Here is a 288,285-nt window from a genome sequence, read left to right on the forward strand (position 1 = left end):
TATTGACCGTAGTTTGTCGCCATTCCGCGGGTGTGCGCAATTTTAAACTGTGACATGCTGCGTATCTATTTACTTGGCTTGACATCATCTTTCACAATATACAAAAAATATGGGCTAACTTTACTGGTTCGTTTTTTTTAAATGCAGTAAAATGTGATTTTTCGTAATTTTTCCAAAAAAATGGCGTTTGAAAGGCCGCTGCGCAAATACCGCATGACAGAAAATATTTCAATGACCGCCATTTTATTCTCCAGAGTTTTTGCTAAAATATATATAATGTTTGGGGGTTTAAAGTAGTTTTCTAGCAAAAAATACTGATTTAAACTTGTAAACAAAAAATTTCAAAAATAGGCTTAGTGGTATATATATCATTCATGCAAAAGAAGCCTCAATCAAGTATTGAGAGCATACTATACTGTACATGGACATACTTTTCAGTAAGCCAACATTTCTGTATTAAAAATCTTTTTTTTTTTATTGGTTTTATGTAATATTCTAATTTTCCAAGATACTGAATTTTTGGTTTTCACTAGGTGTAAGCCATAATCATCTAAGAAAGACATTTTTAACCACTTGCCGACCACCGCACGACTATATATACGGCCCCTCCCAGGCAAAGTGACGTACCGGTACGTCACTAGCCTGGGAGCGAATAGGGGGTGAGCACGCGCGCCCCCGGAGGCGCGCTCCTGCCCCCGCTCGTACCAGAGGAAGCCGGCGCGTGTGACCGGCGGACCTGATGTCCGCCGGTCACTCGCGATCGTCGGGCAGAGAGGGAGAAATGCAGGCGGCTAATGTAAACAAAGCTGCCTGTCATTCTCCCCTGTGTAAAAACACAGATCACTCGGTCCTGCTATGTAGGACCGTTGATCTGTGCTATTACACCACTAGCCAAACCAATGACAGTTAGAATCACGCCCTTAGGGACACACTTAACCCCTCCCTCTCCAATAAAGTTAACCCCTTCCCTCCCAGTGTCATTTCTATAGTAACAGTGCATATGTATAGCACTGATTACTGTAGTAATGTTACTGGTACCCCCAAAAGTGTCAAAAATGTCAGTCAAGGGTCCGATCTGTCCGCCGCAATGGTCTCAGTCCCGCAAAAAAGATTGCAGATCGCCGCCATTACGCGTTAAAAAAAAACACCAAAAATGACAGAAATCTTTCCCTTAGTTAGTAAACGCAATAACTTTTGCGCAAACCACTCAAAATACGCTTATTGTGATTTTTTTTTTACCAAATATGTAGCAGAAAACAAATTGGCCAAAAATTTTAAAAAATTTTGATTTTTACATTTTTTTGGGGGGAATTTCATATAAAAAATGTGAAAAATATTGTTATTTTTGCAAAATTGTCGCTCTTTTTTTGTTTATAGTGCATGATCAAAAAATCGCACAGGTGATCAAATACCACCAAAAGAAAGCTCTGTTTGTGGGAAAAAAAGGACGTAAAATTCGTTTAGGTACAGAGTCGCACGACCGCGCAATTGTCCGTTAAAGTCACGCAGCGCCGAATCGCAAAATACCCCCTGGTCAGGAAGGGGGTAAAATCTTCCGGGGCTTAAGTGGTTAAAATGTATCACTCTGTGTGTAACAAATCTATATAACATATGAGTTTCACTTTCTGAATTGAATTACTGAATTGAATAAACTTTTTGATGATTAAGTTTTTGCGATGCACCTGTAGATCAGACCATAAAAAAGAGCAAATGAGGAGAAAAAAGGGACTAAGTTCCAAATTAGGGACAGTTCCTTGAAATGAGAGAGAGTTGAGAGCTATGTACACATCACCCACTGGTTTGAACCAGCCCAAACTTGCAAAGCTGTGTCCAGTCGTTTGAGGAGTTAGCGCTCACGGGTCTCACTAATCCCAAGTAAGAAGAGACTTCCTACACTTCCTAGTAGACAGCACGGATGGGGCGCATGCGCGGTGTGTTCGTCCACATGCAGCAAGAGTAGCAGCGTGGCGGGTTTGCAGTGCGCATGTTCAGTCCCACGTGTTTTCCCCGGTGCTGATCGGAGGTGTGCGGGAGGCCCGGGTGCTGTGTGATCTGTAGGACATGTTACCGTTCTCTATCCGCCGCTTGGCTCAGGTGAGAGATGTGTGTCAGTCAGGGGAGGGATGCTGGCGGAGGCTGTCCTGTGTGTCTGGGTGATGGATCATTAACTAATTGCTGGGACATCCGAGAGGCCAGCTGTCACCCGGGACCGGACAGGGCTCCGCTACATGGAGATTGTTCTGTCACCGTGCATGTCATTAGATGGGGGATGGAGGACAGTGATCGGGGATTGTTCTATACAATGTGCTGTGCTATGGATGTGTATTACTATTCTATATACTCCTAATGGACTCTCTGTATATTGTATAATGTGTGTATGTAACATGTCTATCTATCACTGAGGGCAGGAATTCCTGGAACCTTATCAGGGAGCTGTCTCCTCCATACAGCCCTACACATGATCCAAGTGTACCTGTCTCTACTACTTAATCAGGGCTTGACAAATGTGCTTTGCATCTAGGAGCCAGCTTAAAAAGTTAGGAGCCAAGTTTTTTAATCTTTTGTCTACTGGTTACTTCCATCCCCTTTCTGCCCAGGCCAATTTTCAGCTTTAAACCCTGTTACACTTTGAATGACAATTACGCGGTCATGCAACATTGTACCCCAGGGCTCGACAAAACCCAGGCGCCAGGTCACAGTGGCAACTGGAGATCATGACCTGGGTTATACCGCAGCAGTGTTCGGGATCCTCCCATGTGGCCCAACTGCGGATGCGCAGACTAGCGTAGGCCTGGCCGATAATTTAGGCCGTGGGTTTGCGGCCTGCTGGAGCGGGATACACGCTCTTATGTGCATACCAGCACCCTGCAGGGATAGTGCTGTGATGAGCGCAGCTTGCTCTCACTTAGGGCTGCCACGACGCGTCGACTACAAAAAATCGTCGACGTGCGTGAAAGGCGTCAACGCGTGACGTCACACACCCCCTGGCCGGCTGCAGCGCCGATTGCAGCATTGCCGGCCGGGTGAAATCCCCCCCCCCCCCGGGCTCCGTTCACACCGATGTCGGAGACAAGAGGTGAGCGCTGACTGTCTCCAGCACCCCTGTACTCCGCCACAGCTTCTGCCGCAACACATTCGCCATCCTCCCCGATCACCCAGGTACTTAGAGATGTCACATGTGCGGCGCTACACCGGCTTGTTCTGTACTAGGTGGGAGGGCTTACTGAGGGGTCTGTACTAGGTGGGAGGGCTTACTGAGTGGTCTGTACTAGGTGGGAGGGCTTACTGAGGGGTCTGTACTAGGTGGGAGGGCTTACTGAGGGGTCTGTACTAGGTGGGAGGGCTTACTGAGGGGTCTGTACTAGGTGGGAGGGCTTACTGAGGGGTCTGTACTAGGTGGGAGGGCTTACTGAGGGGTCTGTACTAGGTGGGAGGGCTTACTGAGGGGTCTGTACTAGATGGGAGGGCTTACTGAGGGGTCTGCACTAGATGGGAGGGCTTACTGAGGGGTCTGCACTAGATGGGAGGGCTTACTGAGGGGTCTGCACTAGATGGGAGGGCTTACTGAGGGGTCTGCACTAGATGAGAGGGCTTACTGAGGGGTCTGCACTAGATGGGAGGGCTTACTGAGGGGTCTGCACTAGATGGGAGGGCTTACTGAGGGGTCTGCACTAGATGGGAGGGCTTACTGAGGGGTCTGCACTAGATGGGAGGGCTTACTGAGGGGTCTGTACTAGATGGGAGGGCTTACTGAGGGGTCTGCACTGGGAGGGGGGGGCTTACTGAGGGGTCTGTACTAGGTGGGAGGGCTTACTGAGGGGTCTGTACTGGGAGGGGGGGGCTTACTGAGGGATCTGTACTGGGAGGGGGGGCTTACTGAGGGGTCTGTACTGGGAGGGGGGCTTACTGAGGGGTCTGTACTAGGTGGGAGGGCTTACTGAGGGGTCTGTACTGGGAGGGGGGGCTTACTAAGTGGTCTGTACTAGGTGGGAGGGCTTACTGAGGGGTCTGCACTGGGAGGGGGGCTTACTAAGTGGTCTGTACTAGGTGGGAGGGCTTACTGAGGGGTCTGTACTAGGTGGGAGGGCTTACTGAGGGGTCTGTACTAGGTGGGAGGGCTTACTGAGGGGTCTGCACTGGGAGGGGGGGCTTACTAAGTGGTCTGTACTAGGTGGAAGGGCTTACTGAGGGGTCTGCACTGGGAGGGGGGCTTACTAAGTGGTCTGTACTAGGTGGGAGGGCTTACTGAGGGGTCTGTACTGGGAGGGGGGGCTTACTAAGTGGTCTGTACTAGGTGGAAGGGCTTACTGAGGGGTCTGTACTGGGAGGGGGGCTTACTAAGTGGTCTGTACTAGGTGGGAGGGCTTACTGAGGGGTCTGTACTGGGAGGGGGGGCTTACTAAGTGGTCTGTACTAGGTGGAAGGGCTTACTGAGGGGTCTGTACTGGGAGGGGGGCTTACTAAGTGGTCTGTACTAGGTGGGAGGGGACTTACTGTGGGGTCTGTACTGGGAGGGGGCTTACTGAGGGGTCTGTATTAATTACAGGATTAATTAGCTAATCAAAAAAACACTCAATTAAGCAAAAAAAAAATAAAATAAAAATAATCGTTAGATTAGTCGACAGACAAATTAATCGTTAGTTGCAGCCCTACTCTCACTGCCTGTCCACTTCCGACATCATCTTCCCAGGTTGACAGCTGGGCTTGATTGGGAGTGCATCTATCAGTGCCCATCAGTGCAATATATCAGTGCTGCCTCATCAGCATCGCATATCATTGCTTATCAGTGTCTCCTGCCAGTGCCACCTCATTGCCCGTCAGTGCCACTTTTTTCTTTTTTTTTAAATACACTAATGGTTTTTATTGCACACAAACCCAATATGAGTGCCGGTTCACATTACGGCTTGCGAGATCGCATGTAATTCGGAGCGCACTGCTCCTTCATTACATGCGATCTCCTGTGCGGATGCGAATTCAGCCATACACTTTGTATGGCTGAATTCGCACTGCATCAGCACCAAAGACGCACAGGAGGCATTTTTTGAGCCGCCTCAGAATCGGATCGCACAGTGGTTCACACTTGTGCGATCCGATTCTGTGCAAACTGTCAGATCGCACTGCGATATGCGATCAAACTGGGGGCGTCGTTAACATTTAATTGACACCTCCTGCGTATCGCATATGGCAGTGTGAACTGCCAGGGGTGCGTTTGCGATGCGGGAACAGGCTGCAAATTCACAGCGTTCCCGCATCGCACAAGTGTGAACCGTGCCTAATAGCAACTTTCTTGTAAAATATAAAATATTATTTTCTGCTGAGAAAACATACTGCTCAAAAAAATTAAAGGAACACTTTTTAATCAGAGTATAACATTAAGTCAATTAAACTGGGATATTGGTCTGTTCAGTAAAGTAGCAGAGGGGGTTGTTAATCGGTTTCAGCTGCTTTCGTGTTAATGAAATTAGCAGGGGCACTAGATGGGCAACAATGAGACAACCTTCAAAACAGAATGGTTTTACAGGTGAAGGCCACTGTATTTTTTTCCTTACTTATCTGTTCTGACTGTTTCTCACTAGTTTTGCATTTGGCTAGGGTCAGTGTCACTACCGGTATCATGAGGCAATACCTGGACCCTATAGAGGTTGCACAGGCAGTCCAACTCCTCCAGGATGGCACATCAATATGTGCCATTGCCAAAAGGTTTGCTGTGTCTCCCACCACATTTTCAAGAGCATGGAGGAGATTCCAGGAGACAGGCAGTTACTGTAGGAGAGCTGAACAGGGCCAAAGAAGGTCCTTAACCCATCAGCAGGACCGGTATCTGCTCCTTTCTGCAAGGAGGAACAGGATGAGCACTGCCAGAGCCCTACAAAATGACCTCCAGCAGGCCACTGGTGTGAATGTCTCTGACCAAACAATCAGAAACCATCTTCTGGTGGCCTGAGGGCCCAACGTCCTCTAGTGGGCCCTGTGTTCACTGTCTTGCACCGTGGACACAGCTGCAACAAAGGCGCAGGTTCCCTTTGGCACTCGCCATCTAGAGTGGCAAAGGTGTTTCCTTTCCCCACTTATCTTGATAGAATTGTCGCTAATGAGTAGGGATGACCAAAGCATCCGCTTGGGGTCCCTAAGCGTTTTTCTTGGCGTTATCTCTATGAGGAGTGTCTCATTATGAAATGGACTGTTCCATTGGTGGTGGACCCTCCGGTTTCCAGATTGAACAAGGCAACCGTGATTCAGGTTGAAGAGTCGCCGACCTTTAAAGAGCCGGCTGACAGGAAGGCAGAGGCTGTGGCCTGCAATAAGTACACTCTGGCTGGTTCGGCACTGAGGCTGGCATTTACCATTGCCCTGGTGTCAAACTCTGATCGAGTGGGCTAAGCCTTTACGCTGTGACGTGGAGGGAGCACAGCTCCGCCCTGCCTTTGCTGAGCTGGCGGACCAGCTCGTCCAGGGGCTGCAGTTTATCTGTGATGCCTCTTTGGATGCGGCTCCCCTAGTGGCTCAGTTCTCTGTTTCAGCAGTGGTCCTTTGGCGTGTCTTTTGGCTTAAATGCTGGTCTGCAAACCAGGCTTTTAAAAAGGCCTTGACTGATCTCCCTTTTCAAGGGGATTGCCTGTTTGGGGCTACCCTGGATGACATCATTAAAGGTCTCACAGGGGGAATGAGTACTTTTTTTCTTCCGCAGGCTACTAAGGGCAAGGAACCTCGTCGTAGACGTGGGCCCTCCTCCTCGGCTCATAAGAAGTTTTTTTGTCTATCACGGTCGACTAACAAGGACTTGGAAGCCTTTCAGTGCCTCCTCTGTCGGATCCAAACGAACCTGGTCTGGCAAGCTGAGACCGGGCTCCTCCAGCATTAAGGTGCGCCCTCACCCTTATCAGGGGTTGGGGGGATGTCTTTGCTGGTTTCCAAACCCATGGACTTCCCTGGTACAAGACAAGTGGGCCCACTAAGTCATACAGTCCAGCTTCAAGATCGAGTTTTACTTTGTCCTCCTGCAAGGTTTTTTTCCTTCCAACTTGTGCTTGTCTCCCGGACCGTTTACTGGGTCTGTTGGGGCTATACAAGACCTTTTACTTCAAGGGGTGATTGTCCTGGTTCCAACTTCGGAAAGTTTTTTTAGGGATTTTACTCAAACCTGTTTACAGTTTCCAGGAAAGAAGGCAAGGTGCGTCCAATCCTGGACCTCAAGTGGCTGAACTGCTTTGTGCGGGTGCACAAAGTTCAGCATGGTGTCCATACGCACTGTGGTGGCATCCCAGCATCAGGGGGATTTTCTTGCCTCTATCGACACCAAGGATGCTTACCTTCACATTCTGTATGTGCTTGCCACCAGCGCTTCCTCCGCTTTGCCGTGGGAGAGGAGTATTATCAGGTTGTGGCAAAACTCTTTGGTCTCGCCTCTGCTCCGCGGGTCATCACAAAAGTGTTAGCCCCGGTGTTAGCATTATTACTATAATGGGGGATCGCGGTACTGGGCTACTTGGACAACCTCCTTCTGAGAGCAGAGTCTCCTTCTGCTCTGGTGGAAAACCTGGAAATCACCATATGAACTGAGGGAGTTTGGCTGGATTCTGAATTTTCAGAAGTCTGCTCTGATTTTTGTCCACAAAGCTGGTCTTTCTGGGTCTGACTCTGGACTCAGCTTAGTCAGAGTGCTCCTTCCTTTGGACAAACTCCACAAATTGCAGGCTGCAGTTCGTCTCCTGCTGTCCAGCAGATGGTCTTCCCTCTGGACTTGCATGCAGGTGCTGGGCCTGATGTGTCTACCTTTTGAGGCGGTTCTGTTTGCACCGTTCCATATGAGGTCCCTACAAAGGGATATTCTGACCAAATGGGACAAGACTCCGCAGTCTTTGGACAATCTGATCCAGCTGACCTGGGTACGAAGGAGTCCCTGATATGGTGGCTTCGCTCTCCGGCGCTTCGGCTGGGCAAATCCTTCCTCTCCTTGTTTTGGACAGTGGCCCCATGGATGCCAGCCTGTTCTCAGGGTGGAAAACTGGCAGGCGGATTACCTCAGTCGGAAGCATTGGACCAAGGGGAGTTGTCCCTTCATCCGGAGGTGTTTTTCATTAGATGTGTCTCCGGTGGGGCATTCCCGAGGTGGATCTGTTGGCATCTCGGCTCAACAGAAAGGTGCATAGGTTTGTGGCTCGGTCACGGGATCTTCTTGTGGACGCCGCAGACACGCTGGTGGCCCTGTGGGGTCAGTATCGTCTGATTTACGTCTTCCCTTCTCTCAAGCTTCTGCCAAGACTTCTATGCAGGATCGAGGCAGAAGGGATTCCGGTCATCTTAGTGGCTCCAGACTGGCCTTGCCAGGCTTGGTACACTGATCTGGTGTGGTTGATCGCCGACGTTCTTTGGAGGCTTCTTCTGTGGGAGGATCTGCTGTCCCAAGGACCAATCTTCCATTCTGCTTTACAGTTGCTGGCTTTGATGGCTTGGCTGTTGAACGGCAGGTGCTGTGGATAGGGGTTTATCTAAGTCTGTGAACAGCTAGGAAATCTACTTCTAGGAAGATCCACCATTGTACGTAGAAGACGTACATTGCGTGGTGTGAGTCTCTTTAGGGTAATCCTCGCTCCTTCTCGGTGGCTTGGCTCTTGACCTTCCTTCAACGGGGGGATGAACAGAAATTGGCCTTGAGTACCATCAAGGGCCCGGTGTCGTCTTTGGCGGTTTTTATCCAACTACACTTGGCCACTCACTCCCGGGTCCGTTGGTCACACGCACTGACTTGTCAGTGAACGAGCCGCGGCGGGCACGCGCCTCGGCGGATGCGCGCCCGCCCGCAATTGGCTCTCAAGTCAGTGACAGACTGGTGACGTACCCATATGTCACTCTGCCTGGCCGGGGCTGACCGCCGCAGTATATAGTCGTGCGGCGGTCGGCAACCGGTTAAAGCAAAACTAAAATTTGCAAAACTTACCTTCAGAGCCGGTTCACACTGGGGCGACCTGGTCGCCTGACAGGTCGCCGTTGGTCGCCTTCCATAGAGAAGCTGTGGACCCGTGGGTCCGGAGCTTCTTTGGGGCGACCTGCATAGACTTCAATGTTATGAAGTCCGTGCCGGCCGCTCCGAGGTCTCGGTGCGAGCAGCGCACCGCGACTTGTGAGGTCGCCCGGCAAAGTCGGATCGCTGTAATGTGAACTGGCTCTTAGCCTCAACGGTCTGACACGCGTGAAATCCCTCACTGGCACCATCTTTTGGTTGACAACCTTTGCCCATCTTGATTGGCTGGTTCAAGGTGACATAACTCCCATTATCACCCATGTGCTTTAGAATTACAGCTTCCGCAATTGGGGACCACTAGTTCTAGTTCTTTGCCGTATGCTAAACCTCCACTCTGTTTCCTTTCACTCCCCTTGATCTGGCATCAGTCCTCTTCTGGACATTGAGAGCACCATTTTACTGGCCAGCCAGTGGAAATTGCCATATCCTACAGGTGGTGACATTGACACCTGGAAAAGGGACCCATCTAGGAAGTAAACAGAGGAGCAGGACCCTGCATTGGCTGATCAAATGACCACAGGTTAAAGTGGAACGTTGGGGGAAAATTGGCAAACAGGCAGGATTTTTAAAGGGTAACTCCACTTTCGTGTGGGGGGGAAAAAAAAACACAAAGATAAATTAATATAGCGTATACAATTGCGACACAAATCATATTGTAATTGAATGTTATTAAAAATTACCTTTTCTTTTCATCCTGCAGCCACTGTAATTTTCTGAAAATGCAATGCAATATGGCTACCTGGAGCTGTTCTGTACACAGAATGTGTACTGACCACACCCCCAGAAACATAATTTCCTGCTTGTGTGATTGGCTTACCAATTTTCCCAAAAGTCTGCACTAAGATACAAGTCAGATTTCTGGCATCCCCTGCAATAAAAATGTAATTTTTGGTGAGATACTCCAAATAGCTTTCTTCATTGGAGCCCTGCAGCTGCCACAGCTGATAGATAATTAGATAATTATGAAACCACTCCCATTTGACCCACTCAGCACAGGAGAACAGAGGAACAAACCTGTTTTTTTCCAGGATAACAAAAGGTAGGAATCTGCAACAAAGTTTTTTTAAAATCCTTGTAATGTACAGAGATCCCCAGGGGGATGTTTTTTTTTTTTTTTTCTCAACAAAAGTGGAGTTACGCCTTAATGCAGAAGAGGTACACTATGTCTTTTCTGCATTAAGTTTCTTACCTGCCTGTGCACCCTGTACACTTGGTGTACAATTTTGCAAGGTCAAGATGAATCAACTGTTGCAATATCAGTTTGGCCTGGTCAATGATGAAAATGGGCAAAGATCAGTACCAGGAAGCAGAGGGGAGTTCCAGTACACCATAGCGCTAGAGTGAAGGCAGGTATGGGTTAATTTTTATCCTGGCGTTAGACTTTAACCACTTACTGCCAGTATAACATAGATATACTGCAGCAAGGTGGCACTATTGCGCCGTATCACGTACTAACTACGTGATCCGACACTTCCGGGTAGAGCTGCACGATTCTGGCCAAAATGAGAATCACGATTTTTTTAGCTTGGAATAAAGATCACGATTCTCTCACGATACTCTGTGTAACAAAAAAAAATTGGGATAACTTTACTGTTACGTTTTTTTTTTTTTTATTCATTAAAGTCTATTAATTGCGTTTGAAAGACTGCTGCGCAAATACAGTGTGACATAAAATATTACAACAATCGCCATTTTATTCTGTAGGGTCTCTGCTAAAAAAATATATAAAATGTTTGGGGGTTCTAAGTACTTTTCTAGCAAAAAAAAATGATTTAACTTGCAAGCAACAAGTGTCAGAAAAAGGTCTAGTCTAAGGGCTCTTTCACACGGCCGCTCCGTGTGTCCGCAAATCATCCTATTTTTTTGCGGATGATTTGCGGACATAATGTAAGTGAATGGCACTGCGGATGTCAGCGGAATACCATCCGCTGACATCCGATTTTCCTCCTTTCAGTTCTGTTCCGTTTTTTCGAATGGAACAGAACCCTATTTTTTCTTCCGTGTAAAAAACGGAAAGGAAGGAAAATCGGATGTCAGCGGTGTAATCCGCTGACATCCGCAGTGCCATATACTTACATTATGTCCGTATATCATCCGCAAACGGATGGGATGATATGCGGGCACACGGAGCGGATGACAGAAATGTCCTCCGCTCCGTGGAAAAAAAAAAAAAAGTCCCGCAGCGGACCTTTCACACGGAGCGGCCGTGTGAAAGAAGCCTAAGAGGTTAAACTTCCTTTCTCCCTGGCAGAGGGAAGGAAAAGATACAATGTAATCATTTTGTTTATAGTTACTGGGAGACTTATGGCTGGAATACACAATAAGAAAATTGGCCGAAAATTTCCGTTCAGCAAGCGATCGGCCGATATTCTACTCGTTAATGCCCAGCCATCAATGAGCGCTATCGATATTGTGAACGAAAAATACCGTTTGAAAAACCCGAAAAATTCTGTCTCGTTTACGAATGAATGATATTCTATATGTTGGTGTTGAGGTCGTTCAGTTTAAATCTGTATAACCTCATCACACATGAGGACCGAGGAACACTGTTTCGATGGTCGGCGGGCAACGGTCGGGCGATATTCGGACCGCGTATGTTGGCAACGTTTTCGACTGACAAATACTTTTTCAAAAGTCGGCGGTCGAATGATTTGGCGATATTCTATTTGTGTATTCACACCATAAATGCTGATAGGCGTTTGTTTGCGGGAGGCTTTTTTTTTTCCACAGCTGTTCTCTCTGCAGCTATGCAAAGAATCGAGCATATGTCAGGTTTAGATCGTCGGGGGGTGAATCGAGATCGCGATTTTCATACAATTAATCGTGCAGCTCTACTTCCGGGTCTGCGTTGCACATACGTGCCGCCATTGTCCCACTGTGATTAGACATAGCAGGAGCTGATCTGTGGGTAATCTAGACTCGATAGGCAGAGTCACCCTCTGATCATTGGGCAGAGAGCCAGAACGGCGATCTGCCTATGTTAACAAGGCAGGTTGCCATTCTGTCAGTACAGAAGGCATTTATCCTGTGTTCCTGTAAAGGAGGAAGATGGATCTATGCCTTCCCCCTAGTAAAAGCACCTCCCCCACAGTGCACAAACACTGGCTAGGCACACAGTTAACCCTTTGGTCACCCCTGATGTTTAACCCCCTTCCCAGCCAAATTCATTAGTACAGAGACAGTGCATATTTTTAGCACTGTATCACTGGTCCCCAAAAAGTGTCAGGTGTCCCAAATGTGCGCCGCAATGTTGCAGTCTCGCTGTAAGTTGCTGATTGCAACCATTACTAGTAAAAAAAATAAATAAAAAATATCCCATAGCTTGTAGATGCTATATTGTTTGCGCAAACCAATCAACATACGATTATTGGGATTTTTTTATTTTTTTTATTTACCAAACATATATGCAGAATACAAATTGGCCTAAGGTGATAAAAAAATTAGATTTTTTTTTTTTTTTTTTTTTTTGGATCGGTTTATAGCAGAAAGTAAATATTGTGTTTTTTTTTTTTTTTTTTTTTTTTTTTTTTCAAGATTGTAGGTCGTTTTTTTGTTCATAGCGCAAAAAATAAAAACCGCAGAGGTGATTAATACCACCAAATAAAAGCTCTATTTGTGGGACAAAGAGGACATACATTTTGTTTGGGTTCAGCTTTGCATGACCGTGCAACTGTCAGTTAAAATAACTGCCGTATCGCAAAAAAAGTGGCCTGGTCATGAAGTGGGAAAACCTTTCCGGAGGTCAGGTGGTTAATGTGGAACTAAACCCATCAATTTATGATGATGAATAACTTTCACATTTGCTTGTGCTCTAACCCAAATAGTCACACTATCAAATGTCGCTGAACATGTGAATCTTTGACACATGCCATGGTAACTGCAGGTGGAACAGAGGCTTAGATGGCCGCTTCCTTGGCAGTAAAGGATAGGAAGGTTTAGTTCCTCTTTAAAGCTGAACTCTGGGAAAGGTAAAATGCTCCCTTGCAGGGGGTGGCCCACTCATCACACAGCCCCATTGCAGATCTCTGCGGTCTCAAACAGACTGCTGCCTGCACATAAAATGCTGCAGTTTAATGGGCAGGTGCGAACAGGACCTAAGCAAAATGGATAACCTACAACGCTTGCAGTAATTATAACAGGTTTTTCCTGTTTAATAATGTAATAAGTAATAATTTTACCAAACTGCATATTTTACTTTTATACTAAATCCTGTTATGAATCTATTTCATAGTAAAACCAGCAAATCTATGGCAGGTCAATAAACATGATGAATACTAAATTCCTTGATATAAGACATAAAATACGTGACAGCACTGCTCAAATTAAATCAATTGTACATGTAAATATAAAAACAGCTGTAAAAAAAATGTAAGTTGCAAGAGAGATTTCGAATATGAAAGTGCAACCCAAAGTGAGCGATTCCTAAAATGCAGAAATAGTGCAACAGAATTCAGCGTCTCTATTCAATTAAAGTGCTTATATTAAGAAACCTCTTAGATGGCTTAAAAGTGCAATCCAAAATAAACAACTTCTAGGGTGCAAAAGTCCAACATCTCTACTCAAAGTGCATGCGTAAATCACTGGGTGTCCTCTCCAATCTTGTGCTCAAATCACCAGGTGAATTGCATGTGTACCTTTTTTTTTTTTTTTAAAGAGGTTGTAAACCAAAATTTTATTTATTTTTTTTCACCCTGAAAGAGAAAGACATAATGAGCTAGTATGCATCGCATACTAGCTCATTATCAAATACTTACCTTAGAACGAGCCCCTGCCGTTGGACCGCTTACCTCTATGACGGGCGACATGTCCAGTCGCCCATCTTCCGGGATCGCAGCATCCGGCCATCTGATTGGCCGGAGCCGCAGTGACATCACCTCCGCACGCGGGAGCCGACGGGCACGGGGCTCTGAAGGAACGGCACCAGCGGCCGTTCCTTAAGAGCGCATGCGCCAGTGATGTCACTGGCTGCATGTAAGGTAAATATCTCCTAAACGGTACATGTTTAGGAGATATTTACAGTACCTATAGGTAAACCTATGATAAGGCTTACCTATAGGTACAAGTTGCAGAGGAGGGTTTACTTCCTCTTTAATTGTAGACCCACTAGGGGGGCAACACAGCTAATTATAAAACTACTCTCCATCCAATCGCTAAACGGCTCCAAACTACTTAGCAGTGCTCCAGAGTGACATCTATGAAGAAAGAGACAGTCTCCAATAGTACAGTACCAGAGTTATAGGTTGCAATAAAACACAATCCCAGCTTCATAAATTACTCGCATTTATTAGAAGGAAAAAAACAGCATATAAAAGCAATTCCAGTAGTAATTACAATAAGTAACATCAAACCTGCCCACCCCTTGGTACCTGCACAAGTTACGCCACATCCCACGTTGGTTGAACTGGAGGCGTAACGCGTAGAGGTACCAATCGGTGGGCAGGTTTGATGTTACTTATTGTAATTACTACTGGAATTGCTTTTATATGCTGTTTTTTTCCTTCTAATAAATGTGTGTAATTTATGAAGCTGGGATTGTGTTTTATTGCAACCTATAACTCTGGTACTGCACTATTGGAGACTGTCTCTTTCTTCCTATATGTCATTCTGGAGCACTGCTAAGTAGTTTGGAGCCGTTTAGCGATTGAATGCCAGAGAGTAGTTTTATAATTTGCTGTGTCGCCCCCTAGTGGGTCTACAATTAAGGCGAGCAGGCACCTGGTGATTTGAGCACAAGATTGAAGGCGAGGACACCAAGTGATTTACACATGCACGTTTTTTTGCACCCTAGGAGTTGTTTATTTTGGATTGCACTTTTAAGCCATCTAAGAGGTTCCTTAATATAAGCACTTTAATTGAAGAGACGCTGAAATCTGTTGCACTATTTCAGCACTTTAGGAATTGCCCACTTTGGATTGCACTTTAATCATGTTGGATGTCTTTCTTGCACTTACATTTTTTTGCAAGGGTTTTTTTATTTTTTTATTTTATATTTACATGTATAATTGATTTAATTTGTGCAGCGCTGTCACATATTTTATGTCTCATATTTTAGGATGTGGGAATACATTTAGGTGATCACAGCAGTTCTACCCTCAGTTGGTTTTTATATTATTTAGGGTTTATTAGATTTAGGTCTGTTATTTACAGGGGTAGCGCACAATTATTTTTGGTTTATTAAATTCCTTAAAAATTTATGTGAATTTTCTGTGTAGTACATAGAATTCTGCAAGGTACAATGGAGGAGAGGGTGCTGTGCCAGCCAGTGTAGGATGGCGGTGTGATGTGAATGAGGTGGAGAGAATGGGGAAGTTGTACTAAACAGAGTGCCTCCCTTCTTCCCCCCCCAAAATTCACAACTTATGCACAAAAGATGCTGGGAGACCCAGGAAAAAAGCTATGGATAAATAGTAGAGGGGTGCATGGAGTGTCAATGGACAGCTCTAAACCATCAGCACCAAAAGATAAACAGAGGGGATTAGCATTTTCAGTAGCCTAGAGCTGCACGTTTCTTAAAGAGGTTGTAAACCCGTTTAAAATTTTATTTATTTTTTTACATCCTGCAAGAGAAACCCATAATGAGCTAGTATGCATTGCATACTAGCTCATTATGAAATACTTACCTTAGAACGAGCCCCCGCCGTGCCGCTCACTCACCTGTATGACGAGCCACATGTTCAGTCGCCCGTCTTCCGGGATCACGGCATCCGGCCATCTGATTGGCCGGAGCCGCGGTGACGTCACTCCCGCGCACGCGCGCGGAAGCCGACGGTTACGGCACGGGGCTCTGAAGGAACGGCACGATCAGCCGTTCCTTCAGAGCGCATGTGCCAGTGACGTCACTGGCTGCATTAAAGGTAAATATCTCCTAAACGGTACATGTTTAGGAGATATTTACAGTACCTATATGTAAGCCTATGATGAGGCTTACCTATAGGTACAACTTCCCGAGGAGGGTTTACTTCCTCTTTAATGAGAATCACAATTGTTTTGCTTAGAATAAAGAGCATGATTCTCTAAGCAACATCATCTTTCACATTATACAAAAAAATTGGGCTAACTTCACGGTTTTAGTTTTTTTTATTTAAGTGTATTTTTTCCCCAAAAAATTGCATTTGAAAGACCGCTGCACAAATACAGTGCGACATAAAATATTGCAACGACCACCATTTTATTCTCTATTTTCTAATGTATATAATGTTTGGGGGTTTTATTTTCTAGCAAAAATACTGATTTTAACTTGTAAGCAACAAGTGCCGGAAAAAGGCTTAAACTGCTCCATTTACAGACCGAAGTTCATCCCTTTGATCTAAAAGAACCAAATGATACAATGTTTCTATTTCTCTCAGCTCCGAGCAACGTTGATAAAAAATTTGCTGGCTGCTTTCTTTCTTCTTTGTTTTTTGGCAGCTCTGAGCAGACAACGGCTCTGCACTGAATTGTGGAAATGCTGGCTTAAAGCGGAGTTCCAGCCACAAAATCGACATGGTCAATTTTGGGCCATCCGCTTGCTATAGCTCACCTGAAAAAGAAACGGGTAGTTACGATTGTTATGTTTTTTTTTTTTTTTTAATTACCTTGTAATTGCAGAAAAACATACTCACCTTTCTTCCACTTCCCTCAGCGGCCACGGCCCGCGCCGTCACTTCCGCTTTGCATTGATTCCTGGGAGCTGAACATCATCGCTCCCAGGAATCAATGCGCCTGCACCGGCCCCGACGTCAGTTCCGGTGCAGGTGCCATCATACCTTGCTAAACAGCTTCTGGGCATGCCCAGAAGCTGTGCAGGGATGACGCTGCAGCCCCAGAAGTGACGGCGGGGCCGGCGCAGTGCATCGTGGGACTGAAGAGGACGCAGAAGAGGATTGCGCTGGCTTCAAGCTGCCCACACCTGAGATGGCAGCGCTGGACAATACATTTTAAAAGTAAGTATTTCTTCTAAAAGGTAAGTGCGAACCGGGACAAATCAGAGGCTAGCCATTGTGGAATGTACTAGCCCTGACTGTCCCGGGGGTATGTATGTTGAATTTTTTTTTTTTTTGTGGCTGGAACTCCGCTTTAAGATCATGAGGGGCGCTGAATCGAGATTGCGATTTTTTTTTTTTATTTTTTTTTATTTATATATATATATATATATATATATATATATATATAATATAAATCATGCAGCCCTAGCAGATTATAAGAATTGGCATTAAAATGTCATTAAACCCAGACTATGAAAAAATCTCATGACATTCTAATGTAACAGAGTGTTCATCCTGGTTGATCCTACCTTCAGCTGTAGCCTGAGATTGTGTAGATCAGCTGGTGCCCTCTACGGAGCATTCTCCAAGTTCAGTTTCCTTCTAATTTCCTTGTTTCCTCCTTTTCTTATTTGTACAGCCCACATGACTATAGAGCCACACATGTGGGCATATACACAGTGGTAAATGAACTCCCCACTCCTCCATAAACTCCTATTAATAATCACTATGAGGGTGGGATATAGTTTGCTGATTGATTGCATTCACTAAGGCTGCATTCACATGTCAGCGTATTGATCGCGGGCAGAATCGCCGCGATTCCGCCCGCGATCTGGAAATCATTGCCAATCGCGGGACGCATGTGGGTTGCCCGTGATTTGCAATCACACTTCAAACACTGTGCGATGTTGCCGCGATTTCCGCCTTCCGAATCGCGGTAACATCGCGCAAAAAAAATCGTGGGACGCATTACGCTCCAAAGAAGCTCTTGTACTTTTTTGGGCGTAATGCGTCCCGCAATTTTTTTTTTTTGTGCGATGTTACCGCGATTCGGCAGGCGGAAATCGCGGCAACATTGCACAGCGTTTGGGGTGCTATTGCAAATCACGGGCAACGCACATGTGAATGCAGCCTAAAACTCACACAAAAGCTTTGTTTTTATTATAAATTAGTTTTAAATATATCTAATGTAGTTACTAATGCATGTAAAGTTTAAAAAAAAAAAAAAGTCTTGGATGTAGATCGTCTGTACAAAATGAAAGCCAGTGTCAATCATCTGACTGCTGCACAATAAATACACATCTGGTGCTCAAAAAAAGAGTTCTAGGGAGCTGTAAAGCTGTTATTTGATATTCATAATCTAATTGGAATTGTTATTCTGAAACTGATTTTTTTTTTTTTTGGTCATGTGAGTAGCACAGCACCAATCAGGGCTGGCCAGACACAGACTCACACTGTAGAAGACCATACATCCGCAGAGTAATAGAAGTCTTTCCCTGCAGAGTCCAAAGAACAGGGGAAGGTCATGCAACAGCCATGCAGGAATAAGGTTCTTAGAGGATTAAAAAAACAAAATCCCGTGGCATGATGAATATGATTTATGTGAATTAATTATGGCAATTACCACTTCTCTGTTTAGTATCACTTTAAAGGATAATAAATCTATTGAATTAGTTTGATTGTTCCAAGTGGCTGCTGGCAGGGACAGGTGACACCGTCAAGGTTGTGATAGAGGTGCACAGCTAAGCAGAATTCGGGAAAAACCGCTATGAACCAAAGCTAAAAAAAAAAAAAAAAATCCCAGGAATTGATAACCATTGCTCGTAAATCATTGATGGTGTTTTTATTAACTATTTCAGGTCAGCCTGGGAGAGTAATAAAGGTAAATGGTATAGAACAGGAATATGGAAACTGTGACCCTCCAGCTGTTGCAAAACTACAAGTTCAATCAGGCCTCTGGGTGTCATGCTTGTGGTTGTCAGTCTTACTATGCCTCATGGGACTTGTAGTTCTGCAACATCTGGAGGTTCAGAGTTTGCATATCCCTGGTATAGAATATTTGATTTGGGCACATGCCTCTTGGCTTCTGGCACCAAAAAAATTGTTGCAAAACTTTTGTATGGCTTTATTTTGGTTATGCGTGTTTTGTTATGGGAATATTTTTCATAAAAGAGCTCCATTCAGCGTTTAACTGTATTGGCTTATTCAACAATACGTCTTTCACTGAGCTAATAGGACTCATATGAGCAGTTTGCTTCTTGATTTTTCAGATTTAAAAGCTTTGATAGGTTAAGATCTGTTTAAATCTCAGAAGGTCATGTAAGATGACCTCTGCTTAGTTTGTGAAAAAAGACTTGTTTTAATGCTGACCTTGCATGCATACCGTATATACTCGAGTATAAGCCGAGTTTTTCAGCACATTTCTTTTGTGCTGAAAACGTCCCCCTCGGCTCATACTCGAGTCAAGAGAAAAAAAAAAAGTCCCTGGCCGCTCCGACGTGCTTAAGCTTTAAAAATGGCGCCGCCCGGCGCATACATGTCTCCCGCTCGGGAGAGGCCGGGAATAGCCGGAAGTATACGAGCGGCGGCGCGTGCGCAATGACGTGTTGGCGCCGGGCGGCCCCATTTTTAAAATGAAGGTGCCTCTGGAACAGGTAAGTGAAACAGCTTCACTACCTGCCATTATGCAGGGCTGCGGGCATACTACAAGGGATGCAGTGCTGCGTGCATGGTCCACCTGTACCATGCCCACAGCACTGCATCTCCTGTAGTATGCCCACAACCCTGCATTCTCCTGCACCATGCCAGTCACCCTGCATTCTCCTGCACCATGCCAGTCACCCTGCATTCTCCTGCACCATGCCAGTCACCCTGCATTCTCCTGCACCATGCCAGTCACCCTGCATTCTCCTGCACCATGCCAGTCACCCTGCATTCTCCTGCACCATGCCAGTCACCCTGCATTCTCCTGCACCATGCCAGTCGCCCTGCATTCTTCTGCACCATGCCCGCCGCCCTGCATTCTCACCCTAGGCTTATACTCGAGTCAATCATTTTTCCCATCTTTTTGTGGTAAAAGTAGGGGCCTCGGCTTATACTCGGGTCGGCTTATACTCGAGTATATACGGTACATTTTTTTTATTTTTTTATATTTATTTTTTTGATAGCCAATGATATCGCCAAAAAAACAGGGACACAAATGACAAACTTTCACACATACGGCCCGTTCAGTCACGTCAAAATGTGTCCGTGTTTTTCGTCCGTTTTTTGTCCGTTACCAATGCAAAAATGAAAGAAATGCGGACCGTTTGACTGTTTACATTCGTTTTTTGTCCGATCCGTTTTTTTGACAGATGAAAAATAGGGCATTCCTCCGTTCCAAAAAACAGATGATCATCCGTTTTTTACATAGAGATGCACTGATGTTCGTTTTTCATCCATCAACGGATGGATGAAAAACGGACAAATGGACCGTATGTGTGAAAGAGGCCTAAGGGCTCTTTCACACTTGTAGTCCGTCAAAGGGACTCCGCTTTTCTCAGCGGGGGATCAATCCGCCGATCCCCCGCTGAGCAGGAGGATGACAGCTGTGTCTCTGTGCTGTGTGAGGAGACACAGCTGTCAGTTCCCCATGCATCTCTATGGGGGGAATCGGATGAGAACGGACCGTCGCTTACGATCCGATCCGCTGGACGGATGGAATATAGGGTTTCCATCCGTCCAGATTTGACGGATCGGATCAGGTCGGATGTCAGCGGACATGTTTCCGCTGACATCCGATGCCCCATAGGAATGCATGGGGGGACCGTTCAGATCCGCCAAAAAACGAACAGGCGGATCTGAATGGTCTGCCTGTGTGAAAGGGGCCTAAAGTTGGTGGAGGTTCCAATAGAAAATTCCAACTTTACAACCGAAAGTGTTTTTTTTTTTTCTAATTTTCTATTGAAACCTCCTCTAGCTTTAATTTGTCAGGTGTGTCCTTGTGTTTTTTTTTTATAAATTTTTTTTTTTGAGATGCCATCGACCAATCATGCTGATGCATTTACATTTGCCAGCAATTATTTGGAGAAATGTGTTAGGCATTGATACCCAGAACCCCTCACAAAAGCAATGACCTATCAGTAAATCAGGCCATAGATGGATATCCTTTATTCTTTTTGTTCAGTCAGTGGGCTGAACAGAATAAAACAAACGGATTCCTCCATCTACACAAACAAGGAGGATAGAGGAGCTGAGGTGTTGTATTCTGTCAGGGACTCTGTCAGAATACACTAATCAGCAGCTGATCAGAGCACTTTCCCTAGTAGGTCATAAATTTACAAAAAAAAAATTTTACGGGATGATGGATTTAGTAAAGGAAAGCAATGCAGTTAAAAGGGGTTGTAAAGTCAGAAGGTTTTTTTTAATCTTAATTAGTGATCGACCGATATCTGTTTTTCATTTCCGATACCGATATTTTGGCCATTGCATATAGGTATCAGCTGATATTTTCGTACATTTTAAATGTTTTTTTTTTTTTTTTTTATTACTTGACAGGTACTCTTGTGGAGGGATCTGGGGGTCTAGAAGACCCCAAACCCCACCTCTGCACTTAAAAGCATTCAAAACGCCAAGTTTGGCTGTTTTTTTGAATGCTGTAATTTTTTTGAATCTGGCGCCAGTACCCGGAAGTGATGTCCTGACATCACTTCATTGCCTGTATCTTTGTACTTATGTGAGTGGCATATTCAATAACCTTTGTAAATGGAATTATGCTATGTGACATCAATTAACCCTCAAATGAGCAATATTTGGAATACCGGCCAGTTCTGGGGCCGATACACATATATTGGCAAAAGTCAATATCTGCCCTCGAAATATCGGCCTTGCCGATAATCGGTCGATCCCTAATCTTAATGCTTTCTATGCATTAAGATAAAAAACCTTTTGTGTGCAGCAGCCCCCCTAATGCTTGCCTGAACCCCATCTCGATCCAGTGATGTCCAGGACTGTCTCAGCTGTCCGGGACTCACTTCCTCATTGGCTAAGACACAGCAGCAACGCCATTGGCTCTAGCTGCTGTCAAAGTCAGCCAATGAGAGAGAGAGAGAGAGAGGGGGGGCAGGGCCAAACCGTTTGTGTGGACACAGGGAGCTGTGACTCCGCTCAGGTTCCCCCATAGCAAGCTGTTTGCTGTAGGGGCACTCAAATGGAGGGAGAAGCCAGGAGAGCCGAAGAGGCACCCGAGAAGAGGAGGATCTGAGCTACTCTGTGCAAAACCAACTGCACAGAGCAGGTCAGTACAATATTTGTTATTTTTATTGAAAAAAAAAATGACTTTACAATTACTTTGTTGCCTGAAAATAGTTCCACATGGAAGACACAGCTTGGATTACCAAGCATCAGGAGACATACATTTCAGAAGTTAGTTCAAATTTCAATGCATCCAAATACAGATTACTGTAAAAAAATGTTAGATTAAAACGATGTTATAAGGAAATGACTTTAAACAACCCTTACCCACCGACACGTGTGATAAATTACCGCTTGAGAAAATGCAGTAGTTACTGAACAATTGAAAAAAATACCGTATTCGTTATTTAATGCTAGAGTCATACTAAATTGAACTTTCACAACTGATTTCCGCATGCATTATTTTACTGCATTGTTTTCGCCGTTATTTAACTCTTAGTGAATTGACCTCAAGGCACACTTGGTGAATTTTATATTAAGATGATGTATCCTGATAAGATGCTGTTATAAGAAGTATCTTCCTGTTTCATATATTTTCAACCTCTTGATAGTGCACTTGACACTTTTTTAGAAAGATTTTTTGCACTTCAAGTTGAATAGCACCGTATTTGATTAACTAGTGTTGCGCTGCCCTTAGCATTGTTCTCTGAAAACTACATGCAGAAAAGTTTGGTGACAAGTCAAAAGAACTGGACATCCTAACAGAAAACTGCATAATAGATCTATTTAGGCCAGAAACCAAACACTTGAAGAGGAAGTAAACCCTCCTCTGCAACTTTTACCTATAGGTACTGTAAATATCTCCTAAACATGTACCGTTTAGGAGATATTCACCTTACATGCAGCCAGTGACATCACTGGCACATGCGCTCTGAAGGAACGGCTGCTGGTGCCGTTCCTTCAGAGCCCCGTGCTGTGACCTCACCGCGGCTCCGGCCAATCAGATGGCCGGGTGCCGCGATCCTGGAAGACGGGTGACTGAAGATGTCGCCAGTCATACAGGTAAGCGGGCGGCACGGCGGGGGCTTGTTCTAAGGTAAGTATTTCATTATGTGTTTCTCTTTCAGGTTGAAAAAAAAAAAAAAAAAATTTAATGAGTTTACAACCTCTTTAATAATGAATCATTTGGCAGTTACAAAGCTCATTCTTAATACCGCTGAAGATGCACTTAGCGAAGTAAATTTTACTTGTGCGCCTGGAGTTCAGCTTTAAATGCAATCGCAGATTCTGCAGAGTTTTTACATTTGCATCTGTCCCAAGCACAGGGGTTAATAATAATCACCATATGTGAATGGTAGGAACAGCAGAATTGGTATAATATTATGTGCTAGAGTAAGTGGCTGGAAATAGGTTTATTATGGTGTTTTCAGAGACATGCCACGCTCGGCTGACTTTATAGCCCAATTTTGTCGGTTTTCTCCCTTGCAGCTGTGTACGTGTGTCTGCACATCTCTTGCATAAAAGTCATTTTACAGCAGCCACAGCTGGCTAGCCCCAGTGTAACTGGATTGAGTATGGGTTTCTTTTCTTATTATCTGGAAGCGTTGGACCTTGATTGTAACCACACTGTTTGGGAGGGAGGAATAGCAGAAGAGACATTTGCACCAAGTCATTGAGCTGAAGAAGTAAACACAGGACTTGCTATTATTCTTTGGACTTGAACTCTGTTACGGATCAAGGGGAGAGCTTTGCTGATTGTGGACGTGTTCTGTTTACTGAGCCATTCTGTCAATAAATGGCTATCAGCGAGTCGGAGTGGAACCTAAAGAGACCATGTGACTGGGTGGCATACGTCTTTCTACATTCTGTGGATACTTTAAAGATGATGGCCAAACCCGTTCACTGTGACTCCATGGTATATTGGTATTTCAGTTTTGGGAAAGCTCTTGTGGGTTGTCACCACCCACTTTTTCATGTTTCATAGAATTTCAGTTTGCAAAGTTTCTTTATATTTCCCTTCCCAGAAGACAATAATAAAGGTGTCCCTCTTTCACAGCTGGATTTACCCCTTTCTTATTCTACATCATTGTGAATTTTTTGGAGGAGCTTTTAGTAGAGTAGCAATCAGTTATTTTATAGATGGAAGTGGTACAACCTGACAGATTTATGGTGAGCTGGGCTAAAAGGAGCCAACAAGTCCTGCATATACGAAGTGCAAAGCGCAATAAGGAGAAGAGACGCCTGAGAGGGTACACGATAGCAATTTATAAATACCTCAATTGTGATCTCAGCATAGAAAAAAAGCTATTCAGTCGAAAGGATTGAATGAGGACTCGAGGGGGGTTTACTTTACTGTTAAGGCTACAGGATTGTGGAATTCTCTACCACAAGAGGTGGTTTCTGCGGGAAGTATGGTGGCTTTCAAAAGACTCTTGGACGTACATCTCAAGGATCAGGACATTAAGGGCTATGTGAGATGATTACGGCCACACACACCTACACAGGTTGAACTGGATGGACTATTGTCTTTATTCAACCTCAACTACTATGTAACAATAGAGCCTTCTTAGAACAGAAGGGGTTTATGTCTTTTTATTAAAGGGTAGAGCATGCAAATAGTCCTTTTTTTATTCAGATTTTTTTGATTTTTATAAAATTTATTTTAACCACTTGCAGACTGCCAGCATTGCATATACTTCAGCAGGTCGGCTCTGTCCCGCGAAACAACGTACCTGTACGTTGCTTCGTGGGACCGCTAGTGGGGGAACACACACATTCACCACAGGGGAACCAATCAGCGGGTACGGCAGCCGTGATTGGCACCTGGGCACCCATGATCGCTCCCTGTCAAGATAGAACTGCAGTCTGCTGTTGTAAACACAGCAGACCGCTGTTCTGTCAGTTATGAACACAGGGATCCTGTGTGCCTCCTATTTAGGAACACAGGTTTCTGTGTTCATTCCATAAATCCATCCCCCACAGTTAGAAAGCATCCCCTAGGGACACATTTAACCCTCTGATCGCCCCTGGTGTTAACCCCTTCCCGTGTCATTCGTACAGTAACAGTGCATATTTTTAGCACTGATTACTGTAGTAATGTCCCTGGTCCCCCCAAAAGTGTCAAAAATGTCAGGTGTCCGATTTGTTCGCTGCAATGTTGCAGTCCTGCTAAAAATCACTGATCACTGGCAATACTAGTAAAAAAATAATGAATAAAAATGACCTAAATCTTTCCCTTAGTTTGGTTTGTGCAAAAGGTATTGCATCTTACAATCAATATACACTTATTTGGATTTTTTTTACCAAAAATATGTAGCAGAACACAAATTTGGTCTAAAACTTTTTTTTTTTTCCAGAATTGTCACTTTTTTGTTTATAGCACAAAATAATAATCGCACAGGTGATCAAATGCCACCAAAAGAAAGCTCTTGTTTGTGGGACATCAATTTTATTAGGATACAGAATCGCATTACTGCGCAATTGTCAGTTACGCAGTGCCGTATCGCAAAAAAAGTCATTAATAAAATCCTTTTGGAGTAACAATCGATCTAAAGATAGTTTTCTATTTAGGATACATTTATTCTGTTAAAGCGTTTTGGAAGTGTATTACAATAGTTTTGCAGCTGTTTTTTTTTCTTTTTTTCAGGCATTTTTGTTTAGCCAATAGAAAGCATTAGGGGGGAGGAGAGGGAGAGACAAATTAGGGGGGGGGGGGGAGCTGCTATTTAAGTGTTTTACATGCGTTTCTGTTGAAGTCTGTGGGGCCAAAAATGCTTGTATTCTGCCAAAAAAGAAGCTCGTACTTTTTTTGATCATCAGGCATTTTGCTTTAGGCGACAGAACGCTCATATGTGAACAGGGGCCATTGAAATGAATGGAATTTTGCTTGTTGGGTGTTTTCGAGCTTCAGAGATGAGCGTTTTACAAGCTGAAAATGGCTCAGTTGTGAACGGACCCTAATAAGCAGACATTCACCTGTCCCACGAGCCAGCCGTGTGGTTACTCGAACCCTCGATTCTCTTCCCTCTCCTCTTCCCGGCCCCAGCATTACAAGTGTGGGCACCCGGCTGTGACAGCTTGTGGTTTCACAGCTAGGTGTGCACTGCGCGAGTCGCACTGCACCCCGTTAATGGTCAGCCAATCTTCTGGAACCTGTGACGTGTCCCAGAAGATTGCAGGGAGGGGGAGAGGAAAACTTCCGCTCGGATTGCCTAGGCAGCCTGAGCGGCAGTGGGAGCGGGTGCCTGTAAAAACTAGGTTCCCGCTGCCCCTCCAAAAACATGACTGGGCTCTTTTACAGGTATAGCTATGTAAATATTAAAGGGTCTATACTGTTTAAAATCTAGTAATATGCTGGCCCATAGCTCTCCATTTTTAAGCACTGACAAGTTTGTAGAGACCGGTCTGCTGACAGTCTTAAAACAGAATTAACCTCTTGCGGGCGGCCCCATACACATACATACTGCAGCAGGGCAGCCACTCTGTGCCAGATCATGTGCCTATTATGTGATCTGACGCTTCTGGGGAGGCCCGCGCATGCGCTCCACCGGTGGCCTGCTTCCATTGTGATTCGACACAGCTGGAGCCAGACCTAAAGCCTGCCAATCATTTGGGACACGGGCAGAACGGCAGTCCGCCTATGTAAACAAGACAGACTGCCGTTCTGTTACAGGGGAATGTACTGATCCTGTGTTCCTTCTAAGCAGGAACACGGATCTTTACCTTCCCTTAGTCAAAACACCTACCCCGAACCCCCCCCCCCCCCCCCCGCAGTTAGCAAGCACAACTTTGATCTCCCCTGTTGTTAACTTCCCTGCCAGTGTCATTCATACAGTGACAGTGCATATTTTTAGCACTGATCACTATATTAGTGTCTCTGGTCCCCAAAAATTGTCAAACGTTTTAGGTGTTCAATTTGTCAGCCACAATATCGCAGTCCCCCTTTAAGTCGCTAATCGCTGCCATTACTAGTGTAAAAAAAAAAAATATATATATATATATATATATATATATATATATATATATATATATATATATATATATATATATATATATAAAAATCCCATACTTTGTAGACCTATACCTATAACTTACGCACTTTGTTTGGGTACAGCGTCCCAGGACCGCACAATTGTCCGTTAGTCACGCAGTGCCGAATCGTAAAATAGGGCCTGGTCATTAAGCAGCCAAATCTCCCGGGGGTAAAGTGGTTAATGCTTGCTAATTGGGCGGCTTACCCCATTCGAGCCCTTTTGTACCATCTGTGTAACAATCACTTACTAGTGGTTTTGTAGTGTGATTAAGCTACTAAAAATTGCCCCTTGGAACACCTGCTCTAAAGCTCGCCATACACTAGTAGATTTTGAACTTTCGTTCGATGGCAGAATGAATGTTGTTTGAAAGGAGATCAAAAAACACTTTGTAAGAAATGTAATTCTGCTCCTTTTTGATTTTTCTCTTAATTGTGGTAAAAAATGAATGTCTATTTGACCCCACTAACAATTAGAAAATCATATGAACATTCCTAAAGCTGCGTGCTTCTAACCAATGACACCTTCCTACACACCATCCTGAGAGCTAGTTTCCAGGGATTTCGATACTTGAATCCAAGCTGAGCACATTCGTTCTAGTCTTGGAGTTTCAGGGATGGAGTCTTTTCAGGTCTCAGTGACACCGGTTTTCCACACTTGTGGCTGTTTTACCACAAAAAAAGTCTAAAATTCCCAGCATTGTTTCCCTGTGAACACGCCTCATATAGGGTGTCAAAAATTGGGTGGACAAGCAGAATCTTCAGATTTTGTTAAGAGGATACATGTAATGTCTAACTGCAATGCCATGTGATTGACTTTGAAGTGGTTGTATCCTCCCCAAAAAAAAAAAAAAAAAAAAACCCTGCAGGACAAAGGCATAATGAGCTAGTATGCATCGCATACTAGCTCATTATGAAATACCTAAAAACGAAGCATCGACATGGTCGCCCAGACAACGCTAAGGGAGCCGTCATGTTCCCTTGGCGTCTCTTCTGGGTTCGGCGGCTCCGGTGCTGAGTGGTCGGAGCCCTGATGACGTCACTCCCGCGCATGCTCGCGGGAGTCACTTTCCGGCAAGGAGCCGGCAAAGAGCTCTGAAAGTCCGCTGGACCTTCATAGCGCATGCGCCACTGGTTTTAGCAGCTGCATGCAGGGCGAATATCTCCTAAACCTTGCCTATAATAAGGCTTACCTGTAGGTAAAAGGGGAAAAAAGCAACGATACTTCCGCTTTAAGTGACACCTCTCATACCCCTGATGGAGAGTTTTTGCTCTCTGAAGCGCGTCGGGTGGAGGAAGTTACAACTTCATCATTGCATCCTTCACAGTTGGTGTATTCGCAGTCCATCATTATATGTATACCTTGTGTCGTGAACATTCTCATGTATTTTTTGTATATGTAGTAACCATTTTTTTTTAACATATATTAATAAAGTATATAATTTTGTATAAACATTTTTTAATTTGTATGATCAAACATAAAAGTGCATATAAAGTCCCAATATTCAGGGGGAAAAAATTTTGTATAAACATTCCTAAAGGTAAACCTTTCAAATGAAATTGTGCTAGTGTATGACCAGCTTTAGGTTCTGTAATGTGGTGTCATATGGACAAAAATTACATTTTTTGTAGGGAGATCTTCCTAGTGCATACCACAATATACATGAAGCCATCATCTACACTAGGGGGTTCCAAACTTTTCAAACAAATGATCAGTATGTGGTTCTTCAGAATTTAGGGGGCCAGCAGGGTTTGAAAATTTTCTCAGATTGCACAAGCAAAACTTGTGTGTCTGGGACATTTTAGAAGGCTTTTTGCATTTGTTGGAGTTTGATCACGAATATTTTATGTGTAGTTTTAGCTCATACGTTCATTTTCTTTGGGAAATGAACCACTTCTGGAGTGCCCCATGTACATATACTGTGGCAGGGAGGCCCTTTAGCGAGAAATCCCGTACCTGTACATTATTTTGATTTCCGGGTCTGGGGCGTGCATGCGCACCACCAGTGACTCACTCCCGCTGAGATTGGACACAGCGGGAGCCAATCAACGGGTCCAGCGGACCCGATGTTCGTTGGCACCCGGCGATCGTTCCTGGGAGAGGCAGAACAACGGTCTGCTTATGTTAACAAGGCAGATCCCTGTTCTGTCAAAGGGGAAGATAGAGATCTTGTGTTTCTGCGAAGCAAGAACACAGATCTCTGTCTTTTCCCAGTCAAAGCATCCCCCACACAGTTGGCAAGCACTCCAAGGGAGCACACTTAACCCTTTGATCGCCTCTGATAACCCCTTCCCTGCCACTGTCAGTACAGTGATTGTGCATATTTTTTAGCACTGATCACTGTATTGGTGTCACTGGTCCCCAAAAAGTGTCAGTGTCAGATTTGTCTGCCGCAATGTCTGTCTTGTTAAAAAATCGCAGATCGTCGATATTAGTAGTAAAAAAAAATAAATTCCATAAATATATCCCATAGTTTGTAGACACTAGAACGTTTGCGCAAACCAATCAATATACCACTTTTTGGGATTTTTTTTAAATTTTTTTTTTATTAAAAACTAAGCAGAATACATATTGGCCTAAGTTGATTAAGAAAGCTTTTAGGTTTTTTTTTTCTTTTTTTTTTTTTTTTTTTATTGGATATAATTTTATAGCAGAAAGTAAAAAATGTTTTTCAAAATTCTGTCTTTTTTGTTTTGTGTTTAGCGAAAAAAATAAAAACCGCAGAGGTGGTCAAATACCACCAAAAAGAGCGATTTGTGGGGAGGGGGAGACATTAATGTTTATTTGGGTACAGCGACGCAGAGCTAGGCAATTGTCAGGTAAATTAACACAAATTGCAAAAAAGGGCCTGCTCATGAAGTAGGGTAAACCTTCCGGTGTGGAAGTTGTTAACTTTAAAGAGCACCTGTGATTTTTTTTTTTTTTTTCCAATGAAGCAATTTCAATCTAATACCAGTTTTGTATCAAACCATACAAAAGTGCAGGAATGAAAAACATTTTTGCAGTAAGTCAGGAATTACCCACGCACATCTTCTTGGCGGTCAGGTGTTTTCAGCTTGCAGAGGAATAGAATTCTTCTCAGCCCCAGTCACAGAATAAACGCCACTCTGGAGTTAGTTATCCATTTAATGGCGCAGATGACTGCCAGTTTACATAATGAAGCAAAATTGCTCCTTAAAATATGGGAGACTGGGGACACCTTCGCTTTGAGCGCTGCTGTTCATATATTAATGACAAATAGCTATGGGATAATGGCAAAGCTCCTTCAACTGAAGATCTACAATAGATGGATAAGGCAGGAAGATTGATTTTGTAATTCAGTTGGATTTTTCATTTTTTTCCCCCATGTACTACTATGGACAGTGGCATTTGGTAAAAGCCATTAATAATTATCTTTGAAAACATTGCTAAAATAAAGCTGACCCTGCAGTGCAATGCAAGGAAAATGTGGAATGTCGGACCCGGCAATGCAGTGCAAGGAAGGGAATGGGATGTCAGGCAGAGGACAGAGCTATGTTAAGTTTAAAATCACATTTTTGTTCTTTACTTGTAGCTTTCTTGCCTTCTGTTAGGAGGCCGTTTACAGAGTGGGAGAGGACCCAGACAGTATATGCAGACCTTGAATATCACTGCAAGTGCTGCTTTAGTATTTTTTTTTTTTTAGTGTTGGAGATTTAATAAAGCGCTTATAAACCCGCTGGGTGCCTTTTTTTTTTTTTTTTCTTTCCTGACCTGCAAGAAAAAGCCATAATCTGCTAGTATGCATCACATACTAGCACATTATGTGAAACTTACCTGAAAACGAAGCATGCTGGAGGCCACTTGCATCTTTACGGCTGTGTGACTAGCTGGAGCCACGATGACATCACTCCCACGCATGCACGGGAGAGCCGCCATTTACGGCACAGGATTCTGAAGGAAAAGCCTGGGGAGGGGCTTTCCTTCAGAGCACATGCGCCAATGACGTAGTCTGCTGAATATATAGTAAATATCTCCTAAGTGGTGCATGTTTAGGAGATATTTCGAGTACTTATAGATAAGCCTTATCATAGGCATACCTAATAGATACAAGTCAGTGATTGAAGTTTATAGAACTTTATTAACCTCCCTGCCGGTATTCCCGAGTGTGGCTTGGGGTTCATTTTCAGTACCAAAATCGGTAACCACAAGCCACACTTGGGATTACCCCACAATGTCACTTGCCTTCCCTGCGCTCCCCCCGCTGTCCTCCCCGGCGTCCTCGCACTCTCTCCCCGCTCTGTGCACGGCCGGTTGCCAGCACTTGCCTTCCGGTTCTCTTCCCTGCAAGCATTGCGAGGCAGGGGGGAGGAACCGGTGGCAAATTCGGATTACACTGTATCATTACACTGTATCATTACACTGTATCATTACACTGTATCATTCAGCACAGGATTTCACCTGGTGGCTTTTCCAGTGCCCTGCCTGTGCTTTTCCAGTTCTTTGTGCCTGGAAAATTGAGAACGACCACGGCGTCTAAAAAGCGTTCTTTTTGCGCCAAAGCGCTTTTGGATGAACTTTTCCAGTGCCCTGCCTGTACTTTTCCATTTCTTTGTGCCTGGAAAATTGAGAACGGCCATGGTGTCCAAAAAGCGTTCTTTTTGCGCAAAAGCGCTTTTAGATGAACTGGTAAACAGCGACAGTGAAACGGGAGTTACTTGAAGAACTGAGCGATAGCGATTCGTGGGAAAATTCGTCATCCGGTACGGAAAGTGACAACAGCGATGATTCTGAAGTCTCTTTCTGGCACTTAGCTTGTTTAATTTGGGAAGAATATCAAATTTCCAAAGGAGCAATGTGCCAGAAAGGGACATCTGAATCGTCGCTGTCATCACTTTCCGTACCTGATGAAGGATTTTCCCATGAATCGCTATCGCTCAGTTCTTCAAGTTATTCAGTTTCGCTGTCGCTGTTTTCCAGTTCGTCTAAAAGTGCTTTTGCGCAAAAAGAAGCAAAAAAAAAAAAAAGCAATTCGGGAAATTTACATCTTGTCCAAAAACATTTTGAAATTTCCTTGGTGTGAGAACTGACACATGGACAACTCCGGCATCTTTGTTTTGTTGGTTTTATTGCATTTGCAGGGGATGGGAGAAGGGAATGAGTGGGATACTCCTTTCGACTCAACGAAGTACAACTTGGCACTTTTTCCTGAAAATGTCTTAACGCTGTCTTGAAGCCAGCCAACGCTAGCCAACTCTCACTGACGCTTGAACACACTATAACCTGGATGAAGTGCTGAATCCTCGACTTTATGTCCAGAAGACCCAGGACTGTGAAGTATTGAACTACTGACACTGCTGCACTGCAAAGTCACTGACTACTCCCTCCCAGCCTTGCACTGGCTTGAGGTAGCTTGACGTGAATTCCTGTATGGCTGCAACTCTCCCTTGACACTCTGCACAATTCAGGGCCCAAACTGCAGGTGCCCCCTTTAACCTTGAACTCTTCGGGGTTCACTGACTATGCACCCCCTTAGTAAATTCGGGGTCCTCAACCTAGGTACCCCCTTTCCTTAGCTGGCACTGGATCCTAGAACCTCCTCCGGAGCGGCCTCGTCTAACACTTTAGGCAGACCCCCAGGGGCAATCCTCAGTACTCACAACCTGTGTAGGCTTTCCTGGGACTGGACCCCTTTCACTCTCTGCTGGTTCTCGGCACACCGGATCCCTTCAGCTCAACTCAGCACTCTCTGGATTTCTCAGGCGACGCCCCGAGATATCCGCTTCCTCAGACAGGAGGAGAGACAGCCGTACTCTCCCTCCTGGGGCTCTGCTTCCCGCCCAAGACCACGAGTCCTGCTCCCCCTTCAGACTTATACCCCTCCCCAGAATCCTCTGCGGCAAAATCTGCCTTCGGGGGTAGATACAAGTCCGAATGTATCTCTGATTGGGTTTCCTCCAAGGCCCTATCAGAAGCCTCTAATTGAACCAGTGAGGAGACTCCCCTCTCAGGAGACACACTTGGAAACCATGACAACCTACCTAGCAAAAGAAACCTGGCCCTGCTGTTAGGCAGACAAGGCCCACTATGCGTTTACCTAGCACCTACCTGTAGGGTGCTACACATTAAAAGTACATGTAGTTCGTATCAGACATCAATTCAGCATACCAGTAGTGTAGTTCACGTCATGGGAATGCTTTAAGCACCCTTTTAGAGCTGTATTTAGGGCCGTGCACAACCGGGACATTAGGGCCACTATAACAGAGCACGTAGACAAGCATTAAACATTTGGAAAGCAAGGGCATACACATTTCAGCCATAACATTACCAACCAAATGAAACCTATCCATTTTTGTGATATTTTCACAACAATAACCTGTCTATTACTTATTCATCTGGGGCCAAACCAGGAGAAGCCAACCAACTACCCCATATCTTCTCAAATTTGGAAAAGCTGCCCCTATGCTGATGTATCTGCTTTTCTAACCTCAATGTTGTGCCCATCGGTACAAGCCCTATTTGAGGCGAAGGGGGAGTACTGGAAGTCCAATGACGTAAAATGAGCCTGAGAGCCTGAAATAATGATCTGGATGCCGCCTCGTTAACATACCTATCTGATATTACAGCATCAAGCAAACTTAGTAGACCGTGTTTATTATCCATGTCTATGGAGATCTAAAATGCGGAGTTCATCGTAGTAACCATAGAATTACAGTAGAGATGAAGCTTCGGGCACCTCCATAGCAAATATATTAAGTCCTCTACATCCCTGTTAGATCTAGCGCATATGAGGTCAGGGCTTGCACATGAGTGGGGTGCAGCGGACACTCAATAGAATGTATATTGTAACAGTCTCTGTGAGATGTTAAGAGAGCACCCCTGCACTGCCTCCAGAGCCTCCCCCCATTGGTCTCCCCGGATATCGCCTATGTTCCTCTCCTACCTTTTATATGCAGAGCTAGGGAATTTCTCCTGATATACCCCCAGGAGCATAGCAGTTGGAGATAAAGCTACTGGTAGAACGGGACTGCTGCATAATTCCAAAGATCAGGGTCGGTGACATCTCAGGCCCCCAGAGACCGCTGAGCATTCACTGTTTTTCATTTGCAAATAATACCATATCTAGACTGCGATTGTGCAAAAGAGATTAAAAAGCCATTAGTCGTGATATGTTTGATATGCGTCACCCCATACCTTCGCCCCCTAGCCTCATGCTGTCATATATTTAATTTTTGATGAATTTGTGAACATATTGTAAATAGAAAAGTATGTCAAATCCCAACAATACTATACAAGTAACTAACCAGAGCGCCACTATAAGACATACGTGACACAGACTCTCATCTTGATCCTCAAGGTCAGATGGGGGCGTACAGTTTCCTTAAAGCAAATGACAGTGGCATCCTCTCACATTTTAGAGGCACACATTGACATTCCAACTTTTATGCAATTTTATCCATATTCAATTTTCTATACACACTGATAGACTAGTTTTAATGGTTTTGTTGCTTAATATGGAGAGTAAGGGTCCTTTCACACGGCCACTCCGCTGCTTTAGTCCGCTGCGGGACTTTTTTTTTTTTTTTTTTTTTTTCACGGAGCGGATGACATTTGTGTCATCCGCTCCGTGTGCCCGCATATCATCCCATCCGTTTGCGGATGATATGCGGACATAATGTAAGTCTATGGCATTGCGGATGTCAGCGGATGACATCGCTGACATCCGATTTTCCTTCCTTTCCGTTTTTTACACGGATGGAAAAATGGGGTTCTGTTCCATTCGAAAAAACGGAACAGAACTGAAAGGAGGAAAATCGGATGTCAGCGAATGGTATTCCGCTGACATCCGCAGTGCCATTCACTTTACATTATGTCCGCAAATCATCCGCAAAAAAATAGGATGATTTGCGGACACACGGAGCGGCCGTGTGAAAGGACCCTAAATCAGAATTGGCTTATGAGAGAGGGGTGGTATTTTTGCAGACTAATTTAGTGGATTTTAATTTTTAAGAGCTGCAATCATGAACTGTACCTAGGTGAAGATCATTGTGTACAAGTGAGTGGATAAATAATTGTAAGAAAAAATGTCTCATCTTCTGCGTTCATAGATCTGAAGTAGAGAAATGTCATGTACTGTTTTGCCCTTTTAAGCTTTACTCAAACATGTATTTTCTAAAATCCAGTTTTTTTTTTTTTTTTTTTTTTTTTAACTCCCACACACAAACACAAGAGAAGCAATTAATTTCATTTTGCATTTGTTTAAAAAGCTCAAGCAGAATTCCAAGAAGGAAAAAAGAAAAGTGAAGAACAGTAAAGGCAGATTATGAATTGTTTTGTTTTTTTATTGTATTTTAACCACTTGCTGTCCGACCTGGCCTGTTCCCCCTGCTGATCTGTGCTGTGACTGGCCACAGTACGAATCTATCAGCAGTTTAAAGCCAATGATTTTGGCTGTATACCTGCTGATGTACAAGGTTGTACAATTTGAAACAAGGTTGCAAAGTTTGTTGGAGACTTTTTAGGTATTATCCACAACTGAATAATTTTCAAAACATCAAAACGTTTTTATTATAATTCATATATGGAAAAAAAGTCATGGCTGACACAATATGCATGTATTAAACGCAACATATACGGATACTAAAACATCAAATGGGTATACATTCAAATATCCACTCCTTTCATCCTCCTAAATGATAAGAATATATTACACTTAAGATGCTTGTGATCTGTACACTCTGCTGGATGTGTTTTTAGAGAACTCTCTTCTACAGGGGCTGGAGTGGAATTCTGTATACTGAAAAATACATCAACGTGACAGAAAAAATTGAGAATTTGTATGGTACTTGCCAACACAAATCCTTTTCATGTATGCCACTTCCATAACAATGGTAGACTTTGTAAATTTAGCCTTTCTCTTACGTCCTCCGACAGTCGCCGCCACTTCATAATCTTCACTAATGGGGTAATTGACCTTTGCTCCGCAGGAGTAGCTAGGCAACAAGATTTGTTAATATCAAAGCTTTTAGCATATCACACCCCTAGGGGGCGGTCCCCTCAGTCAATACCTCCCTGCTTCCAGCATTCTCAACTCAGTTTTCAATTGCCTAGCTTAGGAGTAGCTGGCTGATCCTGTGCTGGGGCTTTCAGTCTCTGCCTTCTATTCTCTTTTTGATTTTATTTTGAGTATTTTTCTCTTTCTTTTACTTAGCTGTTCTTTTCTCAGCATTAGTTTAGTTTCTTCGGATGAAGATGATCATGCGGAGCTGGGTCTTGGACTGGCCACCCTGGATCCCAGGGCTCAGGGCCAGGGGTTCCCCAGCCTGCCATCGAACGTTCAGCTCAGGTTTCCCTGGCATATTGAACAACCCATCCCTGTTCGCTGCAGGGATGCTGCCTGTGAGGTGGCTACCTCACCGGACACCATTTGCGGTTTCGCACCGCAGTTCCACTGCGTCCTGGCTGCAACACTCCCTGTCCTCAGTACAGCTGTTTGGTCGCTGGAGAAGGCTCCCCACGCCATCCGGAATGGTAAGTGCACTTCTATGTGGGGACCTGTCTGTTTTGGGTGTCAGTCTGTGACTGTGTGACCCGCATGTCTGTGTATGTGCTGAGCTCCCTGTCAGATTCCTGTGTGGAATAGCTGCCTTTCTGTGGGCTGCGGGGGGGGGGGGCTCTCCCGCTCTATGTGTACTGTATGGGCAGACTGGGCTCAGACATGTTATGCGGCCCGCCAATTTTTTTCGGCAAACCATGGTGCCCGGCCCTGTGTGGTACAGCGCAGTGTTTTGGCGCCAAACGCCGTAATTTTGGCGGCGATCGTTCATACAGCCACATGTCGGCGCCATTTTCTCATTGCCTACAATGCCTCAGCCGAGCGGCCATGTTTGTGAAGCCTGCATAGGCTTTATAGGGCGGTCAGTCATTGCATCACTTCCTTTTGCTCTGGAACAGCGATCGGTGGCAGCAGCCTGTGTGGTCTCTCCAGGTTTTTATCTTCCTTCTCCTGTATTTCCTTGCTCAGTGTTCCTTATCCCTGTGGGGGTCGGTACATACAGTAGTGTGCGGTGGGCTGCGCTCGCCGCGATCTTAAAGGGGCAGTCCTTCATTTCAATTATTACTGGGGCATGGATTCTCAGGATTGCAAGTTTCCTCCCACCTTGGTGGGGGGCCAAGGGGCTGCTGCATCCCCCGAGGGGGCTGATCTGGCTGCTATTGTGGCGAACTTGGCTTCTCAGGTGCAGATGCTTATGGCTGATCGATCCGCAAAACGGCCCAGATTGTCTATTTCCTCTGATTCAGAGGGCGATGGGGCTGCTATGGCTGGAGTACCCTTCTCAGGGTCTCGTTCATCTCTGGACCTTGTGAGGTCTGAAGGGGAGGCTGAGGTAGGAGTTGATAATTCTCCCTCTGGCTCGCCTGAAGAGCTTGCACTCATGGATGAGTTGGTTGCTTCTATCAAGGAAACGCTGCGTTTGCAGGATGAACCATGTCCTCCTGCTTTGATGTCCTCTTATGGGACGCAAAGGAAGCGCAAAACAGCGCAGGTTTTTCCCTGCCCTGCGGAATTTCAATGCGCTGTTGTTGAGCAATGGCGCAATTTAAAGAAGCCTTTTACTGTGCCAAGTAAGTTCAAGCTGCGTTATCCATTTACACCCACCACTGATGAGCGTTGGTGTGTGCCGCCTCAGGTGGATCACGCGGTGGCAGTTTTGAATAAATCTACTGCGATTCCTGCTGAGGATACCCCGGTGTTCCGGGACCCTACGGACAGGAGATTGGAGTCTCTTGCCCGCCATGCTTATACGGTTGCTGGTTCTATGCCGAAGCCTATTTTTGCTTCCATTATGGCAGCCCAGGCTATTGCGGATTGGACGCAGGTGCTCAGGCGCACCCTGGTGGCTGACTCTGCTCCGCCGACAACATTGGCTATGGTGGATCAAATTCATCAGGGTGTCATGTATTTGTGTGATGCGGACTTGGATTTAGTCCCTTTGGCTGCACGCCTCTCAAGTGTAGCGGTGTTGAACCGTCGCCTGATATGGCTGAAATGTTGGTCGGTTGACCAATCATCTCGCAAGACTTTAGCTAATTTACCCTACGCGGGATCTCGCCTTTTTGGAGAGTCTTTGCATTCTCTGATAAAGGGAATTTCCGGGGGTAAGAGCACTCTCTTACCCCACTCTCAGAAGAATAAGTCTGTTCACGTTAAGAAGAATACCTCGTTTAGGCCCTCTCAGGGGTCCTTTCGTGCCTTTCGGTCGCAATACAAGGGCAAGCCCTTCAAGGGCCAAGGCTCCCAGAAGAAGCCGTGAGCTGGTAAGCAGAAGTCCGGCCAGTCCGGGTCCGCTGCCCATGCCAATTCAGGCCTGAAGGGGCGCCCTCACCCGTTTTCTGGGGTGGGGGGGCGTTTGCTCGGTTTTCTTCAACCCTGGCTGGCCCACATTCGGGACAGGTGGGTTCAGGAAATCGTTCGATCTGGATACAAGATCGAGTTTCTCTCTCGGCCGGCGAGCAGATTTTTCCCCTCAAATCTTCAGCTGTCTCCGGAGCGTTTGCAGGATCTGCACCTGGCGGTGTGGGACCTGCGGGCCCAGGGAGTGGTGGTTCCGGTGCCTCATCGGGACAGATTTCGGGGGTTCTACTCCAATCTGTTCACTGTGCCCAGAAAGGAGGGCAAGGTACGTCCGATTTTGGACTTGAAAGCTCTGAACCGCTTTGTGCGGGTTCGCAGGTTCCGCATGGAATCCCTGCGCTCGGTGGTGGCTGCCCTGGTTCTGGGGGAATTCATGGCCTCCATCGACTTGAAGGATGCGTACCTTCACATCCCCATTTTCGAGGGTCACCAGAGGTACCTTCGATTCGCCATTGCGGAGGATCATTACCAATTCGTGGCGTTACCCTTTGGTCTCGCTTCGGCTCCGCGGGTTTTCACCAAGGTGCTTGCACTGGTCCTGGCTTTATTGAGAGCCCACGGCATCTCCTCTGTCTTGGGGTATCTGGACGATATCTTGATTTGGTCTGCGACCAGTCAGGGCCTGGTGAACGACCTGTCCATCACGATGCAGACTCTGCAGGGGTTCGGTTGGACGATACATTTTCCAAAATCAACGCTGTGTCCGTCGGTTCGTCTTCCCTACTTGGGGATGATCCTGGACTCTGTTCAAGCGAAGGTCTTCCTACCGGAAGACAAGCTCCGGACATTTCAGGACGAAGTCAGGTCCCTCAGGGACACTCAGTGCTCGTCCCTCCGGACATGTATGAGGTGTCTGGGATTGATGGTCTCGGCTTTCGAGGAGATTCCCTTCGCCCAGTTTCACACGCGGGATCTTCAGGCGGAGATCCTGGCCAAGTGGGACTGGCGTCCGCAATCTCTGGATCTGCAGATTTCGTTGAGCCGCCTCACCCGAAGGGGTCTTTTGTGGTGGCTCCAGTCCCCGGCGGTGTCGGGGGGCAAGTCCTTTCGTCCTTTGTCGTGGACGGTGATCACCACGGATGCCAGCCTGTCGGGCTGGGGTGGTGTTCTGTCCGCCCAGGGAACTTGGTCGGAGGAGGAATCCTCCCTTCCAATCAACATTCTGGAATTGCGAGCGATAAATCTCTGCCTTCTACATTGGTCGGAACGGCTTCGGGGCCATCCGGTTCGGGTGCAGACGGACAATGCCACAGCGGTGGCCTACATCAACCACCAAGGGGGCACCAGGAGTGCCCGAGCGGCTCGGGAGGTGGCCGACATTCTGTCTTGGGCCGAGACGCACGTCCCGGCGATATCTGCAGTTCACATTCCGGGGGTGGAGAACTGGCAGGCGGATTATCTGAGTCGCCAGGCCCTGGACCAGGGGGAATGGTCCCTTCATCCGGATGTCTTCCAGATGTTGTGCGCGAAGTGGGGTTCCCCAGATGTGGACCTGTTCGCGTCTCGTCTAAACAACAAGGTGGAAAGGTTCGTGGCAAGGACGCGCGATCCTCGGGCAGACACCTCGGACGCGTTAGTGGCGCCCTGGCATCAGTATCGTCTGATGTATGCCTTTCCACCGATTCAGCTGCTGTCCAGGCTCCTTCGCAGGTTGGCCTCGGAACCGCACACGGTGATTCTGGTGGCGCCAGACTGGCCTCGCCGGTCTTGGTGCGCAGACCTTGTGAATCTGGCGGTCGACGCTCCGTGGCGTCTGCCACTTCGAGAAGATCTTCTGTCTCAAGGACCGATATTCCATCCTGCTTTACAGTCACTGGCTTTTAACGGTCTGGCTGTTAAAAGCCAGGTCCTGAAGGCTAGGGGTCTCTCCCCTGAGGTCATTCCCACTTTGATCAAGGCTAGAAAAGCCTCTTCTGGGAAGATTTACTACCGTACTTGGAAAGCGTATTTTGCCTGGTGTGAGTCCAGGGGTATTCCCCTCGCTCATATTCGGTGTCGAGGGTGTTGGCTTTCCTTCAAACGGGCGTGGACCAGCGTTTGGCGTTGGCCACGATTAAGGGTCAGATTTCTGCGCTGGCCGCTCTCTTTCAACGCCCTGTGGCGTCTAATTCTTTGGTTAGCACCTTTGTTCAAGGGGTGCGACAATTGGCCCCTCCTCGGAGGGACCCTGTACCTCCATGGGACTTGAACCTTGTTCTGTCCGTGTTACAGCATGCTCCTTTTGAAAAGATCAGGGAGATCTCGTTGTCTCTGTTGTCCAAGAAGGTTGCCTTTTTGGTGGCTATCACTTCGGCTAACAGGGTGTCGGAGCTGGCGGCCTTGTCCTGCAGCTCTCCCTACTTGGTGATTCACTTGGATAAGGTGGTCTTACGACCTAATCCTTCTTTTCTTCCGAAGAGGATCTCGGAATTTCACCTCAATGAGGACATTGTCTTGCCTTCGCTTTGCGCGAAGCCTAAGCATCCAAAGGAGGTGGCCTTGCATTCCTTGGATGTTGTTCGGGCGATCAGGGTTTACCTGTCATCGACGAAATCCTTTCGCAAGTCAGATTCCCTATTTGTCCTTCAAGAGGATCCTCGGAAGGGCATGGCGGCGTCGGCTCCGACCATTGCCAAATGGATCAGACAGACCATTGTGCAAGCCTATGCTTTGAAGGGGAAGGTTCCTCCTTTCCCTGTGAAGGCGCACTCTACCAGATCTCTGAGTACGTCTTGGGCCTATCGTCATCAGGCTTCTGTGGCCCAGGTGTGTAGGGCGGCGACTTGGTCGTCCGTTCACACTTTCTCGAAATTTTACAGTGGATGTTCAGGCATCGGCAGATGCTTCCTTTGGCTGTAAAGTTCTTAGTGCGGCAGTGCCTTAGGGTCCCTTGTTTGGGTCCTTGGCTGTTGGGGTGTTTTACCCCTAGGTTACTTGTTCTTTCCTGGGTTGTTGCTCCTGTTGAGCACGTTTGTTCCTGTTGCCCAGTTGGTTCTCTTACTTTGGTAAGGTTCCTTTCTCTGATGTGGGTACTGCGTTGCTTTAGGCGCGGCTGCGTTTTTCCCACCCCTCATGTCTACACTGCTCTGGGACGTCCCCATTAGTGAAGATTATGAAGTGGCGGCGACTGTCGGAGGACGTAAGAGAAAACGGAATTTTTGTAAAATCTTACCGTAAAATTCCTTTCTCTGAGTCCTCGGACAGTCGCCGCCCCCGCCCCTCTTTTGGGGTTTTGTTTATGTACTCTACTGCTATGCTACTGAAACTGAGTTGAGAATGCTGGAAACAGGGAGGTATTGACTGAGGGGACCACCCCCTAGGGGTGTGATATGCTAAAAGCTTTGATATTAACAAATCTTGTTGCCTAGCTACTCCTGCGGAGCAAAGGTCAATTACCCCATTAGTGAAGATTATGAAGTGGCGGCGACTGTCGGAGGATTCAGAGAAAGGAATTTTACGGTAATATTTTACAAAAATTCCGTTTTTGTATTCTTAAAGGACAACTGTACCTTTTTAGTATGAATATTTCCACCACCCGCCAAGTGCAGTCTGCCTTCATAGCTTCCTTCCTGTTCCAGCAATATTAACTCTGCGACTCTGCACAGCGCTGCACTGCTTTTACAAGAAATACATCTGTGCACATGTGCCTGGTGCCCCCACTTATTTCTATGGATAGACTGTACTTGTGTTGGTCTCCATCTGTTGAGCAGAATATAGGAATAAATAGGGGCATGGTGCAGTAGGAAAAGGATTTGGCAGGGATGTTTTGCAAAGACAGTGCAGTGCCAGATAGTGGATATTGCCATAATTGGAAGGGCAGGAACTATTTTACTCAACAGGCAGCACTCAGGGGAATGCAAGATCAGTTAAAGGACAACTGTATTAAAAGTGCGAATGCCCTTTGAGTTTGAGTGTATCTATAAGCAACTTCTTGGAATCCCAAGTTTTATTGCAAAGCAAAAGGACAAATTGCAGCAGTTTTACTTTGTTTTTCTTAGTGTATATGTGGCCCTTTTTAATGCCCTAGGTTCTTCCTCTTTTTCCAACAAAGCTGGCAGTGGGTTCAACTATCCAGCAGTCTACAAATCCCTCTCAGAATAAATATCCGGGTGCAGAAAAACTACTGCCATGCTCCTTTTTTGTTTTTTTCTTTGAAATTCACCAGTACAAACTGGAGGCACAGTGTAAAGTGTTAAGTATAGTAAAAGACGTCCTCGCGCTACCACTCGCCCCAGAATGAAGTCGTGAGCTAGGTGCGGGCAGAACACCAATTTTTAATTTTATGTAGAGAGGAATAAAAGGAGAGAGTGAAGAAAAGGGGGGGGGAGGGGGAAGGGGAAGGGGTTGCTAAGCTGGCATTTGCAGAACCATGGAAAGGTCAGGGATATGTCAATCCCCAGAACAGGTGTCTCTCCTTTTTGTTTTTTATATAAAATAAGTTTCATGTGTTAGATTGTTAGCAGCTATAGCACCTGGGTCCAGGCAAAACCTATCTAACGCTAAACCTGCTCTGTGCCACATTCCAAACCTAATCTATCGAATCCTGTAAAGCAAAAATTTCTATACTTACTATTTTGTAGCTGGTCTGGTCCCAGGATCAGCTGTCGGCGGTAGCTTTAGCATGGAGGCAGGTGCAGGAGAGGCTTTTGACAATGGAAGCCCCATAGTAAGTCTGTGGGTGACTTCACTTCCCATCCATTTTACAGCCAATGTTGGTCCTCTCCTGCACATGGCTTCTGCCGCTTGAGACCGGATTGGCTGCAGAATAGATAATGTAAAGTGATTTTTGCTTTACAGGGTTAGATAGATTAGATTTAGTTAGTGTGGCACAGAGCAGGTTTAGCGTTGGGTATTGCCTGGACTGCTACTTTAAGCAAAAGCGAGTGCGACAAAGCGGCCTTGAGGAGAGCATGCCGTTATTTATAAAAAGAGGTGGCCTGTCGTTTCCCATTCAAAGGAAGTGACACAATCCAGAGAGGCCCAGCAAGATCAACCGGTAATGATTGGTGTTTCTAGGTAGCGTAGAACAAAATGTAAACGACATATAAAGCCTTTTAGGGTGCACAATATTTTATATTTTTCAAATCCTTCAAATTAAAAAAAAAAAAAAAAAAAGGTATTTGGCTCTAATTCAGCTGTTCATTTAAAACCAAATATTTGAAGTTTGGAACCTTGAAAAGTTCATTGCGTTTATTTTGTTATGAAATTGCCTCGATTTTACATAAGTGCTCAGCTGGAAACAAAGAGATTGTAGATGGTGTTTTTCACATGGTGTGTTTCGATATTCTGTGTTGGAGTTTGAAATTTGGAACCTTGAAAAGTTTTTGTTATTTAATTACTTCTAGCTTGATTTTATGTAAGTGTTCAGCTGCAAACAGGGATTTTAGTGTTTCTCATGGTGTGTTTCGATATTCGGTGTTGGAGTTTGTATATATATATTTTATAAGTAATGCAATCCAAGACCAGAGCGTTCATCATTTCAATAGTTCCATATGCAGAAAGCAAGGCAAGTAATTGCTGAGGCAGCACATAAGCACACAGCCCTGGTGCCTAGCATTTACATGTTTAAGAAGAAAATTATCTAACCGTTCCTCTGCAGATTTTTCCTAAACTGTCATTATCATTCTCCTAGCTTTGTAAGTCATAGACTTGCAAATATATATTCAAGGCTGTAACAGATACACTTTTCACTTTGAGTGGCTCATATCGCATTTATACATGGATTACATGCATCTGCGTTTATTGACTTAGGGATGTTTAAACTTGCTTTTCATTGTGTTAAAGGAGCTTCCTTTGACAATGTTTTATATCCTATTATGAATGTTTTGATAGTTACAAATTACTGCAGGTGTTCATAATATAACTCAACTATCAGACAAAAGCAGAGAAGCGCCTCCAAGTATAGCAAGACGGTGTATTTTTAATAAACCCCACAACAGGGCTACTTACAGTAGATGAGTAAAACAAAACAGGATCATCAATAAGTGTAGGTCCAGAATGCCAGTTGGAGCAGGCCACAGGAGCTGCTGGCACACCCAGGTGGAACGTTACAGGAGTCCTTGTGTGGAGGAGAAAGCCAGCTGAAGTCCTTCCTGAAGCGGGTGGAGCGCAGCGTGGAACACAGCCAGGAGCAGGATGATACAGTCAGGGCTCATGACCAGAATGCAACGTGTTTCGGAGCATGCGCTGTACCACATAGGGGCATGCACGCTCCCTTCTCAAGCAAATTTCAACACCTAATGATGTGGTACATATACATACACCAGCCGGCCAGCGGTTTCCTGCCAGCTCGTGGCGAGAACTGAACAAGGCATGTGCATAACAATTAAAAGCACTGGTAAACCTTTACAATGTAACACATATAAATACATAATAAATGATAAAGTAGATATTAGATAGACCTATGTGAATGATAATACAAAAATCATTACTTGATAGACATTTCATGGGGTAAAAAAAACTAAAACTGGACCTTTTTGCTGCCAATATTGATTTTTTTTTTTTTTAATGGTCGCTTTATTGATGACATCTTTATCTGGGATGGTAATTCATCCCAGGTGGAAGATTTTATCAGATACTGCAACAACCCCCTAAGCCTTTCCTTTACATCTGTTCATAACCACCATTCTTTAGCCTTTTTAGACCTAGTCCTTTACCATATGGGCTCCACCATTAAAGCTAAAAAATATACAAAACCGACTGTTGGCAATTCTTTTTTGCACTACACCAGCTGCCACCACCACAGGTGGATTAGTAACATCCCGAAGTGACAGTTCTGCAGACTGAGACAAAATTGCGCCAATAATTCTGATTTATCTGGCACAAAGTGACCACTTTAAACAAAAATTTTCAGAAAATGGGTATCTTGATGAGTTGGTAGAAATGGCATAGCATAGCATACCATACATACCTACATGGTAAACCACCCAAGACCGTAACTCAAAACGGTCAGTCAGATTTATCACACGTTTCCATAACCAACACCGTAGGCGTGCATCCATTATCAAGACATTGGGCTATTCTCTTACAAGATCCACACTTGCAGGATATCATTGAGTCTAAGCCTAGGATTACCTATAAAAGAGCACCCAACCTAAAAAACAAAATAGCGCCCAGTAAATTTAATCCCAAGTCTTCTGTTCGCTCCGCTGACCAATGTTGTTTGATTCCCCTTAAAGGGATGTATCAAGGTCGCAAAGCATTGTGCAAAACCTGCAGGTTTGTCCATCATTGACAAAAAGACTTTACAGACAAAGGTAATACCTATACTGTTGATGATTTTTACTGTTGTTCTAAGGCTCCTGTCCTATATTGTTCATCCAGTCCTTGCGGCCTCTTACATTGGTTGCATTATACGCCCTCTTCTGAAAAGATTTGGCTAACATCGCCGATTTATCTGGGAGGGGGAAGGAAAAACATAGTGTACCTCTTTCTTTGCAGGAATTTCATGATTAGTCTACGGTGGGTCTGCAAGTGTGGATCATTGAAGCTATGCCCCAGGGGTCTATGCCCAGGGGTAGGGAGACCTACTGGATAATAATCTTCGACACCCTCTCGCCTGGGGGCCTCAATGAGTAATTGAATGTCAGTACCATCCTATAACATAGTCCTTTTTTCCTCTTCCTGCTCCTGTTTTTTGCTCCTTTGCTCTGTTGTTCATCACACTTGTACCCCTGGATTGCATGCAAGTGGGGACACCAAGTTTCCACACATCTTTGGAATCTACCTAGGATACTTTCATGGGTGTTACCTTAGCTTTAATATGTATTTATGGTACCTCCTTTGAAGCACTAATTAACAATTGGTTCAATTTTATTTTTAGGTAATCCCTATCCATTACGGGGTGTCCTAGCCCCAGAACACCCCATGTATTTTTATATATTTTACATATAACCTTTCCTTCTCCGGTCTAACCCATCCCCCCTTCCCTTCATAAAGGTCCAGTTTTATGTTTTTTTTTTTTTTTACCCTATGGAGTGTCTATCTGGTAATGATTTCCTTGTGTTCTCAGTCACATATGTCTATCTAATATATCCCTTATCATTTATTATGTATTTATACAGTATGTTGCATTGTAAAGATTTGCCAGTGTTTTTAATTATGTACATGCCTTGCTCAGTTCTCTCCACAAGCTGGCAGGAGGAAACTTCTGGCTGGCTGGTGTGTGTATTTGTACCACATCGTTAGGTGTTGAAATTTGCTTGCGAAGGGAGTGCGCATGCCCCTATGTGGTACAGCGCATGCTCCGAAATGTGTTGCATTCTGGTCCTGGCTGTGTTCCACGCTGTGCTCCACCCGCTTCAGGAAGGACTTTGGCCGGCTTTCTCTTCCACACGGGGACCCCTGTCATATTCCACCTGGTAGTACCGGCAGCTCTCGTGGTCCACTCCCAACTGGCGTTTCCAGACCTACACTTATTGATGATCCTTTTTTTACCTATCTTTTGTAAGGAGCCCTCTTGTGGGTTTTAATAAAATACACACAGTCTTACTGCACATAGAGGCGCTTCTCTGCTTTTTGTTTTTGTCTGTGTATCTCCAGAGTCTGCTAAACACCAAGAAGCCCGCCCTAGTGCTTTGGACATTTTTGAACTTGCTATGGACTTGTACTTTAGAATTACACCTCTGCAGCTATAAACTGCTTTTCCTGTAACACTTCTATCAACCTCTGCTCTATTTTGAAGCTGAACTCTGGGGAAATCGCCATGTGTGGCTGCTGCTGGGTTGGGTAAAAGTTTTTTTTTCAGCTCCCACACTACATTGTGTTGGACTTGCGGCACTGAGACCTACAGTTCCTGCTGGGGCACCCTTCTACAGAGATTCACTGGCTCGGCATTCAATTTTAAAAAACCTATTGTAATTTGTTTTCTAATAAAAGCCTGTGATTGAAGGAGGGGATGTTCATTCGCACCTCCAATTGTTTTTGCCCAGAGTGCACCTGTGCCCAGACTACGGACATTAAATAATTTACATATTTGTAACGAGTGGAAAACAAGCTTTAAATAAACCACCTCTGACCTTTCTAGCTGCATGTACTGTAAAGTAAGTCCTCCTCAAAGACCTCAACAAAGTTGGAGCTCTGAAGTCTGGTGCAATAGAAAGTAAATGGGAGGGGGGGGGGGGAGAGATTTCTGTACTTCTGTTTCAGAATTTAAGGATGAATTTCTCTACAATGCCTATAGAGATGAAAAAGGGCTTGTTTTGAAGTGCTTTAACTGCTTGTTTAGAATATGTAAATACTTTTAGCGTGCATAGTCTAAGCACAGGTTCACTTTAAAGTGGAACTATACTTTCCTTGAATCCAGTGACGTGCTGTCCCTGGAACTCCCCATTTTCATTTTCTAACCCAAAGTTCCACTTTAAGAATGTAGAAGTCCCACCGTATTGGCTTGTCATAGATTTGTTAGTGATCACCCCACCTCTTTAGTACTTGACCAGTTTTAAATTTGAAAAACATGCTTTGTAATAGTTTGAGAAGGCTTACAGGTACTCTTTATGGAGAGCCCAGATCCCTCCTCTGCCCTTTAAAAGCATTTGATCACACCAAGGTCAGTGTGATTTAGATGCTTTTCATTTTTAAAAATGAAACATAAGGCTCGGTTCACATATATGCGATGCGGGAAGGCTGGGAAATCGCAGCCTTTTCCCGCATCGCACACGCACCCCCGGCAGTTCACACTGCCATATGCGATACGCTGGGGGTGTCAATGTAATCTTAACGACACCCCCAGTTTGATCGCATATCGCAGTGCGATCGTGCAGTTCGCACAGGATCGGATCGCACAAGTGTGAACCGCTGTGCGATCGATCCTGATGCGGCAGCAAAAATGCCTCCTGTGCGTGTTTGCTGCGGGTGCGATGCGAATTTAGCCATACAAACTGTATGGCTAAACTCGCACCGCACAGCTGATCGCATGTAATGTCGGAGCAGTGCGCTCCGACATTACATGCGAACCCCGCACACGCAGAAGTGTGAACCGGGGCTCAATGATGGCTTTTATATTTGGCTCATGTTTCTGGGGACAGGACAGTTCAGGAGGTGTTGTGGCTTGTTTGGGTAAGGCTACAGATAACCATAGCCAATTGGTTCCGGTGTGTATTTGACCGTGCAACCTATTATTGCTTTTCACCTGGTAAACAATCTATAGATGGCTAATAGTGTTATATTCATGTATTCACCACCTGAGGACCAAACCCATTTCTGACAAAGGTTGTTTACAAGTTTAAAATCCAGTATTTTTACTAGAAGATTAGAACCCCCAAACATTATGATCACATTTTTTGCAAAGACTCTGGAGAATAAGTGGTGGTTGTAACAATATTTTTTGTCCCAAGGTATTTGCGCAGTGGTCTTTCAAACGCAATTTTTTGGGGAAAAATAGATTTCACTAAATTTAAAAAAAAAAAAAAAAAAAAAAAAAAAATGAAACCGTAAAGTTCGCCCAATTTTTTTTGTATATTGTGAAAAGATGTCACGCAGACACAAAGGTGTCTGGAGTTTGGCTTTAAACGCTATACAATGGGCAGTAAAATTCAAGCAGATTTATTAAAAATTGTGCAAAAAGAGAGAGTAGAAAAAAAGGGGCGGTTTTAGACTCCGTTCACACTGGGGCGACCTGGTCACCTGACAGGTCGCCGTAGGTCGCCTGCCATAGAGAAGCTGTGGACCCGTTCTAATAGGAGCGACACAAGTCGCTCCGACTTAGAAAAAGGGTCCGGAGCTTCTTTGGGGCGACCCGGAGCGACCTGCATTGACTTCAATGATATGAAGTCCGTGCCGTCCGCTCCGAGGTCGCTCCGGCAAGTAGGGTCACCCCAGTGTGAACGGAGTCTTAATGTGGCCTTTTATAAACTGATATTTGCAAAAGATGCAGGAGAATCAAATGGTGATTGAGCTTTATGTGGATTAACTGCACAGTTCTAATAAGCCCATCCTAGTCTCAGAAGTGCTGGTTATCGCACACTGAGATTTTTCAACACATTGAAAAAGCACAATGGGGATTAATCCTTCCTACTTCTGTGAGGAAAACAGTTTTTAGCACATTTCTTCCACATTCACATGACTGCTAAGTTAAATTCTATGCAAGGGCACAACTTTTTTTTATTTAATTTGTTTTGTTTATACTGGTGACGGCTTAGACTGTCAAATTTTGTTTTGCTCTCTGTGTTATCACTGGGGGCATTAACCCCGATATTTGTCCTGGTAATAATTGTCACCGAAACAAAAAATGATGTAAAATCCAAAATGTAAAAGTTGTCACCACGACAAGAGATGAGGCTAAATTTTCTCAGTGAGGGCATCTGGGGTCAGCTTGAAAGGCAGATTAAGCTTTTGTTCTTATAAACTACAATCGTGATAATGAATATTTTGGAATCTAGCATCCTTTCTCGTTTTTATCTGTGTTTAAAAAAAGTAATTAAAATCCAGCCGAGAGAATGGGAACCCCCCCCCCCCCTCCCCCCCCCTCATAATGCCAACAGCAGGTCCAGCTAACCTATCCTTATTCCAGTTATCCTACCAACATAGACCTTGACAAATCTAGAAAATAGTCTTGTGATTTAACTCTCTAACATCTCCCACAAACTGAACCCATTTTGGGTTTGGGAGAAACAAACTATTGTTTTTGATGGGAAATCTGCCGAATCAACTGCTCACCTGCTATGTGCTCCAGAGCTGCCCTCCACTCTACCTTACTTTTTCTGCTGGTTGTCTTCTAGTTTGAATGGCACCCAGCGTCCTTCAACCTACTTCCTGCCAGCCTTGGCTCACAGAAGAATGTGACAGAGTACAACATTAACATTACCTGAAGCACTATTTTTTGTGTTTTAATGGGCCCCCAGCAGATTTGTCATAATGTGTTAATATGTACTTCACATAGCACATTATGGCAGAGCTACCTGTCAAACCAAGCCCTCCAGCACTACCCTGTAATCGCGTCAGCTGGTCCCGGGCACCCGGTCTTCTTTCCAGGTTCACTCCCTCGTGAACGGTCAGGCCACAATGACGTCTCTCTCGTGCACGCGCATGGAAGTCACTTCCTCCCGACAGAGCAGATGCCGTAAATGTGGTCTGAGCTTCACATGCGTGGGTCAATTTTATATTACTGTTGGGTGACAGGCCAGGAGAGGCATTTGTGACAAGAGGCCACAAGGGTCTCATGTTATAAAAAAATAAAAGTAAATGAATGTCTTGTTAAATAATTCTTGGCATTGAGGACCCTCCCCTGTCAATGTGAGAGTGGAGAAGGAAGGGTCTCACTCATCACATAACTGCCCAAAGACTTCTGGATTTAAATATACAGTGGGTACGGAAAGTATTCAGACCCCCTTAAATTTTTCACTCTTTGTTATATTTCAGCCATTTGCTAAAATCATTTAAGTTCATTCTTCTTCCTCATGAATGTACACATAGCACCCCATACTGACAGAAAAACACAGAATTGTTGACATTGTTGCAGATTTATTAAAAAAGAAAAACTGAAATATCACATGGTCCTAAGTATTCAGACCCTTTGCTCAGTATTTAGTAGAAGCCCCCTTTTGATCTAATACAGCCAGGAGTCTTTTTGGGAAAGATGCAACAAGTCTTTCACACCTGGATTTGGGGATCCTCTGCCATTCCTCCTTGCAGATCCTCTCCAGTTCTGTCAGCTTGGATGGTAAACGTTGGTGGACAGCCATTTTTAGGTCTCTCCAGAGATGCTTAATTGGGTTTAAGTCAGGGCTCTGGCTGGGCCATTCAAGAACAGTCACGGAGTTGTTGTGAAGCCACTCCTTTGTTATTTTAGCTGTGTGCTTAGGGTCATTGTCTTGTTGGAAAGTAAACCTTCGGCCCAGTCTGAGGTCCAGAGCACTCTGGAGAAGGTTTTTGTCCAGGATATCCCTGTACTTGGCCGCATTCATCTTTCCCTCGATTGCAACCAGTCCTCCTGTCCCTGCAGCTGAAAAACACCCCCACAGCATGATGCTGCCACCACCATGCTTCACTGTTGGGACTGTATTGGACAGGTGATAAGCAGTGCCTGGTTTTCTCCACACATACCGCTTAGAATTAAGGCCAAAAAGTTCTATTTTGGTCTCATCAGACCAGAGAATCTTATTTCTCACCATCTTGGACTCCTTCAGGTGTTTTTTACCAAACTCCATGCTGGCTTTCATGTGTCTTACACTGAGGAGAGGCTTCCGTCAGGCCACTCTGCCATAAAGCCCCGACTGGTGGAGGGCTGCAGTGATGGTTGACTTTCTACAACTTTCTCCCATCTCCTGACTGCATCTCTGGAGCTCAGCCACAGTGATCTTTGGGTTCTTCTTTACCTCTCTCACCAAGGCTCTTCTCCCCCGATAGCTCAGTTTGGCCGGACAGACAACTCTAGGAAGGGTTCTGGTTGTCCCAAACGTCTTCCATTTGAGGATTATGGAGGCCACTGTGCTCTTAGGAACCTTAAGTGCAGCAGAAATCTTTTTGTAACCTTGGCCAGATCTGTGCCTTGCCACAATTCTGTCTCTGAGCTCTTCAGGCAGTTCCTTTGACCTCATGATTCTCATTTGCTCTGGCATGCATTGTGATCTGGAAGGTCTTATATAGACAGGTGTGTGGCTTTCCTAATCAAGTCCAATCAGTATAATCAAACACAGCTGGACTCAAATGAAGGTGTAGAACCATCTCAAGGATGATCAGAAGAAATGGAAAGCACCTGAGTTAAATATATGAGTGTCACAGCAAAGGGTCTGAATACTTAGGACCATGTGATATTTCAGTTTTTCTTTTTTTAATAAATCTGCAACAATGTCAACAATTCTGTGTTTTTCTGTCAGTATGGGGTGCTATGTGTACATTCATGAGGAAGAAGAATGAACTTAAATGATTTTAGCAAATGGCTGCAATATAACAAAGAGTGAAAAATTTAAGGGCGTCTGAATACTTTCCGTACCCACTGTACATGACTGACAATCTTAAATGCTGTGTTGGGAGGAAACATGAAGTCATGCTGAAAATTATGTAGTTAGCTGTTCAGCGTTTCAGGTGCAGGTATCATTAATGCATACCAGTCCCTTGCTAATGGAAAGCATCAAATGTATGCTAGTAATTATCCTAAGAGCCGGTTCACACTATGGCGATCCGACTTAGGGGGCGACCTGTGAAGTTGCGTGCACCGTGACTTCGGCGCGACTTGCACGGACTTCATAAAATTAATGTCTATGCAAGTCGCTCCAGGTCGCCCCGAAGTAGTACAGGAACCTTTTTCTAAGTCGGAGCGACTTGTGTCGCTCCTATTAGAACCGTTCCTGTATTACACAACGGACCGCGACTTGTCAGGCTGTCAAGTTGCCTGACAAGTCGTACTAGTGTGAACCGGCACTAATTCAGCATTTATCTTGGTTAGCATCTAGAGACCTGGTGTTTTCCAGCTCTAGTAATAGGAAAATCACACATTTGTCAGTTACATGTCTTTTCTTTACACAGCCTCTGCGGAGATGCTGCCATGTTCGGGCCCAGCACACTCGACCAGCATCCCAAGTTGGGAACCAGCCATGGAATGGGCAAGAGAGTCTGGCAGACAACGACCCAGAAATGTGGGACCTTGTACGAAAGGAGAAGGACAGGCAATGTCGTGGACTGGAGATGATTGCTTCAGAGGTAGGTGCTGCAGAGACATACTTTTTTTTTTTTTTTTTTTCCCCTTGTGCACCTTTTTGTCTTCATTCTTGTCTTCAGTTAACAGCTTAAAGTATGTTTATTTCAGATAGTGTGTGGTATTATGAACTAGTCTTGAAACAAGGCACTCAGGATAGCCTGTGTTCTTCTTCATTTAAAACCACAAGGTTAGCACAGAAATGGTAGAGGATGCTGAGGATGACCTTTCTACCTCTGACTGCTATGCTTTTCTCATGAATGAGAATTAGCAGGCTCATGTCCTCATCACCCTTTCTCCTCCTGTCAGTGCGTGAGCACTTCCAGCACAGCTGATTGGCTTATAGTGCTGCTCCCCCCTTTCCCTGTCTGAGTTCTCTTGGTCATAGAGCCCGTGATCAAACTCCCATTTCATCACGGGCCATATCGGTATTAGGGCTACCCTCAAAGGGCCGGTTGTATCTGTAGGACTATATAAATGTATTTACTCTTTATCATCCTAAATGATTGCCTCTGCATTCAATTATTACTGGATTTAGTAATAACTTAAAGGAATTCTAAAGGCAGAAGGGTTTTTTATCTTAATGCATTTTATGATCCCTCTCTGTCCAGCGATGTCCACAAGTTTTTCTGCCGTCCGAGAATCTTCCTCCTGATTGGCTGAGACACAGCCATTGGCTGCTGCTGCTGTCTGTCAGCTAGCCAATCAGGGGGAAGAGGGGGCGGGGCCGGGTCGGGGCTCCGTTTCTGAATGGACACCGGGATCTGGGACTCGGCTCAGGTGCCTGCTGTAGGGGCACTCAACAGGAGGGAGAGGCCGGGAGCACAGAAGAGGGACCCGAGAATAGGAAGATCAGGGGCTGCTCTGTGCAAAACCAACTGTACAGAGGAGGTAAATATAACATGTTTTTTATTTTTATAGGAAAAAACAAGATGTTACAATCACTTTAAGCTGCAAAGGACAGGTGCACAGCAGCACAGAGCCTGTGGCCGATTATGGAAGTCTGAAAAGGAGGATTGCACACTGCTGGTATCATCCACAGCAAACTATAGTGGAGACTGCTCAGACAGAACATAGTTTAGCCATGGTGTTCTGTCTGAGCAGTCTCTAATTTTGTTTCTTGTGGGTTATACCAGCAGTGTGCGATCCTTTTAAAAATGCATAGAATTGTAGTATTCTCATAATAATACAGCAGATTGTATGGGGTCCAGAGGAGGGCTGGAGTCTTCTGCCAGTCTACGGAATGCTAGGACCAGGGGAGGCAGGTGGTGCTGCGGCTGCACAGAGAGATGCCGGGAACTGTAGGCAGGAGTTCTATCCTCCGTTCTGGTGGGGGGGGGATGCAGAGACCAGCCTCTCTGCGGCTGCATGGAGAAGCGCAGGATCTGGAGGAGTAGTTCTGTCCTGCTCTCTGCTGCCAACTACTGAGACAAGGTGGGGGCAAAACGAGGGGGTGCTGCAGCTACAGGAGAGGTGCGAGAGCCACATGAAATGGCCAGGAGGGTCTTAATTCGACCCCTGGGCCTTGTGTTTTGACATGTCAGAGGATTACAAAAATCTTCTACCAAGCCAGATTTGGGTACTTGAACTGATTAATTTAAAAACAATACACTTAATGATCTTAATGTATACATAGGTGCATTAGTTGATGTTTTTCTATCTGCCTGGAGTTCAGTTTTAAGGGCTATATCCAAATCCAATCTAACTGCAAGTATTGTGTCTATTGCTTTGCAGTGTTTTAACAAATATGATTTGCATTTATTTTGTTTATGCTATTACATTTCTTTTTTCCTGTTTAATGAAAATTGTCACTTTATTTCTCCTGAATAGAATTTTTGTAGCCGTGCAGCTCTGGAGGCCCTTGGATCCTGTCTGAACAACAAGTATTCTGAGGGCTATCCTGGAAAGAGGTAAGAATATTCATTGTGCAATTAGCAGATTGATGTCTGATTTTCATTTTCAGTATTACTGTCTTTATCTTTAGAATATGAATTCGGGATACTAGGAAATCCATTTTTCTCATTGTTTTAGTGGCTTTAGGTACAACCAGTCTGACTGTACATCTAGTTCATTCTGCTTTCATGTATACAGTAGAACACCTATAATGGAGGATGAAGAGGAAGCTTTAGGGCCCCTAGACCCATGTAATGTTTCTCTTTTATTGCAGAGCAGGCAGATATTTATGGTCTTTAAAAATTTTTTTTTTACTGTTTTCGATGTGTATTGACACACAAAAAGGTCCTGCATTGTGCATATTGGTGCCTGAAAGAGTTTGTTACCCTAAAAAAAAATAATAAATAATATATATATATATATATATATATATATATATATATATATATATATATATATATATATGTATATATGTATATATGTTCCTGTAAAGTATGTTATACAGTATAGTGCGTGTGCTGTGTAATTTGGCACTTTCTATCATCTAAAATCCCCGGCTGGTTCTGTCCTCCCCTCTGTAAACTGACCACGGTTTATCATGGCTGCTGAGCCCCTGACACTGTAGTCAGATTACGTGCCTCCGTTATCTGCTGTCGCTCCTATTAGAACCGGTCCTGTACTACTCTATGGCGAGCGACCGACTGCGACTTGTCAGGCAACTAAGTCGCCTGACAAGTCGCGCTAGTGTGAATGGACCCTTAGAGTGTTGTTTTTAAACAAATTTTCTCTAGCGCTCATTGACAGACGTAGTCCTCGGTGATACAGCACCTTCGGGTTATGTTGCCTCCACAGGAGCAGGACTAGACAGGAAATTAAAAAGCTCTGGCCACACCCTAGGGGCAGTCCCAGAGGGTATATCCTCTCTCTCTCTGCCTCAGCAAATCAGTTATTTTCTATCTAGTTAGGAGTAAGGACCTAGATACCTTGCTGGGATCATAGGTCCTGGCAAGATTTTTTTCTTAAAAGATTTTTTAGACAGCTTTTTTTCTCCAGTGTTCCTGTGAGATCTTCAAGCAAGAAAGCTGAACTGGGCGACGGGCTGGATGTTGAGATCCGGTGGTCACCCCAGTTCAGCCTACGAGCGCGTGCAGGCCATAGCTCCGCGCTGGGTCGGCCGCGACAAAGTCCCATTAAAGGACTGACCCCGCGAGTTAAACGTCTCGCTGAAACGCCAAAGACCATGAGTCACGGCGTCCATATCGGTCGACAGCCCTCCCGCCCCGGTGGAGAGGGGTACTGTCAGGAGTTGGTGCCCGCCTGGTTCCGGTATGGTGAGTAGTATGTTCCCCCTTTCCCCTGACGGGTCTTGTGGTGAACGCGGGCCCCTCTCTGTATGGTAAGATAGAGTCCCTCTCTATCCTATAAATGACACAGATCCTCCTACTTTGAGTGTGATTTTATGTGCAAAAAGCCAGGAGGCTTGGTTTGGGAGCTAACAATCTAATGTATACATGTTAAAAAGATTGTAATCAGTGGCATTCTGGGAATCTTACGGTGATAAGAATAAGCTACCTACCAGTCAGAAGCCACGGACATGTAGACTGCCTTCCTAATCAGATCTCCAGCTATTAGCAGGCCTCCCGAATGGCCATGCGGTCCGCCAGGGCCGGTACCGTCAACCACGCCAAATCCCCATGCAGAGAGAGTGTTGTGTGCCCTGCAGCACACCGCTATTCAGTACAGGCCGCCGCCATTTTTTTTTGCTGGATCGCAGGAGCCGCCATTTTGGCGTAGCCTCGTGTCTCCAGCATGGGGGCGGCCATGTTTGAGGTGATCCAAACACCTCGTGGAGCTAGGGGAGGCGCCGGAAGGCGTGCAGAGGGGCGGAGCCGCCTCCTTTCTTCCTGGGCAGCCAGCCAAAAGACTTCCTGTTTGTCAAGACAGCGCTGTAACCTGTTGCAGTTAAACTCTGAGCATCAAGTGGTGAGCCTGGGGGTCTATCTCTCTCTCTCTCTCGATCGATAGGGATCCCTAGCAGGTAACACTAAGGGGCTTTTTGTGGCGCTGGGGGTCTGGAAAAAAAAAAAAAAAAAAGTTTTTTATTTTTGAATTATATTATCCAGGAAGTGACTGGAATTATCATGGACCCTGCCACACATATTCCCCCACCTGTTTCCCTCGAGGGGGCCACAGGACCCGCCGGTGCACAGAGTGTAGAGTCATTTACAGCAATTTTGGAGTCTATGGTGGCTCGGGTGGAGGCGGCCTGTCAGGGACGGGGGTCAAGGAAGCGACCCCCGCCTACCCCTATACTATCTGACACCTCTGACTCAGATTCAGAGATGGTCACTGCAGTTGCAGGTTCCTCTGCAAGGGCTGTTATCTCAGGTAAAGCCCCCTCAGACAGTGAGGAGGACGTTTCTTCTCCCGCTATAATTCAGGAAGAAGCATTGGTGGACGCACTAGTTGTGGCAGTGCAGGAAACCTTAAAACTTGAGGCTTTACCGGCAGAGGCAACTGAAACAGAGATTCCTTTTGGTACTAATAAGCCCATCAAAACGGTGAAGGTTTTTCCTGTACCCAAGTGTTTCGGTAATCAGATTAAAGGAGAATGGGAGCATTCTAAACGTACCTTTACTATTTCCAAGCGTATTGCTAGACGCTATCCGTTTGAGGAATCCATCATTAAGAAATGGACTGTACCACCAGTGGTGGATCCACCTATTTCCAGGCTGAATAAAGCCACGGTTATCCCAGTGGAGGACACTTCGTCCTTTAAGGATCCGGTGGATCGAAAGATGGAAGCAGAGTCCCGCACCATCTTCTCTCTGATAGGGTCAGCATTTAGACCAGTAATTGTTATTGGTCTAGTTTCCCAGACACTTACGGAATGGGCGAGAATGGTACGCCAAGACCTTAGGGGAAAAGATTTCTCAGATCGCCTTTCAGGACAGCACCTGGAGAGAGCGCAGCTCCACCCAATCCACAGGAAACACTGCAAATAAAAACTCCTCCTCTTCCACCATGCCTCAGTCATTTGTGTTTCCTCCGCCATGGTGGAAGCATTGCAGGAGCTATGTGGAAGGGCTGCACTCTCTCCAGGGGGAGAGAAGGATTTGTTGCCCAGTTTTTGTTTGCTGTTTCAGCATGGAGACCATCCCAGCTCCCCTCCCTGGAGTGTCAAAGGGGGTATGCTCCGGAGCCTCTCACCTCGTTCGCTCAGGGGAGCTGAAACCCATCGGAGGATCCGGTCCGGGCGTCAGAGGTCCGCGCTTCGGCCGGTCGGCGGGCGGGGAGCCGCTTTTGGCATTCGAATCTCCCGCACTTTCGGACTCTGATCCCGGGGACGCGCGGCGTCACTTCCGGTGGACGGGACTTCCGGTGGGGGCGTGGCGGCGTTTGCTCCAACCGCAATACACGCAGGGGTCAGAGGCAGGTCACGAGGTCGGCGCTTCCGCTTCCGGTCCACAGAGGAGGACGCGGGAAGCGGTATTTAAATGGAGAGATCTGCCAGCAAGCTGCGCTTTTCAACAACATGGAGGAAAAGTCTGCAGCGACGGTGGAAGCAGGCACCGCCAGCGCCGGCCAAGCTCAGGTAGGAGAGGTGCAGTGGTGCCTCTTTTTTCTTTACTGTGTGAGCTTTTATTGTGGGGTTTCTTCCTTCCTCCTTTGGAGCCTGCCCTGTAGACTGAGTAACTGTTCCCAGTCTAACAGGATATATATGCATCTGGGAGTCTTTTCTTCTGATCCTTTTTTGGTGTGGGTCACGATTTTCTCCCTTGCAAGAAATCACTAGGTGGTGGTTTTCTTTTATTTGTGGTTATTGGGCTTTCATGGTGGCTTTTTCTTTACTAGGTTAAAGCCACAGTGAAGACAAGAGCCCCAGCATCAAGGAAATGCCCTTCATGCAAGAATCCACTCAGAGATTCCTGGGTGAAGCCACTTTGTAAAGCATGTATTGCTGACCTTGTGAAGGAAGAGTCTAGTCAGCAGAATAATGAATTCATATCTTCATTTAAAGAACTCTCAGACACCCTGTCCTCAGTTCGTTCCCTGTTATCCAGGACGCCACAAGTTCTTTCAGATTCCCAACAAACGGGTGGTACATCTTCCCAGCCGTCTACTTCTAAGTCTGCAGTGTCAAGTGATTCAGAAGATGAGGGGGAGAGTGCTCTCTGTTCCATCAGGGATTCAGAGGAGGAAGAGAAGGAAGAGGTGGCTAGTTCTTCCAGATACAAATTATCCTTGGAAGAGGTTGATGAGTTGCTGAAAGCGATTTACACCACGTTGGAAATCGCAGAGGAAAAGGTGCAAGTTTCACTTCATGACAGAATGTACCAGGGCCTTGAACAGACAAAGCGCAGGGTTTTTCCTGTTCATAAAGTCCTTACTGAATCTATTGAAAAAGAGTGGAAGGACCCAGAGAGGGCCCCTTTTTTCTCTAAATCCCTAAGAAGGAGATTTCCGTTTGAAGAAGATACGGCGCACCTATGGAACAAAAAGCCCAGAGTGGATGCTGCTTTTTCTCAGGTGTCTCGCCGCACGGATTTGGCGTTCGAAGACATGGGTGTTCTGAAAGACACCATGGATAAGAGGGCAGATTCTCTCCTTAAAAAGGCTTGGGACTCCTCTACGTCTAGCCTTAAGCCGGCCATGGCCTCCACGGTGGTAGCCAGAAATCTTGAGTGCTGGCTCGAACAACTTAAAGGGCATGTGGAGGCTGGAACAGCAAGGAAAGATCTCCTGGATTCATTTCCGCTGCTCCTAAAGGCAGTAAAATATATGGCCGATGCTTCTGCTGAGTCTATCAAAATGTCTGCCAGGTCAGCAGCCCTTGTCAACTCTGCCAGGAGGGCGGTCTGGTTGAAAACCTGGACAGGTGATTCAGCTTCTAAGGTGAAACTCTGTGGTTTACCTTTTGCCGGTGACTTGCTTTTCGGGCCTGAATTGGAAGCAATTCTTGACAGAACGGCGGATAAGAAGAAAGCCTTTCCATCAAAAAAGAAATCTCCTCCTAAGAAGAGATTTCGTTCTGTTCAACAAACCAACAGAGGTCGTGAACAAGATCAGAGATCAAGATGGACCTCCCATCAAGGCAAAGGGAAAGGTGGAGTCCTCTTTAGACCACCTGACCAGGCCAATAAAAGCAAGTGACAACAGTCTTCCAGTGGGAGGAAGGCTGTTATGGTTCCTCCCACGTTGGGAAGACGTATCCGCAAGCCCCTTTGTGAAGAATATAGTGGCTCAAGGATACAAACTGGAGTTTTCGGAGACACCTCCAAGCAGATTCCATGTTACTCCCCTTCCAAGGGATCCGGAAGAGGCTTCCTCAATGATGTCTCTTTTACAAGAGCTGATTCAACAGGAAGTAATTATCCAAGTCCCCGAGGGGCAACAAGGCCGTGGGTTTTATTCTCAGATCTTTCTAGTGAAAAAACCCTCAGGCAAGTACCGAATGATCCTAAATTTGAAAATCCTAAACAGATCAATTCGGTACAAGCACTTCAGGATGGACACCATTTATTCAGTGACCAAACTGTTGTCCCCAAACTGTTTCATGGCATCCTTGGATCTGAGGGACGCTTACCTGCACATCCCAATAAATCAGGAGTGCCAGAAATTCCTAAGGCTGGCGGTCAATCTCGGGGAATCGGTCTGGCATCTGCAGTTCAGGGCCCTCCCCTTTGGCCTCTCATCTTCTCCAAGGGTGTTTACCAAGGTAATGGCGGATGCCCTAGAGCCATTAAGGCTGAGGGGTATTTCAATTGTCCCTTACCTGGACGATCTGCTAATTTTTGCAGAGTCCAAGAGCCAGGCGTTGGTACACCTTCAGGAGACTCAGGACCACCTAGAGAGTCTGGGGTGGCTCATGAATTTGGAGAAATCCAGTTTGATTCCATCTCAGCAGATAAAATTTCTGGGATACAGAATAGATTCGGTCCTCCAGAAGGTGTTTCTACCTCAAGAAAAGATCGAGAAGACTCAGAACGCAGTTGCTCGATTACAGACCAATCATCAGGTTACTGTCAGGTCGGCCATGGCAGCTTTGGGCTTACTCACAGCCGCTATCCCTGCAGTACAGTGGGCAAGACTGCATTCCCGTCTTCTCCAGAGAGACGTTCTGCAGAGTTGGTCATACCCGGAACATCTGGAGAAATCCATCAGAATCTCCACGAAAGCAAAGAGATCTCTGTGGTGGTGGAGGAATTCCAGAAATCTGGAAGAAGGTCTGCAATGGACTTTCCAGACGAACAAACGTCTGACGACGGATGCCAGTTCGTGGGGTTGGGGAGCCCACCTGGAAGGCCGGACGATGCAAGGGACATGGTCCAAAGCAGAGTCCAGGAAATCATCCAACTGGCGGGAGTTGAAAGCCATCCTTTTGGGTCTTTGGTCCTTTCAACAGACAGTCAGGGGCCATCATGTGCAAGTTCTGTCGGACAACAGGACAGCAGTGGCCTACGTGTCAAAGCAAGGAGGCACAAGAAGCAGACAGCTATCAGATCTGGCAATACAGCTACTCTCCTGGGCGGAGAAAAATCTAGCCTCTCTGACAGCGGTGCATCTGAAGGGGTCACAAAACCTTCTAGCAGATCTGCTGAGCAGGAAAAAGGTGTTGGAATCAGAATGGAGTCTGAATCAAGAAGTATTCATGCAGATCGTGGAAGTCTGGGGTCTTCCCCAAATAGATTTGTTCGCTTGTCAACAGAACACCAAAGTCCAAAGATTCTTTTCCCTACACAAGGAGGATCAGGACTGGGGCTTGGATGCCCTAGCCCATCCATGGGACTTCCGTTTGTCTTGCGCGTTCCCTCCATTCCAACTGATTCCGTTGGTTCTCAAGAAATTCAGGGAAGAAAAGACCAACTTGATTCTGATTACACCTTACTGGCCAAAGAGACCTTGGTTCGCCCTCCTGCTGAATCTTGCCTCAGAACCTCCCTGGAAGCTTCCGTACAGGAGAGATCTTTTGACACAGGGGAACCTAGTGTACCCAGAACTGGACCGCTTACAACTGACAGCGTGGTTACTGAAGAAGACATCTTGAGAGCCAGAGGCCTGTCAGAAAAAGTTATCTCCACCCTTCTCTCCAGCAGGAAGAAGGTGACTAGGGATATTTACTTGAAAGTCTGGAGAAAATACAACTTTTGGTGTTCCAGCAAAAATTTTGAATTAAAAAATTTAATTTCAGTGCTTGAGTTCCTCCATGAGGGAATGGAGAAAGGACTAGCAGCAAGTACTTTAAAGACGCAAGTAGCGGCACTTTCAGTTTTTTTCGAAAAGACTTTGTCCCAAGAGACTCTAATCATTCGTTTTTTCAAGGCATTAGCCCGCAATAGGCCAATAGCCCTTAAAGTATTTCCCAAATGGGATTTGACCATTGTGTTACAAGGTCTAACTAAGTTTCCTTTTGAACCTTTAAAAGAGGCTTCCCTGAAGAATTTAGTTTTGAAAACTATCTTTTTGATAGCAATTACCTCGGCCAGGAGGATCAGTGAGATCCAGGCCCTCTCAATTTCAGACCCTTTTTTGACAATTTTTGCAGATCGAGTAGTCCTAAGAACGGACCCAGCCTTTCTTCCAAAGATTGCTTCATCTTTTCATAGATCACAAGAAATTGTCTTACCAACTTTCTCCTCAGCTCCTAGTAATACTCGGGAAGAATCCTTTCATACCTTGGATGTGAGGAGATGCTTACTTCAGTTCCTCCTGGTAACTAAGGAATTTAGAAAGACAAATGCATTATTTGTCATCTTCTCAGGGTCCCGTATAGGAGAAAAAGCATCAAAGAGCACTTTAGGCAAATGGCTCAGATGGGCAATTGAACAGGCTTATGTAGCTCAAGAAGAAGAACCTCCAGAAGGCATCTTGGCGCATTCTACAAGGTCTGTGGCAACCTCATGGGCTGAAAGGGCCGGTGCTTCGCCTGATCAAATCTGCAAGGCAGCTACCTGGTCCAGCTATTCAACCTTTATTAGACATTACAGGTTGGACTTGTTGTCAGCTCAGGATCAAGCCTTCGGCAGAAAAGTTCTGCAGGCAGTGGTCCCACCCTAAGTGTAAGTTACTCGCTTATCCTCTCCAGGTGCTGTCCTGAAAGGCGATCTGAGAAAACCTTAGTTACTTACCGGTGACGGTATTTCTAAGAGCCTTTCAGGACAGCAGCAGCTACCCCCCCCTTGGTTTTGTTTATAATATAATTTGTAAATGTTTAACCTGTGGTAGTTTATGTTTTCCAGCATGTCGGAGGCTACTCTATGACTGAGGCATGGTGGAAGAGGAGGAGTTTTTATTTGCAGTGTTTCCTGTGGATTGGGTGGAGCTGCGCTCTCTCCAGGTGCTGTCCTGAAAGGCTCTTAGAAATACCGTCACCGGTAAGTAACTAAGGTTATTCCCCAGGAGACATCTGATTTGATGGAACAGATTATACAAGGGCTACAGTTTATCTGTGATGCAGCCTTGGACACTACTCCCTTATTAGGGCATGCATCTATGTCAGCGGTCATCCTCAGACGTGTGCTGTGGTTAAAATGCTGGTCAGCTGACCTAGGTTCCAAAAAGACCTTGACAAATCTCCCTTTTCAGGGGAATCGTCTATTTGGGGCCAACCTAGATGAAATCATTAAGGATGCCACTGGGGGCAAGAGCACTTTTTTGCCACAGGCTGCTAAAGCTAAGGGACCTCGCAACAAGCGAGGACCTTTCTTTACCGCCCATAAAGGGCGCCCGGCTGGTACAAGCGGGAAAGGCAAGACTCCTCCAGGAGGGTTCAAGAAGGGCTGGTCGGACAAGCAGAGGACCAACCCAGCCAAACCCGAAGCAAAGGAGTACACAGCCTGAAGGTGCGCCCCCACCCGGTTTCAGGGTGGGGGGACGTTTTCACCGGTATTCAGGACATTAGATCGAGCATCAACCACTACTACCGGTGCGATTCTTCCCTTCCAACATTTAAGTACTACAGGAAGCGGTAGTTACCATTCCCTGAATAGATCTTTTCCTTTACCTTTTCCTAAGATTAGTCCCTATACCTCACAGAAATCGGATCTGGTTGACCAGATAGGCCAAGTAGCCTCTAGTCGGGTGACTTCGGTCCCTGAGATTCAACCAGAAAAGATCACCCTTCCTGATAACAATCAGGTATCTGATAAATGTGTGGGAACAGAAAACGACCAGACTTTCTCGGATGGTCGGGGCCAGATACCTCTAGGGACGCCTGGTTCAGATTCTATCAGCGCCAGTGGTCTTAGAAATTCTAGGCTGGCCTCCTCAAGCCGGCCTGGCCGACTTGGACATGCTAGTCGCAGACGTTCCGTGGGAACTTCGTCTCAGGGAGGTGTCTGTGGTCTCAAGGACCAATTTACCATCATGCTTTACAGTCGCTGGTTTTAATGGCCTGGCCATTGAGACCCAAGTACTGAAGGACAGAGGTTTGTCTACTTCAGTCATTCCTACCCTTATTAAAGCAAGGAAAGCGACTTCCAGCAAGGTCTATTATCACACTTGGAAGACTTATATTGCGTGGTGCGAATCTTTAGGATTTCCTCCACGTACCTATTCGGTGACTCGAATATTGGCCTTTTTGCAACAAGGGGTTGAGCAGAAGCTAGCCTTGAGCACCATCAAGGGTCAAGTTTCAGCATTAGCAATCTTCTTTCAGAAGCCTTTAGCTACCAAGTCCTTGGTGCGGAATTTCATCCAGGGGGTGCGGCACCTGGCTCCACCAGTCCGCGCGCCCTTACCGCCCTGGGATCTTAATTTGGTTTTGTCGGTTCTACAGAAACCTCCCTTTGAAAACATCAGGGAGATTCCCTTGCTTACTTTATCCCAGAAGGTGGCCTTCTTGGTGGCTATTACTTCTGCTCGCAGGGTGTCAGAACTGGCTGCATTATCATGCCAGTCCCCATACCTAGTGATTCATAGGGATAAGGTAGTACTTCATCCTAAGCCATCTTTTCTTCCTAAGGTGGTTTCAGATTTTCATCTGAATGAAGATATTGTACTACCTTCCTTGTGTCCTCAGCCCAAGCATCATCGGGAACATGCGTTGCATTCCTTAGATGTGGTTCGGGCAATCAGGGTATACCTGAAAGCTACGGAATCATTCCGTAAGACGGATTCACTTTTTGTGATCACGGATGGCCCCAAAAAGGGTTTGCCTGCATCTGCCGCGACCATTGCCAAATGGATTAGACAAACGGTGGTACAGGCTTATTCTATTAAGGGTCAGAGTCCTCCGTTCCCTGTTAGGGCGCACTCCACTCGAGCGCTCAGTACTTCCTGGGCCTTTCGCCATCAGGCGTCAGTGGTCCAGGTATGTAAGGCGGCCACCTGGTCGTCGGTACATACCTTTACAAAATTCTATAAAATTGATGTGACGGCATCGGCGGATGCCTCATTTGGCCGCAAGGTTTTGCAGGCCGCAATTTGAGGAGACCGGTGGTCTACCTCGAGGGTTTTTTCTGTTTGAAAAGAGAAAAAATTTTTTTTTTTTTTTGTTGAGTCTCATCATTAAGGATGAGCATTGTAAACTTCTAGTTGGCACCGGTTGGGCCTTCTAGATTGGGATTTGATTTTCATTTTCCCACCCTTCATTTGTGATACTGCTCTGGGACGTCCCGAAGGTGTTGTATCACCGAGGACTACGTCTGTCAATGAGCGCTAGAGAAAAATGGATTTTTGTAAAATCTTACCATAAAATCCTTTTCTCTTAGCTCATTGACAGACGTAGTCCCCGCCCCTCTGTTTTTTGAGTTGGGTTGGGTTAAAATCTCTAAAGACTGCTTTTTCACATAACTGATTTGCTGAGGCAGAGAGAGAGAGGATATACCCTCTGGGACTGCCCCTAGGGTGTGGCCAGAGCTTTTTAATTTCCTGTCTAGTCCTGCTCCTGTGGAGGCAACATAACCCGAAGGTGCTGTATCACCGAGGACTACGTCTGTCAATGAGCTAAGAGAAAAGGATTTTACGGTAAGATTTTACAAAAATCCATTTTTAGGTTTTAACAGCAAATTCCAGCATTTTTTTAGTTTCAAAGAATTTGCAATCAATTTCACAAGATACAAAGAGTCAACTAACAGGATAATATATGTAATAAACAGTATCTAGTAGTTAAGACCTGAAAACTCAAAAACTTAAATATAAAGGTTATTACATCCTAAGGCCTAATATTCAGTTAGGGAAAGCGGAAATATGGGCAAAATTAGGGAGGAAAAGGGGAGAAAAGGAGGGAAGAAGAGGAGGGAGAAGGGACTAGATAGAGGACCGGATTTAGTTTTGATGATAAACTTTCCATTTCCGGACTGTGGGAAACAATCAAGGTGTTTATGAAGAAAGTAGGAAATTGGAGACTTTGTGAAGGCTTCTAGTCCGAATGAGCAATTGTAAATATAATTGGAAGTGAAAAGGAGAAAAAGACAGGGAGTAGTTAGAGGAAGGCATGACTCAGGACTCTGGGCCTCCCCGAGGAGTTCCTCATAGAGCTGTCACTCTCCATGGACTCCATGGAAAAAATTGGGCGGCAATAATTATCCAAGGGTCCCATGTCTTGGGGAATTTATCGTGTGTATTTCTGAGAATGCTATTCAGCTTTTCATTATTAAAAAAAAGTGTGGTTTCTAACTTTGGAAAATATGAGTTGTCTGGGTATTCGGCTTAGAGGCCTATAATATAAAATGGATCCATTTAATGTGAATTTTGTGGGTATAGTTTTTAATCGTACTTCCAAATGTGTGCCAGAATGGGCAAGGTTGCGGATATTATAAACCATGTGAAAGAAGTGTTATGACAGTGTCCGGTATGTATCTGCAGAAACAAAGTAGCAGAGGGGATGGTAGGAAGTATTAGCTTGAGAGGAGTGTTGAAGGGTAGGATATAAGACAGCATGGGCAGCATAGGAGTGTGAAGGGTGTTATGGTAGACCATATTTGCAAGAGAGAATTGACAGAGTAATGGCTCTTGGTTGGGTGTCGACATATATTTTTTGAAGTGGGTTGATGCTGAAATTTCTCCAAGGGAGACAGACTTTTTACACCAAAAGCAGTTACATAGTAAGCAGTTACATTTGTATCTCACCCATTTGCTCCCTCTTCCCCCTCTCCTTTCCCTACTTTGCCTTGGGGTAAAAGCCCAGACTGCAGCTTCTTTACCAGTCCAGGGTTAAATATACCTTTAAAGTGGTTCTAAAGGCAAAAGTTGTTTTAATTTTCTTCTAAAAAAAAAAAAACCTAAACCTTCTGGGTGCTGCACCCCCCCCCCCCCCCGCAGCCCCCCACTCGTACTTACCTGAGCCCCATCTATATTCAGCAAGAGAGAAGTGGCTTTCCCAGGTCTCTGTCTCCTCCTTGGCTCACACAGCAGGGGAGCCATTGGCTCCTGCTGCTGTCAGTAAAAGCCAGTAAGCCATTAGGAAGAGAGCAGGGGGCAGGGCTGAACCTCCCTGTGGGTCTGTGAATGGACAGTGTCCATTCTCAGGAGCGCTGCTCGAGAGCGAGCCCATAGCAAGAGATTTGTTATATGGGGAACCCACAAGAGAATTGGGCTGCCCTGTGCTAAACCACTACACTGAGCAAGTAAGCACAAAGGGTCTTCAAAAAGTTTCCGCACTTTTTTTTTTATATTAGAGTGGAAAAAAAAGTGCAGAAACTTTTCGAATAAACCTCGTATAACATGTTCGTTTTTTTTTTTTTTTCAGTGCGAGTGCAGGCTGTGTTTCCATACTTTTTTTTTTCTTTCATTGCAGATAATGTGGAGATGGAGAGTGAGATTAATGGTTTTAGGGTGACAGTTGGGACGGACTAGTGTGAGCTAAAAGGATGGAGGGGGGTGTACGCTACTGAAGTGGGGGCTTCAGAGTGATAGAGAAACTGGAAAGGGGTGTTGATGAAACTGGAGAATGTGGGGTAAAGGGTGACCATAGGGGAAAAATGTGGAGTTGGTCTGCAAAAGGGGGAGAGTGGGGTTATAGGGTGTCATAAGAGTGAGCATTGTGATTGGAGGAGGGGGGGGGGGTTACAGGGTAACATAAGAGGGAACATGCTCTGCACTGATAGGTGATGTAAGGCTTCCACAGGTCTCCAAGTGAAATTGATAGTTATCCACTCCTCCTAATATACAGAGATGTATAGTAACTAAGTAGAACTACTTCACTACTATTCTTAAGTACCGAAAGGCGGTATCTGTACTTTCCTAGAGTAGAATTTTTTTCTCCTACTTCCACTTTTACTTCACTACATTTTTTCAATGATTTCAATACTTCTACTCCGATATTTTTTTTTTTTGTGCTGCATAGTTACTCGTTACAATTATAAAATGACCACTGCCAGAACAGTAGATGGCAGGTTTCATGAAGCTCAAAACATGTGTATTATCAGCGCATACGAAAATAAATGCTACTGTATGCATAAATAAAAGCTGCATTTGAAATAATAAAAAAACAATATGATGTTCAAACTTTTGACTTCTTAATTTAATAACTACATAACACAGTACTTTTACTTTCAGTACTTGAGTAGCAATTTTTTTTTCAAAACTACTGGTACTTTTACTTTCAGTACTTGAGTAGCAAAATTTTTAAAAAAACTACTTGCAATACTTAAGTACAAAAAATCTTGAACACTTTAGTACTTCTACTCAAGTCACTTTTTGATCGAGCACTTCCACTTCTACTGAAGTCACTTTTTGATCGAGCACTTTTACTCAAGCATGGGTTTCGAGTACTTTATACAACTCTGCTAATATATCACTGTCTAGCCGTTTACATATGCTTACCACATATTTGCAAGTTGGCACTAGGCTGGCCATAGATAACTTTTTTTTTTTTTCATCAGTGATTAGGAGCACCAATAGTGGTGTTTATCTCCCTAATGGGGAAAAAAGCTTAACACAGGGTTTAACCCCTTTCTACCCTATTAAAAACTTGCTTATAGATACACTTTATTAAAACGAAGGCAAAAAAGTCACCAGTGTTTGTAACTAAATCTTGCTGTTTTTCTAGGTATTATGGAGGCGCTGAGGTTGTGGATCAGATAGAGTTGCTGTGCCAGCAGCGTGCTTTGGATGCCTTCAGGCTGGACCCAGGAAAATGGGGAGTTAATGTGCAGCCCTACTCTGGTTCCCCAGCTAACTTTGCAGCATACACAGCCCTACTACAGCCACATGACCGCCTCATGGGGCTGGATCTTCCTGATGGAGGACAGTAAGTATTTTCTAGTTCACTATATTATACAATTATTCACTAGACTTTTAAAAACAATCCAGTGGGGTCGATTTTTTTTCAGACCTGGAAACCCAAGAGCAGAGGTTTTGCTATAGTGTTCTTCGGAAACACATGAGGAATCATTAGGTAGTTTATCGCTTTTATATACCAAGCTCAAAAATATCTGTTTTCGGTAAATTGACCTTTTTAAAGTAATAATTTACACATTAAAGAGATCAGTTTGATTTAAAAACGCATCAGTGTGTTATAATATGTTTACAATTTTGTATGTGTAATTTATAGTTATACAGTTATGTTCAAAAAGTTGGGCTACTCTGGAAGAAATCATGAAATTTTGGTATTTGACATTGGAAAATTGCTTTTTTTTTTTTTTTTTTAAGGATAGTGATCATATGAAGCCATTTATTATCATGTAGTTGACTGGCTCCTCACCCAAATGGCCCTGATCAAAAGTTTAATGTTTAATCCCTAGAATGCTTGTCCTTGGTACAGACACACAAGGTGACCCACACCGGTTAAAATGTCAAAGGTTAATTTCTCACATCTGTGGCTTTTTAAAGTGCAATTAATGTCTGTGTATACATTGTCAATGAGTTTGTTAACTCTCACTTGGATGCACTGAGCAGGCTAGATTCTGATCAATGAGGAGCAGAAAGTAACTGTAAAAAGACATGCATAACAAGGTAATAAAACTTTCTCTAGCGCTCATCGACGGACGTAGTCCTCGGTGATACACCACCTTCGGGTTATGTTACCTCCGCAGGAGCAGGACTAGACAGGAAATTAAAAAGCTCTGGCCACACCCTAGGGGCAGTCCCAGAGGGTATATCCTCTCTCTCTCTGCCTCAGCAAATCAGTTATTTTCTGTCTAGTTAGGAGTAAGGACCTAGACACCTTGCTGGGATCTTAGGTCCTGGCAAGAATTTTTTCTTAAAGGATTTTTTTAGACAGCTTTTTCTCCAGTGTTCCTGTGAGATCTTCAAGCAAGAAAGCTGAACTGGGCGACGGGCTGGATGTTGAGATCCGGTGGTCACCCCAGTTCAGCCTACGAGCGCGTGCAGGCCATAGCTCCGCGCTGGGTCGGCCGCGACAAAGTCCCATTAAAAGGACTGAACCCGCGAGTTAAACGTCTCGCTGAAACGCCAAAGACCATGAGTCACGGCGTTCGTATCGGTCGACAGCCCTCCCGCCCCGGTGGAGAGGGGTACTGTCAGGAGTTGGTGCCCGCCTGGTTCCGGTATGGTGAGTAGTATGTTCCCCCTTTCCCCCTGACGGGTTTTGTGGTGAACGCGGGCCCCTCTCGGTATGGTAAGAAAGAGTCCTTTCTATCCTATAACATGTCACAGATCCTCCTACTTTGAGTGTGATTTTTTGTGTACAAAAAGCCAGGAGGCTTGGTTTGGGAGCTAACAATCTATTGTATACATGTTTAAAAGATGTAATCTGTGGCATTCTGGGAATCTTATGGGTTAAGTATAAGCTACCTACCAGTCAGAAGCCACGGACATGTAGACTGCCTTCCAAATCAGATCTCCAGCTATTAGCAGGCCTCCCGAACGGCCATGCGGTCCGCCAGGGGCCGATACCGCCAACCACGCCATATCCCCAGGCAGAGACAGTGTTGTGTGCAGCACACCGCCATTCAGCAGGCCGCTGCCATTTTTTCTTGCAGGATCGCACGAGCCGCCATTTTGGCGTAGCCTCGTGTCTCCAGCATGGGGGCGGCCATGTTTGAGGTGATCCTACACCTCGTGGAGCTTGGGGGAGGCGCCGGAAGGCGTGCAGAGGGGCGGAGCCGCCTCCTTTCTTCCCGGGCAGCCAGCCAAAAGACTTCCTGTTTGTCAAGACAGCGCTGTAAGCTGTTGCAGTTTAACTCTGAGCATCAAGTGGTGAGCCTGGGGGTCTATCTCTCTCTCTCTCGATCGATAGGGATCCTTAAGCAGGTAACACTAAGGGGCTTTTTTGTGGCGCTGGGGGTCAGAAAAAAAAAAAAAAAAAAAAAAAGTTTTTTTCTTTACTTTTGAATTATATTATCCAGGAAGTAACTGGAGTTATTATGGACCCTGCCACACATATTCCCCCACCTGTTTCCTTCGAGGGGGCCTCGGGACCCGCCGGTGCACAGAGTATAGAGTCATTTACAGCAATTTTGGAGTCTATGGTGGCTCGGGTGGAGGCGGCCTGTCAGGGACGGGGGTCAAGGAAGCGACCCCCGCCTACCCCTATACCATCTGACACCTCTGACTCAGATTCAGAGATGGTCACGGCAGTTGCAGGTTCCTCTGCAAGGGCTGTTATCCCAGGTAAAGCCCCCTCAGACAGTGAGGAGGACGCTTCTTCTCTTGCTATAATTCAGGAAGAAGCATTGGTGGACGCACTAGTTGTGGCAGTGCAAGAAACCTTAAAACTTGAGGCTTTACCGGCAGAGGCAACTGAAACAGAGAGGCCTTTTGGGACTAATAAGCCCATCAAGACGGCGAAGGCTTTTCCTGTACCTAAATGTTTTGGTAATCAGATTAAAGGAGAATGGGAGCATTCTAAACGTACCTTTACTATTTCCAAGCGTATTGCTAGACGCTATCCGTTTGAGGAATCCATCATTAAGAAATGGACGGTACCACCAGTCGTGGATCCGCCTATTTCCAGGCTGAATAAAGCCACGGTTATTCCAGTGGAGGACACTTCGTCCTTTAAGGATCCGGTGGATCGAAAGATAGAAGCAGAGTCCCGCACTATCTTTTCTCTGATAGGGTCAGCATTTAGACCAGTAATCGTTATTGGTCTAGTTTCCCAGACACTTACGGAATGGGCGAAGATGGTACGCCAAGATCTTAGGGGAAAAGATATTCCCCAGGAGACATCTGATTTGATGGAACAGATCATACAAGGGCTACGGTTTATCTGTGACGCAGCCTTGGACACTACTCCCCTATTAGGGCATGCATCTAAGTTAGCAGTGATCCTCAGACGTGTGCTGTGGTTAAAATGCTGGTCAGCTGACCTAGGTTCCAAAAAGACCTTGACCAATCTCCCCTTTCAGGGGAATCGTCTATTTGGAGCCAACCTAGATGAAATCATTAAGGATGCCACTGGGGGCAAGAGCACTTTTTTGCCACAGGCTGCAAAAGCTAAGGGACCTCGCAACAAGCGAGGACCTTTCTTTACCGCCCATAAAGGGCGCCCGGCTGGTACTAGCGGGAAAGGCAAGACTCCTCCAGGAGGGTTCAAGAAGGGGACCAACCCAGCCAAACCCGAAGCAAAGGAGTACACAGCCTGAAGGTGCGCCCCCACCCGGTTTCAGGGTGGGGGGACGTTTTCACCGGTATTCAGGACATTAGATCGAGCATCAACCACTACTACCGGTGCGATTCTTCCCTTCCAACATTTAAGTACTACAGGAAGCGGTAGTTACCGTTCCCTGAAAAGATCTTTTCCTTTACCTTTTCCTAAGATTAGTCCCGATACCTCACAGGAATCGGATCTGGTTGACCAGATAGGCCAAGTAGCCTCTAGTCGGGTGACTTCGGTCCCTGAGGTTCAACCAGAAAAGATCACCTTTCCTGATAACTATCAGGTATCTGATAAATGTGTGGGAACAGAAAACGACCAGACTTTCTCGGATGGTCGGGGCCAGATAGCTCTAGGGACGCCTGGTTCAGATCCAATCAGCGCCAGTGGTCCTAGAAATTCTAGGCTGGCCTCCTCAAGCCGGCCTGGCCGACTTGGACATGTTAGTCGCAGACGTTCCGTGGGAACTTCGTCTCAGGGAGTGTCTGTGGTCTCTAGGACCAATTTACCTTCGTGCTTTACAGTCGCTGGTTTTAATGGCCTGGCCATTGAGACCCAAGTACTGAAGGACAGAGGTTTGTCTACTTCAGTCATTCCTACCCTTATTAAAGCAAGGAAAGCGACTTCCAGCAAAGTCTATTATCACACATGGAAGACTTATATTGCGTGGTGCGAATCTTTAGGATTTCCTCCACGTACCTATTCGGTAACTCGAATATTGGCTTTTTTGCAACAAGGGGTTGAGCAGAAGCTAGCCTTGAGCACCATCAAGGGTCAAGTTTCAGCATTAGCAATCTTCTTTCAGAAGCCTTTAGCTACCAAATCCTTGGTGCGGAATTTCATCCAGGGGGTGCGGCACCTGGCTCCTCCAGTCCGCGCGCCCTTACCGCCCTGGGATCTTAATTTGGTTTTGTCGGTTCTACAGAAACCTCCTTTTGAAAACATCAGGGAGATTCCCTTGCTTACTCTATCCCAGAAGGTGGCCTTCTTGGTGGCTATTACTTCTGCTCGCAGGGTGTCAGAACTGGCTGCATTATCATGCCAGTCACCATACCTAGTGATTCATAGGGATAAGGTAGTACTTCATCCTAAGCCATCTTTTCTTCCCAAGGTGGTTTCAGATTTTCATCTGAATGAAGATATTGTACTACCTTCCTTGTGTCCTCAGCCCAAGCATCATCGGGAACATGCGTTGCATTCCTTAGATGTGGTTCGGGCAATCAGGGTATACCTGAAAGCTACGGAATCATTCCGTAAGACGGATTCACTTTTTGTGATCACGGATGGCCCCAGAAAGGGTTTGCCTGCATCTGCCGCGACCATTGCCAAATGGATTAGACAAACGGTGGTACAGGCTTATTCTATTAAGGGTCAGAGTCCTCCGTTCCCTGTTAGGGCGCACTCCACTCGAGCGCTCAGTACTTCCTGGGCCTTTCGCCATCAGGCGTCAGTGGTCCAGGTATGTAAGGCGGCCACCTGGTCGTCGGTACATACCTTTACAAAATTCTATAAAATTGATGTGACGGCATCGGCGGATGCCTCATTTGGCCGCAAGGTTTTGCAGGCCGCAATTTGAGGAGACCGGTGGTCTACCTCGAGGGTTTTTTTCTGTTTGAAAAAAAAAAAAAAAAATTGTTTTCTCTTTTTTTTGGTTGAGTCTCATCATTAAGGATGAGCATTGTAAACTTCTAGTTGGCACCGGTTGGGCCTTCTAGATTGGGATTTGATTTCCATTTTCCCACCCCTCAGTTGTGATACTGCTCTGGGACGTCCCGAAGGTGGTGTATCACCGAGGACTACGTCTGTCGATGAGCGCTAGAGAAAAATGGATTTTTGTAAAATCTTACCGTAAAATCCTTTTCTCTTAGCTCATCGACAGACGTAGTCCCCGCCCCTCTGTTTTGGAGTTGGGTTGGGTTAAATTCTCTAAGCACTGCTTTTTCACATAACTGATTTGCTGAGGCAGAGAGAGAGAGGATATACCCTCTGGGACTGCCCCTAGGGTGTGGCCAGAGCTTTTTAATTTCCTGTCTAGTCCTGCTCCTGCGGAGGTAACATAACCCGAAGGTGGTGTATCACCGAGGACTACGTCTGTCGATGAGCTAAGAGAAAAGGATTTTACGGTAAGATTTTACAAAAATCCATTTTTTATAAAGATGGAAAAGAATATAAAAAGATATCCAGTGCCTTGAATATACCAGTCAGTACTGTTGAATCGCTTATTAAGAAGTGAAAAATATGGGCATATCTTGGTACCAAACCAAGGTCACGTAGACCAAGAAAGATTGCAGCCACAATAGCTAGAAGAACGGAGTACAGGCTGCTCTGGAAAAAGACAGTGTGGCTGTTTTTAGGGCGCACAATACCATGATACTTGAACAGCTGCATGGTCGATTTGCCAGAAGCCTTTACTGTGCCAGTGCCACCAAAAAGCCCAGTGAGACATGTCAAGGTGTTGTCAGGCATTTTCTAACTGGGCTCTTTTGTGGTATTGGCACAGTAAAGGCTTCTCTCTGTGTCCTGTTACTTCTACCCACACAGACTGTTATCCTGCCAACCAACCTATTAAAAGCAATTTATCTATCCCCTATGTGACTGACCTCTTTAAAGCCTCACAATCAGAAAAAAATACCTGCAGTGTAATACTTTTCTGTAAGGCGCTTCAGTTGACCATTGCATACCAACATCAACTACAACGCAACACTAATAGGCTGAGTGCAATCGTTTACGCACTGTAGGGCCAATATAGGAAAACCTAGTTGACCGATTTAATGAGATCCTAATTATCCTACAAATTTGCAGCTTTAAAGAATAAGTTCACGATTTAAAAAAAAAAAAATATATAATATATATATATCTCTTTTTTAACTGCAAAAAAAAAAAAAGTGCAATTATTTTTTTGTTTTTTTTTTTACTTGGAGCCTGGAAAGCATTGCACCAGTGATCAGCATATCATGTGTGCCATTCAGGATATATGCAGACTTGTCAGAACTACCTGAGTGCCCAACAGCGCCATAGTAGTTTGAGAACTAAAGGCCGACAGCCACAAAAGCTGTTGAGAATTGTAGTTTTCCCATTCACAGAACACCGTGAATGAATGACACAGCCGGGCTGGCAGAGCCCCGTGGGTGCGGGGTTCAGTACATTTGTAACATGTTACGTTTTACACCCCGAGCAATGATACATGTTACAAAAGGTGAACTTATCCTTTAATAAGTTAGCAAATATTGCAGCTCAATTAATTAAATTTCAAACTTTTTGGAAAATCGACTACTGTTTTTCAAATGTCAGAGAAAAAATTAAAACTCACTGCAGATAGTTTCTCTATTGGCTCTTATAATTTGAGCTAGCCCTTTTTAAATGAGTATTCTGTGACATTTGGCAATCTTTTTGGATTCATACATACTTAATAACATCTTCCTTTTTTTTTACTTTCTTTCCCAAGTCTAACACACGGGTACATGTCTGATGTGAAACGTATCTCTGCTACCTCAATTTACTTTGAATCCATGCCTTACAAGCTTAATGTAAGTATTCCCTAGATGTAAAGTGGCACCCAAATTTGATTTACTATACTCATTATAAATTGTTCAGACAAGATTATTAGGTCTGTATACATTTCTGTCAATATGTTTCCATACATTTCTTAGTCTATATAAAACCAATGCCTAATGCTAAAACTGCTAATTTATGTTTTGTTGAATATGCAAACATTTTTGTTCATTTCTGGTCAGTAAGCGCTGCCGTTTAGAAGATAAAAGGCCAGTACACCATATTTGTAAAACCACATGCTGTTCCCTTTAGCAGTTACCAGATTTGTTAAAACTGATCACTACCACCCACAGGGTTTAGACGCATAGAAAAACAGACTCACTCTGCCGCTTTAGATATGTGCTTACTGAAGAGCAATCAAAAACTCTGTAATATTGTATTTAATCTCCCTAAAAGGTTGTTTAGTATATACAATTTCAGAACATGTTACAAAATATATCCAAGCAAACCGTTTATACAGGGAAAAGAAAAACAGGAAGATTTTAAATTACTCCTCTGCTTCAAGGGCTCAGAAAGAAATATGTTTGCTTATCCCAAGTCAATATCTAACACCCACTAGAATGTGTTACTGAATTTTAGGTATCCGATTTAAATTGTTTGGTTTTGGAGTATAGTTGCTCTCCAGTCAGATGCCTGCCAAGCTAATTTCCACAGGTATGCATTGACTGCTAACTATTGTAAAGATATGTAATTATTGGCATAATTTTTCTTCGTTTATAGACCAAACTTGGATATTGAAGCAGTTATGATCCCAGGCAGACCCAAAGTAATAATAACTTGCCATTTTTCTTTTTAAAGGCATGTTTACTCTTTTTAAATCTCCATGTGCAATTCATCTTTTGTATGAATAACTATAACCGTATACTGCAAAATATGGAAGTTATAAAACTGTTTTGAACTCCAGTCTTCATATTGTGATAAAGAAATGCATATGAATTGACAGGATGAACGTAGTCTCTGGGGGTGACCAAGTGGCACCTCTTTCCCTGGGGACAGTCCATCTCTTAAGTAGGCATCCTCTACCCATCTCCTGCTGTATGTACAGTGCCTTGCGAAAGTATTCGCCTCCCCCTTTGAACTTTTCGACCTTTTGCCACATTTCAGGCTTCAAACATAAAGATATAAAACTGTAATTTTTTGTGAAGAATCAACAACAAGTGGGACACAGTCATGAAGTGGAACGAAATTTATTGGATATTTCAAACTTTTTTTAACAAATAAAAAAACTGAAAAATTGGGCGTGCAAAATTATTCAGCCCCCTTTAAGTTAATACTTTGTAGCGTCACCTTTTTCTGCGATTACAGCTGTAAGTCGCTTGGGGTATGTCTTTATCAGTTTTGCACATCGAGAGACTGACATTTTTGCCCATTTCTCCTTGCAAAACAGCTCGAGCTCAGTGAGGTTGGAGCGTTTGTGAACAGCAGTTTTCAGTTCTTTCCACAGATTCTCGATTGGATTCAGGTCTGGACTTTGACTTGGCCATTCTAACCCCTGGATATGTATGTTTGTGAACCATTCCATTGTAGATTTTGCTTTATGTTTTGGATCATTGTCTTGTTGGAAGACAAATCTCCATCCCAGTCTCAGGTCTTTTGCAGACTCCATCAGGTTTTCTTCCAGAATGGTCCTGTATTAGGCTCCATCCATCTTCCCATCAATTTTAACCATCTTCCCTGTCCCTGCTGAAGAAAAGCAGGCCCAAACCATGATGCTGCCACCACCATGTTTGACAGTGTGGATGGTGTGTTCAGGGTGATGAGCTGTGTTGCTTTTACGCCAAACATAACGTTTTGCATTGTTGCCAGAAAGTTAGATTTTGGTTTCATCTAACCAGAGCACCTTCTTCCACATGTTTGGTGTGTCTCCCAGGTGGCTTGTGGCAAACTTTAAACAACACTTTTTATGGATATCTTTAAGAAATGGCTTTCTTCTTGCCACTCTTCCATAAAGGCCAGATTTGTGCAGTATACGACTGATTGTTGTCCTATGGACAGAGTCTCCCACCTCAGCTGTAGATCTCTGCAGTTCATCCAGAGTGATCATGGGCCTCTTGGCTGCATCTCTGATCAGTCTTCTCCTTGTATGAGCTGAAAGTTTAGAGGGACTGCCAGGTCTTCGTAGATTTGCAGTGGTCTGATACTCCCATTTCAATATTATCGCTTGCACAGTGCTCCTTGGGATGTTTAAAGCTTGGGAAATCTTTTTGTATCCAAATCCGGCTTTAAACTTCTCCACAACAGTATCTCGGACCTGCCTGGTGTGTTCCTTGTTCTTCATGATGCTCTCTGCGCTTTAAACGGACCTCTGAGACTATCACAGTGCAGGTGCATTTATACTGAGACTTGATTACACACAGGTGGATTCTATCATCATCGTTAGTCATTTAAGTACACATTGGATCATTCAGAGATCCTCACTGAACTTCTGGAGAGAGTTTGCTGCACTGAAAGTAAAGGGGCTGAATAATTTTGCACGCCCAATTTTTCAGTTTTTTATTAACAAAGTTTGAAATATCCAATAAATTTTGTTCCACTTCATGATTGTGTCCCACTTGTTGATTCTTCACAAAAAATTACAGTTTTATATCTTTATGTTTGAAGCCTGAAATGTGGCAAAAGGTCACAAAGTTCAAGGGTGCCGAATACTTTCGCAAGGCACTGTACATCCTTATTGAGCATATACCCCCATATATGACAATCGTGTTAAATACCACCCTCTAAAAGATGTGAGAACAACCCCATGGAGGTTTAACCCAGGATACACTGACTTGGGATTCTGAAGCATCACACACAGGCAAGAGGCTTTAAAGGGAAGCTTTCAACAAAATGCAAAAATGTGATTAAGGCACATCACTTTTCTTTCCAAACAAGTCTTGGACACAGCGCAGGCCAGCATGTTCCTTCCATAGGAGAAACTTTAGATTTCTCTTGCGCCCTCTGACAGTCACCGCCTGATGGTATTAGCCTTCACTAATGGGTAATGGCGCACTCTGCAGGAGCAAGGCTAGGCAGATAATTTATTATCAGGTTAATACAAAAAAACTTATATACCTCGGCACGCCACTAGGGGGCTATTATCCTGAACCCAATCTGATATTACCTCAGTTTTATGCTGCCTAGCTCAGGAGCTGGTTAGGTTTCTCTGACTGGGACCTTGTGTCTCAGTTTTCTTTGAATTAATTTGTTTTTCTTTGCACAATAGATTTTTTCTCTCACTATCACTAGTTAGTCAGGGATTCCTTTTCCAGGAGGACTACAAGTGACTGCAGAGCTGGGCCTCGGACTGGGTAATATAGATTCTTATGGAGTCCCAGCCTGCCAATGAGCGTCGCAGGTTACTGGTACGCCCAGGCCTAGCAACGACAGTGCCTCTCCGAATGTGGACGAGCCTGCAGAGCTGCGTCTTCGCTGATGGTCTCAACCCGGATCGCCCGCGTGTTGCCAGCATCCCTCCTTGGCTGTTGGTACCCCCACTGAGAGTGGGAGGTCTCCCGTATCATAGCAGTGCCCGCATCCTGAACTGGTGAGTACTGATACTCCCTTGTCCCTGGGGACTTTTGGGGAATTGTGGGCCCACTCTTACGGGATAGCAGGGCTGGTGGTCTCTGTAGGATCCCCCTTCTGGCCGGGTTGTTTTCTCCCTCCCTGCTCCCACTGGAGGCTCTGTATGGGGTGCTTGTAGTACTTGGGGGGGGGGGGGGGGTTGCTTCATAACTCGGGGGGGGTCTCCCTGGGGCCCCTGATGATGGCTAGAATGTGCTATCATCGCGGCCGCCATGTTTATGGTGGGCAGATTTCTAGGCTGTGTGAGGACAGCAGCCATTTTAGGATTCTGCATATTCTCCCAATCGGGCGCCATCTTGGATGTGGGCAAATCCCTAGTAAGGGCAAGCGGCATTTTCCCTGTGACATTTTACATTAAGTTTCAATAGGCACCTTTTTGTCTGGGCTCGAGGGCTGGGCCTCTAGCGGTATGAGGTCACTTCCTCCTTCACACATCTGTGGAAAAATGTGCTGGCAGGCTGGGGGATTTTTGTTAATCCTTCTGTCATTTTTCAACCAAAACGTTTTTTACTTGTTGCTGGTGTGTTTTCTGAGGGGGCACTTTCAGTTGGTGCAGCTTGCGGGGGGGGGGGGGGGGGTCCCCGGGAACCTCCGATTTAAAGGGAGAGCATCCCTTTTAATTTTTATGGCAAAAATGGACTCCCAGGACAGCAAATCCCCTGCAGGGATATCTGCTGTGCTTGCGACTTTGGCGTCCCAGGTGGATCTGCTGATGTTGGAACGCTCCTCCAAAAAAGGACCTGTGCCCTCCCAGTTCTCTGACTATGAGCCAAAAATTGGTTGCCACGGACAATGGTCCCCCTGAGGGGTCCCGGTCCTCTGCTTCTGAGGGGGAGGAGGAGGCCTCTTCCTCCTCGGTAGTGCAGGTACACGCGATACGATGGATGTCCCCTTAGCGACGTTAAAAGAAACTCTCTATCTTGATGATGAGCCGTCTCAGTCAAGTCAGCGGTCCTTTTTTGGGTTCCGAAGGGCCCAGGAGTCAGGTCAGGTTTTTCCCTGCCCTGCGGAATTTTAGGGGGGTGTGAATGACCAGTGGCGGTGCATTAGGCACATGTTGGTGGTGCGTTTTTTCCCTCCGCTTTCCAATTTTGGGGGCAGGGGACAAACGTTGGACGGTGTCCCCAAAAATGTGGATCACACTGTGTCTGGGCTGTAAAAGTCCACTTTGATGCCAGTAGAGGATTGCCCGGTATTCAGGGATCCGGCAGATGGCGTATGAAAGCACTTGCCTGCCACGTTTATCTGGTGGTGGTTTTCCCTGTTAAACCCTGTATTTTGCCTCGGGATGGCCTATCAGGCTCTCACGGCATGATCCAAGGTACTTCGCAGCACTCTGGTGACGGAGTCGACCTTTCCGCCTGCCCTTGCCATGGTGGATTGGATCACCCAGACTGGGGTTTCCTGATCCGATGCGGCCTTGGATGAGGCCCCGTTGGTCGTCCGCAGTAGGGGTCGCGCTCCGCCGCCTTACCTGGTTGAAGAGCTGGTCGGCTGACCACGCGTCCAAAAAGACGGTTTCTGAGGTCCCCAAAATGGGGAGTCATCTTTTTGGGAAAAACTCTAGCTGAGTTAATTAAGGGGCTCACTGGAGGTAAGAGTACTCTGTTGCCCCAGGTCTCTAAGGGTAAGCCCCCCTGCACGCGGCGGGGGCCCTCCTTCAAGACTCAACAGAATTCCTTTCGTGCCTTTGGGACGCCGGAGAAGGGTAGACCCTTCCGACCTCCCGGTGGCCACAAGAAGCTGTGGACGGGTAAGCCAAAAGCCGGTCAGTCTGGCTCATCGGCCCAGTCCACCTCTTCCTGAAGGGACGTCCTCACCCGTTGGGGTGGGGGGCCGTCTGCATTACCTCGGGAGCCCTGGTTGTCCGGCATTCAGGACAGGGGGGTTCACGTGCTGATTCGTTCAGGGTACAAGATCGAGTTTGATCTCGCCCCGCAGACAGGTTCTTTCCGTCCAGTCTCCAGCTGTTCCCCCGATCATCTCGGGGATCTTATGGGGGCAGTGCACGATCTGCTTGCCTAAGGAGTCATTGTACCCGTTCCTTCCTCCGGTTCTAGCTTTGCTATGTTTATGGAGTATTGCGATCCTCTGTGGCCTGGACGACCTTTTGTTAAGGTCAAGCTCATGTGTGACCTTGGCGAGCGCTTTGGTCGTGACGGTTCAGACACTCCAGGAGTTCGGGTGGACCATCCATTTTCAGAAGTCGGCACTGACTCCCTCAACTCGTCTTCAGTACCTAGGGATGGTCCTGGACTCTGCTCAAGCTCGGGTCTTCCTTCCGGAGGAAAACCTTGGGACTCTGGTTGAGATCAGGTCTCTCAGGGACAACGATTTCTCCTCCTTGCGGACCTGCATGCGGGTTTTGAGCCTGATGGTTTCGGCCTTCAAAACGGTTCAGTTTGTTCAATTTCACCCCGGGACTCTGCAAGCGGAGATCCTGGACAGGTGGAGCAGGACGCCTCAGTCCTTGGAGAGGAGGATGTCATTGAGTCGTCCGGTACGGTCGGCTCTCTTGTGGTGCCTCCGGTCGCCACCCTTGACGCAGGGCCAGACCTTTCGGCCCCTGTTGCGATCAATTCTCACCACGGTTGCCAGCCTGTCGGGCTGGGGCTGAGTTCTGGGCGCACTTTGTGCCCAGGGGACGTGGTCGGCGGGGGAGACTCCCCTGCCGGTAAACGTCTTGGAGCTCCGAGCGATCAAACTTTGTCTGTTCCGGTGGTCATCTCTACTTCAGGGGTGTCCGGTCCGGGTACAGACGGACAATGCCACGGCTGTGGCTTATATCAATTACCAAGGGGGCACCAGGAGTGCCCGGGAGGCCAAGGAAGTTGCCGAGATTCTATCTTGGGCTGAATCGCATGTACGGCTATCTCGGCTGCTCACATTCTGGGTGTGGACAACTGGCAGACGGACTATCTGAGTGGCCAGACCTTGGACCAAGGGGAATGGTCCCTGCATCCGGAGGCATTTCGCCTCCTGTGCACCCGGTTGTGGACCCCGGACGTGGATCTGTTTGCGTCCCGTCTCACCAGAAAGGTGGAAAGATTCGTGGCCAGAACTTGTGACGGATGTATGCCTTTCTTCCGATTCAACAGTTGTCCATGTTCCTTCGCAGGTTGGCTTCAGAACGGATGTTAGTCATCCTCGTGGCCCAGGACTGGCCTCGACTTCTGTCTGAAGGACCGATCTTCCATCCTGCTTTAGTCTCTGGCTTTAACGGCATGGCTGTTGAAAGCTGGGTCTTGAGGGATCGAGGTCTTCCACAGGCGGTCATCCCTGCCTTGTTAAGGCTCATAAAGCAACTTCTGGGAAGTTTCATCACCGTACCTGAAAAGCTTATATCGCTTGGTACGATGCGCATGGTTCTCTTCCTTGCTCCTTCTCGGTGGCGAAGGTCTTGGCCTTCCTGCAGAAGGGCGTGGGTCAGCGTCTGGCGCTGACTACGGTCAAGGGTTAGTTGTTGGCTTTGGCCATCTTTTTTTCAATGACCTTTGGCATCTCATTCTGTAGTCCGCACCTTCATTCCAGGGGTGCATCATTTGCCTCCCCCCAGCAGTGCTCCCTTGCCTCCCTGGGATCTGGATTTGGTTTTGTCTGTGTTACAACAACCTCCTTTCGAGAACATCAGAGGGATTCCTCTGTCTGGGTTGTCCCAAAAAGTTGCTTTTCTGGTGGCTATCACGACGGCTCGCAGTGTCCGAGTTGGCGGACTTGTCTTGCCGCTCTCCTGGTACTTCGTAGAGATAAGGTGGTTCTGCAACCGAATCAGTCTTTTCCTTCCCAAGGTGGTTTCTTCGTTCCACCTCAATGAAGAGATCGTGTTGCCTTCGCTGTGTGCGCGGCCCAAGCGTCCTAAAGGACTTTGCCTTGCATTCCCTGGATGTTGCCGGGCGGTCAAGATCTATCTACCTGTCCGCCACGGAGTCTGTTCGACAGTCGGATTCTCTATTTGTTCCTCCGGAGGGACCTCGGAAGGGATCGCCGCCTCCACGGTGACCATTTCTGACTGGATCGGTCAGACGATTGTTCGGGCCTAATCCATTTGAGGTCGGATTCCTCCTTTTCCGGTAAAAGGCCCATTCTACTCGAGCCGTTAGTGCCTTTTGGGCTTTTCGCCATCGGGCTTCTGTGGCTCAGGTGTGCAAGGGGGCGACTTAGTCGTCCGTGCACACTTTCACAATGTTTTACAAACTTGATGTTTTGGCATCTTTGGATGCTTCCTTTTGCCGCATAGTTTTGAGTGCGGCGGTTGTTTTCAGGGGACATTTATTTTTACTGTCCCTCCTTCTTGGGGTGGTCTTTTGTTTATTCTGGGTTTGTTTTCCAGTTTTTTCCTGTGGGCTCAGGTTGTTACTGGCCCGACTGTTTGCGTTACCTTCCGAGATGGTTGCGTTGTTTTCCCACCCCTCATACCTGCACTGCTTTGGGACGTCCCATTAGTGAAGGCTAATACCATCGGGCGTCGACTGTCAGAGGACGTAAGAGAAAATCGAATTTTTGTAAGCACTTACCGTAAAATTCTTTTCTCTGAGTCCTCTGACAGTCGCCGCCCCCACCCCTCTGGTTTTGGATCTGGGGATTGTTGCTTTCCTGCACTGCTTTCTACAAACATAGGTAATATCAGATTGGGTTCAGGATAATGGCTGAGGGATGGCCCCCTAGTGGCGTGCCGAGGTATAAAAGTTTTTTGTATTAACCTGATCAATTATCTGCCTAGCCTTGCTCCTGCAGAGGACGCCATTACCCATTAGTGAAGGCTAAAACCATCAGGCGGCGACTGTCGGAGGACTCAGAGAAAATAATTTTACGGTAAGTTCTTACAAAAATTCTATTTCTCTTACGTCCTCCGACAGTCGCCGCCTCTTCATATTCGTCACATATGGGGTATTAGACTTTGCTCCGAAGGAGTAGCTAGGCAACAGAATGTTAACATTAAAGCTTTTAACATATCCCACCCTCAAGGGGTGGTCCCCTCAGTCAATACCCTCCTACTTCCTGCAACCATATCTCAGTTTCAATGTCTAGCTTGTCAGGAGTGGCTGGCTCTCTCTGTGCTGGGGCTTTGTGCCCCAGACTCTTTCTTCTTTTTTGATTTTTTGTTTGAGTTTTCTCTCTACCTTTACTTAGCTGTTCTTTTTGTCAGCATTAGTTGGTTCTTCGGATGAAGAGGATCATGCGGGCTGGGTCTCGGGCTGATCCCCCTGGTCGCAGGTCGTGGGTCAGTGGCTTCCCAGCCTGCCATCGAGCGTTTAGCCAGGTAACGCTCCTGGCACAGTGAACGACCCATCCCTGTTCGGTGCAGGGATGATTGGTGAGGTGGCTACCTCACTGGACGCTGTGCGGTTTCTTAACCCCCATTCTGTGCGTCTTGTATGCGACTCTCCCTGCCTCATGTGCAGCGGCTTGTTCGCCTGTGCGGGTCCCCCACGCCATTGTGAGGTAAGTGTATCTATGTGGGGACCTGTCTGTCTGGGGGGGTGTCAGTCTGGGACTGTGTAACCTGCCTCTGTTCACACTGTTTGTCTCCCTATCACTCGGCTGCATGCTGTGGGCTGCAGGGGGGGGGGGGGGAGCTGTGTGACACTGTGTGTGTCAGCCTTGTCAGTGTGAGAAGCTGTGTGCTGTGGGGCATGTTTTGTGGCATGTTTGGGCACTATACAGCGATCGCTGCGGTGATCTAACATGTTTTTTTATACATGGATGACATGTGTGCATTACTGTACTGTGGAGCGGCGGTTTCGGCGCCAAACGGCGCCATTTTGCCTACACTCGCTCCGGCCGCATGTTCTACATGCATGGCGGCCATTTTCTTGTAGCCTCCCATAGGCTTTCATAGAGCGCCCTGGCCGCATCACTTCCTCTTCTCCAGGAACACCGATCGAGGCAGCGGCAGCGGCGAGGGTCTCCTCAGGTTATATCCTTCTTATCCATTGCCTGTGTCAGTTTTATTGTCCCTGTGGGGGTCTCATTGTGCTTGTGTGTGGTGCGGTGGGCTGCGCTCGCCGCGCTTGTTAAAGGGGCAGTTAACCCTTTATTATCCGGCATTTGTAATAGGGGCAATGGATTCTCAGGAGGGCAAATTTCCTACCGCCTTGGTGGAAAGCCAGGGGACCGCTGTTTCCCCCCCATGGGGGGATTTAGCCACTATTGTGGCTGGCCTTGCTGCTCAGGTGCAGATGCTGGTGGCTATAGTGAAAAAACTATCAGCGCAAGACTAAGTGAAATTCAAATGTGTATAAAATGTGCTAGAATAAATCAATATATAAATCCGGCTGCATACACAAATTGTGTCCACACCTCACAACAAAAACATAAAAATCAGAAAACGTGCTGCGCCAGAAGTGCACAAAAATAATTAGTGATTACATGAATCAACAAGTGTTATCAACAAAATATGGTGTCCATCATATGTGCTCTGATGAAACATAAATGTTCATATAAAGTGCTCCAAAGTAATGATTAGTATATCCAGGTGATGACAGGACAGCCTCAATCCCTTGTGAATCAAGCAGGAACCACCAGTGTGTGAACTCCCTCCACCAGTATGATTGGCCTCTCACCTTGATACCAGACCCAAACGGGCCAGCATGAGCATATCAGGGGATAAACAGACTATCACAGGTAACCTCTCCAGCCTTCACCTCCGGGGGTCGCCAGGACATAAAATAAAGATAAAGCAAAGATCTAGTGCTCTCTGAATGAGTGTGAGTCCAGGGGGTTTTCACCCCGCACGTACTCGGGTGTCGATCAGCGTTTGGCGCTGGCTACGATAAAGGGTCAGGTGTCTGCGCTGGCCGTTCTGTTTCAACGTCCCGTGGCTTCCAACTCCTTGGTTGGCACTTTTGTTCAGGGAGTGCGGCATCTGGTTCCTCCTAGGAGGGATCCTCTGCCCCCTTGGGACTTGAATCTCGTTCTATCTGTGTTACAACGTGCTCCTTTTGAACAGATCAGGGAGATCTCGTTGTCTATGTTGTCCAAAAAGGTCGCCTTTTTGGTTGCGATCACTTCGGCTCGCAGAGTGTCGGAGCTGGCGGCTTTGTCCTGCAAGTCTCCGTATCTGGTTGTTCATTTGGATAAGGTGGTCTTGCGACCTAATCCTTCTTTTCTTCCGAAGCGAGTTTCGGAATTCCATCTTAATGAGGATATTGTCTTGCCTTCGCTGTGCGCGAAGCCTAAACATCCAAAGGAGGTGAGATTACATTCTTTGGATGTTGTTCGGGCGATAAGGGTTTACCTTAAATCGACTGAGTCTTTTCGAAAGACGGATTCCTTGTTTGTTCTTCCAGAGGGTCCTCGGAAGGGCATGGCGGCGTCGGCCTCTACCATCGCCAAATGGATCAGGCAGACCATTGAACAGGCCTATGCTTTGCAGGGGAAGGTTCCCCCTGTGCCTGTGAAGGCGCACTCTACTAGATCTCTGAGTACGTCTTGGGCCTGTCGTCATGGGGCTTCTGTAGCCCAGGTGTGTAAGGCGGCGACCTGGTCGACCATGCACACTTTCACAAAATTCTACAAAGTAGATGTTCAGGCATCGGCGGATGCTTCCTTTGGCCGCAAGGTTCTTAGTGCGGCGATTCCCTAGGGTCCCTTGTTGGGGACCTCTGGCTGTTGGGATAAGTTTTTTTTATCCCCTGGTTATTTGTCTTTTCCTGGGTTGTTGCTCCTGTTGAGTACTTGTTTTTTCCTGTTGCCCAGCTGGGTTCCTTCCTTTGGTAAGGTTCCTTTCTTTGATGCGGAGACTGCGTTGCCTTTCGGCGCGGATGCGTTTCCCACCCCTCATGTTTGCACTGCTTTGGGACGTCCCCATATGTGACGAATATGAAGAGGCGGCGACTGTCGGAGGACGTAAGGGAAAACGGAATTTTTGTAAAATCTTACCTGTAAAATTCCTTTCTCTGAGTCCTCCGACAGTCGCCGCCCCCGCCCCTCTTTTGGGGTTTGGTTGTATTCTCTACTGCTATTCCACTGAAACTGAGATATGGTTGCAGGAAGTAGGAGGGTATTGACTGAGGGGACCACCCCTTGAGGGTGGGATATGTTAAAAGTTTTAATGTTAACATATTCTGTTGCCTAGCTACTCCTTCGGAGCAAAGTCTAATACCCCATATGTGACGAATATGAAGAGGCGGCGACTGTCGGAGGACTCAGAGAAAGGAATTTTACAGGTAAGATTTTACAAAAATTCCGTTTTTTCTGGTCTTGGATTCTAATTTCAGTCCAGGAGTTGTCGAACTCTCCACTTTTGTATGAGTAGTCATACATCTGATTGTAGCTTCCTTTTTGAAGCCGTTTCATTTCAGAACCCTGCAACAAAACATTCTGTCACCGTGGGACAAGATGATCTGGTTTCTGGGCAGACTGCTTAGTTTGTCTTCAAGAAACAGATTGTCCCTGGCTTGGTGGCTCTGGAATCCTGGCTTTAAAGTCAGAAGTCTTTCTTTGCCATCTTTTGGAGGATCTAACCAAGGCTTCCCTATCGATGGCTTTATTCAAGCTTTAAAAAGGAATCTAAACATTGCCTAGCTGGTTCACTTTATTACAAGCCCCCACACACATAAACTTGCATTACTTAAGGTTGTTGCTCTGTTCAGCCCCTGGAGGGAAGGGAAAAGGGTTGGACAGAAAGACTGGACATTCTACACATGCCCTGTGTATTTTGAAGCTTTTTTATATGTGCGAAGCATGCCCAGTGTACTCAACTGGTTAATGGACAAAGTACATGGTTGCTTTAACTCTTTCGTTGCCATGACTGTACGGCATTCGGGCCTACAGCTCTGCTTCCAGCTGGCCACGTCCGTATGCTGTACGTACCTGATTCCTCCTTCTGCTATAGGAGGAATCAGTGACCAGAAGCTTAAATCAAAGCTGTTCAGCAGACACTTCTGAACAAAACAATTGCTCTGTATGACAATCCGCTGATCAGAGCTATTCACCTAAAATGCTGCACCCCCATCCCCCGCCGCTGCAAATTCACTGGCTTTTCTCCCTCCACTGTCTCCTAAAATGCACCCTTACCACTTTCTTGTCCCTCTTCCCCCACCTCACTAAACCCTGCAGCAATAATTCTCTATACCCTCACCTCCTCCTACATACCAATGCTGATCCTGTCCGCCGATCAACCCTTGCAACTTCTGGCTTCCCTCCTCTGCCCTCCAGCGGGCTTCGTGTGCTTAAGGGGAACTGCAAAGAATAAAGAAAATCTACAAAAATATATGCCCTAGCTGCTGTTCTGACCCTCCCCCGTAGTTCCCTTAATGCCCCGCATTCTTTTCTTTTTCAAAACTTTTCAGTGAAAGGGAATTTAAAAAGACACTTGACTGAAATTGGAGGAGTGAATTAACCTTAAACTGCGCAGAGAGTTCTTTACTGTCAGAGTGGTAAGGATGTGGAATTCTCTTTCACAAGCCTTGGTATCAGCAGGGAGTATCAAAAGTTTAGAAAACGATTAGATGGGCACCTTAACGATCACAACATAGATGTATATAGGATTTACTATTGACATAAACACAAGCACACTCACGCCAGTGGCGTAACTAGAACCTTCAGGGCCCCGATGCAAGAAACCATAGAGGGCCCCCCGGACGGGGCCCTTCCCTCCCAGCCTGGTGGCGGAACGCCAGGGCCGGTCGCAAGTGCAATGTTTGTGCCCCCTTTCAATGCAGACTGACCATAGCGTGCCCCCTTTCAATGCAGAGTGACCACAGCGTGCCCCCTTTCAATGCAGAGTGACCACAGCGTGCCCCCTTTCAATGCAGAGTGACCACAGCGTGCCCCCTTTCAATGCAGACTGACCACAGCATGCCCCCTTTCAATGCAGACTGACCACAGCGTGCCCCCATCAATGCAGATTGACCACAGTGTGCCCCCTTTCAATGCAGACTGACCACAGGGTGCCCCCTTTCAATGCAGACTGACCACAGCATGCCCCCTTTCAATGCAGACTGACCACAGCATGCCCCCTTTCAATGTAGACTGACCAAAGTGTGCCCCCTTTCAATGCAGACTGACCACAGCGTGCTCCCTTTCAATGCAGACTGACCACAGCGTGCCCCCTTTCAATGCAGACTGACCACAGCATGCCCCCATCAATGCAGAGTGACCACTGCGTGCCCCCTTTCAATGCAGACTGACCACAGCATGCCCCCTTTCAATGCAGACTGACCACAGCGTGCCCCCATCAATGCAGATTGACCACAGCGTGCCCCCTTTCAATGCAGACTGACCACAGGGTGCCCCCTTTCAATGCAGACTGACCACAGCATGCCCCCTTTCAATGCAGACTGACCACAGCATGCCCCCTTTCAATGTAGACTGACCAAAGTGTGCCCCCTTTCAATGCAGACTGACCACAGCGTGCTCCCTTTCAATGCAGACTGACCACAGCGTGCCCCCATCAATGCAGATTGACCACAGTGTGCCCCCTTTCAATGCAGACCGACCACAGCGTGCCCCCTTTCAATGCAGATTGACCACAGTGTGCCCCCTTTCAATGCAGACTGACCACAGGGTGCCCCCTTTCAATGCAGACTGACCACAGCATGCCCCCTTTCAATGCAGACTGACCACAGCATGCCCCCTTTCAATGCAGACTGACCACAGCGTGCCCCCTTTCAATGCAGACTGACCACAGCATGCCCCCATCAATGCAGAGTGACCACTGCGTGCCCCCTTTCAATGCAGACTGACCACAGCGTGCCCCCTTTCAATGCAGACTGACCACAGCATGCCCCCATCAATGCAGAGTGACCACTGCGTGCCCCCTTTCAATGCAGACTGACCACAGCTTGCCCCCTTTCAATGCAGACTGACCACAGCTTGCCCCCTTTCAATGCAGACTGACTACTGCGTGCCCCCTTTCAATGCAGACTGACCACAGCGTGCCCCCTTTCAATGCAGAAAGCCAGTGTACTTACCTGCAGCGGCGGCTTCTCCTTGAGTCCTCCAGCCTCCTCCTCGACCAATGGCATGTGTTTGCCTTTCGTCCAAGACCCAATCAGGAAGCGGGTCTGTGAAGGAGGATCTGTGTGACAATAGTGAATTTTCATTCGCTATTGTCACACAAATGGGTGGGCTCGGGGCGCACTGCTCTGTGTCCCGGGTCCACCCTTTTCTGAAGCTTTTCTGTGACTCACACTGTCAGGACAGAGCCATTGGCTTCTTCTGACAGCTCCACTGGCATACACAGGCTCAGCGGCGGGGGGGGGGGGGGGGGGGGGCAGACACAATGATTGTGCGGGCCGCAGGTTCCCCACCCCTGCATTAGGGGGTTAAAGCAGGCGGTGAGGAAGCAACATATTGCCTTTTCACCGCCTGTCAAATGCCTCTGAAAAGCGATATGAGTATGGATCGCTTTTCAGAGGAATAGCATTTTCTTGCTGGTACTATGAACAACCTGAAATAAAAAAAATACTTCTGATTGTACACATATATGGGGTCAGGATTAAAAGTAATGTGCACACACACACACATAAACGCACATGTACACACATACACACACATATACATACTCATATATAAGCACATATACACACACATATATATAAAAGCATACACTTCCCAGTTGATGTGTCCCACAAAGCTGACAGGCATCTCCCAGCTGATACGCGTTACCCACACATAGCCCCCCTCATATAACAAGCAACCCACACACAGATAATAAGCACCCCACACACAGCACTCCACAGTTGACAAGCTCCCCACTCAGAGCATCCCCCCAGGATTGGTGCCCGCACACACAACGCCTCCCAGATGACAAGCACACCACACATTGCTTCCTAGATGATAAGTGTCCCCCACACAACTGGCATGTAAGCACACACACGTACATATATCCATACACATATAAACACACAAACATACATACATGCACACACATACATATATAGATGCACATATGCAGACACATATAAACACAGTCACACACACATACACACACACACATACACACACACACATACACATACATACAGAACGGCAGAGAGAGGACTGTACCTTCCTGTAACTTCCTGCCGGGTATTGCACTGTAGGGGGAGGCAGAGAGCACAGCACACACTGTACTTTGCTTTCACTTTCCATTCCAATTTCCAATGTGATCGCGATCAGCTCTTTCGGGAGGATCGGGGGAGCTCGGTCTCAGCTGCGGTTGCCGATCCTCCTCTCTGTACATACAGTGGGCCCTCTCAGGCCCCCTGCAGCATGGGGCCCGGTCGCCATGGCGACCCCTGCGACCCCTGTACGTCCGCCCCTGACTCACGCACATATTGGAGGTCAGTCTTTGAATGAAGCATTAATCGATGGATGAGGTGTTCGTTATAGAAATTATGAAGAAGTGTGTCTTTATACCACTTTTGTGAGTACAATATGTTTATTTTAACCAATTATAGATTTTTTTGAAGAGCTTACACTATGCCGGCACGCAATAGTTTTCATTTAAAAAATTCTTCAAACGCATGACAATCTTTAGGCAGGGCTGACAACGCTGCTTGGAATTCCAGTGGCGTAGTTGCAGTGTGGTGGGCCTGCTTTACAGGTGTATCTTAAAAAAATTAGAATATCATTAAAACGTTAATTTAATTTCAGTAATTCAATTCAGAAAGTGAAACTCCTATATTATATAGTTTCATTGCATACAGAGTGATATATTTCAAGCATTTTTTTTCTTTTAATTTTGATGATTATGGCTTACAGCTAGTGAAATCCCAAAATGAAATATCTCTAAAAATCTGAATATTGCATAAGACCAATAAAAAAAAAAAAAAAAAAATGATTTTTAACACAGAAATTTTGGCTTACTCAAAAGTATGTCCATGTACAGTATAGTATGCCCTCAGTACTTGGTCAGGCCTCCTTTTGCATGAATTACTGCATGAATGCGGCGTGGCATGGAGGTGATCAGCCAGTGGCACTGCTGAGCTTTTATGGAAGTCCAGGTTGCTTTGATAGCAGCCTTCAGCTCGTCTGCATTGTTGGGTCTGGTGTCTCTCATCTTCCTCTTGACAATACTCCACAGATTCTCTATGGGGTCTAGGTCAGGCGAGTTTGCTGGCCAATCAAGCACAGTGATACCATGATCATTAAACCAGGAATAGGTACTTTGGCAGTGTGGGCAGGTGCCAAGTCCTTATGGAAAATGAAATCGGCATCTCCATAAAGCTGGTTAGCAGAGGGCAACATGAAGTGCTCTTGAATTTCCTGGTAGAGGACTGCGTTGACTTTGGATTTGATAAATCACAGTAGACCAACACCAGCAGATGATATGCCCCCTCAAATCATCATGGACTGTGGAAGCTTCACACTGGACCTCATGCAACTTGGTTTCTGTGCCTCTCTGTGTAGTGGCTCTTAAAGCACTGACACCAGCTGAAGTCCACTCCCTGTGAATCTCCCCTGAATTCTTAAATGGCCTTTGCTTCACAATCCTCTCAAGGCTGCAGTTACCCCTATTGCTTGTGCACCTTTTTCTACCACTTTTTTTTTTTCTTCCACTCAACTTTCCATTTAATATGCTTGGATACTGCACTCTGAACAGCCAGCTTCTTTAGCAATGACCTTTTCTGACTTACCCTCCTTGTGGAGGGTGTCAGTGACTGTCTTCTGGACAACTGTCAAGTCAGCTGTCTTCCCCATCATTGTTTAACCTATTGAACCAGACTGAGAGACCATTTAAAGGAGTTGTAAAGTCAGAAGGTTTTTTATCTTCATGCATTCTATGCATGAAGATAAAAAGCCTTCTGTTTGTCGTAGCCTCCCCAGCACTTCATACCTTACCCGAGCCCTATCTCTGTCAGGCAATGTCCATGAGTCCCTCGGCCATTCAGGACTCTCCCTCATGATTTGGCTGAGAAACAGCTGCACCATTGGCTCCCACAGCTGTCAATCAAAGTCAGCCAATCATGAGAGAGAGTAGGCGGGGTTGAACCACAGCTCTGTGTCTAAATGGACACACAGAGCTGCAGCTCATCTCAGGTGCCCCCATAGCAAGCTGTTTGTTGTAGGGGCACTCGACAGGAGGGAGGTGCTAGGAACCGTGAGGAGGGACCCAAAAAGGGGGGGATCCATGCTGCCCTGTGCAAAACCAACTGCACAGTGGAGGTAAGTATAACATGTTGTTTAAAAAAAAAAAAAGACTTTACAATCACTTTAATAGCTCAGCAAACCTTTACAGGTGTTGTGAGTTAATTGGCTGATTAGAGTGCAACACCATGAGTCTACATTATTGAACTTTTTCCCAGTATTTTAATTTAAGATACCGAATTCTAGCTGTGAGGCATAATCATCAAAATTAAAAGAAAGAAATGCTAGAAATATACCACTCAGTGTGTAATGAATCTATATAATATGAGTTTCCCTTTTTGAATTGAATAACTGAAATAAATTAGCTTTTTGATGATATTCTAATTTTTAGAGATGCACCTGTAGGAAGTTAGAAGATGACTTTACTTCTGGAAAGTATTCTCTGATATTTTTCAGTACTGGATACATCATATAGGTTAGGTTATGAATTTAGTATTCATTTGTGGAGGGCTTTCAAACTTTTTTTTTTTTTTTAAATGTTAGAATTGACCCCCAAGCGGCCATAGATTAGTTTCAGAGTGTTGCGGATTTGATTTGGGATGAGTGGGTAGCATAGCCGCTGTCAGCAATTTAAGCATCTAGAGGAGTAAAAAAATAAAATAAAATACTCATTGACCAGTACATCTTAGTCTGAAATGTCTTGTCTAAAAAGTTAGCATTTTTGTAATTGTTTTGTTCTATAAAGTCTGTTGAGTTGCTGTAAGGCGTTTTCTATGCTTGTCGAACCAGTGCCAAGTACAGAGTTCTTGAATTGTTTATAGTTCTGCTACATAGAGAAGTCAAGAAACCTAAGAGATGGAAACGTTTGGAAGTGCTTCAGGAAAGAGAGGGCAAAGGAGGAGAGGCAATGATGCAGACATATGAAAAAGGTGCAATAAAGTGAATAATAAAGAGGAGTAATAGTCTGGCTACAGAGAACACAGTCAAGTGAGACAATATCATTTTCAATAAAAACACATTTATACATATAAAGTTAGCAGGCAAAAGAAGGTAAACAGACATTCCCAGATCAATAAAAATAAACTTACATCTCTTCCAAGTTGTGTTATTTTTAAAAGAGAGGAAAAATTCTTTATTGTGCATAATAGAAGATCACTGTGCAGAACACAGACAGAACAATGAATGTAAAACTCAACCTAATAAGCTCATTGTTAGTCAAGAAAGGTCATATTTAGACCTGCTTTGCTTATGATTTGAATGTATGAGGACTGTTTAGATATTTGGATAGCTCGGGTGACAGATCTTGGGATGTTAGGGCCATAATGCACCTTTTCAGATGAAGAGGACTCCCATCAAGCAGATCTGCCTGCTCAGCAAGGAATATGTCCACTGTGCAGGTGGATGACCATTACAGCCCGCTCTTCTCTATGGGGTGGTTGAATGGAAATGGACTGTCTGTCCGTTTCCATCTGACTGTCATGTGCGATGGATCCCCATTCCTCTGTTTTTGGCGGCCTGGGTTGGATGCAGGTTGGTGTAAACAGAAACCTGTTCCTTTTTCATCTGCCTCCCCATAGAGGACAATGGGTGGTCCGACCGTGTCCGCCTGAAAAAGACAGACCAGACTCAATCGTTCCGCATGGACATAGCTTTGCATGTCAGATTCTCTTGGCTGTTGCAGGTGTTGACACCTACATCAAACATCCTTATTGGTAACTACACCAAATTCTTTTCTCTCTAGATGTGTATTTTTTTTTTTATAAACCCCTGACATTTAGGCTCCATTCACACCTGGGCGTTTTTGAGAGTTTTTTTCAGTTCCAACGTTCCAAAACGCCCAACAAGTAAAACCCCATTCATTTAAATGGCCCCTGTTCACATCTGAGCATTTTGCAAAATGCCTGTAGCTGAAAAAAGCACATGAGCTTCTTTTTGGGCTGATTACCAACGTTTTTGATAGATGTCAATGAAAAACGCCTGAAAATCGTGGTAAAACGCTACGCTCAAGTGTGAATGCAGCCTTATTGCTTCAATGATTATTGTTCATTGTTTTTACATTTACTGCGGATTGAAAAACACACAAGTCCACGCTACAAGTCTGAAACTGTTCCAGGCAGACCAGTCCACAAAGAACCACAAATGATAAATCTTGCATCTAGGACCCTCCACTGGGCTGCTGTGGGATATCAATTACTGGAACCACTAAAGTATGCACGATGCCTTGCTGTCCTCTTTAGTCCAGGGAAACCAAAGCTAAAACACTAGCCAAGGAAGGTGCACCAACCTAGTGCATTACTATATAACTCTTGTATAAAAAGAAGTAAAATGGATTTCCAAATGGAGAATGAGGCAAGCATATCTGAACAAAGTACCAAAGTGCCCCCTTCCTCAGAGCTCTGAGGAAGAGGGCATGCCCCTGGAAACAGGTTAGCTGTGTCCCACTTGATGGACTTTCATTCAGTGGTACTTTGTTCAGATATGCTTGCCTCATTCTCCGTTTGGAAGTACATTTTACTACTTTTTATACAATAGGGAGTTATACAGTAATGCACTAGGCTGGTTCACTGACTGACTTTGCTTGTGACTTACCATGTTTTATTGCAAGACTGGAACTACAGTATCTCACAAAAGTGAGTACACCCCTCACAATTTTGTGAATATTTTATATCTTTTTATGCGATAACACTAAAGAAATGACACTTTGCTACAATGTAAAGTATTCAGTGTACAGCTTGTATAACAGTGTAAATTGGCTGTCCCCTCAAAATAACTCAACACACATCCATCTTTGTCTAAACTGCTGGCAACAAAAGTGAGTACACGCCTAAGTGAAAATGTCCAAATTGGGCCCAACGTGTCTATTTTGTGTGGCCACCATTATTTTCTAGCACTGCTTTAACCCTCTTGGGCATGGAGTTCACCAGAGCTTCACAGGTAGCCACTGGAGTCCTCTTTCACTCCTCCATGACGACATCACAGAGCTGGTGGATATTAGAGACCTTGCGCTTCTCCACCTTCTGTTTGAGGATGCCCCACAGATGCTCAATAGGGTTTAGGTCTGGAGACATGCTTGGCCGGTCCACCTTTACCCTCAGCTTCATTAGAAAGTCAGTGGTCGTCTTGGAGGTGTGTTTGGGGTTGTTATCTTGGAATACTGCCCTGCAACCCAGTCTCCGAAGGAAGGGGATCATGCTCTGCTTCAGTATGTCACAGTACATGTTGGCATTCATGGTTCCCTCCATAAACTGTAGCTCCCCAATGCCGGCAGCACTTATGCAGCCCCAGACCATGACACTCTCACCACCATGCTTGACTGTAGACACGACACACTTGTCTTTGTACTCCTCACCTGGTTGACGCCACACACGCTTGCCACCATCTGAATCAAATACGTTTTATCTTGGTCTCATCGGACCACAGGACATGGTTCCAGTAATCCATGTCCTTAGTCTGCTTGTCTTCAGCAAACTGTGGGCTTTTTTGTGCATCATCTTTAGAAGAGGTTTGCTTCTGGGACGATGGCCATGCAGACCAATTTGATGCAGTGTGTGGGGTATGGTCTGAGCACTGACGGGCTGACCCCCCACCCCTTCAACCTCTGCAGCAATGCTGGCAACACTTATACATCTACAGTGCCTTGCGAAAGTATTCGGCCCCCTTGAACTTTGCAACCTTTTGCCACATTTCAGGCTTCAAACATAAAGATATAAAACTAATTTTTTTGTGAAGAATCAAGTGGGACACAATCATGAAGTGGAACAAAATTTATTGGATATTTCAAACTTTTTTAACAAATCAAAAACTGAAAAATTGGGCGTGCAAAATTATTCAGCCCCCTTAAGTTAATACTTTGTAGCGCCACCTTTTGCTGCGATTACAGCTGTAAGTCGCTTGGGGTATGTCTCTATCAGTTTTGCACATTGAGAGACTGAAATTCTTGCCCATTCCTCCTTGCACAACAGCTCGAGCTCAGTGAGGTTGGATGGAGAGCGTTTGTGAACAGAAGTTTTCAGTTCTTTCCACAGATTCTCAATTGGATTCAGGTCTGGACTTTGACTTGGCCATTCTAACACCTGGATATGTTTATTTGTGAACCATTCCATTGTAGATTTTGCTTTAGGTTTTGGATCATTGTCTTGTTGGAAGACAAATCTCCGTCCCAGTCTCAGGTCTTTTGCAGACTCCATCAGGTTTTCTTCCAGAATGGTCCTGTATTTGGCTCCATCCATCTTCCCATCAATTTTAACCATCTTCCCTGTCCCTGTTGAAGAAAAGCAGGCCCAAACCATGATGCTGCCACCACCATGTTTGACAGTGGGGATGGTGTGTTCAGGGTGATGAGCTGTGTTGCTTTTATGCCAAACATAACGTTTTGCATTGTTGCCAAAAAGTTCAATTTTTAGTTTCATCTGACCAGAGCACCTTCTTCCACATGTTTGGTGTGTCTCCCAGGTGGCTTGTGGCAAACTTTAAACAACACTTTTTATGGATATCTTTAAGAAATGGCTTTCTTCTTGCCACTCTTCCATAAAGGCCAGATTTGTGCAGTATACGACTGATTGTTATCCTATGGACAGAGTCTCCCACCTCAGCTGTAGATCTCTGCAGTTCATCCAGAGTGATCATGGGCCTCTTGGCTGCATCTCTGATCAATCTTCTCCTTGTATGAGCTGAAAGTTTAGAGGGACGGCCAGGTCTTCGTAGGTTTGCAGTGGTCTAATACTCCCATTTCAATATTATTACTTGCACAGTGCTCCTTGGGATGTTTAAAGCTTGGGAAATCTTTTTGTATCCAAATCTGGCTTTAAACTTCTCCACAACAGTATCTCGGACCTGCCTGGTGTGTTCCTTGTTCTTCATGATGCTCTCTGCGCTTTAAACGGACCTCTGAGACGATCACAGTACAGGTGCATTTATACGGAGACTTGATTACACACAGGTGGATTCTATTTATCATCATTAGTCATTTAGGTCAACATTGGATCATTCAGAGATCCTCACTGAACTTCTGGAGAGAGTTTGCTGCGCTGAAAGTAAAGGGGGCTGAATAATTTTGCACGCCCAACTTTTCAGTTTATTTGTTAAAGTTTGAAATATCCAATAAATTTCATTGATAACACCAAATTTAACACACCTGGTCCCCATTCACACCTGAGACCTTGTAACACTAACAGGTCACATGACACGGGAGAAGAAAATTGCCAGTTGGGCCCAATTTGGGCATTTTCACTTATGGGTGTACTCACTTTTGTGGCCAGCGGTGTAGACATTATTGGCTGTGTGTTGAATTATTTTGAGGATAGAGCAAATTTACACTGTTATACAAGCTGTACACTCCCTACTTTATATTGTAGCAAAGTGTCATTTCTTCAGTGTTGTCACATGTAAATATTTTATTATATCTTTTTAAAAATGTGAAGGGTGTACAAAAATGTGAGGGGTGTACTCCCTTTTGTGGAGTAATGTACAGTGGGTACGGAAAGTATTCAGACCCCCTTAAATTTTTCACTTTTTTATATTGCAGCCATTTGCTAAAATAATTTAGGTTCATTCTTCTTCCTCATGAATGTACACATAGCACCCCATACTGACAGAAAAACACAGAATTGTTGACATTGTTGCAGATTTATTAAAAAAGAAAAACTGAAATATCACATGGTCCTAAGTATTCAGACCCTTTGCTGTGACACTCATATATTTAACTCAGGTGCTTTCCATTTCTTCTGATCATCCTTGAGATGGTTCTACACCTTCATTTGAGTCCAGCTGTGTTTGATTATACTGATTGGACTTGATTAGGAAAGCCACACACCTGTCTATATAAGACCTTCCAGATCACAATGCATGTCAGAGCAAATGAGAATCATGAGGTCAAAGGAACTGCCTGACGAGCTCAGAGACAGAATTGTGGCAAGGCACAGATCTGGCCAAGGTTACAAAAAGATTTCTGCTGCACTTAAGGTTCCTAAGAGCACAGTGGCCTCCATAATCCTCAAATGGAAGACGTTTGGGATGACCAGAACCCTTCCTAGAGCTGGCCGTCCGGCCAAACTGAGCTATCGGGGGAGAAGAGCCTTGGTGAGAGAGGTAAAGAAGAACCCAAAGATCACTGTGGCTGAGCTCCAGAGATGCAGTCAGGAGATGGGAGAAAGTTGTAGAAAGTCAACCATCACTGCAGCCCTCCACCAGTCGGGGCTTTATGGCAGAGTGGCCCGACGGAAGCCTCTCCTCAGTGTAAGACACATGAAAGCCTGCATGGAGTTTGCTAAAAAACACCTGAAGGACTCAAAGATGGTGAGAAATAAGATTCTCTGGTCTGATGAAACCAAAATAGAACTTTTTGGCCTTAATTTTAAGCGGTATGTGTGGAGAAAACCAGGCACTGCTCATCACCTGTCCAATACAGTCCCAACAGTGAAGCATGGTGGTGGCAGCATCATGCTGTGGGGGTGTTTTTCAGCTGCAGGGACAGGACGACTGGTTGCAATCGAGGGAAAGATGAATGCGGCCAAGTACAGGGATATCCTGGACATAAACCTTCTCCAGAGTGCTCTGGACCTTAGACTGGGCCGAAGGTTTACCTTCCAACAAGACAATGACCCTAAGCACACAGCTAAAATAACAAAGGAGTGGCTTCACAACAACTCCGTGACTGTTCTTGAATGGCCCAGCCAGAGCCCTGACTTAAACCCAATTGAGCATCTCTGGAGAGACCTAAAAATGGCTGTCCACCAACGTTTACCATCCAACCTGACAGAACTGGAGAGGATCTGCAAGGAGGAATGGCAGAGGATCCCCAAATCCAGGTGTGAAAGACTTGTTGCATCTTTCCCAAAAAGACTCCTGGCTGTATTAGATCAAAAGGGGGCTTCTACTAAATACTGAGCAAAGGGTCTGAATACTTAGAACCATGTGATATTTCAGTTTTTCTTTTTTAATAAATCTGCAACAATGTCAACAATTCTGTGTTTTTCTGTCAGTATGGGGTGCTATGTGTACATTCATGAGGAAGAAGAATGAACCTAAATGATTTTAGCAAATGGCTGCAATATAACAAAGAGTGAAAAATTTAAGGGGGTCTGAATACTTTCCGTACCCACTGTATGTTTCCTTTAAAGCAGAACTATAGGCACATAGTTGAAATAAGTATTTGTGAGTTCTTTTCAATGAAAGCAAGGTGTTCTCTGATTGGACAAGGTGGAGAGGAGGAGCAGCGATGTTATGGTCTTGACCTCTTCCAATCAGAAGATCTAGTTTTTCTTAACAAAAAATACAAGGCGCTCTAAGAATGGCGACAGTGCCAAGTGAGTGACCCCCCTGTGTGTAGTGGGGAAGGCATTCGTACAGAGAAAATCACAGCCATCACTGTAGTAGTGTTGACTACTATAGTGTTGTTGAGCTTTCCCAGCAGCCCATCAGCTGTGACCTATATGTACTCGCATTGTGCCAAGCTACAATACAGATCATTCCTGAAGTTCAGCTTTAAAGGTCCTTATCCATGTACATTGAATCGGTTTTGAGGGATAGTAGAAAAATGAAGCAGTGAGTATTTATTTTTCCATTTATATCTTTGTCAGGGTTGAAATTGATTTCATTTTTACTTTGTATACGCTCTCATTTCTTTTCTGTAAGAGGACTCTCCCCAGTGGTTTATGCCAGGAATTAGTCTTGTCCTAAAAAATGGTTATTCAAGACTGGCAGTCTTAAAATACTGTGGTGATCTACTTGTATATTGTATATATTCATGGAAACTGGAAATACCTTTTCTCCGAATCCTTTTCTCATTTTATGGAAATTCTGTCCATTTGTTTAGAAGTTTCAAGAATTTAGATATGTTCACATTGACATTAATAATTCAGAGATGACAGCGTAAAGTAAAAGGAGTGTTCTTTACCTGAGAGTATGCAACCCTGGTGCAGCCATTAAAAAAAAAAGGAATTGCTGAATGGAATTTTTGTGCTTGATCTATAGCTTTACCAGTTCTTTAGCCTAAATGCAGCCAAAATTAAAAACCGAAAAAAATCAGCATAAGGGACACATCCTACTGACTGGAAGTTATGTACCAAATAAAACCACCCCTGCTGCTGTACCTTTCTGGTATGGCGAGGATTAATATAATTCAGGGTCTGTCAACAGGCTTTCGTCGAGAGCCTATGACACCTAGATCTGCAATTCATAAAAGCCGTACATCCGCTTCTATGAATGGATTATCATAGATTGCTTTCCATTGCAGGGTAGTTCGAACAGGGCTACCCACCGTTTGCGTTTCAGCCAACGTAACAGGAATTGGCCAATATTTAGAGCAATATATGGTCAGATTTAGTTTTTCTGGGGCTCATAAGTGTATACAGACAGCTATCTGTAACAAAGTGCATCCAGCACTAAGCCCAGGAGCTGAAACGATCAGTGCCTGCAATTCCAATGTTTCTACGGGTCGCTCCATAGGAGCGTGCTGTGGAAGCGAATATAAACACTATGCTTCTGCATTAGGTTTGCATAGGGGGTGGAGTGACATCATGGCACTTCCTGTCATTTCAGAGGTTCTGCAGCGCTGCCCAGCCTTTCTCTCTACAGCAATAGGCCACTACAATAGTGTGTGTGTATGTATATGTATATGTATATATATATATATATATATATATATATATATATATGCAAATGCTCTGCAGCTGCACAAGGAGGCATATGGATTCAGTCTACACTGACGAGATCCAGATGAAACGTAAGATATGAAAAAATAAAATACACTGTGTGTGTGTATTAGATAGATGTGTATGTATGTATGCATATGTCTCACAAAAGTGAGTAAACCCCTCACATTTTTGTAAATATTTTATAATATCTTTTAATGTGACAATACTGAAGAAATGACACTTTGCTACAATGTAAAGTAGTGAGTGTACAGCTTGTATAACAGTGTAAATTTGCTGTCCTCTCAAAATAACTCAACACACAGCTATTAATGTCTAAATCGCTGGCAACAAAAGTGAGTACACCCCTAAGTGAAAATGTCCCAGTTGGGCCCAAAGTGTCAATATTTTGTGTGGCTACCATTATTTTCCAGCACTGCCTTAACCCTCTTGGGCATGGAGTTGACCTGAGCTTCACAGGTTGCCACTGGAGTCCTCTTCCACTCCTCCATGAGGACCTCATGGATCTGGTGGATGTCAGAAACCTTGCACTCCTCCACCTTCCGTTTTGAGGATGCCCCACAGATGCTCAATTGGGTTTAGGTCTGGAGACATGCTTGGCCAGTCCATTACCTTTTACATTCAGCTTCTTTAGCAAGGCAGTGGTTGTCTTGGAGGTGTTTGGGGTTGTTATGCTGGAATACTGCCCCGCGGACCTGTCTCAGAAGAGAGGGGGATCATGCTCTGCTGCAGTATGTCACAGTACATGTTGGCATTCATGGTTCCCTCAATGAACTGTAGCACACCCCCCGCCAAGAAAAAAAAGCAAAACAAAGAAATATATGTATCCAAATTTGCCACCAAATTAAAGCTCTATCTGTCAAAAAAAAAAAATGGAATGTGTAATACAGGGTAGACTACAAAACCTAAAATATATACTGTGTGGAACCAAGTCATTGCTGAGCTCTGGTACTCCAGGGGATTTAGGAAGAAAATGACCCAGGGACTCAAGTGGTTAAGACTTTAATAAGATTTATTGATCATTTTTACCTTGAGGTTTCTTTTCAAAAGCAGTTAAATCAAATCGTTGGGTTTAGCTCTCATTTAATTTATAGTCATTTTTTTATTGGGATGTTGATACTAAACATGGTCATTTAGCATTTTTAGACCTCAAAAATATTATAGAACACTTTCTAAGCCATTATAGATCATTTGTCACATATACAACAAAATGGAGGTAATTTGTCACATAACTTAGAATTTGATATCCTTTAGGCTGCGTTCGCACAAGCGTTTTTACACGCTGTGAATCCCAGAGGCAAGAAACTGTAGATTCCTTTGGCTGGGATTGACAGGTGTGTGTATAGATAGTTTCTGCGTGTTATGTTTAGCCACAATCACCACAGGTAATAACTGGCTGCGCCAACAGCCATGAATAGCTGCGGCTGCCGATGGCTTGTTATTACATTGAATGGGCTCAGTGGATTCAGCTATACGCACGCACGTCAATCCCAACTGCAAGAACTGATTCTTGCTGCTGGGATTCACAGCATGTGTAAAGGTTAGCGCAAATGGAGTGGAACTTTAGTCAGAAAATGAAGTCCTGCTAGATCACTTCAGACTGGTCCTTTTTGCAGGTATAGCTATGTAAAACATTAAAAAATAAGGGTCTATACTGTTTCAAATCCAATAATACATGGTATTACTCTGCTCTCTATATGCTCAGTTCTCCATTTTTGGCACTGTACTGAAAATCAGAGCTACTAGAGGTCAATCTGCTGGCAGCCTAAAGATTTACTGCTGTTCAGGCGCTTTGGACTTCAGCTAAATGGCGGCCGCCAGCAAGAAGAAACCAGAACAATGCTGGGAGCGATTTCCAGCAAACACTCATTTTGGTATTTTTATGGTGGAATATTTATTGTGGAATGTATGTTCCTTGCTAAAGAACATTTTTTTTTTTTTTATCAAGTTGTTATAGGTAAAATTCTGCTTTAAAGAACCAGTGAAAAGAACTTCACCCTTTATGATAAAAATTACAACAAAGTCACCTTTAGGCCTCATGCACAGAGGGCGTTTTTCCTTCTGCTTTTAGGAGCGCCAATTTTAATTTTTTTTTTTTTTTTTTTACAGTTTATACAGTTTAAAAAACGCCTCTCCATGTGTCCATGCACACAGACTTTTAGGAGCTGTAAGTGGCATAGGCGTTTTCAAGCTGCAAAAAAGAAAAAACCCAGGGCCCACGCATTCTGTAGCAGCAGTATTACAGCTGTAAAAACAGCTGATGAGGCTAAAATCATGTAAACGCTGTATACAGTGTTCAGCCACGTCAAGCGTTTTTTTTTTGCTGTAAGCTGTAATAACTGGATTTGGGAGTGGAGAATAGAGGGCAGAGAAACGTGGCTAAACGCACATTAACCCCAAAATTCTTCAAAAAGCGATTTTCTCTTTCGTTCATTGACGGACACAGCTCCTGATTCTTCTTAACCATTGGTTATACTGCCCCCTACAGGAGTAGGACACTAGGCAGGAAAAAGCTTCACTATGCCCATAGACAGTCCCAGGGGGTATACACCCACTCTCGGCTATACGCACTTTTTTTTTTTTTTTCCTGTAACAAGCTGCGTTTCCCTGTGCTACGGATTCTGGAAACACTTAATTGCAGCTGCTCATAACCATGTGATACTACAAAAAAACAACTCTGATACAAAATCATACAAATTCTAAATAAATGTGAATACAAAAAAACATATTCCAAATGGTGTCAGAGAAATATCGAAGAGCCAAAACCTCACACCCAAAAAATATTGGATACATGAGTAGTGAAATAATATTGTGTAACACATGTGCAAAACGGAATACTTTCCAAAGATACTTAATAATAAATGCCCTAATCTAAACAATCCAAATCAGCAAGTGTCCAATGAAACCATAATAAATGCCCCAAACCAAAAAAAGAAAGTCCAAATCAGCAAGTGCCCAGTGAAACAATATGCAACATGCTCTTTGTTTTCTTCATAATACCAAATGGTGCCAATCCTTGGATTTGCGTGCAATAGGTTAAAGTGCACCCCCAATATTTAATGCACTTACCAGACTGTATGAACCCCTTAGCAATATTGCATGTGGGTCACTCAGGTTTGAGCCTGGTAAGGTGTGGCACTTTAGTATCCTGGTTGGTCCCCCAGCAGTAAATAAACTTTGAAATGGATATGGGTGTTACCAGTGGACATGTATTCAAGGCAATAGAAGAAAAAAATCTCCATAGCAGGATACAGTTTTTTTAAATTTTAATATAAATGCAGAGTAACACTTACAGAATTGCAGATAACAAAATTGCTAGTAGTGCAGGGTACAGCTGTGGTATGGAGGCATCCGGATTGCATGTTAACGCTCTGGGTGCTTACTCCCCTGTTTGCATTCCACCCGATAACCAGAAGTGACATTGTAGGTACTGCCGTCAGCCGGAAATTGCGTTGACGGGTTTCGCCCCTCCCAGTGAGCGTTTTCACAGATCTCTGGCTGAATCGGTGACAGGCTTTTTATAGCCAGCCGTCCAATCATTTTGACTCACTTCCTGTTGGGTGTACATGGCTTCAATTACACCCAACGGATAGCTATATCCTGTATCATATTGTATTGAACTAAATACCATTTACATAAATCCATATACTTTGGTTCTACTGGCCCATATACATAAATAATATATATAAACTTTATTATGACTTCTACCAATGTGGCTAAAAATATTGTTAAAATATGGGGAATATATGTTGACCAAAGAATCTAATTGCTGATTGACCCAAAAGCCTGTCACCAATTCAGCCGGAGATCCGTCTGTGAAAACGCCCACTGGGAAAGGCAAAATGCGTCAACACAATTTCCGACCGACGGCAGTACCTACGTCACTTCTGGTTATCGGGTGGAACGCAAACAGGGAAGTGCGCACCCAGAGCGTTCACACGTGATCCGGATGCCTCTACACCACAGCTGTACCCTACACCAGTGGTCCTCAACCCTGGCCTACAGGGCCCACTAACAGGCCAGATTTTAGGTATTACCTTGGGGAGATGCAGACTAGAGTACTGCAATCACTGAGCAGCAAATGATATCACCTGGGATGTATTTCAGTTATCTTGAAAATCTTGCCTGTTAGTGGGCCCTGTAGGCCAGTGTTGAGGACCACTGCCCTACACCAGTGGTCCTAAACCCTGGCCAACAGGGCCCACTAACAAGCCAGGTTTGCAAGATAACTGAAATACATCCCAGGTGATATAATTTGCTGCTCAGTGATTGCAGTACTCTAGTCTGCATCTCCCCAAGGTAATACTTAAAATCTGGCCTGTTAGTGGGCCCTGAGGACCGGAGTTGAGGACCACTGCCCTACACTACTAGCGATTTCGTATCTGCAATTCTGTGTTAGTCTGCATTTGTTAAAATTTAAAAACGGTATCACGCTATGGAGATTTTTTTCTTCTATTGCCTTGAATGAATGTCTACTGGGGACTCCCATATCCTTTTTAAAGCCTATCTACCACTGGGGGCCAACCAGGATACTAAAGTGCGTAACCTTACCAGGCTCAAACCTGAGTGGCCCACATGCAAGGGGTCCATACACTCTGGTAAGTGCGTTAAATATTGGGGGTGCACTTTCACCTATGGCACGCAAATGCACGGATTGGCACTATTTGGTGGTATGAAGAAAACAAAGAGCATGTTGCATATTGTTTCACTGGACACTTGCTGATTTGGACTTTCTTTTTTGGTTTGGGGCATTTATTATTTCACTGGACACTTGCTAATTTGGATTTTTTAGATTGGGGCATTTATTATTAAGTATCTTTGGAAACTATTCTGTTTTGCACATGTGTTGCACAATATTATTTCACTAGTCATATGTCTGATATTTTTTGGGTGTGAGGTTTTGGCTCTTCGATATTTCTCTGACACCATTTGGAATATGTTCTTTTTTTGTATTCACATTTATTTAGAATTTGTTTGATTTTTTTATCACTTTTTTGGGCTGTTAGTTTATTTTTTTTCCTTTTTTTTCTTTTTTTTTTTTTTCCTGCTTAGTCAGGAGTAAGGACCTAGTTCCTTGCTGGGATCTCTGGTCCTGGCAATTTTTCCTTTTTTAAATGGAATTTTTTTTTTACTCCTTTTTATTTATTTTGTTCCTGTGATCTGCAATCAAGTGCCGGACTGGGCGACGAACTGAATAATCTAGATCCTTAGTCGCAGCATTTCCTCCTGGTCGAAAGCACCCACATTACAATGGAGCAGTGCCCACCCTTTTCTGGGTTGGTAAGTAGCTACCCCCCCCACCCCTTGAGGGTTTTGGGGTGGATGTGGGCACCTGGGACGGTGGGACCTCCGGGTTCCCCCCCCCCCACCCTTCTAAAATTTCGGTGTTCACTGTGGGTCTTTGGTCAGCTCGACGCCTCCCTTTAAAGGGGTGGCGCTGTGGGGGCACTTCATTTGTGAATGACAGCCTTGCCGCCATTGTGTGGGGCACCTACCCCTTTTAGCACTGTGGGACCATCAGGGTACCCTACCTGGACGTCCACGTCCCGGCGGGCGGCCCTTTTTAAGGGGGCTATTTCCTATTATGCCCTCTATGGAGGACTCAGAGGATGACCTCCCCCTTGTTTTTTTGCGGGTTCCAGTGGGTGGTCCATTAGTGGGCCCTTAGTCGGTGTCCCCTTTGCGGAATCACAATAGGGGGGCGAGCTTGGTATATAGCGACCCTACTGGGTCTGCGTCCACACACCCTGAGTGCTCAGATAGTGAGGATGATTCCTTTGCTCCTCTAGCCATGCATGAAAAGGCTCTGGTGGATTCACGGTTTGTGTCAGTGCGTGACACTTTGAAATTGGAGGCTGATGCTGCGTCAGAGCTGTCGGTCCCTTTTCCGCACCCACAGACCCTCCAAAGTGGGGAGGGTGTTCCCTTTTCCGCTCACTTTGATAACATTGCCACAAAACCGTTGGGGTTGTCCAAAAAGCAGTGGTTCCTAAGCACTTTTTGCTTGTGGTGTCCTTTGAGGATAACTACGTTAAAGGTGGACAGTCCCACCTGTAGTGGACTCGTCAGTTCAAAGGTTAAATAAAGCTACCTTAATTCCGGTTGAGGATTCCCTGGCCTTTAAAGATCCGGCTGATAGGAGTGTGGAGGCTCTGACCCGTCATATGTTCACTGTGGCTGGTTCGGCACTTAGGCCGGTATTTATTATTGCCCTTGTGTCACAAACTCTCACCGAGTAGGCTAAACATTTATGCCGGGATCTGGGGGGGGGGGGGGTAGAAACCTCTTCCCCCTGTCTTTGAGGAGCTGGCAGGTCAGTTGGTCCAGGTGCTACAGTTTATCTGTGATGCCTTTTTGGATGCAGCTCCTTTAATTTCTAGGCTGTCGGTATCAGCAGTGGTCCTTCGGCATATTACCTGGCTGAGCTGCTGGTCTGTGGACCAGACTTCTAAGTAGGCCTTATCTGATCTCCCCCTTGTAGGGGATCGCGTGTTTATAGCTTCCTTGGGTGACATTGTTAAGGGTCTTGGGGGGGGGGGGGGGGGTACTCTTCTTCCGCAGGCTACCAAGGGTAAGGAGCCCCGTCGTAGACGTGGGCCATTCGCCTCGGCTTTTCGTCTCTCAAGACAAGGGATCAAAAGTCAGGGCCTTCACCAGAGGTTCCAAGAGGACCTGGGCTCTTCCAGACCTGTGGACAAGGCTGCCTCTGCATGCAGGGGCGCCCTAACCTGTTTCTGGGGTGGGGGGTCATCTTCACTGGTTTCCAGATCCATGGATATCCCTGGTAGAGGACAAGTGGGTCCACAAAGTTATTTGGTCAGGCTACAAGATCGAGTTTGGACTTCTCCTACAGAAAGGTTTGTCCCTTCCAACCTGCACTTCTCTTTGGGGTAGTGCAAGACTTATTATTTCAAGGGTCATTGTTTCAGTTCCAACTTTGGAATGTTTTCAGGGGTTTTTACCCAAACCTCTTTACAGTCCCCCAGGAAGGAAGGCAAGGGACGTCCAATTCTGGACCTCAAGGCACTAAACTGCTTTGTGCGAGTACAGAAGTTCCGCATGGAGTCCGTTCACATGGTAGTGGCGGACAGTTCAAGTACAGTGCCCATACAAGGATCGAAATTCGGCCAGTTCAGCAGTTTGATCCATCTATGGGCAGGGGAGTCCATCTCCCTTTACTTACTGGATTTCTGCCTAGAACTGTTTCTGTCTCCTGAAACTTCCCTGGATGCCTCTGAGGCCAGGGTGACATCACCAGTGCCTCACTCAACCATGAAGTGAAAAAACATAATTGTAAGTTAATGCAAAAATATTTAACGAATGGTGATTTTGTATCCACATCCAGAGCTGTATGCTAATGTGATTTTAGAGAGGGGGGAGGTCCACTTTACTGAGATGCAACTTTTGCTTCTCCTATAACTTGCACCTAAGAGATGTATGGGATTTTTTTTTTTTTTTCCCCCATTTATATTTACTTAGGTGGATGCAGCATTGGTCCGATGCTGAATCTGTCCCCCGGCACCTCTACACTGAAAACCGAGCGATCGAACACCACTAATCGCTCAGTTCTCACAGCTCTGTGAGCAGAGAGCTACTGTCTACTGTCAATCAGCAGCTCTCTGCTCTACCTCCTCCTCGTCACTGGAGCGCTGGGCTGTGGAGGAGCAGGGAGCGGCCGGCTCAGGCTCTTAGCGGCTCGCTGGGTGTCGGTCCAGGCACCTGCCAGGTCCCGAGTCTGTGGTCATGACGGGGTGCCTGGACCGACTTCTGTGACGTCAGCAGAGAGCGGACTTCAGCCCGCTATCTGCTGAAAACAGAACAAAATGCAATCCTGTGATGCATAGGAGATGTACAGCCAAACGAGCTTTAAAATTTCCTTTTAAGTTATACATCTTTTAGTTCACAGGTGCTGTAAGTGTGCATTGAAAGTATCCAAACTGAAGAGTTTTTATCCATTTCCACTACAATGTAATAATTCTAATTTTTTTTTTTTTTACTGGTTGCTACAAGCATCACACGTAAAGTACAAAATTACTCCTAAAAAGGCCTCAAACGTGTGTGTGTGTGCATATATATGTGTATGTGTGTGTGTGTATGTATGTATGTATGTGTGTATATATATATATATATATATATATATATATATATATGTATATGTGTGTGTGTGTGTGTGTGTGTATATATATAATGTGTGTGTGTATATGTATATATATATATATATATATATGTATGTATGTATGTATGTATATTACTTTGTGAACCAAGTGTGTTCCTAATCAGTATTCTCAGCTGGTTTCCTAAATAGCATTTTTATTTATATTATCTCCATATAATATTTCTGCAGCATATTACATGAACGGTCTTGCAGTTTCCAATTCTGCATGCAAATGTATTCCATGGCTTTTGGCATCATTATAATGCTTATTAATGTACAATAGTTCTAATGGACCTATATATTTCATAATTCTAGTAACCATGATTATTTTATTTTTATTTTTGTACAATTTATCGCCTTGCGATGTTTGTTTGTTTTTTTTTTTTTTGTTTTTTTAATGCTTCCTTTCAGTATAAAGTGTGTATTTTCCACTGAAGAATTTGGCACCCATCATAAGGCCATTATATTAATTTTGATACACAATGTCATCCATGGCAGAGAGATCTGATATTAAGCATGACTTCTGCATTACAGCCATGGTGTTCAGTCATCACCTAGGGCTTGATTTGTGCCTCCATAAAATAAAAACACTATATTTTTCCTGTAGCTGACATAACTCACCTGTCCTTGGTTTAATTAGCCCTGCTAAACTGCTGGAGATTGGTTGCTGGGGGCCACTGTCGCTAGACTGCAACTTAATAATTCAGTCTGGTTAGTGTTGCCTTCCCTGACTTGTCCAATTTTGGTCATACTGTATTTATTGTCATGACTTATCCAGCACACAGACTGACAGGTTAGAAGGGACACTAAGTCCAGGTCTCTAAGCTACAGGCCACTCATTCTGTCTAGGGTTCTGTGAACCATATATTTTATAATTCAAAGTCTTTCTACAGAGTTTTCATGGTTGGAACTTTAGTGCACTGTTGCTTGTTCCATAACTTTTTGTGTAGTTCTTTACTTGACATCTTTATAGCGCTCTGTGTGTCCCCCCCCCCCCCCCCCCATTTTTTCCATTGTCTTTTTCTGCGTGATTGCTCCCTTTTTTTAATGATGCGTCTTAAATGTTACCATGCCACCCTTCTGGTATGCTTTAACCACTTCTGGACCAGAAGGTTTTCCCCCTTAATGGCCAGGCCATTTTTTGTGATACGACACTGCTTTATTTTAACTGACAATTGCACGGACGTGCGACACTGTACCCTTATAAAATTGATGATCCTTTTTTTCCTACAACTAGAGCTTTCTTTTGGTGGTATTTGATCACCTGTGCCAATTTTTTTTTTTTTTTTGTGTGCTATAAACAAAAAAAAAAGCGACATTTCTGAAAAGAATTTTTTTTTTACTTTCAATATTCCCAATAAAAAAAATTTAAAAATCAAATTTTTTCATAATTTTAGGCCAATTTGTATTCTGCTACATATTTTTGGTAAAAATAAAATCCAAATAAGTGTATATGGATTGGTTTGCGCAAAAGTTATCACATCTACAAACTAGGGGAAAGATTTGTGATTTTTTTAAAATGTATTTTTGCTAGTTATGGTGGCGATCAGGGATGTTTAGCGGGACTGCAACATTGCGGCGGACAGATCAGACACCAAACTTAGATTTGTGACACTTTTGGGGGGACCAGTGACATTACTACAGTAATCAGTGCTAAAGAGATGCAGTGTTACTATACTAATGACACTGGCAGGAAAGGGCTTAACACCAGGGCAATCAAATGGTTAAATATGTCCCTAGGGGGTGCTTTCTACCTGGGGGGGGGGGGGGTCGCTTGCTGAATGAACAGAGACCTGCGTTCCTAAATAAAACAGCAGACCATCGTTTGGTCTCCACGGGGAGCAATCGTGGCCGCCAGACCCGCTGATCAGCTTTCCCTGTGGTGACCCCGCTAGCTGTCCCGCGAAGCGACGTACAGTTACGTCTTCTCGCGGGACAGAGCTGACCTGCCACCGTAAAACTATGGCGGCTGGTCGACAATTGGTTATATCCGCTTGCCGACCGCCCATTAGCAGTTTTACTGCCACAGGGCGGCCATACTGCGCAGTATCACGCGTGTGTGTATATATATACATACATACAGTACAGGCCAAAAGTTTGGACACACCTCATTCAAAGAGTTTTCTTTCATGACTATGAAAATTGTAGAGTCACACTTCAAGAGGTAGTCACCTGAAATGGTTTTCACTTCACAGGTGTGCCCTGTCAGGTTTAATAAGTGTGATTTCTTGCCTTATAAATGGGGTTGGGACCATCAGTTATGTTGTGCAGAAGTCAGGTGGCTACACAGCTGATAGTCCTACTAAGTAGACTGTTAGCTGCTTTTTTCCTGCCATAATACAAATTCTAAGTACAGGAAAATGAGTGGCCATCATTACTTTAAGAAATGAAGGCCAGTCAGTCCGAAAAATTGGGAAAACTTTGAAAGTGTCCCCAAGTGCAGTCACAAAAACCATCAAGCGCTACAAAGAAACTGGCTCACATGCGGACTGCCCCAGGAAAGGAAGACCAAGAGTCACCTCTGCTGCGGAGGATAAGTTCATCCGAGTCACCAGCCTCAGAAATTGCAGCTTAACAGCAGCTCAGATTAGGTCAATGGCACACAGAGTTCTAGCAGCAGACACATCTCTAGAACAAAAAAGAGGAGACTGTGTGAATCAGGCCTTCATGGTAGAATATCTGCTAGGAAACAAGTACTAAAGAAAGGCAACAAGCAGAAGAGACTTGTTTGGGCTAAAGAACACAAGGAATGGACATTGGACCAGTGGAAATCTGTGCTTTGGTCTGATGAGTCCAAATTTGAGACCTTTGGTTCCAACTACCGTGTCTGTGCGACGCAGAAATGGTGAACGGATGGACTCTACATGCCTGGTTCCCAACGTGAAGCATGGAGGAGGAGGTGTGATGGTGTGGGGGTGCTTTGCTGGTGACACTGTTGGGAATTTATTCAAAATTGAAGGCATACTGAACCAGCATGGCTACCACAGCATCTTGCAGCGGCATGCTATTCCATCCGGTTTGCGTTTAGTTGGACCATCGTTTTATTTTTCAACAGGACAATGACCCCAAACACACCTCCAGGCTGTGTAAGGGCTATTTGACCAAGAAGGAGAGTGATGGGGTGCTGCGCCAGATGACCTGGCCTCCACAGTCACCGGACCTGAACCCAATCGAGATGGTTTGGGGTGAGCTGGACCGCAGAGTGAAGGCAAAAGGGGAAACAAGTGCTAAGCACCTCTGGGAACTCCTTCAAGACTGTTGGAAGACCATTTCAGGTGACTACCTCTTGAAGTGTGACTCTACAATTTTCATAGTCATGAAAATAAAGAAAACTCTTTGAATTGAGAAGGTGTGTCCAAACTTTTGGTGTGTGTGTGTGTGTGTGTGTGTGTGTGTGTGTGTGTGTATGTGTATGTATATATATATATATATATATATATATATATATATATATATATATATATATATATATATATATATACACATACACACACACGCCTCAAAATTTCAAATCATGAGCTACTAGCCAGGCCTTAAGAGTTACTTGCCACTTGTTGCCCCACCCAAACCCTACCCTGCTCCACCCCTAAACACGCGCTCGTAAAATATCTCATAAAATTACACTGTTAAATGTTTTATTCAGAATTAAGTTACAAAAATAAATAACCGAGTGAGAGAGGGGGTTCGACAGAGAGAGAGGGGGTTTGACAGAGAGACGAGGGGGGGGGGGGGTTGACAGGGAAAGGAGGTGACAAAGAGAGGGAAAGGGGGTGACAGGGAGAGAGAGAGGGGGCTGACACGGAGAGAGGCAAAGGGGTGACAGGGAGAGAGGGGGGTGACACAGAGCAGGAGAGGGGGGTTGAATGAGAGAGAGGGTGACAGGGAGAGAGAGTGGGTGACAGGGAGAGAGAGAGAGAGAGGGGGGGTGACAGGGAGAGAGAGAGAGTGGGGGGGGTGACAGGGAGAGAGAGAGAGAGAGGGGGGGTGACAGGGAGAGAGAGAGGGGGGGTGACAGGGAGAGAGAGGGGGTGACGGAGAGAGGGGATGACAGGGAGAGAGAGAGGGGGGTGACACAAAGAGAGAAAGAGGGGGTAAAACAGAGAGGGGGGTTGACGGGGAGATTGAGGTGAGGGGGGGTGATGTGGAGAGTAGGGGGGAGAGTGAGGGGGGCGGGAGGTGACAGGGTAGGGAGGAGTAAGTCCGGTCACAGTGCTCATCTTACTCAGTTCACCATGTAGCTGCTGGCTACTTAAATGAAACCTTCCAGCCCACACATCTCCTTCACACACAGCATGCACACACAGGCTGCACTGAGTGTGTGGGCAGGCACAGGGAGAGAGAGAGAGAGGGGGGCGGGAGAAGGCAGAGCAGATGCAGCCTCTCCCATTCCTAGAGCCCTGCTCACTGGGCTACAATGAAACAGACACACAGCCTTGTAACAGGGGGATGGGCAGGCTGAACGGAGGAGCTACACATTCCCCATACAGCACATCCCTGTTCTTACTCGCCCTCCTCATCATTCCACTCGCAAAATGTGAGCAGGCGAGTGGAATTTTGAGGGTGTATATATATATATATATATATATATATATATAATACACACACACACGTTAGTGTTACAAGGTCTCGGGTGTCAATGGGGAGCAGGAGTGTTAAATTTGGGGTTATCGATTTCACTCTCTCATACTGGTCACTGGAAGTTAAATGTACCTCATGGCAAAGAACTCTCTGAGGATCTGAAAAAAAGAATTGTTGTTCAACATAAAGATAGCCTAGAGTCCTAGACTATAAGAACATGGCAACCGTGCTGCAGCTCAGTTTCAGGGTCTTGGCAAAGACCATACAGTGGTTCAACAGGACAGGTTCCACTCAAAACTGGCCTCCCCATGGTCAACCAAAGAAGTTGAGTGCACGTGCTCAGCGTCCTATGTAGAGGTTGTCTTTGGGAAAAAGATGTATGAGTGCTGCCAGCATTGCTGCAGAGGTTGAAGGAGGTGGGTGGGTCAGCCTGTCAGTGCTCAGACCATACGCCGCAAATTGGTCTGCATGGCTGTCGTCCCAGAAGGGAAGCCTCTTCTAAAGATGATGCACAAGAAAGCCCACAAACAGTTTGCTGAAGGCAAGCAGACTAAGGACATGGATTACTGGAACCATTTCCTGTGGTCTGATGAGACCAAGATAAACGTATTTGGTTCAGATGGTGTCAAGCGTGGGGGCGGCAACCGGGTGAGAAATACAAAGACAAGTGTGTCTTGCCTACAATCAAGCATGGTGGTGGGAGTGTCATGGTCTGGGGCTGCATGAGTGCTGCCAACACTGGGAAGCTACAGTTCGTTGAGAGAATCATTAATGCCAGCACTGTGACATACTGAAACAGAGCTTGATCCCTTCCCTTCGGAGGCTGGGCCGCGGTGCAGTATTCTAACATAACGACCCCAAACACCTCCAAGACGATGACCACTGCCTTGCTAAAGAAGCTGAGGATAAAGGTTAAGGACTGGCCAAGCATGTCTATAGACCTAATTCCTATTGAGCATCTGTGGAGCATCCTCAAAGGTGGAGGAGCTCAAGGTTTCTAACATCCACCAGCTCTGTGATGTCGTCATGGAGGAGTGGAAGAGGACTCCAGTGGCATCCTGTGAAGCTCCGGTGAACTCAATGCCCAAGAGGGTTAAGGCAGTGCGGGCAATTAATAGTGGCCTCACAAAGTTTTGACACTTTGGTCCCAATTTGGACATTTTCACTAAGGGGTGTACTTACTTTTGTTGCCAGCGGGTTAGACCTTAATGGCTGTGTGCGGAGTTATTTTGAGGGGACAGCAAATTTACTTCACTACTTTACATTGTAGCAAAGTGTAATTTCTTCAGTGTTGTCACATGGAAAGATATAATAAAATAATTGCATAAAGGGGTGTACTCACTTTTGTGAGATACTGTGTGTATATATGTGTGTATGTAACTGTGTGTGTGTGTGTGTGTGTGTGTATGTATATATGTATGTATGTGTATGTATGTATATATATATATATATATATATATATATATATATATATATATATATATATATATATATATATATATATTTTTTTTTTTTTTTTTTAATAGTGTGTGTGTGTGTGTGTGTATATATACACAGTGTGTATGTGTGTGATCCTGCATTTACAGGTATCGGGCTCAAGTGCACGCTGCCGGTGGCTTGCTCTCGCTGTGATTTTACACAACAGTTCCTGTTGACCCCATGTCTGCTGGCACACGCTGATCATTCTGTACACAGGCAGAACGGCGATCTGTCTACGTAAACAAGGCAGATTGCCATTCTATCAGTACAGAAGACATGGATCCTGTGTTCCTGTAAAGCAGGATTACTGATCCGTGCCTTCCACTAGTAAAAGCACCTCCCTCACTACACTAAAACACCAGCTAGGCACACAGTTAACCCTTTGATCACCCCTGATGTTAACCCTTTTCCTAGCCAGTGTCACTAGTACAGTGACAGTGCATATTTTTAGCACTGATCACTATATTAGTGTCACTGGTTCCCAAAAAAAGTGTAAAAAATGTGAGTTAGGTGTCTGAGTCTACCACAATATCACAGTCCCAATAGAAGTCGCTGATCTCTGCCATTACTAGTAAAAAAAATGTATTAAAATTCCATAAATCTATCCCATGGTTTGTAGATGCTATAACTTTTGTGCAAACCAATCAATATACGCTTATTATATGATTTTGTTTTTACCAATATGTAGCAGAATACATATTGGCCTAAATTTATGAAGTAATTAGATTTTTTTTTTCATTTTTTTCGGATGTTTTAGAGCAGAAAGTAAAAAGCATTATTTTTTTATTTTTTTTCTGTCTTTTTTTTTTGTTTGTTTATAGCGCAAAAAATAAAAAATGCAGAGGAGATCAAATACCACCAAAAGAACGCTCTATTTGAGGGGAAAAGGACATACTTTTTATTTTGGAACAGTGTCGCATGACTGCGCAATTGTCTGGTAAAATAACGCATTGCCATATCGCAAAGAATGGCCTGGTCAGGAACTTGGTTGAATCTTCTGGAGCTGAAGTGAATATTAGATCTTACTGCCTTGCAGACTAATGTTCCGTTGGTGTTTAATGCAAACCTCACTCTACATAGCAAAATGTTCTGACATTTCCACGAAAGAAAATGGCTTAAGATTATAAGATAAATTATAAATATAAAATATTACAACCAATGTAAATCTTTCACTGCTAGCAGTATAAGAAAACGTATTCCACATACAGCAATTTTTGTAATCCATTCACCCGATACACCCAAAAGTTCCTTCTCCTTTACATTACATAAAGTTCATCTTGCAGAGAAGAGCTTACAACCTATGTGTGTCCCCGGATCCCAGTATATTAAACAGTCTATTCAACTAATGCGCCCAACATGACGTGTATCCACATAGAAATCAGGGTCATACTATTCCCAAAGGGTAACCTTAAAGGCTAAGCTTAATTAAGGGACTTGCATTCAATGAAAAGTATACCTTCTCCTGGTGGCTGCTGTCTTAGTTGAAATCTTCAGTCCTGTGCCCCAAATCTTCCCCATTAACCAGCTTCCCGTGTTGGGGAGATTAATATAGCCACTGGACCTGTCATAGGCACTCGTCAAGAATGCAGACTATTGCCTCGTTTCCACTGAGTGGTACGGTTTGGTTCAGTACGGTACGGTTCGAAACGGTACACCTTGCGTTTCCACTGCCAATAGTACCCTTTCATGATAGGCGTGGTGTAGCAAGAAAGCTGTGATCGACGATTCTCTGTCAACCAATCAAGTTCTGCAGAGTGTAGCTCCACCCTATTGGTACGGTACTAATGTGCTTGGTACCCCAACGAAAGGGTACCAAAAAAGTGGTACGGTTCGGAATTAGGGTACCATTCATAATGGAAACGGCATAAATAGCGTACCGAACCGTACCAGGAAGCTCAGTGGAAACGAGCCATAAGTCCGCTCCCCCTCTTCCATTCATAAAAGCTGTACAATAGGTTCCAGCAATGAAAAGCTATCTATGAATGGAGGATGGGCTGGATGAATGTAAAACCTCCTCTTCCGTGCATAGAGCGCTTTTCATTGTGGGACGCAATAATTCAGCTTCTATGAATGGAGGGCAGAAGGGGCGGGCATAGTTGGCACTCTTGTTGAACGCCTATGACAAGTCCATCTGCTTGTAGTAATCCACACCGCACTGGAAGTTTACCAGGAGGGGGGTGGGGGTACAGAGCACAGAGATTTTAAGGACAGCAGTCGCCAGCACTTACTGGACTGTGCTGGTTTAAAAAAAAAAATGCAGGCTTTAATTTCAGATTCTAATCCTTCAGCATTCTCAGCAGCACATAAACTCTGGTTCTGCTCTTTCTGCACTGCATGAAGGTTGCACCTCTAATCCTGCATTGCTCCATTTTGGTGATGTCAGAAGCCAAGACTCTGGTGGGCTGACATCTTTGTGCTGGGCAGGGGCATGTCAGCACAAGTCTGATCATTGGAGAACAGCCAGAAAACTGACCATGTGTGCTCTCATGCCTAGTGTGGTCAGGTTTAATAGGAAAGCAAAGAGTCCGGCAGGAACACCAGGGATTTCACACAAAGGAAGCAATACAAAGAGAACGGGCTTCTTTCTTAAGCAAGTACATGGTACAACAAGCACATATCAGAAATATGAAATGTTGGGGTAACATGCTCTTTAAAGTGGAGCTCCACCCAAAAGGGAAAGTTCTGCTTTAAGGCCGCCTCCCCGGCTCCTGGAGAAGAAGTGGCACTTTTTGGGGTGGGGGGGGGGGGCTCTTCTGCTCAGATTGCCTTGGCAATCAGAAGAAGTTGTTTCCTCCCCTCCCTCCCCACAGTCTTCTGGGACACGTAACAGGTCCCAGAAGACTAGGCGATTATTTATAAGGCGCAGCGCTGCTCGCACATGCGCAGTGGGCACCCGGCTGTGAAGCCGCGAGCGGTCAAAGCGGGGTGCCCACAGTTAACATGTCAACGTCTGGGACATATGACAGAAGAACGGCTGGAGTGAGCCCATTGCTGGATGGTGGGACAGGTGAGTGGCTGTTTATTAAAAGTCAGCAGCTACAATTTTTGTAGCTGCTGATTTTTAATTTTTACAAAGGAGACTGAAGCTCCTCTTTAAAGTAAAACACATTTAGACTTTTGTACCACTTTAAATACAGGAATTGGTTTTGTGTAGCAATGTTTGCAATCAACTTATTTTAGCTTTTGTTTTTTTAGCCAGCGACTGGGTTAATTGACTATGACCAACTAGAGGTGACCGCTCGTCTCTTCCGACCAAAACTTATTATTGCTGGGACCAGTGCATATGCACGACTGATAGATTATGCCAGGATGAGAAAGGTAGGTGGCATACCCTCTATAATAACTTTTTCTATTGTAGTGTGTTTTTTCTACTATGCTCATATTTTAATTTAGGCGGTTTGCTAAAGACATCATCCCAGCTTGCTCCTCCAGGATTCTTGGTGCAATCCCTTTGTCCTTGTGCAGTATTTTAACTCCTGATTTTATGCCTTTCCATTTATTGTGCGACCTTTGCAATATATATGTTCTGTTAACAACATTGCGGTTTTCTTAAGTCAAGATTATAATATCCTAAAACTGAAAACAAATCGTTATACCGCTCACATCAATATGGGACTGACAGGTGTTGCAAGATTCACAAATAAAAATAACATACATAATATATTGTGTGTGTGTGTATGTATATATATATATATATATATATACATATATACACACACACACATGTGTGTGTATATATAATATACAGGTGCAACTCCTAAAATTTAGAATGTAATCAAAAAAGTTAATTTCAGTAATTCAATTCAAAAAGTGGAACCCATATATTTTACATAGATTCATTACACACACAGTGATAGATTTCAAGTATTTTTCTTTTAATTTTGATGATTATGGCTTACAGCCATTAAAAACCCAAAATTCGTACCAATAAAAAAAAAAAATTGAATACAGAAATGTTGGTTTACTGATTCCCTATGGGGTTTAGGTCAGGCCAGTTTGCTGGCCAATCAAGCACAGTGATACTATGATCATTAGCCAGATATTTGTACTTTTAGCAGTGTTGGCAGATTCCAAGTCCTGCTGGAAAATGAAATCAGCATCTCCATAAAGCTGGTCAGCAGAGGGAAGTATTAAAGTACTCTAGAATTTCCTGCTAGAGGGCTGTGCTGGACTTGATAAAACCCAGTGGATCAACACCAGCAGATGACATGGCTCCCCAAATCATCACTGACTGGAAACTTCACACTGGATCTCATGCAACTTTTGGACTCTGTGCCTCTCCACTCTTCCTTCAGACTCTGGGGTCTTGATTTCCAAATTAAATGCACAATTTTTCACAGTCTGTGAGTATTTGGGGAGCCAAGCCATCTACTGGTTTTGGTCATAAAGTTCAAAGTTAGCACAACCCTCTACTAGGAAATTCTAGAGCACTTCATGCTTTTCTCTCCTGACCAGCTTTAAAAAGATGCTGCCCACACTACCAAAACTACCAATACCTGGTTTAATGATCAAGGTATCACTGTGCTTGATTGACCAGTAAACTCTCCTGACCTAAACCCCATAGAGAATCTGTGGGTTTTTTATCAAGAGGAAGATGAGGCACCAGACCCAACAATGCAGATGAGCTGAAGGTCGGTATCAAAGCAACCTGGGCTTCCATAACACTTCAGCATTGCCACAGGCTGATCGCCTCCATGACACGCCGAATGAATGCAGTAATTCATGCTAAAAGAGCCCCAACCAAGTATTGAATGCATACTATACTGTACATGGACTTACTTTTCAATAAGCCAACAGTTATGTATTAAAAATCTTTTTTTTTTTTTTTTTTTATTAGTCCTATGTAATTTTAAATTTTTTAGATACTGGATTTTTCACTAGCTGTAAGCCGTATTCATCAAAATAAAAAAAAAAAATGCTTGAAATAAATAACTGTGTAACGCATCTATATAAAATAGAGTTTCACTTTTTGAATTGAATTACTGACATTAATTTTTTTATGATATTTACATTTTTTGAGAAACCATACTGTAAAATAAGTACGAAAAGCTATTAATAGAAGTAGTACTGCTTTTTCATTCTAATATGCCCACGCAGGATGTTTGTAAAGCCAAACTGTGTGAAAAAATGAAGTAAATACTTTTAATGTCTTTAAAAAAGGTATGAGTACTACATTTTTTTACCAATTTTTTTTCAGCTCCCCAAAATCGGCCTGTCTGCCACCAGTATGCTGCAGAGAACAGGCCCCTGCTGAGTGACAGTGACAATTGTACATTCAGCAAGGAGCATTAGTCTTGTTGATTGCAGAACTCAGCAGGGGGCATATCAGACCTTCTCTACAGCATGCTGTTTGGGGTTAGGCTGTTTTAGGACAGCTAGATTACCAAAAAAAGAATATTGGTAAAAAAAAAAAAAAAAAATGTTGGTGCACTTAACATTTTGCAACATGTTAAAAACTTTTTTGCTTATAGAATTGTGGAGTTTTTCATGTAGAAATGTGGAGTTTTAGGGCTGGTTCACACTGGTGCGATGCGGGAAACCCTGCAAATCCACTGCAAGTTCCAGCATCGCACCCAACTCGCAGGCAGTACACACTGCCATATGCGAACCGCTGGGAGTGTCAATGTAAAGTTAATGACACCCCCAGATCAGTTTGCATATCGCAGTGCGAGCTGCCAATTCGAACAGGAATCGGATCGCATGGGTGTTAATACCCATGCGATCTGATTCTGGTGCGGACCAAAAGAAGGGTCCTGCACGAGTTTGGTCCAAATGCGATGCAAATTCAAACATACAATCTGTAAAGACATTGCATGTGATTTGCATAGCAGTGCGGTGCGAATCAGATGCAATGTCTTCCATTGCACAGTGTGAACCGGCCCTTAAGCAAACCTATTTTGCCTATGCAGAGCAAGGCAAAATGTGCACTTTATTGTTCCCTCTCCAACTCCCACTGGGAGCAAAGATACCTGGTAAGCCCAGATAATTAAGATTATGGGACTTGCACCCCTTCCTTTCGTGAGGCCATGTTAGTGATTGGTATAGCGCTGTCATATGGAGCACATGACCAGTGGCGAAACTAGACATTCTTTCACCTGGGGCAAAGACCCCCGCAGTACTGGGACGAGGTCATTCAGTGCCCAGGGAAAAGATGCCACCAACTCGGGGGGTTGGGTTCGGAGAGTAGGGTGTGGGATGCAGCACACTGCCCTGAAACATGTAGCATTCTATCCCGCAGTAAACTATGGGGTAAATGTGCCCCCCCCCCATTTAAGCCCTGGACATGACAGTTGTCTCCCCTAAGTAAGGTGTAACTAGATTACCTCAGAGCTTACACTAGCCTTCCATTCTTTGGCTTCTGTCAGTTGAAATCACAGGTTTGTGTTAAGGTGCAAACATTTACTATGCAATTTGGATTCATGCAGGTAATGATTACCGGGATAGTGAAATCGGCTGTTTACCAGAACAGTAGTATGTTCAGCTTCTCCTTCCTCTTATGATTGCATTGCTATGAAATGATCTCCCCTCCTACAGTGCATTGAGGTAGCAGTCAGTGTTTGCCCTAAGTAATGCCATCTAAAAATGTTGTTGGTTGGCCACATGCATGTCCCCTACATGAATGGCTGCATGTGACTTATTCATGCTTAAAAGTGACCTCCCAATCAGTCTGCTGTCAGCAAATTTCAGAAAGGTTGTATTTTATTGGCAGCATTTGCAGTTGTGTGTTGGTGTAGTCTGCATATTATTAAACCGGGTATTGCCAAAAACAGAGATGTTAAATGAAAGCGGTATTTAACCCCAAAACAAAAAAGTAATATATTGGAGTTTACCAATTCATAAAAGAGACTTTTACCCAGAAAAACAGCTTTCTCTTACGTCCTCCGACAGTCGCCGCCTCTTCATATTCGTCACATATGGGGTATTAGACTTTGCTCCGAAGGAGTAGCTAGGCAACAGAATATGTTAACGTTAAAGCTTTTAACATATCCCACCCTCAAGGGGTGGTCCCCTCAGTCAATACCCTCCTACTTCCTGCAACCATATCTCAGTTTTAATGTCTAGCTTGTCAGGAGTGGCTGGCTTTTCCTGTGCTGGGGCTTTCTGCCCCAGACTCTTTCTTCTTTTTGAATTCTTGTTTGAGTTTTCTCTCTACCTTTACTTAGCTGTTCTTTTTGTCAGCGTTAGTTAGTTCTTCTGATGAAGAGGATCATGCGGGCTGGGTCTCGGGCTGATCCCCCTGGTCGCAGGTTGTGGGTCAGTGGCTTCCCAGCCTGCCATCGAGCGTTCAGCCAGGTAACGCTCCTGGCACAGTGAACGACCCATCCCTGTTCGGTGCAGGGATGATTGGTGAGGTGGCTACCTCACTGGACGCTGTGCGGTTTCTTAACCCCCATTCTGTGCGTCTTGTATGCGACTCTCCCTGCCTCATGTGCAGCGGCTTGTTCGCCTGTGCGGGTCCCCCACGCCATGTGAGGTAAGTGTATTTATGTGGGGACCTGTCTGTCTGGGGGGGTGTCAGTCTGGGACTGTGTAACCTGCCTCTATTCACACTGTTTGTCTCCCTATCTCTCGGCTGCATGCTGTGGGCTGCAAGGGGGGGGGGGCTGTGTGACACTGTGTGTGTCAGCCTGGTCAGTGTGAGAAGCTGTGTGCTGTGGGGCATGTTTTTTTTGGCATGTTTGGGCATATACAGCGATCGCTGCGGCGATCTGACATGTGTTCTTATACAGGGATGACATGTGTGCATTACTGCACTGTGGAGCGGCGGTTTCGGCGCCATTTTGCCTACACTCGCTCCGGCCGCATGTTTTACATGCATGGCGGCCATTTTCTTGTAGCCTCCATAGGCTTTCATAGAGCGCCCTGGCAGCATCACTTCCTCTTTCCAGGAACACCGATCGAAGCAGCAGCAGCGGCGAGGGTCTCCTCAGGTTTTATCCTTCTGTTCTTGCTATCCATTGCCTGTGTTCAGTTTGCATATTCCCTGTGGGGGTCTCATTGTGCTTGAGTGTGGTGCGGTGGGCTGCGCTTGCCGCGCTTGCTTAAAGGGGCAGTTAACCCTTTATTGTCCGGCTTTATAGGGGCAATGGATTCTCAGGAGGGCAAATTTCCTACCGCCTTGGTGGAAAGCCAGGGGACCGCTGTTCCCCCCCAGGGGGGGATTTAGCCACTATTGTGGCTGGCCTTGCTGCTCAGGTGCAGATGCTGGTGGCTGCTCAATCTACTAAAAGGCCCAGAGTTGCTCTCTCCTCTGATTCTGAGGGTGAAGGTGATGGGGCTGTTATGGCGGGGGCCTCCTTATCGGGGTCCCGCTCCTCCCTAGATCTAGTGGGGTCCGAGGTGGAGGCTGAAGTTGAGGGGGTTGATAATTCTCCCCCTGGCTCGCCTGAAGAGCTTGCTATCATGGATGAATTGATTGCTTCCATAAAGCAAACGCTGCGTTTGCAGGATGAAGTGTGTCCCCCCGCTGCCTTGGCGGCCTATGGGACGCAGAGAAAACGCAGGACGCCGCAGGTTTTTCCCTGCAATGATGATTTTCAGAGCGCTGTTAAGGAACAATGGCGCAATCTGCGCAAGCCTTTTGCTGTACCAAGTAGATTCAAGCTGCGTTATCCTTTCTCGCCTTCCACTGATGAAAGGTGGTGTGTGCCTCCCCCAGTGGATCACGCAAATGCGGTTTTAAACAAAGCCACTGCGATTCCTGCCAAGGATTCCCCTGTGTTCCGTGATGCCACGGATAGGAGATTGGAGTCTCTTGCCCGTCATACTTATTCTGTTACGGGTTCTATGCTTAAGGCTCTGTTTGCTTCTCTCATGGCGGCCCAGGCGATCGCAAGTTGGACGCAGATGCTTAGGCGCGTCCTAGTGGCCGATTCGGCCTCGCCGGCGACCCTGGATATGGTGGATCAAATACACCAGGGTGTCATGTATCTGTGTGATGCGGACCTGGACCTGGTTCCGTTGGCTGCACGTGTGCACAGCGTGGCGGTGTTGTCTCGCCGCCTGGTTTGGTTGAAATGTTGGTCGGTGGACCAGTCCTCACGTAAGACCTTAGCCAATCTACCTTATGATGGGTCTCGCCTTTTTGGGGAGTCCTTGGATGTGTTGATTAAGGGGATCACCGGGGGTAAGAGCACTCTCTTGCCCCATTTCCCCAAGGCTAAGGGGGCTTCTGGGAAGAAGCATGCTAATTTTCGGCCCCCTCAGGGGTCCTTTCGTGCCTTTCGGCCGCACTACAAGGGCAAGCCGTTCAAGGGTCAAGGCTCTCAGAAGAAGCCCTGGTCTGGGAAACAGAAGTCCGGTCAATCCGGATCTGCAGCCCATAACAGTACGGCCTGAAGGGGCGCCCTCACCCAGTTTTGGGGTGGGGGGACGCTTGCTCGGTTTTCTTCAGCCCTGGTTGGCCCGTGTGCGGGACAGATGGGTTCAGGAGATTGTTCGATCTGGTTACAAGATCGATTTTCTCTCTCGGCCGGAGAGCAGATTTTTTCCCTCAAATCTTCAACTGTCTCCAGAGCGTTTACGGGACCTGCACCTGGCAGTGCGGGACCTGGGGGCTCAGGGAGTGGTAGTTCCGGTGCCTCATCGGGACAGATTTCGGGGGTTTTATTCCAATCTGTTCACCGTGCCCAGAAAGGAGGGCAAGGTTCGTCCAATATTGGACTTGAAGGCTCTGAACCGCTCTGTGCGGGTTCGCAAGTTCCGCATGGAATCCCTGCGGTCGGTGGTGGCTGCCCTGGTTCCGGGGGAATTCATGGCCTCCATCGATTTGAAGGATGCGTATCTTCACATCCCCATTTTCGAGGGTCACCAGAGGTACCTTCGATTTGCCATTGCGGATGATCACTACCAGTTCGTGGCGTTGCCTTTTGGTCTCGCCTCGGCTCCGCGGGTCTTCACCAAGGTGCTTGCACCGGTTCTGGCATTATTGAGGGCCCAGGGCATTTCTGTCCTGGGGTATCTGGACGACATTCTGGTTCGGTCTGCGACCAGCCAGGGTCTGGAGAAGGACCTGTCTGTCACGATGCAAACTCTGCAGGAGTTTGGTTGGACGATAAATTTTCCAAAGTCGACACTGAGTCCGTCGGTTCGTCTTCCCTACCTGGGAATGATTCTGGACTCGGTGCAGGCGAAGGTCTTCCTGCCGGAAGACAAACTCAGAACTCTTCAGGAGGAAGTCAGGTCCCTCAGGGACGTTCCGCACTCGTCTCTGCGGACGTGCATGAGATGTCTGGGATTGATGGTCTCGGCCTTCGAGGCGATTCCCTTCGCCCAGTTTCACACGCGGGGTCTCCAAGCGGAGATCCTGTCCATGTGGGACGGGCGACCTCAATCTCTGGATCTTCAAATCTCGTTGAGTCATCGCACCAGAAGAGACCTTCTGTGGTGGCTCCAGTCCCCGATGGTGTCCGGGGGCAAGTCGTTTCGTCCTATCTCGTGGACGGTGATCACCACGGATGCCAGCCTGTCGGGCTGGGGTGGTGTTCTGGGCGTTCTGTCCGCCCAGGGAACTTGGTCGGAGGGGGAGTCTTCCCTTCCGATCAACATTCTGGAATTGCGTGCGATAAGTCTCTGTCTTCATCGCTGGACGGACCGGCTGCAGGGCTGCCCGGTTCGGGTGCAGACGGACAACGCCAAGGGGGCACCAGGAGTGCCCGAGCGGCTCGAGAAGTGGCCGACATTCTGTCTTGGGCCGAGACTCATGTCCCGGCGATAACGGCGGTTCACATTCCGGGGGTGGAGAACTGGCAGGCGGACTATCTGAGTCGCCAGACCCTGGATCAGGGGGAATGGTCTCTCCACCCGGCTGTCTTCCAGATGTTGTGCGCGAAGTGGGGTCTTCCAGATTTGGACCTGTTCGCGTCTCGTCTCAACAACGAGGTGAGAAGGTTCGTGGCAAGGACGCGCGACCCTCGGGCAGACGCGTCGGACGCGTTAGTGGCCCCGTGGCATCAGTACAGGCTGATGTACGCGTTTCCACCGATTCAGTTGCTGTCCAGGTTCCTTCACAGGTTACACTCGGAACGCAGCACGGTGATTCTTGTGGCACCGGACTGGCCTCGCCGGTCCTGGTACGCAGACCTCGTGAATCTGGCGGTCGACGCCCCGTGGCGTCTGCCTCTTCGAGACTATCTCCTGTCTCAAGGACCGATATACCATCCTGCTTTACAGTCTCTGGCTTTGACGGCCTGGCTGTTGAGACCGAGGTCCTGAAGGAGAAGGGTCTCTCTCCAGAGGTCGTTCATACTTTGATCAACGCGAGGAAGTCTTCCTCGGGGAAGGTTTATTACCGTACTTGGAAGGCCTATTTTGCCTGGTGTGAATCCAGGGGGTTTTCACCCCGCACGTACTCGGTTTCCCGAGTGCTGTCCTTCCTTCAAACGGGTGTCGATCAGCGTTTGGCGCTGGCTACGATAAAGGGTCAGGTGTCTGCGCTGGCCGTTCTGTTTCATCGTCCCGTGGCTTCCAACTCCTTGGTTGGCACTTTTGTTCAGGGTGTGCGGCATCTGGTTCCACCTAGGAGGGATCCTTTGCCCCCTTGGGACTTGAATCTCGTTCTGTCTGTGTTGCAACGTGCTCCTTTTGAACAGATCAGGGAGATCTCGTTGTCTATGTTCAAAAAGGTCGCCTTTTTGGTGGCGATCACTTCGGCTCGCAGAGTGTCGGAGCTGGCAGCTTTGTCCTGCAAGTCTCCGTATCTGGTTGTTCATTTGGATAAGGTGGTCTTGCGACCTAATCCTTCTTTTCTTCCGAAACGAGTTTCGGAATTCCATCTTAATGAGGATATTGTCTTGCCTTCGCTGTGCGCGAAGCCTAAACATCCCAAGGAGGTGAGATTACATTCTCTGGATGTTGTTCGGGCGATAAGGGTTTACCTTAAATCGACTGAGTCTTTTCGAAAGACGGACTCCTTGTTTGTTCTTCCAGAGGGTCCTCGGAAGGGCATGGCGGCTTCGGCCTCTACCATCGCCAAATGGATCAGGCAGACCATTGAACAGGCCTATGCCTTGCAGGGGAAGGTTCCCCCTGTGCCTGTGAAGGCGCACTCTACTAGATCTCTGAGTACGTCTTGGGCCTGTCGTCATGGGGCTTCTGTAGCCAAGGTGTGTAAGGCAGCGACTTGGTCGACCGTACACACGTTCACGAAATTCTACACAGTAGATGTTCAGGCATCGGCGGATGCTTCCTTTGGCCGCAAGGTTCTTAGTGCGGCAATTCCCTAGGGTCCCTTATTGGGGACCTCTGGCTATTGGGATAAGTTTTTTATCCCCTGGTTATTTGTCTTTTCCTGGGTTGTTGCTCCTGTTGAGCACTTGTTTTTCCTGTTGCCCAGCTGGTTTCCTTCCTTTGGTAAGGTTCCTTTCTTTGATCCGGAGACTGCGTTGCCTTTTCGGCGCGGATGCGTTTCCCACCCCTCATGTTTGCACTGCTTTGGGACGTCCCCATATGTGACGAATATGAAGAGGCGGCGACTGTCGGAGGACGTAAGAGAAAACGGAATTTTTGTAAAATCTTACCTGTAAAATTCCTTTCTCTGAGTCCTCCGACAGTCGCCGCCCCCGCCCCTCTTTTGGGGTTTGGTTGTATACTCTACTGCTATTCCACTAAAACTGAGATATGGTTGCAGGAAGTAGGAGGGTATTGACTGAGGGGACCACCCCTTGAGGGTGGGATATGTTAAAAGCTTTAATGTTAACATATTCTGTTGCCTAGCTACTCCTTCGGAGCAAAGTCTAATACCCCATATGTGACGAATATGAAGAGGCGGCGACTGTCGGAGGACTCAGAGAAAGGAATTTTACAGGTAAGATTTTACAAAAATTCCGTTTTTCTCACACGTCCTCCGACAGTCGCCGCCTCTTCATATTCGTCACTAATGGGGTTATTGACCTTTGCTCCGTAGGAGTAGCTAGGCAACAGAATATATTAATATCAAAGCTTTTAGCATATCCCACCCCCAAGGGGGTGGTCCCCTCAGTCAATACCTCCTTGCTTCCTGCTTACCAACTCAGTTTCACATGCCTAGCTCAGGAGTATGCAGGCTGTTCCTGTGCTGGGGCTCTTAGTCTCAGCCACTTTTCTCTTTTTTGATTTTATTTGAAGTTTTTTCTCTTTCTTTTACTTAGCTGTTTATTTCCAGCATTAGTTAGTTCTTCTGATGAAGATGATCGTGCGGAGCTGGGTCTCAGTCTGGCCACCCTGGATCCCAGGGCTCAGGGCCAGGGGCTTCCCAGCCTGCCATCGAGCGTTCAGCTTAGGTTTTGTCGTTTTGAACGACCCATCCCTGTTCGCTGCAGGGATGCTATCGGTGAGGTGGCTACCTCACTGGACGCCATTGCGGTTTCGCACCGCAACTCCACTGCGTCATGCTTGCGACATTCCCTGTCCTCAGTACTGCGGTTTGGTCGCTGGAGCAGGCTCCCCACGCCGTCCGGACTGGTAAGTGTATCTCTATGTGGGGACCTGTCTCTTTTGGGTGTCAGTCTGGGACTGTGTGACCCTGCATGTCTGTGTGCCTGCTGTGCTCCCTGTCAGCTCCTGTGTGCACTTGCTGCCTGTGTGTGGGCTGTGAGGGGGGGGCTCTCCCGCTCTGCTGGGTGTCCTATGAAGCAGTAAGATTTTAGACATGCTGTGCAGCGATCGCTGCAACGATCCGCCATTTTTTCTTGGGCAAAAATTATGGTGGCAGGTCCTGTGAGGTACTGCACACGTTTTTGGCGCCAAACGCCGCCATTTTGAGCGGCGATCGATCCCACATGTCAGCGCCATGTTCTCTTTGCCCAGGGTTTTGTCCTCAGCCGAGCGGCCATGTTTGTGTAGCCTTGCTGAGGCTTCATAGGGGCGGTCAGTCTTGCATCACTTCCTTTTCCTCTGGGACAGCGATCGGTGCAGCAGCCTGTGTGAGCTCTCCAGGTTTTATATCTTCTTTTTTCCTGTATTCCTTGCCCAGTTTCTTATCCCTGTGGGGGTCAGTGTGTTCAGTGGGTGCGGTGGGCAGCGCTCGCCGCGATCTTAAAGGGGCAGTACCCTTTTATTAATTATTTTACTGGGGCATGGATTCTCAGGATTGCAAGTTTCCTCCCACCCTGATGGGGGGCCAAGGGGCTGCTGCTTCCCCCGAGGGGGCTGATCTGGCCACTATTGTGGCAAACTTAGCTGCTCAGGTGCAGATGCTGGTGGCTGATCGATCCACAAAACGGCCCAGGGTGTCTATTTCCTCTGATTCAGAGGGCGATGGGGCTGCTATGACTGGAGTGCCCTTCTCAGGGTCTCACTCATCCCTAGACCTTGTGGGGTCTGACTGGGAGACTGAGGTGGAAGGGGTTGATAATTCTCCCCCTGGCTCGTCTGAAGAGCTTGCACTCATGGATGAGTTGGTTGTTTCTATCAAGCAAACGCTGCATTTGCAGGATTAACCATGTCCTCCTGCTTTGATGTCCTCTTATGGGACGCAGAGGAAACGCGGAACATCGCAGGTTTTTCCTTGCTCTACGGAATTTCAGCGCGCGGTTGATGAGCAATGGCGCAATTTAAAAAAGACTTTTGCTGTGCCGAGTAGGTTCAAGCTGCGTTATCCCTTTACACCGGCTACTGATGTGCGTTGGTGTGTACCGCGCGTGGATCATGCGGTGGCGATTTTGAATAAATCAACTGCGATCCCTGCTGAGGATACCCCGGTGTTCCGGGACCCGACGGACAGGAGATTGGAATCTCTGGCCCGTCATGCTTATACGGTTGCTGGCTCTATGCTGAAGCCTATTTTTGCTTCCATTATGGCAGCCCAGGCTATTGCGGATTGGACGCAGGTGCTCAAGCGCACTCTGGTGGCTGACTCTGCCCCGCCGACAACTTTGGCCATGGTGGATCAGATTCATCAGGGTGTCATGTATTTGTGTGATGCGGACTTGGATTTAGTCTCTTTGGCGGCGCGCCTTTCTAGTGTGGCGGTCTTGAACCGTCGCCTGATATGGTTGAAATGTTGGTCGGTTGACCAATCTTCTCGCAAGACTCTGGCAAATTTGCCCTACGCGGGATCCCGCCTTTTTGGCAAATCCTTGGATACCCTGATAAAGGGTATTTCTGGGGGTAAGAGCACTCTCTTGCCCCAATCTAACAAGAATAAGTTTGTTCGCGGTAAGAAGAATGCTTCGTTTAGGCCCTCTCAGGCAGGGCCGCCATCAGGGGGGTACAGGCAGTACTGATGTAAGGGGCCCGAGCCTCTAGAGGGGCCCCACGGGGACTGCTTCCCTTACACTTGAAAAAAAAAAATTTCCGAACTTTACAGGACCGCCACCCGCACCCGAACCCCCCCTCCCCCCGCCACGGGGGGGGGGGAGGGGGGAAATATGAGATAATACTGTTATTATGGCCCGGCGAGGATGGGAAAAGACGGGGGTGGATGCAGCGGTGCTCTGTGACTGCCCTGGCTGAGTGTGAGTCGGAAGCTGCTGCGTCTGTGTCATTGAGCTGAGAGCTCACATCGGGCTCTTTGCTGCCACCTCTGGCTACTTCCTGCATTTGCAGTGCACTCCTCGTCAGTAACCTGCTGGACTGCAGCTCCTCTCTGTGTCACAGACACATGGGGGAAACAAGAGCGGGGGATGGGAAGACCACCTTACAAGTAAGGGCTATGTACAACTGAAAAGGGGGTGGTTGTGTACATGTGTGTCTCTGTATGTACATGTGTGTGTACACATATCTGTGACTGTGTGTGTACATGTGTGTGTGTGTGTGTACATGGGGGTGGGTGGGTGTCTGTGAGTATATATGTCTGTGTGTGTCTACATGTCTGTGTGTGTATATATCTGAGTGTACATGTCTGTGTGTGTACATGTCTGTGTGTGTATATATCTGAGTGTACATGTCTGTGTGTGTACATGTCTGTGTGTGTATATATCTGTGTGTGCGTGTATATATCTGAGTGTACATGTCTATGTGTGTATATATCTGTGAGTGTACGTGTGTGTGTGTGTGTGTGTGTGTGTGTGTATATATCTGTGAGTGTACGTGTGTGTGTGTGTGTGTGTATATATCTGAGTGTACATGTCTGTGTGTGTATATATCTGTGTGTGTATATGTCTGTGTGTGTATATATATCTGAGTGTACATGTCTGTGTGTATATATCTGTGAGTGTACATGTGTGTGTACACGTGACTGTGCGTACATGTCTGTGTGAGTGTGCATGTGACTGTGTGTGCGTGTGCTTACATGTCTGTGTGTGTGTGTGTGTGTATATATCTGTGAGTGTACGTGTGTGTGTACACGTGACTGTGCGTACATGTCTGTGTGTGTGTGTGTACATGTCTGAGAGTGTACATGTGTGTGTATGTGTGTGTACATGTTGTATGTGTGTGTATATATCTGTGAGTGTACATGTGTGTGTACACGTGACTGTGTGTGTGTGTGTGTGTACGTGTCTGTACATGTGTGTGTGAAATATATACACATGTGAGGGGGGCTGAGAGCGTAAACGTGTGAGGGGGGCTGAGTGCATACACATGTGAGGGGGGCTGAGAGCGTAAACGTGTGAGGGGGGGCTTAGTGCGTACACATGTGAGGGGGGGCTGAGTGCGTACACATGTGAGGGGGGGCTTAGTGTGTACAGCTGCTGAATTTGGATATTTTTGGACAAAATATAATTCCTTACTGTTAAATCTTGATAGCACTGATGACTTGGAATAGAATTTTCATATATTACACTGTAAGTGTTAAAATAAAAGTGTGCACTGAAGGGCTCACTGTTATGGCTAGTGGGTGGATTTGGTGGGATGGCCCATGGACAGGCCCTGCTGAATGTGAAGCTGTGTAAGGGGCCCCACCATTTCTGATGGCTGCCCTGCTCTCAGGGGTCCTTTCGTGCCTTTCGGTCGCACTATAAGGGCAAGCCCTTCAAAGGCCAAGGCTCTCAGAAGAAGCCGTGGGCGGGTAAGCAGAAGTCCGGCCAGTCCGGATCCGCTACCCATAACAATGCGGCCTGAAGGGGCGCCCTCACCCGTTTCTGGGGTGGGGGGACGTTTGCTCGGTTTTCTTCAACCCTGGCTGGACCGCATTCGGGACAGGTGGGTTCAGGAAATCGTTCGATCTGGATACAAGATCGAGTTTCTCGGCTGGCCAGCGGGCAGATTTTTCCCCTCAAACCTTCAGCAGACTCCGGAGCGCTTGCAGGATCTGCACCTGGCGGTGCGGGACCTGCGGGCCCAGGGAGTGGTGGTTCCGGTGCCTCGTCGGGACAGATTTCGGGGGTTCTATTCCACTCTGTTCACTGTGCCCAGAAAGGAGGGCAAAGTACGTCCGATTCTGGACTTGAAAGCTCTGAACCGCTTTGTGCGGGTTCGCAAGTTTCGCATGGAATCCCTGCGCTCGGTGGTGGCTGCCCTGGTTCCGGGGGAATTCATGGCCTCCATCGACTTGAAGGATGCGTACCTACACATCCCCATTTTCGAGGGTCACCAGAGGTACCTTCGATTTGCCATTGCGGAGGATCATTTTCAATTCGTGGCGTTACCCTTCGGTCTCGCTTCGGCTCCGTGAGTTTTCACCAAGGTGCTTGCGCCGGTTCTGGCTTTACTGAGGGCCCAGGGCATTTCTGTCCTGGGGTATCTGGACGATATCCTGATTCTGTCCGCGACCAGTCAGGGTCTGGTGAACGACCTGTCCATCACGATGCAGACTCTGCAGGAGTTCGGCTGGACGATAAATTTTCCAAAATCGACGTTGTGTCCGTCGGTTCGTCTTCCCTACCTGGGGATGATTCTGGACTCTGTTCAGGCGAAGGTCTTCCTGCCGGAAGACAAGCTTCGGACACTTCAGTGCGAAGTCAGGTCCCTCAGGGACAATCAGTGCTCGTCCCTCCGGACGTGTATGAGGTGTCTGGGATTGATGGTTTCGGCCTTCGAGGCGATTCCCTTCGCCCAGTTTCACACACGGGAGCTTCAGGCGGAGGTCCTGGCCAAGTGGGACGGGCGTCCGCAATCTCTGGATCTGCGGCTGTCGTTAAGCCATCTCACCCGAAGGGGTCTTTTGTGGTGGCTCCAGTCCCCGGCGGTGTCGGGGGGGCAAGTCCTTTCGGCCTTTGTCGTGGACGGTGATTACCACAGATGCCACCCTTTCGGGCTGGGGTGGTGTTCTGGGCGTTTTGTCCGCCCAGGGAACTTGGTCGGAGGAGGAATCCTCCCTTCCGATCAACCTTCTGGAATTGCGAGGGATAAATCTGTCTTCTGCGTTGGATGGACAGGCTTCAGGGCTGTCCAGTTCGGGTGCAGACGGACAATGCCACAGTGGTGGCCTACATCAACCACCAAGGGGGCACCAGGAGTGCCCGGGCGGCTCAGGAAGTAGCCGACATTCTGTCTTGGGCCGAGACGCACGTCCCGGCGATATCTGCAGTTCACATTCCGGGGGTGGAAAACTGGCAGGCGGATTATCTGAGCCGCCAGACCCTGGACCAGGGGGAATGGTCCCTTCACCCGGATGTCTTCCAGATGTTGTGCGCGAAGTGGGGGTCCCCAGATGTGGACCTGTTCGCGTCTCGTCTAAATCACAAGGTGGAAAGGTTCGTGGCAAGGACGCGCGATCCTCGGGCAGACGCCTCGGACACGTTAGTGGCGCCCTGGCATCAGTATCGTCTGATGTATGCCTTTCCACCGATTCAGCTGCTGTCCAGGTTCCTTCGCAGGTTGGCCTTGGAACCGAAAACGGTGATTCTGGTGGCACCGGACTGGCCTCGCCGGTCTTGGTACGCAGACCTCGTGAATCTGGCAGTCGACGCTCCGTGGCGTCTGCCTCTTCGAGCAGACCTTCTGTCTCAAGGACCGATATTCCATCCTGCTTTACAGTCGCTGGCTTTAACGGCCTGGCTGTTGAAAGCCAGGTCCTGAAGGATAGGGTTCTCTCCCCTGAGGTCATTCCCACTTTGATCAAGGCTAGGAAGGCCTCTTCAGGGAAGATTTACTACCGTACTTGGAAGGCGTATTTTGCCTGGTGTGAGTTCAGGGGGTATTCCCCTCACTCATACTCGGTATCGAGAGTGTTGGCTTTCCTTCAAACGGGCGTGGACCAGCGTTTGGCGTTGGCCACGATTAAGGGTCAGATTTCTGCACTGGCCGTTCTTTTTCAACGTCCTGTGGCGTCTAACTCTTTGGTTAGCACCTTTGTTCAAGGGGTGCGACATTTGGTCCCTCCTAGGAGGGAGCCTTTGCCTCCATGGGATTTGAACCTTGTTCTGTCCGTGTTGCAACATGCTCCTTTTGAAAATATCAGGGAGATCTCGTTGTCTTTGTTGTCCAAGAAGGTTGCCTTCTTAGTAGCGATTACTTTGGCTCGCAGGGTGTCGGAGCTGGCGGCCTTGTCCTGCAAGTCTCCGTATTTGGTAATTCACTTGGATAAGGTGGTCTTGCGACCTAACCCATCTTTTCTTCTGAAGAGGATCTCGGAATTTCACCTCAATGAGGACATTGTCTTGCCTTCGCTCTGCGCGAAGCCTAAGCATCCAAAGGAGGTGGCTTTGCATTCCTTGGATGTTGTTAGGGCGATCAGGGTTTACCTGTCGTCGACTAAATCCTTTCGCAAGTCGGATTCTCTTTGTCCTTCCTGAGGGACCTCGGAAGGGCATGGCGGCGCCGGCTTCTACCATCGCCAAATGGATCAGACAGACCATTGAGCAGGCCTATGCTTTGAGGGCGAAGGTTCCTCCCCCTGCCTGTGAAGGCGCACTCTACCAGATCTCGGAGTACGTCTTGGGCCTGTCATCATCGGGCTTCTGTGGCCCAGGTGTGTAAGGCGGCGACTTGGTCGTCCGTTCATACCTTCTCCAAATTTTACAAAGTGGATGTTCAGGCATCGGCAGATGCTTCTTTTGGCCGTAAAGTCCTTAGTGCGGCAGTGCCTTAGGGTCCCTTATTTGGGCCCTTGGCTGTTGGGGTGTTTTTACCCCTGAGTTACTTGTTTTTTTACTGGGTTGTTGCTCCTGTAGAGCACGTTTTCCTGTTGCCCAGCTGGTTCTCTTACTTTGGTAAGGTTCCTTTCTCTGATGTGGGTATTGCGTTGCTTTAGGCGCGACTGCTGTTTTCCCACCCCTCATGTCTACACTGCTTTGGGACGTCCCCATTAGTGACGAATATGAAGAGGCGGCGACTGTCGGAGGACGTAAGAGAAAACGGAATTTTTGTAAAATCTTACTTGTAAAATTCCTCTCTGAGTCCTCCGACAGTCGCCGCCCCCGCCCCTCTTTTGGGGTTTGTTTATGTACTTTACTGCTATTCTACTGAAACGGAGTTGGTAAGCAGGAAGCAAGGAGGTATTGACTGAGGGGACCACCCCCTGGGGGTGGGATATGCTAAAAGCTTTGATATTAATATATTCTGTTGCCTAGCTACTTTTACGGAGCAAAGGTCAATAACCCCATTAGTGACGAATATGAAGAGGCGGCGACTGTCGGAGGACTCAGAGAAAGGAATTTTACAGGTAAGATTTTACAAAATTCCGTTATTTGTATCTATCTTTATCCCTCTCCCACAATCCGGAAAAAAAAAATGAAGTGCTTTTGACTTTTTTTTTTTTTTTTTGATGCAGTGCTGCACCGCCTGTGTTCTTGATTTGACGAGAATGAGATTTACTCCCTGTAGCCTATTAGAGTGCATGCGTGCTGCAGAATTCCACGCCGTCCGGATTTAAGTCACAGCAGAAACCTGTGACTGCAAGACACCAAAGAGATGCGGTCCTGTCACGTCTGGGTGTGTGCGGGAAAACCCCTGTATGTGCAAAGATGGGCCACGAGTCTCCTCAGGGCTCTGAAGGCTGAGCGGAGCCTTTAGAACATCTCTGCACATGGTGTATTTATGATGATTTAGGGGGGAGAATGACCAATAGCTAAGGTGATTTGAAGTTGGCGTTTAAATGTGGTGGCTGCATTCGCTTTTTTTTTTTTCCTTCCTTTGTTACCGTGTGATCTGGCTAGTAATACACTTCCTGCTTAGGATATCACCCCTCTGGATGTAGGAGCAACAGACACCTTTGGACCGCCGCATTGTCTGTGGAGGTAGTGGTAATGTTGTATTTAGAGAGATTTGACTAATAAATTAAAGCCAAACTCCAGCTCTCACTTAATAAACAATTACAGCAAGAGGTTTATTTTCTTTTTGGAATAAAGGTTTGACATAAATGAATAAAGGCTGATCATTGTAAGCACCTCTGTCATTGTTAAATAGTTTGCCTTAACCTTCTATTTGCCATTTTTGCTGGATAGCCTGGTCTGTGAAAAGAAGCAGAAAAATGACTGGATCATGACGAATGCAGTCACCACATCTAAGAATTGGTAGGCTGCAAAAGCTTCAAATCGGTAAGCGGGACAGGTGTTCCATGCACCCTTGTGCAGTAAGTCCCATTCAAGTCAACTGGGATGCGGCAGCTGCTGCTCCCAAATTGACAGCCATGCGAGTTCAGATGCATGCCCCTGAATGCACACAGTGTGCGTTTGGGGATGTGCACCCACATGGCTATCAATTTGGGAGCAGCGGCTGTGTCTGTGCTGCTGCTGTGTTTTCATCTAAAATGAATAGGACGGGATGCACGGAACACTAGTGTGCGTCCCCATGTGGTCAAATACGGCCCTTGCGCTAAAGAACGCCTGTGTAAAAAAGGCCTTAAAGTGGTTGTAAAGGCTGAAGGTTTTTGACCTTTATGCATGAAGGTAAAAACCTTCAGTATGCAGCTTTTCCTGAACCCCCCCCCAAAAAAAAAAATGCATACCTGAGCCCGATCTCAAACCAGCGATTATACAGAGCTGCTGCTGTCCGGACTCTCTGCCTCTTCATTGTGAGAGGAGCCAGGAGTATAACATGTGTTTTTTTAACCCTTTGTAATATATTAAAAAAAAAAAAACTTTCCTACAGCTCTGCAGTTTCAGGTTGAAAGACCAATAGAAAATTCAGGGAGGTAAAGATATTTACTGAACAAATGTTTGTTTCTCTTTCTTTCATTGACGGACACAGCTCCTGATTCTTCTTAACCATTGGGTTATACTGCCTCCTACAGGAGTAGGGCACTAGGCAGGAAAAAGCTTGACTATGCCTATGGGCAGTCCCAGGGGGGTATACACCCACTCTCGGCTATAGGCACTCGGTTTTGTTACAAGCAGTGTCAGGAGAAAGCCAACTCCACAGAGGGGTGGGTGCTGTGTCCGTCAATGAACATCAGAGAAGTGTTTTTTACTGGATCAGGCTACTTTCAGGTACTGGGTGTCATGCAGTGTTGGGCTGGAGGGGGGAGTGCGTCACCTGCGGCTCACAATAACATTATTATATGGCAAATGTCTGGGGTGGGGTCTCTTTTAGGCTCCATGCACACAGGGCGTCATAAAAACGTGCTCCAAAGCTGTTTACTTGACGCTGGGAAACAGCAGCTGTAAAAACGTGCTTTCAGTAGCTTTTTCAATTAGCGTTATTGCACGTTTGGCCACAGTAGCTGTTAGCAGCGTTTTTTCTGCCTCCATTCAAAATCAATGGTTCCCTATGGGAGCCTATTGATTTGAATGGAAGTCGCACCGCAGGTCGGATCAGGGTGATCCGACTTGCGGCGTGACTTGCGCTGTGAGAATCTTGAGGGGGAACTCCACGCCAAAATGGGGAAAAAAACGGCGTGGGATTCCCCCCCAGGTTCCAAACCAGGCCCTTCGGGTCTGGTATGGAATTTGAGGGTAGCCCCACGCCGAAAAAAACGACGTGGGGTCTCCCCCAAAATCCATACCCGACCCTTATCCAAGCATGCAGCCCGGCATACCAGGAAAGGGGAGGGGACGAGCGAGCGGCCCCACCCCCCCTGGATCATACCAGGCCACACGCCCTCAACATGGGGGGTGTGGGTGCTTTGGGGCAGGGGGGGCTCTGCACCCCCCACCTCAAAGCACCTTGCCCCCATGTTGATGAGGACAAGGGCCTCATCCCCACAACCCTGGCCGGTGGTTGTGGGGGTCTGCGGGCAGGGGGCTCATCAGAATCTGGAAGCCCCCTTTAACAAGGGTGGCCCCCCAGATCCCGGACCCCCTCCTTCTGCTGTCCTCTCTTCTTGTCTTCTCCTCTCCGCTCCTCTCCGGGGTCTTCTGCTCTTTTGCTGTCTGCCCTTCTGCTGTCCTCTCTTCTTGTCTTCTCCTCTCCGGGGGTCTTCTGCTGTCTGCTCCTCTCCGGGGTCTTCTGCTCTTTTGCTGTCCGCCCTTCTGCTGTCCTCTCTTTTTGTCTTCTCCTCTCCGGTCTTCTTCTTCTTCCGGTCCTCCTCCACCGTCTCCTGGCGATTATGCTGGTCTCTGCAGCTTATTATATAGCCATTAGGGGCGTGACCGCCAGATGACGTCATCGGGAGACCCCGCCCCCTTGTGTCACATGTGACACAAGGGGGCGGGGTCTCCCGATGACGTCATCTGGCGGCCACGCCCCTAATGGCTATATAATAAGCTCCAGAGACCGGCATAATCGCCGGAGACGTCGTCGGAGGAGGACCGGAGGAAGAAGACCGGAGAGGAGAAGACAAGAAGAGAGGACAGCAGAAGGGCGGACAGCAAAAGAGCAGAAGACCCCGGAGAGGAGCGGACAGCAGAAGACCCCCGGAGAGGAGAAGACAAGAAGAGCCGGATGAAGATTTTTAATAAACTGTCCAAAACGTCTCCTGTTATTTCCATACACTGCCTTTTATGTGGTGAATGAGTAGGGGTACAGTGTACCCCATACCCATTCACATAGGGAGGGGGTCCGGGATCTGGGGGGCCACCCTTGTTAAAGGGGGCTTCCAGATTCCGATGAGCCCCATGCCTGCAGACCCCCACAACCACCGGCCAGGGTTGTGGGGATGAGGCCCTTGTCCTCATCAACATGGGGGCAAGGTGCTTTGAGGTGGGGGGTCCAGAGCCCCCCCTGCCCCAAAGCACCCACACCCCCCCATGTTGAGGGAGTGTGGCCTGGTATGATCCAGGGGGGGTGGGGCCGCTCGCTCGTCCCCTCCCCTTTCCTGGTATGCCGGGCTGCATGCTTGGATAAGGGTCTGGTATGGATTTTGGGGGGGACCCCACGGCATTTTTTCGGCGTGGGGCTACCCTCAAATTCCATACCAGACCCGAAGGGCCTGGTTTGGAACCTGGGGGGGAACCCCACGCCGTTTTTTTCCCCATTTTGGCGTGGAGTTCCCCCTCAAGATTCTCACAGCGCAAGTCGCGCCGCAAGTCGGATCACCCTGATCCGACCTGCGGTGCGACTTCCATTCAAATCAATAGGCTCCCATAGGGAACCATTGATTTTGAATGGAAGAAAAAAAAAAACGTATAACGTGGCTTAACGCACGTTAAGCCACGTTATTCAGCCTTTAGCAGCGTCAGACGTTTTTACAGCTTGATGCTGCAGCTCCAGAACGCACAGTTCCTGGGTTTTTTTTTTGGAGCTTTAAAACGCCTATGCCACTTGGAGCTCCTAAAAGCTCTATGTGTGCATGAGGCCATAGAATAACATGGATGGGCGTTCTGCAGCTGCAAAAAAAAACGTCTGACGCTGCTAACAGCAGCTCCAAAAACGTCCAGTGTGCATGAGGCCTTAGGGCCTCCCTGGCGGACTACAGGTACCTGAAGGGCTGTTGGGGGTCCTGGGTGCCGCGCTGCGCCGCCATTTTTCTGTGGATGGCTGCCGAAGCTTCGGCGGCCATGTTTGTGTAGTCCGGTGGCCATGTTTTTGGAGTTTCCCATTGCAATAAATACGGTGGCCATTTTCTTTTAGTCTGTGGAGCGTTGATGCAGCAGTGGGAATCTAGTGGCAGTGCTTCCTCTTTCTCTATGATCGCTGCATTGCAAGCAGCAAGGCGCTCTGGGTCCTTCCCTAAGTTGGTGGTGGTGAGTCCTTGCGGGGTGCAGCTCCCTGTTTCTGCTATAGCAGCGCGACTGGTGCTCTGGGACTTACAGTAACACTGCTGCAGCGATGGGTGTGGGGGGGGGGGGGGAGTTGGGCATTATTTTAACAATTTTTTTCACATATTGCGGGCTGTCCCTAGGTTAAGAATGGAGTCCCTGGAAGCATGTGTCACCACCTGACCCATTCCCGGAAGCTGCGGGACCCTCTGGGTCTCAGTCTGCCCTGGCGGTCATGATGGCGGTCCCACAGTCATTAGTGTCCAAAGTTGATTTGGCCCTTCAAAAGCGGCCTGGCCAAAAGCTCCCCCCCTTCATCTGTATCCTCTGCCTCTTCAGATTCTGAGGTTGTTTTGGCCGCTGCGGACGCGAGTCAACCCACTGGATCTGCGTCCACTCGCACTGAGTGCTCTAACAGGGAGGATGAATCCTCCTCCATTACTACTCCTACAGTCTTTAACCAGACACTGATAGAAGTCACAAGACTGCTATATACTGCTGATGAGAAAAGGTATTTAGCAGTTTATATTTACTAAAATAATTGCATTTCCATGTTCTGTGTAGTGTGGGAGACCAGATATAGTGAATGCAGGGTCCTGGGTTTAGTAACACTTGGAAGAAAAATGTAAAATGCCCTTTTCAGTCCCTGCCACCTCCTCAGTATTTTCTTGCAGGTTGTAAGAAAGATTCAGCTCCCCAAATACATCTATCATTTAAAAGATGTAGATTAAATCCAAAAGATTTTACAACCTCAATGACCAGGGCATTTTTTGCTATTAAGCCCTGTGCTACTTTAACTTGTAATTGCGCAGTCATGTAACACTGTACCCAAATTCAAATTCAAATTTTTTTTCAAACAAACTGAGATTTCCATTGGTTGTATTTGATCGCCACTGGGTTTTCTGTTCAATCTAAATGAAAAAAGACAGAGAACAATTTTTTTTTATTTTCTGCTATAAAACCTATCCAGGTAAAAAAAAATTTCTTCATAAATTTTAGCTAGAATAAATTCTGTTATGTTAATAAAAAAACAATTCCAATAGGTGTATATTGGTTGGTTTGTGTGAAAGTCATAGCACCTACGAACTATGGTATACATACTGAAATTTAAATTTTTTACCATTTTTTTTTTTTATACTACTAATGGTGCTGCAATAGTGCGGTGGTAAATCTGACACTAACTGATGCTGTGGGCAACTAACTGCCACTGACATTCACTAGTGACATTAATACAGTGATTAGTGATAATACTATACACTGTACAATCATTGGTCAGGACTTGCTGACAGGCTCCCACTGTGTACAATCACAGAGCGTGTGCGTGCCCTAAATCCAGAAGTAGGAAGTGATGTTACGGGTATGTCGCTTTGCCTACAGCGGCCACTCACCCATGGTACATTGCAGGTGGCCCCCAGGTAGTTAGACTATATGGACTTATAATTTATGATTTTCTATTTATGTATTTATGAAGTTTGAATATATTTATTGTGTGATCTTGCAAGATTTTGCACAATATACATTTTGCACAAGGTTACACAGTGATATTGATGTTTTATTTATCTATATGTCTATTTATTTAATTTATTAGCAGCGCTGCAATATTTGGTTTACTATGATTTAAAGGCACTAGCACTTTATCTTGCAGCAAGCAGCTATTAAATGCACAGTCACTTTCTTTATATATTTTTTTGCACAATAATATAAGCGCGAGGTTATACCGATATAAACAATTGTATAGTGTGTATTGCCCATTAGAAACCACCATTCTTTGGAACAGGTTGAAACACGTGCTGATAATTGATGATATAGGCCCTCCACTTCTAAAAAAGTTTTCCTCCTTGCTAAAGCTGACTAGATTGGAGATAGGAAAGCTTTTCAGTAAAGGTGGAACCCACGCTAAATAAACATCACACACAATTGATTTTAAAGTGGTTACTATTTTAAAACCTGAACATCTAATGTGAAAAACTCATTTATATTATGCAGTTTTACTAGATAGTACTATTCTTTCTCATTTGTTCTTCTTAAGCAGGTACAGGGCTGATAGAAAATCCAGACTAATATAGCGTGTTCCATCAGAGGCAAGTACCAGGGGGACCTGATTCATGCCTGTAGACTGATGCACTGTGTTTGTGTTTATGCAGAAATTCTGCTCCAAATGAGGCAACAGAAGGTGCAGCATCTTGGCTGGGTTAGTCTTTCATTGTCTTGAGACCCTTTGGGTATAAATCATGAACCGGAGGAAAAAGAGATGTTTGGCTATTTTAAGCAAAATGTTGCCAGTCTGAGCACAAAAAGTCTCTTGAGTTTTAGGAGGAAAACCAAAGAAGTCTCAACCTGCGAGCTTACAAGACTAAAAACCTCTCTAAAGAGCGAATTAAGGCTAAATTTATAGCAGACATATGGGAGCAGAATTGATCTTAACTCTGAATTGGTAAATGAGAACATTGGTTAGTGGAAAATTCCTACTAAAGGTCATGGAGCTTGTACATGAAAGAATGTTTAGTAACACAAACTGAGGTTTTCTATTGGGAGGAACCGTAGAATCTGCTTTATCAACAAACTAGCTTCACTCAACATTGTGGTGCTATTGCCTCTAACAAAGACGTTAACGTTCAGCAAGAAGAGATGTTCTGTTTAAAGTTAGAAGTGATCCCAGTACTTGAGAGCCCTCCTCATTTTCCCTGTAGCCACAGCCAGCATCTAAAAACTGTTATCTGGGTCGTGACTGGTTAGATGTTATGGTGCTCTGTAAACACCATAACGTTTGAAGTTTGGACTGCGTCCAAAAGGATATATCATTGGTGCAAAAATGAATATACCGTTATATGCAAGGACATATGACTGAGAAGCTATGTGCTGGCCTTTGTAAGGTAATGCTGACTAACAGCATAGCAGGCCAAATGAATTTGAACTTCGCTACCGCAAAAGTTCCCATGCTTGCTGTTAAAGTGGAGTTCCACCCATTTTTGTAACTTTAGATGTATGTAATCCCCTTTAAAACGACTTTTACCAATGGGAACTTTTTTTTTTTTGCTAGTAAATACCTTAATTTCTGCTTTATTCCTCCTCTCCTCACTTCTGGGTCCGATCGGCGATGACGTCATTCGGCGATTCGCAGTGTGTGCTGGGATGTATTCCATGCCAGAAATCTCGCAGTATTACTCAGGAGCTGAGCTGTACTGTGTGTATTCAGGCCGTGACCTGCCCCGCTTCCGCCCCGCCTCCTCTCATTGAGTTGTACTTTATGTATTGTATTCAGGCCATTCTCTGCCCCGCCTCCGCCCCGCCTCCTCTCAGTGAGCTCAGTGAGGATATAATGCTTTCAGTCCTCGCTCACTGAGAGGAGGCAGGGCAGAGAACGGCCTGAATACAATACATACAGTACAACTCACTGAGAGGGGGCGGAGGCGGGGCAGGTCACGGCCTCAATACACACAGTACAGCTCATTAAAAATGGATGTAACTCCGCTTTAACACTGTGTGCCATGTCTAGTAAAAGATGACGTTTTCAAACTGAAATTTTCAGGGACACTTTGGAAATAGCTGAGGAGTGGATTTGGGTACTAAAGACAAGCCAGGAAGTAAAGAATGTGGATAGATAGGGTGCACTAGGTGGAGAGGGAACAAAAGACCTTCTGGTGGGGCACAGCCCAGTTTCCTTATGGCTGACAGTAACCTCCAGGTTATGTAGATCTCTAGTAGCAGTCTGTTTTGGAGAACATGAGTTATTGACTATATTAATGAGCTTTCGTTCCTTCCTGCAGGTGTGTGATGATGTGAAGGCTTACCTCCTGGCTGATATGGCCCACATCAGTGGGCTGGTAGCAGCTGGTGTCATTCCGTCACCTTTTGATCATGCTGATGTTGTCACAACAACAACGCACAAGACTCTACGGGGGGCCAGGTAAATCTTGGTGCACTTTTCAGTGCTTTAATAATATTTTCATAGTACTATGTAACATTTTTCAGCTCACTTTTCCCCTAGTAATGCAAGTCTCATTTTCTGCTCTATAATGTATATTATATGCCCTGTAGTATGCAGTTTTGATAGGCAACTCCTATAGAAGGGTATTTTTTTTTTGTTCGAAATTTTTCAATTTACATGTGTCCAGATCTTTCATTACTTTGTTAGCTTACATATTACCCCATCGTTATAAAAACCGTAAACCAGTGACTGGCTCTAGTAGCATTTTCAATTGAATTAAATGGGTGGCACGATCCCAGCTTAGCTTTGCAAAATAGAATTCTTGTGGTTATCTGGAAATGTGTGACCTTGTAAAGTTCAAAGATTGGTAGTACTGTGTAAATGTCAAATAAACTTTAAAAGAAACCGCTAAGGTGGTGCTTGTATGAAAATACAAGGTTTGTTTAATACTGAGCCCCTCTGGCCCCAAATAAGACACTAACTAAAAGCTTAAAGTGGTTGTGAAGGCTGAAGGTTTTTACCCTAATGCATTCTCTGCCGGTAAAAACCTGTTTGTTAAGATTTTATTTTTTTAAAATTTACATTTACAACCACTTTAATCTAAAACATGCATGCATGTTGGGCATGTTAAACTTACTAAAAATTGCGTTCAAAAAGATAGTAATTATGTTTGTATTTTAAAAAAGAAAAAAAAATTGTTTATGATATTGGGATCTATTTCTTGAAGTGGCTACTTACTGATAGTTTAGAAAATTAGTGTTTACGGTAATCACATTTTTGGTAGTATTTTAATCTGTGTTATTTATTGTTCATGCTGTCTGGAGATGAACTTAAATAAAATAAATACAACAATACTGATCATAATAAATAATATTTGTAATAAAGTAAAAAAAAACACTTCATTTTAAGCCATACATATATACATACACAGTGGGGAAAATATTTATTTGATCCCCTGCAGATTTTGTAAGTTTGCCCACTTAAAAATTAAATGAAGGGTCTTTCGTTTTTATCATAGGTGTATTTTAAATGACAGAATATCAACCAAATGTCCAGAAAAAACATGATACAAATGTTATAGATTTGGGTTTCAGTTCAGTGAGTAAAAAAAGTATTTGATCCCCAAGAAAAACCTGATTTAGTACTTGGTGGAGAAACCCTTGTTGGCAAGAACAAAGGTAAGACGTTTCTTGTAGTTGGTTACCATGTTGGCACACATATCAGGAGGGATTTTGGTCCACTCTTCTTTACCAATCTTCTCTAAATCCTTAAGGTTTCTTGGCTGTCGCTTGGCAACTCAGTTTCAGCTCCCTCCATAAATTTTCTATAGGATTAAGGTCTGGCTAGGCCACTCCATGACCTTAATGTGTTTCTTCTTGAGCCACTCCTTTGTTGCCTTGGTTGTATGTTTTGGGTCATTGTCCTGCTGGAAGACCCATCTTCAGTGTTCTAGCTGCCTGTACATTTACAGCCCCAAATAATGTTTCCACCTCCGTGCTTGACTGTAGGGATGGTGTTCTCATGGTCATAGTCAGCATTTTTCTTCCTCCAAACACGATGAGTGGAGTTAATGCCAAAGAGCTCATTTTTGGTCTTATCTGACCACAGCACTTTCTCTCAATCCTTCTCTGAATCATTTAGATGTTCATTGACTAACTTTAGATGAGTTTGTATATGTGCCCTCTTAAGGAGGGGCATGCTGCAGGATTTCAATCCACTGCGAGTATTGTTACCAAAGGTTTGGGGACTGTGGTCCCAACTGACTTGAGATCATTTACAAGCTCCTCTCGTGTGTAGTTCTTGGCTAAACCTTTACTATTCTCATGATCATCTTTTCCCCATGAGGCAAAATCTTGCATGGAGCTCCAGACTGAGGGCAATTGATGGTTACTTTGTATTTTTTCCATTTGCGAATAGTTGCTCCAACAGTTGTCTCCTTTTTACCAAGCTTCTTGCTGATGGTCTTGTAGCCCATTCCAGCCTTGTGCAGGTCTTCAATCTTGTTCCTGATGTCTCTTGACAGCTCTATGATCTTGCCCTACAATCAACTGCCGGACTCGGCGACCGCCTGTATAATCTAGATCCAGTGGTCCCCCCCCCCAGTCTGGCCAGCAAGCACGCACAGACCAGAGCTCCGGGTTGTGGGTTGGCCGCGACAGGCCCCATCCTGGACCAGGGCGGCCAGTGAGTTAAACGTCTCACAGGGACACATATGACCGGATGCCGATAGTCCGCATCACCATGTTACCCTGGCCGACAGCCCCTCCACTTTGGTGGCAAGGAGGTTCTGTCTTGGGAGTGTAAGCTGCACGCACGCTGGATCGGTAAGCTGTTGGCCCCTTCTCTTTTCCTGGACGATAAGTGGGGTGGAGGTGGTCGGTCCCTCTGGGGTTCACCTCCAACTCCCCCCCCGGTAGGGCCATGGGCTGCCAATTCTACCTGCCCTGTGTCCCCCTGGTCTAGGTATCTAGCGGGTGCACTGTCCCCTTCCACCCTCAGGGTTTTTACTGGGGGGGGGTCTCCCTTAAGCTCGCCTATCCTGCTGTTAGGCCTTGGGAGCAGATGACCGGGCTTCCAAGGGTCTGCACCCTACGGGGTCAGACCTGCCGGTATTTTAAGCCGCACTCTCTGTGGGGCAGCCCTAGTGAGGGTGGCTAAAGCTGCAATTCTCCATTTAGGCACCCACCCTCCCCTCCGCTTCCCTGGTCCCCTCGTATCTACGCACCCGTGGCAGGGCATATGAGAATTTAGGGCGCACCTTGTGGCCTACTAGGCTGTGCAGCCAAACTAGGCTCCTGCTTCTGGAGGGGTAAACATGCAAAACCCCCTAGGGATGGGACTATAAGGGCAAACCCTCATTCAAAAAAGCAGAGTACGAAGTATAATATACAGGGTTCGTACGGTCATGAAAATCCTGGAAAAGTCATGGGATTTTGACATGACACTTTCCAGGACTGGAAAAGTCCTGGAAAATGGAAAAACTTACTAAGTTTTGGAAAAGTCATGGAATTGTGTTGTGCAACTATTTATTTTTGTCTCGGGGCCCCCTGTATTCTGTGGGAGCGGGGACAGTAAGTGGGACTATTTTCTGTGTTTCGGGTTTAGGCGGATTAATCTACCGCAGCGCACAGCTGAAGCCTGATCACTGGTCTCTTCAATATGAATAGACTGTGACAGGCTCGGAACTCTGCGGCGGATTGATCCGCTGAAACTAAAAAATTGTGGCTATACTGTCCCGCTCTCAGGGACGTACCAGCGAGGGGGGGGCGTGCACTGGCTGGTGTCAGGCCGGTGTCCGCGGGGCCGCCCGCATCTCCGCACTGGCGGGGGGGGGGGGGGTGTCAGGCCGGTGTTCATCGGGCAGCCCGCATCTGTGTGAAGAAGGCAGCGGCAGAAGGAATGTCAGTGAGGAGTCTATTGAGGAATGTGAGGAATGTCAGTGAGGAATGTCAGTGAGGAATGTCAGTGAGGAATGTCAGTGAGGAATGTCAGTGAGGAATGTCAGTGAGGAATGTCAGTGAGGAATGTCAGTGAGGAATGTCAGTGAGGAATGTCAGTGAGGAATCTATTGTGGAATGTCAGTGAGGAGTCTATTGTGGAATGTCAGTGAGGAGTCTATTGTGGAATGTCAGTGAGGAGTCTATTGTGGAATGTCAGTGAGTAGTCTATTGTGGAATGTCAGTGAGGAGTCTATTGTGGAATGTCAGTGAGGAGTCTATTGTGGAATGTCAGTGAGGAATGTCAGTGAGGAGTCTATTGTGGAATGTCAGTGAGGAGTCTATTGTGGAATGTCAGTGAGGAGTCTATTGTGGAATGTCAGTGAGGAGTCTATTGTGGAATGTCAGTGAGGAGTCTATTGTGGAATGTCAGTGAGGAGTCTATTGTGGAATGTCAGTGAGGAGTCTATTGTGGAATGTCAGTGAGGAGTCTATTGTGGAATGTCAGTGAGGAGTCTATTGTGGAATGTCAGTGAGGAGTCTATTGTGGAATGTCAGTGAGGAGTCTATTGTGGAATGTCAGTGAGGAGTCTATTGTGGAATGTCAGTGAGGAGTCTATTGTGGAATGTCAGTGAGGAGTCTATTGTGGAATGTCAGTGAGGAGTCTCGTGTGCTGGATAGGAGGGGGATGGGATGGGACAGCTGCATAGAGAGGAATTGAACTTTCATATTCCTCATGTCACTGAATGTTGTTTCTCCTCCTCTCAGAAGCTGCACTAGGAATATGGAAAGTTAAATTCCTCTATATGCAGCTGCCCCATCCCCCTCCTATACAACTTCCTTTGCTGGCCCCCCTAAGTGCTCTTTTAGCCCCCTCCGTGCTCTTAGTCTGGCTCCCCCAGTGATCCCCCCCCCCCGGCTCCCCCTCAGTGATTTCCTGTCCCCCCCCCCCCCCAGACAGTGCTCTCCAGTTCCCCCCCCTCCCCCTGTGCTCTACATCCCCCCTGGTTTTCCCTGCCTGCCCCCCCCCCCCCCAGTGCTCTCCGCTCCCCTGCGCCTTCCAACCCCCCTGCAAGCCTCTAACCATCTCCTGTACCATGTCCACAGCCTCTAACTACCTCCTGTACCATGTCCGCAGCCTTTGACCACCTCCTTTACCATGTCCACAGCCTCTAACCATCTCTTCTATCATGTCCGTAATCTCTGACCATCTCTTGTCTTTTATCATGTCTGCAGTCTCTGAGGGGGTCTGGAGAGGAGTCAAAAGTGGGAGTGCTGTCGGGATGGGGATCACAGGAGAAGTCAGACATGTGTGGACTGGGGGGAGGAGACTACAGGATAAAACCAGAGCATGGTGCACCTAAGAGGAGGTCAGTGACAGTGCTGCCCGGCCAGTCTGAGGGGGGGGGGTCACTGATTTAAGGGGGCACTGTTATAAAGGTTCCTCCTTGTATCAGGACCCCCCCCCCTCCCTTCCTTAGTGCATTCATTCTGTGGAAAGTGGTCTTTGGTCACCAGAGTCCCCCCTACATCAGAGTTCTCAGCTTTTTCACCCGTGCGCTCGAAGTGACACCCACTCCCAGCTGCGGCAGTGGTGCTTTCATCTCATCCACTGTAAAATAAGGGACCATTTTTAGTCGCGCTGTATCCAGAAACGAAACCCTAACTGCAGAGGTATTGTACACTATAAAGATTGTCATTTATTTTAGTAAAAATATGCTGGGTGTGACATGGATTTTCTTCTTATTTAACATGTATACATAGACATTTCATGAAACTTTAGGTCATGAATATTTACGTGAAGTCATGGAAAAGTCATGGAATTTTATTGGTTAAAATGTGTATGAACCCTGAATATATAAAAATAAATTATTTTATTATTTATACATTAAATAGTTTCATATCAACAAAGGATACAACCATGTATAAAAACAAACCAATGCGGCTCATGGTAAAGAAGGATTCTTGGATATAGCTGGTGATACAGCGAAGCATATACAGTCCGAAATGGCTCAATGTGTTTCGGGTAAAGATACCCTTCTTCAGGGGTCTATCATTAGGGAGATCAATGCTTCCAAAAATATATATCGCCTGTCTAAACCAAGGAGCCTAATGCAGGAATACAGGTATTTGCCCAGCAACGGTTCAAAGGGAATATCCAGGTCATAGCATATTAGGAAGGCTCCGATCGATGTCTCAAAGAGAAAGATAGCTGCAGCAGTGTGGTCAGGCCGACAAATAACTCCCACAGGGATCCCAAAAAAGGGGAGTGCAGTCAAGCTGAATCAAGGATATGCATCCCAAGAGTCTAAAATTTTGCTCACCGTCTGCATGGTTGGGGAGGGGAGGTGCTGTGGGGGTGGTCCGAGTCGCCGGCAGCTGTAGCCACCCATTATGCTGTAAGGCGCCCTTCCTAGCAGAGTTGTGGCGCCCTAGGGGCATTCTGCCTGCAGGACTTACCTGCATCACAGCAGGCGGTCCCCCCTTTAAGAGGGCTTTTTTTGCCGCCTCCTCTCCGGGCCTCCTTAGAGGGGCTTTAGCGGGCGCCCCCCTGTGCGGGGTGTCAGTCGGCGGCCCCCTCTGTTTTTTTGTGTTTTCTGCTAGTGCCCCCCCGCCTCAGCTGTCGCCAGATCACCACGGACGTGCCCACCCTGCGGGGTTGTAGTCACGTTCCCTGACCTGTCAGATAGTAAGGATGGTTCCTCCACGGGTGTAGCTGTGCTCAAGAGGCGCTGGTTGACACACTGCTTGCATCCATACAGGAGACTTTGCAGATGAGTGCAGCTGAGGCGGCTGCGTAGGTGGCCGTCCCTTTTTTTTTTTTTCTCTTTTGGTATTCACAAGCTGTCTCGCAGGGTGAAAGTATTTCCTTATCCCTCTCACTTTGACAAAATTTAATGGGAGCGTCCAAAACGCTCCCCTTGTGGCTCCTAAACGCTTTGCTTTGAGGTACCCCTTTGAGGAGTCGCTACTCAAGAAGTGGACTGTTCCACCAGTGGTGAATCCCCCTGTCTCCAGGTTGAACAAGGCAATCATGATTCCGGTAGAGAAATCTCCGGTTTTAAGGATCCGGCTGACAAGACAGCGGAGGCTGTGGCCAGCAATATGTTCACTACTGCTGGCTCAGCTGTGTCCAGATTACTGGATGTATCGTCTCCGGGGGCTACCAGTACAGATCCAGTCGGGCAATGCCTCGGCGTTGGCATATGTTGATCACCAGGGCTGAACAGTGTGTTGCAGCCCCGGAAGTAGCTGGCATCCTATGGTGGGCAGAATGCTTCATTCTGGCCCTCTCCACTTTACATATTCCAGGAGTGTAAAACTGTCAGGCGAACTATCTGTCGGCAGGCGTTGGACCAAGGGGAGTGGAACTTCACTCGGATGTGTTATCCTCTTTAGTGGGGCTCCCCTAAGGTGGATCTATTGGCGTCCCAGCTCAACAGAAAGGTACTGAGGTTTGTGGCAAGGTTGGCTCTGGTGGCCCCGTGGGGCCAGTATCGTCTGATTTACTCTTCCTCCTCTCAAGCTTCTGCTGGGGCTTTTACTCAGGATCGAAGCCAAAGGGATTACGGTCCTTCTAGTGGGTACTGACTGGCCTCCGCCAGTCTTGGTACGCCGACCTAGTGTCATTGGTCTCCGACGTCCCTTGGAGACTGCCTCTCGGAGGATCTGCTGTCCCAAGGGCCGATCTTCCATCCTGCTTTAGTCGTTGGCTTTGACGGCCTGGCTAATGTAAGCCAGGTGCTGAAGGATAGAGGTTTGTCTGGGTCAGTGATTCCCACACTGCTGAAGGCTTGGAAGTCTACCTCCAGGAAGATCTACCATCATACGTGGAAAGCGTAAATTTTGTGGTGAGAGTCGATTGGTATTCACCTTCGTTCATTCTTTTTCGGTAGCTCGGATTTTGACTTTTCTTCAACGGGGCGTTGAGCAGAAATTGGCCTTGAGTACTATCAAGGGCCAGGTGTCGACCTTGGTGGTTTTCTTTCAGTGACCCCTTGCCACGCCCTCCCTGGTGCGTACCTTTTATTTAAGGGGTTCAACACTCCACCGGTGCAGTCTCCTCTACTGCCTTGGGATCTGAACTTGGTGCTTTCAGATCTCCAGAAGCCTCCCTTTGAAAATGTTTGGGAGATTTCCCTGCTGAACATCTGAACCAAGCCTTACCCTTAATAGCCAGAAAAGATTGATTTTGATTTGGTTTTAATTTGTTACTGGGTCCTAATTTGAGGCTACGATCCACAACTGACACTCTTGAAAGTGCCTAGATTGACGATGGAACAGTCTCGTTGTTCCACAGTGGAATGACAGTTGGTAGGGCATAGCTATTTACTCAGGGTTAGGAGTATTCAAGCCCTGGTAACAAAATCAAAATGAAATCACCAACCAAGCTCCTAGTTCACTCTCTAGTCATCTCACGCCTCGACTACTGCAACTTCCTCATTATTGGCTTACTTTTACATAGGATATCCCCCCTTCAGTCCATCATGAATGCTGCTGGCAGGCTCATCCACCTTACCAACCGCTCCGTGTCTGCTACCCCTCCATTGGCTCCTGCTCACCCAATGAATTAAATTCAAAATACTAACAACTTAACAAAGCCATCCACATTTCAGTCCCCAGCTACATTACTAACCAAGTCTCAACCAACGTTCTCTTCATTCCTCCCAAGACCACCTGCTCTCTAGCTCCCCCGTCACCACCTCCCATGCTCGCATCCAGGACTTTTCCCTAGCATCTCCCATCCTATGGAACTCTCTACCCCAGTCTGATTTATCTCCTGTTCTGTTTGCTTTTAGACAATCCCTAAAAACCATCCTCTTCAGGGAAGCCTATCCTGCCTCCACCTAACAACTGTACTTTGATTTTCTCCATCATCTCATCCCCCCACTGTTATTTCCTTTTGTATCACTTGAACCTCCCTTCTAGATTGTAAGCTCTAACAAGCCGGTCCCTCTTATTCCTCCTGTATTGAATTGTACGGTCTGCCCTTATGTTGTAAAGCGCTGCGCAAACTGTTGGTGCTATATAGCTCTTGTATAATAATAAACCAGAGAGAGGCACAGCAGATACTTTGGATAATTATAGCAGGCATTTGTGAAGTCAGGAAGTCTTCAAGCATTGATGTGTCTAAAGGCCCGTACACACGTACCGATTGTCGGCCGTAAATATTCCGCCAACGTCCGATCGGCCGATTGTCGGCTTGTTAGTATGATGCTTCCGACAACCGACTGCGACTTTTCGGCCGAACAAAATCTGGTCTGCATGCTATAAAAAATTTTTTTAGCCAACACCAGAACGGCCGATTGTTCGTCAGTCATTACAGATTTCGGCCGACAAAAGCCAGATGAGCAAGACTGGGCATGCTCAGAGAAGAAAAAACACACAGAAAGTTAACCATCACATGACATCACTTCTGAAGTTGGTGGTTGTTGGCCGACAAAATTCATGTGCAGTCTTGAACACTTTTCAACCAACACGACAGCACTGGACAAAAGGCGGCCGAATGTTCGGCCGACAATCGGTGCGTGTGTACGGGGCTTTAATCTGAAACAGCTGATAATGCCTCTCTGATCAGTAAGGGTACTCTGTTACTATGATTTATACTAATAATATCATTATACGTGATTTTTATAGTACCAACAATATATGGGAGAAAGAAAATTATACTGTTGCTCTATTTTGGAAAAACTACTCCTGCAGAGTAATACAGTGGTAGGTGAAAATAGAGCAGACGAGAGACTATTCCTTGGCCTGGACTCATTAGAAAAGTGGTAGGCAATGAGAAGATGGAGTGAGGGCCCACCTATCAGAAGATTGTCTGGACCCACCAGTGCTCAGCCATAGGAATATACTGTAGCTAGGAAGGTCCATGTCCAGGCTCCGGAGATGAATGCCAGTATTGTAAATTAGAGTTGTTCAGGTATACCTTTTCCCTTGTGTTTTAAATAATAAAAAAAAAAAGGAAAGATTGAAAAGATGTTATGTCGGTTATATTTGTGTATGGTATAGGATGCACATAGCATATCAGTCTCACTTTTGTCAAACGTGGCTTTAGTGAAATTGGACACTGTATAGCCTAAAAGCCCCTAACACAGGTATTCTATGCTATCGTACGTTCCTGTTTTTAAATCTCTGTTCCATATTATGATTTCCCTGTCAGTGTGTGCCAACTGCAGATTCTAAGCATCTGTATTTTGCCTTAAGCGGCGAGGGAGTCGGCAGCTAGCCTTGTGATAAGAATCCTCAGCAAGTGGTGAGAACTCTGCCAGCATTTCTTTGTGCCGTTCTCTACACCTTCCAATCAAAGTAATTAACAAACAGGTCTCTGCACACGTATGCCTCTACCCTTGCCTTCCTTGGTTTTTCCTGATCTCTAGAGATTTTTTCCAAGAGAAACAAGAGATTTCTTGTTTCCGTTGGTTTCACACCCTGGAGTAGAGCGCGAAGCAGGAAACTGTGAAACTGAGCAGCAGGACTCCTCATCCTTCTCATTGGGCTTCATTCACCCTTTCTCAGCACTTTGCCAAGATCTCTGCAACATGAAAAAAAGTCTTCTTACAATGTATTGCTGCCCATATGCGTTCTAACGAAGCTAAACAATCTGATATCTTATATGGATAGTGATAAATGTAAATGGGTTGTAGGTTTTCAACACATGGCTGTGTGTGTGTATATGTGTATATGTGTATATATATATATATATATATATATATATATATATATATATATATATATATATATATGCACACACACACTCACCAGCCAATTTATTAGGTACACCTTGCTAGTACCAGGTTGGACCCCTTTTGCCTTCAGAACTGCCTTAATTCTTCGTGGCATAGAAACATTCCTCGGTCAATAGTGACATGATAGCATCACGCAGATTTGTCAGCTGCACGTCCATGATGCTAATCTCCTGTTCCTCTACACATCCCAAAGGTGCTCTATTGGATTGAGATCTGGTGACACTGGAGGCCATTGGAGTACAGTGATGTTCAAGAAACCAGTTTGAGAAGATTTGAGGTTTGTGACATGGTGTACAGTAAACCCCCCTTCATTGCGGGGGTTACGTGCCGGTCCCAGCCGTGAAAAGTGAAAATCCGCGAAATGGAAAAACCCTATTAAAATGCATTGTAGGCATGTTTTTTTACTGTCACTGTACGTGTAAAAGCATTTTAAGGTCTTTAAAAACACTTTTAAAACAATAGAAACTTATTTAAACACATAAAAGATACCGAGAGACATAGCAAGAGCTATGGAAAACACAAATATATTTCATTTTTAATGATTTATATAGTAAAATAACAGTACAAAAAAAAACGCAATATACCAGGACCGCAAAAACTGAACCGCGATGGAGCGGGGGTTTACTGTATTATCCTGCTGGAAGTAGCCATCAGAAGATGAGTATACTGTAGTCCTAAAGGGATGGACTTTGGCATTTAAATGATGCTCAGTTGGTACTAAGGGTCCCAAAGTGTACCAAGAAAATATCCACCACACCATTACACCACCACCAGCCTGACCTGTTGGTATAATGCAAGATGGATCCATGCTTTAATGTTGTTTATGTCAAATTCTGACCCAGCAATCTGAATGTCACAGCTGAAATCAAGACTCATCAGACCAAGCAACGTTTTTTCATTCTTCTATTGTCTAATCTTGGTGAGCCTGTGCGAATTGTAGCCTCAGTTTCCTGTTCTTAGTGGACAGGAGTGTGGCATCTGCTTCAAGGTTCCATATGTTGTGCATTCAGAGATGGTATTCTGTATACCTTGCTTGTAACTAGTGGTTATTTGGGTTAGTTGCCTTTCTATCTTCTTGAACCAGTCTGCCCATTCTCTTCTGACATCAACCAGTCATTTTCGTACACACAACTGCCACTCACTGGATATTTTCTCTTTTTTTCTTTGTAAACCCTAGAGATGATTGTACATGAAAATCCCAGAAGATGAGCAGTTTTTTAAATTCTCAGACCAGCCCGTCTGGTACCAGCAACCATGCCATTTTCAAAGTCACTTAAATCCCATTTCTTCCCTATTCTGATGCTTGGTTTTAATTCCTCAAGTTGTCTTTACCACGTCTAGAGAACTAAATACATTGAGTTGCTGTCATGTGATTGGCTGATTAGCAGTTTGTGTTACCAAGCAATTTGAACAGGTGTACCTAATAATAAAATGGCTGGTGAGTGTATGTTTGCTATTTTACCTTCCAAACTATAAGTAATTCAGCTCAGCCACCCTTGTGATTTCCACAATTATGCCTCACTATGCAGACAGGAAAACTTCTCTTTCCTGGGTCAGCTATATTGCTTTTTGGGTCTCATCCCTTTTAATTGTCCTGTGTACAGGTTGGAGAAAGAGGGATAACACCCATACCGGCAGAGATCAACAGAGAAGACAATGTACCACTTGCTTGAGTGTGCAGTGTGGTATGGAGTGGGCTGTATGGTATATAATCCTACTGTGTATTTACAGTGCCTTGAAAAAGTATTCACACCCTTTGAAATTTTCCACACTTTTGTTACAACCAAAAACAAAAATGTATTTTATTGGGATTGTATGTGATAGACCAACACAAAGTGGCACATAATTGTGAAGTGAAAGGAGAATAAATGTTTTTCAATTTTTTTTTTTCACAAATATCTGAAGTGTGGCATGCATTTGTATTAACCCCCCTCCCGAGTCAATACTTTGTAGGACCACCTTTTGCTGCAATTACAGCTGCAATTCTTTTTGGGGATGTCTCTACCAGCTTTGCACATCTAGACAGTGACATTTTTGCCCATTCTTTTTTTAAAATAGCTCAAGCTCTGTCAGATTGGATTTAAAGTCTTGCCACAGATTCTCAATTGGATTTAGGTCTGTACTTTGACTGGGCCATTCTACCACATGAATATGCTTTGATCTAAACCATTCCATTGTAGCTCTGGCTGTATGTTTAGGGTTTTTCGGTTAGGAGTGAACATCCGCCCCAGTCTTTTGCAGACTTTTAACAGGCTTTCTTCTAAAATTGCCCTGTATTTGGCCCCATCCATCTACCCATCAACTCTGACTAGCTTCCTGTCCCTGCTGAAGAAAAGCATCCCCACAACATGATGTTGCCACCACCATGTTTCACGGTGGGGATGATGTATTTAGGGTGATGTGCAGTGTTAGTTTTCCGCCACACATAGCGCTTTGCTTTTAGGCCAAAAAGTTCACTTTTGGTCTCATGTGACCATAGTCCCTTCTTCCACACATGTTCATTGACAGACACAGCACCCACCCCTCTATGGAGTTCTAATTCTCCTGACACTGCTTGCAACAAAACTGAGTGGCTATTGCAGAAAGAGGGAGTATACCACCTTGGGACTACCCATGGGTGTAGCCAGAATTATTTTCTGCCTAGTGTCCTACGCCTGTAGGGGGCAGTATAACCTAATGGTTTTGACTATCAGGAGCTGTGTCCATCAATAAACATCAGAGAAATGGATTTTACGGTGAGTCAAAAATACAATTTTTCTAGCACTGCTTTAACCCTCTTGGGCATGGAGTTCACCAGAGCTTCAAAGGTTGCCACTGGAGTCCTCTTACATTCCTCCATGACGACTTCACAGAGCTGGTGGATGTTAAAGACCTTGCGCTCCTCCAGGTTCTGTTTTGAGATGCTCAATAGGGTTTAGGTCTGGAGACATGCTTGGCCAGTCCATCACCTTTACCCTCACCTTCTTTAACAAGGCAGTGGTCGTCTTGGAGGTGTTTGGGGTTGTGATCATGTTGGAATACTGCCCTGCGGCCCAGTCTCTGAAGGGAGGGGGATCATGCTCTGCTTCAGTATGTCACAGTACATGTTGGCATTCATGGTTTCCTCAATGAACTGTAGCTCCCTAGTGTTGGCAGCACTCATGCAGCCCCAGACCATATAACTCCCACCACCATGCTTGACTGTAGACAAGACACACTTGTCTTTGTACGCCTCCCCTGGTTGCTGCCACACACGCTTGACACCATCTAAATCAAATAAGTTCATCTTGGTCTCATCAGATCACAGGACATGGTTCCAGTAATCCCTGTCCTTAGTCTGCTTGTCTTCAGCAAACTGTGGGCTTTCTTGTGCATCATCTTTAGAAGAGGCTTGACTTCTGGAACGACAGCCATGCAGACCAATTTGATGCAGTGTGCTGCATATGGTCTGAGCACTGACAGGCTGACTCCCCCACCCCTTCAACCTCTGCAGCAATGCTCGCAACGCTCATACGTCTATTTCCCAAAGACACCTCAGGATATGACACTGAGGATGTGCACTCTACCTCTTTGGTCGACCATGGCGAGGCCTTTTCTGAGTGGAACCTGTCCTGTTGAACCGGTGTATGGTCTTGACCACTGTGCTGTAGCTCGGTTCCAGGGTCTTGGCAATCTGCTGACAGGCCAGGCAAGAAGAGCATTAATCAGGCCAGGCAAGAAGAGCATTATTCAGAGAAGCACCCAAGCGGCCCTTGGTAACTCCGGAGGAGCTGCAGAGATCCACAGCTCAGGTAGGAGAATCTGTCCACAGGTCAACTATTAATCGTGCACTCCACAAATCTGGCCTTTTATGGAAGAGTGGCAAGAAGAAAGCCATTGTTGAAAGAAAGCTATAAGAAGCCCCATTTTCAGTTTGCGAGAAGCCATGTTGGGGACACAACTAACATGTGGAAGAAAGGACTATGGTCAGATGAGACTAATTAGGTGACTTCTGAAGGCAAATTGGATTTTAGTTAGGGGTTTCAGAGTACAAATCCACACCACAATGTTCAGATATGTAAAACATTTTGAAAACCATTTATCATTTTCCTTCCACTTCACAACTATGTGCCACTTGGTGTCGGTCTATCACGAAAACCCAATAAAATACATTTACGTTTTTAGTTGTAACATGACAAAATGTGGAAAATCTCAAGGGGTATGTATACTTTTTCAAGGTACTATATCTGGTTTGGCTGTCGAAAACCAAAAACCTAATAATTGCATCATAAAGTTGTGTGAGTGTTATGATTAGTGATGGATCCCGGTTAAGAAAGTCTTAGGCCCCATGCACATGGGGCGTTTTTAACGCCGCTGTAAGTAGCGCCAGGCATTGTTTTTGCAGCCTAAAAACGCACCTCCATGTTATTCTATGGCCTCATGCACACACAGACGTTTTTGAGCTGTAAGTGGCCTAGGCGTTTTTAAGCTGCAACAAGAACCCACGGCCTGCACGTTCTGAGGACCAGCGTTACAGCTGTAAAAACGTCCGATGCTGCTAAAGGCTGAATAACGTTGCTTAACGTGCGTTAAGCCACGTTATACGTTTTTTCTGCCTCCATTCAAAATCAATTTTTCCCTATGGGAGCCTATTGCTTTGAATGGAATTCGCACCACAAGTCGGATCAGGATTATCCGACTTGCGGCGTGACTTGCGCTGTGAGAATCTTGAGGGGGAACTCCACGCCGAAATGGGAAAAAAGCGGCGTGGGGTCCCCCCCAAAATGCATACCAGACCCTTATCCAAGCATGCAGGCCAGGAAAGGGGAGGGGATGAGCGAGCTGCCCCACCCCCCTGGACCATACCAGGCCACATGCCCTCAACATGGGGGGGTGTTGGTGCTTTGGGGCAGGGGGGGCTCTGCACCCCCACCCCAAAGCACCGTGCCCCCATGTTGATGAGGACAAGGGCTTCATCCCCACAACCCTGGCCGGTGGTTGTGGGGGGTCTGCGGGCAGGGGGCTTATCGGTATCTGGAAGCCCCCTTGAACAAGGGGGCCCCCCCGATCCCGGACCCCCTCCCTATGTGAATGGGTATGGGGTACACTGTACCCCTACCCATTCACCACATAAAAGCTAGTGTATGTGAATAACGACAGGAGACGTTTTGGAAAGTTTATTAACCACTTCAATACAGGGCACTTTCCTCCCTTCCTGCCCAGGCCAATTTTCCCCTTTTAGCGCTGTTGCATTTTGAATGACAATTTCACGGTCATGCAACACTGTACCTACACCAAATTTGTCATTTTCCCCCCACAAATAGAGCTTTCCTTTGGTGGTATTTGATCACCTCTGGGTTTTTTCCTTTTTGCTAAACAAATAAATAAAAAAAATGACCGAAAAGTTTGAAAAAAAAAAAAAACATTTTTTGTTTGTTATACAATTTTGTAAGTTAAATAAGTTTTTTTTCCTGCACTGATGAGACTGCACTGACAGGCACAGATGAGGCGGCACTGATGGGCGGCACTGATAGGTAGCACAGATATGCAGCATTGGTGGGCACTGATAGGCGGCATTGACGGGCACTGATAGGTGGCACTGATAGGTGGCACTGGTGGGCAATAATGGGCACTGGTGGGCGACACTGAAAGATGGCAATGATGGGCACTGGTGGCTAGCACTGATAGGGAGGGCACTGGCGGGCAGCACTGATGGGGAGGGCAATGGGGGGCTCCCTGAGCCCTGATTGCCATCCCTGGTGGCCATAGTGGGCATCCCTGGGGTCATAGGTGGGCATCCCTGGGGTCATGGGTGGGCATCCCTGGTGGTTCTAGTGGCCCCCCCCCCCCCCCGAGGGTCTGCACTGGTAATCAATGATCTGATTACCAGTGCCGACCCCCCCCCCCCCCTGTCAGGGGAGCCGCCGATCGGCGCTCCATAACTCGTGCCTGTCATGCACGAACTAAGGAAAGCCGATCAACGGCTGTTCCTGTTTACTATGTGACCAGCCGTGATTGGACACGACTGGTCACATGGTAAAGAGCTAAGTCAGTAGACTCTTTACCGAGATCGGAGATGCAGGGTGTCAGGCTGACACCTCGCATCACCGATCGCCGCTCTGCGCGCCCCCGGGCTGTATTATCCTGCCGCCGTCATATGATGTCCGGTCAGGATAATACAACCACATTCCCGCCGTCAATCTGTTATAGGGCGAGCGGGAAGTGGTTAAAAATCTTCATCCGGTCTTCTCCCCCTCCGCTCTTCTCCCCCTCCGCTCTTCTCCCCCTCCGCTCTTCTCCCCCTCCGCTCTTCTCCCCCTCCGCTCTTCTCCCCCTCCGCTCTTCTCCCCCTCCGCTCTTCTCCCCCTCCGCTCTTCTCCCCCTCCGCTCTTCTCCCCCTCCGCTGTCTGCTCTTCTTCTTTCTCCGGTCCTCCTCAGACGATGTCTCCGGTGATTATGCTGGTCTCCGGTCTCTGCAGCTTATTATATAGCCATTTGGGGCCTGGCCTCTTGATGACGTCACCGGGAGGCCCCGCCCCCTCATGTCACGGCCACCGTCATCTGTGACATAAGGGGGCGGGGCCTCTCGATGACGTCATCGAAAGGCCACCCCCATAATGGCTATATAAGCTGCAGAGACCGGAGACATCGTCTGAAGAGGACTGGAGAAAGAAGAGTCAAGGGCAAAAGAGCAGAAGAGCGGACCGCAGAAGAGCGGACAGCAGAAGAGCAGAGTGGAGAAGACCGATGAAGATTTTTAATAAACTTTCCAAAACGTCTCCTGTCGTTATTCACATACACTGCCTTTTACAGTGTACCCCATACCCATTCACATAGGGAGGGGATCTGGGAGGCCCCCTTGTTCAAGGGGGCTTCCAGATACCGATGAGCCCCCTGCCCGCAGACCCCCACAACCACTGGCCAGGGTTGTGGGGATGAAGCCCTTGTCCTCATCAACATGGGGGCAAGATGCTTTGGGGTGGGGGGGTGCAGAGCCCCCCCGCCCCAAAGCACCAACACCCCTATGTTAAGGGCATGTGGCCTGGTGTGGTCCAGGGGGGTGGGGCCGCTCGCTCGTCCCCTCCCCTTTCCTGGCCTGCCGGACTGCATGCTCGGATAAGGGTCTGGTATGGATTTTGGGGGGGGGACCCCACGCCCTTTTTTTCGGCGTGGGGCTACCCTAAAATTCCAATCCAGACCCGAAGGGCCTGGTTTGGAACCTCGGGGGACCCCCACGCCTTTTTTTCCCCCATTTTGGCGTGGAGTTCCCCCTCAAGATTCTCACAGCGCAAGTCGGATCATCCTGATCCGACTTGCGGTGCGACTTCCATTCAATTCAATAGGCTCCCATAGGGAACCATTGATTTTGAATGGAGGCAGAAAAAAGCTGCTAAAAGCGACGTGGCAAAACGTTCAATAACACAAATGGAAAAAGCTACTGAAAGCACGTTTTTACACAAAGCTGCTTTTTCCAGCATCAGAACTAGCTTTGCAGCATGTTTTTTCTAATGCCCCGTGTGCATGGGGCCTAATATAAGAAGTGAATAGTCTTCCAAAAGAGAACATCTGAATTTATATCACAGTAGTGACTTCCAAGAAGTTTTCTGAATGTACAGTAACAGTGGTAGATAAAAATTAGGAAAAGAGGCTATATCCTTTATCATAGGGCTATATCCTTTATCATAAAGTACATTTAGACTAGAAATTGTTTCATAGTTACATAGGTGAGGTTGAATAAAGACAATAGTCCATCCAGTTTAACCTGTGTAGGTGTGTGTGGCCGTAATCATCTCTCATACCCCTGAATGTTCTTCTCCTTGAGATGTACGTCTAAGAGTCTTTTGAAAGCCACCATACTTCCCGCCAAAACCGAAACCACCTCTTGTGGTAAAGAATTCAACAATTTTGTAGCCCGAACGGTAAAGAACCCCCCCACGTTGCCTTAGGTTAAAACGCTTCTCCTCTAATTGCATTGTATGCCCTCGAGTCCTCATGCAATCCTTTCGACTGGATAGCTTTTTTTTCTATGCTGAGATCACCATTAAGATATTTATGAATTGCGATCATGTCCCCTCTCAGGCGTCTCTTCTCCAGTGAGAATAAATCAAGCGATTGCAGACGCTCTTCATAAGTAAGGTCCTTCAATCCCCTAATCAGTTTAGTTGCCCTTCTCTGGACTCTCTCCCGCTCCAACACATCCCTCCTGAGGACTGGTGACCAGAACTGGACAGAATACTCCAGATGTGGTCGGACCAGAGTTTTTTATAAAGTGGAAGGATTATAGTTTTATCTCTGCAATACATCCCTTTCTTTATGCATGCTTCTATTCTGCCGGCTTTGGCAGCTGCCGCTTGACATTGCATGCTATTGCCTAGTCTATCCTCTACCAAGACTCCCAGATCTTTCTCCATTTTTGATTCCCCTAAAGGTTCCCCCCGTAAAGTGTATCGTGCTTTTATGTTTTTATTCCCCAAGTGCAAAACCTTACACTTCTCCACATTAAACCTCATTTGCCATGTCATTGCCCACTCTGTTATTTTGTCCAGGTCATTCTGTAGGATATCTGCTTCATGCTGTGCAGTTATTGCCCTGCCCAATTTTGTGTCATCTGCAAAAACTGATATCAAACTACTGATCCCGTCCTCAATGCTGTTTATGAATAAATTGAACAAGGTTGGTCCCAGGACTGAGCCTTAGGGGACCCCACTTACCACCTCAGACCAGTCTGAGTCTGCGCTGTTACCACCCTTTGGTCACGCCCTTTTAGCCAGTTCTGTATCCAAGAGTAAACCCTGCAGTCGATGCCTGCAGACCTTATTTTATAAATTAAGCGCTTGTGGGGAACTGTATCAAACGCCTTAACGAAATCCAGGTACACCACATCCACTGGTCTGCCCCTATCTAGCTCACAGCTCACCTCCTCGTAGAATGTTAGGAGATTGGTTTGACAAGAACGCCCATTTGTAAACCCGTGCTGATTACTGCTGATGATGTTGTTGTCTTTAGCAAACTCTACCATATAGTCCCTGTTTAGCCAGCCAGGTTTGGCTTTGTCTCTTCTAAATTTATTTCCCATAGGAATGTACTGCAAGATGCATTTGTTTAATATGTTCCTAAAGCATTCCCATTTTTCCCCTGTGGTCAGTGATCCCAGGGTTTGGTCCCAGTTTACCCTTTCCATCAATGAGTACAATTTGGGAAAGTTTGCCCTTCTGAAGTTTAGGGTTCTTATGTTCCCCTCTTGCATTGTTATATTGTTGTTTACGTTAAACGTGATCATCCTGTGATCGCTAGAGCCCAGGTTGTCCTGGACTCCTACCTCCGAGATTATGTCTGGGTCATTAGTGATCAATAGATCCAGGACTGCATTTTCTCTAGTAGGAGAATCCACCAACTGAGACGTGTTTATCCTGTAAGGTTTCCATTAATAGACGGGCCTTCTGTGAGTGTGTAGTCCCCTCTTCCCAGTCAATGTCGGAATAATTGAAGTCCCCCAATATGACTGATCCCAGTTTTGCCACTTTACCCAACAGTGATATAAATTCCAGCTCTACCTCCTCCCTTTGGTTGGGTGGCCTATAGCAAACCCCCCCCCCCCCCCCAATTACTTTTCCCTTTTCTTCTTCCCTATGGAGTTCTGCCCACACGGATTCTAACTCCATACTTATCCCTTCCATAATATCACTCCTCTCTATCACCCTTACATTGTTCTTGACATAGAGACATACCCCTCCCCTTCTTTTTCCTACCCTGTCCTTCGGTACACCGAATACCCTTGGATATTGGCCAGCCAGTCATGTGAAGCCTAATTTTGGCCATGACAGTGTTGTGTAATTGTCTAGGGGCTTCAGTTAATGTTAAAGCATGTATCTCTGTCAGGGCTCTACTGTGAAGGGGTTTCAAACTTATTATTTCAAATAGATGGTTGACCTGATACCTGTTTTCTATCTTTACTCTGATGTCATGACCCTTCGACACATCAGAACAATGGATAGCAATTGCTCTGTCAAGCAATGGAATAGGTGGCTCTACCTTGATTTGGTTAATGTCTTTTGTGGAATGGATTTTGTCAGCATAATTGCTGCATGGTCTAAAAGGTCTGTTTCTGCCACAGCTTCTGCAAGTTTGCCATTTTATCAGTTTGTGACATGGAAAACAAATAGTTTGGGCTGGTATATTTAGAATGAGTAGCTGAGGAAAGTGTGGGTTCTCGGTGTTGGGTAAACGTGTATCAGGTATTGATTAGATGAAGGGTGTTTTTTTTATTTTTTTATTTTTTTTTTAAATCAAAAACAAAGTTAATTAAACTGTGCAATATTCAATATATGCTCTACAGGAGTACAAAATAGCTCAAAAAATAACATACACGGCAGGAGATACAATCCAGTGTAGGCATCAGACAAAATAAAATATCCAAATGAGCAACAAATACCATAAGGAATAAAGAAAAAAATTAAAACCAAAGGAAAACCCAAAATGCTTGGTGTGGTTCACACAAGGTAAAAGAATAAGGGTACGAATTACAACATTGCAAGTCCTAAAGGACACAAGTAGCTATAGGATGGCGAAAACATGGTGTGCAACATAAGTAAACCTAGACCCTGAGCTCAACAGGAAATGTGTATGCCCCAACCACAGTGTGAAACAGGTGAGTAGAGTCATCAGGAACAGCATGTCAAAGACGACTGCAGCCACTGGTCCCAAATTTTATTATATTTAGTGGGACATCCCCTGTTAATATAAATTCGTTTTTTTGTAGGGCAAAGTAGCATTTACCTCAGTAATCTAGGTGGCCAGAGTAGGAGTCGAGGACTGTAGATGAAGGGTGTTTTTAATTCTTTTTTTTTTTTTTCAAAACTTGGTATATGGTATTAAAATACAGTCCTAAATGATTAAAGGTTAAGTTCACCTTTTTTAAATAAAATTGACTATGAAGACATTGGGCCCCAATAGGTTAAAACGCATTGTGCTGTTTAGTTTAAATGCTATATCTGTAGGCCACGAGCGGCATCCAGTGTAAACTGGAAATGTAAGCAATCGGCCCCGTCCTGCCTAGAAGATGCCACATGTATTGAGCACATTCCCCCAGCATTACTGGAGCTTGAGCTTTTCCCTAGTAAAAACCAGCGCATGCACATTGCCCCCCCCCCCCGCCCCCGTGGTTACGCACTTTTTAGTGTGAAACATGTTAGAGGTCTCTCTCTTCCTCGGTGTACCAGTTTTTATGAATTAGTAGGAGCACTTTTAAGGTGATGGAAATGCAGTTATTCCTTATTTTAAATTTAAACCCACTATCCCAGCGTTGAGCTGGGAGTAGTGCAGGCAAGGATGGATCAACCTGTAGCTTCCCCAAGGTAATAGAAAGAAGGCGCGTTTAACCAGAGAGACCTGTAAAAAGCTTCTGGATCATTCATGTCAGTGAAGTTATTTAAGTAGAAGGACAAAGAGTACTTTTAAAATTTCCCTTGTGTCACTTGTGTTAGAATCCTTGGCATTATTCATGGGCACTGACTGAGATGTAAGCAAACTAATGTGTATGGGTCCTCATACAATAACACCACTGGATCCAGAGCGGCCATTCCCTCTCTCTCCGCTCCTCAGACATCCTGTCCTGCACCACCATTTTCTGTTTTTTATGTCACCCAAAATCCAGCTGTCTCTTCCTTATTCTTCAGCTGGATCTTGCACTTGCGCAGACAGCTGGCATTTTAAAATGTTTCTATAGCTGGAGAATAGTAATGCCTTCTGGAATATTAACACACATCTCAAAGTATTGCATTTCCTTTACATGAATTGGAATTTTCCTCCTGCATCCACATAAGACATGTGGCGTTGGTAACCCAGGGGCCTACAAGAGGAACATAAATGTCATTCTAATCTAGGCAAGAATAGTGGTGGGGTGCAAGGGCAGCAGTAAAAATGGGCAGCTATTGTTAAAAGGGGAAAGTGAAGGATTACAATGCCCCAAACTAATTATAAGCTGGCCATACATAAATTGAAATTGGCTTGGCCATCGACTAGACAAGTCGATATCAATCGACTTATGTACAACCATCCTATCGGTTTTTCCTGAACAATTAGTGCCACTGTCTACAGTGGGCAACACTACTCATTGTGTTCTGCCAATAGGAAAGGCTCTCCTCTGTCAGAGCACAAAAGTGCTGCGGAGGATTCCCCCATCAACAGTCAGTGGTGGAATGAAAGAAAATTGCATAATCTATAACCTACCTTAAAGTAAGGCCCCATGCACACTGGATGGACGTTATAAAAAAAAACGCCAGTAGCGTAAGCTGTAGCTGTAGAATGAGTTTTCAATTGCGTTTTTTTCTTCTTTAGCAAAACTATACTCCCAACAAAAGCTTATGTCTCAAAAGCACTCAGAAAACGCTGAATAGCTGTAGTTTTTACAGCTGAAAAACTGATTTCCAAACCAACTAGTTCTGGGTTTTTGTTCCAGCCAGAAAATGCCCCTGCCAAAAACGCTGATAACAGCCTATGTGTGCATGGACACATAGGATAACATGCTGGGGAGTTTACTGGCTGCAGAAAAAAACGATGAGGCCTAAAGGTCCACTCTAAACATTTTTTTTTCTGTTTTAAAAACAGGTCTGGACTTATATTTTACCGAAAAGGTGTCAAAACCGTGGATAAGAAAACTGGAAAAGAAATCCTTTATAACTTTGAAGACAAAATCAACTTTGCAGTTTTCCCTTCAATCCAGGGAGGACCGCACAATCATGCAATTGCAGCTGTGGCTATAGCTTTAAAACAGGTAAGGAAAAAGACTAAATGAACTGTATGTGGTTGGTGCCTGTTATGCTGTTCATTATTCAGAACTGGTATTGAAAATTTTGTTGTGTTGCCTGGGATCACAAAAAACAAATCCATGTTTTATGACGCATAGTGTTTAAAATACATATTCGTCTTGAAATACACAGAAAGTGATGATGCACAGTTTTTGCATCAATCTGCTTGATTCATTTAAGGGATGCAAAACCTATACATATTTACAACTCTAATACAGTGATCTGCATTCAGGAGCTTGAGAGTCATATGTAACTGAGATTGCTCTGTAATGACCAGCAATAGATTCAGAGTTTATTTGACCAGATAGTTTTGCACACCTAAAAATCTGACATACTGCAAGGAAACGTCAAAGTAATGATATTTTTATTGTGATCGGGCTTTCATTGCTGATATCCTCATGGTATTATTTAGCACTATGATTACATAGATTTTGCCTCAGAAGTAAGGATAGCTTTTGGTTTTTGGGTTTAAGCTAGGGCTTTTAAGTTAACATACACGAACTGGCCACTTTATTAGGTACACCTTGCTAGTAGGGGTGCGCATCTTCACTGGTGTCACGATTATCCTATCAACAATTCAGTTCCGTGATGCATCATGATTAATGCCCACAGTCTTTATCCAAAAATTCAAGCAGTCAGAAGAACTACATTTTTTTATTTTTTATTTGCTTTTAGTGCAATATCCTATTTGGGTAGGGTAATTCTCATAACCATTCCAAAAGAGATCTACAAGTTATTCACTTTCAGTTCATTCCAGAGAACAAAGGGGCATTCTTTACATCTAGAGGAGAATAAGAAAGGCTTTTTTAGCTGTGGAAATGTGGAATAGACTGATACTCTCACAAACGAGTTCTAGGCTGCTCCGTAGATTCAGTAGATTGTTTTAACAAAGACCTGAAATGTGTTCCTGTCCTAAATGCACAAAATATAAGTGACAGAGGGATGGTGGTGGGGGATGGGATAAGGCAGAGGGGTGGTGGGGGATGGGATAAGGCAGAGGGGTGGTGGGGGGGGGATAAGGCAGAGGGGTGGTGGGGGGGGATAAGGCAGAGGGATGGTGGGGGGGGTTGGGATAAGGCAGAGGGATGGTAGTGGGATGGGATAAGGCAGAGGGATGGTGGTTGGGGGGGGAGGGAGGGATAAGGCAGAGGGATGGTGGTGGGCGTATGGGGTAAGGCAGAGGTATGATGGTGGGGGGATGGGATCAGGCAGAGCGAGGGATGGTGGTGGAGGAATGGGATCAGGCAGAGGGGTTGTGATGGAGAGATGGGATCAGGCAGAGGGATGGTGATGGAGAGATGGGATCAGGCAGAGGGATGGTGATGGAGAGATGGGATCAGGCAGAGGGATGGTGATGGAGAGATGGGATCAGGCAGAGGGATGGTGATGGAGAGATGGGATCAGGCAGAGGGATGGTGATGGAGAGATGGGATCAGGCAGAGGGATGGTGATGGAGAGATGGGATCAGGCAGAGGGGTGGTGATGGAGAGATGGGATCAGGCAGAGGGATGGTGATGGAGAGATGGGATCAGGCAGAGTGATGGAGATGGGATCAGGCAGAGGGATGGTGATGGAGAGATGGGATCAGGCAGAGGGGTGGTGATGGAGAGATGGGATCAGGCAGAGGGGTGGTGATGGAGAGATGGGATCAGGCAGAGGGGTGGTGATGGAGAGATGGGATCAGGCAGAGGGATGGTGATGGAGAGATGGGATCAGGCAGAGTGATGGAGATGGGATCAGGCAGAAGGATGGTGGGTGAGAGATGGGATCAATGACACTGGCACTCCACTTTCTTTCAGTGTCAGTCGATTCCCCCTCCTCCATGCTTAGTGTGTCTCTGCCTCTCTTCTGGTGCCTCCAGTGATGCTTCTGCTGACGTAGGGTCTCCTCACTCTACTTGCTGTCTCTGCCTCTCTTCCGGTGCCTCCAGTGATGCTCCTGCCCCTTCACTCTACTTGCTTTCAGCTCATCAGCTGACTTTCTGCTCCAGTGTCCATCTCACTACATACTGTGGTGGGTGGGGAAGGGGAGTGGGCTTTATTTACCAGGCAGGCTCTGCCTCAGTGTTTCTCCAGTAGAGGCAGAGCACCACACGGAGCGCCAGGTGACGTAATTGGCGAACGATTCGGCCGACTCTCAGCATCGATACAGAATCGCGAACGTCTGAATTGTGATGCACCGATTTATATTAAACACCCCTACCTGCTAGTACTTGGCTGGATCCCTTTTGCCTTCAGAACTGCCCTAATTCTTCATGCCATAGATTGAACAAGGTGTTGGAAACATTCCTCAGAGATTTTGGTCCATATTGACATGATCGCATCACACAGTTGCTGCAGATTTGTCGGCTGCACATCCAGGATGCGTATCTCCTGTTCCACCACATCCCAAAGGTGCTCTATTGGATTGAGATCTGGTGACTGTGGAGGTCATTGGAGAACAGTGAATTTATTGCCATTTTAAAGATACCAGTGGTGAGATGATTTGAGCTTTGTGACATGGTGCATTATTCTGCTGGAAGTAGACATCAGAAGATGGGTACACTGTATTCATAAAATGATGTACATGGTCAGCAACTATACTCAGGTAGGCTGTGGCTTTTAAATGATGCTCAGTTGGTACTAAGGGTCCCAAAGTGTGGCAAGAAAACATCCCCCGCACCATTACACCACCACCAAGCCTGCACTGTTGATAAAAGGCAGGATGCAGCCAGGCTTTCATGTTTATGCCAAAATCTAACCCTACCATCTGAATTTTGCAGCTTAAATGGAGACCAGGTAGCGTTTTTCCAATTCTCTATTGGCCAATTTTGGTGAGACTGTGCAAATTGTAGACTCTATTTTCTGTTCTTGGCTGACCGAAGTGGCACCTGGTGTGGTCTTCTGCTGCTGTAGCCCATCTCATTCAAGGTTCGATGTGTTGTGCATTCAGAGATGGTATTCTGCATAACTTGGACGAGTGATTATTTGAGTTACTGTTGCTTTTCTACAATCACAATCCAGTCTGCCCACTCACCTCTGACATCAAGAAGACATTTTCGTCCACACAACTTCCTCTCAATGGATATTTTCTCTTTTTCAGAACAATTTTCTGTAAACCCTAGAGATGCTTGTGCATGAAAATCCCAGTAGATCAGCAGTCACTTAAATCCCCTTTCTTCCCTATTCTGATGCTCGGTTTTAATTCAGCAGGTCGTCTTCACCAGGTCTGGATGCCTAAATGCATTGAGTTTCAGCCATGTTATGTGGGTCTCTTGGGGTTCACCCTTGCTCTTTTTCAGTGGCTTGGATCTTGACCTTCCTTCAATGGGGGGTTGAGCAGAAACTAGCCTTGAGTACTATAAAGGGTCAGGTGTTGGCCTTAGCAGTCTTCTTTCAACGCCCCTTGGCCACATATTCCCTGGTGCGTACTTTACTTCAGGGATTTAGACACTTGACCCCTCCAGTGTGGTCTCTTTTGCCGCCTTGGGACCTCAATTTGGTGCTCTGTCTTCCTGAAGCCTCCTTTTGAGAATCTTTGGGAGATTCCGCTGTTTACGCTGTCCAAAAAGGTGGCCTATCACCTCTGCACACAGGGTGTCGGAATTGGTGGTGTTATCCTGTCATTAACCTTACCTGGTGATTCACAGGGATAAGGTGGTTCTTCGCCCCTGTCCGTTGTTCATTCCAAATGGTGAGTGGAAAAAGCAAGCGCTCTGGGGTAATTCTATCCAGGGGTCTAGTGGGATCAATATCGATGTATAATCAGCCAATGAAATGATAGTGGGAAGCTGATACAAATCATAAATGTGGAACATAGAAATCATACATGTACATGAAAAGATTAAAAAATATTCAAGTCCTTTAATATTGAGCAGAAGTCCCAAAGTTAGTCAATGTGCTGTTAGGGTAGATGTATGAAGACTGCAATAAGGGCTGGCTCCGAGACACAGGGAAGTCAGTTCTGTGGTTATGAGCAGATAAGGAGACACACGGAGCGCCTCTAAGTGCAGTATTGGTTTATTCAAAAGGGAGCACACAATATAAGTAGCTTACATTTGGTAAAAGGTCACAGGCTTAAAAATACTCCGGTGGTCCGTGGAGGTAGGCTGTAAAGTCCCAAGTGTCCTGGGGAGAAAGATGGTGGCAGCCGAAGAGATGGAGCCGGGAGACGGAAAGGCCGGCCTGGCATGGGATCACTGGGGTCACTATGGGATCTGTTTTCTGTATTCTGCAGAAATCTGGTATATCTCTGCTGTGCTCTATCTCCATGTCCTGCCCATGTCGCCATCACAGCTGCAAAATTCCTAGCTGTAATGGGAACTCTGCACATGCTCAGTTTTCAATAAGTTTCTATGCTCAGTATTTCCTCCCCATCACATCTAATTAGCCCATGTGGGTGTATACATAGTGGTAAATTACAGCGCACTCCTTCCTCCACTATGCCCTATAACCAGCTAAGCACAATGAGGGGGGGGGGGTGGATATTGCATGTAGATTAATGGAGGCTTCACCTCCCTCTAAGACACAGGCTGGAGGGGTGTGTCACAGCCCATGATTGGCAGAAATCCGCCCACACCATGTTATTGCCAACAAATAAAGATTTGATTTCAAATATTTGTATAACAACTGAAAACCATTTGATATTTTTACACTGTTATCCAAAGACTTTTTTTTTTTTTCAACATGTGACCAGCAGCAAAGGACTATAAGCTCCTCCTGCTTATTTCTGGGAAAGGGATGGGTCATGTGACAGCTGTATATAGATTAGGAAAAGGATACTTGGCTGTGTTTAATTGAAATAATTACAGTGCCATCATCCACATACAGATATAGAAGGGATCATTTAAATTAAACAGTGTGTTTAGTATCACTTTAATGCATGTAGTAGGGCCAGCCAATTCTCATGCATGCGCCGTTCTCTTTGCAGTGGCCCAGTGAGTGTTTTTTCTTTTCTTTTATGTTTTTGTTTTTTTTTTCTTTAACTCTATATGCTGTTATATGGAGATAGAAAAACGAATCTCAAGTATTCAGGGTTCCAATGAAGATCCCTAGTTTCCATGTATATTGTGATCAGTGATTTCTGGAATAGCCTGCTGCTACCACACATGCTTTACATTACAGACACACAGTAGTCTTCCTGTAAGCCTTTTCCTTGTTAAATGGAATTACAGTTTTCCTGCGTGTGGAACACCTGCTGACCGATAACCACAGAGCAGGTGATTCCAACAGGAAATGCAGTTATTAATCAGAATGTGACAGCGCTGTGGAATACTGCAAAACAAAATAACCGCGGCACCTTGTGAAATCACTAATTGCGGACTGTCTGTACAAATGGAGCTCTGATGCATAAATGAGGGGGAGGTTTTTCTGAGAGCAGTTAATAGCTGCAAAACACAAAGATTAAATTGAAAAGCACCAGGGGCTCGTAGCTTAAATTGTAAGTTCACCCTTGCAGCTCAAAAATGAAAGACTTTGACCTGTCTTGTGTACTAATATATTTCCAACATAAAAATGCTTTTCTTTATCTTGTATTAAAGGACAAAGCTGTGCTAGGAATCCTTAAACAGTGAGGTTATACTGCTGACTTCTGGAGGTTGGCACACTGGCAAACAAAAACATTAAACCAATTCCCATATAAAGATGTCTTCAACTGCAAATATTTTTTTCTGCAGTGTCTATAATCAAGACCTCAAAATGCTACTTCAGCTAGTCTGTACTTAGCAGCAATCCAGATCAACATATCCTCAGCAACTGCTTTGGAAGCAGTACCCCCGCTGGACTGGAAGATTGCAGGGCTAGTCTGGAATCTGATCTTTAGGCGCTGGGCTCTAAATTGTGGCCTTGTGTACTGTGTTGGCTGTGAAGTGCTCTCCAGGTCCAGAGCAATTGTCTCTGATGTGACCCGGACTCTGAGGACTCATAGTGAATAAAGCTAGTTGGGCTGAAAGAGGTTGTAAACCCATGAAACTTTTTTTTTTTTTTTTTGGAACCTGAAAGATAAACACATAATGAGTTAGAATGCATCGCATACTAGCTCATTATGAAATACTTTAGAACGAGCCCCCGCTGTGCCGCCCGCTTACCTGTATGACAGGCGACATGTCCAGTCGCCCGTCTTCCGGGATCGCGGCATCTGGCCATCTGATTGGCCGGAGCCGAGGTGACGTCACTCCCGCGCACATGCGTGGGAGCCGACGGTCACGGCATGGGGCTCTGAAGAAACGGCACCAGCGGCCGTTCCTTCAGATCGCATGCGCCAGTGACGTCACTGGCTGCATGTAAGGTAAATATCTCCTAAATGGTACATGTTTAGGAGATATTTACAGTACCTATAGGTAAGCCTTAATATCGGCTTACCTATAGGTACAAGTTGTAGAGGAGGGTTTACTTCCTCTTGAAGGATCACGAGCAAGCTCAACGTTGCTTGCCATTTTAGGCTCGCTTTTATCGTCATCTTGCTTAAGTGACAAAGCTGGGGGAACTTGGCACCAATGGCGTCCACCAGGTGGAGTGCTGTGTGCCCATGCCTTTTTGTCCATCCATTCAGCCTAGACTAAGCACCCTCCCACTGCTGATCCTGGTTTTGAAGCACCTCCTGGATTATCCAGTCTGTGGTTTCATTCTATTCTCCCTACACTGACTTTGTCACCTCCAGAAACCTGTGAACCTCCAGCTGCTTGGGTTTGTAAATCTGCAAGGTCTTGCACCACTTTGGGCCTAGTTTCCACCAACATGTTTTGTCAAAGACACATATAGGATAGTCCCGATGCAAGGGACATCTTCAGCGCATACCCTTCTACTGCTACTAGGGCATTTTCTTGGTATCCCCAGAAGGAGCAGATGCCTGTAACCTAGATTCTGGGACCCCTATTACTAAAGGGTCATCCTTATCGGAATCTTCTATAGCTCTTCCTTATCAGAATCTTCTATAGCTCTTATGTTATTTTCTACATTTCTATACATATGGATGCCTATTGAATCGTGTGTTAAAGTGACCTTAAAGGTTCATATTTTTTTATTACAATACCAAACCTGTTATACTTACCTGCTCTGTGCAGTGGTTTTGCACAGAGCAGCTGTGATCCTCCTCTTAGGTCTCAGCCCTTATGACTGCAAAGACCTTTCCAATACACTAGGTATTTTAAACATTCCTCTGAGAACTGAAAACCTAGATGCTTATGGTCTCCTACAGAAAAGGTGACAAATAATTTGTTGCTAAGTGGTCTTTGCACACCGTGGACACTCGTAAACCTTAACTAACATACCACAAAACAGGTTGATCCCTTCCATCACTCTGAAAGTGCATAAAATAACTGCCCATCTGCTCGAAATATAGTATGTTTCTACCTTCCCAACTGAAATGACAACACAGCTCTGAATTTCTAAACGCATCGTGTCCGCCCTTCCTACTTTATTTCATATGAATTACAAAGAACACAGACCATTTATTTATATATTGCAGTTATTTATATATTGCAGTATCTCACAAAAGTGAGTACGCCCCTTACGTTTTTGTAGATATTTTATATCTTTTCATGTGACAGCCCCGAAGAAATTACACTTAGCTACAATGTAAAGTAGGGAGTGTACAGCTTGTATAACAGTGTGAATTTGCTGTCCTTCAAAATAACTCCACACACAGCCATTAATGTCTAAACCGCTGGAACAAAAGTGAGTACACCCCTTAGTGAAAATGTCCAAATTGGGCAAAATTAGCCATTTTCCTTCCCCAGTGTCATGTGACTCATTAGTGTTACAAGGTCTCAGGTGTAAATGGGGAGCAGGTGTGTTAAATTTGTCATCACTCACTCTCATACTGGTCACTGGAAGTTCAACATGGTACCTCATAGAAAAAGAACTCTCTTGAGGATCTGAAAAAGAATTGTTGCTCTACATAAAGATGGCCTAGGCTATAAGAAGATTGCCAAGACCCTGAAACTGAGCTGCAGCACAGTGGACAAGACCATACAAAGACCATACAGTGGTCTCTAACATCCACCAGTTCCGTAATGTTGTCATGGAGGATTGGAAGAGGACTCCAGGGGCAACCTATAAAGCTCTGGTGAACTCCATACCCAAGAGGGTTAGGGCAGTGCTGGAAAATAATGGTGGCCACACTAAATATTGACACTTTGGGACCAATTTGGACATTTCCACTTAGGGGTGTACTCACTTTTGATGCCAGCAGTTTAGACATTAATGGCTGTGTGTTGTTATTTTGAGGAGACAGCAAATTTACACTTACACAAGCTGTACACTCATTACTTAGCACCGAAGAAATGACACTTTGCTACAATGTAGTCACATGAAAAGATATAATAAAATATTCACAAAAAATGTGAGGGGTGTACTCACTTTTGTGAGATGCTCAGCCTTCCCCCTGTAGCTTCTACTCTAGACCCTTGAATCCGGCACCTCCATCAGTTGCCCCTCCTTGCCCTCTTGGTATTGTATCCATAGTGCATACTCCCAGGGTTGTTTGGGTTCCTAGACCCTGGCAACTTAGGATTCTACCAGAGTAAGAATCAATCTTTGTGAATGGCATCCCACTTGACCTTGCAAGCCTTCCTGCAGAGGTATAAATAAAGTGAAAAAATAATACAGCCACCATATTGGATTGGTAAACTGCAATATAATATTTTTTGGTTTTCAGTTCACATTTTTTATTTTTTTTTTTTTAAGTTTAGTTGTATCTTAGGACAGGGCTCAAAATTTCAAGTCCTGAGCTACTAGCCAGGCCTTAAGCGTTACTCGCCACCAGTTGCCCCACTTATAGGAGACGCCCCCATCATGTGACCATAAATAAGACATGCTGTGCCTTGTAGTCCTATATGAGACCCCCCCCATCATGTGACCATAAATAAGACGTGCTGTGCTTTGTAGTCCTATATGAGGCCCCCCCCCCAATCATGTGACCATAAATAAGACGTGCTGTGCCTTGTAGTCCTATATGAGACCCCCCCCCCCCATCATGTGACCATAAATAAGACGTGCTGTGTCTTGTCCTATATGAGACCCACCCCTCCTTAGCCATGTGACTAGAAATATGGAATGCTGAGCCTTGTAGTCCTATAGGAGACGCCCCCCATCATGTGACCATAAATAAGACATGCTGTGCCTTGTAGTCCTATATGAGACCCCCCCTTAGGCATGTGAATAGAAATATGGAATGCTGAGCCTTGTAGTCCTATAGGAGATGCCCCCCCCAACCATGTGACCATAAATATGGATTGCAGCTTCACCTGTGCAGGAGAAGAGAGAGGAAGAGGAAAGGCGGCCGGATAATTAGAGCGAGGATCACTGCACTGTAACATCTTTCATTTGAATTGCCGGTCGCTCAGCTTCACACGTAGTCCCGCCTCCTGGCTCGGCTCCTATGATAGATATCACACGTACCGTCGGTGTTCTGTCTATCAAAGGAGCCGAGCCAGGAGGTGGGACTACGTGCGAAGCTGAGCGCCTGGCAATTCAAATGAAAGATGTTACAGTGCAGCGATCCCCGCTCTGATTATCCGGCCGCCTTTCCTCTTCCTCTCCTCTTTCGTCCTCGCCCGCAATCATTTTCCACTCGCAAAATGCAAGCAGGCGAGTGGAAAATTTGAGGGCTGTCTTAGGACCTTCATCTCCATGAAATCAAGGATTAGATGTGTACAACTTTAGCCTCTGGCTGTTGACGTTTTGGTCTTTTCTTTGGACATGTTCTGTCTATTCAAGCTTCCTTTCTCTGAAGTCAAGGGTTAAGTGGCTTTTCAGCCATTCTATTAATCATTGACAATAGGGTTATGCTTCTCCCACGAGGGATAGGCACTAGGCGGAAAAAAGGCTTGTCCACGCCTATAGGGGCTTTCCCAGCAAGCATAACCCCTCAGGCTCTGCTATACTCAAACAGTTTGTTCTGCTTAGTGACAGGGATAGGACCTAGTTCCCTGCTGGGACTTCGGTCTTAGCTGTAACAGGGAAAATTTGTGTTTTTTTTTTTTTTTTTTTTTTCTAGTTAGTTCCTGAGGATCAAGATTCAGAGGAACTACAAGCAACAGCCGGCTGTGGTTTTCGCACTGAATAATATAGATCCTTAAGGTCTCTCAGCCTGGCCATTGAGCGTGAGCAGGTTATAGTCCAGTACTAGGCCACAACAGTGCCCAGATGGATAGGGACAAGCCTGCGAGGCAGGGAAGCAGACGACCTGGAATGCCCTGAGTAGCACCCTCCCCTTGGCTAACATCACCCCCATCCCGGGTGGAAGGTGATCTGTTTCAGGGTGGCACCCCTCTGTTAACCGCGGTATGGGAGTAACATGTCCCCCCCACTACCACTGGAGGTCGCGGGGTGGGCGCGGGCCCCTCCCTAGAATGGTTGGACCTCAGGGGCTTCCTCAGTTCCTTGGCACCCCAGAAGCCTAACTGCTGTACCTCTTGCTTCTCCCCCCCCCTTGTGGGTTTTCACAGTGGGGGGCGGTAATAATGTGGCTGGTTTTCGGCACATTTGGGGATACTGGATTATCCTGGGGGGGGGGGGGGTGGAGTGAGAATGTATAGCAGCCATTTTCTTGTGTTCCGGAGGCAGGACTGGCATGCAGCACATTTTTTTTCTATGCTTGAGGCAGAGTTGCTTCCTCTTCCTGTTTCTTCTGTGTTACTTTCGTTTTGACACTGATCAGTAGAGTTTCTGGGGGTCCCCTGTAGGTTTCCCTCTCCTGCTCTGCTATAGTTAGACATTGCTCAGGTTTTTGGGGTCCACAGTAATAACGGGAAGACCGCATTTTTCGGGGTCTTAAAGGAACTGTGCACAAAAATGTTTTTTGCAAATGGAGTCCCAGGATAAAATATAAGGTGTGATGATTGGTATTGGCGCTACCTTAAGGTGATATAAAAAATACAGTGCCACGAACTGCGGAAGCATCCCGGCGCGAACCGTCTTTTTCTGATCCAGATCATCGTAACGAGTGAGTGCACTTTCTGTCATTATTGTATGGATTGTTCATTCATTATGGGGCCTTCTCTCTGTGTGAGCACCTAGGGCAAACATCACCGACTCAAAGCTGCTCCCCCACAACGGAGAAGAGACCCCCTCAATACTACTATACTGACTGTGGATCGCTGTACAGGTCGTATTATTGAAAACGCCACCTAGTGGCCAGTTTGGACTTTTACTTAGCAGCATTTATCTTTATTTCACGCTTGTCACATTATTATATATACATCTTGTTATTTCACATATCACTATATTGGTTGTTGATTTGAATTTTTTAATTTGAATAAACACATTGTTCATGTATTAATTTCCTAAGGAGTTTCCACTCACAATAATTGGTGACACTTTGACATTTGTGGGTATTTAATTTCTTATATTATTTCCACTCACGCCAGTTCGTGGCACTGTATCTTTTATATCACCTTAAGGTAGCGCCAATACCAATCGTCTCACCTTATATTTTTCACTTTCACCCTTGCACTCAAGGGTTGATTGGTGGCAGCTCACACCTTCTATTCACACTCTCTTCATATATTACAATCCGTAGCGCTGGTCATCTTCTCTTTAATATCCAGGATAAAATATGCCCTGCAGGACCCTCCGGCTTGCAGTTGCAGCCAGAGATTGCGTTTTTTCCTGCAAAGCCTGATGTCAAAAGTGCAGTCGGTTTGTTTTGGTGCTGCTAGCCGCAAACGTCCTCTCCTCCATCTGCAGGATCTTCGGATTCTGACACAGATATGGTTGCTGCAGACGCAGACCACCCTGAGGGGTCGGTGTCTTCACATTCTGACGGAGAATCTGTTGTCCTCCGCTGTTGCGCGAGAACGCGCCTCGGTGGAAAATTGCTCGTTTCTGTGCGGGAAACTCTTAAAATGGCTGATGAACCCACAGCGTCAGGTACGCAGGTGTCTTTTGGCTCCCGCAAATATCGCAAATCAGGTAAAGTATTTCCTTGTCCTGACTTGTTTCACTCTATTGTGGATGAACAATGGCGACGCATTAAAAACATGATGTGGTTCCTAGGCCTTTTGCACGCAGTTATCCCTTTGCATAGGCGGTGGATACCAGGTGGGCTGTACCACCGAAGGTGGATTCCCCGTGGCAAGGATGAATAAAGCGACTAGACAGGTGGAATCCTTATCCCGCCATTTACATGTGGTGACGGGTCACATGTTAAAAGCTAACTTTGTGAACGTTCTCATAGCACAGACTTCTACTGAATGGGTGAAGTTGCTGAAGAGTAACTTGAAAACTACACAGCTTCCCCTTGCGGCAGCAGTGGGGGTTGCTATTAGACGCCTGATATGGCTGAAATGCTAGTCACCTGACCAGGCTTCTAAAGCTGATGCTGAGCTCCCTTTTACGGGGAAGAAGCTATTTTGAGTCTCGCTGGACACAACTTTCTGTCGCAAGGGGTGATTGTGCCGGTTCCAGCTTCAGAACTCTTTCAGGGGTTCTATTCAAACCTGTTCACCGTGCCCAGAAAAGAAGGCAAGGTGCGCCCCATCCTAGATCTCAAAGCCCTGAACCACTTTGTGCCGGTACAGATGTTTTGGATGGGGTCCATCCATACGGTAGTGGACATCCCCATTTACGCTGGACACCAGCAGTTTCTTCGCTTTGCGGTAGCAGAGCAGCATTATCAATTTGTGGCGATACCCTTTGGTCTCGCCTCCGCTCCCAGGGTATTTACCAAGGTTCTTACTCCGGTGTGAACATTGCTGCGCCTGGGGGGGATTGTGGAACTGGGATACCTGGACGATCTCCTGTTGAGAGCTGTCTCTCATTCGGTTCTGTTGGAGAATCTGGAGGTCACTGGAACATTTAATTTAAAAAAATCTGCATTGACCCCGGTCCTGAGACTGGAGTTCCTAGGCCTGACTCTGGATTCAGCCTTGGCAAGGGTTTTCCTCCCCTCGGACAAACTTTGTCTGAGTCATTGGACGACTTGCCTACACGATTGTCCACTGTGGGTTCAATCAGACAACGCCACAGCTGTGGCTTACATCAATCACTAGGGGGGGCACCAGGAGTGTCCTGGCGGCCAAGGAGATGGCCGAGATTCTGACTTGGGCAGAAAGATTTGTTTCAGCCCTCTCTGCTGTACACATCCCAGGTGTGAAAAACTGGCAGGCGGATTACCTGAGTTGTCAGGTGTTGGATCAAGGGGAGTGCTCCCTACACCCGGACGTGTTTCACCTACTGTGTGTTCGATGGGGGACCCCTGAGATCGATCTGTTTGCCTCCTGCCTCAACAAGAAGGTGTAGAGATTTGTAGCCAGGATTCGAGATCCTATGACGCCACAGACGCCCTAGTGGCTCCCTGGGGTCAATATCAGCTGATTTATGCATTTCCCCCGTTGAAACTTCTGCCGCGTCTTCTGAGCAGGATAGAGGTGGAAAACATTCCGGTCATTCTGGTGGCTCCAAACTGGCCTCGTCGGTCTTGATACACAGACCTTATAAGATTGGCCACCGTTATCCCTTGGAGGCTTCCTCTCAGGGAAGATCTGTTTCAAGTTCCGATCATCCATCCTGCTTTACAGTCGCTGGCTTTAACGGCATGGCCGTTTTGAAAGTCAGGTGTCGAGAGATTGGGATCTCGGAGTCTGTAATCCCCACTCTCTTAAAGGCTAGGAAGTCGACTTCTCGAAAGATCTCTCATTTCAAGTGGAAATTGCACATTTCATGGTGCAAATCGCTGAAAGTGCACCCTCACTTGTTTTCTATCGCCAGGGTTTTGGCTTTTCTACAGAAAAGGGTTGAACAGCGGTTGGCCTTGGGTACTATCAAAGGCCAAGTTTTGGCTTTGGCTATCCTTTTCAACGCCCATTAGCCACGCGCGCCTTTATCCAGACGTTTATTCAAGGTGTGCGCCATTTGGCACCTCCGCGGCGATCCCTGTTACAGCCATGGGATCTCAATTTGGTGCTGTCTGTTCTTCAAAAGCCCCCTTTTGAGAAACTTCAGGAGATTTTGCTGCTTGCTTTGTCCCAGAAGGTTGTCTTCTTGGTGGCGATCACTTCTGCCCTCAAGAGTATCTGAATTGGCGGCGTTGTCTTGCCGCTCACCTTATCTGATGGTTCACAGAGATAAGGTGGTACTTTGAGCTAATCAGTCTTTTCTTCCTAAGGTGGTTTCTGATTTTTACTTAAGACATTGTACTGCCTTCCCTTTGCCCGAAACCTCAGCATCCTAAGGAGTATGCTTGACATTTCTTTGGATGTGGTCCGGGCTATCAGGGTTTATTTAGAGACCACTGCGTCCTTCAGAAAATTGGACGCTCTTTTTGTCCTTACGGATGGACCTTGTAAGGGACTGGCTGCGTCTGCTGCAACCATTTCCAGATGGATCAGACAGACAGTGGTACAGGCCTATTCACTGAAGGGTCAGATTCCTCCTTTTCCAGTGAAGGCACATTCTACTAGTTCGCTTTTCGCCATCAGGCATCAATGCTACAAGTTTTCAAGGTGGCAACCTGGTCATCTGTGCTAAATTCTACAAGGTAGATGTGCTGGCATCAGCGGATTCTTCTTTTGGCCTCAAGGTTTTGCAGGCTGCCATTTGAGAACCCCCTTTTTTTTTGGTTTCTCTTTGAGGGTTTGTTACGGGGGAGCTCCTGTTTCTGGTTGAGCTCTGTTTTACCTGGTTGGCTACGTTTTGGACAATGGGGCATTCAGGTTTTTTGTTCCGGTCTTGTTCCCACCCCTCATGTTTTTACTGCTTTGGGATATCCCTATAGTCTATGATTAGGCAGAGCTGCGTCTGTCGATTAACCATAGAGAAAACTGGATTTTTGTAAGAACTTACCATAAAATCCTTTTCACTGAAGTTCGACAGACGCAGCACCTGTCCCTCTACTTTTGAGTTCTGGGGTCTTTTTCTGTTGCTGCTTGCAACACAACTGTGTATAGCAGAGCCTGAGGGGTTATGCTTGCTGGGACAGCTCCCTATAGGCGTGGACAGGCCTTTTTTCCACCTAGTTTCTATCCCTAGTGGGAGGAGCATAACCCTATAGTCTGATTAAGCAGAGCTGCGTCTGTCGAACTTCAGAGGAAAGGATTTTACGGTAAGTTCTTACAAAAATCCATTTTTTTTTTTAAATCTATTGAGGAACACAGGGCCCCTCTCTAAGTGTAAGAGATGTAGTTGTACTGGATTAGCTTAACATTTTTGTTTGTACTGGATTAGCTTAACATTTTTGTTTGCCAATGTCCCAAATTCTTGAAGGCAGCAGTATAACCCAGCTGTATACCTCCTAACTTTCCCGTGTCCCTCGATGGTCTTAAAGAAAAAGTTTTTACAGTAAGCACAAAAATCTTATTTCCAACATATCTCCTACTTATAAATTACATATGCTTAGATTTGGACGAACTTGTCCAGAATCTAGGAGACAGTTTCACAATGTTAGAAGCCAGCAACAATGGTAGCACTCTTCTGTGGAATACAGTGACATGTACATACAGTGGCAGTTTTGGGACTTAGGAATAATGCTGTTTTTCTCTGCTTATCCATCCAGTAAGAATTATTTTTTTCTTAAATTTTCAGATTTTAAATAGCAGAATTAGATATAGTAACCACATACCTGCTACAAGATGGGAGCTGTATAGAAGGGCAACTAGTTTAAAAAACTATTGGAATTAGGAAAATAATCAGAATTAGCAGTCTACAAGCGTTGTTATTGCAACAGCAAAGGTAATCCTCATGGCTAGTAAAAATGGGCTGCTTCTGGGGAAATTAAATTTTACCTTTCTTTCTTCTGCTGCAAAGGTGGGTGGGGGGCATAACTGGAAGTTTGAGAAAGCACAGAAGGAAGAATCGACTTGTTCTGTAAACCATTGCCAAGAATGTTGAAAATATGTATCCCATTACTATATGTATCCCAAGTACCATAATACAAGCAGTAGTAAAACCTCAGTAGCTGTAATTCCTCAAGCCATTGGGTTGTCTGTTGGCAGGTTTACTCTTCGTATATTAGGATTTTTCTGAAATCTGCTGAAACAGAAGCAAATAGGACAAAACTGTAATATTGGGATATGAACATATCCTACTTGTCGGGAATTTTTCCAGGTACCATTTGTATGTCCCTGTGCGTTGGTACTATTTTTTTTCTCTTTATTCTACTCTGTTGACTTGATTGGCAGTTAAAATGAGGTTATATGATTCCATCAGGAACTAGGTCTGTGAACATTGGTGCTCCAATACGACTTGCTTATGGCAACCAACAAAACCTGAAAAAGTAAACCAGGCCAAATACATTGCAAAATGATTTGTGAAAAAAAAGATTTAAAATAAGATTTAAAATAAAGAAAAACACACATTCCTACTTTAGAGTATAATTCTGGGATAAACCTAACAAGACCTAAAAATGCTCCCTCCCCCTCCTACCACTTATGCTGGCTAACCTGTGTGAGAAAGATGTATATGCTTTCCTTTTTTCAGGCTGCTCGGGTCCAGTCACATAATCCGGTTCCCCCCGCCGCCTCTAAGACCGAGAACTGAGCGATCAAATAACGCTGATCACTCAGCTCTTGGTCCTCAGCCTGCAGGGAGACAGTGACTGTTAATCACTGGCTCTCTGCTCTGCCCCTTCAGCACTCCCTTGGCTAAAGAGGGGGCAGGAGCAGCTGGCTAAGTCTCCCAGCAACTCGCCTAGAGGCTGAACCAGCTGGATCCCAACCATTTGGTCTGCTGTCAACTGAAAATGAGTTACAGGAGTGCAGAACTAACTGCACTCCTGTGAACCACAGAAGTATAGCCAGAATTGCTTTAGTCAATGGAGGCTGCAGGAGAGAGGCGATGGCGCTGAGGTCAATGTCATCACTCCAGGCTTTACTCCCTTGCAGCTGATGCAGGGGATTACATTACTGTACTAGAGTGTGCTGAAAATAGGTAAGTATATACAACTTTCTTACACAGGTTAGTCAGAAAAGATGTTAGTAGGGGTTAGGAGCATTTTTAAGACTATTTAGGTTTATCCCAGAATTCTACTTTAAATTATAAGTAGAAAGTTTGCTGAAGATGAATTTGCTCTTTAAAGCGGTAGTATACTCCGCTTTTTAATTTTTACCTACAAGTAAGCCTATAATAACCTGCACAGTTTAGGAGATATTCACCCTGCATGCAGCCGCTGAAGCGCTATCTTGCCAGACCTTCAGAGCTCCTTGCCAGAAAGTGAACTCCAGCGCGCATGCGCGGGAGGGACATCATTGCGGCTCTGGCCACTCACAGCGCCGGAGCCGCCGAACCCGGAAGAGACGCCAGGGGAACATGTCAGCTCCCTCAGCGGTGTCCTTGGGACTGTGTGGGGGCTTTGTTCTAAGGTAAGTATTTCATAATACTACCACATTATGCCATTGTCCTGCAGGGTTTTTTTTTTTTTTTTTAACACAGGGGATACAACCGCTTTAAGCATTTAAGATATTTGTCTAATAGAATGAGGATTTAAACATGTCCCATCCCATACTAGGATGCCTTATTTGTATAGAGTATTGAATGTTATACTGAACTATTCTTTAATTCTACAGGCTAGTTCTCCAATGTTCCATGAATATGCGCTGCAGGTCCTAAAAAATGCTAAGGCAATGGCCTCTTCCCTACTTAAGAAGGGGTACACACTTGTCTCAGGTATTTATTAATGAATGCTGTATTTTTGGAAATGTTGATCGAAGAGCTGTATGAATTTTATAAATCTATTATGTTTTTAAACGGAGAAACCTATACATTGACAAGAAAACATGTCAACCTCTTGGAGTTGGTTTTCTGCAGTATTTTGCCATAAATGTGATCACTAATGTGATCACAACAATAGACAAGGTGTCTAACGTGGTTGTAAAGTCAATTTCTCTGTCGCTCATTGACAGACGTAGTCCTCCTTGATTAATATCAACTCGGGTTATACTGCCCTCTACAGGAGTAGGACTAGACAGGAAAGAAAACGTTCTGGCCACACCTTAGGGGCAGTCCCAGAGGGTATATCCTCTCTCTCTCTGCTACAGCAAGTCAGTTTTTTTCTGTCTAGTTAGGAGTAAGGACCTAAGTTCCTTGCTGGGATCTTTTGGTCCTGGCAAGATTTTTTAGAAATACTTTTTTAGGCAGCTTTTCTTCTCCAGTGTTCCTGTGAGATCTTCAAACAAGTGAGATCTTCAAACTGAGTCACGGCATTTGTATTGGTCGACAGCCCCCCCACCTCGGTGGAGAGGGGTTCTGTCAGGAGTTGGCGCCCGCCTGGTTCCGGTATGGTAAGTAAAATGTTCCCCCTCTCCCCCTGTCGGGTTTGTTGGTGGACGCGGGCCCCTCTCTGGGATGGATGGACGTGATCCTAGCAGGTGTCATTGATCCCCCTCTTAAAAGCTTGGTTTGGGAGCTGACTATCTATAGTCACTATATGACACTATAAGGGAGATGACTGAAGTCAGTGGCAGACTGCTAAAAGGCATTACTATTAAGGTATAGAGGTATCTTACCTGACATAATGTGTATACAGGCCGATGCCTATGCCTGGATTACCGCATCCGCAGATCGCCATTCTTCCATAAAGCCGGTCACTTCCGCAGGCTGCACAGCCTCTCGCAGGCCGCACAGGCCGAGGACTACCTCCCGCAGGCCGCACAGGCCATGCGCACACTCCCGCAGGCCGCATAGGCCGAGGATGACCTCCCGCAGGCCACACAGGCTGAGCGCACACTCCCGCAGGCCGAGCGCACACCTCCCGCAGGCCGCTGCTACCTTGCAAGCCGCCGCTTTTCTCCACAGGCCGCTGCCATTTTCCCGCAGATCGCATGGGGCCGCCATTTTGGCGTAGCCTCGTGTCTCTAGCATGGGGGTGGCCATGTTTGAGGTGACCAAACACCTCGAGGAGCAATTGGGAGGCGCTGGAAGGCGTGTAAAGGGGCGGAGCCGCCTCCTTTACCCGGAAAAGCAAGCCAAAGACTTCCTGTCTGTAACAGACAGTGCTGGAAGCAGGTTGTATAGAAACTTCTGAGCATCAGGTGGTGAGCCTTGGGGTCTCTCTCTCTCTCTCTCTTTCTCTCTCTCTCTGTAGGGGTCCAAAAGCGGGTAACACTGAGGGGCGCTGCTGTGCTGGGGGACTAAAAGGAAAAAAAAAAAAGTTTGATTTTTTGATTGCAAATTTTTTTCTGGCAAGTGTCTTGTATAATCATGGACCCTGCCACACATGTATGCCCCACCTGATCCCCTCGAGGTGGCCGCAGGACCCTCCAGTGCCTCACAGAGTATTGATGCATTATCAGCAGTTTTGGAGTCTTTGGTGTCCCGGGTGGAGATGGCCTGTCAGGGACGGGGGTCAAGAAAGCGACCCCCGCCTACCCCTATTTCATCTGATACTTCAGATTCAGATTCTGAGATGGTCATTGCAGCTGCAGGTCCCTCTGCAAGGGCTGTTGTCTCAGGTAATGTTCCCTCAGATAGTGAGGAGGACGGTTCTACCTCCGCCATAGCACAAGAAGAAGCATTGGTGGACGCACTAGGTGTCTGTCCGGGAAACCTTAAGACTTGAGGCTACACCGGCAGAGGTAACCGAGATGAAAATTCCCTTTGGTACCAAGACGGCGAAGGTTTTTCCCTTACCCAAATGTTTTGGTAATAAGATTAAAGAGGAATGGGATCATCCGAAACAAATCTTTACGATTTCCAAACGCATTGCTAGACGCTATCTGTTTGAGGAATCCCTCATTAAAAAATGGACGGTACCACCAGTGGTGGATCCACCGATTTCCAGACTAAATAAAGCCACTGTTATCCCGTTTGAGGACGCTCCGTCCTTTTAAGGATCCGGTGGATCGAAAAGTGGAAGAGGAATCCCGCACTGTTTTTTCCCTGATAGGGTCAACCTTTAGACCAGTGGTTGGTTTAGTTTCACAAACATTGACAGAATGGGCAAAATTGTTACGCCATGACTTAAAGGGGAGAAGTATCCCCCAGGCAGCGTCTGATTTGATGGAGCAAATTATACAAGGACTACAGTTCGTCGGTGACGCAGCCCTGGATGCCACTCCCTTGTTAGCGCATGCATCGATGTCGGCAGTAGTCCTCAGACGTGTGCTGTGGTTAAAGTGTTGGTCGGCGGATCAAGGTTCCAAGAAAGCTTTGGCGAATCTCCCTTTTCAGGGGGATCGCCTGTTTGGGGCCACCCTAGATGAGATCATAAAGGATGTCACTGGGGGCAAGAGCACTTTTTTGCCGCAGACTGCTAAAGCTAAGGGACCTCGTAACAGGCGAGGACCTTTCTTTTCCGCTCATAAAAGGTTTGTTCGCTCCGCTGGGGCGAGCGTGAAGGGCAAAGCCTCTTCAGGAGGTTTCAAAAGGCTGGTCGGGTAAACAAAAGGCCGAATCAGCCAAACCTGAAGATAAGGCTAATACAGCCTGAAGGTGCGCCCCCACCCAGCTCAGGGGTGGGGGGACGTCTTCACCGGTGTTAAGATCCAGGGCTTTCCTGAATCCTGGACTAAAGGGTTCAGGAGATCATACGATCAGGATACAAGATCGAGTGTCGATCACTTCTACCGGTGCGATTCTTCCCTTCCAAAATGTATATGCTACAGGGAGCGGTAGTTCCCGTTCTTTGAGCAGAACGTTTTCTTTACCTTTTCCAAAGATCATTCCCAGTTCCCTCCAGGAATCTGATCCGGTTGAGCGAGCGGACCAAGGAGTCTCTGGTCCGGTGACTTCGGTCTCTAATGCTCAGCCAGGAGAAGTCATCACTTCCGATAGGAATCAAGTTTCTGATAAATGTGTGGGAACCGAGAGCGATCAGACTTTGTCTGATTGCCTGGACCAAGCAGCTCTAGGGCAGCCCGGTTTGGATCCAGTCAGACAATGTCATGGTGATGACTTAGGTCGATCGCCAAGGATTTCACCATCTGTGTCTTCATTAGGGCATCCCGGAGGTGGATCTGTTGTCATATCGGCTCAACAGGAAGGCGCGGAGGTTGGTAACTCGCGCCCGCGATCCTCTAGCGGACGCAGCAGACGCACTGAAGCCCCGTTGGGGCAGTATCAGCTACTATGTCTTCCCCCCTCTCAAGTTGCTGCTTAGATTTCTCCGCAGGATAGAGGTGGAGGGAACTCCAGTTATCCTGGAAATTCCGGGCTGGCCTCGCCGACTTGGGCAGGCTAGTCGCGGACGCTCCTTGGAGACTTCCTCTCAGGGAGGATCTGCGGTCTCAAGGACCGATCTTCCATCGTGCTTTACAGTCGCTGGTTTTAACGGCCTGGCCATTGAGACCCAGGTACTGAAGGACAGAGGATTGTCGGCTTCAGTTATTCCTACTCTAATTAAAGCAAGGAAAGCGACTTCCAGCAAAGTCTATTATCGCACATGGAAGACTTATATTGCGTGGTGTGAATCTTTGGGATTTTCCCCACGTACCTATTTGGTGATCCAAATTTTGGCTTTTCTGCAAAAGGGGGTTGAGCAGAAACTATCCTTGAGCACCATCAAGGGTCAGGTTTCAGCGTTAGCAATCTTTCAGAAGCCGCTGGCTACTCATTCCTTGGTGCGGAATTTCATCCAGGGGGTGCGGCACTTTGCTCCGCCAGTGCGCGCGCCCTTACCGCCCTGGGATCTTCATTTGGTGTTGTCGGTTCTGCAGAAACCTCCCTTTGAAAATATCAGGGAGATTCCCTTGCTTACATTATCCCAGAAGGTGGCCTTCTTGGTGGCTATCACTTCTGCACGCAGGGTGTCAGAACTGGCTGCATTATCATGCCATTCCCCATATCTAGTGGTTCATAGGGATAAGGTAGTTCTTCATCCGAAGCCATGCTTTCTTCCTAAGGTGGTTTCAGATTTTCATCTGAATGAAGATATTGTGCTACCTTCCTTGTGTCCTAAGCCCAATCATCCTCGGGAATGTGCGTTGCATTCCTTGGATGTAGTTCGGGCAATCAGGGTATACCTGAAGACTACGGAATCGTTCCGTAAAACGGATTCACTTTTTGTGATCACGGATGGCCCCAGAAAGGGGTTGCCTGCATCTGCCGCGACTATCTCCAAATGGATTAGACAGACGGTGGTACAGGCTTATTCTATTAAGGGTCGGAATCCTCCGTTCCCTGTTAAGGCGCACTCCACTCGAGCGCTCAGTACTTCCTGGGCCTACCGCCATTAGGCATCAGTGGTCCAGGTTTGCAAGGTGGCTACCTGGTCGTCGGTGCATACCTTTACAAAATTTTATAAAGTTGATGTGATGGCATCGTCCGATGCCTCTTTTGGCCGCAAGGTTTTGCAGGCCGCAATTTGAGGAGACCGGTGGTCTACCTCGAGGGTTTTTTTCCGTTGGAATTTCAGTTGTCTCATCTTTTGATTGATGAGCCTTTACAACTTCTAGTTGGCACCGGTTGGGCCTTCTAGATTGGATTTTGATTTCCATTTTCCCACCCCTCATTTGTGGCACTGCTTTGGGACGTCCCGAGTTGATATTAATCAAGGAGGACTACGTCTGTCAATGAGCGACAGAGAAAAATGGATTTTTGTAAGATCTTACCGTAAAATCCTTTTCTCTTAAGCTCATTGACAGACGTAGTACCCGCCCCTCTGTTTTTGAGTTGGGTTGGGTTAAATTCTCTAAACACTGCTTTGTGACATAACTGCTATCCTGTAGCAGGAAGTGAGAGGATATACCCTCTGGGACTGCCCCTAAGGTGTGGCCAGAACGTTTTCTTTCCTGTCTAATCCTACTCCTGTAGAGGGCAGTATAACCCGAGTTGATATTAATCAAGGAGGACTGCGTCTGTCAATGAGCTTAAGAGAAAAGGATTTTACGGTAAGATCTTACAAAAATCCATTTTTTTTTTTTTTTTTTTTCTATTAAAATAAAAAAGTGGTTTTGCACAGAGCAGCCCAGATCCTCCTCTTCTCGGGTCCCTCTTCAGCTCTCCTAGCCTCTCCCTCCTGTTGAGTGCCCCCACACAGCTTGCTATGGGGGCACCCGAGCCGACCTGCAGCTATGTGTATATATTCATACACGGAGCTTTAGTTCGGCCCCGCCCCCCTCTGTCTCCTGATTGGCTAACTGAATTTGACAGCAGCGACAGCCAATAGCGTCACTACCCTCTCAGCCAATCGGGAGAGAGTCCCGGATGGCTATAGCATTCGTGGACATGGCTGAACAGAGAGGGGGCTCAGGTAAGTATTAGGGGGGCTGCTGCACACAGGTTTTTTTCTTAATGCATAGAATGCATTAAGATAAACCTGCCATTACAACCCCTTTTAAGCTGATAACACACAAACAATTCAAATGTCTTGTGTCTTTATTGAACACACCCATTAAACATCCACAGTGCAGAAGGAGAAAGTAAGTGAACCCTTGGCGTTAATAGCTAGTCAAACCTCCTTTGACTAGCAGTGACTTCAACAAGTGCGTTCGGTTGCTCTGGGTCAGACCCTGCACAAGGGCCAGGAGGAATTTTTGACCATTTTTTCCAAAACCGCTTCAGCTCAGACACATTTTGTCTGGTGTGAGCGAGCAGCTCTCTTGAGGTCCTTCTCTATGGGGTTAAGGTCCGGGCTGTGACTGGGCCACGCTAAAAGGTGCATTTTTCTTTTTCTGAAGCCATTCTGTGGTGGATTTATTTTGATGCTAGGGGTCAATATTTTGCTTCATCACTCAACTTCTAATAGGGTTAACCTGTCAGGCAACTACCCTGACTTTATCCTTTAGGATGTTTTGATAAACTTGGAAATCCAAATTATGTTTTTCCCTCCACCATGCTTTACCGTTGGGATGATTTTTTGATGTTGGTAAGCTGTGCCTGTTTGTGCATCATGCGTAGAGCTGAGTATTTTTCTGAATGATTCAACTTTTGTTTCATTGGTTCACAAAACATATTCTCTGCTGCATACCTGAAGTTTGCCAAAGAGCACCTTGGCAAACCCCAACGCTGCTGTTTTTTTTTTTTCACAGAAGTGGCTTCCTCCCTGGTTCTGCCATAAACACCCTGCCTGTTCAAAGATTTATGTATGTTGGACTCATGAACAGGGATGTTTGCCAGTTCCAGTGATGTCTTCAAGCCTTTTGGTGTTACACGTGGGTTCTTCTTTACCACCTTGAAGATTCTGCTGTCCCCATTTATAGACAATTTGTCTGTTAACTGGATGCTGAAATGCTTTGAGATCGCTTTGTATCCCTTTCCAGCCTTCTAAAGATCACCTACTTTTGATCACATGTCTTCAGAGAGCTCCTTTTTGCAAGGCATGGTTCACATCAGCTGATGCTTATTAACAGGAATCCTTAAATGTTTGAGTATCTTTTATCAAAGTAGCTGTAAACCACAGCTTCAAACTAATTTCATTAATTGGACTCCCAGGTGTGCAAGCTACTTGACTTGTAGGCTTTCATTGAAGTAATCAATGGGGTTTACTTACTTTTTCCTCCAGCATTGTGAATGTTTAATGGGTATGCTCAATAAAGACATGAGAAATTAGAATTGTTTGTGTGCTATCAGCTTAAGCACATTGTGTTGTGACTTAGATGAGGATAAGATCAAATTTTATGGAAAAATTACTGCAGAAAACCAGTTCATTCCAAGGGGCTCACATACTTTTTCTTGCCACTGTATAATTCTGATTCTGAAATAAATTTGCAGGATGTATCAGTGACAAAGAATTCACAGAGAATGTTTGCTTGATTTTTCCAGGGGGAAAGTACAGCAAAACTAGCAGATATGTACATTCTCAGACTCTATTGAAACTCCATGGGGCCTACTGATCAGACAAGCAGTAGGCAGTGGCAAATGTTTGTTATGGTGTTCTTGTAAAGAAGCAATGCTTATGCAGTAATAGTTATTTTAAATATAGAGAAAAGAAAGCAAATCCCAGTGAGACTGATGGTAATTTATCATCACAGTGGGGATTAAAAATTTCCATCTCGATTCCATCAATAGTGATCAATCACTTTGCTGATGAATTTTGCTGGAGACACCATTTCTAGTATGAAAAGCACCACAATCGCATTTAAAGTACAGCTCCAGGCATATATGTAATTAAATAGTTAAAATACACATATTAACTCTTTTTACTGCTATAAGATTTGCAATTCACAAGATTTACACATTTGGAACACTGCAAAGTCAGGAATCTCAACACTTCTTATTTCTGCTTTGCTGCCTCCTGGATAAGCTCCCTACTAATTCGACAGTTGATGATGCTGATTAGTCTAAGTACAAGCTGAAGGTGTAGAGGTGAATACACAAGCTTAATTTTTAAACTAGGAAATGTCATCTGCTGCTCATTGGAGGTAATAGGGTTTAATGTTGGGTAACTCATTATAAAAAACAATTGTATTTAAAAACTCAAGCCTTGCCACTTTGTACCCACATTAACAAGATGTTTTCAAACAGTTTGGAAATCCCTAATGACATGGTTTCTTTTCTGACCTTTTTGTTAGGCATGCTTTTGAGTCATGGCTTTCATAACCTCATTCACTTTTTAGGAGGAACAGATAACCACCTTGTGCTAGTGGACCTCAGGCCTAAGGGAATGGATGGAGCAAGAGCTGAGAGGGTGCTTGAGCTTGTATCTATAACTGCCAACAAGAACACATGTCCAGGGGATAAGAGTGCTCTGACCCCTGGAGGCCTGCGACTAGGTAAGTCCCCTTATTGGGTGGTCACTTTTTGGCTTTTTTTTTTTTTTAAGGCATTTTTGTGTCACTCAGTGTCCTCCTCAAGAGGCCACTTAACCACTTCTGGACCGGAACTACTGTACTAATGACACTGGTAGGGAAAGGGTTAACCCCAATGGGCAATCAAAGGGTTAAATGTGTCCATAGGGGGTGCTTTCTAACTGTGGGGGAATAGGCTTGCTGAATGAACAGAGACCTGTGTTCCAAATAAGAGGAACACAGGATCCCTGTGTTCATTACTGACAGAACAGTGATCTGCCGTGTTTACATTGGCAGACTGTCGTTCTGTCTCCATGGGGAGCGATCACGGGTGCCCGACGGATATCGCAGCCGTCAGACCTGCTGATTGGCTCCCCCTGTGGCCAATCCGGGCGCGTGACTCCACTACCTGTCCAGCGAAACGACGTACAGTTACGTAGTTTCACAGGACAGAGCCGACCTGCCGCAGTACAAGTATGGCAGCTGGTCGGCAAGTGGTTAAGGCCTCCAAACATTGCACACTGGACGTTTAACTCCTGTGCGGGAGGTTCCAGCATTTTCACGCAGGCAGGAGGCACAGGCGCACCATCCAGCCCCACTGCCAGCAGCTTATAAAACTCTTTAAGAGGCTGAAAGCTGTTACGGCTAGATGGGGCACTAAATGATAGTAAGGTTTGGGACAGTATATGCCCAGGGTCGAATGCCTGTGTAACACAAGAAGTCTGAAAATCCTGGATGTATAATTTTGAAAACAGCATAAGGTTTGCTTCGGCCACAGGTTCAGTAGCTTGGTTGACCGGAGCAGGTCTGATTTTGGTTTTTAAAGAGCTGCCTTGGAAAAAAGCTGTCAAAACAGATTGCAATTCATACTTACACCAGGGCCCCACACCTCACCAATTCACCTTCTCATCCATAAACTACCCTGTTAAAATCCCACTTTTGGGTTCTCCATGAGAAGTAATCAAAACCAAATTATTTTGCTTTGTTCATTTCAAAAAAAGACATTATTAGAAAATAATGGAGAAATATGTTTCAGTTTTGTCTGGTACTTTTTCTTCATATATTTAACATTCTTTTCTTATTGTAAGCACATAGCGACAAGACTGCTACACAATGCATGTGCAGTTTGTAGTGGATATAAAACCAACATTTCTGAAAGACTTGTGATAGAAGCAATAGAAAGGGGGAAAATGACTGAGTGAAATGATGTCCTTTAACCACTTGCCGACCGCCGCAAGTAGATATACTGCGGCGGTCAGCCCCTCACAGACAGAGTGACGTAGACTCGTCACGGACTCTCCCGCGCGTGTGACCGGCGGACCCGATGTCCGCCGGTCACTCAGCGATCGTCGGGGGAGAGGGAGAAAGGCAGGCGGCTAGTGTAAACAAGCCGCCTGATTTCTCCCCTGTGTAGAAACAATGATCACACGGTATCTACTACTATGTTGATCAGTGTTCCTACAGCTCAAGCCACAGCCAGTCACAGTTAGAAGCATGCCCCTAGGACACACACAGCCCCCCCCTCTCAAATAAAGTTAACCCCTTCACTGCCAGTGTAATTTTACAGTAACAGTGCATATGTATAGCACTGATTATTGTAGAAATGTCACTGGTAACCCCAAAAGTGTCAATGTCAGTCAAGGGTCCGATCTGTCCGTCGCAATGTCGCAGTACCGCAAAAAAATCGCAGATCGCTGCCATTACGCGTTAAAAAAAAAAATGACAATCTTTCCCTTTGTTAGTAAACGCAATAACTTCTGCGCAAACCAATCAAAATACGCTTTTCTCTAGCGCTCATTGACAGACGTAGTCCTCGGTGATACACCACCTTCGGGTTATGTTGCCTCCACAGGAGCAGGACTAGACAGGAAATTAAAAAGCTCTGGCCACACCCCAGGGGCAGTCCCAGAGGGTATATCCTCTCTCTCTCTGCCTCAGCAAATCAGTTATTTTCTGTCTAGTTAGGAGTAAGGACCTAGATACCTTGCTGGGATCTTAGGTCCTGGCAAGAATTTTTTCTTAAAGGATTTTTTTAGACAGCTTTTTTCTCCAGTGTTCCTGTGAGATCTTCAAGCAAGAAAGCTGAACTGGGCGACGGGCTGGATGTTGAGATCCGGTGGTCACCCCAGTTCAGCCTACGAGCGCGTGCAGGCCATAGCTCCGCGCTGGGTCGGCCGCGACAAAGTCCCATTAAAGGACTGTCCACGCGAGTTAAACGTCTCGCTGAAACGCCAAAGACCATGAGTCACGGCGTCCGTATCGGTCGACAGCCCTCCCGCCCCGGTGGAGAGGGGTACTGTCAGGAGTTGGTGCCCGCCTGGTTCCGGTATGGTGAGTAGTATGTTCCCCCTTTCCCCCTGACGGGTTTTGTGGTGAACGCGGGCCCCTCTCTGTATGGTAAGATAGAGTCCCTTTCTCTAGCGCTCATCGACAGACGTAGTCCTCGGTGATACACCACCTTCGGGTTATGTTACCTCCGCAGGAGCAGGACTAGACAGGAAATTAAAAAGCTCTGGCCACACCCTAGGGGCAGTCCCAGAGGGTATATCCTCTCTCTCTCTGCCTCAGCAAATCAGTTATTTTCTGTCTAGTTAGGAGTAAGGACCTAGATACCTTGCTGGGATCTTAGGTCCTGGCAAGAAATTTTTTTCTAAAAGGATTTTTGGACAGCTTTTTTTCTCCAGTGTTCCTGTGAGATCTTCAAGCAAGAAAGCTGAACTGGGCGACGGGCTGGATGTTGAGATCCGGTGGTCACCCCAGTTCAGCCTACGAGCGCGTGCAGGCCATAGCTCCGCGCTGAGTCGGCCGCGACAAAGTCCCATTAAAGGACTGAACCCGCGAGTTAAACGTCTCGCTGAAACGCCAAAGACCATGAGTCACGGCGTCTGTATCGGTCGACAGCCCTCCCGCCCCGGTGGAGAGGGGTACTGTCAGGAGTTGGTGCCCGCCTGGTTCCGGTATGGTGAGTAGTATGTTCCCCCTGTTTTCCCTGACGGGTTTTGTGGTGAACGCGGGCCCCTCTCTGTATGGTAAGAAAGAGTTTCTTTCTATCCTATAACATGTCACAAATCCTCCTACTTTGAGTGTGATTTTATGTGTGCAAAAGCCAGGAGGCTTGGTTTGGGAGCTAACAATCTATTGTATACATGTTTTAAAGATGTAATCTGTGGCATTCTGGGAATCTTATGGGTTAAGTATAAGCTACCTACCAGTCAGAAGCCATGGACATGTAGACTGCCTTCCAAGTCAGATCTCCAGCTAATAGCAGGCCTCCCGAACGGCCATGCGGTCCGCCAGGGCCGGTACCGCCAAACACGCCATATCCCCATGCAGAGAGAGTGTTGTGTGCCTGCAGCACACCGCTAGTCAGCACAGGCCGCCGCCATTTTTTTTGCTGGATCGCACGAGCCGCCATTTTGGCGTAGCCTCGTGTCTCCAGCATGGGGGCGGCCATGTTTTAGGTGATTCTACACCTCGTGGAGCTTGGGGGAGGCGCCGGAAGGCGTACAGAGGGGCGGAGCCGCCTCCTTTCTTCCTGGGCAGCCAGCCAAAAGACTTCCTGTTTGTCTAAGACAGCGCTGTAAGCTGTTGCAGTTCAACTCTGAACATCAAGTGGTGAGCCTGGGGGTTTATCTCTCTCTCTCTCTCGATCGATAGGGATCCCTAGCAGGTAACACTAAGGGGTTTTTTGTGGCGCTGAGGGTCAAAAAAAAAAAAAAAAAAAAGTTTTTTCTTTACTTTGAATTATATCATCCAGGAAGTAACTGGAGTTATTATGGACCCTGCCACACAGATTCCCCCACCTGTTTCCCTCGAGGGGGCCTCGGGACCCGCCGGTGTACAGAGTATAGAGTCATTTACAGCAATTTTGGAGTCTATGGTGGCTCGGGTGGAGGCGGCCTGTCAGGGACGGGGGTCAAGGAAGCGACCCCCGCCTACCCCTATACCATCTGACACCTCTGACTCTGATTCAGAGATGGTCACTGCAGTTGCAGGTTCCTCTGCAAGGGCTGCTATCCCAGGTAAAGCCCCCTCAGACAGTGAGGAGGACGCTTCTTCTCCTGCTATAATTCAGGAAGAAGCATTGGTGGACGCACTAGTTGTGGCAGTGCAAGAAACCTTAAAACTTGAGGCTTTACCGGCAGAGGCAACTGAAACAGAGAGGCCTTTTGGGACTAATAAGCCCATCAAGACGGCGAAGGCTTTTCCTGTACCTAAATGTTTTGGAAATCAGATTAAAGGAGAATGGGAACATTCTAAACGTACCTTTACTATTTCCAAGCGTATTGCTAGACGCTATCCGTTTGAGGAATCCATCATTAAGAAATGGACGGTACCACCAGTCGTGGATCCGCCTATTTCCAGGCTGAACAAAGCCACGGTTATTCCAGTGGAGGACACTTCGTCCTTTAAGGATCTGGTGGATCGAAAGATAGAAGCGGAGTCCCGCACTATCTTTTCTCTGATAGGGTCAGCATTTAGACCAGTAATTGTTATTGGTCTAGTTTCCCAGACACTTACAGAATGGGCGAAGATGGTACGCCAAGATCTTAGGGGAAAGGATATTCCCCAGGAGACATCTGATTTGATAGAACAGATCATACAAGGGCTACGGTTTATCTGTGACGCAGCCTTGGACACTACTCCCCTATTAGGGCATGCATCTAAGTTAGCAGTGATCCTCAGACGTGTGCTGTGGTTAAAATGCTGGTCAGCTGACCTAGGTTCCAAAAAGACTTTGACCAATCTCCCTTTCCAGGGGAATCGTCTATTTGGAGCCAACCTAGATGAAATCATTAAGGATGCCACCGGGGGCAAGAGTACTTTTTTGCCACAGGCTGCAAAAGCTAAGGAACCTCTCAACAAGCGAGGACCTTTCTTTACCGCCCATAAAGGACGCCCGGCTGGTACTTCCGGGAAAGGCAAGACTCCTCCAGGAGGGTTCAAGAAGGGCTGGTCGGACAAACAGAGGACCAACCCAGCCAAACCCGAAGCAAAGGAGTACACAGCCTGAAGGTGCGCCCCCACCCGGTTTCAGGGTGGGGGGACGTTTTCACCGGTATTCAGGACATTAGATCGAGCATCAACCACTACTACCGGTGCGATTCTTCCCTTCCAACATTTAAGCACAGGAAGCGGTAGTTACCGTTCCCTGTATAGATCTTTTCCTTTACCTTTTCCTAAGATTAGTCCCGATACCTCACAGGAATCGGATCTGATTGACCAGATAGGCCAAGTAGCCTCTAGTCGGGTGACTTCGGTCCCTGAGGTTCAACCAGAAAAGATCACCTTGCCTGATAACTATCAGGTATCTGATAAATGTGTGGGAACAGAAAACGACCAGACTTTCTCGGATGGTCGGGGCCAGATACCTCTAGGGACGCCTGGTTCAGATCCAATCAGCGCCAGTGGTCCTAGAAATTCTAGGCTGGCCTCTTCAAGCCGGCCTGGCCGACTTGGACAGGTTAGTCGCAGACGTTCCGTGGGAACTTCGTCTCAGGGAGTGTCTGTAGTTTCAAGGACCTATTTACCTTCGTGCTTTACAGTCGCTGGTTTTAATGGCCTGGCCATTGAGACCCAAGTACTGAAGGACAGAGGTTTGTCTACTTCTGTCATTCCTACCCTTATTAAAGCAAGGAAAGCGACTTCCAGCAAAGTCTATTATCACACATGGAAGATTTATATTGCGTGGTGCGAATCTTTAGGATTTCCTCCACGTACCTATTCGGTGTCTCGAATATTGGCCTTTTTGCAACAAGGGGTTGAGCAGAAGCTAGCCTTGAGCACCATCAAGGGTCAAGTTTCAGCATTAGCAATCTTCTTTCAGAAACCTTTAGCTACCAAATCCTTGGTGCGGAATTTCATTCAGGGGGTGCGGCACCTGGCTCCTCCAGTCCGCGCGCCCTTACCGCCCTGGGATCTTAATTTGGTTTTGTCGGTTCTACAGAAACCTCCCTTTGAAAACATCAGGGAGATTCCCTTGCTTACTTTATCCCAGAAGGTGGTCTTCTTGGTGGCTATTACGTCTGCTCGCAGGGTGTCAGAACTGGCTGCATTATCATGCCAGTCCCCATACCTAGTGATTCATAGGGATAAGGTAGTACTTCATCCTAAGCCATCTTTTCTTCCTAAGGTGGTTTCAGATTTTCATCTGAATGAAGATATTGTACTACCTTCCTTGTGTCCTCAGCCCAAGCATCATCGGGAACATGCGTTGCATTCCTTGGATGTGGTTCGGGCAATCAGGGTATACCTGAAAGCTACGGAATCATTCCGTAAGACGGATTCACTTTTTGTGATCACGGATGGCCCCAGAAAGGGTTTGCCTGCATCTGCCGCGACCATTGCCAAATGGATTAGACAAACGGTGGTACAGGCTTATTCTATTAAGGGCCAGAGTCCTCCGTTCCCTGTTAGGGCGCACTCCACTCGAGCGCTCAGTACTTCCTGGGCCTTTCGCCATCAGGCGTCAGTGGTCCAGGTATGTAAGGCGGCCACTTGGTCGTCGGTACATACCTTTACTAAATTCTATAAAATTGATGTGACGGCATCGGCGGATGCCTCATTTGGCCGCAAGGTTTTGCAGGCCGCAATTTGAGGAGACCGGTGGTCTACCTCGAGGGTTTTTTTCTGTTTGAAAAATTTTTTTGTTGAGTCTCATCATTAAGGATGAGCATTGTAAACTTCTAGTTGGCACCGGTTGGGCCTTCTAGATTGGGATTTGATTTCCATTTTCCCACCCCTCAGTTGTGATACTGCTCTGGGACGTCCCGAAGGTGGTGTATCACCGAGGACTACGTCTGTCGATGAGCGCTAGAGAAAAATGGATTTTTGTAAAATCTTACCGTAAAATCCTTTTCTCTTAGCTCATCGACAGACGTAGTCCCCGCCCCTCTGTTTTGGAGTTGGGTTGGGTTAAATTCTCTAAGCACTGCTTTTTCACATAACTGATTTGCTGAGGCAGAGAGAGAGAGGATATACCCTCTGGGACTGCCCCTAGGGTGTGGCCAGAGCTTTTTAATTTCCTGTCTAGTCCTGCTCCTGCGGAGGTAACATAACCCGAAGGTGGTGTATCACCGAGGACTACGTCTGTCGATGAGCTAAGAGAAAAGGATTTTACGGTAAGATTTTACAAAAATCCATTTTTCTATCCTACAACATGACACAGATCCTCCTACTTTGAGTGTGATTTTATGTGTGCAAAAAGCCAGGAGGCTTGGTTTGGGAGCTAACAATCTAATTGTATACATGTTTTAAAGATGTAATCTGTGGCATTCTGGGAATCTTATGGGTTAAGAATAAGCTACCTACCAGTCAGAAGCCACGGACATGTAGACTGCCTTCCTAATCAGATCTCCAGCTATCAGCAGGCCTCCCGAACGGCCATGCGGTCCGCCAGGGCCGGTACCGCCAACCACGCCATATCCCCATGCAGTGAGAGTGTTGTGTGCCCTGCAGCACACCGCTATTCAGTACGGGCCGCCGCCATTTTTTTTGCTGGATCGCACGAGCCGCCATTTTGGCGTAGCCTCGTGTCTCCAGCATGGGGGCGGCCATGTTTGAGGTGATCCAAACACCTCGTGGAGCTTGGGGGAGGCGCCGGAAGGCGTACAGAGGGGCGGAGCCGCCTCCTTTCTTCCTGGGCAGCCAGCCAAAAGACTTCCTGTTTGTTAAGACAGCGCTGTAACCTGTTGCAGTTAAACTCTGAGCATCAAGTGGTGAGCCTGGGGGTTTATCTCTCTCTCTCTCTCGATCGATAGGGATCCCTAGCAGGTAACACTAAGGGGCTTTTGTGGCGCTGGGGGTCGAAAAAAAAAGAAAAAAAAAAAAGTTTTATTTTTGAATTATATTATCCAGGAAGTAACTGGAGTTATCATGGACCCTGCCACATATATTCCCCCACCTGTTTCCCTCGAGGGGGCCACGGGACCCGCCGGTGCACAGAGTATAGAGTCATTTACAGCAATTTTGGAGTCTATGGTGGCTCGGGTGGAGGCGGCCTGTCAGGGACGGGGGTCAAGGAAGCGACCCCCGCCCACCCCTATACCATCTGACACCTCTGACTCAGATTCAGAGGTGGTCACGGCAGTTGCAGGTTCCTCTGCAAGGGCTGTTATCCCAGGTAAAGCCCCCTCAGACAGTGAGGAGGACGCTTCTTCTCCTGCTATTATTCAGGAAGAAGCATTGGTGGACGCACTAGTTGTGGCAGTGCAGGAAACCTTAAAACTTGAGGCTTTACCGGCAGAGGCAACTGAAACAGAGATTCCTTTTGGTACTAATAAGCCCATCAAGACGATGAAGGCTTTTCCTGTACCTAAATGTTTCGGTAATCAGATTAAAGGAGAATGGGAGCATTCTAAACGTACCTTTACTATTTCCAAGCGTATTGCTAGACGCTATCCGTTTGAGGAATCCATCATTAAGAAATGGACGGTACCACCAGTCGTGGATCCGCCTATTTCCAGGCTGAATAAAGCCACGGTTATTCCAGTGGAGGACACTTCGTCCTTTAAGGATCCGGTGGATCGAAAGATGGAAGCAGAGTCCCGCACCATCTTCTCTCTGATAGGGTCAGCTTTTAGACCAGTAATTGTTATTGGTCTAGTTTCCCAGACACTTACGGAATGGGCGAAAATGGTACGCCAAGATCTTAGGGGAAAAGATATTCCCCAGGAGACATCTGATTTGATGGAACAGATTATACAAGGGCTACAGTTTATCTGTGACGCAGCCTTGGACACTACTCCCTTATTAGGGCATGCATCTAAGACAGCGGTGATCCTCAGACGTGTGCTGTGGTTAAAATGCTGGTCAGCTGACCTAGGTTCCAAAAAGACCTTGACAAATCTCCCCTTTCAGGGGAATCGTCTATTTGGGGCCAACCTAGATGAAATCATTAAGGATGCCACTGGGGGCAAGAGCACTTTTTTGCCACAGGCTGCTAAAGCTAAGGGACCTCGCAACAAGCGAGGACCTTTCTTTACCGCCCATAAAGGGCGCCCGGCTGGTACTAGCGGGAAAGGCAAGACTCCTCCAGGAGGGTTCAAGAAGGGGACCAACCCAGCCAAACCCGAAGCTAAGGAGTACACAGCCTGAAGGTGCGCCCCCACCCGGTTTCAGGGTGGGGGGACGTTTTCACCGGTATTCAGGACATTAGATCGAGCATCAACCACTACTACCGGTGCGATTCTTCCCTTCCAACATTTAAGTACTACAGGAAGCGGTAATTACCGTTCCCTGAATAGATCTTTTCCTTTACCTTTTCCTAAGATTAGTCCCGATACCTCACAGGAATCGGATCTGGTTGACCAGATAGGCCAAGTAGCCTCTAGTCGGGTGACTTTGGTCCCTGAGGTACAACCAGAAAAGATCACCTTTCCTGATAACTATCAGGTATCTGATAAATGTGTGGGAACAGAAAACGACCAGACTTTCTCGGATGGTCGGGGGCAGATACCTCTAGGGACGCCTGGTTCAGATCCAATCAGCGCCAGTGGTCCTAGAAATTCTAGGCTGGCCTCCTCAAGCCGGCCTGGCCGACTTGGACATGTTAGTCGTAGACGTTCCGTGGGAACTTCGTCTCAGGGAGTGTCTATGGTCTCAAGGACCAATTTACCATCATGCTTTACAGTCGCTGGGTTTAATGGCCTGGCCATTGAGACCCAAGTACTGAAGGACAGAGGTTTGTCAGCTTCAGTCATTCCTACCCTTATTAAAGCAAGGAAAGCGACTTCCAGCAAAGTCTATTATCACACATGGAAAACTTATATTGCGTGGTGCGAATCTTTAGGATTTCCTCCACGTACCTATTCGGTGTCTCGAATATTGGCCTTTTTGCAACAAGGGGTTGAGCAGAAGCTAGCCTTGAGCACCATCAAGGGTCAAGTTTCAGCATTAGCAATCTTCTTTCAGAAGCCTTTAGCTACCAAATCCTTGGTGCGGAATTTCATCCAGGGGGTGCGGCACCTGGCTCCTCCAGTCCGCGCGCCCTTACCGCCGTGGGATCTTAATTTGGTTTTGTTGGTTCTACAGAAACCTCCTTTTGAAAACATCAGGGAGATTCCCTTGCTTACTTTATCCCAGAAAGTGGCCTTCTTGGTGGCTATTACTTCTGCTCGCAGGGTGTCAGAACTGGCTGCATTATCATGCCAGTCCCCATACCTAGTGATTCATAGGGATAAGGTAGTACTTCATCCTAAGCCATCTTTTCTTCCTAAGGTGGTTTCAGATTTTCATCTGAATGAGGATATTGTACTACCTTCCTTGTGTCCTCAGCCCAAGCATCATCGGGAACATGCGTTGCATTCCTTAGATGTGGTTCGGGCAATCAGGGTATACCTGAAAGCTACGGAATCTTTCCGTAAGACGGATTCACTTTTTGTGATCACGGATGGCCCCAGAAAGGGTTTGCCTGCATCTGCCGCGACCATTGCCAAATGGATTAGACAAACGGTGGTACAGGCTTATTCTATTAAGGGTCAGAGTCCTCCGTTCCCTGTTAGGGCGCACTCCACTCGAGCGCTCAGTACTTCCTGGGCCTTTCGCCATCAGGCGTCAGTGGTCCAGGTATGTAAGGCGGCCACCTGGTCGTCAGTACATACCTTTACAAAATTCTATAAAATTGATGTGACGGCATCGGCGGATGCCTCATTTGGCCGCAAGGTTTTGCAGGCCGCAATTTGAGGAGACCGGTGGTCTACCTCGAGGGTTTTTTTCTGTTTGAAAAAAAAAAAAAAAAAATTTGTTTTCTCTTTTTTTGTTGAGTCTCATCATTAACCGCTTGCCGACTGCGCACAGTATATTTACTGCGGCAGTCGGCCCCGGCCAGGCAGAGTGACGTAGGTCTACGTCGCTCGCCTGTCACTCCTTCCAGAGCCAATAGCGGGCGGGCGCGCGCCCGCCGAGGCGCGCGCCCGCCTCGGCTCGTTCACGGAGGAGTGCGGGAGTGTGACTGGCGGACCCGATGTCCGCCGGTCACACTACGATCGCCGCTACAGCGGGAGAAAGACAGAGCGGCTTGTGTAAACAAGCCACCTGTCAGTTCTCCCTGTGTAAAAGTGAAGATCAAACAGTTCTACTATGTAGAACTGTTGATCTTTGTTTTTACACTAGTAGACCTGTCCCTACACAGTTAGAATCACGCCCCTAGGACACACTTAACCCCTCCCTGTCCAATACTGTTAACCCCTTCCCTGCCAGTGTCATTTTTGCAGTAACAGTGCATATGTATAGCACTGATTACTGCAGTAATGTCACTGGTACCCCCAAAAGTGTCAAAAATGTCAGTCAAGGGTCCGATCTGTCCGCCGCAATGTCGCAGTACCGCAAAAAAAATCGCAGATCGCCGCCATTACTCGTTAAAAAAAAAAACACCAAAAATGACAAAAATCTTTCCCTTTGTTAGTAAACGCGATAACTTTTGCGCAAACCAATCAAAATACGCTTTTTGCGATTTTTTTTTTTTACCAAACATAGGTAGCGTAAAACAAATTGGCCGAAAATTTTAAAAAATTTTGATTTTTACATTTTTTTTGGGGGGAATTTCATATAAAAAAAAGTGAAAAATATTGTTGTTTTTGCAAAAATTACGCTCTTTTTTTGTTTATAGCGCGTGATCAAAAAATCGCACAGGTGATCAAATACCACCAAAAGAAAGCTCTGTTTGTGGGAAAAAAAGGACGTGAAATTCGTTTAGGTACAGCGTCGCACGACCGCGCGATTGTCCGTTAAAGTCACGCAGTAAAAAATCGCAAAATAACCCCTGGTCTTTTAGCAGGAAAATCCTCCGGTGGTAAAGTGGTTAAGGATGAGCATTGTAAACTTCTAGTTGGCACCGGTTGGGCCTTCTAGATTGGGATTTGATTTCCATTTTCCCACCCCTCAGTTGTGATACTGCTCTGGGACGTCCCGAAGGTGGTGTATCACCGAGGACTACGTCTGTCAATGAGCGCTAGAGAAAAATGGATTTTTGTAAAATCTTACCGTAAAATCCTTTTCTCTTAGCTCATTGACAGACGTAGTCCCCGCCCCTCTGTTTTTTTGAGTTGGGTTAAAATCTCTAAAGACTGCTTTTTCACATAACTGATTTGCTGAGGCAGAGAGAGAGAGGATATACCCTCTGGGACTGCCCCTGGGGTGTGGCCAGAGCTTTTTAATTTCCTGTCTAGTCCTGCTCCTGTGGAGGCAACATAACCCGAAGGTGGTGTATCACCGAGGACTACGTCTGTCAATGAGCTAAGAGAAAAGGATTTTACGGTAAGATTTTACAAAAATCAATTTTTTGCGATTTTTTTTTTTTTTTTTTTTTTTTTTTTACCAAACATATGTAGCATAAAACAAATTGGCCGAAAATGTTATAAAATTTAGATTTTTACATTTTTTTTTGGGGAATTTCATATAAAAAAATGTGAAAAATATTGTTATTTTTGCAAAATTGACGCTCTATTTTTGTTTATAGCGCATGATCAAAAAATTGCACAGGTGATCAAATACCACCAAAAGAAAGCTCTGTTTGTGGGACAAAAAAGGACGTCAAATTTGTTTAGGTACAGCTTTGCACGCCCGCGCAATTGTCCGTTAAAGTCACGCAGTGCCAAAGCGCAAAATACCCCCTGGTCTTTAAGCAGCCAAATCCTCGGGGCTTAAGTGCTTAGGCATTCATTTCTAGAAAAGTTTGTAAACCGGATTCCTCTTCAGCAGTTTTAAAAATAGTTTTTCAAGACTTTAGTGCTTCAGTCTACTAAATATTAAGGCCTCATGCACCTTGGACGTTTAGCCATCTCTTCTAGACGCTTTTTCTCCTGGCAGCAACATTTTGGCAGAACAAACGCTTAACACTTGTCATCAAGTGCTTCAGCGTTATTTAATTGGCCAGATTATTAATGTATTCTGGCCATTTAAATAAATTAACGCTCAGTCGCTTAAAAGCACATTTACACACTTTTAGGCACGTGATTTTTTTTTTTTTTTGCTAAAACTGCTGCTCCTGGATGTTCTGCCAGGCTTTTTCTGCCTCTAAATGTCTATTTGTACATGGACACACATGATAACATGCAGGGGTGCAAAGAGGCAGAAGAAAAAGCAGATGCCCCTAATAGCATCTCTGCTTTACAAGTAAAATCATCAATGAACAGATATTACCTAGGAAACCTTATAGATGAGTGCGAAGGTCAGAAATTCCACTCTAGCCATAATTATCAGGCTTGGTGTAGGTGCAAGGAAATGCAGCCTTTTGTATTATGATTCAGTGCTTTGCAAACTCGTATTCATGTTCCAATATGTCATGAGGTGCTGTGGTTCCTGGGCCATGGTGCTTGTGGATCTTCATTGTTACTAACTCACATTAAGGCCCTGTTACCACATGAGAGCTATGGGAGTTGAATGGGTTTAGCTAGAATAGATACATTTTATTGCTAAAACACCAACATTAGAATTCAAGACACTCAGCAAGTAGGCAGTGTCCTTTTAGCCAGTTTAAATGCATTTTTTACTCCACTTGTCAAAACTCAAAGACGGTTTAGAAGTTTGTGTGCTGAATTTTAAAATGCCGGTTGACCTTGAAAATGAAGTGCAGGTCAGGTCAGTGGAAGAAGTGATCTATCATGAAGCTGTGCAAATGCAGAAAACATCCACCTGGGCCTTGTTCAATCAATAGACAATGAAAGAAAAGTCCTGCAGCAAAGCTATGTAATGTGCCAAAGCCCTGAAAGAATGAGGATAGCGGTCAGAAGGCACATTTTCCTGGGTCTCTCTGGATGACTTGATTCTGTCAGTTTCTATATATTATTATATGTTGAGGGGAAATCGTACAGAATTTATTAGCTGGTCAGGTGGAAAAAAACACTGTCAATTTAATCAAAATGCAGAAATAAGATGTAATAACCTTTGCCTACGCTTACCCCACAGTTGACTAGAGAAAGACAAACCCGCTTTTAAAGCAAGGTCCAGTTTGTTCTAATAGGAAGGAAATCCTTCCAGATCCCTAAAGGCAGTACTCTACTCCATAGATCAGTAATCTACAGTGTTATTTATTATAATTGTTTATGGCTAGTTATATTTTTGAAGGAATCTACTGGTATAAATTTCAGCTACTAATCCAACTCCATGTTTGCTTTATAAAGGAAAAAATACAACTAAAGCAATATGAAAGTATGAAAGTGCAAATAAACTTTTTACACTAAAGTCAACAGCCACTCTCCCTCAACCCCAGCATCAATACTTACTCTAAAATACTCTATAATATAGTTTCCTGCCATATGACCTGCCCTATCCAATAATGATTTCTCTCAGAAAAACCTTGTTTTTAGTGACCCAAAAAAGTGAAATGTAGGTGCTGCTCAGGTAGTGAGGTAAAGTCCAACTAGACCGCTGTGAGTGCAGGCAGGGAGCTCGTCCTAGCTCCAAGCTGCAGCAATGTCAAAGGAAAAGGTCCATGAGCTGCACATGAAGCAGACCCATGTGCATGACATGAGATGAATGGCAGCCTCAGCCTGGACTTCAGCAAGGCCGTGTCTACAACTCGTTTTGCTCCACCCCTTGGAGCTTAATCTTGGACGCATGATTAAGCGCCAAGAGGTGGAGCGAAACACGTTGGGGGCATGGCCTAGCTAGAGTCCAGCTGAGGCAGCCATTTATTGCGCTTCATGCACATGGGTCTGCTTCATGATGTGAGGCTTATGGACCTTTTGCCTTTGACAATGTTTTTAGTGAGCCAACTAATCTACAGACAAGGAATGACCATAGAAAGGAATGTTCTTGGCATAACTTCAGTGCATCTATCAGGTAACCTGTTAACTTCTAAAGTCAGTGCTGAACCAGTGACTAGTGCATGCTGTAGGCTTCAAGTTGGCTTTTCTGGAGAAAAAGCATCTTTGAATGGGGCTAGGGTGCTTGTGGAAAATGGCTGCCTGTAAACCTTTTTGAAGCGGAGTATAGTGCAGTTAGAAAAGTACATCTACCTTTTTAACACTATATGTGTTTTATATCATATGACAGAACTCCGCTAACCATTTACCACTGAGATCTGAATTTCACATTCTCACGGTTTTATTTTCTTAAAAGGTGCCCCTGCACTTACATCCCGCAATTTCACAGAGACTGACTTTGAGAAAGTGGTTGACTTTATTGATGAAGGCATTAAGATTGGGCTTGATGTGAAGAGCAAAACATGTGAGTATCAATGGAGTAGAATAATAAGCTTCTGATTTACATTTTACTTATTTGATATATTGACAGCATCCATATCCATGCAGATTCTGTGCTTCCTCCCAATAAAAAGTGCTCCACCACATGCAAAAATAAATGTGTGATGAACTCACCAGAGCCCCCAGGCCCCCAAGGACCAACAGACTTTACAATGACCAATGGACTATAATCTTATAGATGACCGCTTCTTCCGCTCAGATGTAAAAAGTCAGTGTGCATGAAAGACAAATAGAATACTAATAGTGCAACCCCGTTTATAAAAAAAAAAATCAATATTCTAGAAGAACTCTGCAGCAGTTGCCCTTACATTAATAAGTTCCCTGACTGGCACCAGCTCTTTAGATGCACAAATACCGTATAGTCCCCATGGTATATGACAGGAACTCAATCTCCCCATGCCAGAACTCCGCTCTTGTGTGCGTTCCTGGAAGTGATGTCAATGGTTAGTACTAGAGGACCAATCATTGCAAATTCTGCTGAACTTTGGGGGCCTGGGGGCTCTGGTGAGTGCATCGCACATTTATTTTTGCACGTGGTGGAAGGCTTTTTATTGGGAGGAAGCACAGATTCTGCATGGATATGGATATTTGGACTTAGTTACGTTACGTTTTTTTTTTTTTTTTTTTTTTTTTAGAGCGGTCATTATTTTGGTATTTTTTATTTTTTTTTCACAATTTGTTTGGAGCACGATTTTGAACAATATTTGTATGGTTCATCGATACACATATATTGGAATTTATTTATTTGTTTACATTTAATATATTCGTTCTAATTATTGAGTTATTTTATCACTGTGAAGTTTGCACATTGATCTATTTGTGATTGGATACATGGGATGAACAGTTCATTTATTACAATTGTGCAGAGGGTAATATACACTACAAACTATTTCACATTTTTTATATATTTTATATGCACAGCTGTATGGTGAGGAATATTGATATCCATTTAAGTAACAGAGCCTTCCTTCTAATTCAAAGCTGTATTACTTATGGCATATCCTACAAGTTAAGGGGCTGCAGTTACGTGTTTAGTAGTTAATTTTAGCCATGATAAGCGGCGTCCCAAGCCATATACAGTCAGGTCCATAAATAATGGGGACATCGACACAATTCTAATCTTTTTGGCTCTATAATGGGTTTGAAATGAAACAAACAAGATGTGCTTTAACTGCAGGCTTTCAGCTTTAATTTAGGGTATTTACAACCAAATCAGGTGAACGGTGTAGGAATTAAAACAGTTTGTATATGTGCCTCCCACTTTTTAAGGGACCAAAAGTAATGGGACAATTGGCTGCTCAGCTGTTCCATGGCCAGGTGTGTGTTATTCCCTCAGAGTTCATTTCAAGTGTGCTATTTGCATTTGGAATCTGTTGCTGTCAACTCTCAATATGAGATCCACAGAGCTGTCAATATGAGATCCACAGAGCTGTCACTATCAGTGAAGCAAGCCATCATTAGGCTGAAAAAAACAAAACAAACCCATCAGAGAGATAGCAAAAACATTAGGTGTGGCCAAATTAACTGTTTGGAACATCCTTAAAAAGAAAGAACGCACCGATGAGCTCAGCAACACCAAAAGACCCAGAAGACCACGGAAAACCACTGTGGTGGATGACTGAAGAATTCTTTCCCTGGTGAAGAAACACCCTTCACAACAGTTGGCCAGATCAAGAACACTCTCCAGGAGGTAGGTGTATGTGTGTCAAAGTCAACAATCAAGAGAAGATTTCACCAGTGTGAATACAGAGGGTTCACCACAAGATGTAAACCATTGGTGAGCCTCAAAACAGGAAGGCCAGATTAGAGTTTGCCAAACAACATCTAAAAAAGCCTTCACAGTTCTGGAACAACATCCTATGGACAGATGAGACCAAGATCAACTTGTACCAGAGTGATGGGAAGAGAAGAGTATGGAGAAGGAAATGAACTGCTCATGATCCAAAGCATACCACCTCATCAGTGAAGCATGGTGGTGGTAGGGTCATGGCGTGGGCATGTATGGCTGCCAATGGAATTGGTTCTTTTGTATGTATTGATGATGTGACTGCTGACAAAAGCAGCAGGATGAATTCTGAAGTGTTTTGGGCAATATTATCTGCTCATATTCAGCCAAATGCTTCAGAACTCATTGGACGGCGCTTCACAGTGCAGATGAACAATGGCCCGAAGCATACTGCAAAAGCAACCAAAGAGTTTTTTGAGGGAAAGAAGTGGAATGTTATGCAATGGCCAAGTCAATCACCTGACCTGAACCCCATTGAGCATGCATTTCACTTGCTGAAGACAAAACTGAAGGGAAAATTCCCCAAGAATAAGCAGGAACTGAAGACAGTTGCATTAGAGGCCTGGCAGAGCATCACCAGGGATGAAACCCAGCGTCTGGTGATGTCTATGCATTCCAGAAATCAGGCTGTAATTGACTGCAAAGGATTTGCAACCAAGTATTTAAAAAGTTAGTTTTGATTTACGATTGCTAATCTGTCCCATTACTTTTGGTCCCTTAAAAAGTGGGAGGCACATATACAAACTGTTATAATTCCTACACCGTTCACCTGATTTGGATGTAAATACCCTCAAATTAAAGCTGAAAGTCTGCAGTTAAAGCACAACTTGTTTATTTCATTTCAAATCCATTGTGGTGGTGTATAGAGCCAAAAAGATTAGAATTGTCGATGTCCCAATATTTATGGACCTGACTGTACCATATTTTACACTGTAGCCTAATTTGTCCAAGTGCAAAATATATGTAGGTAATGCATTCCTGATTTATTATATATAGGGAGCTGAATATTTGGTTTTTTATTTTTTTTATATGCCTGGAGTTCTTCTTTAAATAGTTTTTATATGCAGCTGCAGGGACACATCCGCTCGTCCCATTGTGACAGATGTTCTGGTAAGAAACCCTGAACCCTGTCTGCGTTCAGAGCCCACACACCTGCACGCTTGCCATATTAAGACGAGTGATTGTGCCCATGCAACACTGCTCCCCATTAGTCTTCATTGGGCTGCCTGCATGTTGCACCTGGAGGCTAGACACACTGGGGGGAAAAAAAAGCAGTTCACAGTATACAGGCCTGTAAATGAGGCCTTTGACTTTTCTTCTTTACAAACAAGGAAACCTTGAGAACTACATTATACTTGAATGGAAAAAAAATACATATATACAATACTGATTGTGAACAATTTTTTTTTTTTATGCAGTCATTGTTATTTCTTTATATGGTTTTGATAACATTTTGGTATACATTTTTTTTTTTTTTTTTTTTTTTTTGTGTATCCCACTATTGTAGTGATTTTCCAATTGTAATCTTCAGATGAGATTTAGAACCCCTGTAGTAGAGAATAGAAAGACTAAGATCTAGTGGCTGACTAATGTAATCAACAGCCATGTTGCTGCTGTTTAGGTAGTTTGTATTAATGGATCCCAGTAGTTTTTAGTTTTCTTTTTAGTATACAGCACACATTTTATTGTAAACATTTTTTTTCTTCAACACACTAATAAATTAATATATATATATGTATATTGTAAGGAGTTCTATATACAGTGCTGTGCAAAATTTTTAGGAAGGTGTGAAGAAATCTATTAAAGTAGGCGTTCTTTCAAAAATATACATTTTAATGGTTTATTTTTATTAATTTACAAAATTCAAAGAGAGAACAGAAGAATAACCTAAATCAGCCCTCAAAAATTCCACTCGCCTGCTCGCATTTTAAGAGTGGAATTTTAAGGATTGCGAGCTGTGCCTGCCTCCGCCGTTCACAGCAGCCTGCGATTACTTTCTTCTTTAGAAAAGGAAGAGCACTGCACCCTGAGCCCACCCATTGTGTGACAATAGCGAATGAATATTCGCTATTGTCACAGGGATCCTCCTACTGGCCAATCAAGAGGCAGGTGTTTCCTGATTGGCCGAAAGGCGAACGATTGTAACTGGCCGAGGAGGAGGACTCGGGAGACACGGAGGATACGCAGGATTGATGAGAAGCCGCCCGCTGCAGGTAAGTGCACGCTGGTCTCTCTGCACACTGTGATCGCTCTGCAATTCAAGGGGATATGCTGTGATCGCTCTGCAATTCTAGGGGACATGCTGTGATCGCTCTGCAATTAAAGGGGACATGCTGTGGGCGCTCTGCAATGAAAGGGGACATGCTGTGGGCGCTCTGCAATGAAAGGGGACATGCTGTGGGCGCTCTGCAATGAAAGGGGAACATTCTGTGGGCGCTCTGCAATTTAAGGGGACATGCTGTGGGCACACTGCAATGAAAGGGGACATGCTAAAGCATTTAACAGTGTAATTTTATGAGATATTTTACAAGGGCATGTTTAGGGGCGGAGCAGGGTAGGGTTTGGGTGGGGGCAACAAGTGGCGAGTATCTCTTAAGGCCTGGCTAGTAGCTCATGACTACTACCTGACCTAAATTAATATTTAGTGTGACCACACTTTGCCCTCCAAACAGCATCAATTCTTCTAGGTACACTTGCACACAGTTTTTAAATGAACTCAGTAGGTAGGTTGTTCAAAACATCTTGAGGAAGTAACCACTGACCTTCTGTGGCTGTAGGCTATCTAAAAACTTTGTCTCTTCATGTAATCTCAGACAGACTTGATTTTGAGATCAGGGCTCTATGGGGGCCAAGCCATCACTTCCAGCCCCCCCCCCCCTTTATTCTGCAGCATGAAAATAACCCCAAATCTACAGCCAATGTCATTAAAACTATCTTCAGTGCAAAGAAGGACAAGGAGTCCTGGAAGTGATGGTATGGCCCCCACAGAGCTCTAATCTCAATATCATTGAGTCTTGACGGGGGATTATATGAAGAGAAGGAAGGATTTGAGGCAGCCTACATCCACAGAAGATCTGTGGTTAGTTCTCCAAGATGTCTGGAACAACCTACCTGCCAAGCTCCTTTAAAAACTGTGTACAAGTGTACCTAGAAGAACTGATACTGTTTTGAAGGCAACGAGTGATCACGCCAAATATTCATTTGATTTGGATTTCTCTTCTGTTTACTTTCCATTTTGTTAATTGATAAAAATAAACCATTGAACACTTCTATTTCTGAAAGCATTCTTCATTTACACATTTTTTAACACCTGCCTAAAATTTTTGCATAGTTCTGTATATAACACGCACGCCTGCAGATATACCTAATTATACAAATATTTTCCAGCTTGTCAGCAGACACAATTAATATACAATGCTAATCAGTTGCTGTATATGCTTGGTAGCATTGCAGCTTTAATATCTATCTTCTAACTCTGAGTGCCTTTTATGAGACTGACAATTTAATGCACTGAGCTGAAGAACTTCTTTAGCTGGCTCTAAGCAAAACGCATCTGTCCATCAGGTGACTGCTGAGTTTCTTCAGTTCACTGGAAACTGCTTCCTCACCGTGTAAGATAACAAACTCTGCTCAGTGGGAAACCAAACATACACTGATTACAGAGCCTGGATTGTGTTTAATGTGGAATCCAGAAGCTAGGAAGCTGAATTCAATTTTTTTTTTTTAATTGTCATTATTCTAATCCTGTAGAGCAGAGTAAATCGGTGATGGTCAAAGATGTACTGTTCAAGTATTTCCAGCTAGGATCAGAAATATATAGACTTTGTTGTATCTTATCTCTCCTATCTACTGTGAGTGTTTTTTGACCCATATATACTTGACATGAATACCTATATAATTACCTGTGAAGTGGCTCAGTTCTGTATACTATTGTTAGATCGATGACACTTGTTATAGTTTACATAAATGAGCCTTACGTTTCAGGGGGAAAAAGTTATCACCTACATTAAAGTGCCTGATGGAAGAACTGTCTTACATAGTCTGGTTGAAAAAGACACAAAGTCCATCTAGTTCAACCAATAAAAAAGGAAAAACAAAACATTTTTTCTCGTCCTCTGACAGTCGCTGCCCCTTCATAATCATTACCAATGGGTAATTGACCTTTTCTCCGCAGGAGTAGCTAGGCAACAAGATTTGTTAATATCAAAGCTTTTAGCATATCACACCCCTAGGGGGCGGTCCCCTCAGTCAATACTTCCCTGCTTCCAGCATTCTCAACTCAGTTTTCAATTGCCTAGCTTAGGAGTAGCTGGCTGTTCCTGTGCTGGGGCTTTCAGTCTCAGCCTTCTATCCTCTTTTTGATTTTATTTCAAGTGTTTTTCTCTTTCTTTTACTTAGCTGTTTTTTTCTCAGCATTAGTTTAGTTTTCTTCGGATGAAGATAGATCATGCGGAGCTGGGTCTCTGACTGGCCACCCTGGATCCCAGGGCTGAGAGCCAGGGGTTTCTCCAGCCTGCCATCGAGCGTTCAGCTCAGTTTTTCCCTGGCATATTGAACGACCCATCCCTGTTCGCTGCAGGGATGCTGCCTGTGAGGTGGCTACCTCACCGGACGCCATTTGCGGTTTCGCAGCGCAATCCACTGCGTCCTGGCTGCGACACTCCCTGTTCTCAGTACAGCGGTTTGGTCGCTGGAGACGGCTCCCCACGCCATCCGGAATGTTAAGTAAAATTCTATGTGGGGACCTGTCTGTTTGGGTGTCAGTCTGTGACTGTGTGACCCACATATCTGTGTGAGTGCGCTCCCTGTCAGATTCCTGTGTGGAATAGCTGCCTTTCTGTGGGCTGCGGGGGAGGGGGGGCTCTCCTGCTCTGCTATGTGTACTGTATGGGCAGACTGGGCTCAGACATGCTGTGCGGCGGCCGCTGATGCGGTCCGCCATTGTTTCGGATAAAACTGTGGTAACCGGCCCTGTTTAATACAGCGGTGTGTTTTGGCGCCAAACGCCGCCATTTTAGCGGCGGTCGATCATGCAAGCACATGTCGGCGCCATTTTCTTGTTGCCTTAATTCCTCAGCCGAGCGGCCATGTTTGTGGAGCCTTCATAGGCTATATAGGTCAGTCAGTCATTGCATCACTTCCTTTTTCACTGGAACAGCGATCGGTGGCAGCAGCTGTGTGCTCTCTCCAGGTTTTTACCTTCCTTATCCTGTATTTCCTTGCTCAGTGCTCCTTATCCCTGCGGGGGTTGGTACATACAGTAGTGTGCGGTGGGCTGCGCTCGCCGCGGTCTTAAAGGGGAAGTCCTTTATTTCAGTTGATACTGGGGCATGGATTCTCAGGATTGCAAGTTTCCTCCCACCCTGGTGGGGGGCCAAGGTGCTGCTGCATCCCCCGAGGGGGCTGATCTGGCTGCTATTGTGGCGAATTTGGCTTCTCAGGTGAAGATGCGAATGGCTGACCGATCCGCAAAACGGCCCAGGTTATCTATTTCCTCTGATTCAGAGGGCGATGGGGCTGCTATGGCTGGAGTGCCCTTCTCAGGGTCTCGTTCATCTCTGGACCTTGTGGGGTCCGAGGGGTAGGCTGAGGTAGGAGTTGATACTTCTCCCCCTGGCTCGCCTGAAGAGCTTGCACTCATGGATGAGTTGATTACTTCTATCAAGGAAACCTTGCATCTGCAGGATGAACCATGTCCTCCTGCTTTGATGTCCTCTTATGGGACGAAAAGGAAACGCAAATCAGCGCAGGTTTTTCCCAGCCCTGCGGAATTTCAGCGCGCGGTTGATGAGCAATGGCGCAATTTAAAGAAGCCCTTTACTGTGCCAAGTAAGTTCAAGCTGCGTTATCCATTTACACCCACCACTGATGAGCGTTGGTGTGTGCCGCCTCAAGTGGATCACGCGGTGGCAGTTTTGAATAAATCCACTGCGATTCCTGCTGAGGATACCCCGGTGTTCCGGGACCCTACGGACAGGAGATTGGAGTCTCTGGCCCGTCATGCTTATACGGTTGCTGGTTCTATGCTGAAGCCTATTTTTGCTTCCATCATGGCAGCCCAAGCTATTGCGGATTGGACGCAGGTGCTCAGGCGCACCCTGGTGGCTGACTCTGCTCCGCCGACAACATTGGCTATGGTAGATCAGATTCATCAGGGTGTTATGTATTTGTGCGATGCGGACTTAGATTTAGTCCCTTTGGCTGCACGCCTCTCCAGTGTAGCGGTGTTGAACCGTCGCCTAATATGGCTGAAATGTTGGTCGGTTGACCAATCCTCTCGCAAGACTCTAGCTAATCTTCCCTACGCGGGATCTCGCCTTTTTGGCGAGTCTTTGGATACTCTGATAAAGGGAATTTCCGGGGGTAAGAGCACTCTCTTACCCCACACTCACAAGAATAAGTTTGTTCGCGGTAAGAAGAATACCTCATTTAGGCCCTCTCAGGAGTCCTTTCGTGCCTTTCGGTCGCAATACAAGGGCAAGCCCTTCAAGGGCCAAGGCTCCCAGAAGAAGCCGTGGGCAGGTAAGCAGAAGTCCGGCCAGTCCGGGTCCGCTGCCCATACCAGTTCGGCCTGAAGGGGCGCCCTCACCCGGTTCTGGGGTGGGGGGACGTTTGCTCGGTTTTCTTCAACCCTGGCTGGCCCGCATTCGGGACAGGTGGGTTCAGGAAATCGTTCGATCTGGATACAAGATCGAGTTTCTCTCTCGGCCGGCGAGCAGATTTTTTTCCCTCAAATCTTCAGCTGTCTCCGGAGCGTTTGCAGGATCTGCACCTGGCGGTGCGGGACCTGCGGGCCCAGGGAGTGGTGGTTCCGGTGCCTCATCGGGACAGATTTCGGGGGTTCTACTCCAATCTGTTCATTGTGCCCAGAAAGGAGGGCAAGGTACGTCCGATTCTGGACTTGAAAGCTCTGAACCGCTTTGTGCGGGTTCGCAAGTTCCGCATGGAATCCCTGCGCTCAGTGGTGGCTGCCCTGAGTCCGGGGGAATTCATGGCCTCCATCGATCTGAAGGATGCGTACCTTCACATCCCCTTTTTCGAGGGTCACTGGAGGTACCTTCGATTCGCCATTGCGGAGGACCATTACCAATTTGTGGCGTTACCCTTCGGTCTCGCTTTGGCTCCGCCGGTTTTCACCAAGGTGCTTGCGCCGGTCCTGGCCTTATTGAGAGCCCAGGGCGTCTCTGTCTTGGGATATCTGCGATATCTTGCTTCGGTCTGCGACCAGTCAGGGCCTGGTGAACGACCTGTCCACCACGATGTAGACTCTGCAGGAGTTCGGTTGGACGATAAATTTTCAAAATCAACGCTGTGTCCGTCGGTTTGTCTTCCCTACCTGGGGATGATCCTGGACTCTGCTCAAGCGAAGGTCTTCCTGCCGGAAGACAAGCTCCGGACACTTCAGGACGAGGTCAGGTCCCTCAGGGACACTCAGTGCTAGTCTCTCCGGACATGTATGAGATGTCTAAGTCTAATGGTCTCGGCTTTCGAGGCGATTCCCTTCGCCCAGTTTCACACGCGGGGTCTTCAGGCGGAGATCCTGGCCAAGTGGGACGGGCGTCCGCAATCTCTGGATCGGCAGCTTTCGTTGAGCCGCCACACCCGAAGGGGTCTTTTGTGGTGGCTCCAGTCCCCGGCGGTGTCGGGGGGCAAGTCCTTTCGTCCTTTGTCATGGACGGTGATCACCACGGATGCCAGCCTGTCGGGCTGGGGTGGTGTTCTGGGCGTTCTGTCCGCCCAGGGAACTTGGTCGGAGGAGGAATCCTCCCTTCCGATCAACATTCTGGAATTGCGAGCGATAAAACTTTGCCTTCTGCACTGGTCGGAACGGCTTCAGGGCCGTCCGGTTCAGGTTCAGACGGACAATGCCACAGCGGTGGCCTACATCAACCATCAAGGGGGCACCAGGAGTGCCCGTGCTGCTCGGGAAGTAAACGTCATTCTGTCGTGGGCTGAGACACACGTCCCGGCGATAACGGCTGTGCACATTCCAGGGGTGGAAAACTGGCAGGCGGACTTTCTGAGTCGCCAGGCCCTGGACCAGGGGGGGTGGTCTCTTCATCCGGATGTCTTCCAGATGTTGTGCGCGAAGTGGGGTCTTCCGGATGTGGACCTGTTTGAGTCTCGTCTGAACAACAAGGTGGAAAGGTTCGTGGCAAGGACGCGCGATCCTCAGGCAGACGCCTCAGATGCGTTAGTGGCGCCCTGGCATCAGTATCGTCTGATGTATGCCTTTCCACCGATTCAGCTGCTGTCCAGGCTGCTTCGCAGATTGGTCTCGGAACCGCACGCGGTGATTCTGGTGGCACCGGACTGGCCTCGCCGGTCTTGGTACACAGACCTCATAAATCTGGCAGTCGACGCTCCGTGGCGCCTGCCGCTTCGGGAATACCTTCTGTCTCAAGGGCCGATATTCCATCCTGCTTTACAGTCGCTGGCTTTAACGGCCTGGCTGTTGAAAGCCAGGTCCTGAAGGATAGGGGTCTCTCCCCTGAGGTCATTCCCACTTTGATCAAGGCTAGAAAAGCCTCTTCGGGAAAAATTTACTACCGTACTTGGAAAGCGTACTTTGCCTGGTGTGAGTCTAGGGGGTGTTCCCCTCGATCATACTCTGTGTCGAGAGTGTTGGCTTTCCTCCAAACTGGAGTGGACCAGCGTTTGGCGCTGGCCACAATTAAGGGTCAGATTTCTGCGCTGGCCGTTCTTTTTCAACGCCCTGTGGCGTCTAATTCATTGGTTAGCACCTTTGTTCAGGGGGTGCGACATTTGGCCCCTCCTAGGAGGAAACCTTTGCCTCCATGGGACTTGAACTTGGTTCTGTCCATGTTACAACAGGCTCCCTTTGAATAGATCAGGGAGATCTCGTTGTCTCTGTTGTCCAAAAAGGTTGCCTTTTTGGTGGCGATCACTTCGGCTCGCAGGGTGTCGGAGCTGGCGGCTTTGTCCTGCAGCTCTCCCTACCTGGTGATTCACAAGGATAAGGTGGTCTTGCGACCTAACCCATCTTTTCTCTAGCGCTCATTGACAGACGTAGTCCTCGGTGATACACCACCTTCGGGTTATGTTGCCTCCACAGGAGCAGGACTAGACAGGAAATTAAAAAGCTCTGGCCACACCCCAGGGGCAGTCCCAGAAGGTATATCCTCTCTCTCTCTGCCTCAGCAAATCAGTTATTTTCTGTCTAGTTAGGAGTAAGGACCTAGATACCTTGCTGGGATCTTAGGTCCTGGCAAGAATTTTTTCTTAAAGGATTTTTTTAGACAGCTTTTTTCTCCAGTGTTCCTGTGAGATCTTCAAGCAAGAAAGCTGAACTGGGCGACGGGCTGGATGTTGAGATCCGGTGGTCACCCCAGTTCAGCCTACGAGCGCGTGCAGGCCATAGCTCCGCGCTGGGTCGGCCGCGACAAAGTCCCATTAAAGGACTGTCCACGCGAGTTAAACGTCTCGCTGAAACGCCAAAGACCATGAGTCACGGCGTCCGTATCGGTCGACAGCCCTCCCGCCCCGGTGGAGAGGGGTACTGTCAGGAGTTGGTGCCCGCCTGGTTCCGGTATGGTGAGTAGTATGTTCCCCCTTTCCCCCTGACGGGTTTTGTGGTGAACGCGGGCCCCTCTCTGTATGGTAAGATAGAGTCCCTTTCTATCCTACAACATGACACAGATCCTCCTACTTTGAGTGTGATTTTATGTGTGCAAAAAGCCAGGAGGCTTGGTTTGGGAGCTAACAATCTAATTGTATACATGTTTTAAAGATGTAATCTGTGGCATTCTGGGAATCTTATGGGTTAAGAATAAGCTACCTACCAGTCAGAAGCCACGGACATGTAGACTGCCTTCCTAATCAGATCTCCAGTTATTAGCAGGCCTCCTGAACGGCCATGCGGTCCGCCAGGGCCGGTACCGCCAACCACGCCATATCCCCATGCAGTGAGAGTGTTGTGTGCCCTGCAGCACACCGCTATTCAGTACGGGCCGCCGCCATTTTTTTTGCTGGATCGCACGAGCCGCCATTTTGGCGTAGCCTCGTGTCTCCAGCATGGGGGCGGCCATGTTTGAGGTGATCCAAACACCTCGTGGAGCTTGGGGGAGGCGCCGGAAGGCGTACAGAGGGGCGGAGCCGCCTCCTTTCTTCCTGGGCAGCCAGCCAAAAGACTTCCTGTTTGTTAAGACAGTGCTGTAACCTGTTGCAGTTAAACTCTGAGCATCAAGTGGTGAGCCTGGGGGTCTATCTCTCTCTCTCTCTCGATCGATAGGGATCCCTAGCAGGTAACACTAAGGGGCTTTTGTGGCGCTGGGGGTCGAAAAAAAAAAAAAAAGAAAAGTTTTATTTTTGAATTATATTATCCAGGAAGTAACTGGAGTTATCATGGACCCTGCCACACATATTCCCCCACCTGTTTCCCTCAAGGGGGCCACGGGACCCGCCGGTGCACAGAGTATAGAGTCATTTACAGCAATTTTGGAGTCTATGGTGGCTCGGGTGGAGGCGGCCTGTCAGGGACGGGGGTCAAGGAAGCGACCCCCGCCTACCCCTATACCATCTGACACCTCTGACTCAGATTCAGAGGTGGTCACGGCAGTTGCAGGTTCCTCTGCAAGGGCTGTTATCCCAGGTAAAGCCCCCTCAGACAGTGAGGAGGACGCTTCTTCTCCTGCTATTATTCAGGAAGAAGCATTGGTGGACGCACTAGTTGTAGCAGTGCAGGAAACCTTAAAACTTGAGGCTTTACCGGCAGAGGCAACTGAAACAGAGATTCCTTTTGGTACTAATAAGCCCATCAAGACGATGAAGGCTTTTCCTGTACCTAAATGTTTCGGTAATCAGATTAAAGGAGAATGGGAGCATTCTAAACGTACCTTTACTATTTCCAAGCGTATTGCTAGACGCTATCCGTTTGAGGAATCCATCATTAAGAAATGGAGGGTACCACCAGTCGTGGATCCGCCTATTTCCAGGCTGAATAAAGCCACGGTTATTCCAGTGGAGGACACTTCGTCCTTTAAGGATCCGGTGGATCGAAAGATGGAAGCAGAGTCCCGCACCATCTTCTCTCTGATAGGGTCAGCTTTTAGACCAGTAATTGTTATTGGTCTAGTTTCCCAGACACTTACGGAATGGGCGAAAATGGTACGCCAAGATCTTAGGGGAAAAGATATTCCCCAGGAGACATCTGATTTGATGGAACAGATTATACAAGGGCTACAGTTTATCTGTGACGCAGCCTTGGACACTACTCCCTTATTAGGGCATGCATCTAAGACAGCGGTGATCCTCAGACGTGTGCTGTGGTTAAAATGCTGGTCAGCTGACCTAGGTTCCAAGAAGACCTTGACAAATCTCCCCTTTCAGGGGAATCGTCTATTTGGGGCCAACCTAGATGAAATCATTAAGGATGCCACTGGGGGCAAGAGCACTTTTTTGCCACAGGCTGCTAAAGCTAAGGGACCTCGCAACAAGCGAGGACCTTTCTTTACCGCCCATAAAGGGCGCCCGGCTGGTACTAGCGGGAAAGGCAAGACTCCTCCAGGAGGGTTCAAGAAGGGCTGGTCGGACAAGCAAAGGACCAACCCAGCCAAACCCGAAGCAAAGGAGTACACAGCCTGAAGGTGCGCCCCCACCCGGTTTTCAGGGTGGGGGGACGTTTTCACCGGTATTCAGGACATTAGATCGAGCATCAACCACTACTACCGGTGCGATTCTTCCCTTCCAACATTTAAGTACTACAGGAAGCGGTAATTACCGTTCCCTGAATAGATCTTTTCCTTTACCTTTTCCTAAGATTAGTCCCGATACCTCACAGGAATCGGATCTGGTTGACCAGATAGGCCAAGTAGCCTCTAGTCGGGTGACTTCGGTCCCTGGGGTTCAACCAGAAAAGATCACCTTTCCTGATAACTATCAGGTATCTGATAAATGTGTGGGAACAGAAAACGACCAGACTTTCTCGGATGGTCGGGGCCAGATACCTCTAGGGACGCCTGGTTCAGATCCAATCAGCGCCAGTGGTCCTAGAAATTCTAGGCTGGCCTCCTCAAGCCGGCCTGGCCGACTTGGACATGTTAGTCGTAGACGTTCCGTGGGAACTTCGTCTCAGGGAGTGTCTGTGGTCTCAAGGACCAATTTACCATCATGCTTTACAGTCGCTGGGTTTAATGACCTGGCCATTGAGACCCAAGTACTGAAGGACAGAGGTTTGTCAGCTTCAGTCATTCCTACCCTTATTAAAGCAAGGAAAGCGACTTCCAGCAAAGTCTATTATCACACATGGAAAACTTGTATTGCGTGGTGCGAATCTTTAGGATTTCCTCCACGTACCTATTCGGTGTCTCGAATATTGGCCTTTTTGCAACAAGGGGTTGAGCAGAAGCTAGCCTTGAGCACCATCAAGGGTCAAGTTTCAGCATTAGCAATCTTCTTTCAGAAGCCTTTAGCTACCAAATCCTTGGTGCGGAATTTCATCCAGGGGGTGCGGCACCTGGCTCCTCCAGTCCGCGCGCCCTTACCGCCTTGGGATCTTAATTTGGTTTTGTCGGTTCTACAGAAACCTCCTTTTGAAAACATCAGGGAGATTCCCTTGCTTACTTTATCCCAGAAAGTGGCCTTCTTGGTGGCTATTACTTCTGCTCGCAGGGTGTCAGAACTGGCTGCATTATCATGCCAGTCCCCATACCTAGTGATTCATAGGGATAAGGTAGTACTTCATCCTAAGCCATCTTTTCTTCCCAAGGTGGTTTCAGATTTTCATCTGAATGAAGATATTGTACTACCTTCCTTGTGTCCTCAGCCCAAGCATCATCGGGAACATGCGTTGCATTCCTTAGATGTGGTTCGGGCAATCAGGGTATACCTGAAAGCTACGGAATCATTCCGTAAGACGGATTCACTTTTTGTGATCACGGATGGCCCCAGAAAGGGTTTGCCTGCATCTGCCGCGACCATTGCCAAATGGATTAGACAAACGGTGGTACAGGCTTATTCTATTAAGGGTCAGAGTCCTCCGTTCCCTGTTAGGGCGCACTCCACTCGAGCGCTCAGTACTTCCTGGGCCTTTCGCCATCAGGCGTCAGTGGTCCAGGTATGTAAGGCGGCCACCTGGTCGTCAGTACATACCTTTACAAAATTCTATAAAATTGATGTGACGGCATCGGCGGATGCCTCATTTGGCCGCAAGGTTTTGCAGGCCGCAATTTGAGGAGACCGGTGGTCTACCTCGAGGGTTTTTTTCTGTTTGAAAAAGAAAAAAAAAAAAAAATTGTTTTCTCTTTTTTTTTTGTTGTTGAGTCTCATCATTAAGGATGAGCATTGTAAACTTCTAGTTGGCACCGGTTGGGCCTTCTAGATTGGGATTTGATTTCCATTTTCCCACCCCTCAGTTGTGATACTGCTCTGGGACGTCCCGAAGGTGGTGTATCACCGAGGACTACGTCTGTCAATGAGCGCTAGAGAAAAACGGATTTTTGTAAAATCTTACCGTAAAATCCTTTTCTCTTAGCTCATTGACAGACGTAGTCCCCGCCCCTCTGTTTTTTTGAGTTGGGTTAAAATCTCTAAAGACTGCTTTTTCACATAACTGATTTGCTGAGGCAGAGAGAGAGAGGATATACCCTCTGGGACTGCCCCTGGGGTGTGGCCAGAGCTTTTTAATTTCCTGTCTAGTCCTGCTCCTGTGGAGGCAACATAACCCGAAGGTGGTGTATCACCGAGGACTACGTCTGTCAATGAGCTAAGAGAAAAGGATTTTACGGTAAGATTTTACAAAAATCCATTTTTCTTCCGAAAAGGATCTCGGAGTTTCACCTGAATGAGGACATTGTCTTGCCTTCGCTTTTCGCGAAGCCTAAGCATCCGAAGGAGGTGGCTTTGCATGCCTTGGATGTTGTTCGGGCGATCAGGGTTTACCTGTCATCGACTAAGTCCTTTCGCAAGTCGGATTCCCTATTCGTCCTTCCAGAGGGACCTCGGAAGGGCATGGCGGCGTCGGTTGCTACCATCGCCAAATGGATCAGACAGACGATTGTACAAGCCTATGCTTTGAGAGGGAAGGTTCCTCCTTTCCCTGTGAAGGTGCACTCTACCAGATCTCGGAGTACATCTTGGGCCTTTCGCCATCAGGCTTCTGTGGCCCAGGTGTGTAAGGCGGCGACTTGGTCGTCCGTTCACACCTTCTCCAAATTTTACAAAGTGGATGTTCAGGCATCGGCAGATGCTTTCTTTGGCCGTAAAGTTCTTAGTGCGGCAGTGCCTTAGGGTCCCTCGTTTGGGCCCTTGGCTGTTGGGGTGTTTTTACCCCTGGGTTACTTGTTCTTCCTGGGTTGTTGCTCCTGTTGAGCACGTTTCCCTGTTGCCAGGTTGGTTCTCTTACCTTGGTAAGGTTCCTTTCTCTGATGTGGGTACTGCGTTGCTTTATGCGCGGCTGCGTTTTTTTCCCACCCCTCATGTCTACACTGCTCTGGGACGTCCCATTGGTGAAGATTATGAAGGGGCGGCGACTGTCGGAGGACGTAAGAGAAAACTGAATTTTTGCAAAATCTTACCGTAAAATTCCTTTCTCTGAGTCCTACGACAGTCGCCGCCCCTCTTTTGGGGTTTGTTTATGTACTCTACTGCTATGCTACTGAAACTGAGTTGAGAATGCTGGAAGCAGGGAGGTATTGACTGAGGGGACCGCCCCCTAGGGGTGTGATATGCTAAAAGCTTTGATATTAACAAATCTTGTTGCCTAGCTACTCCTGCGGAGAAAAGGTCAATTACCCATTGGTGAAGATTATGAAGGGGCGGCGACTGTCGGAGGACTCAGAGAAAGGATTTTTACGGTAAGATTTTACAAAAAATTCTGTTTTTTTTTTTTTTTTACAATCCTATATACACAATTCCACACCCACAGTTGATCCACAAGAAGGCAAAAACCCAGCACAGCATGATCCAGCAGGGGAAAAATTCCATCCTGATCCCCACAAGAGGCAAACGGATGATCCCTGAATCTAATTTACAATTATAAATGTTAGTATCCATTTATATTATGTGCATTTAGGAAGGAATCCACTTCTTTTTTTAAAGCAATCTACATAGCTGGACAGAACCAGCCCTTGAGGGAGTCTATTCCACATTTTCACAACTCTGTGAAGAAGCCTTTCCGTATTTGGAGATTAAATCTTCTTTCCGCCAGACGTAAAGAGTGCCCCCTTGTCCTCTGTGAATAACTAAACTAAAGTGAATAACTCAACTTCACTAAAGTGAATAACTCAACTTTATGGACCACTTCTGTGCTTATACATGTTGATCATATCCCCCCCTTTATTCTCCCTTGAGAAGAGGAGATTGATTCAGTTCCTCTAATATTTCCTCATAGTTGAGCTCCTCCATGCCTCTTATCAGTTTGGTTGCTCCTGCACTTTCTCCAGTTCCCTGATATCCTTTTTGTGAGCTGATGCCCCAAACTGAACTGCATATTCCAGATGAGGTATTACTAATGATTTGTACAGGTGCAAAAAGATGTCTCTAGAGTCTTCACCTCTCTTAATACAAAGTATTTTGCGCGCTATGGAAACCGCTTTTGCCTAAAGTTAGAGATCAGATTATCCCCTTGTATACACTTTTTAAAACCCAATTCTAGTTGAATTGGAAAATGGAAAAAGAAAAGGTTGCCCACAATTATAAAAGAGCAACTCTTGCTACAATCCTCACCATCTGACTTTTTCTATCGTCCATTGACAGATGCAGCCTTATCTTCATGAGCTGTGTGGGTTATGCTGCAACCTGCAGGAGTAGCCTAGGCAGTACGTTAGTACAACGTTTTTACATATACACGCCCACGGGGCTGTCCCTCCAGACATAACCCTCACAGACACAGCCCAGCACATCAGTTTGTTTCTGCATAAAGAAGGAGTAGGACCTAGGTTTCCTGCTGGGACTCCGGTCTCAGTTTTTTGTATTCTTTTCAGAATATTTTCTTTTTTTTCTCTTTGCTCACTTACCAGCTAGTGTTCAGGGAAGAATTTCCTGGTGACCTACAAGCAACAGTGCCGGCTGGGGCTTCGCACTGGATACTCTAGATCCTTATGGTCCCCCCAGCCTGGCCTACGAGCGTGAGCAGGTTATAGTCCTGCACTAGGCCTAGCCACGACGGTGCCCCTTTTCCGGATGGGGACGAGCCTGCGAGTGGATGCCTCTCCGGGATGCGACGACCTGGAACGCCCTAAGTCGCAGTGTACCCCTTGGCTGGCAGCATCCCCACTTTAAGTGGGAGGCAGTCTGCCCGGAGCAGAGCCAACCTGGTCCAAGGTATGGTCAGTAAATGTGCCCCCCTTGCCCCTGCTGGCCTTGGGGGGGATGTGGGCTTTCTCCTGGACATAATGGGATTTATACCTCCTGAAAGATCCCCCTGGCCTGCCCAGTGCCCGGTCTGTGTGTCTTGCCCCCACTTTCCCTGTTCCTGCGGGGGGCTATGAGTCTTGGGGGCCGGGGGGGTGGCATAGTACCTTGGGCTTGCTGGTTCCTGTTGTGGATCCTGAGTCCTTCATAGTGTCAGTCCCTGGCCGCATAGCTCGCCGTGAGCGCCGCCATCTTAAGTATGGTCAATGTAGTTTTTTCCCCATAGTCTTGTATGGGGCAGCCATTTTCCCTGAGCCTCCTTTTGCAACTTAATGGGCAACCATGTTTGTGTAGCCTTTGTGCTTCACTGAGCAGCGTAACCTTTCATTCGGGCGAGACCACCCTGTGCTCTATTTCCTGCTGCTGGCTGAGGTAATTTTCTGTCTTTCTGCATGCTGCTGGAATGATCAGGAGGTTGTTTTCTCTGAGGTGGTACAGTACTGGGGTCCCTGCAGACATATCCCTGCACCCTCTGCTGTTAGTTTAGTTAAAAGGGGATCTCTGCAGACCACTGCGATCGTTGGTGGGAACCGCGATCGGTGCTTCTTAAAGCGACAGTACTCAGTTTTTTGCAATTTGCAATATAGAGTCCCAAACTGTGAATTCACCCTCAGACCCATTCTGTGCGCCTTCCGGACAGTCCGGATTGCAGTCTCTTGCCACGATTTCAGCAGCTCTGGAAAGCCTGGCGACAAAAGTTGATTTAGTCATGAAAAAGCTTGATGGCCGAAAACTGCCTTCTCCGTCTTTGGAGGTGTCCTCTGATTCAGAGGATGATGTTGCCCCAGATGCTCCCCTTCCTGAGGAGTCGCTGCCCTCGCAGTCAGATGGGGAAGAGGAACTGTCCTCTTCAGCCGCAGCGGGGGACCACGCTTTAGTGGAAGCCCTGATTATTTCAGTATGGGACACTTTAAAATTGGCTAATGAGACCACGCCGGCAGGGACGCTGGTTGCTTTTGGCTCCCAGAAGTTTCAGAAAGCTGGCAAGGTTTTCCCTTGTCCCCACACTTTTCACGATATTATGAATGAACAAATGGCGGTACATTAAGCACGTGTTAGTTGTGCCTAAACGCTGGTATCCTTTTGATGAAAAGGTCTCCAAGAGTTGGACGGTGCCACCTAAAGTGGACCATTCTGTCTCCAGATTAAACAAATCTACTCTTGTGCCTGTGGAAGATTTCCCGGTCTTTACAGATCCGGTGGACAGGCGGTTGGAATCCCTTTCCCGCCATCTTCACGTGTTGGCGGGTTCCATTTTGAAACCGGTGTTTGTATCTGTTTTAGTCTCACAGACGGTGACAGAATGGATTAGGGGTTTGCGGGAATCTTTGACCTCCAGAACAGCTGGAACTGTTGGACCAGGTGATCAAGGCTCTGCTGTTCCTGTATGATGCATCTACGGATGCGGCTCCCCTGGTGGCCAAGGTTTTGGCTGTGGGCATTGCCCTGAGATGCATGGTTTGGCTAAAGAGCTGGTTGGCTGACCAAGCTTCTAAGAAAGCCCTAGCTGACCTCCCCTTTCTGGTAGAGCATTTGGCGACTCATTGGATGAGTTATCGAGGGCTTGACTGGCGGGAAGAGTACTCTTCTTCCTCAATCCTCCAAGGGTAAGACTCCCCGTACTAAGCGGGGTCCCTCTTTTGCTGCTCACAAGCATTTGTTTTGTGCCTCCTGGGTGCAAGAAAAAGGTAAGCCGTTAAGAGATGCTGGAGGGGCTAAAAAGCACTGGGACAAGCCCAAGACCAGTCAGTCCAGTACTGCTGACAAGTCCTCTTCAGCATGAAGGGGTGCCCTCACCCGGCTCAGGGGTGGGGGGACGTCTGCGCTGCTTCCAGGATCCCTGGACTACATTCAAGACGATTGGGTTCACAAACTGATTTGTTCCGGGCACAAGATCGAATTCTGGTCCCGACCAAGGGACAGGTTTTTTCAGTCAAATCTTCACCTGTCTCTAGAGCGTTTGAAGGATCTGCAGGAGGCTGTGCAAGATCTCCCTGCTAAATTGATTTGCTGGGCTGTGTCTGTGAGGGTTATGTCTGGAGGGACAGCCCCGTAGGCGCGTTTATGTAAAAACTTTGTACTAATGTACTGCTTAGACTACTCCTGCAGGTGGCAGCATAACCCACACAGCTCATGAAGATGAGACTGCGTCTGTCAATGGACATCAGAGAAAAATTTTTTACGGTAAGATCTTACAAAAATCTTATTTTCTCTGTCGCTCATTGACAGACGCAGTCCTCTTTGATTAATATCAGTAGGGTTATACTGCCCCCTACAGGAGTAGGACACTAGGCAGGAAAAACGTTCTGGCCACACCTTAGGGGCAGTCCCAGAGGGTATATCCTCTCTCTCCCTGCTACAGGATGTCAGTTTTTTTTCTGCCTAGTCAGGAGTAAGGACCTAAGTTCCTTGCTGGGATGTGGCAAGCTTGTCCTGGCAAGCTTTTTTAGAAGGAGAAACTAAGGAAGATTCAGTCGGCGACTTATTATTGACAGTCAACTGGCCTTCCCTGCGGACTTGCATGAGGGTTCTGGGACTGATGGTGGCCTCCTTCGAGGCAGTACCGTTTGCCCAGTCTCATACCCGGATTCTCCAAAAGGAGATTCTTCTCAAATGGAACTGGAATCCCGATTCCCTGGAAATCAGATTCGGCTGAGCGAATGGACCATGGAATCTCTGGTTTGGTGGCTTCGATCACCAATGCTCAGTCAGGGGAAGTCATTTCTCCCGATCTATTGGACGATTGTCACCATGGATGCCAGTCTATCCAGGTGGGGCGGGGTTCTCGGCAGACGATCTGCTCAGGGGCTCTGGTCCCTGGAAGAATCCAGGTTACCGATAAATGTATTGGAACTGAGAGCGATCAGACTTTGTCTGATTCACTGGACCGAGCAGCTCCGGGGCAGCCCGGTGCGGATCCAGTCGGACAATGCCACGGCAGTGGCTTACGTCAATCACCAGGGGGGCACCAAGAGTGTCCTGGCGGCCATGGAAGTGGCCAGCATCCTTCGTTGGGCGGAACGATTTGTTCCAGCCCTTTCCGTGGTTTTTATTCCGGGGGTGGAGAATTGGCAGGCAGATTTCCTCAGCCGTCAGATTCTGGATCAAGGGGAATGGTCCCTTCATCCAGAGGTATTTCACAAATTGTGCCTTCGTTGGGGCACCCCAGATGTGGATCTGTTGGCATCTCAGCTCAACAGGAAGGTGCGGAGGTTTGTAGCTCGCTCCCGCGATCCTCTAGCGGACGCCGCAGACGCGCTGGTCGCCCCGTGGGGGCAGTACCAGCTACTGTATGCCTTTCCTCCTCTCAAATTGCTGCCGAAACTTCTTCACAGGATAGAGGTGGAGGGAATTCCAGTTATCCTGGTAGCTCCGGACTGGCCTCGTCGGGTCTGTTACGCCGACCTGGTCAGGCTGGTCGCAGACGTTCCTTGGCGACTTCCTCTCAGGGAGGATCTGCTGTCTCAGGGACCGATCTTCCATCCTGCTTTACGATCGCTGGCTTTAACGGTCTGGCTGTTGAGACCCAGGTGCTGAAGGACAAGGGGTTGTCGGCTTCAGTTATTCCTACTCTAATTAAAGCAAGGAAAGCGACTTCCAGAAAAGTCTATCATCGCACATGGAAGTCTTATATCGCGTGGTGTGAATCCCTTGGGTTTCCTCCACGTTCCTACTCGGTGGCCCGTATATTGGCTTTTCTACAAAAGGGGGTTGAGCAGAAACTGTCCTTGAGCACTATCAAGGGTCAGGTTTCAGCGTTAGCAATCTTTTTTCAGAGGCCTCTGGCTACTCATTCCTTGGTGCGGAGTTTCATCCAGGGGGTGCGGCACTTGGCTCCGCCGGTGCACGCGCCCTTGCCGCCCTGGGATCTTAATTTGGTGTTGTCGGTTCTTCCGAAACCTCCCTTTGAAAATATTAGGGAGATTCCCTTGCTTACTTTATCCCAGAAGGTGGCCTTTTTGGTGGCTATCACTTCTGCACTCAGGGTGTCAGAACTGGCCGCATTGTCCTGTCGTTCCCCATATCTGGTGGTTCATAGGGATAAGGTGGTTCTTCGTCCGAATCCATCCTTCCTTCCTAAGGTGTTTCAGATTTCCATCTAAATGAAGATATTGTGTTACCTTCCCTGTGTCCTAAGCCCAGTCATCCTCGGGAGTTTGCGTTACACTCCTTGGATGTAGTTCGGGCGATCAGGGTGTACTTGACTACTACGAAATCTTTCCGTAAGACGGATTCACTTTTTGTGATCACGGATGGCCCTAGAAAGGGGTTGCCTGCGTCTGCCGCGACCATCTCCAGATGGATCAGACAGATGGTGGTACAGGCTTATTCTATGAAGGGTCGGGTTCCTCCGTTCCCTGTTAAGGCGCACTCCACTCGGGCGCTTAGTGCTTCCTGGGCCTTCCGCCATCAGGCGTCAGTGGTTCAGGTTTGCAAGGCGGCTACCTGGTCGTCGGTTCATACCTTTACAAAATTTTATAAAGTTGATGTGCTGGCATCGGCGGATGCCTCTTTTGGCCGCAAGGTTCTGCAGGCCGCTGTTTGAGGAGACCGGTGGTCTACCTCGAGGGTTTTTTTCTGTTGGGTTTTCAGTTGAGTCTCATCCTTTTGTCTGATGAGCCTTTAAGACTTCTGGTTGGCACCGGTTGGGCCTTCTGGATTGGATTTTGATTTCCGTTATCCCACCCCTCATTTGTGGCACTGCTTTGGGACGTCCCTACTGATATTAATCAAAGAGGACTGCGTCTGTCAATAAGCGACAGAGAAAATTGGATTTTTGTAAGAACTTACCGTAAAATCCTTTTCTCTTAAGCTCATTGACAGACGCAGTACCCGCCCCTCTATTTTGAGTTGGGTTGGGTTACATTCTCTGACACTGCTTTGTGACATAACTGACATCCTGTAGCAGGGAGAGAGAGGATATACCCTCTGGGACTGCCCCTAAGGTGTGGCCAGAACGTTTTTCCTGCCTAGTGTCCTACTCCTGTAGGGGGCAGTAAAACCCTACTGATATTAATCAAAGAGGACTGCGTCTGTCAATGAGCTTAAGAGAAAAGGATTTTACGGTAAGTTCTTACAAAAATCCAATTTTTACTGTCCCCCCTCCCAGGCTTTCCCTTCTAAAGTCTAGCTCAGGTCAACCTTGGGTTCAATGACGTCCAGTATTTAGACTTTTAAGGAGAAATCTAGTGAAGTCTTTTAGGTAATGTGACTATGTGCTGACAGTGAAGGCTTTCCTGCATGGGGATCACCTTATGTAGGAAATTCAGAATAGGAATGTGTATTATAGGTAGAATATTGGGTGCCCAATTATAAGCGAGACAAAGAATCCACTATGTATTTTTTCTTAAATTTTTACATTTTATTTTATTTTGCATTTCCTGTTATAATCCTTTTATTTTCCACTTTGAGATTTTTGGTTGTTGAAGCTTCATGACCATGACCTTTAAGGAGCCTTAGGCCTTGTGACTTTTCATTTGTTTAAAGATTGAGCAGTGCCATTCCCACTGACCTTTCTGGTAATATTTTTTTGCAGCCAAACTCCAAGATTTCAAGAACTTTCTTCTAGAGGACAAGGAGACGGTACAGAAAATTGCAGACCTCCGTCAGCGTGTAGAGAAGTTTGCTCGTGCCTTCCCCATGCCAGGATTTGATGAACGTTGAAAGTAGATAGACCCTAAAAAGATAGCTGCTCCATTTTGTCCTATGCAATCTTTTTCTTAACCTTTTTTTTTTTTTTCTTCCTGCCATCTTATTAAAACACTCCTTCATACTTTCCTTCCTGCTTTTTCTGGTGCAGCTTGCGTCCAACATGACTTTTAAAGGTGACCATACTGTATAGTTGATCGTAAATCTAAAAGGAGATTGTACATTTAGACTGTATAAAGTGCTAAGGTCTGCCTAATTTGATATATATTGAATGCATTGGTTAGGTTTGTCCCAATATGACATAGCTTTGGTAAATCTAAATGAGTACAATCAGACTGGCGTATGGTCAGTTTAAAACTCACAAACAACTATGGATTCTACTAACCTAGCATTGGTAGTGAAGATTTTGAAGACATCTGTAGACTTGTTTAATAAAAGCAATAACACCCATGTTGTGACTGGATTCACTTACCCTGATACCAGTATGGTATACCAAGTAATTTTAAAATTGATGACCATTGTTGAATAAATAATCATCTTATTTATTATATATTCATAATTTTATTTTAATTAAGATAAAAATCAGCTTCATTCTGGGAGGCAGGTTATGCAATAGTTAGTAAGAGTAGCAAAGATAGTAAAATTTGTAATCCTCCACACAAAAAATAAAGTCTCTTTAAATAATATGCAGAGTCTCTTAAAGTGTTCTCCACTGATTTGGGAATATTCGTGATTTTAGAGGGTCACCACACCACACATCCTTCACCCTGGTGCTCAATAAGGGGGGTGGCAACTCACCAGATGGTATGGCCCACCTATTCTCATAGGATAGGTTGCAAGGCATAAAACACAAATCTCCAAACAGATATCGGCAAAACGACCGTGTCTCTCCCTGCAGAGATTTCCTTCTCCTCACAATGATTCTCCCATTCACCACAGTTGAAGAGGTAAAAAGAAAGGGGGAAACCACACTAGCGTAATATTGTTTACACTCCACACGTTTATTCACCAAATCAAAAACAAATGTACTCACAAACAAAGCGAATATAAAAGCCTCCAATAAATTGCAATCTCATGCGGGAAGTGTCACGGTTGCACCGATCGGCGCTGCAGGACTGGCTCACCCTCTCCACGCTGATGAACCGGACCTCGCTGACCTCCGTGGGTATCAACCAATCACTTCCGGACGCCGTAAGGTTCACTCCCTGACATGTTTCGTCATATCCGACTTGTTCACAGGGGCGTGAACCTTACGGCACGGCTATGCATTTAAATGAAGCGGGATGCTGACACATCGGGTAGCGTCAAACGGGCACACCCATTTATGCTAATTCCCAAGATCATACTACAATCTCCTTTATAGACCGTGTATATTCGATCGGTACCTCAAAGGATGGATTTGTCAACCCACCACCCACATTAATATGGATTCAACTCCAGGGTACGCCTCCAATAAATGATTCTCAACACTTTACAGGGTAAAGCTATCGTATTGACCATCTTAGATCATTACCAGCACAGTGTCAGCATTCCTCTACTCCAACATTGCCAATGACCTATTACCACAGATATAAAATGGCAATAAAATCAATAAATTAATATAATCCTGTCATTCAAGCACAAGATTTAAAATCCAATTAAATATGTGTGTGGACACACTTATAAAACAAAATTGCTAAAATTAATATCCCTCAATACTTCTGACAAATTTTAAAGAAGGGTCAAAGGTAAATAAATAGACAAAGACATATCATAATAAGATAAAATAGTAAATGGTTAAATTTCAATGGCATAAATGTGTAAAATTTATAAAAAACTTGACGATCTATAAAACCAAATGGGACATTCACTAAAAACCAATAAGTCCCGATAGCAGCAAAAATAGGTACAAATACACTATCCAAAAAGAATATTACAGGTCACTGATGAAACAGTTTAAGTCTAGGTCGATGTTTAAACCTTTGGGATCAAGGGCCTGGGTGAGGAAAATCCACTTGGTTTCGCATTTGGACAATTCCCTCACCCAGTTGGCCCCCCTCCATGAGGGAGTAACCCTTTCTATACCCCAAAAGTGTAAACTGCGGGGATCCCGATTGTGGTATCTTCTGAAATGTTCAGAGACACTGTGATCTTTAAAACCGTTTAAAATATTTGTGATGTGTTCTCCAACACGTTTCTTTACTGTGCGTTTTGTACGACCAATATAGATCCGATCTCACGGGCACATCAGACCATACACAACGTGGGTTGTATCACATGTGATAAGATTTTGGATTTTAAAATGTTTTATCAATTGCTGGTACATAAAATTCACTCCTCTTCTTTAAATTTGTACTAGTGAGAAAACAAGCACGGCAACGTCCGCAGGTATGGAAACCCTTCCTATTAGGGAAGAAGGACACATTAGGGGGGTCTAAAATTTTCCTGACTACCCGGTCTCCAAAATTGGGTGCCTTGCGGTAAATAAAAGATGGATATGTTGGTATTACAGGACCTAGTGTGCGATCTTTCAATAATAACGGCCAATGTTTCTTAAAAATGGCTTCTACTTTTTTGTAGTCACTAGAAAAATCGGATAAAAAACTCCTCCATTCTTTTTTGTTGTCCGTGGCTTTACTTTTCGGTTGTAAACATTCTGACCTAGGTTGGTCTAAAATCCTCTTAATTTCATGATCTAGACTTTCCTCTTTATATCCTTTCTGCAAGAATCTCTCTTTGATTATTCCTGATTGAGTTACGAAATCATGATCAAATATGCAGTTTCTGCGGACCCTCATGAATTGGCCCCTCGGTATGTTTTTTTAACCACGTAGGGTGGTGGCCACTCATGATGGACAAATAACTGTTCCGATCGGTCTGCTTGAAAAAAACTTTTGTTGCAAAACCATTCATGTGTCTAAAAATCGTTACATCTAAAAATTGGATAGTGTCTTGATCCCAATGAAACTCCAATCGAATATTATTGTGGTTTGAGTTCAAATGAGACATAAAAGTTAAAAGGGATTCTTCAGAACCTTCCCAAATAAACAAAATATCGTCAATAAAACGTTTATAAAAGCGCAATTCCGATTTGCGCTGATTAAAAATGAATTTGTCCTCCCACTCGGCCATAAAAATGTTTGCTAGGCTGGGGGCAAATTTAGCCCCCATAGCCACGCCGGTCTTTTGGCTATAAAAACAATTGTTGAACCAAAAATAATTGTGGGAGAGACAAAAATCAAGGGAGTGAACCTTACGGCGTCCGGAAGTGATTGGTTGATACCCACGGAGGTCAGCGAGGTCCGGTTCATCAGCGTGGAGAGGGTGAGCAAGTCCTGCAGCGCCGATCGGTGCAACCGTGACACTTCCCGCATGAGATTGCAATTTATTGGAGGCTTTTATATTCGCTTTGTTTGTGAGTACATTTGTTTTTGATTTGGTGAATAAACGTGTGGAGTGTAAACAATATTACACTAGTGTGGTTTCCCCCTTTCTTTCTACCTCTTCAACTGTGGTGAATGGGAGAATCATTGTGAGGAGAAGGAAATCTCTGCAGGGAGAGACACGGTCGTTTTGCCAATATCTGTTTGGAGATTTGTGTTTTATGCCTTGCAACCTATCCTATGAGAATAGGTGGGCCATACCATCTGGTGAGTTGCCACCCCCCTTATTGAGCACCAGGGTGAAGGATGTGTGGTGTGGTGACCCTCTAAAATCACGAATATTCCCAAATCAGTGGAGAACACTTTAAGAGACTCTGCATATTATTTAAAGAGACTTTATTTTTTGTGTGGAGGATTACAAATTTTACTATCTGCGCTACTCTTACTAGTTCTTGGTTCGTTATTTGTGACTTTTTTCTGGTAATCTTAACATATCTACAACTCTAAAGTAGCTGCGATAGGTCTGGAATCAGACTCATTTAACAATTTTTACTGTGCGCATGGGATATAATATATTTATCATTTGTGGATATTTATTTTATATACCTTTTACAGGTTATGCAATAGGGTCTTCATTCTCAGCTCTACCACTCCACATAGTTATTGATGCTTGTCATTTTGTCTTCAAGTAAATTCAAGTCCATATCTTCTTGGAAATAAATTAAAATGAACACTGGGGCAAATCGGTAATGCCTCGTACACACGCAACGATTATCGGCCGACCGATCGGCCGTCTTTTGTCCAAGTTGTGTTTTGTTGGTTGGAATGTGCCTAGACTGCACACGAATTTTCTCAGCCAACAAAATTCTACTTCAGAAGTGATGTCATGTGCTGGTTTACTTTCCGTGTGTTTTTTCTTCTCTGAGCATGCCCAGTCTTGCTCATCAGATTTTTGTCTGCCGAAATCTGTACTGACTGACCGAAAATCGGCCATTGTGTGACGGCCAACAAAAATTTTATAGCATGCACACCAGATTTTATTCGGCCGAAAAGTCGGAGTCGGTTGTCGAAAGCATCATACTAACAAGCCGAAAAGCCTTGCGGTAAATAAAAGATGGATATGTTGGTATTACAGGACCTAGTGTGCGATCTTTCAATAATAAGAATTTTCGGCCGATCGGACATTGGCCGAAAATTCACGGCCAATAATTGATGCGTGTGTACGAGGCATAAGGCTCTATTCACACTTGTATGACTCCAAAAGTTGTGCTTACTTTGGAGTGCAACTTTGGATGGGTATGACTTTGGCTTTAACCAGTGATTATGGACAACTGTTGCACAACTGATGCATTGTATAACATTCAGGTATGACTTTCATGCAACTTTTGATAATTAACGTTGAAGTCTATGGCCCTCAAGTTGCATGAAAGTCACACCAAAGTAACGCATGAACTACTTTGTAGTCTCTGCAACTTTAAGTCACACATATGTGAATGGTTATCATTGGAAAACATGGGGGAATGGCTTGTCATGCAACTTTGATGTCCAAAGTTGCATGATAAGACACACTAGTGTGAATGGAGCCCTAAGGTCAAGGAGGACGAACTTCCTTACGATACTAATGACTATCTTGAGGAAAAGTCTAGGTCTTTTAATAACTCAGGGCTAGTAACAGGCGTTTATAACATTCATTATGTTCACCTCATGCTTGTATTCTTTTTTTCTTTTTATGTGTTGTGCAGAGCCATGTTTTTCAGCTCTTGTCCAAAAGTCTAAGTTCCCTTCCCTCTCCTATACCAGTTGTGTGAGCTAGTCATGGGATTCTTATGTGAAACAAAGATCCTATTATCAGCTGGGCTTGGGAATGTGCAGATGACAAACTCTGACCATGGCTCTTGCCGAAGAGTCAGGGAATGCAGTTCTGTATAAGAAGCAACGTTTTACCAGAAGGAGGGACATGAAGTTATCATAATGTTTATTGTAATCCTCTTGATTTTCCCAAGCACTTCTAATAAAAAGGAACTCCACTTAAGTGGGGAAAAAAAAAAATCAGCAAATAAAGAAAAAACAATATAGCATATACAATTGCGACACAAGTCATATTGTAACTGAATGTTATTAAAAATTACCTTTCCTTTTTACTCTGCAGCTGTTGTAATTTTCTGAAAATGCAATATGGCTACCTGCAGCTGTTCTGTACACAGAATGTGTACTGACCACACCCCAGAAACCGAATTTCCTGCTTGTGTGATTGGCTCACCAATTTTCCCAGAAGTCTGCCTAAGATACAAGTCAGATTTCTGGCATCCCCTGAAACAAAAAAATAATTTTTGGAGAGATACTCCCAATAGGAACACGTCTAAAGGGATGCAGGCCCAGCAGATTTCCTCATTAGAGCCCTGCAGCTTCCACAGCTGATAATTATGAAACCACTCCCATTTGACCCACTCAACACAGAGGAACAAACAATGATTTCCTCAGAATAACAAAAAGTTGGAATCTGCAACAAAAGTTTAAAATCCCTGAAATGTACATGGATCACCCAGAGGGGAATGTTTTTTCTCAACAAAAGTGGAGTTATGCTTTTGTTATGAAATTTATAGTGACTATGAAATGCGATTGTGTCCCTGCCGGTGCTGCGTTTGCATCCACTTCTACGATCTTCCTGCATGCAGCTCTGAGGTAGATGCACTCGAAGATGCCAGAGGCTCTGCACAGATGATGGGCTTAAACACCCTTCTGAATGAGCCCCAATCGTTAAAGGAAGTAAAAGGTTCAGTAGTGTGTATACATTCATTGTAACGTATCCATGTACCTATAAATGTTGTCAGTTGGACATGGACATTTTTCAGCACCAAAAGTGGTAGTGACTTTTTAAACTCCCCTGAAAAATTGTTTAGAAATTAAAAGAATAATTCTCAATTTGTTAATTTGGCACAGGTAGATAGATGACTGTATACAATCATGACCGCCCAATTTTCTTTTGAAAGACCTTTCCATAAGCACATATACTAATGCACTCTGGTGCGTGTTACAGGAAAAGGAATGGTGATGGCTGAAAATATCCAAAACAAGGCCATTACTTCTCCCAGTCATTCACTGACAAGTGGTGTTTGGTAGCCTGCTGGCACCTACTGACATAAGGCCTCATTTCTCAGGAATGTTTAGATTGAAAAACATATGTTTTATGTGGATCAAGTATGAGGATGTATGTGGTGTCTGAAGAGAGAGGGAAGAAAAGTTACACTTGACACATTATCCGTGCTCTTGATCCTGCCCTATTGAAGCTGAACCCCCAAGCATGAATAACCCCCAGTTATCTACCTCTGCTATCCTACCACCAACAGAACACATATGGCGGCAGGTCGGCTCTGTCCCGCCAAACTATCTACCTGTATGTCGCTTCACAGGACCGCTAGCGGGGGGGCAAACACGCCAGATCGCGGATCTGGCGGCCGTGATTGCCGTTGGGCACCCGCAATCGCTCCCCGTGGAGACAGATCGGCGGTCTGCGGTTGTAAACACGGCAGACCGCTGTTCTGTCATTTATGAACACAGAGATCCTGTGTTCCTGTTATTTAGGAATACAGGTCTCTGTGCTCATGCAGTAAGTCCACCCCCCCCTCCCCACAACAGTTAGAAAACACCCTCTAGGGATACATTTAACCCTTTGATCACCCCTAATGTTAACCCCTTCTCTGCCAGTGTCATTACAGTAACAGTGCATATTTTTAGCACTGGTTCCCCCAAAAGTGTCAATGTCAGGTGCCCAATCTGTCTGCCGCAACGTCGCAGTCCTGCTAAAAATGTCTGATAACCGCCATTGCTAGTAAAAAAAATAAAATCTTTCCCCTAGTTTGTAGATGAGATAACGTTCGTGCAAACCAATCAATATACACTTATTGGGATTTTTTTTTACCAAAAATATGTAGCAGAATACATATTGGCCTAAAATGATGAAGAAAAAAAATTATTTTTCAGAATTGTCGCTCTTTTTTTGTATATAGCGCAAAAAATAAAAATCGCACAATGATCAAAAACCAATAAAAGAAATCTCTATTTGTGGGGGGAAAAAAAGGACATCAATTTTATTAGGGTACAGCTTCACACAACCGCGCAATTGTCAATTAACCACTTCTGGACTGGAAGGATTTGCCCCCTAAATGACCTGGCCATTTTTTTTGCGATTCGGCACTGCGTTACTTTAACAGACAATTGCGCTGTCGTGCGAAACTGTACCTAAATAAAATTCATGTCGTCCTTTTTCCTACAAATAGAGCTTTCTTTGGTGGTATTTGATCACCTCTGCCATTTTTATTTTTTGCTCTATAAACAAAAAAAGTGACAATTTTGAAAAAAAAAACTATTTTCCACATTCTGCTATATAACATTCCCAAAAAAAATACATTTAAAAATCAATTTTTTAACATTTTAGGCCAATTTATTTTCTGCTACATATTTTTAGTAAAAAAAAAAATCGCAATAAGCGTATTTTGATTGGTGTGCACAAAAGTTATTGCGTCTACTAACTATGGAAAAGTTTGTCATTTTTATTGTTTTTTTCTTCTTACTAGTAATGACGGCGGTCTGCGATTTTTAGCGAGACTGCGACATTGCGGCAGACAGATCGGACACCTAACTGATATTTTTGACACTTTTGGGGGGGGGGGGACCAGTGACATTACTATAGTAATCAGTGCTAAAAATATGCGCGGTTACTGTGATAATGACACTGGTGGGGAAAGGGGTTAACACAGTGGGTGATCAAGGGGTTAAATGTAAGCCTAGGGGCGTGTTTCTAACTGTATGGGGGATGGGCTTTTGAAATGATCAGAGACCTGTGGTCCTATATAGAAGGATCACAGGCGCTCTGTGATCATTCCAGAAAAAAGAACGGTTAGCTGTGTTTGAAACAGCTGACTGTCCTCACAGCAGGGAACGATCGCGGGTGCCCCCCCCCCCGTGCAGCAGAGTCCCCGTAGTCGCCTCCTAGCTTTAGGCACACGACCGACGTACAGCAATAAATCTGCGGCGGGCGGTCCCTAAGTGGTTAAAGTTCCCTATCGCAAAAAATGGCCTGGTCTTTAAGGGGGTAAATTGCTCTGGTCCAGAAGTGGTTGAACTTCCCATCAGACAGGTTATGGGAAGTTGCAGCTTCAGTATCTCTGCCATTAAAAGCAACAGCTTGAACAGCACTACAATACTAAATGGGGCAAAGTAGGTATATGGTGCCTTGTGTGCCGCTGGGAATGGCCTTACACCATTTTGCTTTTGTCATATTGAATGGTCATCCTATGCTTTACAGAAAATCTGTACTGGTCACCTACAGTAGTAGAGATTTGTCACCCTAAGAAAAACCAACAGGGGCAGTTATTGTACTTCTAAGTAAGTGAGTTATTCTTGAACAAAGATTCTACATGTGTCTGAGCATTTGTATTGGCAATATAGATTTTTTTTTCTGTTGCTGGTATTAGGCTTTAAAATATCCAGTGTGAAATCATGAGATGTAGATATATTTACAGAAATAATCACTAGCAGGAGTGATAAGGTTATCATTTTTAAGCCAGTTAATCATGTTTACTTTTTTGAATGTATTTCTTTTAGCACACAAACTGCAAAATCATTTGTATCCAGTTAAAGGAAAAGCACATTGCCACATTAGGGTCCATGTATTGTAGAAGAGATGAGTTATGGAAAACGTGTTTACAGGCATAACGCAGTACTAATCAGTTTTCCAGGGATATTATGTTAAGTGAAATCTCTCTATATAAATATGGAATATTCTATTAGAAATACTTGTCAATGACATTTTATATATATATATTTTTTTACTTTAAGACAAAATAATGTTTAAACAAGAGGGTAATAAATGTTAACAGTAATCTAATATTACAAGTCCAGTGTAGAACAGATATATATATATATATATATATATATATACAGTGGGTACGGAAAGTATTCAGACCCCCTTCAATTTTTCACTCTTTGTTATATTGCAGCCATTTGCTAAAATCATTTAAGTTCATTCTTCTTCCTCATGAATGTACACATAGCACCCCATACTGACAGAAAAACACAGAATTGTTGACATTGTTGCAGATTTATTAAAAAAGAAAAACTGAAATATCACATGGTCCTAAGTATTCAGACCCTTTGCTGTGACACTCATATATTTAACTCAGGTGCTTTCCATTTCTTCTGATCATCCTTGAGATGGTTCTACACCTTCATTTGAGTCCAGCTGTGTTTGATTATACTGGTTGGACTTGATTAGGAAAGCCACACACCTGTCTATATAAGACCTTCCAGATCACAATGCATGTCAGAGCAAATGAGAATCATGAGGTCAAAGGAACTGCCTGAAGAGCTCAGAGACAGAATTGTGGCAAGGCACAGATCTGGCCAAGGTTACAAAAAGATTTCTGCTGCACTTAAGGTTCCTAAGAGCACAGTGGCCTCCATAATCCTCAAATGGAAGACGTTTGGGACGACCAGAACCCTTCCTAGAGCTGGCCGTCCGGCCAAACTGAGCTATCGGGGGAGAAGAGCCTTGGTGAGAGAGGTACAGAAGAACCCAAAGATCACTGTGGCTGAGCTCCAGAGATGCAGTCAGGAGATGGGAGAAAGTTGTAGAAAGTCAACCATTACTGCAGCCCTCCACCAGTCGGGGCTTTATGGCAGAGTGGCCTGACGGAAGCCTCTCCTCAGTGTAAGACACATGAAAGCCCGCATGGAGTTTGCTAAAAAACACCTGAAGGGCTCCAAGATGGTGAGAAATAAGATTCTCTGGTCTGATGAGACCAAAATAGAACTTTTTGGCCTTAATTCTAAGCGGTATGTGTGGAGAAAACCAGGCACTGCTCATCACCTGTCCAATACAGTCCCAACAGTGAAGCATGGTGGTGGCAGCATCATGCTGTGGGGGTGTTTTTCAGCTGCAGGGACAGGATGACTGGTTGCAATCGAGGGAAAGATGAATGCGGCCAAGTACAGGGATATCCTGGACAAAAACCTTCTCCAGAGTGCTCTGGACCTCAGACTGGGCCGAAGGTTTACCTTCCAACAAGACAATGACCCTAAGCACACAGCTAAAATAACGAAGGAGTGGCTTCACAACAACTCCGTGACTGTTCTTGAATGGCCCAGCCAGAGCCCTGACTTAAACCCAATTGAGCATCTCTGGAGAGACCTAAAAATGGCTGTCCACCAACGTTTACCATCCAACCTGACAGAACTGGAGAGGATCTGCAAGGAGGAATGGCAGAGGATCCCCAAATCCAGGTGTGAAAGACTTGTTGCATCTTTCCCAAAAAGACTCCTGACTGTATTAGATCAAAAGGGGGCTTCTACTAAATACTGAGCAAAGGGTCTGAATACTTGGGACCATGTGATATTTCAGTTTTTCTTTTTTAATAAATCTGCAACAATGTCAACAACTCTGTGTTTTTCTGTCAGTATGGGGTGCTATGTGTACATTCATGAGGAAGAAGAATGAACTTAAATGATTTTAGCAAATGGCTGCAATATAACAAAGAGTGAAAAATTTAAGGGGGTCTGAATACTTTCCGTACCCACTGTATATATATCCATCCCCAACATGGCTGACCAAGTATCAAAGGATCCTGCAAGCTACTACGATCAATATTATTTCGTTCAAGTCACCGGCAAGCACTGATATCACCATCCCATACTTAAAGCGGAGTTCCACCCAAAAGTGGAACTTCTGCTTTAGGTGGTCCTAACCCCCTGACATGCCACATTTGGCGGGGGGGGGGGAGCGGGTACCTAGTTTTGACAGGCGCCCTGAGCGGAAGTTCTCCTCTCCCCCTCCCTCCCTGCAATCTTCTGGGACATGTCAAAGGTCCCAGAAGATTGCCGGCCAATCACGGCGCGTAGTGCAACTCGCGCATGCGCAGTGCGTACCCGGCTGTGAAGCCGCAAACTGTCACAGCCGGGTGCCCACAGCAGTGATGCCGAGGGAGAGGATCGAGGCTTCGGGCGGCCGCATCGCTGGACCGTTGGACAGGTGAGTGAAATGGCTGGAACTCCGCTTTAAGTGTATAGTGCCATAATAAAACAAACCGTAGTGCTGCACTAAATATCATATAAAACAATCAAAAAATTTATAATATACAACTGCTAAAGCCTCAGTTGTGACAAGTGTGTGTTATACTATAGATAACGTGAATTATTAATACTTGTGATATAATCAGATGCTTCTTTTAAAAATCTAAAGTCCACAACTATGTAAATTTTATGTAAATATATTGTGATGATCCTTTCTGCCACCGACATCTGTGTTGTATAGGGTGCTCACTTTTTCTTCTCCTTTCGTGCAGTTAAATTAACACAGCCATGTGCCACCACGATGAGTGCTTCCCCCCCCCCCCCCCCCTTATAGTTGGGTTCTCGCCTCAAATGATGTGACCTTGCACCTAAGCTCGGTCTAATAACACCTTGTTTGCCTCTCCCTGGCCTAGGGATGAGCATCCAGTTAGCCCCAATACGTACTGCTTGTCTTCTCACTCCTTCCTCCACAGCAACGTTGCAATGCCTCATACGAAGAAAGAATTCAATAGTGCTTTTACCCTTAAAAGCATATCTTTATTAAAAACAATAGTATGTGTACTCACATTTTGCCGGTGCTTCCAGCGCACCAGTCTACACATACAATATCCTCCAACAGCAGTCTCATTCGTGCCTGCAAGCCGTCAGTCTACACTCCTGGGAGCTGGTTCTGCCTAGCCACCCGGTGACATCACTGTCCTTGCCCCCTTGGCTGGCCAAGGTTTTAAATCTTTTGGCTAGTAAAACAATAAACCTCAACCATGTATTTACCAGTTTGCAAAAGTGGCAGTTAAAGTTGGAAATAGAAACCATAATATGCCGGTGGAGGTGCTTACAACAGTCCACTTTTATTCATATGGCTTAACGTGGTAGTAACCCCCAGAAAAAAAGAAAAAAAAAAAACAAAGGGCTACCCCATGCAGGTTTAGGGCCTAATGTAATAGTATGCACCACACACTGGCACATTATGACAGACTTATGTGTACATGGAGCCCTCCAGGCAGCGCTGGCACAGCTCCTCGGTACCGCCATCTTCACCCAGTCTTCCTTTTGGGTTTGTGGGCTCCGGCTGTAGGAGTGGCCAGGCATGGTATGTCGTCCCTTCAGAGAGCATGCGCTGGTGGCGTCATCAGCTGCATGTTGTGTGAATATCTCACAGTGCAAGTTTAGGAGATATTCACTGTACCTACAAGTAAGCCTTATTATAGGCTTACCTGTAGGTACAAGCTCGAAAGTGGAGTTTAACCACATGCTGACCACCTAATTGTAAATATATGTCATGTTTTTTACGTTAAATTATTGGGTTATGGCTGCAGTTAGCTGCCATATCCCCGTTATCTTTATTTACAGTAGGCGGCCGGCTTTCCAGTAAAAGTTGTTCCAGCGGCGGATTCGCCACAGGATCACTTTTATAGGTGGCAGGAGGGGTGTTTTCCGGGTTCATGACAGCTCCGGAGACCCGGTCCTACCGATGGCTGGACAGTAAGTCAAGTGAGGGCTTCCTACTTGGTTCTATGCCCTTGAAGGACCGGAGCGACCACAACGTCACTTCTGGTTCTCAGCTATCAACTTAAAAGCAAAAGAGGAAAAAAATAATGTAATTTTGACTTAAAGGGTAATTGAGAGATCTGGGGTCTTTTTGGCCCCAGATTTCTCAATTAGGATGATCTGTCATGCTTATTTCTAATAGGAATAAAAGTGATAAAAAAAAAATATAGGGAGAGCGTAATAATAATAAAAAAATAAATATTTGAAAGCGCCCCATCCCTCCGTGCTTGCGCGCAGAAATGAAAACATAGTTAAGTTGCACCCACATATGTAAATGGTGTAAAAACCACATGTGAGGTATTGCCTTGATCATTAGAACGAGAGAAATACTTCTAGCAATAGACCTCCTCTGTAACTCTAAACAGGTAACCTATAAACATTTTTAAAGTTTTCGCCTATTGAAGTACCGTAGTTAGTCACCATTCCACGAGCGTATGCAATTTTAAAGCATGACATGTTAGGTATTTATTTACTCGGCATAACATGATCTTTCACATTATAAAAAAAAAATGGGGCTAACTTTACATGTGTTTTTTTTTTTTTTTTAAATTCATTTAAGTGTAATTTTTCCAAAAAATGTGCGTTTCAAAGACCGCTGTGCAAATAAAGTGTGATATAAAATATTGCAACGACTGCCATTTTATTCTTTAGGGTCTCTGCTTAAAAAAAATATATATTTACTGTTTTGGCGTTCTAAGTAATTTTCTAGCAAAACATACTGATTTAAACTTGTAAACAACAAATGTCAGAAAAAGCCAGGGTCATCAAGTGGTTAATTCTAGTGATCGATTGATATTGTTTTTTTGTTGCAGATACGGATATTTTGTCCATTGCATATCGGTATCGGCTGATATTTGCATACATTTAAATTTTTTTTTTTACACTTGACAGGTACTCTTGGGGAGGGATCTGGGGGTCTAGAAGACCCTAAACCCCTCCTCTGCACTTAAAAGCATTCAAAACGCCAAGTTTGGCTGTTTTGAATGCTGTCAATATTTTGAATCTGGCGCCAGTACCCGGAAGTGATGTCATGACATCACTTCATTGGCTATATCTTTAATTTGTACATATGTGAGTGGCATATTCAATAACATTTGTAAATGGAATTATGCTATGTGACATTTTACCCTTACATGAGCAATATTTGGAATATCGGCCAGTTCCGGGGCCGATACAGATATATCGGCAAAAGTCAATATCGGCCCTGCCGATAATCGGTCGATCCCTACAGGGCTGTGGAGTCGGAGGAAATTTTGGGTACCTGCAGTCGGAAACAATGCACCGACTCCTACTCCTACTAAATTTAGATTGGAATTTAAAAAAAAAGCAAGTTTAAATGTCCCAATTCACAAAAAGTTACAATTAATGACTTAGTATAAGGAAACGTATAATTGAGAAGGTCAAATGTAAAAAGGAAGAACTACAGAAAGTTCTGAAAGGACGTTTTGTCTTCCTTAAAATGGATGCATGCACACATCACAGAGTCAATTATTTTGCTATTAATGTTAGATTTGTGGATGAAAATAACAAAACAATAACACGGCCCTCGGATTAAAGGACACTCCGGCACATCACACCAGTGATTACCTTCAGAAGTTAGTGGAGGGTGTTCTAGAAGATTTTGAAATTACAAAGGAACAGATTTTATGTGTTGTGACAGATAACGCTTCTAACATGTTGAGCACAATTGAGAAGATGAACGCAGATGAAGAAGGTAACAAACAGATATTAGAGTTAGAGGAAGTTTTTAACAACCCCCTATTTCCCCCTGGACTAAATATCAAAGCCTTCCATTGGTGGCTTAACAAGGGCCTATTTTGCATTGGACACTTCTTTAACTCCATGGGGCCCCTTTCTTTCCCACACTGTCAATTTCCTCAAAATGCCCCTCACTGAGAGATATCACATTTCCTCCACTCCATATGGGACGATAAACCTGACCCTCCACAAATCACTCTTTATGAACGCTGGTGCTCGGAAGCCAGGGACTCAAGGGGAGGGATTTCCCTCATCTATTCAATACTATCCAACAGCGATGTCAAACCTGCATATGCGCTAGCCTGGGAGAGGGACCTGGAAATGGAGTAGGACCTGGACGACGGGTTTTCGCCTTCAACGCTCCTTTACAGGTATACTGAATGTTTCTCTCATCAAAGCTAATGTTAAATTGCTCACCAGATGGTACCTGGTCCCTACCCGCATTGCGGCAATGTTTCCAAATGTCTCTCCACAGTGCTTTAGGGGTTGCGGTTCATCTGGTGACCACTTGCACACTTGGTGGGCCTGCCCCAAGATTAGGCTATTCTGGAATAAATTATTCCGGATCATTCGTAAAGTACTTGATCACCCCATCGCTCAGTCCCCACAAATTGCACTTCTCAATGTCAAGGTCCCTAAACTCTCTAAACCTGCTCAGAAACTCCTCCATTTTATGCTTCTGGGAGCCAAACTCACCATAGCTAGAGCATGGAAAACACCCAGGGTGTCCATCAGGGAAACCAAACTTAAGATCTCCTGGATCATGTCACAGGAAAAAACCTCTGGTATTATCAATAATGTGGTTAAATTTGAGACCATCTGGGAACCCTGGGCTAAATATGTACAGGTTTCCATTTGATCTGGCCGCCAGACCCTCTTTCTTTTTCCTCTTTTCTCTCCTTATTTCAGCTAACCTCTTGAGCCTCCTATGCTCTTATTCCCTTCTACCCCCTTCCAGTCTATCCTACCTTACTCCTCCCCCCCCCACCCTTCTTTGCCACCCTACCACTCTTGGGGGCTTTCTCTGGAAGGGGAATGTGCTGGACCCATATGTCTCGCCAGCCATTGGGGGCATGGTGTCCCCTCACACTTCCCCTCCTGGAGATACCTTCCGCCTTACCTCGTTGTATATTGCCTGTGGTTTATTCTTGGGCTTTGCATCCCTCTAAATGGGGACTCGACCCTCTGCATTCTGTTTCAGCTCCCATAGCGTGTTGGGGGTGGATCTTTGGACTACCCTCTTTGACCTCAACACAGTCGGTTAATGGATATGCCCCCCCTCGAATGTTAGTACTCCTCAATTTTATATGTATGGTATTCAGGACCATGTCTAGCCTGATCGTTTTACCATGTTTGTTGTATTTTGTACTTGACTTTTTCTCAATAAAAATCAATGAAAGAAAAGAGTTAGAGGAAGACAGCTCTGCAAGTATTGGAGAAAGTTTAGAAACTGAAGAGAATGCTGACATTTTTTTAGACAACTTTGTTGAAGCATTGAAGCTTGTTACTTCATCATATGCAATGTGCTGTTCATACACTGCAACTTGCCTTAAGAGATGGATTAAAAGATCGCCATGCAGCTACACTAATTGGCAAATTACGGCAAGTAACTGTTGCAGCCAGGGCCCCAAAAACAGATGCAATTTTGAAAAGATGTGCAGGAAAAGGAGTCATTTTGGATCAAACAACTCGCTGGGGAAGCACTTATTTAATGTTGAAGCGTTTGCTTGAACTTAGACTTCATAGAAGAAACGGACAATGAAAATCTTGCATTAACTGAAAGCCAGTGGACACTAACAAAAGAGCTGGAGAACCTTCTTTCTCACCCCTTCACTGTCACCAAGAGGTTGCAATGTGATGATCTAACCCTGGGTAAATTCCTCTTGGAATGGAAGAGCCTGTTCTATCGCCTGAACAAAAATGGAGGGTTAATAGCTAAGGGCATTGCATCTTCAATGATGAAAAGAGAGAGTCTTTTGCTGGAAAATTAAATCTTGTTAGTTGAAGAAGCACATCCTTGTTTATCCAGAGATCGTTAGTGATGTGGCCAGAATAGTTACTGCAATGCCACCCACCCAAGTCAGCGTCGAAAGAATAATACAAAGGAGTCTGAGTCAGAAAATTTATCTACCGACTCCACAGCCCTGGATGTCCATCAAAGACTATCCTTCCCCTACAGAGTTACAATGCCACTGTGTTTTTTTTCCTGCAGGATGAACAAAGTTGTCACTTTATTACAGAAAGGGTAAACAATCACAGATTTACTAACGAGTTCAAAAGTTTTCTGAATAAGAGTCGGTTCACACTGGGGCGACTTGTCAGGTGACCTGGTCGCCTGACAAGTCACCGCGGATCGCCTGCCATAGATTAGCACAGGACCCGTTCTAATAGGAGCGACACAAGTCGCTCCGACTTAGAAAAAGGGCCCTGAGCTACTTTGGGGCGACCTGGAGTGACCTGCATTGACTTCAATTATATGAAGTTCGTGCATGCCGCTCCGAGGTCACGGTGCGAGCTGCGCACTGCGACTTCACAGGTCGCCCCGGCAAGTCGGGTCACGCCTATGTGAACCGGCTCTGAGAAAAACAAAAAAAGTCTGTTATCAGCCTGCATCCTCTGTTATTTTTTTTATATAGTCTCGCTAAAGCCTGGTGCATGGCTGCCTGAAGCTGTATGACGTAAAATGTGAGTGTATTTTTCTTGCATATGAGTCACAGGTGCTTGCGAATAGCCACCTTTAGAAAGCAATGGCCTCATGAGGGTGTACGCCAGTATTTGCATAAACACACACATACACTATATTACCAAAAGTATTGGGACGCATGCATTTTCATGCACATGAACTTTAATGGCAGCCCAGTCTAAAGCCCCGTACACACGCGCAGATCGTCGTCATACAAATGTTAGTCTTTTCTCCCCGGGATGTCGGTGTCTGTTGAAGCACAAGGACAGCACAAGAATTTTGTCCGCAGACTTCAGCTGACTGCAGAAGTGATGTCATGTAATGGTTAACTTTCCCTGTGTTTTTTATTTTCTGAGCATGCCCAGTCTTGCAAATCTGCGGTCTGTCGGCTGATTTCTGTACTGACAGGCGAACAATCGTCCGTTCTGGTGTCTGCAGACAAAAATTTTCATGTTTGCAAGAAAGACTCTTGTCCGCAGATTGTGTGCAGACATCTGTCGGAGGCACCATACTAACACGCATACAATCGGCAGATCTTTCGTCCGCCGATGTTTGTATGACGACGATCTGCGTGTGTGTGCGGGCCTTTAGTCCGTAGAGGGTTCAATATTGAGTTGGCCCACTCTTTGCAGCTATAACAGCTTCAACTCTTCTGGGAAGGCTGTCCACAAGGTTAAGGAGTGTGTCTATGGGAATGTTTGATCATTCTTCCAGAAGCACATTGGTGAGGTCAGGCACTGATGTTGGTTGAGAAGGCCTGGCTCTCAGTCTCCGCTATAATTCATCCCAAAGGTGTTCTATCGGGTTGAGGTCAGGTCTCTGTGCAGGCCAATCAAGTTCCTCCACCCCAAAATTGCTCATCTTCGTCTTTATAAACCTTGCTTTGTGCACTGGTCCAAATAATTTGGTGAAGGGGGGATTATGGTGTGTGGTTGTTTTTCAGGGGTTGGGCTTGGCCCCTTAATTCCAGTGAATGGAACTCTTAAGGCAGGGATCCTCAAACTTCGGCCCTCCAGCTGTTCCAGAACTACACATCCCATGAGGCATTGTAAAACTCTGACACTCATAGATATGACTAGGCATGATGGGAATTGTAGTTCCTGAACAGCTGGAGGGCCAAGAGCCCTGTCTTAAGGTGTCAGCATACCAAGACATTTTGGACAATTTCATGCTCCCAACTTTGTGGGAACAGTTTTGGGATGGCCCCTTCCTGTTACAACATGACTGAAAGCAAGCTCCATAAAGACATGGATGAGTGAGTTTGGGGTGGAGGAACATGCCTGGCCTGCACAGAGTCCTGACCTCAACCTGATAGGACTCCTTTAGGATGAATTAGAGTGGAGACTGCAAGCTAAGTCTTCTCGTCCAACATCAGTGCTTAACCCTCACAAATGCGCTTCTGGAAGATGGTCAAACATTCCCATAGACACACTCCTAAACCTTGTGGACAGCCTTCCCAGAAGAGTTGAAGCTGTTCTAGCTTCAACGGACGGGCTAACTTAATATTGAACCCTACTGACTAAAGCTGGATACACACTATCCAACTTTTGTGGTTAGATTTCCTTCCGATTTACCTTTTCTATGTAGTGCAAGGGCCTGCCAGATTGCATACAAGTTGAAAGTGTTTAGGTTTGACCTCATATTATATGGTTTTGGTAAGTCTAAAGGAAAAAGTCTTCAGAAAATCTTATAGTGTGTATGGCCCATAAGACTAGGATGCAATTAACCACTTCCCGCCTGCCCTATAGGCGTTTGATGGATACAAAATGTGGCGCTAATCTTGTTTTTGTCTGCACAAAACATCTAAAACAATTGTGGATAACATGCAACGGTTCTTATGTCTTCCACATGGATATAAAATAAGATTCCAGAAGGAGAGAAGTGTAGATCCTCAGCGAGGGAAACCACCACCAGGCACGCGCACACACTGATCCTTACCAGATCCCAATGACCCTCATCACAAAGGTCAAAAGCACTGAATAAACAAGCCCTGGGAAACCGGGATCCTTCACTCCTCCTCACTCGATCATATCCATATAGCAGGCAGTCATCAATTCCTTACGGGGTCGCCATAGGAGGAAACAAAACACCACCTCATAGTGTACACTGTTTTCAAGTTTATTGGCCCCAAAGGATAAAAATTCCACTTACTAAACAGCCGCTAATAGAGAGCGTTGCAAATCCACCTTCCTATGGTTCGGTGCTCGCGCATCCCACCAGAAAAATGACCGCCGTGTCTCTTCCTCGTGTGGCGTGCGTCGCGGTAGGCTCCACCCGACGCGTTTCGTCAGAGATTGACGTCGTCAAGGGGTGTGGTCCTACGGCGCCAACGCCATATAAATAGTATTGAGACGGGCGGAAGTAATCAGATTTACCATTCCCCGGAAACGATGTGCTTGCGCTCCACCGCCCGGATATGGGAAATGCAGAGAAAAACACAGAGGTATAACAACCCCCACATAACAATCACCATATAACATGGGACCGACTTTGGGAAAAAAAGGAAGGAAAAAAACAGTCCTATAATGGACATTGGGGATTTGTAGCAATATTATCAATAAAAACTACACGCCATTGGTCATAGATCACAGCGCCCTCTGGTGGTCACACTAAGGACCAAAAGTAGAAGGAAATGCCGCACTCTCTTCACATAGCGGTAAAATACATGTAAATAACAATAAAATACATAAATAAAAATTGAAAATAATCAGGTTAAAAAGAAATTGGACAATAAACTCGGATCTTCTCGATGGCACTCTAGAAGAAGACATTATAAAACACCACGATACTCATCCAAACCAAGTTAAATCACAAAAAAAGGTCCATGTTAATGGGATATCCTCAAGAGTTGCTAATGAATGCGTTTATATCCCATTCTATGTTTAGGCCCAACGGGGTATAGGATTTCAGTCTATATATCCAGCTGGTCTCCAACTTGGAGACCCCCCGGGTCATATTACTACCTCTCCAGTTATTTGTGAATCTATCAATCCCAAGAAAGATAGTTCCCTTAGGGTCCCTCTGATGGCACTGGTCATAGTGCCTCGAAACACTATGCTTCGGGAACCCCTTGACTATGTTGGCCACATGCTCCTTAAGCCTGACGTGGAGCTCCCTTATAGTGCGGCCAACATAGTCAAGACCACAGGGACACCTCAACAAATATACCACGTATCTCGTGGTGCATGTTATAAAAGGCTTGATGGTGAAATCTTGACCTGTGGAACCAGAGGTAAATGAACCTATTCGTCTATTTTTGTTGTGATTCAACTGACAAATGGCACATTTCCTACAAGGGAAGAAGCCACCCATTGTCTGAAAAAAAGAGATAGTTTTAGGGGGATCTCTCACATTAGGAGCCACTTGGAGTCTCAACGGGGGCGCCCCTCTATAGACCACGTGAGGTTGATCTGGGAGAAGAGGGCTTAATACCCCATCACTCTTTAGGATGTGCCAGTGTCGGCGAAGAATCTTTTTAACCGAAAAGTGCTGTGTGAAGTAAGATGACAAAAACGCAAAACCAAAAGACTCATTTTTCTCCCTTGTTTTTGGCTGTAGCAAATCCTCCCTATTTCGCACATCGGCCTTCACTATGGCATCGTCCAGAAGTTGCTCATTATATCCCTTTTCAAGAAACCTCTCTTTCAGAATGGAGGCCTCTCTGAGAAAATCACTCCTCAGCGAACAATTCCGCTTAAGGCGCAGGAACTGACTGACAGGAACGGACTCTAACCACGCAGCATGATGGCAGCTGGTGGTATCTATGAATCCGTTCCTGTCAGTAGCCTTAAAAAAGGTAGATGTCAGAATGTGACCCTCCCGCACCATTATCTTCAAGTCTAAGAAGTGAATCTCAGAGCTGCTGAATTCATACTGCAGTTGAATGCCTCTATCATTCTGGTTGAGAGTAATCATGAATTCTTTAAGGGAATCAGGAGAGCCATCCCACAGGAGGAGGATGTCATCGATGTACCTACGCCAGAGCACAAGCTCCGGCCTAGGTACACCCATGACGACATCCTCCTCCCATTTGGCCATAAAAAGGTTGGCCATACTGGGGGCAAACATTGCCCCCATGGCCACACCCCTATTCTGGAGGTAAAAATCCCCTTTGAACCAGAAATAATTATGGCCCATAGCGAAACTCAACAGAGAAATTAAATAATCTTTCTGGAAACTCAGAGGGATATCTTGTCCTAAATAATAGGATACCGCTTCAAGGCCGTGTGCATGGGAAATAATAGTGTACAGGGACGACACGTCCGCTGTCACTAAGATATATCCCTCTTTCCATTGGATCTTGTTGAGCTCATTCATAACGTGCATCGAATCTCGCAGATAAGACGGCATTTTTGAAACCAAGGGCTGCAAGAAATGATCGATATATTTCCCCACCCGGGAGGTAACGGAATCATTACCGCTAATAATGGGCCTCCCGGGTGGGCAAACAGGATCCTTGTGCACCTTGTGTAAAAAATAAATGACTGGAATCCTGGGAGTTTCAGGTACTAAGAAATCCTTCTCTTTTTTGGTGAGAAGTTTTCTGTCGAACCCTTCAATCACCAAACTTTCCAATGCCTTTTTGTAATTCTTAGTGGGATCTCCCCGCAAGGGGATATAGGTCTCATGATCCGATAAGAGCCTCATCATTTCCCGATCATAGGCTTCTGTATCGAGGATCACGATCCCCCGCCCTTGTCAGCGGGCCTGACTACAATGTCCTTGCGCTCCTTGAGTGTCTTGAGGCCTCTATTGAAAGCAAGATCAGTCCCACACTTTTTGATCTGCAGCTGGTCTAAATCTTTTGCTACAAGGTCTCTAAAAACAGTCAGGGATGGTGCCAGGGGTCCCGGGGGGTTAAAAGTAGAAGCATTAGAAAATTGAGTATTCCTTACTCCCATAACATACTCCTGTTTAGGCGGGATAGGATTATTAATCGAAAAATGTCTTTTAATGCTCAACTTCCTTACATATTTTTGAAGATCGATAAAGGTATCGAATCTATTAAGTGGTTTGGGGGGAGCAAACTTCAACCCCCGGTTGAGCACATGCCTCTCATCAGAGAAGATGGGAACCAAGCTCAAATTAAAGAGCCCATCATCTTTCAAAGCCGCCTTTTTTTGAATTGGAGCCTCCTCCCCCCTCTTGTCCCCCTTTTACATTTTTTTGTCTTTTGTTTTTCGGGGTAGCCCCCTGAAAAAAACGTTGTTGGGGTCCCTGATTGTATTGATCCGAAGGGTACCCATTCCCATGGGTATTATTCCCTGGATGAGGGAAGGATGCTTGATAGCCATTTTGATGGGAATTGGTCATCTGGCTATTTGGCCGAGACTGAACCATCTCCCTCTCATAGGGGTGATTGGTGATATACCGTTCTGGTTCAGGAGGGTTATAAGCCAAAGAGGCAAACCTGTTATGAACAGGTGGTGCATCCCTTTGGACATTTGCCTGAGATGGACTTCCTCTCCCTCTTCCACATCCTTTTCCCCGACCCCGGCCATTCCATTGGGCAGGCTGGGGATAAGGCGAAAAAGTTCGTAAGATATTAGATGCTCCAGGTAATGGAGTATCTGGGGCATCCACTGGAGTAACCTCCATGGGTGCCAAGGAGTCCTCTTTGGCTGATTCCCTTAACTTGGTCGCCTGCCATTTAAACACATTCCCCGATTTATAGTCACTGAGATCTCTAGCAAATTTTTTCTTCTTTTTATTTCTCTGCTCTATTTCTTCTTTTTCTAGGTGTTTCTTAAGGGCTTCAGACTTGTACTTATATTCATCTTTCCCCTTAAAGGCCACCAATTTTTCTTTAACCTGCTCACATGCGCGCTACAGCCTATATACGGCTGCAGCGCGGACTTGAATTTTCGGGAGGCCGTTTTTAAACGGCCTCCCATAAACACGCCCTCCGCGCGCTCCCGCGAGCGCGCATCGGGCAAAAGCTGTGTTGGCCGTGTCCCTTGGACACAGCCAATCACAGATCGAGACGAATGGCCAATCACAGCGGCCATTCGTCACGATCGAGGCATCCAATGAGAGATGATCTCATATGTAAACATATGAGATCATCTGTCATTGCCTCGGTAGTAACAGACTCCCCGCGCGCTCCCGCGAGCGCGCACCGGGGATAATCTGTGTTGGCCGTGTCCCTTGGACACAGCCAATCACAGATCGTGACGAATGGCCAATCACAGCGGCCATTCGTCACGATCGAGGCATCCAATGAGAGATGATCTCAAATGTAAACATTTGAGATCATCACTCATTGCCAGCTCTCCCTCCTCACACACAGACTGCAGTGTGAGGAGAGGAGAGATCGTAAGTGTGAAAAAAGTGCCCACCATTGCCCACCAGTGATCACCAGTGCCCACCAGTGTGCCATCAGTGTGCCAAGTGATCAGTGTGCCCAGTCTCATCAGTGCCCACCAGTGTGCCCATCAGTGCCCGCCCAGTGCTCATCAGTGCCGCCCAGTGCTCATCAGTGCCGTCCAGTGCTCATCAGTGCCGCCCAGTGCTCATCAGTGCCGCCCAGTGCTCATCAGTGCCGTCCAGTGCTCATCAGTGTGCCCAGTGCCCACCAGTGTGCCCATCAGTGCGGCCCAGTGCTCATCAGTGCGGCCCAGCGCTCATCAGTGCCGCCCAGTGCTCATCAGTGCCGCCCAGTGCTCATCAGTGCTCATCAGTGCGGCCCAGTGCTCATCAGTGCCGCCCAGTGCTCATCAGTGTGCCCAGTGCTCAGTGTGCCCACAGCGCTCATCAGTGCTCATAAGTGTGCTCATCAGTGTGCCCACAGAGCCCATCAGTGTGCCCATCACAGTGCCCATCAGTGAGCCAGTTTAACCGTGCCCATCAGTGTCATCGTGCCCATCAGTGTCACCAACGATGGCAAAAAAAATTTTCTCAGCCGAGGAGGCCTTCAATATAATCAGTGAGGACATGGACAGGGAGCTCTCTGCTTCGGAATCTTCGGAGTCAGAATCTGACTCCGAAGTAAATTACGAGCCGGTCATTAGCAGCGGGACGCAGACCGACTCCGACGAGGAGGAATACTGCCCGCCTGCCAAACGAAGGCGTTCTGGTGAGGAGGAGGCAGTGCCATCCACCAGCTCCGCGGTGCCATCCACCAGCTTCGCAGTGCCATCCACCAGCTCCGCAGTGCCATCCACCAGCTCCGCAGTCCCATCCACCAGCACCACAGTGCCTCGGCAAGAAAGGCCAAGCTCAAGTGGGGTGTCACCTCGCCCCCAAAGGGTTAGGACCAACGCCAGCCTTCCCTATGCCCTTCTGAACCCCCTGTGGCTTCCTCCCAACTCAGGAGAAGCCATCATCCCCCCTTTCACTGCCCAGCCAGGAGTCCAGGTCAACACGGAGAACTTTGCCCCAATTGACTACTTCCGTTTAATTTTTACGGAGGACCTGCTGACGTCCATTGTGGCCCAGTGCAACCTTTATGCACAGCAATTTATCCAGAGTAACCACACATCTTTTTATTCCCGTCCCTTTGAGTGGAGAGACCTAACGGTGGAGGAGTTCAAGATATTTTTAGGCCTCACCTTCAACATGGGACTCAATAAAAAAAACGAACTGCAAGCATATTGGTCAACCAAACCAATCTACCATATGCCCATCTACTCTGCAGTAATGCCCAGGGCCAGGTATCTGATGATCATGAGGTTCCTCCATTTCAACGACAATACCCAGTGCCCTCCCCGAAATTCCCCAGCATTTGACAAGCTGTTCAAAATTCGGCCACTTCTAAATTATTTTTCAGAAATATTCCCTCAATTATTTACCCCAGACCAAAATATATGTGTGGATGAGTCCCTTGTTAAATTTACCGGCAGGCTGGGCATCAAACAATTCATTCCCAGCAAACGGGCCCGCTATGGGGTGAAGCTTTACAAACTATGTGACCGAGCCACAGGGTACACCTATGCCTTCAGGGTGTACGAAGGGAAGGACACCCAGCTACATCCCCCTGAATGTCCGGACTACATGGGATCAAGCAGGAAAGTTGTTTGGGACCTCATTTACCCCCTCCTTGAAAAAGGCTACCACCTGTACGTAGACAATTTCTACACCAGTTTGCCCCTATTCCGAAACCTTCACAGAAAGAAGACTCCTGCATGTGGCACGGTCCGAAAAAAACGGAAAGGCTTTCCTCAAAGGCTAGTAAACACCAAACTGAGAAGAGGGGAGACGGCGAGTCTAAGAAATTAGGAAATTCTGGCTGTGAAGTGGAGGGACAGAAGAGACGTCTACATGTTGTCTTCGATCCACAATGACAACTATGTGGAATCCCGACGAAGGAATGGCCCAGTCCGAAAGCCAACATGTGTACATGAGTACAACTTATTCATGGGGGGAGTGGATTTCAACGACCAAATGATGGAACCCTATCTACCCACAAGACGTACCTATCATTGGTACAAAAAAGTAGCAATTTATATTTTTCATTTGGCCATATACAATTCCTACATTTTATACCGCAAATCCACCGAAAGCCCCCAACCCTTCCTTTATTACCTGGAGGAAATCTTCACAACCCTCATATTTCCAAACGGCCCACCAGAAAACATTAGATCTGACGTAATAAGCAGACTGTCTGAACGCCATTTTCCAAGTAAAATCCCTCCCACACAAAGAGACCAATAACGGCAGCAAAAATGTAGGGTGTGTACCAAGGCAGGAATTCGAAAAGACACCCGCTATTATTGTCTCCAGTGTCCTTCCCAACCAGGCCTCTGTGTAGACGACTGTTTCCGCCGTTACCATACTTGTCTAAATTATTAGTATGGTAAACGTAGTCCTCCGCTTTCACCCCTTATGTCACTGTATGCTCCTGAAATGACCCTGGACTGTTATACAACGACGCCTTTGCCTGCTGATTTTGTACCTATGTCTGCCTGCTCCGGAACTGACCCTGGCCTGTTTTTTGACCATGCTTCTGCCTGCTGATTCTGTTCATACCTCCTGCCTGATCTGGAACTGACCCTGGACTGTTATTTGACCACGCCTTTGCCTGCCGATTTTGTACCTACCTCTGCCTGCTCTGGAACTGACCCTGGACTGTTTGACCACGATTTTTGCCTGCCTCTGGAAGTAGTGGGATTCATACCACAGGGGTCTCGCATATGTGAGGGGACCAGAAATGTTTTTCTGGATGAAGAAAACAATTTTTTTTGTTTTTCTTCTTCTCAGATTAGGGTCTGGATCCCGGAGGCTTCAAAGCGATTTGGGTGGGAGAAGCCTCTACCCCTGTCCCCATTCTATCCCGACAGAGGCCCTACTTCTGCCTGCAGGACTTACTGCCATCATGCCTCTGCCTGCCGCATGCACTGACACTGGACTGGTATCCTTGCCTGGAGAATTGCATGCACTGTTGCTGACCAAGTCCCTGCCTGCTGCCTGGACTCAACTCCAGTGGACAAAAACTTCTAAAACTACAGGTAAGCTTTTGTTTACCCTTTGCTCAGCAGAATGTATTGTGGGGTGTAATTCATGGTAATTCATGGTATGTGCATGCTATGTGTCTTTGCATGTTGGGCCTCTGTATGTGACCTGACTGCGTAAAAGTCTCACACATGTGGTATCGCCATACTCAGGAGGAGTAGCAGAATGTATTTTGGGGTGTCATTTTTGCTATGTACATGCTATGTGTTGGAAATATCTTATAAATTTACAACTTTGTGTAAAAAAAATGCGTTTCAGGTGACTAACTATTTAAAACCCTTTTATTGGACACAGTGTCTCCGGCCTAACGCTTAGTGTTATGGAAATCTCTTTCTGCTCTGTACCTATATCCAGGAACTATATTCTCGATACCCTTGTTGTTATTTTGATATCAAATTCCCATTTTGAATAGAGTTAAATTGAAATGACTTAAGATTGTTATATCTCTGTTTACTCTATGTGATACCAATTTTTGTCATATTATTGTACCAATTCTCTTTGTACCACCATCTTCGGTTTCCTTTCAATAAAAGTTTGTATACAAAAAAAATGCGTTTTCATTTTTTTTCCACATTTTCCGAAAGATTCTGGAAAAAAATGACATGTTCAAAAGACTCATTATGCCTCATAGATTATACGTTGGGGTGTTTGCTTTCCAAAATGGGGTCATTTAGTGGGCTTTTTCATTGTGCTGGTGCTCCAGGGCCTTCAAAAGTGTAATAGGTGGTTGAGAAATGAAAAGTGTATTTTATGCTCCGAGAACGCCTGGAGGTGCTACTTCAATGTTGGACTTCTGTATGTGGCCTGGCTGTAAAAAAGTCTCACACATGTGGTATGGCCATACTCAGGAGGAGTAGCAGAATGTATTTTGGGGTGTCATTTTTGCTATGTACATGCTATGTGTTGGAAATATCTTATAAATTGACAACTTTGTGTAAAAAAAATGCGTTTTCATTTTTTTTCCACATTTTCCGAAAGATTCTGGAAAAAAATGACATATTCAAAAGACTCATTATGCCTCATAGATTATACGTTGGGGTGTTTGCTTTCCAAAATGGGGTCATTTAGTGGGCTTTTTCATTGTGCTGGTGCTCCAGGGCCTTCAAAAGTGTAATAGGTGGTTGAGAAATGAAAAGTGTATTTTATGCTCCGAGAACGCCTGGAGGTGCTACTTCAATGTTGGACTTCTGTATGTGGCCTGGCTGTAAAAAAGTCTCACACATGTGGTATCGCCATACTCAGGAGGAGTAGCAGAATGTATTTTGGGGTGTCATTTTTGCTATGTACATGCTATGTGTTGGAAATATCTTATAAATGGACAACTTTGTGTAAAAAAAATGCGTTTTCATTTTTTTTCCACATTTTCCGAAAGATTCCGGAAAAAAATGACATGTTCAAAAGACTCATTATGCCTCATAAATTATACGTTGGGGTGTTTGCTTTCCAAAATGGGGTCATTTAGTGGGCTTTTCCATTGTGCTGGTGCTCCAGGGCCTTCAAAAGTGTAATAGGTGGTTGAGAAATGAAAAGTGTATTTTATGCTCCGAGAACGCCTGGAGGAGCTACTTCAATGTTGGACCTCTGTATGTGGCCAGACTGTAAAAAAGTCTCACACATGTGGTATCGCCATACTCAGGAGTAGCAGAATGTGTTTTGGGGTGTAGTTGTAAGTATGCATATGCCATGTGAGAGAAATAACCTGTTGAATATGACAATTTTGTAAAAAAAAAAAAAAAAAATTAATTTTGCAAAGAATTGTGGGAAAAAATGACAACTTCAAAAAACTCACCATGCCTCTTATTAAATACCTTGGAATGTCTACTTTCCAAAAAGGGGTCATTTGGGGGTCATTTGTACTTTCCTGGCTTGTTAGGGTCTCAAGAAGTGAGATAGGCTGTCAGTACATTAGGTGTGATCAATTTTCAATGATTAGCACCATAACTTGTAGACTCTCTAACTTTCACGCAGACCAAATAATGTACACTTATTTGGGTTATTTTTACCAAAGATATGTAGAAGTATACATTTTGGCCAAAATTTATGAAGAAAAATTACTAATTTGCAAAATTTTATAACGGAAACTAAAAAAAAAAACGTTTTTTTTTAAATTTGCGGTCTTTTTTCATTTATAGCGCACAAAATAAAAAGCCCAGCGGTGAATAAATACCATCAAAAGAAAGCTCTATTTCTATGAAAAAAAGGACGAAAAATTTATATGGGTTGAGTGTTGCATGACCGGGCAATTATCATTCAAAGTGTGAGAGCACTGAAAGCTAAAAATTGGTCTGGATGGGAAGGGGGTTTAAGTGCAAAGTAGGCAAGTGGTTAATTAGATTGATATCCTCATCCAATTTCTTCAACTTTTGTCTTTTGTTAGACAACATAAAATTTAACAAACTGATCCCAGCATTGTTAAAAAATAAAAGCCAATCCTTAGTGTCTACACAGTCACTTTGTGGAAATACCTCCCACCTCAGGCTCCTGGGCACCATGCCATTAGCAACATACCTCTCAAAGAAGGCAATGTCGCAGTTCGCATGGAGCTCAGCAGTCATGAGGTTTTTCAGTCGCATGAATAGACCCCCTATGTCATCCAGGGTGTCATCCACAGGGGTAAACACCCCTTCAGCATTAATAACATGTGCCGACCGAAATTCGAAGATATCCATATTATGGTATAATAAAAAGCAAGACCTCGCAATTAAGCGAGATATAAAAGCTGCAGGACCAATTAAAATTCCTTAATCAAGACTATATACCATGATATTGCTGCGCTGAGATATATAAAATAGCATAAAAATCATAAAATGCGAAAAGCAGCCAACACAAATCTTTAGAAATGGAAAGATCAATGGCAATGGATACAAAATGTGGCGCTAATCTTGTTTTTGTCTGCACAAAACATCTAAAACAATTGTAGATAACATGCAACAGTTCTTATGTCTTCCGCATGGATATAAAATAAGATTCCAGAAGGAGAGAAGTGTAGATCCTCAGCGAGGGAAACCACCACCAGGCACCCGCACACACTGATCCTTACCAGATCCCAATGACCCTCATCACAAAGGTCAAAAGCGCTGAATAAACAAGCCCTGGGAAACCGGGATCCTTCACTCGATCATATCCATATAGCAGGCAGTCATCAATTCCTTACGGGGTCCCCATAGGAGGAAACAAAACACCACCTCATAGTGTACACTGTTTTCAAGTTTATTGGCCCCAAAGGATAAAAATTCCACTTACTAAACAGCCGCTAATAGAGAGCGTTGCAAATCCACCTTCCTATGGTTCGGTGCTTGTGCATCCCACCAGAAAAATGGCCGCCGTGTCTCTTCCTCGTGTGGCGTGCGTCGCCGTAGGCTCCACCCGACGCGTTTCATCAGAGATTGACGTCGTCAAGGGGTGTGGTCCTACGGCGCAAACGCCATATAAATAGTATTGAGACGGGCGGAAGTAATCAGATTCACCATTCCCCGGAAACTATGTGCTTGCGCTCCACTGCCCGGATATGGGAAATGCAGAGAAAAACACGGAGGTATAACAACCCCCACATAACGATCACCATATAACATGGGACCGACTTTGGGAAAAAAAGGAAGGAAAAAAACAGTCCTATAATGGACATTGGGGATTTGTAGCAATATTATCAATAAAAACTACACGCCATTGGTCAAAGATCACAGCGCCCTCTGGTGGTCACACTAAGAACCAAAAGTAGAAGGAAATGCCGCACTCTCTTCACATAGCAGTAAAATACATGTAAATAACAATAAAATACATAAATAAAAATTGAAAATAATCAGGTTAAAAAGAAATTGGACAATGAACTCGGATCTTCTCGATGGCACTCTAGAAGAAGACATTATAAAACACCACGATACTCATCCAAACCAAGTTAAATCACAAAAAAAGGTCCATGTTAATGGGATATCCTCAAGAGTTGCTAATGAATGCGTTTATATCCCATTCTATGTTTAGGCCCAACGGGGTATAGGATTTCAGTCTATATATCCAGCTGGTCTCCAACTTGGAGACCCCCCGGGTCATATTACTACCTCTCCAGTTATTTGTGAATCTATCAATCCCAAGAAAGATAGTTCCCTTAGGGTCCCTCTGATGGCACTGGTCATAGTGCCTCGAAACACTATGCTTCGGAAACCATAGTATAGGCGTTTGATGTCGGGAAAGTGGTTGCATTATCCTGACCGGACAATGCGGTGTCAGTCTGACTCCCCGCATCTCCGATCTCGGTAAAGAGCCTACTGACGTAGGCTCTTTACCATGTGACCAGCCATGTCCAATCACAGCTGGTCACATAGTAAACAGGAAGAGCCGTTGATCAGCTTTCCTCAGTACGTGCCTGACAGGCACAAGTAAAGGAGCACCGATCTGACGGGGGGGGGGTCGGCACTGGTAATCAGATCATTGGTGCCACTAGAACCACCAGGGATGCCCACCCATGACCCCAGGGATGCCCACCCATGATCCTAGGGATGCCCACTATGGCCACCAGGGATGGCAATCAGGGCTCATTGCCCTCCCCATCAGTGCTGCCCGCCAGTGCCCTCCCCATCAGTGCTGCCCATCATTGCCATCTATCAGTGCCGCCCACCAGTGCCCATTATTGCCCACCTGTGCTGCCTATCAGTACCCATTCGTGCCTGTCAGTGCAGCCTCATCAGTGCAGGAAAAAACTTATTTATTTACAAAATTGTATAACATAAACAAAAAACTTTTTTTTTTTCAAACTTTTTGGTCTTTTTTTAAATTTTTTTTAGCAAAAAAGAAAAAACCTTGCGGTGATCAAATACCACCAAAAGAAAGCTCTATTTGTGGGGGGAGGGGGGGGGGGAATGACATAAATTTGGTTTAGGAATAGTGTTGCATGACCGCGCAATTGTCATTCAAAATGCAACAGCGCTAAAAGGTGAAAATTGGCCTGGGCAGGAAGGGGGTGAATTTTGCCCGGTATTGAAGTGGTTAAAGTTCATGTGCGTGTAAAGCCAGGTGTCCCAATACTTTTGGTAATATAGTGTATGTATAGACATACAACCCTGGACGCAGACAACCTGTACATATGTATGTGTTTGCTCAAATAGTGGCATATAATTGTGTACAGCGCTGCTTTCTATTGGCAGATGTTTGCACCACCTGCGACTCATGAATTTGATGTCAGCCATGTGCATAAGGCCCGAAAGTGTCAGTTAGTGAAAGATCACTTAAGTCAGTCCATTAACTGTCTCACATCCCTACCTTCCCTATGCGCAATCCAGGGATAATGCTGCTAAAGTCTAAGTGGAAGCACTGAATAGTGGCATGATGCTTCCTTAACACAGCATGGTTTATCTTACTCTTGGTAGTTTTTAAAGATGTCTATCTTATGCAGTGCCCTAGCCCGTGACGCCGTGTTTCGCTCTCCTCCTCATTCAGGGCTCACAGCCATAACTTACCATCACAGCCAGAGAACTATTATCGTAAAGCAAATTCAATTTGTTTAGATGAAATTGTATTTGCCCCGAGGCGGTGGCTGCGTTTCGTCCCTGAAAGGAGCAGGCAACAGCTTGGGAAGTAGACTCCTCGCGTTTTGTTTTTTTTAAACGATCCCGGCGGTCAAATTAGAATCGATTAACAAACAAACGGAGTAAATGTAATGAAATGAGACTGGGTATTGGTGTAATGTTCCCATCTGCTCACCGCCTGGGGTGACATGCACAGTTCTGTGTTATTAACCCCTTTTGCTGAAGGGGGACAGCAGTATATTGCGCTGCCAGGCCTAATGGGTCTTCTTTCCTAGAAAGGAGATCACACCACTTTATACAAGATCATTGTAGTCTATTCCAGATTCTCATGGTAAAATAAACTAGTACTAGGACACCTCTTTGTTTTTAATATCACTTTGGTTCATGATTTGTTTTCTTCCTTCCCTTATGCACGGAATGTCAGAGCTGGAGTCTTAATTACGTGTTAGGTCTTTTAATTGTGAGAGACACATTCCTGATAGTTCAGGTGAAGTAATGAAGGTGTATGTTTGGGATGCATTCTGGAGATTGACTTTTAAACTGCAGCATCTGTTCAGGCAGAAGAGCCACAGTCGAGACGACGGCTTAAAGCATTTTAATGTGTTTGTGATGCTTATGGATTTTGCATGCATACAAAGTCACTGCATGGATCTTTACCCCAGTCTGAGCCATTGGATCCAATAAACCAAATTGCAAACTGGCCTGTCCTGAAAATACAATGAATGGTTATAAGATGGACTCCAGATAGATACTAATAAAAAGATAAAAGTCAATGTAGTTACATATTAACATATAACTTTTAATTTCAGCATCTCTTTTAAAGCTCTGTACAGTAGATGTAGAAAGTGAGGGGCAGTATTTGGGGCCAATCAAGTGCCCTGCATTCAAGTCATAGGCCGGAAGCAGATAGGTGGCCTAGTCAGGCATCCCAACCTGCAAAAACTCATTTCAGGGAGGTGGCCGTCCCGCCGCCGCGCTATCCCCGCACTAATTTAACCCAACTAGAGGACGATCAAATGAAATTGAATCAGTATACAGAGGTTTACTACTTCTGAGAGATGTTAAAGGAAATCTCTAACCACCATGACCGCTTCAGTGATTTGAAGTGGTCATGGTGCTTGGAGTCAGAAACACTGCACATGCTGGGATATTTACAGTTATGTGCTGGGGGATAGTTGCACCTCTAGCACATATGACTTAGGCAGCCAGAAAATGTCATGTCCTTATTCATACATGTATGAACAAGGACATGACATACTATGACTAAACACAACTAGTTATTAAAAACATATTGCAACAATTTACACACACTAATGCACATACCTTTTCTACTTATTTTGCAGACTGCTGACAGGTAGTGCTGGCGGGTACTGCTGGCTGGTAGTGTTGGTGGGTAATGCTGGAGGTTACTGCAGGCGGGTAATGTTGGTCATGCGGGTACTGCTGAAGGAAGCAGGGGCTGCAGTAGAGAGCAGAGCCGCTGCTTCCTGTATGGCTCCTGTCACAGGCTGAGTGCACTTCATATCACTCCGCCTATGACAGGGCCAGAACTATACAGGAAGCAGCGACTCTGTCACTGACTGCAGACATCCTGAGTCTCCTGCTGGAGCCGGGAGTTTGCACAGCACTTGCTGGTGTCTGTGAGCCGCCGGCTAAAGACGGGAGACTCCCGCAAGTCGCCGGAGACTTGGGATGTCTGCCTAGTTGTGTTGCTTAACTACAACAGAAAAATGTGAGGTCGCCAGGATGTGTAAATTTCAGAAGTGCATTGACAGACTTACAAATCCTTGTTCAGGTGAGATAGCTCCTACATATGTATTTCTGTTTCAATAGTTTTTATTAAATTTTTCTTTCCAAGATATAAATGATATACAAAATTTAGCAACAACAGTAAGTTGCTGATGTAACATACACAGCAATATTGGTACACATAAGGCAACAAGGAACAAAGTTGGACTGCTCATTATTTTGATTAAAAGTCCAGGTAGTTATTGTGGGCAGACTCACAGCAGTTTCATGATGTGAAGGACCCTGATTGGAAGGAAAACAGTGCCTGTCCAAGAAGGAAACGTAAAAGCCCTTGAAACCTAGGGTATCATAAATACTGAACAGCAATGAAAACTCTATGTAACAGCAATACTTCAATCTTCTAACGAGTACCCTCCCAAGGCCAGATCCAAGCATCTGTTTGACCAAGTATTAGGGTCCAAGGACCCCTCTACCAATACCAGGAGGGTCATATACAAATAAAAAGAAATTGAGAAGTCAAAGAGAAGAGAGGTACTGAAAAATAGAGAATAGTAGCTCTAAAAAGAAAGTAGTGCCGCATGGGAGGTCAGTCTCTCACGCGCCTGGGGGTCAGCTCTGCTTGTCTGGTACCTGCAAATACCTAAGCCAGGGGGTTCAATTTTTTTAAAACACTATTGCTTGTCCCATAAGACACACAATCTTTTTGTTCAGCATGACCCAGGTGAGTTTGTGTTTCATCAAGGCAAAATCTATGACCGGACATTTCCATGCTGATGCAATAGTGATTTTACCCGGGCTAAAATCAAAAAGTAGAGTAATGTCTCTGTGTAAAATAAAATGAAAACAGCGCTAGCATTTCATATAAATGTGTAAAAACAATATTGTTGATTAATATATAAATATGTAAAAACAACCATATACTGCAAGAAATTAATAAAACAATCCTTATTAGTGAAGTGTCCAATAAAGTGCAAAGTGGTTAATATAAGTATAAAACCAGCATATATTACAACAAATTGATAAAACAGTCCATAGATATTAGCGTGTCCAACAAAGTGCTCAGGTGCAGAAACCGATCGTTCAAACGGTGCTCAAGTGAGTGGCCAAATGGCAATGGCCACTCACTTGAGCACCGTTTGAACGATCGGTTTCTGCACCTGAGCACTTTATTGGACACGTTAATATCTAAGGACTGTTTTATCAATTTGTTGCAATACATGCTGGTTTTATACTTATATTAACCACTTTGCACTTTATTGGACACTTCACTAATAAGGATTGTTTTGTTAATTTATTAATTTCTTGCAGTATATGGTTGTTTTTACATATTTATATATTAATCAACAATATTGTTTTTAATTTTATTTTACATTTCTCTCTAAGACTTACTTAGATGCACAGCAGCTGTATTAATTTAATTTTGTAACACAGTTATTGAGTTATTTAGCACCAGTAGCGCGGGTTTTAATTTAATTTACTTCACAATGTCTCTATGTGTGTATACAGTATCTCACAAAAGAGAGTAAGCCCCTCACATTTTTGTAAATATTTTATATCTTTTCATGTGAAAACACTAAAGAAATAACACTTTGCTACAATGTAAAGTAGTTAATGTACAACTTGTATAATGGTGTAAAGCCCCGTACACACGTAGCTATTGTCGGCTGCAAATATTCGGCCGCCGACCGATCGGCCGATTGTAGGCTTGTTAGTATGAAGCTTCCGACAGCCAACAGCCCATTTTCGGCCGAACAGAATCTGTCATGCAGGCATTAAAATTTTTGTAGGCCAACACCAGAACGGCCGATTGTTCGCCAGTCAGTACAGATTTCGGCCGACAGACAGCAGATTTGCAAGACTGGGCATGCTCAGAAAAGAAAAAAGACAAGGAAAGTTAACCATCACATGACATCACTTCTGCAGTCGGCTGTTGTTGGCCGACAAAATTTGTGTGCAGTCTTTTGTACTTTTCAGCGGACAGGACAGCCCTGGACAAAAGACGGCCGATCGTTCGGCCGACGATCGGTACGTGTGTACGGGGCTTAAATTTGCTGTCCCCTCAAAATAACAAAACACACAGCCATTAATGTCAAAACCGCAGGCAACAAAAGTGAGTACACCCCTACGTGGAAATGTCCAAATTGGGCCAGTGTCAATATTGTGTGTGGCTACCATTATTTTCCTTCACTGCCTTAACCCTCTTGGGCAAGGGTCTTCAAACTATGGCCCTCCAGCTGTTCAGGAACTACAATTCCCATCATGCTTAGTCATGTCTGTGAATGTCAGAGTTTTACAATGCATCATGGGATATTTAGTTCCGCAACAGCTGGAGGGCCGTAGTTTGAGGATCCCTGCTCTTGGGCATGGTGCTCACCAGAGCTTCACAGATTGCCACTGGAGTCGTCTTGCACTCCTCCATGACGACATCATGGAGCTGGTGGATGTTAAAGACCTTGCGCTCCTCCAACTTCCATTTGAGGATGCCCCACAGAGGCTCAATAGGGTTTAAGTCTGGAGACATGCTTGGCCAGTCCATCACCTTTACCCTCAGTTTCTTTAGCAAGGCAGTGGTCGACTTGGAGGTGTGTTTGGAATACTCCGCAGGGAGGGGATCGTGCTCTGCTTCAGTATGTCACTGTACTGTACACAGTATGTACATGTTGGCATTCATGGCTCCCTCAGTGAACTGTAGCTCCCCAGTGCTGGCAGCACTCATGCAGCCCCAGACCATGACACTCCCACCACTATGCTTGACTGTAGGCAAGGCACACTTGTCTTTGTACTCCCCACCTGGTTGCCGCCACACATGCTTGACACCATCTGAACCAAATAAGTTTATCTTGGTCTCATCAGACCACAGGACGTGGTTCCAGTAATCCATGTCCTTAGTCTGCTTGTCTTCAGCAAACTGTTTGTGGGCTTTCTTGTGCATCATCTTTAGAAGAGGGTTCCTTCTGGGAGGACAGCCATGCAGACCATTTTGATGCAAGGTGCAGCGTATGGTCTGAACACTGACAAGCTGAGCCCCTCCCCACCCCTTCAACCTCCTGCAGCAATGCTGGCAACACTCATACGTCTATTTCCCAAAGGCAACCTCTGGAAAGGACACTGAGCATGTGCACTCAACTTCTATGGTCGACCATAGAAAGGCTTGTTCTGAGTGGAACATGTCCTGTTAAACTGCTTTATGGTCTTGGCCACCGTGCTGCAGCTCAGTTTCAGGGCCTTGGTAATCTTCTTCTATCTTAGGCCATCTTTATGTAGAGCAGCAATTCTTTTTTTCATATCCTCAGAATTCTTTGCCATGAGGTGCCATGTTGAACTTCCAGTGACCAGTATGAGAGAGTGAGAGCGATAACACCAAATTTAACACACCTGCTCCCCATTCACACCTGAGACCTTGTAACACTAACGAGTCACATGACACCGGGAAGGGAAAATGGCTAATTGGACCCAATGTGGACATTTTCACTTAGGGGTGTACTCACTCACTTGTTGCCAGCAATTTAGACATTAATGGCTGTGTGTTGAGTTATTTTGAGGGGATACTTATACAAGCTGTACACTCACTACTTTACATTGTAGCAAAGTGTCATTTCTTTAGTGTTGTCACATGAAAAGATATAATAAAATATTTCCGAAAATGTGAGGGGTGTACTTACTGTTTTGAGATACTGTATATGTACTTCAGTCACATGTTTAACTCTTCAGTTAAAGAGTGGCTTCACATTGCCCTGTTGGGGTCCCGCTGCGCTTTGTGCAAAGCACAGCTAACCTGTGGCTTAGTTGCACTTTCCCATAGACTCTGACGTCTTGCCATTTTGGTGTGGTTTTGGAAAGTGCAAAGATGCAGCAGACTGGAGCTAAGCTTTAGCAAAAGTACAGTAAGGCAGTGTGAAGCTGTCCTAAGGCTCCATTCACAGCTACTAAACAACTGTGACAGTGTGAACTGTGTTGGGGGAGCTTATTGATTCAAATTGCTTGCCCAACACACTAAAACTGCACCAAACAAATGCGTGCGCCTGCACACTTCACCAGAACACACAGTATTTTGTTACCATGCGTTTCTGCTCTGCCAACATGCATACTAGTCATTTTTGTTATAAATCGTGACATAACATTGCGTGCTTTCTGCCTGCGCACAAGGAGGAGTTATGTAGATGAGGAGAGGAAGATGATGAGGTGAAGTCTGTGTTCCTATTAATGAAACCTAAATGAAGTAGGCAGATCTGAAAAAAAGGGGCTTTGGAATTTAAGGTGGTTGTGGAGGCTGAAGGTTTTGACCTTCGTGCATTCTAGGCTTGAAGGTAACAAACCTTCTGTGTGTAGCAACCCCCCTAATAATTACCCGAGCCCCATGTCGATCAACCAATGTGCATGAGAGCAGTGGCTCTTCCGGGTCTCTGACTTCTCATTAACTATTGGCTCCCTCTGCTGACAATCGCTTTCAGTGAAGGCCGGGAGGGGACCCGAGCAGAAGGGGATTGGGTCTGCTCTGTACAAAACCGTTGCACAGAGTAGGTAAGTATAACATGTTTGGTATTTTAAAAAAAAAAGCACAGCCTTTAATATCCCTAAGCCAAAATTAGAATGTATTATCATGTGAAAGAGGAATGTAGGGCGCACTATATTTCTAGAACATCAACAGTGCAGCATGTTTAAAGGGCAAAAACATTGGGGAAGTGTGTATTTATTACAAAGAGGTATGAACTGTTTGTTTTTTTGCTTTGACATACACTTTAATGATGCCCAAAACCTTATTCTGGTTGATATGATTCAAATTGCAACTTTTCTGAGACACCTTAAAGGTCAACTGTATCTTTTGTAAGAAACCCGAATTTTGGGGGCAACATGGTGCAAATTGGAGCTCCGCTTGCACAGCCCTTTTATTCTTTCTCTGAGATTAGTGAATGAACTGCAAGGCTCCTCTGCCGCTGAAACAGGTTGGCTTGTAGTTCTCAGTGGAACACAATTACAGTAAACATTGCACATCCAACAACTCTCCAGCTGAAAGCCCATACCTCTGATTGGACATAGAGCTGGAGGAAGAGTGCACGTGATCATGCACTTCCAGGTAAAATGCACGAGTGCGCACCGTCGGTGGCTCGCTTCCGTTGTGAATCTACCCAGCAGGAGCTGTGGGCCCGATGTCCGCCAGCACCTGCTGATCATTCTGTACACAGGCTGAATGCCTATGTAAAGAAGACAGATTGCCTTTCTGTCAGTACAGAAACAGTTACAGGAACATTGGATCCGTGCCTTCAACTAGTAAAAGCACCTCCGCCACTACACTGAATCACCAGTTAGGCACACATTTAACTCTTTGATCGTCACTGGTGTCATTAGTACAGTGACAGTGCATATTTTTTGCACTGATCATTGTGTTAGTGTCACTAGTTCCCAAAAAAAGGATCAGTTAGGTGTCCAATTTCTCCACCGAAATATCGTAATCCCGCTATAAATCGCTGATCGCTGCCATTACTAGTAAAACAAAATTCCATAAATATATCCCATAGTTTGTAGACCTAGCAGTAATCAGCACGGGTTTACAAATGGGCGTTCTTGTCAAACCAATCTCTTAGCATTCTACGAGGAGGTGAGCTGTGAGCTAGATAGGGGCAGACCAGTGGATGTGGTGTTCTTGGATTTCGCTAAGGCGTTTGATACAGTTCCCCACAAGCGCTTAATTTATAAAATAAGGTCTGCAGGTATCGACAGCAGGGTTTGCTCTTGGATACGGAACTGGCTAAAAGGCCGTGTCCAAAGGGTGGTAATAAACAGCGCATACTCAGACTGGTCTGAGGTAGTAAGCGGGGTGCCCCAGGGCTCAGTCCTGGGACCAACCTTGTTCAATTTATTCATAAACAACATTGAGGACGGGATCAGGAGTTCGATATCCGTTTTTGCAGATGACACAAAATTGGGCAGGGCAATAACTGCACAGCATGAAGCAGATATCCTACAGAATGATCTGGACAAAATAACGGACGTGGCAAATGAGGTTTAACGTGGAGAAGTGTAAGGTTTTGCACTTGGGGACTAAAAACATAAAAACACAATACACGTTAGGAGGGGAACCCTCGGGGGAATCAAAAATGGAGAAAGATCTGGGAGTCTTGGTTGATGATAGATTAGGCAACAGCATGCAATGTCAAGTGGCAGCTTCCAAAGCCAGCAGAATAATAGCATGCATAAAGAAAGGGATGTATTCCAGAGATAAGACTATAATCCTTCCACTTTATAAAACTCTGGTCCGACCGCATCTGGAGTATTCTGTCCAGTTCTGGTCGCCAGTCCTCAGGAGGGATGTGTTGGAGCTGGAGAGAGTCCAGAGAAGGGCAACTAAACTGATTAGGGGGTTGGAGGACCTTAACTATGAAGAGCGGCTGCAATCGCTCGATTTATTCTCCCTGAAGAAGAGACGTCTGAGGGGGGACATGATAGCAATTTATAAATATCTTAATGGGGATCTCAGCTTAGAAAAAAAGCTGTTCATTCGAAGGAATTGCATGAGGACTCGACATACAATGAGATTAGAGGAGAAGCGTTTTAACCTCAGACAACGAGGAGGGTTCTTTACTGTTAGGGCTACAAGATTGTGTAATTGTCTCCCACAAGAGGTGGTTTCTGCGGGTAGTATGGTGGCTTTCAAAAGACTCTTAGACTTACATCTCAAGGATCAGGACATTAAGGGCTATGTGAGATGATTACAGCCACACACATCTACACAGGTTGAACTGGATGGACTATTGTCTTTATTCAACCTCACCTACTATGTAACTATGTAGCTATAACTTTTGCGCAAACCAATCAAAATACGCTCATTGGGATTGTTTTTTTTTACTAAAAAAATTGACCTAAATTGATAAAGCAATTCCATTTTTTACATTTTTTATTGAATGTGTTTTAGAGCAGAAAGTAAAAAAAATCTTTTTTTTTTTTTGCGATATAAACAAAAAATGAACAATTTTGGAAAAAAAAAAAGCTATCCCCCCCCCCCCACAAAAAAGATCTTTCTTTTGGTGGTATTTGATCACCTTTGCGGTTTTTATTTTTTGCGCTATAAAAAAAAAATTAACAGAGGTGATCAAATACCACCAAAAAGAAAGATCTTTTTGTGGGGGAAAAAAAGGACATACATTTTATTTGGGTACAGTGTCACGCGCAATTGTCAGTCAAATTAACGCAGTGCAGTATTGGAAAAAATGGCCTGGTCAGAAAGGGGGTAAATATTCTGGAGGTCAAGTGAAGCCCCGTACACACGTACCGAATGTCGGCCGAACGATCGGCCGTCTTTTGTCCGGTGCTGTCCTGTCGGTTGAAAAGTGCTAAAGACTGCACTCGAATTTTGTCGGCCAACAACAGCCGACTGCAGAAGTGATGCCATATGATGGTTATCTTTCCGTGTGTTTTTTCTTCTCTGAGCATGCCCAGTCTTGCTAATCTGCTGTTAGTCGGCCGAATTCTGTACTGGCTGGCGAACAATCGGCCGTTCTGGTGATGGCCAACAAAAAATTTATAGCCTGCACACCCGATTCTGTTTGGCCGAAAAGTCGCAGTCGGTTGTCGGAAGCATCATACTAACAAGCCGACAATCGGCCGATCGTTCGGCGGCCGAATATTTACGGCCGACAATGGCTACGTGTGTACGGGGCTTAAGTCTCTCCCTACAGTCACTATATTTTTTACATTTTGTAATTGTTTGAGGACTCTTGAAATTGACACCAACAACAGACTGCAGTTTGTGCACCTCTCATTCAGTTGATAGACTTTAACAGAAAAGTAGTGTCAGAGTAACTACATGGTGTTGTCAGTCACTGTCATCAATGAGACTGCAAGTTTCTTATGGCAATCAATCTACTGCCGTCACTTCAAATGTTTCCGCTAGTACACAAATAAGAAAACTAGCTACCCGTAACCTGAGATCTGAAATCCAATGGGGTGTCAGAAATGGCAGCTTGTTTTACTGATTTGTGTGAGTAATTAAAACTATTTCTTCTTTGCCTAATTAAATAAGATACAGGCTTGTTCCAATAAGCAACACAGCAGGTATTATTTATACGCCTGTACATCAGTCATTTCAAAAAATAAAAAGTCAAGCTTGGTTTATCTGGCCTGCAATATGTAGAGTGGTCAAGTGATTGTTGTGGCCAGACATGATTTTCGAGGTAACCCTATAGTCTAGGAAGGATGTTTAATAGAAGCATGAGAAGCAGCACTCTCCCTCGTTAGCACTAGTAGCATGCAAGGAGGCACGTTTCAAGGATCTTCACCATCTGCTCAGTGTCACAAGCCTCTCCTGTGCTGAGAGTGTATTTAGACTCCTCCTGGCCTGAGGTTTGTGCTCCAGACATGGACAGCTGCTCAGAGGTCCTAAAGGTCCCTGGAATTCTGGAGACATTTAACAATCTTTCTGTAACCCTGTCAGTACTCAGCAAGATGATTCACTAATAAAGTTTTATATTGAGTTGATTTTGTTATACAAAGTCAGAAGCGCAAGGAAAACAATTAAGAAGAACCTTCGGTAATGATCTATCCTGTGATTACAACAAATAATGAATACGCACAACCAGGATACAAGCAATTAAGAACTTGAGCGATGAAGTCTATTCATTGTTTGTGTATGCTATTTGAGTGTCTTTTGCATTGCTCACGTCACTCTGGCTAGTTCTCAGGCCCAGGAACGACATCTATTGCTGTGTTTTTGCTACTTCCTTTTAATGAAGTAAAAACAAGTGTCTTATATCAGCCGCAAATTGTTTTAGTCTATCCTGGGAAGTACAATTTGTTCTCTGAATGTCCTATCATAGGGGAATAGAATGTCTTCTGCTTCGTGACACATAGGGGATGAAGTGTATTTATTCACTAGAATGAACGCCCTGATGCTGAGATAGGAGCTACCATATGTTGCCTAGGGCAGATTGGACCTGTCCCAGACTGCAAGTCACTTATGCTTTCGCATTATCATGGCTCTCCTCTGGGAGGTATACAGTTGGCCAACCTTGCTCACTTTCTTACTGTTGTACGCTGCTATCCACTGGGGATACAGACTGCATTGTACATCTCAGAGGATATACAGAATTCACTTAATATGCCTCGTTGCATAGAATAAATACAAATCCTGTACTAGTCATGGTTTGTTTTAACCTTCTTACCTTGGCAGAGCAGAGATGTATTTTTTAACTGTTTTTGCACATTGACCGTTATATATACCAAAGATGTATGAGCCCTTATTTATAAAACAAAAACAACCATTCTACATTGTTAAATCTTTATTGAATAGATACTATACTCATCACTGTACCTTACGAAGCAACAATGTGAGCTTGTGGTATTTAGTTCAAAACCCCCAGTAACCGCGCTCAGTCAAACCACTAAATGAGCTGTATGCACACTTAATTGATTAGTGTGCAAAAAATGAATAAATTGGGCTGCCAGTACCAAGGATATGATTAAGCCCAGACAATAGATAAAAAACATAAATGTACAGCGCCACACAAGATGTTGATCCCAATACGCACATGTAAATTAGATGCCCAAAAAAAACATGTTAGCTTATAGAGAAAATATAACAGGCCAGTCCTTAAATGAAGAGAGCATAGCCAAATGGAATTCCTTATCGTTGGTGGATTTTGAGAAGGAGAAATGGAAAATGGAGAAAAAGATCCCACTCCCAGGGTGTAATCCGGACCCAATTGTAACTCCGCCACAGTGCTCCACGCAGATAAAGTGCTTACCAGAATATGTGGACCCTCAAATGAATGAGTGGTCAATCAGGCATGTGTTATGAATCACACGGGGTCCGTAGTGTATGTAGATGGTTGCTACATACACTACGGACCCCGTGTGATTCATACCACATGCCTGATTGACAGAGTTGTATAGTAACTAAGTAGAACTACTTCACTACTGTACTTAAGTACCGAAAGGCGGTATCTGTACTTTCCTAGAGTATAATTTTTTTCTCCTACTTCCACTTTTACTTCACTACATTTTTTCAATGATTTCAATACTTCTACTCCGATATTTTTTTTTTGTGCTGCATAGTTACTCGTTACAATCATAAAAATTACCACTGCCAGAACAGTAGATGGCAGGTTTCATGAAGCTCAAAACATGTGTATTATCAGCACATATGAAAATAAATACTACTGTATGTATTAATAAAAGCTGCATTTGAAATAATAAAAAACAATATGATGTTCAAACTTTTGACTTCTTTCTTTAATAACTACATAACACAGTACTTGTACTTTTACTTTCAGTACTTGAGTAGCAATTTTTTTTTCAAAACTACTGGTACTTTTACTTTCAGTACTTGAGTAGCAAAATGTTTAAAAAAACTACTTGCAATACTTAAGTACAAAAAATGATAAATACTTTAGTACTTCTACTCAAGTCACTTTTTGATCGAGCACTTCCACTTCTACTCAAGTCACTTTTTGATCGAGTACTTGTACTTTTACTCAAGTATGGGTTTCGAGTACTTTATACAACTCTGCTGATTGACCACTCATTCATTTGAGGGTCCACATATTCTGGTAAGCGCTTTATCTGCGTGGAGCACTGTGGTGGAGTTACCATTGGGTCCGGATTACACCCTGGGAGTGGGATCTTTTTCTCCATTTTCCATTTCTCCTTCTCAAAATCCACCTACGATAAGGACTTCCATTTGGCTATGCTCTCTTCATTTCACGGCCAATAATCGGTGCATGTGTACGAGGTTTTATTTGTTGATCTGAACTGTTGTCCCATTTATAACTTTTGAATTTTCAGGCTTTTAGATCACAAATGCATTGACATTTTGCTCTTTAGTTCCCTCGTACAGATTGAAAATCAGTGGTCTCCTAAATACAAAGCAATCCAGCAACCAAGGCAGCATAGCATTTCTGCATCATTATACTTTCACTATGCTTCACAGTTAGAAGGAGGTTTCGAATACTTTATACAACTCTGCTGATTGACCACTCATTCATTTGAGGGTCCACATATTCTGGTAAGCGCTTTATCTGCGTGGAGCACTGTGGTGGAGTTACCATTGGGTCCGGATTACACCCTGGGAGTGGGATCTTTTTCTCCATTTTCCATTTCTCCTTCTCAAAATCCACCAACGATAAGGACTTCCATTTGGCTATGCTCTCTTCATTTAAGGACTGGCCTGTTATATTTTCTCTATAAGCTAACAGGTTTTTTTTTTAGCATCTAATTTACATGTGCATATTGGGATCAACATCTTGTGTTGAGCTGTACATTTATGTTTTTTATCTTGTGTATTTAGTGACTGCTTTATTGGCAGTAATCACAGCCAAAGACTTTCTTTTTTGTTTTCAACAAGGACTTTATTGACAATATACGAAATCATACAGTTTAAGTAGTAGCGATACAATCAGCCAAATCAGTAATATAGAAATAAAAAGAACACTGAAAGAGTACTCCATCTCATATGTCACATAGAACGGAGCAGTGTCAATCTTGACCATAGTGTTTAATACCCTATAGATTGATAATCATAAGAGCCAAAGACTTTCTTTTTTATTTTCAACAAGGACTTTATTGAAAATATAATAAACCATACAGTTCAAGTAGTAGTGATACAACAGGGGTAAAGGGCCTATTCGCCAAATCTGTAATATAGAAATAAAAAGAACACGGAAAGAGTACTCCATCTCATATGTCACATAGAGCAGTGTCAATCTTGACCATATCGTTTAGTACCCCCATAGATTGATAATTGTGAGAGTCAAAGACTTTCTTTTTTATTTTCAACAGGGACTTTATTGAAAATATAATAAACCGTACAGTTCAAGTAGTAGTGATACAACAGGGGTAAAGGGCTTATCGGCCAAATCGGTAATATGGAAATAAAAAGAAAACTAAAAACTACCCCATCTCATATGTCACATAGAGCAGTGTCAATCTTGACTATATCGTTTAGTACCCCCATAGTTGATAACCGTGACAGCCAAAGACTTTCTTTAGAAGCTGATTTGACCTGCATAGCAGTTAGGTATTTTATTATATTCCTTTATTTATTATTTTAGTTTATATTTTTTGGGGGGGGGGGGGATGATATCCTGCTTGAATGGCCTACTTCAAACTGGGCCACGGCTGTTCAGTGGAATTGGGGTCTAGACTCTGATTAACTATAGTACATTTCAGAGCTTCTTGAGACTCTTGTCTGTTGATTTGAACTGTTGTCCCATTTATAACTTTTGAATTTTCAGGCTTTTAGATCACAAATGCATTGACATTTTGCTCTTTAGTTCCCTCGTACAGATTGAAAATCAGTGGTCTTCTAAATGCAAAGCAATCCAGCAACCAAGGCAGCACAGCATTTCTGCATCATTATACTTTCACTATGCTTCACAGTTAGAAGGAGGTCTTTGGTATTTTGCAATAATTTGTCTGCACATGTTGAGCTGTGTACACTAGTTCAAGTTACCTCTGATATGTCCACAAAATATGGTTTCAAAATTGATAAATATTTTAATGGCCTTTACCAAAATTTAGATGGGCAGCCATTATTTTGTTATAGTATACTCTTCAACCTAGATATATGATGTGACAGATATACCTACAGAGCGTTCATATTCACTAAATGGTTTACTTTTTGAGGATTGTGCAGTTTGCCTTTACATTGATCGTTGTGGGATGACAAGCTTGTAAACTATCTTTTGGACTGTGGACTGGTGGAAATGAAGGCCGTTTTAAAGCTTTTGTGGCTGTTTCCTATGTTATGATCTTTGGAACCACACTCCTGTGATCCCCTGAAATCTCTTTTCATCACATCTCTTTTGAAATTACATTTCAGTCTTTTGAACTGCAAGCGGTTCTTTCATTACTGGACCAAAAAAAGAAAAACAGATTTTAAAGTTGTGTAGGGAGGGTTACTAGTACTGGAATTATAACTTGGTTTGTTGGAATTTCACTCTCCCAGTCAACATTGATTATTTTTAATCCTTGTGCTTCTAGCAGTAGTAAATACATAGGAAAGCATATCATATTAACTTGTTTTAAACTATTTTTTTTTTTTAACATTTCTTCAGTTACTTCCGGGTTTCTTGCCTAGGAAAACTATTTCTGAAGAACCCAGTAGGAAGGGCGACACGCATTAAGCGGGGATGACGGTGTGATTCACTATCCGGTGGTTGGAACGCACGCTGAGCGACGAACTTCTATGCTTGGATTTATGCACTGATTGTAAGTGTATTTGCTTTTAAACATTTTAACCACTTTACGACCGCCCGCTGCAGATTTACTGCGGCGGGCAGCCGCTCCTGGGCGAACCGACGTAGCTCTACGTCGGTCGCGCGCAGGCAGCTAGGGGGCGAGCGCGCGCTGCCGGTGGCACGCTCCCGCCCCCCGCTTGTCAGCGGGGAAGCCAGCGCTTGTGTCAGGCTGCTTCGATTGCCGCCTGAAACCAGCGATCTCTCCCCGCTGACAGAGAAGGACGATCGGCTGATGTAAACACAGCCGTCCAGCCTTCTCCCTGCAATGATCACAGAGACCATGTGATCCTGCTATATAGGATCGTATGTCTCTCTGATCATTTCACAAGTCCAACCCCCCCATAGTTAGAATCACTCTCCTAGGCTTACATTTAGCCCCTTAATCACCAAAAGGGTTAACCCCTTTCCTGCCAATTGCATTATTACAGTAACAGTGCATATTTTTAGCACTGATTACTGTAGTAATGTCACTGGTACCCCAAAAAGTGTCAAAAATGTCAGTTAGGGGTCCGATCTGTCCGCTAAAATGTCGCAGTCCCGCAAAAAATCGCAGATCGCCTCCATTACTAGTAAAAACAAACAATAAAAATGACATATATCTTTCCCGTAGTTAGTAGACGCAATAACTTTTGCGCAAACCAATCGAAATACGCTTATTGCGTTTTTTTTTTTACCAAAAATATGTAGCAGAAAACAAATTGGCCTAAAATGTTAAAACATTTTGATTCTTAATTGTTTTTTTTTTTTAGAATGTCATATAGCATAATGTGAAAAATATTGGGGTTTTTTTTTTTTTCAAAATTGTGGCTCTTTTTTTGTTTATAGCGCAAAAAAATAAAAATCACACAGGTGATCAAATGCCACCAAATGAAAGCTCTATTTGTGGGAAAAAAAGGACGTACATTTTGTTTGGGTACAGCGTCGCACGACCGCGCAATTGGCCGTTAAATTAACGCAGTGCCGAATCATAAACCTGGGCCTGGTCATTAAGGGGGGAAATCTTTCTGTCTTAAAGTGGTTAATAAAACATACAGTATTACACTATGGGCACCTTTTTTCTTATTTACATCTGCTGAATGAGAGCCTTGTGATTGGAGGATTTTTAGAGGATTACATTCTGCTCCAGGAAGTACTTTATATCTTACATCCTATATTTGGAAAATAAGGAGAGGAGTTTTCATTACAGGCAGTCCCCGAGTTACGAACACCCGAGTTACGAACGACTCGTACTTACGAACGGATGTCAATTTCGGTCACTTGTGCTCCACGCTGGTCACAGTTACCACTGAGCAGCCATCTTGCACCGCCAGGCACATTACACACTCCAGTAGTGTATGTATTGCATGGCCACAAGAGCCCCAGGTAACATGACTGCACGCCCAGAAGCACCCGAAACATCCCTGCACAGGCTGAAGTTGCACTCAAAAATGCACTATTTCAACTTACAAACAAATTCAACTTAAGAACAATCCTACAGTCCCTATTGTGTTCGTAACCCGGGGACCGCCTGTACATGTGTTGTGCCTGGAAGCACTATATGCCTGGTGTGTGGGGATTACAGGAGGGGGAGCACAGAGTGGCACCTTGAGAAGCACTAGAAGAATACATTAGCACAGACACTTTCTGCACTTAAGGACTTTATATATTATGCACTTACACTTTTATTCAATATTGTCTATTGATTGTTACATTGTGATTTATATATTATGCACTTTCATTTTACATTGGTTGATTGTTATATTGTGATTTGTGCTCTGTGATCTTTATTTAGAAGCAGCGCTGTACAATTTACTTTTGTTTAGCATCTAGAGGTTCAGTACCTTCTACTATAGCAGCAGCTTCAATCGTTCACGTAGTTTATTGAGCACTCATATTTGAAACCATAGTGTACTTTTCATAACAATTACCAGCTATAAAAAACATTCTGCCTTTACAACTCCTTCAAAAATAAATGAAATATTGTTTTCGGTTTTGGTGCTCAGATGCAGTGAATATCCGCTTTAAGGATATTTGGCAAATGCAGCTTGCTGCTTGGATTTAGTAGCAATTCAATAGTGCAAAGGGTTAAATTTGTATCTCCATTTTTTTATCTCCATTTTTTTGTCCTATAAAGAAGTGGGGCATGAACAGCAGCAGAGATGATTAGTAATCCATCTGACAGACACACTTCTAAGATGCTTGTCTATGGCAAATGCACTATAACAAAATTCATAACTGGTGGACAGTTTCTGACCTGTTCATCAAATATAGTTTTGCTTGCCATATTCACCACAATTGTGTACCAAGAATATCTTTATCCTGGGAAAATGTCCAATAGTACTTATTGCACAGTCCATTTGGAGGGACACTCCTTTGGGGAACCAATTGATGGATAGACCTTTTCAATGGATTATTTAAGGCTCCGTTCACATGTAGGCGTTTTGGGGCGTTTTTGGGGAGTTTTTCTGCTCTAGGATCAGCTCTCAAAACGCCCAACAAGACAAATCCTATACATTTCAATGGCCCCTGTTCACATCTGAGCGTTTTGACGCTGTGAGCAAAACGCCCAACGCTCAAAAAAGTACATGAGCTTCTTTTTGAGCAGATTACAGGCGTTTTCCATTGGTCTCTATTCAATCTAAAAACGCCTGCACAAAAAACGCCTGTAAATCGCGGTAAAATCGCGGTAAAAAAAACTCGTGAAAACGCTACGCTCAGGTGTGAATGTAGCCTAACTATCAAAATTGTTAGACTACATTAATTTTTTTTATCCAACCTCTAATTATTAAATTTCTTATTTTTAAAAGCCAGTACATACTGTGTGCTAAAGGTGTAATTTTGCTTCTCAAGACGTTAGGAGGTATGTTTAATGCAGTGGCGGGTTTCATTGGTTATTATGCTTTGGCTTCAGTTGACATCATCAATGCGATGTGTAGTCATGGAAAGCAGGAAGTTCTGACCTCTTACACTTAGAAATGTATGGGAAAGTTTTCCTTACATCAAAGACCCTCTGCATATCATAACTTTAAACCTTGGGAGCTGAAATGGTGTCATCAAACTGGGCATGTTGGAAATATAAAGGCAAACTATTGTTTATTAGAAGCTATATTAGGAGTTCCTCAAGAGAAAGACAGACAGCATTTGCATTTTATATATATTTCGCATAGCAATGATAATAAAGTCAGCCACCAGAATGAGTAGATCCACAGGCAGTATGTATTGAAAGGATATGTCCAGGTCTTCATTCATGGGAAAACCTTAAAATAATATCTGCTCTACTTTCAGATATTATATACAAATGCGCCATAGCATGAAATGGCCAGAACCATCAGTCAAAGAGATTTATTATTTCGCCATATTAAAATTCATAACCATGATCACAATAGCAAGTATACAGCAGCTGCAATGTTTTGGGATCTCTAACCTTTTTTCAAGCCTTACTGTCATCTCACTGAGTTTGATATGAATAAATAAAATAAAAAGGCTTTTTAACTGTAGAAGGTGCCAACCATTTCACGTCATAATGCTGTTGAGATCTGGTGACCAGTTGGGTCAGGTCAAGTCACATCATGCATAGGGTGTCTCTGGACTACTTTACAATGCAAATGAGCCACTGCAATTTAAATCCTATTACTTATATTTTTTGCTGATCTAAGACGGGAGTTTGTATAAACCCTTTGTTTTCACTTTCCATACATGTCCAATGTCTTCTATGCACAAAATTGAATTTTGCTGATCTAAGATGGGATTTTGCATAAAGCCATTCCATACACATTCTATAAGTGTGCAAGGTGTTCTAAGTAGATATATACAGTGTATGTAAACTATATGTGTCCTTATCAGTACTCATATTTTTTTGCCCTAGTTTTGAAGGTGATATTTTCTATACTGAGCGGGGGTACCTGGATAAACACAACTGTATATAGACTCAAGATGTCAGGTATATGCCCCACATACACATCCTAAATGATGATTATAGTTGCAAGTGTCCTCCAAGTGCTCAGTTAAACAGCTTTCTACTTCTGGAACCATGTTAAAGCACTAATCCATGAGTAATTACAGGTTCTACTTTCTTAAATAGAAACTGAATTCTGGAAGTTGTGCCTCCAAAAAAAGGCAAGCTGATTACTAATCGTTAGAATTACCCATAGTCTTCCCTGCAGCTGACCTTTCCCCATTCCTGACCTATCATGCCTTAAGCCTCGTACACACGCAACAATTATCGGCCGACCTATGGGCCGTCTTTTGTCCAATGTTGTTGTGTTGGTTGAAATGTGCTCTAGACTGCACACGAATTTTCTCGGCCAACAAAAACCAACTTCAGAAGTGAGGTCATGTGCTGGTTTACTTTCCGTGTGTTTTTTCTTCTCTGAGCATGCCCAGTCTTGCTCATCAGATTTTTGTCTGCCGAAATCTCTACTGACTGACGAAAAATCGGCCGTTCTGTTGACGGCCAACAAAAATTTTATAGCATGCACACCAGATTTTGTTCGGCCGAAAAGTCGGAGTCGGTTGTCGGAAGCATCATACTAACAAGCCGAAAATCGGCCGATCGGACGTTGGCCGAAAATTCACGGCCAACTATCGATGCGTGTGTACGAGGCATTACTCTACCCTGTTTCATTGTATGGAAGTAGCCATCTTGGTAGAGGCAGGGCTATGTTGCCTCATGTCAGAGCCTCCTATAAGGAAAGCAGTAGGCAGCACAGTAGTGGTATCATCAAAGCCCACTCAAAATCTCCTGAGACTAGCATTCAGAGGCAATGGAGTCTGAGATCTCACATTGCAGATATACACCTACACATACCAGGAAGTGCACTTCTTTATTTTAGGAGGAACTTTTCAGGCCCAATCAACATACCATATCTTCACTTTTTAAAATTGGTTCCAGTGAAGGCAACCCTGTCATTATACAGGGGCTGCCATAGCTGGTATCCTTGTTAACCGCTTCCGGACCGCCCGCCGCAGCCCCTCCTGCATGAGCCAACGTAGGTATACCTGTGAAAATAATTACTTATTCTCTTTTTGTGTATAAATAAAGTTTTGATATTTTATTACTTAGTTGTACTTTTCTCAGTGTCTAGTGGCATTCACAGTCCCAAACAATTGAGGGTACCCTTCTTGTCTCTAGGTATACGTCGGTCGCACGCCTGCAGCTAGGGGGCGAGCGCACGCCTCCGGCAGCACGCTCCCGCCCCCACTCGGCAGTGGGAACTCTGATGCACAGGGCAGGCAGCTCCAATTGCCATCTGACACCCGCGATCGCTCCCCGCTGAGATAGAAGGACGGTCGGCTGTTGTAAACACAGCTGACCGTTCTTCTCTCTGGAATGATCATAGAGCCCATGTGATCCTTCTATATAGAATCACATGTCTCTATGGTCATTTCACAAGCCATGCCCCCATACAGTTAGAATAACTCCCCTAGGCTCACATTTAACCCCTTGATCACCCGCAGTGTTAACCCCTTCTCTGCCAGTGTCATTATTACAGTAACAGTGCATATTATTTGCACTGATTACTGTAGTAATGTCACTGGTACCACCAAAAGTGTCAAAAATGTCAGTTAGGGGTGCGATCTGTCTGCCGCAATGTCGCAGTCCTGCTAAAAATCGCAGATCACCGCCATTACTAGTAAAAAGAAAAAAAAACAATAAAAATGACATAAATCTTTTCTGTAGTTAGTAGACGTGATAACTTTTGCGCAAACCAATCAAAATACGCTTATTGCGATTTTTTTTTTACCAAAAATATGTAGCAGAAAACAAATTGGCCTAAAATGTTAAAAACATTTGGATTTTTAACTTTTTTTTGGGGAATGTTTTATAGCAGAATGTGAAAAATATTGTTCTTTTTTTTCAGAATTGTCACTCTTTTTTTTTTTTGTTTATAGCGTAAAAAATAAAAATCGCAGAGGTGACCAAAAGAAACCTCTATTTGTGGGGAAAAAAAGGGATATAAATTTATTTGGGTACAGTGTCGCATGCCTGCGCAATTATCTGTTAAAATAACGCAGTGCCGAATCGCAAAAAATGGCCTGGTCATTAAGGGGGCAAATCCTTCCGGTCCAGAAGTGGTTAAACATGCTAGTTGACTAGTTTTGTCTGGTGTCAATACTTTTTGAGAAGCCTATTTGGAACATACACTGAACAAAATGATAAAAGGCAACACTTTTGTTTTTGACCCCTTTTTTCATGAGCTGAGCTCAAAGATCTAAGACTTTTTCTATGTACACAAAAGGCCTATTAATATTGTTCACAAATCTGTCTAAATCTGTGCTAGTGAGCACTTCTCCTTTGCCGAGATAATCCATCCACCTCACAGGTGTGGCATACTATAAATGAGTGTCAGAAATCATTCTCTTTATTAGTGATCCAGGTCAGTGACTCAGGAAACAGTGAAGCCAAAGTATCAGCATGACATGACTATGGTTACAAATGGCAACTTCTACCATTCTCTCGTGACAGGTCTTCTTTGTTCCTCCTTTTAGAATGTTGATTAGACCAATTAAAGAGCTTTGCTAAGGTCTTTTATGTGTTCTCCTCTCCTGTAAACATGTTCACAGTTTTAGGCTGATCGATGCAGTGGAGCCCTAAATCTCCTTTAACACGGGAGCTCCGGGGAGTGGTAAAAACAGGTGGTTGAGCAGTTTTACTGCCTCCTGACTGCCCACAAAAATTCTACTATTGAAACTAGGTGGGATTAGAGATGTGCCATACCAAATTTTATTTGATTTGCAGAGTTTGAACGGTCAGTGGGAGCACATTGCAACTGTGAGCCAAGCACTTTGTTCATGGTTGTGCTACGGTATTCCAGTATAAAATATCTCTTGGGATTTTAAGACATCCTCCCAAAAATAGACATCCAGGAGGCAGCAGTATCACCTTCTGCACACCTGGCAGCCACTGCTCCACTTTCCTCTGAAAAGCAATCCACTATGGTAAACACTGCTGTTAATGTGAAATAGCCATAATTGCCTCAAAGTGAAGGTAATATGAATGGATTTATGTTGGCTTTAGTTATTATTTACTATTATTTAACCAAGTTAAAAAATGCACTTCCAATATAGTTCACTTATGGGGAACCTTTGGGGGAATCAAAAATGGAGAAAGATCTGGGAGTCCTGGTAGAGGATAGACAAAGCAATAGCATGCAATGTCAAGCGGCAGCTGCATAATATTAGCATGCATTAAGAAAGGGCTGTATTCCAGAGATAAAACTATAATCCTTCCACTTTATAAAACTCTGGTCCGACCGCATCTGGAGTATTCTGTCCACTTCTGGTCGCCGGTCCTCAGGAGGTATGTGTTGGAGCTGGAGAGAGTCCAGAGAAGAGCAACTAAACTAATTAGGGGATTGGAGGACCCTAATTATGAAGAACATGTACAATCGCTTAATTTATTCTCCCTGGAGAAGAGACGCCTGAGAGGGGACATGATAGCAATTTATAAATATCTCAATGGTGATCTCAGCATAGAAAAAAAGCTATTTAGTCTTAAGGATTGCATGAGGACTCGAGGACATACAATGTGATTAGAGGAGAAGCGTTTTAACCTCAGGCAACGTGGGGGGTTCTTTACTGTTAGGGCTACAAGATTGTGGAATTCTCTACCACAAGAGGCGGTTTCTGCGGGAAGTATGGTGGTGACTTTCAAAAGTCTCTTAGACGTACATCTCAAGACTCAGAACATTTAGGGGTATGAGAGATGATTATGGCCACACACACCTACACAGGTTGAACTGGATGGACTATTGTCTTTATTCAACCTCACCTACTATGTAACTATGTAAGTTACAATTTTCCTTTAAACATGCTAGAACACTTGACTGGTCAGTTCCCTAGCTCCGCCCCCTCCCTCGGTGCTTGTCTTGCTTCTCCCTTCTGATAGTGTCTAATTAACTGATTGTGCTGGCCAAAGTCCTCCACCCCTCCATTCACCTCTGGGGGAAGAAGTAAAAGGGATTACAATAGATTGTCACTTGAGTGATATCTTTTGAGGCAGCTGGAGCTGCTGACATATCTAAAATGGCGTCACCCAGCAATAGTTTCTGGGCTTTTAAATGTCCACATAAGGGAAGCTTTTGCAGATAAATATCATAGCTACATAATAGAACATTAATCAGAAAATCAAGTCCTAGATTTCTTCAGTATGGCCCCTTTTAGCAGGTATAGCTATGTAAAATATTAACAATAAGTGACTATACTGTTTAAAATCCAGTAATACACTGTCTCACCCTGCTCTGCACATGCAGGTGCT

The 288,285-nt window shown here is 45.4% G+C and overlaps 1 protein-coding gene across 1 annotated transcript; it reads left to right on the top strand.

Moving 5' to 3' along the window:
* The first annotated feature begins 1,937 nt into the window (after nt 1–1,937).
* On the top strand, nt 1,938–232,719 carry SHMT2 (serine hydroxymethyltransferase 2). The gene is made up of 12 exons (XM_082248353.1): nt 1,938–2,094; nt 52,783–52,956; nt 54,782–54,861; nt 68,838–69,038; nt 75,793–75,874; nt 119,538–119,660; nt 144,988–145,127; nt 167,900–168,065; nt 185,579–185,678; nt 193,505–193,660; nt 208,736–208,843; nt 232,572–232,719. Exons 1-12 carry the CDS (start codon nt 2,062–2,064, stop codon nt 232,697–232,699), a joined length of 1,491 nt encoding a protein of 496 aa, XP_082104479.1. The 5' UTR covers nt 1,938–2,061; the 3' UTR covers nt 232,700–232,719.
* Nucleotides 232,720–288,285: the final 55,566 nt, after the last annotated feature.

Source organism: Pelophylax lessonae, assembly GCF_965119305.1.
Source record: "Pelophylax lessonae genome assembly, chromosome: 2".
NCBI classification, from domain to species: domain Eukaryota; kingdom Metazoa; phylum Chordata; class Amphibia; order Anura; family Ranidae; genus Pelophylax; species Pelophylax lessonae.

Bases quoted from the DNA above. Each gene is read 5' to 3' on its own strand.
- SHMT2 (XM_082248353.1), top strand. From the start codon at position 2,062: ATGTTACCGTTCTCTATCCGCCGCTTGGCTCAG. The intron at 193,661-208,735 runs GTAAGTCCCCTT...TTTTCTTAAAAG, and splicing joins CCCTGGAGGCCTGCGACTAG to GTGCCCCTGCACTTACATCC. The intron at 208,844-232,571 runs GTGAGTATCAAT...ATTTTTTTGCAG, and splicing joins TGATGTGAAGAGCAAAACAT to CCAAACTCCAAGATTTCAAG.